This window comes from Tinamus guttatus, unplaced genomic scaffold (genome assembly GCF_059628265.1).
Source record: "Tinamus guttatus ecotype Peru unplaced genomic scaffold, ASM5962826v1 Tinamus_guttatus_pri_ptg000048l, whole genome shotgun sequence".
In the NCBI taxonomy this organism is placed as follows: Eukaryota; Metazoa; Chordata; class Aves; order Tinamiformes; family Tinamidae; genus Tinamus; species Tinamus guttatus.
Window position 1 is genome coordinate 7,222,282 of NW_028288582.1, and position 275,389 is coordinate 7,497,670.

The window sequence follows — 275,389 nt, forward strand, 5'->3', positions numbered from 1 at the left end:
TGCGTTCAAAGCAAACACATAAAAAAAGATTCGGATAAACAGAAATGTATTTGCAGGATGCATTTATCTCTGTCGTGAAGCAATATGATAAAGTTGAGGACCTCAGCTTTACAAGACAGAAATTGCTATATGCCAACCAGCTGCATATCTTGTATGGAACTTGGAAGATGATCAGCTGCTAGACCTGCTATTAAACAATTATGACTCAAAGTTGTTTCAGTTTTCGGGGGGTTTTAAGTTACTCAACAAAGTGCAAAGCAAAACAAAGAGTCAAGTTCAGAACCAAATAAAGAACAGTGAGAAAGAAGAAAAAGGCATATTAATGGCACAGCAAGAATCTCAGTGTTAGGCAAGAAGAAAATGGAGAATTTTATCTGTCTCTGAACTAACACTGTAACCTGTAGTAATGCCTATTACCAGATGCTCTGAAAGTAAGAGAATAATTTCCCTCATGATCTAGTGATCAGCTTTCACCCTGAATTTGGAGATCTGATCCCCTTATCGTTGTAAATGCTACTGGGAGAACCGCTTTGTAACAAGGAAATAATTCAACCTAACAGCAACTCATTCATCCTGGTGCGGCGTCAGGCTTTTATCTGGAACATTAATTCTCTGAAGACCTTTACTTAAAATCATGATTGCTGCAGATGCCAGGAGGTATATTAAACAGCCAGTGAGAGAGGCCTTAGTCTCACAGAAAGCCAACCAAGTTTCTCCCCAGTGTGAAAAAAATGCATTCAGGTGGAAACTCTGTCACAATATTGTCATATTGGACCCAATGGAACAAACGCTGCCTTTTGTAGAAGTTCGGCTATGTCTATAAAGGAATGGTATTTTTTGGTATATATATGCACATTTCATGCTTTACACCAAACTGCCTTGTTCATCCCTTTGTTACGTTATTTTATTTAGGTTTTTTATATTATTTTTTTAAGATGCTTCTCTTGACAGTCCTTGTGCACACTCCAGTTTCTCCATATTTTGCAGATGTCCTGAGATCCAGTGGTCCCTTGCTCTGTTCTGTGCTCTACAGATTTTCTTGCAGCACATTGCCGATGCCTACGTGAAACTATAGGAATACTGGACTAGAGGGCTAAGGGTGTTAAACTGTCAGACTCCCATGATTCACATCCTTTCCTGCCATCCATTAATGTTCCTGGTGCCATTTTCAAATTACTATCAGGCAGCAGATGGAGGACATGCTGCTAAGTGCTATACTTATGAGAGTCATTAATATGGATAGGATTATACACATGTGCCTGTAGTTGAACAAGCACAAGAATTTGCTTCTGGGGTTCCCTAAGATGTTTGCTACGGAGGTGACACAGCTGTAGGAAATGACATTGTAGGAAAATAAGATCAAATTTTGCAGAGTAGTTATATGAAATCGTTTTACTTGATGAAAATTTCGTTTCAGAGCTCACATAGGTAGCAATGATTAGCGCACCTCAGGTAGTGATGGAGAACTGGAAGAATCACTGCCAGTGACAAAGCTTTTGGATGACAAAGATCAAGTAGAGACATGAGTCTCCTCCCTGAGCTACAACAGAAGAACAGAGCCGTGAGTGTGACCATCTGAGCCATCAAGCTACTGTTACCTTTGTCATCTTACTGCTGATCGGGACCTATCCAGCTGGGGCTGGGAGATGAGCTACAGCAAATGTTACCATGGGGATTTGAAATGGGGCAGTTTCTTCTGTGCTATGTCATCAGCCTGAAAATGTGTAAAAGAGGTTCATGCTGGCTTGAAACACATGTAGTTCTTGAACTTCATGAGGATTATAAATGAGCTATATGCACAGGCCTAGTCTTTGCCGGCAGGGAAAGATCTTTTCCATGGATTTGCAGAGGTCGATTGATCACTATGAAATATGCACTGACATTGATGTGAGGTGTAAAGGTCTATCATGCTGTGTTATTGCAAAAAATCAGGTCTGGTTGCTGGAAGGAAGATGGACTATTTTCTTCCAGAGAGGATATGAACATTATAGTTCTTCCTCTTGCTCTGGGCATCTGGATTCAGTGTATGCTCTGTTTTCCTGGCCAAGGAAGCTCTTTGTTGGTGGTTTAGACAGGAAAGAATTATTTAGCTTTGCGTGGAGTGTTTGCAGATGATTGCTGGCATATACTTTGGGAAGAAGGATAGGAGGGAGGTGGTACATCGTAAGAAGGGTGGGTGTTTCTCATCATGATGTGCCTCATGTGATAAGTGCCTGCAGTTTTTTGCACATCCGTACAAACAAGAGAGACATCCTGAAGGAAATCTTGGAGCAGGAATGTGGGTGGGAGCAGGAGGCATAGATTTAATATTTTAGGCAGATGGGGAATGCATCTCTGCAAAATGACCAAAATAGTCATGATCACAGCATAATGGTTTTTTGCGTGTGTGTGTGTGTTGAGGACAGAGGCTGATTTTTTTTTTTTTTTTTTGCTTTCAAATGCATTGTAACCAAGGAAATGTCTTCCTGTTTGATGTATTGATAGTGTGTGGGCATGATGTGTCATTTAGAGGTTGAGCTAGATCTACATGACCTTTCCCAGTCAACTTGCACCAGAATGAATTTGAGTGGGAAAAGTAATACACAGATTGTTGAATAAAAACAAAAAGACTTAAATATGAAAATCCACAAGCATAACAGCTATGGAAAAGATGCCTGGTTAGATGAAGGTGTTCTGAATAGATTGGACAACAGAAGGGTCCCAAAGAGGAGCTGATGGCAATATGGGCCCCTGAGTAGCATGTGCCCCATATTGCAGGACAGCAGTGGCATTCTCTGCTTAGTCTTTGTGGCAAATCCAGTTTTCCCCACACGGGTTTCCTCTCTGTTGCCCATATAATGCCTCTTTCCAGGTTGCTATGCCCTATTTCAATTCTTTGGGAATGCCTCAGGAAATGCTCCCCAGCTGCCTTTGAAGTCCCTCTGCTGGGAGGGACTCAGTAGTCACTGGAACAGATTCTCTCACATATTTTTTCCATTCAGGTAGTTGTCAATCTGTATGTATGTGATAACTCTCCTCTTCACGCAGGTTGTGTTTCTCAAGGGCTGAGGGAAATGATTAAAACACAAGTACTTATTGTCCATTCCTAGTTCCCATGACAACAATGATAAAATATTTCTTTTCCTATATTTCAGGATTTCTATTCACCTCTTTCTGTTTCCAAGTCCTTAGTTTGCTTCAGGAAGAGGAGATACCCAAGTACTTCCCCAGGGATAGACCCCATCTGGCAAAGGCTTGGCACTGCCTGTGTCTGAAGGACAGAAGATGCTTAAGTAAATGGGAGCAGCACTCAGTAACCGCAGAATGTTATCTTGCTCAGTTTGAACTCCCCAGACACATAACAGGCCTTGTCTGAGGAAGTGATGGCTGAACCAAGATCAAACTCAGTGCCCATGCCTGTCAGGCTGGCTTTCCTCAGTAGCTGCAGGAGCAGAAGGGAACAACAAGATCTTTCCCAAGAGAAAAATCTTTGCCTTGCAGGGAGTATGCTGCACTATTTCAGTTTTGATTTCTCTTACAAAAGACCTATAGATCAGCCCAAATGTGCTACAAATTAACAGAGTTCCCCAGTAGCCTTCCTAAACTTTTCATAACACCTGAAAATCATCGTGTACGTTGGCCAGTTTCTGAAGTGTGGTTGCTGTGTTCACAGCTGATATCTCGCCTCTTTAATCAGCAGAGTGAATACTGAGCTAGAGCATGTTTTCTAGTGATTTTTTTTTCTGCTTGCCATGTATTATATTACACAGACACTAGGTTTGCAATGTGCTTAATTATTTAACCAATATATTGCTGGTCCATTTAACCCTGTGTTGTTCAGGCAGAGAGCCATGTGGGTTCCCGTGGCTAAACCAGTAACGCAGGAACCAGGATGTGATGGTAATAAGTCTGGCTACAGGGTTGATATGGTAGGGAGTAAACCTGTGAGCCTTTACTTTGATTTGTGTGGTGCTTATATAGGGGGAAAGAGGGTTGGAGGCTATACAATTAGAGAGCCAGTACCTGGCAGGAAAGTTTCTGTATGTTGTTTGTAGATTTATATACACACACACACACATATATATATATGTATATTATGTAAGTTATATATATTTATAAATATCTACTGCTGGAGGCTGTCTCTGCCCTGTGTTCAGAGAAGCTCCTCTTGAGGCATTTTGAGTGTATTGTCCAAATCCGCTGGGACACTCTGTCCGTGGCTGCCTTTGTTCATCTCTGTCTGGCCAGACCCTGAGGCACTTACGAGGTCAAATAAGATGCTGGGGGTTAGTTTTGCCTTGATAATCCCTGGTAACAGGGTGGTTCTGGAAAAAAAAAAAGGTCTATTCCACTACTGTCATATCTGTCAGCATATTCTGTACAGCATATCTGTAATAACTGGGGCGTTACCCGCAAAAATGCAGTGCAGCTCCTTGTAGGATGAATAAAGGAAGGGAAGCCCCGTCTGCCTGCAAACACTTCTTCCAGAGCTGCCTTGTCTCCATGCAGCACCAGGTCAGTGCCAGGAGGGTCAGTCCTTCCTCATGGATCTGCTTGTCCTAGAGGTGCTTTTCCAGAGGGAGAGTGAACGTGCAGCTCTACAAAGAGGCAGCCCAGCTGAGGACCCCTGAAGGGGCCCTGGGCTGTGCTCAGCTGCTGGGTGCACACGCTGCTCTCAAGCTCCGGAAAAGGAGATCCCTGAGAACTGGCATCTAAATCAAGATGTAACTGGAGCTGTGGGCACACAGGGAGACCAGAGGAGACCAACCCAAAGAAGCAGCAATATCACTTGAGTTGTTTTAGGAAACCTGTCAGAAGTGGCAAAGTTACTGGCAGAGCTGGCTGAAGATCAGGAGTTCTGGCTCACCCTAAATAACATTTTTCTTGCCCTTTTTTTTTTTTTTTGATTTTATTTTATTTTAATGCAAGTTCAGAAATTGGAACCAAAGACCCACAATCTCAAAGTTTGGTTGGAAAACACTCTGTTGGAAAGTTTTCACCCAGTGCAGATTGAATATGTATCTTCATGAACCCTACTGACTGAACAGCTTCACTGTGAAGTGGACCTATTACTATTCACCGAGACTTCTTAGGAGTACATCTGTGTGAAGCAATGAAAGTGGTCCTGGGTGCAGGGCCCAGCACTGACCTGCAGTCACACATGCTATTTAATTGTTATCTTGCTCCCTGGCTTTGGCTTTGGCTAGTGCCCACTCCAAGCAACAATGCATGGTGTGGGAATAGACAGCATGCCCTGGAGACCATTCCCAATGAGACAGTCTGGGCAAGGCGCACCAGCTTTGGCACTGTCCCCTCCACATAGTCCTCTTCAGTTTTTCCATACCTCAAGGCATACATATCTCCCCTCATTTTCATGCTTGATCAACTGCAATGTCTTATCAGATACTTTGAACTGAAAAAAATCCATAATAATAATAATAATAATAATAATAGCATGTTGATGTTGCAGCAACAGTACATGGGGACCATATGAGACATAGGATCAACTGTCTTTTTGACTGGAAATTGCAAATCTGTGCAAGCTAGCTCTAAGGCCAGAGAACGGTCCTTGGCATTAGTGTATGCACTAGCACAGGCGTACCCTGCCTATCTACCAAGTTCTGTTCAGAAGTGAGAAGCATTGGGACATCAGGCTGCTTTTATGCAAACTAATTGTAGCTACTCCATTGTAACATCTCTTTAACAAAGTTTTTTTGGAAGCACCTAGAGATACAAATGCGTTGTTCTGCCTGCATAACAAGTCATAAGTGTGCTCAGGATGAAGTATGTTATGCAAGAGACTCTTCATATTGTCAGGGTGAACAACATCCTCAGAATTGCCCAGCTTTTCTGTATTTATCAATTATTCACTGGTTTCATTTATATACTGCCCATGATCTGCCCAGCGCTTTGCAGGCTCATTACAGGACAGCTTTACATGAACTTATCCCCTAGAAGGTCAATGTACAGAGCTGGGAATAGGAATCGCCCAAGGTCGGAGGATATTAACTGACATTATTTCAGATTTTCACTTCTCTGGTTTGTGAGTAATTCTTTAGAAATAGTCTGAAGTCCTAAGTCTGTGGAAAGAAAGGCATTTGAAATACGGCCTTGAAGGAGAAGGCTAACGAAAGGCATTGGCTGCACAGCTTAGTGTGCATCAGAGCCACAAGCATCTCATCTATCTCCCAGACATTCCTATTACATCTAAATAGAGCTGTTATAATGAAGCACTGAGGTGAAAGAGGGGGTTAATATACTAGACTGTTTCTGCTCATCATTTCCAGTTTGATAGAGATCACACATGAATATGAGTGTGTCTCAGCTGATACTTTAGAGCTTATGTGGCGGCTAATTTTCATGGAATCTCTTGGTTTTGCATCAGTTAAAAATCTGCATATATTACTTTGAGAGAGAAGATTGTGTTTAAATCTTTCTGGTTGTATTTAATAATGTATTCTTGTTACCTGAGGTTTATTTTCCTGCTGTGATGCATTTCCCGCCTCGCAGATCAAAGCAAAGCAATAGCCGCCCAGAGGCCCAGAAAATATACAAATGGGGCTGAGTTAGAAGGGAAAGGTCAGCCCTACAGACATGCTGGACTGTGCCAAAGAGCAAGGTGAACAGATTAGGCTATATAAATATTTAAAGAGCTGTAATTAGGACTAACGTCGCCTCAGTCCCAAGGTTCATTATTATACACCCAGATGGCAGAAAACTAACTAATCATGACCTTTCCCCACTTTGCTTACATCTTTCACAGAGCATTCTTCACTCCCCAAGATGCTTCTGACTGTTTCTGGCCTCATGGATGTTGATGGGAGATTTGTCAGGGCTTATGAGGCCCATTTTTTGTTGTTGTTGTTGTTTTGTTTTTTGTTTTGTTTTGTTTTTTGTTTTTCCCAGAGAGCTTTTGGAAGCAAGTAAAAGCAAAATATTGGCTTTGACTCAATCCTGAACTCCAAGCTGCTGGGGGCTGGGACAAGGAGAGGGAGATTTCCTAGCATGGTGGGAGTCCAAAGCTCAGTGGGATTAGAGGAGTCCTTGATAAAGATGCCAAGTGCCCAAATGTCACAAACTCAGGAACATACTTCTCCTGGACGGGATGCTCTGGATCATCCTTGGCCTGAGGACCATGTATTTGTGACTCCTAGACTCAGCTTTTGTAAAACTCTTCAAGACACGAAATTTCATAAGCTAAAAAAGCTGTAGTTGGTACAAAGCAGTAGCCTCTCTGCTTAGCAACGCACGTTTCCATGAGCACATCATGCCACGAGGCTCTCTGTTGCTTCATCATTCATTTCTCAGCCCAATTCAAGGCCTCCATCCTAACAGCTGGAGCTAGAGGGTGGAGTGACCCCACCGCTGCAAGACTGCCTCCCCCGTGCAGCCATGTCTTCAGCAACAACCACCTTTCTGCAGCACAAGAAGAGCAAGATCAGAGGAGCAGAGCGCAGAGGCTGGGCTGCAGTGGCTGCATCCTTTCCCCTGACACGTGGCAGCAGTCATGGGTTTTACCCTCCCCGAAGCTCAGCCCACTACTCCAGTGCCACCACAACAGGTTAGCTCTGGGCGGGAAATGCTTGTGGGTAGGTAACTTAAGCAGTATTATCTGTTTGCAGAGGTCTGAGATGTACTCCTTAGAAGAAAAGAGTGGTTTATGGTCAAAGCCTTTTTTCAAATTGCCTACAACTAGACCTGGTGATAGAGTGGGTGAGGAGTAAGTCTGTAAATGCTGCCTACAGCATCTCATAAGGGATGCTTGCAGCTCGGGTCAGCTCGATGGGGTTGCTGGCATGGGTCAGGGCTCCAGAGTACACACCTGCACAACACCTTCAGACCTTCTGCCTTTCCAAACATGCCGTTTCAACTCTGTGTGCCACTTCCCACCACGTTCAAGGACCAGGAGGAGGAGGAGCCAGAATTATCAGCTCTCCAGAACAGGCAAGAATGTCTTCAACAAAATATGGCTGTGTTGAACAATGTCAGCTGGACAAAAAGCAAAACTTTTTATGGCTGTAAACTACTTCTGATAGTGTTTCTGTTGGGAAAGGCTTACTGGTCATCTGATCAAAAGGAAAGAACAAAAGTGAGGTGGAGTAAGGGAGAAACTGACTTTAAGGGGAATGAAAGTAAAGTTTCCATGGAAGAAGAAAATACACATACATGCACAGTAAAAGAAAATGCTTGTTTGCTGCCCTGCTCGTGCCTGCAGCTAAATTAATTGGTTCTTAAACCTGCTGTCTGTACTCCGGCAGAACTCCCACAGCACTGACTTTAATAGGAGTGCAGATTGCAGGATCAGGCCCATGGTGTCTTGGAAAAGATGAATAATAATCACTATGTGAAGAAATACTGCAGTTTGCAACTCAAAGAACACTTTAAATCTGCTTGGCAATTTGTAACGCCCACAGTAGCACACTGTGTAAAGCTGCAGTTATGAGACAAATCACTTACCCATTAACCATGGCTCCAGAAGGTGCCTTATGCCAACTCACATTCAGAGAGAGCAAGGATAGAGGGAAGGGGAAACAGTGTGTGGTTCATGGGAAGAAGTGGAGTGGTCTTCTTTTTATGGAAGTAATTGTGTTATGTCTTTAGGATACTTTTCAGGATTTGCAGCAATTAGTTCCCGATAAGAGCCTGACTCCAAGTCACAGCACTGCCCTCCCTGCGGACGCTTGTGCTGCCTCTCAAACCTAAGTGTTTCTGTCTCTAAATCCGATCTAAATCTCAGCATTATTGACTTTCTTTCAACAGGGGCATTAGTGCCTGGTAAAGGTGTCACAAATTTCAGGAAGGTGACATTTTGTGAAAAATGTCTTTTTCAATGTCCCTTTTTTTCCCCCAAGTGACTATTTCTGTGCCGTTTAGATGAAGCCAGCATCTCCTATGCCACCCAGAGAGCTGCCAACTGCTTCCCAGTTACCTGGCCTTGCCTATAGCTTCCCCTGGAAAACATCTCTGCCATGCACAAGTGCAACAGCTGAATATGTTCTGTCTCAGAGGGCTTATGGAAAGCTCATTTTAAGGACCTTCCTCTTTAAGCCTTTTTGCTTCCTGCCAGTCTTTTGGAGGCAGAAAAGATCCCTGGATGTAACAAGCCCTCAGTCACCTCATGCCTGTTTCTCACTAAAAATTGCAGCTCAACATGCTCAAGGTAGGAGCGCACTGCAGGTCTGGATCGTGGTTGGTATCAACCACGTGTGACATGGAATCAAGCAGCCTTGATCCGGACCAGTTGCAGATCCCACCCAATGTGTGCTGGAGAGTCCAGGACTTGAAAAAGCAGAGGGACCCAGAAGGCAGAGCAGTGAGAGGAGTCCAGAGCAGGGAGCAAGGAGTCACTTTTGTAAAGCATCTTTTGAAGTTAAACCTTGTAGCTCTCGTAGGAGGAATGGTGCTGGGATTGTAGACACCTTGCTAGTGAGAAAAGTCTTAACAAAGAGAGACAAAACTAAAGAAGAGAAAACACTGCAAGAACTCAAGAGAACCAAAAGGGAGACTGAAGTTCAGCCTCCAAATCAGCAACATATCACAGCGAAACAACCCCAGTTAGTGGGACTGAAACTGAACCCATTTTACCAGGCTGTGTCTCAGGGCTCCTCTTTTATTTTGGGAGTGGAGAAAGGTTAAAGGGAGATCTCTTCTTCTTGACTGCAGAGAAGGAGCAAAGCTGCTCGCCCTGACCCCAGCAAGCCCTGCAGCTGAACACCCACCATCTCCACAGAAGGAGGGACGGGTGGATTTAACTTGCCCTCAGTGGCTCTGCCACCTCTTCTCTACCCACTCAGCAAGGCTGACCACAAGGGCCGATGCTGAGTTTCCTCTTTCCTAAGCTACAGCAAATGTTGCAGCTCATAAATGTAGGCTCTGGGATGGCATGGAAGGAGGCATTAAAAAAAAAAAAAAGAGAGATATTATATGCAAAGGAAAAGCTTTTACAATGAAGGTGGTCAAATGCTAAAACAGGTGCCTAGGGAGGTTGTGCAGTCTTCATCTTTGGAGATTTTCAAAACTCAGCTGGACACGGCTGTAAACGACCTGTTTTAAGTCTGAAATTAGTCTTGCTTAGAGTAAGAGATTGGACCTGATGCCCTCCATAGGTCCTTTTCAACCTAAATTAGTCCACGATTCTGTGGCTTTATGGTTTGAAGTGTTCTCAGGGTAATTTAAATCCTTCAAATGCTTACCTACTGCACTGATAACGCAGTGCCTGAATCTGGAAGGCAGCACAAGAAATAACACAGCCCATCCACAATTCCTATGTGCAGCTCAGCAAAACTTAAGTCATTTCTAGAGTGACTCTGCCAACCTAAGTGAAACTCCCCCAGTCTGTCTTCACTGGCCAGGACTGAGAAATACAAGATATAAACAGGATCTGGCAGTAAACAGGGCCCCAGGAAGCGTAGTTTAGAGGTCTGTGTTTTTGTTGTGAACATCAAGGATTCTTCTAGCCAGCGTTTGGACTGGGTAACGCATCTCCACTTGGAAAGGAGTGGAAGAGCATCTCCCTTTATTTTAATCAGTCAGATTTTTTTTATTTGACTTCCTATCCCCAAACATGCTTTACTACTGGGTGTGCAAGTGCTGTGCTGATGGGAGGGAAGCAGGAACATTTCTGACACTCGTGGTCTCTTTGTAGACCTCACCCTGCTAACCTCAGGTGGCAGCTATAACCTGTTCAGATCAGCACTCTATAAGAATAAACCCCCATACTTGAACCCTGTAACTCAAAGCAGGTGCCAGAGGCCTGGAAATAAAAGTGATAAAACTCCTATCCTGTGACATGGGTCAGTTCCCAGTGGCTCCGGTAGTGACATTTGCTTTCAAGTTAGCCATGACCTGTGTGTCAAGGTATGGCTAGGATGCTGTGCCCTGCAGCTGTCAGTCACCCAGGACAGAATATGGCAAAGATATTGCATTTGATCATCATCTGTGAAAGTGCTGAACCTCCACTGCAGGATGAGCGCGCTATGGTATAGGGTATTGTGAGCACAAGATCTATCCCTCTGCCCTCACCACCACAGTGAAATTCTCTATTCTCTCCCTTGACCCACATTTTTGTTGCAAGTGCCTTTAGAAGAAAGAAGAAAAATAAGAAGCAGCTGTTTGATGGCTACAGCAGGGCCTGGGATGTTAGCAGCATCCAGGGCTGAGAAGGATTGTTAGGCAGTGTGCACGTGAGGAGGTCAGAGGTGGCAAATAAATGCAGTTTATCAGAGAGTTGCAGAAATGAAGGAATGAATCACATTGCTCTCATCACCACAGATGAGGTATAAATAGAGTTAATCAGGACTGAATGAAAGCATATTAACTCAAGCAGAATTATTCATGCACTGCAGGTGTTTTCCCAATCTCTGTCTGTGGATGTAATGAGTGAGAGCAGTAATTGGTGTCCAGTCCATCTCTAGCCAGAAGCTATTGCCCCTTCTGGACTGAATTAATCTTTCAAATTGCTATGCTGCTTTACAACACATATTTCAACATAATGATCTTTTACTTATTATTATTTTGGTAGCTAGTGAGTTATCAAGATTGATCGCATGCTCTGCAAGAGAGATAAAGAATCCAAAAGGGAGCTGATAACTCGCTGAACTTTTGAACTACCTCCAAGTCACCTCTCTGGGGCTTGAAAATTATGATGTATTATTTATCTGGCCCCAGCTGGGTCTCTCACAGTGCAGTAGGAAGTTTCATGAGAGTAATTGCGACACGGTCCCTGCACGCTTTCCTCAAACACTTGCTGGAGACAGACTGCTATTAATTTACTTTCCAATAACAGTTGTATTTTTCCTTCATAGCCACTTTTTAAAAGAGCAATTTCTACATATCAGGTTACCAGTGCAGACACAGGAGTTTTCTTTCCTCCGAGCTGCTGCTGCCCTGGCAGCATTAGGCATCTCTCACTGTCAGGTGCTAAGGGTGTCCCTGCTCTTCGGGCCACCACCGCATGTCCCACATTTCAAGGGGAGAAGGACTGAGCTCCAAGAGTCGGGGACAGCTCCCCTGAGTCCTGATCTCCCCCATGCAGGACTCTGAACTCTGTGGCCCTTATTCCAAGTGTTTAAATGGATGCTTAACCCACATGTGCTCATCTTCGCTAACTTGGAGCCCAAGGGATGATGCTTGTGCAAGTCAAAACCTAGTCTAATTCCCAGTGGAGTGAAAGGCAAGGGCTTCGGTGGGAGCTGAGAAAGACGGGCTTCCGTCTCCCCGCAGCGCCACATTTCCCGGTGTTGCCCCCTCGCTCGTGCTCCTTGCTCTCCCGGGTTATTCCAGCGGCAGGGAGCGCGCCGGCTTCCTTTCCTCCGGCTCCCTCTCGCGGGCCTCGGCCGAAGCGCAGCCGCTGCCGGGGGCGCGCGCTTCCCGGGCTCCCCTGCATCCCTCACTCGGGCCAGCAACTCCTCCTGGGACACACGGTGACAAGCTGAGGGGAGACTGGGGCCCTGCCTGCTGCCTAGGGTCTGGGAAGGGGCGTCTGCCACTTTGCTGCGTGAAGCCGGGTATGCCGTTGGGTCTCCCCATCCTTTTCTCCACTTCACATCCTTCGTATTTCAAATCTTGGCTGCTCCGTGCAGGACACTTACTTATTCTACTGCAGGGAGGAGACAAATCCACAGAGGTCCTGTTTTCTGGCAGAGCCTGGGGACTCACAGCAGCACAAATAATAACAGCAGCACACAGAGCTTGTAAAACAAGCCTTGTGCAAATGGATACCTTGCAATGAAGGGATGCTCGCTGGACTCTTACACGTTAAACACCCTGAAGCCTGCAGCTGTCTCTAGGACAATTTATTTCAATTCCACCTTATTTTCCACTGGTGAGATACTCCATAAGACCTAGTGACAGTATGTGAAAAAGGAGCTGGAAAGCATTTTAGCGTAAATCAGTCACCAAGGCATCCAATATGCCTGATGTGCCTTATTCAGAAACATCAGTCACTGTGTCCTGAAGATTTATAGCAAAAGATAACATTCTGTGGTATTTCTGCCTCACCTTTCTAACTGGATAGGTTTCTTTGCATTCTTTGGTCACTTTAGGAAAGGAAGATCATGCCCTACCGCATCTGGGTCTTCTATGCCCCAGATTCATCAAAGAGCTCTTTTTCTTCACAGCACAAAGGGTGTAAGTGAAGTGGAAAACACGTGCTCTTTTCTGTGCAAGCATCACTGTTTACATGCCACTTGCTCAGAAAATTTATCAAGGCTTGTGTGTGATAGAAATGTCTGAAATCTTTGGAAAACAAAGCAAGGATATTTCAGAACGGCACCAATGAAGAGTTTCATCATCAGGACAGAACTTGGCTATTAAATAGTAAATTATGGCATAGTTTATTAAAAAAATCATTTTTGTTTTGACTATTTCAAACGCTCTTCAGTCTCGTCATCTGGATCTGCAGTAGCGTTGCCTTCAGTGTTGCCTGCACATGAGCTGTACGTGGGGTTACACATGCCTCTGTGTTGACCTCGTTCATTAACTGCTGAAAAGCAGCTTGAGGAAGCCAGAGTCCCGTTCTGCTCCAGTGTGCAGGGCTTTCAGCGCGAAGGCAGGATTTCCTCTGGGGCTTCCTCCCAGGGTGAGAAACAAAGTCCTTGTGCAGAAGATGTCAGCACGCAGCCTTTGGTGGCTCAGCAGCACAGACCGGGTGTTTTGGGTCCAGCAAAGCTAGAGACCACAGAGCAACCCCAGCAAAGCTAGAGACCACAGAGCAACTCCGCACAGAGCTTCCCAGCACTGACCCGAATTTCTAAGCCTATGTAATGAACGCCAAAGGCAATATATGCCTTTATAGCCTGGTGCACCCTGCAGGGCCAGCCAAAAGCTGAGTAGTGGTGCCTAAGATGTAGTGTCACTGAAATAGGGGCTGTGGGGAATAAAAGAGAAACCAATGTGCATAATAACAAGCGTAGTCCATGTGTTCGTGTCACATCACAGCCTTGTGTCTCTCTGTAATGTCTCTGGAGTTTCACTATCCCAGCTTTGTGCCACTGCCCAGGCTCATTTCGGCAGAGGCAGAGATTGCTGGAAGGTCTTCTTTGATATCCCCCCATCAGCCTTTGTATGATTTTAAGCAGCACGTTCATGGAAAATCAGAGCTAAATACTCACTGCCTGTTCTGCCAAGCCCCGTGAGCTTGGCGGGTTGAGTGATACCCACCTGCTGGATGTGCTGACATCCCCCCATGGCACAAGCAGTTATTTCCATACAAAGGTACATATGCATGAGGAATAGAAAGCCCATGTATACATTCCCACTGTATACATTTATTAGTGCAGTGGTGTTGCCAGGCTCTGAGAGAATTGACCTGCAGAAGGGAAAAAAAAAAGCATGAGAAAAACAACTGACTTGGCCTCTAAGAGGAGGAAATGGCTGGTTGCCTTAAGACTTGCCCACAAAAGAACAAGAGCAGGATACCGGATAGCCTTCATGACATGGAAAAGGGAGATGCTGGAAAGGACAATGTAAGTGAGCTGAGCCACACACCCACAGCTGCAGGCAGGGCTGCGCCTGGTGACACTGAGCCCAGCAAACAGGGCCGGCATGGTCGAAACACAGGAGGAAGCAGCTCTCTGACCATCACTCTGAAGGGGCCGAGTGGGTGGCTGTGCCAGTTGCAGGGAAGAGCTTCCCCTCCGTCACCCTTCCCCTCCACAACAAGGACAACTTCTGTCTCTGTGCAAAGGGCAACATCAGGGAGGGAATGAAACAACAGAACATCCTTCCTGCATCGCGCCAGGACGAACCCCAGGGAGGTGTCCCGCCTTGGACAGATGTGTTCATTGCAGGCATCCAAGCAGGGCAGTGATTCAGCTGAGGATGAGATATTTCATTTCGGCAACCCTCAAGAATATTGCAGAGCCGTCAGGCCAACAAGGCTGGAAACAGTCCCTTGCTGCCCCAGAGGGTTTGGGACAGTGGAGAGGAGCATCCAACAGGGGTGAAGGGAAGTCAGAGGCTGTTATTTAAAGCACGTCCTGCATTGTGAGTCAATAGGAAGACAGCTTGCCCATTGCAGAGCAATACAATTATGTGCCATTGGTCTATTCCTAGTCCCTCTTTGTTTTGTCTTTTCCCACAGATCCACCTTTTCCTCCTTCCCTTTCATCTGGCAGGCCTCTCTCTATCCTGTTCCTGTTTTTTCTGCTCCTCTCCTTGTTCATAGTCTCTTCTGCCTTCCTTTCCTCTTGATCCCCATTCTCACCTGCGGCAGAAAGGTGCTGCCTTGGGGACCTCAGAAGACCTTAAACCCAGGCTCAGCTGCCTGCTCTCCCTGTTGAAAGGAGACAAGATGTAGGGTGCAGGGCTGAAGGCTGAATATATTCCTAGCCGAGACAATAAGACAAAGACTAAAAGAAGTGCAGGAATAAGAAAGGTGAACAGAAAGATTCAACTTTTTTGGTTCTAGCCCTTTTCCCCAGCTGATGCTTCCCAAACCAACACGGCTCTGAGGAGGCAGCTGGTTGCTGGCCTCAGGCAGCTGCAGGCTGGCCACAAACCACCCACTGCCACTAGCCTGGGAATTCCTTAGTCTTTAAGTAGAGACGAGATGTCCTCGGGAAGGGGCACTTGGAAAGAGGCTCCCGGCCCCACTGCTGCAGGCGGTGTGTGGGGCTGCCAGATGTTTCTGCCAGCTTGGAGCTTCGCCTTGGCCTCCACTGAATCCAGCAGCTGCAATCCCATAGTCATCTGCAGATGCTGGATTTGACCCTTGCTAAAGAAAATGTCTCCAGAACACCGACGCGCAGCCCTTGAAAAGCCTTTTCCAAGCAAAGCCCTTTTCTTGGCCTCCCTCCTGCCACTGGCTAGTGCCTGTTTCAGGGTCTCCTGTGGCTTAGGCCTGGAGAAGGAGCACAATTTGGCCTTTGTCTCTTGGTTTGGCAATGGTAGGAGTCAGAGTGGAGTTTTGCCTTTTGATTCCTTGATGTGCAGTAGACATGAGTAAAGGCACAGTGCTTACTCCAGCACCAACCTCTTGGTTTCAGGCGTTTGATCAACAAAAAAGAGAGCAGAGAGCAGGGGAAGGATGAGGGGATCCAAAAATCATAAAAGTCCTAAGAAAGGCTTGGCATTTTTGTGCTGTTTCTATTAATGCTGATAGTCTAGAGATTTTGATTCTGCACTTTGTCGTAGTCAAAAGCAGAGGCAAGTAAATGGAGCTTATTCACTTCTAATCTAGGCAGTCAGAATTTATCATTCCTCACCAGATGCCTAGAGCACCAAGCTGGGAAGATTTCCTGTTCCTTTATTTACAGTTATAGCACTGGTTCTGTTTCACAGCCAGGTTATCTCTTTTATTACTTCTCTATTTATTTTTCAATTTAACATTACATAAAAGTGGCCAAGTGAAGCCCTGTCCAATACGGGCTACCAGCAGGCACTTACGGAAGACATGAGCACTTTCTCCTCATTCTGCAGCTTTATCATCCAACACAAACATTTCCTTTCTTTCTTTCTTTCTTTCTTTCTTTCTTTCTTTCTTTCTTTCTTTCTTTCTTTCTTTCTTTCTTTCTTTCTTTCTTTCTTTCTTTCTTTCTTTCTTTCTTTCTTTCTTTCTTTCTTTCTTTCTTTCTTTCTTTCTTTCTTTCTTTCTTTCTTTATTTATTTATTATTAATTTGCAAAAGGGAGGTAAGGAAAGTAAAAATACATCAGCCTGCATCTTTGGCAGTAAAACTGTGAAGTTGGACCTATAAATTAAGGAAAGGCTGTGAGTTACATGGCCAGCAAGTCCCCACTCTTGGGCCTGTTCTCACATGTCCACTTACATGAAAGTAGGAGTGGCCCCATGGCTTCATTCGCAAATATCTTGAGCACTGGAAACTCTAAGTCACCTAGGAATCACAGGCCCTTGTCTTCTCTGACAGCCCGGCCACTTATTTAGGAGAGCATTTTTAGTTAGTCAGGCTGGAGAACGATAGTCAGGGGCAGCAATGAGGCATCTTATTGCTCACTTCAGCAATACTTCAGCTCACTTCAAGCTCACTTGAAGAAGCACTCTGGAAAGACATGCTAGTTTACAGGCAGAAAGCGGCCAGCAGCTTGGCCTACACAGTTCCTTTTCCTGTACAATTTGCAGGAGCAGGAGCTGCACGAGGTGGGGTGCTGTCCCAGTGCTGTGCCATCTAGACTTGCTCGAAGCAGTTGACCAAGATGTTATAACGGCTATTGACAGTAAGGGCATCTTCAATCCTTCCTGTTGCTGCTGCCAGTAAGGATGTCTAAGCATCATGTAAGAGGTCTGGGGAAGGAGGTCAGAGCCAACACAGGACTGTCCCAACTAGGCCTTTTTGGTTGATTATAAAACAAAATTACAGATCCTTATCTCCTAAAACTGATGGCAAAGTGGTTTTCATGGGGTGGATTTGATTTAAGAATAGGAAAAATGGCTCTGAGGAAAGAAGGTTCTGGTCAGAATTGACAGATAAATGCTGTCCTGGGCTCATGTCCCCTCTCCAGACTGCTGCCGGTGTGATTTATGAGCCATTTTATGGACACAGACGTGCAATAGAGACTGACTGCTTTTCTCTGCAGTGCAATGCAGGCGTGCAGATTGCATCTGGCAAGAGCTGTGCTGTCCCCCATGGCTGGGGAGCAAATGGCCAGCTGATCCTGACCCGGGAGTGACCCGTGCTGGGGCCCTCCTCTGGGAGACCATCAGGCCTGGTGGTCACAGCAGTCACGTCACGCTTTCTCTTGGGCAGCCAGGGCTTGAAAAATGTACTTTGCAAAGCAGCTGCAATATTCCAGGGGTCAGAGCTGCAAGGATGCTGTTTTATAAATCAAGTCTATCTATCGTCTACAAAGCCAGATTTCTTTTTGGAGAAAAAGAAAAGTTTTTGTCTGGAATTAATATTTGTGGGTTTGCTTTATGGATCCAAGTCAAAATGCTCTGCAAAAGAGCAAGAGAAAAGTAAAAGCTTTGCAAACTGGTCATGCATAAAAAAGCCTCATCCTTCAGTAGACCGATGCCAAGTAATAATCCACTCAGCCCTCACTTAATTTAGGCTAATTTTTAAATCAAAATGTGGGAAAACATCAGAATACTTAGACTGAATGACTGTCTGACTAAGCAGGTCACAACCTGCAGATCTTCTAGAGGAACTTTGTGTGGCTAATTTTAATGTTGTCTTCATTTTTCTGACCAGTCCAAAGATCCCGTGTATTTAGACTGCAATCTCTTCAGGCCAAGGGCAGTTTACCAGATCAGCTCTGCAGTGCTCTGTTTTTGTCTCTCTCGGCTGCAATAAACATAATAATTCCTATCAGCATTATTATGCAATTCCTAGCTATTTATTCTTGTTATTTTACTCATTATGATAATTTTTATTATCGCATAAGAGCCTCTCTCTGTTCCAAGCAAGCGCATTGAATGAGGAAGATATATTGACAGTCAAGTCACCCATTTTAATTGACTCCATCATCTTAGCAACAGCGCTAGCCCAGCCCGCATGCAGTATGAGGGCTTGTCAGCCGAGAGCACTAGGTAATTTGCTCAGCTGTTCATTTCCTCACTTGACTTACTCCAGTAAATGGATTTTCACCCAGAAGCCAAAGAACAGGTACGCTCTTATCTGAGCATGCCTTAAGAATACATTGCAGTAACCTGGATGGAGGGATATGCCAAAGCTTTCTGCCAAAAATGAGGCAATCTCCCGGGAGGGATACACTCCTGGTGCAGGGCAGTGGAAGAGCACATGTGTCCTCTGCCTTGGCTGTGCGTGTGACTGTGTGGCAGGGAGGACGCAGTGTGTCCAGCTGTGCACAGAGCGAGAGGAGCAGAGGTGCCCACACCGAGGCACTGTGGATGCGGTGGAAACAAGCTGAGCAAAGGCACTGCTGACTGCCCGTGTTGCCCAATTTATCTGAAAGGGCAGCGATGACAACGCTGCGAGGAACATGCGCTTGTGACTTTACAACTGGTTTCCATGGAAAATGTTGTGCCACAGGGGAGCATGAATTCAAGTCAGGAAAACGCCGAAGGAGAGACACCGGTGGCACGAAGCTGCAGTTGCTGAGCAAGTACAGCTAATAAAAAGCAGCTAAGATAAGCCAATGTATATTTTAATGGTGGATTTTCTCAACGGCAGATTTGATTGTATAGGTTCAGTGTTTGCAGCTGTCTCTGAGAGCTGCACACGGCTGCGGTCGCCTCAGACAACATGGGCTGGGGGTATCTCCATAGACTCCCACCTGAAGACCCACCATGGCTCGTGCTCACTCCAGGCCCCTCACCTCCTCTGGCTCTCTCCACCCCCAGGCCCCAGCCTGCAACCCCAAGGGTAGCCCCAGGGCTTACAGCCACTTTTTGGGGTCTGGCCGCTGGCCTCGTTGGTGCCAGAGCAGCAGGACTGAGCCAAGGGCCCGCAGGAGGGCTGGGAGGGAGGCACATGCAGCGTCTTGCAACCATGCTCTTGCCTGGCAGATTTGGGAGCGGGTTTCACTAGAGGGCAGTCCAGGTATTTTTTCCACCGAGCCTGCAGTGTTAATATTCCAAACGTGCGCTGTGCATTTGGGGCCGCTCTGCGATCTTCTCTGACGGTATCAGGGATTTTTCAGAGCTGTTTTGTTCGGAGCGGAGACGATGGCGAAGGCAGCACACGGCGGGGACGCCACAGAGGCATACGACCGCTCTAAAGCAGCGCTCCCGGCCGAGCCCCTGCCTGCAGGGCGTTCGCCCTGCGCTTGCTGTCGTGTCTGCCAACACTCACACACGACACCCCTTCTCAACGGGTGCGGACGCAGTGCAGGAGCAAAAGATGGGCCCTGCCCCTGGAGCATAAACTGCTAATTGCAGCAAACTCCCAGCCTCATTGGCCTCTACATAAAACCGACTACTAACACATCTGTAGTTTAATGCCTGGTGAAGTAACAACTCAGAGCACGATGGCCTCAGTGGCAGCCCTGAAGTCAAATACTTCCGCAGGGATCCAGAAAGATTCTTCTTAAAAGAGAGGAAGATGAGGGACGAGGCCCCTGGATGAAGGTGTTATAATACACCCCTCGCTCAGAGGACTTTTCTCCCCCATTCTGTCCTGATGCCGCAAAGCTCACCACGTTCCCTGCGCCCAGGGGAGGCAGGAATCCAGCCGTACCCCACGGACTCGGAGCAGGGAGTCCACAATGGGCATGTAGAAACTTCTCACAGCCCCTGGGCTGCCTCCACTCGTGGAAGCTGGCCCAGGCCCAGGGAATAAGTGGCCCGTCACAAATTTGCTGACGCCTTCTCCAAGGCTAGCTGAGCCCCCGGGGCTGCTCCAGCGGAGCCCAGGGCTCTGGATACATGCTCCCCGCTCACATGCTGCCTCTTGCTAGTGATAACGTTTTTGGAGCTGGAACTGCGATTCCCAACAAGCAGAAGTGGCACATTCTGCCTTACTTACTGCCTCTCAGTCTGCGCTGGAGTAGCAGCTCTGATTAGGACCCCCTTGGGTAGGACTTAATGAAAAGACGGTGCCTGCCCCAAAGAGCTTCCGGTTTAATTACAGACCAAGAGACAACAGATGGATGCCACATACAGACAGGGAGGAGCGCCAGGTAGCGGGGACACAATTATGATTAGCTTAATAAGCCGCGGTCACAGCGCAGCAGCTGCCTGCCGGTGCCACTAATTGTCACTCCAGTGGCTATGAAAGAATTTTTTTCAGTTTAATCAAGAAACGTTCTCTGATGCCTGGGGGGGAGGAAAACTGGAGGGTTTCCTCAGTCTCATGTCACAAGTCTCTGCAAACCTGTCCCGCTGAGACCACAGTTTGGCCACATGCTGCGTCAGCTCTAGTTGTGTTCCGTGCATAGCAGCCATTTGGGGGAGCTTCACCCAGCTTGTAGCGCTCTAAAAACAGGGGTCCAGTTGCTCTTGCCTTGCATCTCCCTGGCCCTTTGGGCACATTCATTAGGGCAAGTGTGAGCTAATTGCCCTTGGTGCTTTGCGGGATATTTTGCTCTTGCTTGAGCAGTAAGCTGCCAGATTTATTTGCAAGCTGCTGTCTTTTTACTGATGGGGGAGCCTGTAATATGTACTTCACTATCACATAAAGTGTAATTCAAACATTCAAAAATTTTGTGGTAGGTGTTAGTAAATCATCGCAGTGTAGAATAATTTCTTCATGAAAAAAAATGGATTGTCACATACTTGTCTGCCCGGTTAGTTGGGGTTGTATTTCTTTCTCTTTCCTACCTGTTAACTGCCAACATGACAGGTAGAAGCAAGGTACTGGGTAAAAGAATAGTGTAATTTTAAAATAAGACCTTCTGTTTTGAAAAGTGGTAACTATATTATCATCAATCTGCTGCTACTACTTTCCTTCTGTTCGATGGGATATAAGTCACCAGAAAAGGAAGATGCCACAGCACACACTGATGCTGTGTAGGCCACTGAACAAGGTGTCTTGGGACCTTAAAGAATGTAGCAGTTGGAGATGATTTGTCGGCACATATTTTGCACCATATGTCCTAGCAGTTGAAATACCTATAATACGTGCTTACGCAACGATATGCTGCCAGGATGAAGCTGGTGCTCCTCAGCCTTTCAGCAACTCTGCTCAGGGGCATGATTACAGAAGCTGTAGAAATCTGTTGGTTTTTCTCTACCTTGGGAATGCAGAGCTGGTTTAACTTGCCAGCCGGCCCAGCAAAAAGCTGAAAGACATCATAGGCAATTAGAGGCAAGTCAGCATGGAATTTGCAGAGTTCAAAAATACTTCAATACATCCCATCAGAATGACAGAACATTTCCAAAAGTAAAACGGAGTGAAATTTAGAAAAAAAAATGCAGCATAAAGATGTATGAGACAGAAAATAATGTTATTTCTCAGGGAGGCAGTAATCTATTTGAGACAGTTGCCGGTAAATCAGCGCTTCAGTGCCTTATTTACAATGATGAGACAGACAATGTGAAATGATGAGAAGTCTTGCATAACTAATTTGCTGCAATGTTTCAAAGCTGTTAGTGGGATGATAGTAACAGAAAATAGAGAGGGTATTTTGTGCCAGGCTTCTTTAAAAAGCTCTTCTTAAAGAGAAAAGATAAAGATTAATTAACTATTGACTATGTTATGATAATGGAGTAAAGCAGCTAGTTAGACAGACAACTGGCTTAAAAACAGCTTATGAGGGGAGGCTAGGACATGAGCAAACCAGCAAGCACTTGACTTTAAGACTTTAATTATCTATAATGTCTTGTATTTCTAAATGACTAGGTTAGAATATGAAATATTAGCAGAATCTGCAGGTTAAGACAACAGTCGCAGATCTAGTAAGCAGGAAGGTAGCTGATCTGTAGCAATGCAGCTCAACTCTGAAAAGTGGCTGTGAAAATTACCTACTGAAATTCTTGCATGGTTATATTTCATTTACAAGCAAATGATAGTTTCATAACCACCTGCTCAGCAAAATGAATTGGAGATCCTTGAATGTCAGTAGGAATATTTGTAGAGCTGGGTGCTTCTCAAAGTGAATAAGGGCATCAGACTCTGACCCAAAGCCAATAAAGGAGAGATGTGCTTTAATGTTGATGACTAGTGTGAGACAATAAATCAGGGAGAAATGCCAAGCTGCAAATAGCGCTGTAATGCAATACACTGCCAAGTATTTGGGAGTCCTGTTCAGGAAAAAAAAAAAAAAAAAAAAAAAAAAGAGCTCATCAGCATTATATGTACCTGCAATAAAAGTGGGAGAAATAAAGACATCAGTGGTGGTATCGAGCACAGAACTGCACCATATGGTTGGTGGTAGGTGCATTTTGCCGAGATTACAGTGTGAAACAAATGCAGTAATTCCATAAATACTACTGTAGGACTGGGTTAAACCTCATGAGCTCTGCTAGGTTTATATGCTGCTCTTCCATTTAAGGAAACTTTAGGCAAACAGCAACATATGTTTCAGATAGGAAAGGCTGCTCAGGAATTTGACTGTTCTGGATAGAGTGGTTTTGTCTGGGTACAGTTTAAGGCCAAGAGTGACAAGAGTTGAGACACAGAGAAGAAACTCATAGGCGGTCTGGGAACAGATACAAGAAGATATATTAAAAAATACAGTGGGAATAGTGGGGAGGATCACAGGGTCTGAGTGTGTGCATGCCTGGTTAGCTGGGCTTCTGGATCAGGGCACTGGATGAAAGACCTTCAGGGTATAAGCAGGGAAATTTCCTCTGACTGCTGAGTCTTGTGTTTGGGAAAGCCAGACTACTTCCCTGGTACAAGAGGTCTGTCTCTCCAGGGTAGCACAGTTAGATTTCATAGTTCTTAAAGAGAAGGTCCTGATGGGTCTCACACTCTTGCTTTTATTACTTTCTCCAAACTGGGTGTGCAATTTAGATCACTGTCAACCCTCCCTTTGCTGCTTCAAACCTCCAAGTCAATGAAAAGAGCTTGTAAAGATGCTGCCCATTTTTCAGTAACTCATCAGGAACAGTCTGCCCTGCTGCTTTGTTGGTCCTGAGCTTCCCAAGCATCTTTTGCATCTTTTTGAAATTTCTTCTGTGAACAGCTCATCTGTCTGGAAAATGGTGACTTGTTTTTTACCTTCACCCATCTCTCTTTTAAGGAGCTCATTAAAGTGTTCCTTCTGCCTTTCTGCAGTTGAATTCTTTATAACTAAATATTCCCATTTTTGCTCTTGATGCTGACTCCCAGTTGCTATACTTAACTGCTGCTTCTGTAAAATGCTCACGCACTATTAGGATTTCTATTCTGCCCCATCTTCTCCAACAAGCTTTCAGTTTGTGACTTTTCACTATATAATATTGCTCACAAGAGACTGAGTTGGATTCTGAAAGCAAACAATCCACCCTGCTGCGTGTAGATACTCAGCTGCTTTTTTGAGATTTTCATCAAAACTTTCCTGTAATTTCTGCCTTGTAGTTACCAACACCCTCCATAACTCTCATAAAATAGTCAGGTAAAACCTCAAGCTCTTCTTAGCATTTCTGTGATGTTCCTATCTAGATTTGGGTTCCTCAAAGCCTCTGTGGTATTTCTATGGTTCTTTTTCCTTTGGCTCTTCATCATGCAGGTATTTCAGTTATCGGCATTCTCTAATCACAGTCATAGCAGCTTAGGCGTCTGGTGCTCTGGTTGTTTCTTTTGTCAGCCTGATTTCCGTAACAGCATGGGATCCAGTTATGTGTCAGTCGTTCCCCTTGCAACACTAACTCTGAATCCACTTTCTACCAAATTTGGCAATGGCAGAGAAATAAGCAAAGATTCTGTGTTCCCAGAAGTTTTGTGAAAAGGGGTGATTTAACAGAGGAGAGAGATGCCTGGTTTGTACCCTGCCAGAGGGAAAGGCATGACTGGCTCCAGCCCTAACCCATCGTGTCTGGCAACAACCACGGAATGCTCCACTTGCCAGGATGCTCCCGGTACTCGGCTGAGAGGCCAGAAGAGGTAGGTAGGAGACAAGGGGGGAGCTGGAAACATTGTGATTAGCCAGGAGAAAATGGTAAATGCTTTGACATATTGCAAGGCTGGCGGGTAGCAGCATGGGAAACACCAAGCACTGCAGAGCTGTGGGGGAGACTGGGGGATGCTGCTGAGGATGTTGCTGAGGAAATACTATGGAGGGACAAGTGGAGGAACCTGTGCTAGTGTTGCAGCTAGCACAGGGCACTGCTGCCCTAGAAAAAGGTGCCATAGTTCTGCTGCTAACGAACCACTTCTCTCTTGGATCAGTATTAACTAACGTGTTGATCTGATTAATAGTGACCTGGTCTGCGAGATCCATACAGCCATATCTTTAAGTGTGGCACAATTAACTAATCTCATTCGCTTGTAGTTACATGTAGAACAAGGACTCTTCCTTCCTATGGTTGGTTACTTTCTTTATTTTACCACTTTAGTGGTAAACTTTATCACCTCGGTTATCTTGTCCATTTCTTATGGCAGACTTGAGAAATCTAGCACATATCAATATAGTTCTTAGTAGACTGTTCCTGTCATTTCATCATTGGCTTTTTCAGTGATTACTGAGGAGGCAGGTATTGTACTCTCTCCTTTTTATCCTGAAACAATAAATTTATTCACAGAGGGCTTCCAAACTAGTGACTGCTAATAACCCAGACTCCTCATAATACATGTCCACTCTGCATGCCTAGCAGGTTTCTTCTGCCATAAAATAGTGCGTTTGCTCCTTTGTAAGAGATGACCTTCCAGCATCTCCTTGCATGCCTGTGATACTACTCTGAGTGCAATGACACATTTTGGAGGTGGTCTGGGTTGTGTAAGGCCCAAATATTCCATGTTCCCATTTCCTGTGCTTCCTAAGTAATTTCCACCTATTACAGTTGGTAATTTCCCAAATTTCTTACCAATTCTTTTTATAGGAAAGGGATACCAGCCATATGCCCAGTGGTTAGTGTAAGGGACTAGTGTATTGCTCCTTAAGCTGGTCACTGTACTTCAGCATGACACCTGAAGGAATTTGCAAGCAAAACTAATGCAGGCTTAGCTCTGTGCCCATGGAAACACAAAAGCCCTTCCGCATGGTCACACAACAGCTAGAAATGGCCATTAAAACATGATTATAGATCATACTTTGTGATGAATGAGGTCCACAGCCCTGCCTCAAGGTAGTGAAAATGAAGTAAGCATTCACTGAAGCCTCAGGAGTTTTCCTCAAGGGGAAATACAGCAGCTGGGAGGAGATCCAGGCAGAACAGTAAAAGGTGTTAGCCTGCAAGACATCTGGGTTTAACCTGAGTGGCACAAATACGAGATTAGTATCTTGTATCTCAAGGAGGGCTGAAGATCAGGGCTGCCCATGTTGCTCAGTGGTGGCTATTCTTCAGAGAGGCTTTCTCAGTGGGAACAGTCTGGATAGACAGTTTTGTGGGAAGATGGAGGGGTGGGCACATCTAGGGAGGGCCTGACAGTGCAGATCCATCAGTTAGCTTTGTTGTTATGTTCAGAGGAGAAGCTCAACCTGCCCTGCTGAGCAGCAGCTCAGCTAGTTCTCTAGCTGAGCCTTGGCTCCAGCAGTGAAACCCTCTCCACTATTGCACAAAGCCTGTTTCCCCCCCAAGATGATGACTGTCTGGGGCTAATATAATTAGTGAGGATCATGTGTAGGGCCTAGACTCCCAGCACCTTCGAAAAGGTGACCTCAACTTTCTACTATGACAACAAGCAATTAGGTTTGGAAGCTGTCCCTGAGATTCTGCTTGAGCTGGAGCCTGCTGTGACTACTTTGCATTTGCTCTTAGAAACTACATGCAGCTGTATGGTTCAGAGCAAAAATTTATTTAAATCAGGCATGTGCATTTGCATCTTAATCGTGTTATCATGATTAAGTAGTAACTTCAGCGTTACCTGAGGCAAGCATAGGCTACACACCTAAATGAAACCTGAAATAGTCAAACCCCTTCTGCTTTACATACATTATGTCAGTGCAGATTTTCACATCCACAGGGCTAATCATAGATCGGCAAGCAGCATTTTAATAACTGAAAGAGACACCCTTGCCCAGAACAGGCACCAACTAATAGCAGTAATGATGGCTGCTTTGCAACAATATATCCTGTTCTTGGGCTGTCACAAAATTAAATTTAGGCCTTGTCCTACACCGAACAAAATCAATAGCAAAATCACAGGGACAGCTGGGCATCAGTGGCTTTCAATGAACTTATGACAATTTCTCCCAGCTGAAGATCAGCCCTGGGGATTTCAGCTATTGACACAGCAAGTCTCTGCAATTTGCTATTGACTTCAGTGGAGCCGTGGCAGGTTATTTTAGCTGAGGATCTACCCACTCTCTGGCTTAACATTGGGAACAGAAGAAGCATCCAATTAACCATTAATCCTTCTCTCAGAAAAAGCAATCACGACTTCATGCTCTTCCGGGCTGCCCAGCCCGAGCACTCAGCCTGTGGCAATGGCCACTGAAGAGTCATCATTTTTGCACTTAAGAGAAGTCCCTGCTCCCCCATCACAGCTGACAGACTCAGAAGAGCAAGTAATAATCAGGCCAGCTGCCTCCTCTTAGATTATATGTCTGCCCTTACATGTCACAAAGGGGAAGGAGCTCTCTGAACTTATTCGTGCTCGGGAAATCCCTCCTTGCTGCTCTTCCCATGGCTCTTGCTCACTGGAGTGCTTCTTCCTGGAGATTATTGCCTACGGGTACTGCGAGGGAGGGCAGTTGTCACAATCAGCATCAGGTCTGTTTTGCTGATAAGGAGGGTTTGATAAAATATTGCCTCACACGAGGCAATAAAAGGTGTCTTTGACACACATACTAGCGAGCACAATTTCTTCCCTCAGCATGTTAGTAGGACTTGAACTCGCACTCAGAATGGATGGGCTTTTACACGATGTGTCTTTTCTACAAACTGCAAGTTACAGTGGCATGGCTCACTACAAATTAAATTTTCAGAGCTTCTGATTGTTCTAAAGTGCAAGGGTCGGTTTTGGCATTGTTCTTTACCGAGCTGATAAAAAGTAAACAAGATGAGTAAGTGGGGACTGCAGGTGGCATTTCGTCATCAGGAAGAGCTGAGGTCTGATGGCCACAAAGCCAGCTTGAGGCCCGTGCAGGACCAGCGGGCGTCTTTTCCTTCACCGAAGCTGGAGAGCAAGGTTTGCTGCTGCGCTTTCCAAGAGAGGGCTGAACACATTCCCAGGACCATCACTAGCCAGCGTTCATCCTCTATCTCCAACCAGCAGGTGCGGACCCAGCTCTTGGGGTTTCCCCAGTCTTTCATCTCCACTTCCCCTCGACTCCTGCAGGAAGCATCGTCTCCACGGACCCCTCAAAAGCCCCCCTGGTGGCACTGCCCACTCCGGTAGCACGCACGGAGTAGAGGACGAGTAACTCCTTGCAAGCCCTGACAAGGAGAGGGTTGATGTGCGGGATGAGAGGGAAGCCAGCCCCAGGCAAGGAGTTTCCCAGGAATCCAAATGTTTCCCATGGGCTGGTGGCTGCTGTGAGGACCGGAGCCGGGCAGGGGCAGCTTCATATTCCCATGCAGTCCTGAGGAGCTGAGGTTCTTTGGAATTACTGTCAATGTTGTTACGGATCTTGGCAATTGATGGCTCAATGTGTGAGAAAGAGGGTTTCTGCCCAGCTTTGCTGAGATTGGATATACTGGGGGATGTGGTGTTTGTGTAAATCCAGACTGAGTGCTTGTGGACTTGTAATGGTGCAGCTGAGATGAGGCTCAAGCTTGGGTGAATTCTTTGTTCCACACAAATGAGTAGGAGTAAAATGTCTTTTTTATACATTGTCAGAAAAAAAATCACCTTGTTATCCAAAGAGGCTGCATCAAACAAAACACGTTCCTGAGAAGTGAGAATGAGCAGGACCAGCCTTTCAGTATATTTGATACTGAAGGTGATATAGTTATTTTTTTCCAGTGTCTCAGGATATTGTGAATAAATTAAAGCCATTTTGGTCCCACTACTGCTTTTCTGAACAGTGCCTGGAAACTCATAACAGAGTTAAGTACCATTAACAGCCATAGACATTTTGCCGGGTTGCCATTATAGAACAAATAGAAGTGGTTTTTGCACAGTAATTCCTGCTGGTTTTTTGGCCAATGTACAACTGTATTTTCTGGAATGCTATTTATGCTCTGTGCGTATCTCAGAAATAGACTGGAATATTTTCTGATTTCAACTTCTAATTACCACAAACTGATTATCAATGGATTCTCCATTGTGGAGAAGGAACCAGGGAAGAGAACACAATAGCACTTGCTTTTTATTTTGATTATACACCTTGAAAATCAAAGAACACTTTGTCATAGAAGAATGAAGTATGTATTAAAGTAACATTACTTTAAATGCAAAAATATTTCATTCAAAGCAGGCTAGTTCTTTTCCTGGTAGGTAGATTTAATTGTGCTTATCTCCATGGGAACACTTCTATTAAAGTCAATGACAGATTCTTAAAGGTTCAGGAGAAAAGATTGGAGAAGTTTTATTTTCATCTCCAGTCATTCCTCTTAAGACATAAAAGCATTAGCAAAATTCAGTAAAATTTAATATAAAATGCAATATGAATAACACTTCTTTCAGCAGCCTAAGAGAGCTGATCCTATTGATTAGCTTAGAATGAAAAAAAAAAAAAGTTTTCTACTTATTTTTTTCATATATCAGCCAAAACTCTTACACTCTGCAGTGAACAGTAGTACTTTCGGCTTGGCTGAAGCAGCATGCCAGGATATCTAGGGAAAAAAATAAAAGCAAACAAACACACACAGACACACACACACAAAACAAAACAGATAATCTCAGTACAGCATCAACTCAGGCACAAAAAATCCCCTCTAGCAACCCAATGCTTTCCACACTTTGTACAAAGATTGATCTGCCTGAATCTGGCAGATGGGAAGTTGCAGTAACACAAATACTATTAAATGAGAAAATTGTGGCTATGGACAGCGAGACAGGTACAGAGCCTGCAAGGTGTCATAATTCTCAAGTTTTTGGTTTTATTTTGTCCTCCCTGAACCACTACTTCCACCTCCTTCAAAGACCCCTGCAGCAGCATATGTCTAAGCTATTTTTGGTTTGTCTTGCCAGCCCTTTAGCATTCTCATGTGCATCACCAGACTGGATCACTGAACCAATGCCTTCCTTGGGATATTGTGGACTTGGAATCAGAACTGAAATCAATTGAGCTGTTGTGTAGCCTAAATATGGTGATGACATTCAGTTCCAGATGTCCACAGCAATGACCTCATCCGAAACCTTGGTTCCCCGTCACTTCAGTCATTTTCAAACAAATTCTGGGGAAAAAAAAAAAAGAACAAGTCGCTCTGTACTGATGCTGATAGTAACAGCTGCCCACATAGGTTAACGCTACTCTCAACATGTGACTGGAACGGGAAGCGAGCTAATTTGATGTGATCCATTTTGGGCTCCATATATTAGACTGCCTGCAATCAGGGGACATACTGATCAATAAGGCTGAAGGACTGAAGGTTTCCTGAAACAGCAGCAGGGATGTACGTTCCTTTCAGGAATTTTCAGGTGGACTTCAAATAGGCATCAATTATTGAGGGAAAAAAATGTTCATAAGACAAGTTATTGGAAAAAAACTCAAAACAACAAAAAATGTGATTTAGAACCTGCTGCATCTAGTCTGGAAGAAGTGAGAGATTAGTGCATTTCTTTGCCTCTGCTGGCAGTCTGCTCTCTTAGTCCTATGAAACAAACCACTCAGGAGTCCTTAAAAGTCTCTACTAATAAATCTATTTTTTTTTATTCCTTTATTTTTCCCTTTAAGAAAGCATGCACAAAGTGAAAAGTCTGTGTTACTTTCAGCTGAAAGAGTTGGGTTATTCTATCAATTCTAGATAGTTACAAAAATAAAATAGAAGCACTGCCAACAAATGCACTTAATAGCAGAATGCACTTAACAGAAGGTAGTCTGCCAAATGGCTTTGCTTGTCTTTTTTTAAAATATTATTGTCATGAGAAAGCATTTTAGTGCAAATTGGAAATGAACAGACTGTCAGCCATTCCCAGCACTTTTCCATGAGCAACTTTCCTTTCTTTAAGCCCACTTCACTCATCATCATGTGCAAGGACAAGGACGTTTGTGAAAACCTCTTAATAAAACAGTTCAATAGCAGTGAACTGAAGCAGACAGAGCTTCCTGGAAGCTGAAGCAGAGCTCAAACATCCCTTTTCCATCCGAGAGAGGAGTGTTTTTGTCTTCCCGGGCAAATTTTCTACACAATTCCCGTCACTGCTACCATCACATGGTCTCCAATGCTGCCTTAGATGCTGCAGTTGTTTTTAATACAGACCAGGCTAGCTCAATGTCCATGATGCAACATTATCAAAGACAGCCCCCATCGACAGGCTATTTTTGGCTTCCAGTATGGGCAGCAGTTGCAGATTTATACTGCTTTTGGCAAGAGGGAATTTTTTAGAATAGTGCCAAAAACAGATAGAGTTGGAAAGGTGACAGCTTCCTAAAAAATAATTCCAGGAAGGGAAGTCTATGATAACAGCAAGAAATAAAACAGGCGTGTTGTTTGGAGGTATGTTTAGCTCTTTCTCATATTCTGCCTTTGGAACTCGTAAATAGGAGCTTTCTCTGAATTCAATGTAACGATATTTTGGATTCTAAGTCTTTAAAAGAAGATCTTTCCTCACTCTACATTAGTCGAATTCTCTCTCAGCTAAAGGTTTCATCCAATTTCCTTTAGATGAAGGAAATTCCTTTCCTTAAACAAAATATATCTAGGTTTTCCAGCAGGTTTTCTAGATGTTCAGAATCTCTCCTTTGCTTATAAATGTAAAAACAAAACATAACAAAGAAAAAAATACAATCCTCATGCTCCTTTTACGTATGAAGAGGTATAAAAGACTGCAGCTCAGTGTTTTTTCTTCTTTTTCTAGAATTATCTGTATACATATGACAAGGTGGATATTTGCCAAGTCTTCTTCACTCTTTTTTTAGTATGAAGGTGTTCACTGTCAATGGTTGCACTGCTTGCAAATTCTGTCCATACTCTCCTATTTCTTTATTCTTCTCAATCCAATACTGATCTGTGGGTGGATTTTCCTGAAGTCATAAAGCAGTGACACAGCTATTTCCTGTTGCTTTAGAAATTCTGTAACAGAATTTCTTCCTTTACTAGTTACTAAGTTACCTGGAATACAGCCAAAAAAAAAAAAAAAAAAAAAAAACCAAAACTTTTCAGTAGCCATATGGACTTCAGGTCTTCAGCTCTGTAAGTCTACAGTAATTCCAGAAAATAAAAAATAAAATAAATAGTTTTGCAAAATCAGAAAAAGAAGCTGTACTTTTCCACTGAAATATGCCGCAGGAAAAAGGAACTGGTAAGATGGCTTATTTAACTCATTTTAGCCAAATCACATTTATTTTTAGCATATGGTGTTGGCACATAGAAGCAGAATACCTTCATCTACATTTTCAAGTTTACATGTATTTTTTAATATGTACACAGGATGATACTTTTCAGTGAGGTAGATTTCTTGCAACCGCAACCTTCATGTCAAAACCCAGCATTACTTCAGTGTACGTGACTTTTAACTCTTTGCAAAATTTTTGACATCTTTCCATTAATTTTGGAATCACTACACTATCACCAACGAATAATCTTGCTTGTGCTGCCTGCTACGCCAAACCTTCCATAGCCATTAAAGTAGATCTCAGTACAATCCATCACCCATCTGTCATTTTCCCAGCCCATGACCTGATTCTTCCCTGTAACTGCTATAAGTCAGGAACGGTTCTTGAATTTTTCTAGCATAGAACAGACCAACAGCGTTGTAAGTATTATAGTGAACTGTAGACAGAAAATGGTTACTACTTCTTCCAGCTACAGATTCCTTTATAATCTCTTCCTTGATGAAGGAGGTTGTGATAGTCACTATCTGCAGATATAGATAAGAAGGGAAAAGACAGATATAGTATCAGGATCTTTAAAACTCTGCTCTTCCTAGCCATCATTCTGGGTCAACTCCCTCTGAAAATGAATCTCCAACATGCTAATAAGTGGTAAAGATTAAGCCCACCTTTTATATAAAGGAGCAGCACCAGGAAAACAATTGCAATTGTTAAAATGCTAAGGGTCCTGCAGATGAATGTCAAGCAGCTTGTGATAAGGCAAATCAACCGTGACCAGGAAAGATCATAGAGAGAGAATAAAGAAAACTCCTATACATGATGTGAAGTTTTTTTTTTTTCAAGGAGTTATTTGCAGAAGTACAAACAGATAGAATTCATTTAGGAAGAAAGAAGCTATTTTAGTCCATTGTGGGTTTTTTTGTTTAAAAATTATAGGTTCTTAGTATAAACGTACGATTCACAGGCTCTTTTATCAAACTGTGGTTTTTAGAGTGAACGGGTCCCAACATTCCTATGCTTTCTTGATCTGGGAAGTGCGTCCATACTCCAAATGCACAGCACACTATTGCAATAACCTGAATAGCTTTCAGCTATAACAGACATTTCTACATCAGACAAGGTATCAGACGGAGAGATATCAGAAATGCCCGAGGGACAAAAGCTCCTAGAGAGAGGTTTTTCTGGAATGCTGTTTTGGATTTCTCCGCGTCACGCTGCAAGTGACGCTTTGTGCTGCACAAAGCTCCATCTCACTCTGCCTGGTCGCGCTCATGACCGCTGGAAAAGGTCAGCTCCACGTGCTGGGAACGTGCAGGCAGAGGCTCAGGGACTGTGATGGACCCTTGGCCTCTAGGGGCTTCGGGACAGGGGGTGCCCAGGGCGAGACCTGGCACTGAGCGGCAGCGCTTCCCGGGGTGAGGACGATTCCCAGCCCCCAGGGCTCTATCCCATCGCATGGGAGCGGATGAGCACGGAAGAGGCCTCCTCGCCGCTCTGGTTTTGCCTCGGGTCGTGGCCGGCCGCATTCCGGGGACGCGGCCTCCCAGCGAGCTCCTGAGCCTCTCGCCCCAGGGCGCGGGGTCCCGCGGGGACGCGGCTCTCGCAATAAGCCGCAGTGCCCTCCGGGGAGCGCCGAGGACGGCAGCTCGCCCCCCGCGGCCAGCTGCGGGCACGGGGGAGCCGGGCTGCCGGGACGGGGCTACGTGGGGCGCCGCTCGCGCCGAGGGCCCTTGGCCATAAAATGGTGCTGGGGAGAAAGAGAAGGAGGCGTCGCCGCGAATCTGCCGAGGCGAACGCGCAGCTGCCAGCCCCGCCCCTGCGGCGAATCTGCTGAGGCGCCTGCGAGGAAGAAGAAGGGGCGGTGGCAGCCGCGCCGCGTTCCCCTCCCCCTCCCGCGCTACGGCGCGCGGCAGGGCCCAAGGTTCCTCGCGCGGCGGCGCGCGGCCCTGCCCACGTCGGCGCGGCGCTGCGCGGGGGCGGGGCCGGCGGAGCCGCCGCGGGGCCTCGCCGGGAGGAGCGGGGCGGGCGGCGGCAGCGGCAGCCGCCGAGAGCGCCGCAGCGGGGGCCGGCCCGGCCCATGGCCCGCCCGGGCCCGAGGCGGAGCCCGCGGAAGGAGCCGCTCGGCGCCGCGCGGCGCGGCTGAAGCGCGGCCGAGCTGAGGCGAGCGCCCGCCGCCCGGCACCATGTCGGCCAAGGTGCGGCTGAAGCGGCTGGAGCAGCTGCTGCTGGACGGGCCGCAGCGGCACGAGGCCGTGCTCAGCGTGGAGACGCTGCTCGACCTCCTGGTCGGCGTCTACGCCGAGTGCAGCCGCGACTCGCCGCTCCGCCGCGACCGATACGTCTGCGACTTCCTCGAGTGGGGTGAGCACCGGCACCGGGCGAGGCGGCAGCCAGGGAACCGGGCCAGGGGCAGGGGAGGCCCCGGCGCCGCCGTGGGGAGGCTCTGGGCCCGGCCCCGCCGACGCGGCAGCCGGGCCCGGCCCCGCCGTCCCCTCCCGCTGCGGTGCCCTTGGCCTGGAAGCCGCCCGGCTTAACCCGAAACACCGGGTTAATCCAGCGCTCCCCGCCCCCCGGGGCACGCGGGCCCGGGGCTCCCCACAGTGCCGGGGAGGCTGCGAGGCCGTGGGGAAACCGCCCCTGCTCGCAGGGCCTCTCCTGGCTGGGCCGCCCTGGAGGGCCCGGTAGTGCCAGCAGCCTCTAGCAGCCGCGACTAATGGTTTCCTAGTGCTCAGCAGCCTGGTAAAGAGGAACCTTCAGCAGCTGAAAATGCAGACAAAAAATACATAGAGACACACTTACATGTTAGCGCGTATATCTATGTGTATGTGTCTTGTTTATACTTCGGGTAAAAGTTTTCTATGTTCTTAGCTGAAATGGCTGGCTGCAGGTATGTGGGTGGCAGAGATCCATCTCTGGTGTGTCCCTTAAGTGGGTCCCTGTTAAAGTGGTCACAGTGTCTGGCTGGTTTATTCAGCTGAGTAGGTTGTGAATAATCCTTCGTGGCTGAAGGTGACTTGTCTTCTCCATGGGATGAGAATTGGAGGGAAGGGTGGAGAACCAAATCGTTGCTCACAAGTATTGTCCCGTTTATCAGCTGTTCCCCGCCCGTACAGTTAACTGGGCTTTTAAAGATCTCTCCCCACCCCCCCCCCCCAAAAAAAAAAAAAAAAGGGGGGGGGCTCCCTAAGGGAGGGGGAGTGGCTGATTCACTCCAGTCGATGCAAATGTGGGTCTTTGGTAATATGGAAAATGTAGGGACAGCTGGTTCTCCTTAATTTCTGTGGGGACCACCACTCTTTGTCACACACTAACAAACTAAGAGGATTCACTTCCTGGACTCTTCTGCTGACGTCAGTAATGCGATTGCCAACTGAATAATTAACCACTTTATCACATCTGCCCCGGGCGGCTGCAGCCAGGGGAACTGGGGGTATTTGTTTTGGGTGGAAGCTTGGCACATCTTCAGCTAAGTGCAGTCTGGTTTTCTACCCTTCTCGGATTGATGGCTTGAATGAGCAGCTACCAAATGTTAAATGTGATGTGTCAGACTATGATCATGCTTCTAGGTTCTGGAGTTGGGGAAAGGATTTGGTGCAGGTCAAAGAACGATGCCCTTTTGTCTATACTTCTGCTGGTGGTAGTTGTTGGTGTGTATTGATTGATCCCCATGTTGTTTTCCTCTGTGTGATGGAGAGGCAGATTATCCAGTTGTTTATGAAATTCCTTGTTTAAATTCTATATATTGTGCTTGCTGAGTATGGAAAGGCTACTGTCTTGATGAGAAGTACAGCTAGCAATAAAAACAGTATGCAGGTCTGCAACACAGGATTACCCTAGTGTAACAAAGTGCCTATTCAATAAATAATTGAAATGTATGTGAGCTACCATCTGGTGCTGTGGAGTAGGGATAAAAGTTTGTAATCCAGGCCCTTTGTGGTGAGGGGATGGGCCTAAATCTGCACTGTTGTCTATGTTCCATCAGCAAGGAATCCCCTTAAAGTGCTTGAAGGTGATAGGGTGCTCCAAGCTGTTAAAAACAAATAAATGCCAACAAGAAGACACCTTTTATCTGTGTCCTAATGCCCTCGCAGTGTGTTTTCCCTGACAAGGAACTGGTTTCTGCCTCCAGCTAACAAGGAAAATACCATGCCAAACATGCTAATCTCCCTCATGTCAAGATGTGCAGACTTAATTACAGTCTGTTTTTCTGTTAAAATCTGGGATGGATGTGCACAAGTTTTGTGTCCTGTTATGTATCTGTGGTGGCGGGAGATTGTAATTAGCCATTTGGGCTGTACTTTGAAGCATTTTGCTTTATCAACTGGAGACAAGGAATTTCATTCTGACAAAATGAGGACTTATCCCTGACAGTGGAAATAACTTTAATATGCAGTTTAAGTCAAGTTATTTAGTTAGCTTTTCTTTACTATTCTGGATTTGCAATTGGTATGAGATGTTACACACCTCAAATGGCCAACGGTGCCCTCAGCATGGCTAAGCATGGCAAAGGCTGCTTGCATTCTTAACTTGCAAGAGAAAGTGGCATTCAGACATGAGGCAGGGTTTTTATCCTGGTTGTTGGGATACAGAAGAGATCTGTATCCCAACACAGAGTTGTGGGTTTTCCATCTCTTCAAGACCCACACTGTAGTGCTTATATTCTGGAGAGGGGAATCAAAGAGTGCAAAATGATGCCGCATTTATCCTGCGAGAATTAGGACAACTTCTGAGTTGCAGAATCTCTGAAGAAACTTTGTGCCTCACCAGCAGAGATACGGTGCTTGGGATCACCTATCTCAAAGCTTCTGTGCTGCACATCTACTGCTGCTTCCTCGTGCTCCTGCCACAGGCTTATTTCTCCCAAACCTCCTTCCTACCCCGGCTGCAGAAGAGAGCCGGGTGTGGCCGTTTTCCTGCAGGCAGCTGTGACTGCCATCTCCTTAGAAATGTGAGAATCTGCCATTTTAACCTTGGCAGTTGTGGCTTTCTCATGGCAAATGGAGCTCTCAAATGTACTGTTTTCCCTGTGCTCAAAGTATAATAAATCTCTCTTTTTTTTATTCAGACTATCTTTGGAGAAGGGCAAGTTGAACTACAGAAATTTAAAAGTCCTTTTCTTCCAGTTTACTTTTATTTGTAATCTCCATCGAATAAAGTCTCATCCAACTGACTATCATTGTATTGTTTATATAATAGATATTGAAGTAATGCTCTGTATTTTAACCCAAGTCTGTTGCATAGCAGACTTGAGTGTAACCTTAACTGTACATGTTCAGGAGGAATTTGCCAAGTCTGTGCTGTGTTTTTTTTTTTTTTTTTTTTAACTGCTGTTAGATGTGCTGCCCCTAGACTGAGAAATAAAAAGAAGAATCCTAACAGACCTGTTTATTTGCTTATACTTTCTTACTGTGAGCTGCTGGGACTACCTCTCTCTTCTGGTCTACCAGAACTGCTGTAAAATACTATACATGGCAGTACTTTCCTTATCCCAGCCTGCTAGTAAATACCACATAAAGTTATCTTGCCATTCTGCAAAAGACAAGCCCTGAGGAGGGTATGTGGCCTTTGGAGGTACTGGGGTACTGGATGGATTGCACCATCACACCGGTGCTGAGATGCTGCAGAGCGGTATGATCATGCACTGGAGAAACACCACCTATAAGGCTCCCTGCAAAAGGAGGCTGCTTGCCCTTGTTCCATGTGGTGAGGATGGAACTGCATGAATGGTGGAGCAACATGGCTGCAACGCATCTATTGCCTCTCGTTTGGCTTTCGTATATGGTGTTCTTCATGTAGCACCTTGTTGAGTCATGCCAAGTTATCTTAATCTTGTGTTACCCAGTGCCAGATGTGCTGGAGCCCGAGAACAGCAAGGTGCTCGCAGGGCTGCCAGCCCCGTCTGCCTGCACGCCTGACATCACCTTGTTCTGTGGGAGCTCTTTGCTGCCTGTAGCTGGTGCTTGCTGCCCTTTTCTTCCAGCCATCAGAGACTGGTACAACTGGCTGCTCTGTTTTTAAACAGCTGCTGGCAGAGTTCACAGCCAGCATGGGAGAATGTTCAGAGAAGAGTCTGACCAGAATTGGCTTTTATTTGTGTTCAAAAATGCTCATAGATGCTGTTGCTTCAGCTTTGGTTTCCTCTGACCCTGTTTTGCACTGCTAGCCTGCTGGTGAGGGCAAGATGGCACATGTTCCCACATAGCTGTTTCAATGCTGTCTCACTCATGGGCTGTGTGATGGTTAGTCTTCTATATGAGAACACCTCCAAACCAATTTCAGAATAGTTTGGATGGTTCTGAAATGGAGTGTTTTCTCATTTCCTTGTAGTGTTTTTTTCTTGTACAGGGTACTTTGGTGGACTGTCCACCCAATAAGCTGGCATTCAAACAGATGGCTCACAACTTGTCTTCTGCATTCTCAGTTTGTACAAGGAGGCTGGCTGGTATTGAGTTTATTGTGAGAAGAACTTTTAGGGATAAAGAAGAGGGCTGCTAGTGAATGGCATGGGTAGGTCAACTGGGCACCCGCTACCAAACGCTTGAAGACAGCATGGGGTAATAGGCAGGCAGTGGATGCTGTGTAGTAGCAGAATATATTCCTACTCCGGGCTAGAGGAGAGTGCAGAGCACTCACAGCAACCTCTCAAGCCTGGCCTCAAGCTGCCGCATTTGGGAATACACCTATTATACTTGAGCTGGAGCACAGATGGGCAGGTCTTGCACAGAAGGTTCATCAGATAAGTTGCTGCTGTGATGCCTCAGTGCAGTGAATCACGAATCAGTATCTTGGGATTACTGTAAGGATTGGTACTTAAGGTATTGGATCCTACTGTTGGGAAGTTCAAAAATAGGACTCTGAGCTTTGTAAGTAGTTGGTCTGCCCCCAAACCTGCTTTCTCCTCCCTCTGCCCCTCCTTGAAGAGGTACCTTAGGCTTTCAGATAAAAGCATGAGAGTCTTGCAGAGTGGTCATTCCCTCAGAAGAATTTAGAGCCTCCGTTCTCTCTGTCTGAAATCCGTTGCATTCAGAAAGTCAGTCTTAAGTGTAGGTGTGTCTGAGAACAGGTCTTCCCAGCTCTGCATTAGAGCATCTTCAAAACTGGCCCTAAAGGTGACCGCAGATGCTGAGGTACTATAAAAACCTTGAGGTAGGGGTGAAAACGTGCTGTGTGACTGAGCATATAGAAGACTTTTTTTTTTTTTTTTTTAACTGTTTTTAAGTTGAATTTGATGGTGACAGACCTTGAAGGCCGCTTGTGGGACTTTATTTTTGTTTTTATTTTTATTTTTTCCTTCAGTGGCCTTTTTGGCCTTAGGAAAAGAGTGACACTCGATAATACCTTATCTCTTAACTTCATGATTTGTTAATTCTCAAATTCCTCTCTTTTGTCCTTTTACAAGCTCTTTGCTGTCATGCAGAAATATCCTTAGAAAGCCAGGAAGCATCCCCATCCTCTGCTAGCCTGTCTAATATCCTTCCTTTTCTGTGCAGGCAGATGCTGCACAGTGGATAAAAAGCCTGTTGGGCACAGGAAGGAGGGAACTTGGTTAGATAATGAAGACAGCTGATGAACAAGTGGCTGAACGTCAGCCTGGGTCCCTTGTTCTGCTGTCTTCTATCTGCTTTGTCACAGAGTCACAAAAATTGCCTTATTGCTTTAGTAGAATCTTAGTCAGGGTTAGAGATCTGGAGGTTTGAGGTTCAGTCTTGTTGCTATGTATATGATGGACCCTTTGTAGTACCTGTTCTAACCTGTAATTTTAAGAATAAGGCTTTTTTTTTTTTTACTGTTTTACTGTAATGTTTTATTTTGCACAGCATTGGCCTTGCATGCCAAAATGATGCTTTGACTGTGTGAAAGGAACGTGGTTTGCAGGATGAGATATACGTTGGCAGATGCTGTTAAAATGACAGCCATCTTAGGCACAGCTTGTCACTTGTCCTATAAGAGGAATTCAACATCACTTTTTTTCCTGTGGGCAGAGTTGCTAATAAATAGCAGTTGTCTTTACAGAGCACTGGAGGAATTGGGTGGTTGTGTTAAAGGCCATGACCTGTATCTTTATATTTGAACTTTGTATGTGAGAACTGAGGAAGTAGAGAAGTAATTGGTAAATTTGTCTTCACAAGGACAAATCTGTGCTAATAATCTTGTTGTGGACAAGATCATGTACAAAAGACATCCTCCCAGACAAGAAGCATTCCATAAATCTAACATTCTTCTAACTTGTTTCTTAGAAATTTAAATGATTTCAATATTTTTTCACAGGTGATACTACTATCAGTTGATATCTTTCAAGGAAATATTTCTTACATGTCCTTTAAACTCCTGTGGTTGGCACCAACTATGCATTTTCACTGGAGAGAAAGTGTCTGCATGTTAGTTTAGTCAGCAGATTCAGGGCAATGAACTTTTTTTTTTTTTTTTAAATCAGCTGAAGTTGAACTTACCTTTTCTTGCAAATAATTCATGTGTGGGAGTGAGTCAGTTCTTCTACACCTACTAAAAACAAATGGTTTTAACTGTGAGCCAGAACTGAAAAGACTTGTTTCATTAGTTTTTTCTATAGCAAGCTAATTTTGCCGTATGATTACATACTGATGTTATTGGTTTTTAGAAATGTTGGTCTATTGCTGAGGTTATTTGGGGCTGTTAAAGTACTTAAATTTTACAAGTTTGAAGAATCTTACAATTTAAGTCTTCTATAATTTTGAGCAGCTCATGCCAGCTGTTTTGAGGAGTATTAGAAAGAGAAGAATTATAATGCTTGTGTAAAAAATCACAAATATATTGGAGCCCTTAGCAGAATATAGTGCCTATGGTCAGGAATCATTTTGCTATGTTTTGATTTACCCATGCCTGCAAAGATGAACAGGATGATGGAGCACAAGCAAATCTATTTGGAAAAGTAGGGAAAGGGCTTATTACTGGCTTTGTGCCTTTGATAATGCCTTAAATGGTTGAAATTGGTTTTCTGAGTCTTTCACAAGATACACTAGGGAATTTCAATCTAATCTTAATGCGGCTACTGAATAGCTTATATCATGCTCACTAATGTATCTAACTGAAGCTCTAATAATAATATATTTCTTTTAAAGTGCATTTGTCCTGTCCTTCAGTGTGAACTGTTCTTCTTAACTGTTTTCTCATGCTAAAATATTCCACTCTATTTTTCATCAACATGCAGATTGCTGGAATGCAACCTCTCATTTCTAATGACCTCGGTTCCCTATAATGAATGTAGCTCTCTCCAGTGTGCAACTGCATGCTGGCTTCTTAAGCCTTGATTTTGCATAGACCTGGGTAATCATAGACCTGTAGAAACACTTATGGAGCATTCAGATTGAGTATGTGCATCCATCACTGCCAGCTGGGGCCCTAGGCATCCTGGAGTGCCTGAGATCTTAATTTCTGTCATTCATGTCATCAGGGTCTTAACATTGAAACCTGTCATTATTTAACTGTGGCCTAAAGCTTCAAATGTAACTGGTACCTCTGGATGCCCAGCTCAAGACCTCTGTAGAGGAGTCTGAGCTTTGGAAAGCGCTGATCATACCAAATACCGAATCCTTAAAAATGTATGGAGTTTATTAATCAGGTATATGTTAATGAAGGCCCAGATCTAGTTCTTAATTTGCTTAAGTGCAATACCATTGAGCACTGACTATGTATATAGCTGCGTTTCCCAGGAAGGCCAGCAGAAATCAGAAACAACACCAATTCCTGATAACCCAAATCCTTTGCTTTTCCCACATGCTTTTCACAATGTATAATTTTTATCTGCCATAAAAAATAGGCCTTCACAAAGCTATTATCCATGTTTATTTGCAACATATTTTTATCAGTTTAACGAGATTTGCGTATTGATTATTAAAAAAAATTACAAAATTCTGCCTGGGCTTTGAATTTGCCTTAAACCTAGGTTATATCCATTTAGTCTTCATCAGAAAAATCAGTGCAAGATAAAGTAATGATAACCAGATTAAACTCATAAATGTATACTCAGTAATATGCATTAGTTTAGTTTAGACTTAAAGCAGAGTTGCAGCTATTCTAGCGATATTATGCTTTTATTGGGACTGTTTGTGGGGTTCATGGGACATGATTTTATTTTATTTTATTTTTTATAGAAGGTTTAACTTTACCCAAAATATGGCGTCCACTCTGTTAGTAAGTTTTTGTGGTGGTTTGTGGTTCCCCTGCTAGTAGTCTAGGAAGTAAATTGTATGCCTTCCCTTGATAGAAGGGACTTAAGAAACAACTTTTGTGTGGCTAGAAATTCTCTGAATAAAATAATTTGTTCATAAAAATGTTTTGTGCTTTAACTTGGTTCAAAAGCTTCAATTAAAAATGAGGCATGGCAAGTATCCTGGTGGTAGAGCAAGGTGACAGAGTGGTTCTCTGCAGCACTTCCTCCTGTCCTACCCGTCCATGTCTTTCCTCTGTGCTCATCTCTGCCTAGTGGAGCTTCCTGTGTGCCCCTCCGGAGACCGAGGGGGAGGAAAACAACACACATCCTCTCCCACCAAAGAAACTTCTTTTTTTTTTCTCTTTTTTTCTTTTCCCCTAGTTTCGGTATGCGACGGCCGTGTTCTCCTAGCAGTGTTAAGAGATAAACGCAGCGTGTATGTTCTGCAGATTTTGCAATCCAGCCATATGGCTCATAAGCTTAAAACGTAACTTTTCTCACCTTATTTTTATTTTTTCCTCTAATGTGCTTTCTAGTTGTAGCATCTCATTTTTCTGCAGCCTATTTGCAGATGGGAAGACTTTGGCTTCTGACTATTCTTGAAGCATCAGACCCAAAGATGCATACAATATATTTTTTTCGTAAGGATAGTCACATCCGAGTGGCATGTTTGTCCTGAAAATTTTAAATGAAGGAATTGCATATTTGTTATGTAGTCTGCGATCATCCGATTTGTGTCCATGGGGGAAATTTGAATGTAACTTCCAAATTTTCTCTCTCAGTCTGTATGCTGTCTGCAACAAGGGTGGGATATTACCGCATGCTGGCAGTGCTTCCTTTTTGGATGACTTTGTTGCCCTGGGTCCCTCCAGTTGCTTGCCCCAAAATGAAAAGTGTTTTTACACTTGCAAACTTCCCTCTATTTCCCTTACTACAGGGAAAAAAATAAAAATAAAAAAAAGGAGAAGCAAATGTTTTACATGTGCAAGTGGCTAAATATGATCTGAAATTCAAGGATTAACTGATAGCTTATAAAAGAGATGTTAAGATATGAATGCAGGGTGAAGTCTGGAGTTCGTGGTAGAAAACCTTTATGCCTTGCATGACTAACGTGGTATTTTTCCTAAGTTCACAACAGTTTATCTTCACAGAGAGATTTTCTGATAACTTGCTGATGACTTATCCTGTTTTGTCACAGGGGAGAAATAGCAAAACTTTCCTTATAGCCCAGATTTAACTAGTTACAGTGAAGTGTCCTAGTCATGTAACATGGTATCACTACATAAAGAAATTAAATTACTTTTATTTTCATTTATCAACATCAAGAAATAAATGAAACATCTGTTTTTCTAGCCATTTAATACTTGATTTTAGAATAATTACAGTATCAAAGAGTATGGGGCTTTGGGTTTTTTTATTTTGCTGTTTTGCTTCATTTCAGCTGGCCAGGTACCACCTAAGTGCAAGTTGTGCGAGGCCGCAGGCTGGCTTTATCTTGCCCTTGGAAGTATTTATTGGTTCTTAGGGCGACTGAGCTGTGGTTACTGTTCTGTGTTTGCTCGGGAGGGCTGGCAGGATTACTGGATTAGATGTAGTGTGAGGCCGACATCGTTGTGCTGGTCAGGCTTGACCAGCTGGGTCTAAATCTGTGTCTGGAAATAAACTGTTCTTATGCATCCTGAAGTTGTTTGCATCTGAGGTGGATTAAACATACAAAGAATTTTAAGGGAGCTTTTTCACTTTAAAAAAATTCAGTGATGGAGAGTCTCATACAGTTCTTAATGGTTTATCTAGCAGTAGTTAACTTCAAAGGTGAAGGTCAGTATATTAGAGTGACTCAACCCAGAAGCAGAGGTGCCTGGTTGAATTAAAATCAGAGTTTCTTGTATTCTAGTATAAATTCTTACTGCTCTTGCAGGTGGTATTAAATGATGGAAAGGTTTTGCTTAGAGACTAAGGGAAAAAAAATTCTTCGCTGTGAGGCTTGGCCAGCCCTGGGACAGGGGCTCAGAGCGGTCATAGACTCTGCCACACAGGATCTTTAAACCTCAGCTGGACAAGGCCCTTAGCAACATGGTTAAACTTTGACATCAGCGCAGCTTTGAACAAGGTGCTGGACTAGATGACCTCTGCAGGTCTCCTACAGAGCATAGATTAACTTAGTCTGGATTACCAATTTTGTGTGTGTGCTAGCCAATTTATATAATATCCTCTTCAATAACATTTGTTTAAGTGGGAAGAGTTGTTCTTCATAAGTCTCAAAATGAAAAATGTGTGAAATAGAATCATTTTGTTACAGACTAAGTAGTTCAAACCGCTTGCATAAAGCCACCATTTATTTATTTAGTATTCAGCTGTTTACCTTGACTGGTTGACATTTTAGCATGTGGTCTAAATGTAAGTATTGGCAACATTTTAACTAAATTTTAGGCCTGTAATTGATGGGGAGGTGAACAAAATTTTTGTTCATATTGTTCTGCCACTTATTTAATAAAAGTAAATTTCCTTGTTCCTGGAACAGAATTGCCAGAACAGTTTTTTAAGGACTTTGAACCTGTGTTTTATGTTTACTGCTGGTTTCCTTGTGTCTAGTTGTTAGTCTTGATAACAGTTAAAATACTTTAAAGCTTTGTTACACGTACTCTTCAGAGAATCCTGCTATCCCTGCATGATTGAAAGTCTGAATCTTGTTTAGAAAGTAAAGGTTTAGCTGCCCTACTAAATGACAGTGGTGCAGCAAAAGGATCTCTAGCAGAATTACTAATCTTGTATCTGACAATGTACGAGTTTGATCAAGCAACTACCAACAACAGGGTGAAATTAAAATTTTCCTTGTAGCTGGAAATATCTAATGGGAAATATTCAGTAGTTGTTGTTTTCCTCTGTAAAATAAGAGTTTGTGTAATGTATTTGCAAATGGACTTGAGATGTGTTTTTTGTGCTGCTGTTCTTTCTTACACTGCTGCAAATAAGACCCACAACAACAATTTCAGTGTTTTGAAAATTATATATTGCTACATAGAAAATAGCATAATAAGAAAAATCATTATGAATAACATATATAAAGGGATAAAACCCAATATCCTTCATTTCTTTTTAGTTGTATGTTAATAGTTGTGTGTTGTTTAATGTCATCAGGTGACACATGACTTTCCCTGCAGTGAATTTGTCTGTATGTTTTTGTGTGCTACTTGAAGCTGAGCACCTGTGGGGATTTTTTTTTTCTGGGAAAATACTAAGATTTTCTTCAAATAGTGATTATTCTTAAATACTTACATTTTTGTAAGCATCCTTATCGGAGAATATATGCTATCAGTTATTTCATAAAGGCATGCTTTGACAGTTAGGTGAAATATAATGGCCCTTTGCATTTTGGGAGTAATGATTCTGTTTATACATGAGCAATATATTGTGTGCACTAATTTTTCAGAAGAAATTTAGTTCAAAGTCATGTGTAGCTCTTGCAGTTGCTTTAGCTCTAAACACTTAGAACCACTGTTTGTGGTTGATGCATCAATGTTGTTCCTTTCTCTGTTCCAACTTCAGCATGTTGCTTCTGTGTTGGGATGTACCAGCACAGTGTACAGATTTTTCTGGAGGGGGGAAAACATGATATGGGTGAAGTAATGGCAGTAAATTCTTCTCAGGCCAAATCTCACTGCGTAAAACTGAGAAATGTGCTTCCCCTCAAGTCCTCAGATTCCTCATTTGTTTAATTACTCAGGCTTTTTATTTCTTCTTGTTTACCAGCTGTCTCTGTTTAGAGAAACACCACTTTTCAGCGAAGTCTTCCAAACAGCCACGCAGCTGCACACGAGCGCGCTGATCTCGTGTGTTAGTGGCCCAGTGTATCGATGTGCACATCGGTGATGTAGCTGTTACTTCAAGTGTGTGCTTGAATAGCTACAGAATGAACAACACAGAGATTTTACTAGAAAAATGTGCTCCAGTAATTTACCTTTAGTTCTCCATGGGGAGCTCCAAAATGGGTGACAGCTGGTGGAAGATAATGGATTATCTTTCAGCAAGAGACGCGTGGACAAGACCTACTTCTTACTTCAATCTCCTCTATCTCATCTTGCCCTCCCCCATCATGTCCCACATAACACTTAAGAGTCTCTCTGCTGCATTTTCTGAGGGACTCCTGGTGAATGTTACTTATCATTTCTGGGCAAAAGATTCATTGGCAAGGAAATAAATTTAGCTGTGCGTAACAATTCATGGAAGAGGAAATCAGCGCTGTCTACTTTTAATCTTTTAACACTTGTCCAGAAATACAGCTTCTCAGCAAGGGGTTGTAGGGTTTGCATTAAAATTTGCAATATTTCAATTCAAAAGAAGCAGATATTAGAATTACAAATCAATTAGATAGGGCTTGAAAAAGCATCACTTAGACCTTAGTGTTGATCAATACTCTGCAGCAGTGATCAGACAGCCATCTTCACTTCTGGAAATGCCAAGTAGCCTGTACTCTAAGGAAAACCTTATGTCGAGATTGAGTCCTAAAAGGTCTGATAAGTAACATTTTTAAGAAGTAGAGAACTAATAATACTCGAAGAAAACTTTTCCTCTGTTATTACTAAAAGAATCCTGCCAGGGTTCTGGGTTTTTTGTTTGTTTGCTTTCTTTGTTGTTTTATGTTAAAGTATGCTCATGCAAGAAACATGAGACTCCTAAATGACTTTTTAGTTCTCTGGAAATGCATTTCCAACAGTGACTTCTTAGAAGCAGCCAACTTAAACTTTGATTTCATGGAATCCAACTGTAAACCCTCCTGGCTTCTATGCCTTTAAAATGCAGCTGAACACAGAGTTGGGTGAAATGTTTGCCGGCTACTGCACAAACTGCTTGGGTATCACAAAATATCTTGCAATAAAATTAGGAATGTTTTTATTCATCCATAAGAATGTCGACCTGAACACTGTGATAAATATTGGAACAAAATGACACTTGTTGCTTACACAAATACTACGGTAGAATAGTTCAGTACATAGCTGTTCCTCATAGATTTTCTAAAGGTTCCATGGACCTAGTTATTTGTTAAAGCTATAAATTCAATTTTTAAATTCAAAGTAGGTATGAAGCAAGGGTTAAACTTCTAGAAACTATAATAAAAATGAACCTGTTTATCTGTTAAGAGGTTAGTATTAAGGCAGTTGCTGCAAGAATAGTCTTCAAAACTTAAACTGTTTCCTGTAAAGGTCAACAACAAAAATGGAAGCTTTGTGAGCATGTTTTTCCTTCCCCTCCATACTGCCTGGTTTGTCCATCTTCGATGCAACTGTTTAGTTTGTGTTGTAGGTGCACCTATCTATGAAAGCTAGACCAAAACTTGCATGTTATTCTAAAGGCTGCACAACTGCCAGCAGATTTAAGCTGCCTTTTTTTTTGCTGTTGTTGTGTTTATGTCTTTGCTGGATTCACAGTGGCAACCCAAGATGGAATGATGTGTTACTAAATAAGCAGTCTCGTGTACCTCTTAAATGTGGGCTAATAAAAAGGATGTAGTGATAAAAATATTGAGAATCTCAGAGATGACAACTTGAAGAATATTACAAAGATTTAGTCTCTTCCAGGCTTTCTTCCATTAGAAAATACTGAATGCCTTTGTGGAACAAAAGGATTTTGTATCTTCAGCTCCACAGTATTGACATCAAAAATGAACTGATGTGTCTGAACTACATAATCAAGAATGCAAATTTGACAGTCCTTTAAGGATTGTAGTTTTGGGACTGAGTGTTTTTTCTTAAAGTGAGGAAACACAAGTAGAAAAAATTACTTAAGAGCTGAAACAATCCCTGAATGATCAAAGTAGCCAAGGCTTATTTAGATGATATTGGAGATAAAATGGTAAAGGAAAATACAAAATTCTGTGTGGAAAAAGAGGAAAGAGGAAAAAGGAATGGAATAGAGCTTAAAATCATCCACAATGAAATGGAAGAGATCCAAAAATGTTTTTTCTCTGTCAATAGGGGATTTCATCTCCACCAGTTTGCAACAGCTTAAAAAAGTGTTTTGTGGCCACCTCAGAGGCCACTTATTTTTCTCTATCAGAAAATTTGTGAAAGGAAATTAATGCACCTTGATGGGTCCTTCAAGAATTATACTGTGATAAAGGGAAAATCGAAAAGCTATTCTACATTGACAGGGTCTTCCAGTAGCATTTGTACTACTATGCATCACACTGGAGTGTTTTGTTATTTTGAAGTATGAGTAAAAGAAAAGCTTGGGACCTGTAGTACAGATTACAGTTTAAATTTGCTAGCCTGGCACAAGCTTGTTTTGGATGTCATGATACTTTGTTTTGTTTTCAAATCAGTAGGTCCTGCTTAGATGGTCCTTAAATGAGCTAGGAGTAGCAATTCTCTACTTGAATGGGCAGAAATAAATGGGCAATATGCAATTCTTATTAACCAGAGATGGCATATGGATAATCTTACTTTGAAATTCAAACAGAGAGGAGTGTGGAAAATGGGAAGTTGCATTTAAAGTAAGAAGCCCAAATGCAGAATGCTGTGTTGGATGATATATCTGAAATAAAAACTCATTGAGATGGTCCTCAATTGATGTGTCCACTTTGAAGAGTGGAGGAGCAGGACAAAAAGACGTAGCATATATGATATTTAGAAAATGTGGTGATTGAAATTCTTGCTGTATTTTAATTGAAGTAACTCTAAGATTGAGGATAACCAGTACTGACTAAAGACCATGAACAGACTTTGTTTCCTGCTGGTTTCAAGTACCTGTGAGGAAGAGGAAGAATCTCGAACCCAGTGAGCGTGGGCTGCGTCTCATCACCTGGGCACTGCGGGAATAGGTCTGTTACACTTGGAATTGCAGTGTGGAGGATGTAAGTGTTCCAGGAGCTTGCAAGAAACTTGGGAAAGCCTCATAGCATGCACTTTATTTTCCATTAAATTGTGTGGTAATGTGGTCTCACACTTGGTTTGGAGACTAATAAATTATCCAAAATCATGAGCCAGAAACTGCATTTAAGAGTTTTTGAAAGATGAATGGCAAAAATATGAAGGAAGGATGGGCTTAAAAGTATTAAACCAAAACAAATGCAAAAGTGTGTTTTATGCTGTGCCCAAATAGAGAAAAGGGGCAGAGAGCTTATTTGGTGTATTGTAGCTAAACTAGGAAAGGAAAAAAGTAGGATAGGGGGTTGGGAGATGGAATTTAGAGATTGAGGGGAAGAGAACAAGGAAGAACTTCATCTCAGCTGTACTAAAAAAGCTAATTTAGATTGCTTAGAGGCTTCTAAATGTCTCTGGAAAAAAAGGCATCGTGTTTTTCTGGTTTTATATGCAAAGTGTTTACAGAATAAGAATCTATGTGCAATTTTAAGGTTCTTTAGATGTACTCTAAATCTATCGGATTTTAAGAATTCATGTGTACTGTTTCAGGATTTGACATCCCTGTAGGTGATTTAAAGGAAGCATTCGAAATTTGAAAATATATATTTTTTTATGTATCTAATATTCTAGATTATACCTTGGCCAGAATGTCAGAGATATCAATGTGGGTTCAAAATTTTGTTTCAAAAAAGTTTTAGATTGATTTTTATTCTTAAGAAAAAAAAAATCTGAACTGTGTCAGTTTGAAATTTTAGAATAACTAGTTGCTGCTTTTTAGCAGACATAAACACACAACACTACACCTGAGTTTTGCAAACTTCTGGGTTTATTTCTTACTAGTGCAGAAGGCCTTTGGGCTTTGTTTTTGGTCATGAATTTTTTAAAAAATATTCTGTAGTGCTGTTGGTGTGCAGTTTGTACTGCAGTTGAACTCCGTATCTAGATATATATCTCTAAGACAAGATCTAGGACATACTTGGAGATTTCTAGTAGACTTCTTTTCCATGCAAAAACAGACTTTCTTTTTTATTTTATTTATTTATTTATTTGAATTTTAATTTTAATAGTCCCATTTGGAAAGTGGGGGTGTTGATGCAGGCCAGTTTTGAAATGTGCTGAATCACTGTTGAACATGATGGCAAAGTAGCATAGCGGGGAGGGGGGGGGGGGAAAAGTTCATTCCAAGCTATGTGCTATTGAAACCGTTGGTGCTATGGAAACTATTGGTGTTATTTGCTTGTTTTTCTGGCTTACTTGGTGAAGTTGGGTCCTGTGCCACTGATCTGATCATCGTGTGGAATTGGATGTGTCAGACTCACAGCTCCAGGTAGGATTTGCCTTGCAAGCCTGAGAAGGGTTTTCCCCTTCCCCTTTCCGCTTTCTTCTTTACACCCTCTCTGAGCAAGCGCCAGGAAACACCCTAGCCCCAAGGCCCCTGAAGCCCCCGGGTTTCGCCCTCACTTGGATGCCCATTGGGTCTCATTCCTCCTGCTGCTGCTACCGTGTAACGCGGTAAGGCCCTTGTGCCGCAATTGAGCGAACAATAGCGCTGCTGTCAACGCTCTTCCTCTTCCTCACCTCCGCCGGAGGCATGGGAGGCCACCGAGCAAGGCAGAGAGCTGGGGTTGGTGTCGCAATGCCACCAGACCAGTCATTATAGTTTGATTGAGTTTAAATACTTAATTCTTCTGCTGCAGAATGAGAGTGGCTTTGGCTGGGGAGCTCCTGTTCTTGAGGAGTGTTGGGTTAGGTGAAATGAAATTAACTGTGGGGTTAGGTGAAATGAAATTAATGACAGAAAGGACTCTAAGCCTTTCCCTGAAATGTGTAACTCAAATTTTAGAACTAAACTTGATAATATTTTCAGCAGGTTTAGAGAGTACCTCGTCTTCCGTGTTTCTGAACAACTTCAACTACACCAAATATTTTAGGCGCTGGTTACAGTAACTGCATGTCACTTTGTCCTTGTGGCTCTCTCCCGAGGCAGAAGTTTGACTTGTTGACCTTTTAATTAGGCCTGGCGCTCTAAGGAAGTTCTGAGACTGGTGTGTAATGCCATAGAAAATGTCCTGCTATATGCTGCTATTTAAGAGGAGGTGAGGTGAAGAGCAAGGTCTGCCACACCTGTGTTTAACATACTCATTGCTGCTGGAACTCTTCAAACCTGAAAGCAATTTGGGATGTTTGTATGTGTAGCTTGGCAGGCGTGAGTCAGCAGACAAAATACCAGGTATGGTTCTGCAGTGCCATAAACTGCTTTAAGGCCCCATCTTGTCATTCCTTTAGTTTCTCAATTTGTGATATTGCTTCGTGTGAGAATAAATGTGTGTGTGTGTGTGTATATACACACACATATATGAAAGTAATTATCATTTGACTGCATAAGCTCCCATTTTGGATTTACTGCAGAGCTGCTCAGGAGTCCACACCAACGTAGGCCAAGTTTGCAGCAGCTGAACCAGCAGAGAGCCCTTGTACAGCCAGCTCGGCCCCTCTGAACAGTGCAGTTGAAGGTCACTGCTGCTGCAGAAGGACTTCATTTCCCTTTCTGCCTTTCTCCCTGTGCTTTCGTGGCAGTCCCTCTGACCCTTCAGAGATGTGATTCAATTTGCTAAACTACAAGAAGACAGTTGCTGTGTGTCTTGGTGCTTTCTCCTGGTTTAGTGAGCGGAATCGGAGCAGTGGGGTGAGATGGGCTAAATTCTGTGCAGCTGATACAGGGGCAGAGCGTGGGTCTGTGAAGCTGCCCCTCTGCTTGCTGGGGTCTATTAGGTTGCATTAGTTGTTTCATTGAATGATGTCTCTAATTCACTCTAAAAGTGCAATGAGAGAGAAGCAGGATCTTGTAACCTGGGTTTCTCTCCTGCCGTCAGGAGACTGTTGTGTTGGAGGGAAGAAAAGGGGGGTGTCAAGCAGAGTAAATAAAGGAGGAGGTGTGCTGATACGGTACCAATGTAAAATACAGACTTTTGTTTCTCAATGATGTACAAATTCTTCAGTTACTTGAGAGAGCAACTGTACCCTGCATGTATCTGGACCAAACAAAAGGTATTTGTTTTACTGTAAATAACTGATGAAATGCTTGTGCTTCTTTTCTTGATAGGCTTTACTTTTAAGATGGAATAAAGCGTGGAGTCAGAAAACTGGAATTTTGCCCAAAGATGTTGTGGTAGTTTGTTAATTAATGCAAGTGTAGTGTAAACTTACATCAGCACAACATGATATCAGAATGGAATTGTTTTATTTCTTAGTAAGATGTGCAACAGATGCTGGGTATGATTAAGTTTATGTTTATGTTAAAGTTTGGGTGAGCTCAGATTTGAGCCTTTCTTTGGTTTGAAATCATCTGAAAATGAGTGAAAAATGTCTTTTTTGAGCTGTCATAATCCCCAGAACTAGTATACCAAAATTATTCTTATCTCTGCTTTTTACATCATTCATCATGTTGTAAAATCTGAATGTTAGCAATATTTCCAGCTTTGTTATGGAAAGAAAGAGATTGAAGCATTTAAATTTTACTGTTTGGAACTAATGATTCATGTAGAGGCATGAAACTGTTTCCATTATTGATGTGCTTGAACATGTGATCTCCCTTTGCTGTGGTTTCAAGGATATCTCTAGCACCTGCAAAATCTGGCCCTAGACAGAAAAATTCAGGTAGTTGAAAAAGCAATAAAACTGTTTAGCAGAGACTTTATTGCAGGGGTTTGCAGCTCTCCATTTCTCTATGATGCTTTGACATCTTCCTCAGATCATCCTGTTCAAATGTGCTCTGGGTTGGCGAGGAATGGCGCAGTAGCTCCCTGCTCCCCCTCATCCCAGACAGATCCATGCAGTTCGGGGCCTTGCCTTCCTCCAGCCGCTTCCTGCTGCCTTGGACCCGCTGTCCTCTGCAGCTGTGCGTGAGTCAGGGGGAGGGAATGACTTAGTGCAGGGGATGGGATAGACAAGTTAATTTTTGCCTGGAAATGTTCCCTGGTTTGACATACTGCATGGACGTTAATGACAATCTAGGCAACAGAAAGGAGATGATCGTGTAGGAGGAGAGGGACGTGAGACCATCTCCTTAAGTGTCAGAATGGATTTGCTGGATTATAGTGGTTGAGTAACTCCTCTTTCATTTGTTCAAGTGTCTGGGATGACAGAGATTTAGTTGCAGTGGAAATCACTGATTCAGAGAGGCCATGTGTGACTTGTGCTTTTCTGGGCTGAGTCTGGTTCCCATGAAGAAAATAAAAGGGTTGAAGGAGACTTAACAGGACATTGGATAGCAACAGTTGTTTAAGAACAGAGATTTTGTGGTGGCATAGCAATCTTTTCTTAGCAGTTCTCAGTGATACAGAAGAAGAAGGAAAATACACCTTTGAAAAACTGATGAAATTCAAATATGAACCAAGACCTGATATTTGGGACTGTTCAGAAAATCATGACTTGTGGGCATTCAGAATCTCTCTGCACCAGATGGTGGATCCTGTAAGGCTGAAAAGGCTGAATGACAAGTGGAGCTGTGGTTGGTACTCAGTGTGCTGAAGGAGCCGTGACTCTTAGGAAAGGTTAGAAAAGCAGAGCAGCCTCCCTTCTCACAAACAAATGTGGCAAGTTTGAGGCAGATATGAAAGACCGAGCCACAGAGTGCAATCAGAAGCATGACTTCTTTAGGAGTTTTGTTAAGCCTCCTGGGAGAGCTGGAGTAGAATCTAATCTCAGACTACTGTGTGGGTTTTGAAATGCCCCAGTGAGTACTCAGAGGTGCAGGTTTTCGTGTTCGGAATGTGTCATCCTGTGTAGAAAGGTTTGTCTGGGTGCCAAAGGGCCAGGTGTTGTGAGGATGCATTGAGCTTGTGTGGATGTGAAGTCATTTCCAGGTTTTCCAGATTAAATGCAAGTTACAATCATGTTTTTCTTCATTCTCAATACTGGTGATTCCATCTTCCCAAGTAAAGTTTGGTATTTAAAAACAATAACAAACAACACCTGAATTGTGTCTAGAGACCACAGTCTACATTCCTCATTTATGGATCATTCCATGAGAAGATGGCATATTGAGCAGTCAACTTCTTCAGCTACTAGGTCTCATGTGTACATCTCTGGTCTATGGTACTTGCATCATGTTTTAGCATTTGTGTTTGCCATTACATTTAGGTCTGACTTGCATGTTATATTTTACCAGACTATTATATTTTTATAGGTAAGCTACAGTCCCTTGTATGAAAGTATAGCAGATGATCATTTGGTATTTGTAAACCAATTGGTTTACATATTTTGTATTGGTAAACCAGTGCACATTTCCTCTTTTGGCTGTTCAAATTCTGCTGGTTTGTTCTCAAAGAGAAGCAAGATTGCTCTAGCAGGAGTTAAAATGAAAATGGATGTTTGTCACTTGGGCTACTTAGAACCATCTGTGTGTTCTTCAGTACATGTTGGTACAAATCTTGAGCATCGTCTTTGGTATCTTTTCATTGTAAGCATGAAAGACAGTGAATGGGCTAGTCGGGCAGCTCTCCAGCTACTAGTGTTCAGTGGTGTCGTTCATCAGCACGCTGGCAAGCGGCAGCCCATTGCTGCAGATAAATTCCCTCTATGTGGTTCTTGCTGGTAGGGCTTGCAGCACAAAAAGTGCCTAGTGAGGAACAGCGAACACAGCTGATATTTTCAGGTAAATATTTTGCTCTTCTGCTAGCAAGTCTTAGTGATGATAGTAAGATCAGCATCAGAACTGTGTGCTTTGTTTCGTTTTATTTTTTTCTCTCTTCAAAGTGTTTTCTAATGCTAGTATCTTTTTACATGGCAATAAGTTTTTCACATGAATTGTCATCCCAAACTAGTATCAACTTGTATACAGAATCTAAATGGAGGTATTAGTTCTTCTGCTTCTGATAGAGCTGCTCCTGAAGAAAAATGTGGAAGCTTTGAGCCCCCAGCCTTGATTTGTGAGCAAAACTAGTGACTGCTATACCCATTTAAGTCTTTGAAGATTTCACTTATAATTATATAACCCTAATCTAGTCCAAACTCAGTTCTATTAAGTCTCGGCAGAACATCTGATTTAAAGTGGCCAAGTGGTTTTACAGCTGATAGAAGACTTGCATGAAGAAAAGCTCTGACTCCATAGTTGAAACTGTAAGTGAATGTTGCCTTTGTGTGCTGCTTTCACAAAGAAGCTTGAAGTGTTTAAATACCGTTTTTTTTTTTAAATAATAAAATCTTAAATTTCATAATAAACTTATTCCCCTTGCTATTTTATTGTTAACTCCTATGGAAAATGCTGTCAGTTTCAGATTGAGATGTTTCTGGTGTTTTATTACTGGTCTGTACTTACTGACGTTTCAGTCATCATAAATAACAAGTCAGAAGAGCATGTCTTAAAATTATCGAGTACTGATAATTCAGGGACTGTAAAACTTGGTAACCTTGTTCAGGTTATAGAGGTAACTGGGAGTGTTTGTCACTTTCCTGTATCTGAGCAGGCTGTTCTGCAAGGATCAGAAACTCTTTGCAATGAGTAACCAGATCAAGTTCTTCGATTTTAATCCAGTGGAGCTTGTGTTTGCTCTAGTGATACCTGGATGCACTAAGTCTTGAACCCCTGAATTCGTGTAATGGATGTTGTATAAAACTGAAGGATCAGGAGTTAGAAGGCAACAGAATAAATGAAATGAATGCATGTGCATAATATGCATTACAAATAAGGTAGATAGTAGGGATGAAGTGAAACAAGCAATAGAAATTGTCAGACAACACCCCGTCTATAAATAGCAGAAACTTTACACCATAGCTCCAACAACGTATGTGGGGTTTGCAGCTTGGTGTATGCTGACCAGCGAAGCTGCTAGGTTGCTGTCACAGCCTTTCCCTTAGCAGAGGTGATACTGTGGGTGGCTCTTTCCTATTCACTGTCAGTTTTTGTGAAACCCAGAGGAACTTGGTGTCCTCGGACAACTGCAGTGAAATTTGGCAAAGGGAATGAAGAGTCTTGCTGGGTTTTAAATGTACTGCGAAGAAGGAATGGACTCAGGTTGCCAAGCGGTATGATCACATATCCTTTATTTCCTTGGGAAACGGGGTTAAAAAAAAATTACACGTTAGAAGAAAAGAGGAAACCAGCTAGCACAGGAAAAGGAAGGGAAATTGTAATTGGAAAAAAAAAGTTTGGAGTCAACAAAGGATGCAAGAATAAGAAAAATTTACGTTTCTAAAATACCAATGGGTGAAAATTTCACAAAGTACAGAGGCGATGGTACTGCTTTAAAACTCAAGTGTGGGTTGTAACAGGCATTTATCAGCCCCAGTAAGCTGGATTGGGCTAACTGGGTGTGGGTATCTCTCAAGACATGTATACAAGCACTAACTTGTTAAACCTGTCAGCCTACTGTTTTAGTAGCAATATCACAGGAATGCTGCTTCTTTGAGAAGGGTGCACAAAGGGCAAACAAGTTGCTTGATTTCTAGAATGTAAGTTATGAAAAATGGTTAGGGAAATGCTAAAGCTCCATTCTCTTTCATGTTCTTCCTACAAAGAGAAAAAAGCATCTTAAATAAAATACTGGATGTGCCTGGTGGGAATATGGTTTTGCAGATGATTATCTGACACTTTCTATTCTCTTTGACATTAATATTTTGCAATTCGCATAGTTTCCTAGCATAACTTTTTGAAAAGGAAGCGAGTAGATAAAGGCAGTGTGGTGGCAGATAATTGCTGACCAACAAAAAGCCTGAAAGTGTCTTCTAGGTAGATCTTATAGAACAAGATATTATCATCTTATTCTATAATGACTTAAAAGCATGTACAAGAACAATTCTGAACTGTGAGACTGTCTGATTCTGGGTGGTCAAGTATATGACTAGGTTGTCTGGAGATGTTGCAGAATCTCCATCCTTGGAGGTTTTTGAGAACTGCCTGGAGAAAACCCTGAGTAACCTGGTTGGAAATCGGTTTTTGACTGAGTTGTCCTGTGATTCTTTGTACTGGTCTGTTCTGGTTGTCACATTTGCTTTAAATTTGAAGCTGCTGTTGCTACAAAGCATCAGATATTCCTGATTATCTGGGGCTTCCCCTTAGTGCGTGTGTGTGTGTGTTTTTGTGGCTCTGAGTTTTTTGGAACCTGCCTAACAAAATATTCAGGGGTCTTATCCTTCCTCAGATTAGAGCCAGGGTGCTACTCTACCATTGCAACCTAATCTCTGCTGGGCTTCCCTGCAGTGCCTGGTCCCTCTGAAGCAGCTCCATCTTCAAGTGTCTTGGATCACATGGCATGAAACACATTGACTGCAGTGCAGATGCACCTGCTAAGAAGCCTAAACCACAAACCTGTTTACTTATGTCCAGGCTTCAAATTGTTTTCCAGCTCTTCCAATTTTACATTTTCTTTTTGTGCAGATAAAACAGCCTTATCCAGTTCATCAGGGAAGAAGAGGATATGACTGGAGTACAGTTTGTTGTGGGTGGAGAATTTTCTTTCATATGCACTCTGATTTTCATTGAAAAAATATATTTTGGCATTTCGCCTCCCTTTATGAATATTGATCAAAACATAGCTTTTTACTGGTTTACATTATATGCTCGAAAGCATATATTCCTTGGCTTCTTAAAATTAATACACTGCACCCCTGGGGCCTTATAGAAAATCTCCTTCTCCCAAACATTAATAAATGTAATAATGCAAAAGCAGCATGAGGGAGAGGACGCAGTGATGTGCACAAGCATATACTGCACACAGTATGTCCCAAATTCTGGTTAGAGCGTCAGAGCCTTGAATAAACAAACTCTGGCATTTACTCACAGATAATGTTACCCTGACAACAGTGTGTGTATATATAACAAAATTCAGTAATTGCTGACAACAAAACCCCCGGTAGAGTGAGTGCTCCCCTTTTATTTTTCCTTGGATGAAATTGTCAAGTCTTACATTAAATCCAAATCATAAGTGTTGCGTTTTTATATTGGGCTCAAAACTAATCAGCAAATTATAATTTAATTACCATAAATGGAGAGAATTTTGTTTTGGATTCTGGGTTTGTAAAATAGTGATATGCTTTATTTCCTTCTGTCAGTGCTTGATTGTGTGTGAAGGGAAAAGCGAGTGCTCTTCACTCATTATGTAGGAGAAGTTGTATCAGTTGGCATCATTCTGCCAAGCAGGATGAATGTGGCTCTGCACCTCCTGAGCACGTGTCTGCTCACTCAAGTCTCCCACTTGTGCCTGTGCTACTGACCTGGATATTGGATGGCTGAGCATAGCAGGAATGGCTACAATCCCATGGAGGAGCAGGAAGGCAAATTAGAAGTATTTTTTATTATTATTTGAGTTATTAAAAGGTAAAGATTGTGCAATCCAATACTTGAAAACAGAAGACTACATAATAATAGAGATACGTGTATCACTCTTCTCCACGCTGTCTGCAAAGTATCTGTTGAAGAGATTTACTGTTTCATTACCTCTGTGCTATGATTTGTTGCATAACCTTGTGCAAATTTTAGGTCCTATTTTCAAACTTTAGTTTGAACAAACTTTAGTTTGAACAAACTTTAGTTTGAAAACTAAACTAACTTTAGTTTGAAAACTAAACTAACTTTAGTTTGAAAATTGACAAATTGAGGTGAAAAGGCAAGACCAGCCTAGGACTCTTGCAGGTTTTGGAATTAAAATGGATGAAGTCTGCTAATCCTAACATCTTGAAGAATGCATTTTTTGCTAGAGTTAATTCTTTTCTCTACAAATAGTTTTTCTTCTATTTACTTAGCTATAAGTGTACATTATGCTAGATAATAATTAAACTATTTATTATCTTTTAATATATTACACTAACTGATTTCACTTCCTTTGATATAGTTTAATGGATTTATAAACCCAATTGCAATTTAGTGAGATGAAGCTTAATGCATTTCTTAGAAATAAAGGAAACCGGAAAATAAGAACAGCATGACCACCTGACAAAATAATAAAAATACAAGAAATAAGGGTTTTTTTGTTTTGTTTTTTGTTAACGTGCAGGACAGCTAACACTTGCATAAGCTTGTCTTCCAACCATGAAAGTTGCTTACAATCAATTTACACTGACCATTTTTTATAACTGTTTGACCAACTATTCTGGTAATCTGTTTACTGATTTGGGTTATAGCTGAACATGATTTTTTTTTTTATTTAATAATCCAACTCTCAGATGATTATCCCTCAGAAAGAAAACAACTGGATGTCGTTTTCCTCCTCTGAATCTGAGCAGCACCAGAACCTGGTGTTGGTGTAGGCGGCTGCAGTAACAGCTCACAGCTCGGCAATAGGAGCTTTCAGCTTGTTCTTTATCTGCCGTTAGGTTTCCTCATCTCTTCCTGGCTTGATAGTAGTGGAAGGAGGCAGAAGAACCTTGTGAAATAACTGCTATATGTCCATAGAGGTATTGGCTGGTATAGATGCCTGACTGGACCAGTATAAATTTGAAATTTCTGGTTAAATTTGTTAGAATCTGAAATTTAGCTGGGGGCATGCCATCTGAGGAATTTTTTTCCTTTTGTAGATCCTGTGTGGAAGGCATTTCTTTCCCATATGGAAGTAGGGAATCCAATTAGAAAATGGGATTTCTAATTTAGATTTCATTCTAAGCAGAATGAAACCATAAGATTGGAAGGATATTATTTGTGACAAACCCTTTTCAGTAATGCTTCTCCCAGGTACACACAGGAAGCATGCCTACTGTTCAGTATGGGTAATTCTTCACTTTATTGACTCATTTTTGTTTTCTGAGAGGTTTGGGGGCTTTTTTTGCTTAGACTTTCTAGTGGAGACTGCGTTCTTCAGTTCAAACTTCTGTATCTGCCGTGTGTTTGTAAGGTTTTGTTTGTTTATATCTGAAATCTTTTGTCAAAGCAGGGACTCCCTCTTAGGGGAAATCTGTTTGGTTTGTAGTTCATTAGTCTGTATCGTAGTGCAAGGAGGTTGAAATGGGAATGTGGGCTGAATCACAAGTAGTGCGTGTGCAATGTTTTATTTAGTTGTACCTGGGGAAAAAAATACTTATAAAAGCTTCTAATCTCTTATGTCTAATAATGTTTGCGGTAAGATGGAGAACAGCATGGTGTTCTTTGGGTTTTTGTTTGTTTGTTTGTTTTGGTGGGTTGAGGTGGGAGGGCAGTTCTCCTATGTGTTCTGGTCATAATCAGAACAAATAGAAAATTGTCTTTAAACACTAATCCTCAAAATATGCCAGTAATATATTATTCTGCAAGAGGGCTAGAGAGGAGGAAATTGGTGGAACTTGCTGATGTAATGCAATTTATCATCCAGGTATTTTGAGAAATGTCTCAACTCCAGTGAGACCACTGTTATGAAGTAAATAAAGGCTAGTTCCTCACCACCTTTTAGGCTGCAGCACTTAAATATTGGTTCTGAGATTTTTCCAGTATTGCTTGATTCCAATAGAAAGTATAGTTCAGAGTAGAAATTCTGACTTTTTGATCTTGTAGACATTCTTTCATTACTATTGAGTAGAGAGCTATCTGCTGAGACTGGTAGCTGGTCTAGTTAAAATAATAAAAGTCGGACCTGTCTTAAGAAGAAGATTATTCTTGTGGCTAAAGAATAGTGTGAATTTTATTTATGGATTATTGATAGCGAGTAAGTTTTTTTCCCACTTGCTTCACATGACTCAAGGGGGGAAAAAAAAAAAATCCTCCCAAAGCCTGCTTTGCTCATATTTGCTTGATGGGGTCAAGGCTGATGCCCAGGCCACAAGTTGAGGCTGAGCATTGATGCATTAGGGTGAATTGTAATGAAATCTCTACCTGGTAGGTGTAAAAGCATAAAATAGAGGATCTGCAGCTGCTGCTTCTACTTATTTTCCTAACCTCACGCAGAGCCCTCCTTGATTGCAGCTCTAAGAATTTAAAAGACAGTTTGACTGCATAATCTCCAGCAGAGAACTTGGACTGTGGCCCATAGACCCTTCTTGTGGTGGATAAATATGCCAGATAATCTATCTGATAACAGAAGGTTGGACTAGTAATTTCTACAGTCATAAGCAAAACCTTGAGTATTTATAAGAGTTGTTTTTTATTTTTGTAAATCTGTAATTATTTTTCTTTGTACTCTAATACTATTCGAAAAAATGAACTGTGTAGGCTTTATATCAAAATCTTTGACCCCTGTTTTATGAATTACCTTTACTTACAATATTTCTGTTTATAACCGAATTCTTCTTTTTTGTTTTTTAAACAGCAAAGCCATTCACAAAGTTGGTAAAGGAAATGCAACTTCACCGAGATGATTTTGAAATTATAAAAGTGATTGGAAGAGGAGCATTTGGTGAGGTAAGATACTTTTGTTGTCAATGTAGTAATGTAGTTTGTCAGTTTTGTTTCTGATTTCTTGCTGCAGGTTTCTTTCAGACAAGCACAAGTGAGGAGATTCCTACAGATGTTATATGATGATTCCAAAGGTGGCATGCTAACGTGCTATGTGGGTACTACTGAAGGCCCTTTGCAGGAGGGTGTTTAGTATCCAGTTCTGCCATTCCTGTGTTTGACTAATTTTGACTTCAGACTAGCAAAACAAGTGCTGCTTCAATATGTATATGACGAGGGTGGTCCCACCTAGCAGCTGTACAGCTGACTTTGGGATCTCTTCTCCCACTTGCCATATGTACTCCTCTCTGCTGCTATAATTTAACACAGAACTGGGCTGTTTCTATGGTAGGAACACAGAGGCTGCTCCACCCATCTGCCGGTGTCTGTAACAATCTGGTAATGCAGAAAGAGGCATTTGGCTGCCTCAAAGGCTGTTCCCTGTCATCTTTGAAGATCAAAGGCTGCTGGATCTGTTTTTTTGGACAGCAAGTTGAATCATGCTGGGATGATAGGAACGCCTTGTGTTTTGAGGACTCACCAGTCTTAGGACCCTGGTCTGAAGCTCTGCTACTTAACATGCTTAATGAGAGTCTCACCAGTCACAGAAATGTGATAGGCCTTGCCACTGGCATGAACGTTGATGAACGTGCCCCCTCTAGTAGGCACAGGATACCTGAGACTTCTGGAGAACCTCAAAGATGATTTTTTCAGCACTTAACAACTGAATCCACAACTGTCAGCAAAAGATGTGATTAAATGAAGAATTTCTAGAAGCAAAAAAAAGCCTTAAATTTTCTGGAAGCTTCTTTTTAGTGCCACATTAGAGTGAAGTATAGTGGCAGCCACTAATGGCTTGGGCCCATTAACAGTTGCAACCTCTGCTGTCGCTGGCCAAGGCTGGGCTTCCTTCCCTTGTCATCTCCATGACTGGGCTGCACCTTCGGAGCGTGGTGTGCGCTGCACATGTCCAGCTCTTTCCCACAGGGTTTGATTATGTAACCGAGCTCATTCATCATGGTCACTGGATGTTCAGAAACCGGACTTGGGAAAAGTCAGCTCTGCTCCCTATGCGGAATTTCATGCAGAAATGAATAGGAATAGTGGGAGGAGAGCATGCTCATGCATGTGCAAAGTAGTATTCCTAGCGGTGCTGCTGTTGATAATGTGTAGGATGAAGACCCTGTCTCAGATGGGAAATAAGGTCGTGTAGAAACTTGCTGAAATGGATATGAACCCTGACACTTAGCGCATTGGATGGATTTGTATCCTTCCCAGACACTAGTTCTCAGTTCGTGTTACTGCAGGCCTGAGTGCAAGAGTTGCAAAGCCAGTATTCCTATGGAGAGCCACTTGCTATTTGAAAGTAGTGTGGTTTGAAGAGCCATGTTGTTAATGAGAAAAGGTTGTTTTCCTCTTGGTATTACAGCCAAACCTGAAACTGAGCAAGGAAAGTGCTAGGACTGTGCTCAGCCTCAGCCTGGGTTCAGAAAGCAGAGGTAGGGGATGTGTGCATGTTCGTGGTAGTGGATGAAGGTATCGGATCCTTCAGCTTCTGAAAGCTTCAGATCCAAAGAATTTTAAGTTGTTTCAAGGACAGCTTTTGAGGAAAGTAGCTACCAGAAATGGAGAAATTGTTGTTTCAAGCACACTTACCTCTTCATCTGTTCTGTACTCTTAACGATTCCCTGAGGTAAAATGAGGTTCACATGTGGTCAAGGCAGGTATGACTGTTCGGAGAACTCGAGCCTTTTAAGTAAAATGCCCAGACTGAGAGCAGCATCTTGACCTGTAAGACAATAGTTCAGTTTTTAGTGCATGTTGACCTTGAGATTGCCACACTTTTCCCAAAAGGGGAAAGTGTTATCTTAGGGCAGTGAGAACACCACACCAGAATCAGCTCACTGATGAGTTTCCCTGAAGTACTTGTTTTTAACTCGGATGTATTATTTGTAAACCACTTTTAGAGAGAGAAGTTACTGCAAAGAGTTCAGCAGGAAAAAAACAGAAATGGGAAAAGATTTTGATAAGACAAGGAAGGGTTGAAAAGTACAAATGATGCCTAGAAAAGAGAATATCTAACATTCTTTGTTAGATTTAGGAGCGCTCACGAAGGTGGTAGTGATAGTGGTCTGTCAGTGCTGCACTATCTTGTTCTTTTACTTTGTATGTACTACCTGGCAGTAAGTGCCTAATATTCCGAGACACTATAAATAGTAATTATGTGAAAGTTGATATTCTATAAGTAAAAATTAGTTTCTACTGAGGGTTCTGGTCTTGTGGTATCTGACTTGTGTAAAGCAGCGCTTAAAACTGAAGAGGGGTCTGTTACTATTTTCTCTATAGTACATTCATACATATGTAGGAAATGTGTTGCAAATTAGTCAATAGCATGCTGATGTTTATGAATAAAGTGCTTTTGCTGTTGATAAACTGCTAAAAAAGTTGCAAATAAAATATTCGTTAGAATGCATAGAGAATTTAATCAGAATTAAGCTAACTGCCTTCATGTTAGAATTAAATAGTTTAAATTAAAAAGCAAAGAGCAAAACAAGCCAGACTTCAGAAAAGATGAAAACTACATTCCATTTTCCTGAATGTCTGTAGTGGCTGTATTCACAGTTTGAATACTTTAAACTTTTTGGAGAGCCTTGGAGGCTTTATTCTTACATTTGTATAGATAATTGCTTTGGAGAAAAAGCTTACACAAAATGACAACAAAATATTACTAATAATTATCAGTCAGGATCAGAAATTTATTTTGCTACGTAACGCACAAGCCATAGAAATGTGATTTTTGACCAGAGAGTAGTCTGAGCCTCCACGTCAGTGTGGTCTTATGAACACAACTGCAAAAGCAGTATCTAATTTAAGGCAGATTTATATAATTGCCGGCACTTACCTTTTGCTATTAGTACATTTTTTTCTTTTTCCTTTCAGACTAGCAAAACTCAACACTTTTTGTCCACTTTTTCTTCTGGGGGGGGTGCGGGGGAGCAACTGGTAATCCAAAACTACCTGAGTGAAGATTCATATAACAAGGAAGAAATGGGAAAGCAAGAGAGAATATCTTTCTTAAAGTTCTCATTATTATGCCAAGACGAAAAAAAAAAAAAAAAGCCTGGTTTTGGAACTAGAGATTTCTTCTCTAGGCACCTGCCAAAACATAAATTTATCTCTTTCTCATAATCGAAGACAGCTATTTTACATGCATGGTAAACCATGTCTGAATATCTTCTACAAGAATATTTAAGGTTCTAATTCTTGAGGTCACTGGCTTGGGAAAGTCTTTGTGTTTGTGTGTGTGTAAGTACACAATGGAAATTTGCATGTCATTATGGGAAAAGAAACAGTAGCCTGAGAAATTGGGCTCGTGGCCTGAGAAATTGGGCTTGGTAAGATTTTGCTTGCCTGAAAAACTTCCCAAGAAGCCCTTTCTTGTGCTTGGTGGCTGCCTCTGCATGCAGGGAAGCTGGGAGTACTAGAGAGTGGCAGGAGGGATAGGAGAAGGGTGCTGTGCATGGCAACTGTCAGACTCAAAGTACTTGTACTAACTGCTTTGCAACCTTCATCTGACATCTCAGGACTGTACTCGTGAGTCTATAAGATCGCTTTTCTGTATTTTGTGTAAAGGGCTGTGTGTGCACTTTGCACGGAATAAGCAAGTTTCGGTGTATGTAACTCGTAGTATTCGCGCGAAGAGCGGTTGTGGAAGGAAGAACTGTCTCGATGCACATTGTTTCAGAACTGCGATTGTATCCAGTGGCTGATACCTCCTGGAAATATGGCAATATGGGAGTGAAACAATTGTTTTCCTTCCCTTGTTTATTGCTAAGGATTTTTTTTTGAATGAGCGACACTTACTGTGCTTGCAGCGGAAGGGTGGGACACTTTTGTCCTGCTTAGGGCAAAAATAACTCAAGTTCTTAATAACATGCCCTGCCCAAGTATTATTCCTACTGACAGATTAAAAATACCTTTTCATATAAATATTATTGAGGTACAGACTTGATTTGTTTAGTGGTTAGTACCAATTCTGTCACCTCGATTCAGTATGCTTAACCAGAGTCTTTGCTGGAATCAAGACATGTAAAAATACATTTCCAGAAGGAAATAAAATCATGGCTGAGAGAGTAAGGATGATTCAGTGTGTACCACAGCTTTTTAGTTGATAATGTGGTTCATAATGAGGAATATATTGGCAAAGAACACAGATCTGAAAGTGAATTTGCAAAAACTAAGTCCAGTGCTGCCTGTGCCTTTATCCTGTTTTAATCATAGCTCTGTGGTCCTGACTCTGTTTGTGTTTTTGCACAGATCTAGAAATTAAGCTGGGACACAGTGAGCGTACACGCTGCATTAAAGGCTTTCTGTTTCCTATTCAGAATAATTGATATTAAGTACCTAACAGGAACTGTACCTTCCTAAGCCATAGGTTAACACATTGCCTCCAATGGTTATAAATGCCATGACAGTCCTCATCCAGCTACTAGGAGTTAAGAGTGTGTTCAGAATACAATGCAAAAGAAATATTTAATTACGATGCTTTTTCACAGTATACCTTTCACAAAAATGTCCAAGGGATTAAGAAAGAAGCTGTTTTGTTTTAAAAATGCTTCGGAATAGACTGCTGCTATCCTAGTCCTTCCCATCCCTGTTGCTGTTTGTGTGGAAGTATTAAGTTACTATGGTGACAGGCGGGTTGTAGAGGCTGGGTAGACAATGTCGTGTGGTGCCACTGCAAGACCTGTCACCTCCCTGTGCAGCACTGCTGATTGCTAAGGAATCGCTGAGGTGCTATTCAGGACCTTTACTTATCCTTTGCAGAACCTCTCTGGCCAGCACTGGTAAACCATTTCTTATTTGTACAACATGAAGATCCACATCACGTGTGGGATTTTTGTTGTTTTGTTGTTTGTTTGCTTGCTTTTCTGAAAAAAAAAGGTCTTGCTTTGGAAATATGCACCGCAGAATATGAACACAACCAAGGATACGCTGCACCATTTGACATGTAAAACAGTCATAAAAAGATAAAGCTGTCCAAACCAGTTTTTCTCCAAGATGCAGCATTAAAACTGTTAACTAATGAGCAGTATATCAAAGACTCTTCATACTCATGAGTATCAGGAGCATAAAGCAGTTCTTGCACTCTTTTTCTAAGTAGTCAGTATCCAAAATATCAATAAGATAAAGCATGGAGGACTGTGAAAATGGCATATAATAGCCATTTTCCCTTGGCTGGGGAAAATGACTGTAATATTTGATTATGAATTTGATAATAAGAAAGTACAGCTGAGTTGTTTACATCTGAAGTGATATTCGATCTGTTCTTCTTGTGGAAAGACTTGCATAAAGTCTGTGCTCAAATATCTAAAATTGTTCCAGGTTTCTGCTGAAGGTTAATTTCACAGTGGTTTTGCACCATTTTGTCTACGTAATTTCATTGTCCATTAACCTAAGCAGATCTTTCCATCCTTGTTGCTATTGTCCTTCCTTTCAATTTTATTTATAGATAGCAATCAGATCCACTTCTCATTTTCTTTTTTTTTCTCAAAGCAACATTTTTCTCATTCTGCTTTAATATGAGATGCTCTTAGTTTCTTGATCATCTAAATAGATGTCTTTTCTACCTTTTCCAGATTGAGCTTCTCCACGTGGCTCTGTATGTGTGGTTTTCCCAGTGAGGTTATATTTCAACAAGGCAGTAGTGTTTCCCTGTCCCTGATGGCATCTGTTTGCCTGTGACTTCCAGTCATATTTGCCTTTTTTCCTGACTACCTGTTATTATTCAGCAGATTTCATGAGGGTTACCAACTGTATTTCTGGGTCCACCGTCTCCTTTGGTTTGTATCCTCCCATCAGGAGGATAAAGCAGTTCTTGCTTTGGCTTATGTTTGAGATTCACCTTATTTTTTAAACTCCAGTGCTTTAGGACCAACATTTAGTGGAAGCTTAACATGGTGCGAGTACAGACAGAGTGGCGGGTAACTCGGTCTTTGAAGTGGAGTGTCAACATGGTTTCCAATAAGTTGAACATCAAATAATACATAAGGTTGCTAGCAGGAAGTCTTTTTGTTTTTGATGTTCATTATTTTCTGGAAACCCTATCTTTCATTTCAATGTTTTTGCACTTATACTAGCCTTAGGCTTTACATTATTGTTTTTTTTAAAAAAAAAAAAAAAGGAAAGAAGTGATATGATTTTTATTTCTTGGCCTTGTCACTCAAAGGGACAAAGTACAGGAGAAAAGTTCTGTCATGTTTATTCAACCTAATTTGGCTCAAATTCACGCCCTATAAACTTTATTGGGGCACAAGAAATGGTAGTACTTTGCCTAGAATAGCTTTGCTCTTTGTAGCCCTGTATGTCAAAATCAAATGGCTTTTGAAGATGAAACTGCAGAAAAAGATGTATGAAATAATTCAAGAAACAAAGTATTAGCTCTTGCCAAAGTCTAAAAATGCTGTTTTGGCTGTATTGTTTCAATCTATTTTATTGCAGTACAACTGAAGCTGTTAGAGGCAAAAAATATTGTAAGAAAAAGGATGGCAGAAGTAATACAAATTTGATAGGGTGTTATGGCATGTAGAACCACAGTTGGCTCTCACTTATGCTTTAGCTCCTGTTCTCACATTTCTTGACACAAATATGACTTTAAGTTGATTAAAGGGCAGGTCCTAGGGTTTCATTAGGCTTTCCGATGTCCTTGAGGAAACATCTTTATTGCAGTGTCTTTATTGCTATGAATCTTGAGGGCATGAAGAGTTACAACGATGGTAATCAAATCAGCTGGCAGCTTGTATCTTCACGGTCGTGCTTGGAAGGAGGGTTGCGGGAGAGCAAGCTGCCTGCTCGCTGCAGCTTTTCCCCATTGGAGTTTTCAGACTTCCTCAGGAAAGCAGAACCATTTGAATCTCTCTACCAACGCACTCCAATCTATTGTTTGGTATTTAGAAATCCTGCTTCTGTGTTCTAGCAGCACGGTGAGAGGTGGGTTAGATGGGCTGTGTGCCCTAGTTTGTCCCGGCACGGCTGGGCACGGTGTCACAGGTAGGTGCATGAGTTGTGCAGCAGCCCATCCCTTTGGCCAGGTGGATGTGCAGAGGAGTATCCCAGAGCAGAGCGTCCTGCCTTCCCTGCTGCCGGGGACGCCGGGCTCAAAGACCCCCAACCACGGCTGTACTGGAGCAGCTTCCAAGGCACCTGCCGTGTGTATTACACGTGTGTTAAGCATGTGCTTAAATACTTCCTGCAGGCTTACTGAAGTGACAGCAGCAGCCTGTGACAGACTGCCAAAATCAGGTGTGTGCACGGGGAAATATTTTCTTTAAGCTTGCTGCTTATTTGCTTCTTCGATTTCTATGTTGTGAGAAACAGCAAGTAATTGTTCTCTATTGATCTCCTCTAAGACACTCATATTTTGGTATGCCTATCATATTTGTTATCTCTTCCAGGCCTGGAGTTCCTTAGGTTATTTGAGTCTTCTTGTACTAGAGCCATTTGATACACCTAGTCACATTATTGCTTTTTTTAATATGTGTCATAGCTGTGTGTATCTTCTTGAAAAGGAGAGATAGAAAGAAGTGAATTGATCAAAAAAGAAAAAAGTAGATGTTATGTATCTCTACAGGCAGAGAAATTTGTTCAGGGGTTTGTTTTTATTCTTTTCTTTCTTTATCCTTTTATCCCCTTCAAGTTTTATTACAGTGTATGTTGCAGTAGCTTTAGAAACAAAGAATAAGAGTCAGAATGAAATCCCAATCTTTTATAGTCTGTGCATGATACAAATGCTTGTTTGGTCCCTAAAATTTTTAAACCTTTGTGAAAGGCAAGCAAGACTTTTTTGTAGCAGTCGTCGTATTTAAAATCCAACAGTTTACGTGTTTGCTACAGTTGCAGATTTTGCAGATACTGTGATTGCAGTTTTTGTTTGCGGTTACAAAGTAGCCAGCATATTTTAATTAATAGAGGAATTAATATTAAAATAGAAAAAAAAATCAATAATACAGTATCTCTGAAACAACCAAAATACAAGACCAAAATATTAGGAAGGTAAATTTAGAAATATTGCCTCTTGATGAACAATGAATAAACTGAATGGGAACTAACTCGGGCAAATGCAAAAAAAAAACTTTGTGAAACAAAGGGAATAGCTTTTTTGATCAATATTCTTGCTTATAACAGTACTGCCTTTCTCAGGATGTTGCTTGATGTGTTCTTTCCTGGTTCAGGCATCAGCAGAGTCTCTCTTTATATATTTACATGCACACACACACACACACACACACACACACACACATATATATATATATATATTTCTTAAAAAATTGTCCTGAATGATTAGATTGAGTTGGACATGAGGCCAAGACAGGACAAAACTCTGCTACTTTCATGAGATCTTATGCTCCCTTCAGGCTTCTTTCTCTCCAAAATACTTGCTACTTATTCCTCTTTGTATTTGGGTAATTATCCATTTTGCTACTTCAGGACTTGCAAATCGCCCCTGCCCTAGAGCTCTCTTGCAGCAGTTGATTATTTTCTGTTCTGAGCTCTCCCATTAGTGGAAATCGGGGCATTTCCTGAGTGATCCTGTTCTGTGTGAAGTAGAACTTTACAGCACATACAGGGTAAAGTCACCATTTTGGAGTTTTACAAACTTTTAAATATACAGTTAGCTTAATATGTATCTTTGGCTGTATCAGGCAAATAATTAAGAGCATGCAAGGAGAATTTTTTTTACAATAGGTTTTAATTTAAAGGCCATGACAAGGCTAGGAAAAAAGCGGAACACTTTTAAACCACTACTAAAGGTCAGTGTCCAACAGTTTCGTATGTATCTCAAGAATCTCAGTGGAAACTTCCTTATTTCACTTACCTCCTCCCACCATGAGCAGCATTCATGGAAGATGCTTATTACTAGGAGAAACTGGGATGTAATGTAGCTGTGGATGTTCTACATAGCATTAAGAAGAATCCTTCTTTAAGCTGTATTTTTCCCAGGTGCATTTGCAGCTCAGTTCCCATGTTTTTCCCTGTGGTAAGGTGTGGGTAAGGTACTGATCCTTTCCCTAGAATATGCTTCCATTATATAACTCTGTGCTGGTGGTGTATTAGGTGCAAGTCCACAGAATGACATGTCTAAAACTGAGTGCCCCCTTCTTGTGTTACGGGAGGAGCAGTTTCCTCTCTGCCTCCCAGTTCTGCAGCTGCTTTACTTACAAGGTGGTTTTAGGTCTTCTGACTTGTATTTTATTGCTATACTTGATGCATTATGCCAACCTTGTTTTCCAGTCAGCATTGTTCTAGAATTCCTGAATCTTCTGAATCCCACCCCTTTAGATGATAAAGGGCTTTCTGCAACAGAAGGGATGGGCATGATATGATTCCTGTTACTTTTGCTGCTATGCAGAGCACTGTTAGAAGCAATGAAAGCTCATCAGATTTGTCAGTTCTTCTGAAACAGAAAAAAGCTCAGTATCAGCAGAAGTATTCCAGGAATTGGTATATGATCCAGTGAAGATGTTGCTGTCCTAGTTGTGATTCCCACTTTTCTCTACCAACTGTAAGAATACTAATGTAAATTAAAAGTTTGTGGGAATTATGGCTTTAGTCTTGGTTTTGGAGAATGCAGGCCTTGATGTCAAAATACAGTGTTTGTCTTCCTCTGTAACTATAACTCTATAAGCCCTAAAGTTTTTGTATTCTTCTGTTTACTGTACAGCTCTATGCACAACTACTGTTTGTAATAGACCAATTTAGGCAAATCTAGTGCATAGGTTGCGTGGTAAAACACTTCAAGCAGAATGGTGAATAAGTAAAGTTTCAGTTTCTATTAAAATATCTGTATGCAGTACACAAAAGGACCTTAATTTGAAAATATCTTTCAAGTTTCTGAAACCTAAAATGTAAAATAAATTAGTCAAATGTAATACATTTCAATTGACAGCCGCTGTACTTGTTTTCTAAGGCTGTCCTTTTTAGCTGTTCCCTCCTGGTGGAGTCATGGTGAACAAACCCTGCTTGTTCTTGGCGAACAAGCCGCTTTGCTGCACGTCCTCGAGTGAAAACCTTCATACTTTTCCTGTCTCAGCTCCTGCGTACTTGATCATGAACAGTTGGCCACACAGGGTGTTGTGCATCCAGTACCTAGTAGTAAGGGAGGAGTGATGTGGGAGGAACAAAGAATCAAGTTGTAATTTATCAATATGTGTATTATTTACTGATGACTGCTTACTGACCATATTTATTGGTATTGTTGGAATATTATTATATAAAAATGTTGATTTTTGCTGATCATCCCTTTGTTAAGCAAAGATATCTTATTATTTCAGGTCGCTGTTGTTAAAATGAAGTGTACAGAACGCATTTATGCCATGAAAATTCTAAATAAGTGGGAAATGCTTAAAAGGGCAGAGGTAAGTAATGTGGCTCTTGTAATGCAGAGAATTTTTTTAAATGGTATGAGGAAAATTACATTGAAGTTCTTACAGATTAAGAAGAATTATTTCATAAGCACAGGAGCTTCATTCTTTTTCTCTCTCTTTTTTCTCCTCTTTTTTTTTTTTTTCTTAAGCTGTTTTAATACAATCAAGTCTGACAGTCCCTTCCAGGCATCTGTTGTTCTCAGCATTACTGTGTATTCGTTTACCAGACAGTCTGCCCTAGTTCTTACCCTGAATTTATTGGCCAGATTTTTGTTTACAATAAAGGCAAGTTAAAGACTACATGAGAGCCGAGATTGGTGCTACTATGACATTCACAGCTGCATACAACGACGTTCTGAAAAGATCTTTTTTCTCCTGCATGCAGAAGGCATACATTAAGGAGTTTCTCATCCTACCCTTTGTAGCAGACTTTTTATAACTGGTAAAACTATAACTAAACACAAATTGAGATTGTGAAACAACATTAATTATGAATGTAAGTGTTTATTAAAAGATAAAATAAAGGTATTTTATGAAAGGTACCATAAATGTGTACCAGACTAGGAAAGGCAGCATTTAAAGAACCTACTGAGAATATGCCGAAGTAAGTGGCATATTCCTAGAATACCTCCTCTTGCACTACAGAAGAAAATCCTAAGTCATGGTGGGCTTATTATCAAATAAATCAACACTTAAATAAGCAGCAGGCTTGAGGAGCAGATACATGCACTGCATGTATTTTTGTAGTAGTCACAGTAAGAGACAAGGACTAAGGTCTTGCTGCAGACCAAGCCCCATCCCCGTCCTGCTCTTCTCTCTGCCCCGCCACCACTCCCACCCTCTGCAATCTCCCCCTTCCCTTTCAGCAAGTCAGTTCCCCCTCTTTTCCCGTGAATGAATCTCTTGCTAAGCCCCTCCACCACTGCATTGCCTGATTTAGTCACGCTCTGTCCATCAGTCCTTCCTCTCCTTTACAAGCGGAGGCAGCCGCTGCTGCTCTGCTCTTCTCTGAGCTGTCAGGAGGATTCGTGCTCGGGGCTGTGCTGCACCACTGCTCCTGTAACAAGGCTTTGTCCATGTGGGGGAATTTGCTGCCATTTCTACACAGATTTCAGTCAGATTAATTCACTAATCAGCATAGAATTAGTTTAAATCCAAATACCATTGGGAAATTTTCAAACTATAGTGAAGATAAAACTGTGTTGGCTTACTTCAGTCATTTTCTAAAGTGGTTTATTTAAATGGCTTCACTAAATGGCTGTGAATCTGTGATTTTTTTTTTTTTTCACGTGGAGATGTCTTGTTAAGAAGTGATTAGGAAGGATGATCACGTTATGTGACTGCCTCCTCTTACACCCTCAGCCAAGCAAGAGGTAAAGGGGGGTTTCTACCTAGAAAGAGCTCTAGAGAGCAGTAGCTTTCCCAGCTCACGCTTGGGGCAAATAACAGTCCAGTGAAATCTTGCTCCACTGATTTCTTTATGAGAGCAGATATTTTTCTTTGCCATATTCTTTGGCACCAGTGTGGTTTGTTTGCTGGATTCCATTTCTTACCTTTCCTGGCTAACCTGCATATCAAGTTCATAAAGCATTTGAGGAAATTTTAATTTTCCTGTGTGGTAAATCTTGTCATTTTTGAAATTAAACCTGCAAATATACAGTAGCCTCTTGTGTGGGCTGCTCTACTGAAAAAGCAGGCTTTACATGTCTTATCATCCACTATACTAGTGGTTCAAGAAGCATGCTTGTATTTGAATTATAAGTTGTAATTCAAAATATTGTGTAACTTGTTATACGTAGCAAAGTTATTCTAAATATTGCTCATGGGTGTATAAACTGCAGCATGAAGCATACTGTCTGAAGTGACTAAAATACTGGAAGACTAGTAAACATCAATTGACACCTGTTGCATGCAAAAAGAGACATGTTATTTGCATTGATAAGATGCACCATTTGTGTTCATTGCTCAGACAACAAAATGCATGGCCATTAGTGGCTGCACTTCCAAACCAGCCGGATTAGGTAATTGGGCAGAGTGTTGTGCTGTTCCAGGTATGGCTCATAAGGCTTTTCAGCTTCATGGTGTGAATTCATGATGCCAAGTGTTGAGTGGCATTGCTAATTTCAAAGTGTTCCTAGCATTCCCTCCCCATTTGAGGTTGCACAGGGAACTGGATCAAGTAACTTACGTCTTCAAAAATGAATATATTAGTTCTTTTGTGTTGGCAGTCTCCTCAAATAGTGGTGCCAAAACAATAGAGAACTACTGCTCTAGGGCAGGCGAGCAGATTGCTTAGAGTTGCTGTTACTTCCAAACCTTTTGTAAAGTGATACTTTTGGCCTTGTATACCTTAAAATCATCTGTGTTAACATTAATTATAATTTATTTTTCTTTGCACCAGTAACTACTAGCTTTCCAACTTGGCCATACTGTGTCCTTCTCTAGTAAGGAGACCTTTGAGCCTTCCAGGAATGTTCTTTCGTTAGTATTTTCTGGAAAAGTGGCACCAACAAGAACAAGAGCTCAGTCTTTATCTCGAACTTGAATTGGCAAATACTGAGCGTCCTAATAGCTTTCTGAATTGAGTAGTGAAAGAATCCCAAGGTCTGCACCTTGAGATATGTATGTATATTTTTAATCCAATAAAATGTTAGCATATTTTATAAAACTACAAGCAAGCCATCCTTTATAGGAAGCTATTTTACTAAAGAAACTGTGCCACAGTTGAAATTAAAATATTGTGGCACAGAACTTAGGTTTTTGAAGTATTGCAATATGCTGTTTGAAGTAGAGGAAAGATTATTGAAAATGGAAATGTGTTATAAACATTTCCAGGGCAAAGATGGACAATGGTAATTTTTTGTCCATTTCTTACATTGTTGGTAATGTCTATAACTGGGATTGCAATTTAAGAGATTGGTACATTAACCTGTATTTTCACAAAGCTCATGTTCAAAAAAACCTGGCATATTCTGCTAGCACCATTACCATTCTTCCATAGATTGTACTGGCAAGTTACTACTTTTCTTTTAAAATATATTATGGAACAAAGATTCAGTGTTATCTCAAATTGTTCTGTGGGTTGTGGGTGTTTTTGTTGTTGTTGTTTTTGTTTTTTAAGGTCTTAGTAAGGATTAGAATGACTGAATGCCTAACTACAAACCTGAAGAGCAGAAATCTTAATCCCATAAAACATGAATATATACTCATACTGTGAAAACACTTGTAGATATTGACAATGGCTTTTTTCCTCCCTCCCTTCCTTTAGACAGCTTGTTTCCGAGAAGAGAGAAATGTTTTGGTGAATGGAGATTGCCAGTGGATTACTACTTTGCACTATGCCTTTCAAGATGAGAACTATTTGGTATGTTTGATTCTTCAGCAAACAAAAGTTTTATGCTATGCAGGAACTTTATTTCTGGTAAATTTAAGGATATTGGTTCAATAAATCTGCCTACTTCATGCCTTGCAGTAGTGTTTTGACATTCCTTTGGGGAAAAAAAATTCGAAGGACTGCAGGAGAGTGATAAAGTCATGTTGTACTATAGCATCAGGGTTAGTTAATCATCTTAAATTAACAAATTTGTCCTTAAATAAAGTATATCATGCTTAAGAATTTTTTGATACCTATGTAGTAAGCATTTTGGAAACATGCTGATTCTGTGAAAGGAAGAAATATTTTTATTTTGCCTTAAATGTGCAAAATAACTTTTGAAGCAAGACTTTATTAAAATGGCAAAAGTAATTTAACTTTTTTTTTTAAGCTGTGCTTAAATTCATACCTGAAAAGCATCGGAAAAAATAACAGCTTCCCCAAAGGCATTTAAGTAAAGTGTGTAAATCAGCAGACTGGTCATCTCAGTAGTTTTTTGGGGTTATGCAGCACTCGGCAATACTCACATTTTAAAATAGTGATGATTATACCGTAAAATTGTTGATAACTAGAATTATAACAAACTACTTTATCTTTGTCATAAAAGTCAGAAAAGTTCTGATTCAACCCTGACATATTACAACAGACTGAAGCATAGAGCTTAAACGTGGTTAACTTGGGGGAAGCTTTGTGGACTGTAACACTGGCATAATTACAGTGTAAAAGTTTTCAAGTTCTTAATGCTTTTTGGATAGCACCACAGTAACACATGATTATAAATAAGAAAAACTTGATGACAACATGCATATGGATTAAGGAACCAAGCATAGGTTGGATTTGGAAGATACTTCAGATTTCTCAGAGGTTTTGCAACCACTCAAACAATTTTAAGAATGTATCTTATTTAAGTATTTTTAGAGTAACAAGCACTGGCAAAATTAGCAATCAGGTTCTGGACCCTCATTCAGTAAATTTTAATTTAATTAGTCCTTTATTTTGTGGTAGAGCCAGATTTTCTAATCCTCGAAGTTTAGTTACCTGTGGTACTGCCTCTAAGGTGAAGACATCTCAAGATTTCAGTTTTCTTCAGAAATAGCCTTTAGACTTGTGTAGAAGTTCAAGATGTCCTTAAATGGGGTATTTCCAAGTATCTCCCACCTCAAACTGCAGCTGCAGTGACAGCAAGAGACAGTAGTAACAATGTAGAGAGGGATCTATGTTGCTAATATTGTTCTGTGAAATTTTGTTCCCAGCAATTTGTAGCAGTATAGTGCACCCCAAGTTCCCACAGGTGTCTAGGTGGTGAAGGTTCACCTAATAGCAGAATATAGGCATGTAAAATTTTAAGACACGACAGTAGTCTTAAAATTGTTTTAAGTAGACAATCAGTGGCTGACATCAGAGAATCAAGAGATAACTGGAGGCTTGTTCCTTTTATTTAATATTAGTAGGGCATGTGAAGATGCAGAACTGAAATATAACAATTCTACAAAATGGCAACATTCTGGTGTTTTTTTTTTTTTCCAGTGAATTTCTTTAAAATGTATTAAAAAAATGGTGTGGAATTTAAAAGACCTGCATATAGGCAAAGTGGTATCAAAAAAGTGCAGGAATGAAATGTTTATCTTCAGACTAAGTTAGACCAGTTTTACAAGCACTTTTTTTTTTCCCCTCTGGTAGAGTTTGAGTGAAACTTTAATCAAAATACTGTTCAGAGGAAGGTTGGATTGCTACTGCTTGAATCTATAATGTTTTCCTCAGCAGGTGCTTAGCACAATATAAGTATCCTACATTAAATGTTAAAACATTAACGTTAAAACATTAATGCTCGCTTTTTCCTCATTCATGAAGTATTTTCTTCTACAGGCTGTATCAAGTATTTCCTGTTAATGAGAATGTAGCTCAGTTATTCTTCAATAAATTCATAGTATGAACTAGTTCTTGTTCCTGTCCCTTCTAGAAGTTTACAGTTTAAGGTTGTATTTTTCTGGTGTGAATAGATTGATTTTTGTCTTTTACACTAGTTAAGAGAGAAATTGAAGTTTTCTTTACCTACTGTCTCTCAATACTTCACTGTTTTTTTTTTTTCTCCCCCTTTCCAGTATCTAGTGATGGACTACTATGTTGGCGGTGACTTGCTGACACTTCTCAGTAAGTTTGAAGACAAGCTTCCTGAAGATATGGCCAGGTTCTACATTGGGGAAATGGTGCTTGCCATACATTCCATACATGAGCTGCATTATGTGCACAGGTAAGATACCGTCTTTCTTGGGGGAAAAAAACATGGGGGTAACATAAAATAATCCTACGGGAATTATTACAAATGAGCACAGTAGCCACAGACAAACTGCTGTGGACACTTGCTTACTGTGTAACAACTGTATAAATTTTTGCAAATTAAATTCGAAGTTGATTGATTCATTTTTAGAAGTCATTACATTTAACTAGCTAATGTTCAGTAAAGCTTTCATTTTTAATTGAGCTTTTTGACTGATTTTCAATTCAGACAAGGTTACCTGATGAATATTTATTTGCCTTTGTCAAAGGCAGCTTACAAGTTTGAAGCAGTTTGACTTAGCAAATGTTGTGACATTCATAAATGCTGTGACGTTAGGCAAAATTTGCAAATGTTGTGACATTAGGCAAAATTCTTCTGCAGTAAACAGGATTCCTTCAGTGTATTTATCTATCCGAGGTCCGCATCAAACAGATATGTACATTTACTGGAACAAGTGGGCACATGCCTGTCTCCTTGGTGTCTGCATACGGATTGTATTTCCAGATCAATCTCTGGCGGTGTCCCCAGCAGTGTCTGCTATCATGTTAACTTAGGTCACATTCTGTAACAGTTAGTGTGCTCTTCTTCGTGCTATGGGAGAGGAAATAAGGATTGCACCTTGTGCTTGGTAGGCTTGTCTGTTGAGTTACCCTTTGGCATTAGTTGTTTCAGAAGAGCTCTTTCCACATGCCTCCCTTGCAGTATTCCAGCTTTTGTTGTTGCAGGCATTTTGATCAAGTGAGATTTTCTATCCCTGATGTGCTTTTCAGCTTTAACAACTACAGACTTTCACAACTACATGTTGTGTGTCAATTAGAAAGCAAAATGGTATTGGTCCTGGTAACCCTTGCAGTTGTCTCTCTATACTCTGACTTGATATCCTGCTTTCAGTAAAGGGTATCTTGCAGGGAAGTTGCAAAATACTGAGTAATGATGTTTTCTTATTTAGCTGAAAACTGCTTGTGGCCATAAGAGCAGGTTCATGACAGGTCACCAAAATGCAAGCTTAGGAGAAGAGGACCCTGTGCTAGCATTGTATCCGACTTGGTAGGCATATCCTGACCAAGCTTCTTTACCTCTCCATGCCTTTTTATCTGTACCTGTAAAATGAGAGTTTTACTGATCTCTTGTGAAATTTTAAGCACAAACCAGTAGATGGGATGAATTTATTCACAATTAATATTTAAAAGGCACATGGAATGCTAAAACAAAATATGATGCTTTGATCTTTATTCCATTCAGAATTTTATCGCTGTTTTGAAGATTCAAATATATTTTTATATATGCACATACATACATTTTTTTACTTACAAGCACACAGGTAGAAATGTATGTAAAAGCTGTAATAATTTGTAAATAGATGTAGACAATGCATGAAGGTCTTAGTGTTATGGGCTCCTAGTGATTCTGCATTCTAGGACAGGTGGTTGTAAGTAGGTGAACCTTATACATTGTCTTTGGAGATGTACAGAAGTTTAACTCACCAATTCCAATGGATGATTGAAAAGTTAGGAGTTGTTGTTGTTGTTTGTTTTCTTTAAGTATTGTAAATGTCCATGTTACTGATTAAGAGGTTTACATATTTTGAGATTAAAAGATTGGTAGCCTTTTGTTGTGCAGTTTTTCTAGAAACTGAATTGAGCCCTAGGTGTTATGCAGCACAGGTATTGCTGTCCTTTGGCTGTTTATATGTCAGCTGCTGATATCTGTCATTTAATTGCATATTAGTTACGCATGTCAAATTGGGCCCAAGCACTTATTTAAAGCTAGGGCTGCTTAAGTGCCTTATATATGCATCTATCAAAAAAGCTGTCCCTCTTTCAGTATTTATGAACTTAACGTAAGTAAACTTATGGAAGAACTTGCAGGAAAAAGTAGCAATATGGTCTGCAATGCTCTCTGACACCTGCCACAAATACATAACAAGATGATCTGCTGTCCTAAGTATTAGTATTTGCTTTTGGACAGGTGGGGTGCTTTGATGGTTCTAAACCATGCAGTAAATGCATCATCGCCAAATGGACAATAACGAAGCTACTGCACGTTGCTTGGTCTGTATTTGGGGTCCACTGAAAGCAAAAGCTCTAGATTCAGATGGATTCACTAACTGTCTGCCCCAGAGGAACCAAAGCTTTGACCATCCATGCAAGAATATTGCTACTTTCATGTTATTTGGCAGCCAGCACGGAGTTTAGCCATGCAGGTCTGTTTGCTGCAGCGTGCTCTTGTGTGAATGTGAGTTTTCAGCAGTGCTCAGAGGACACAGCTGATCGCAGAAGAGCTCCCCCCAAGACACCCCTGCCCCCATTTCCAGGGAAGGTGCTGCGACCAGCTGAGCTACTAAATCTTTGTGCAGGGTTGAGTGAAGGTCCAGGGTGGCGACCAGAGTGCCAGGACAAAACGTACTATGGAGAGATGGGATGTGAGTGCCCAAGAAACTGTTGTGTGGCAGCTGGGATGGATTATCAAGAAACACGATGGCTCTGGAGAAATTTCCAGGACCTCCTTAAAGGCTTATTTGACCTGTTAGCTGCAGATAGGAAACTGTGGAGCTCACTGATGAGGCATTCCTCATCAGTGCAGAAGCAGCCTTCCCTTAGGCAAGGGGGATCTGCCTGAAAAGCAGAGATGAATTGGATGCTGTTGGCCTCATGCATTGATTGAGTGGTGTGTTTTAAAAACTATGAGCTTTTGCTGGGCTTTTATAGTCTTCTGCCTCCACCATGTTTGGCTTCAAGTGAACTGTGACAATATCTGGAACTGAAATGTATGGAGTAAATCTTACAGAGAAAATTTAAACATAAGGAATAAATTTTACAGTGGAAAATTGCTAATTAGTTTATTGGGAAAGCAGAGTGACATGGCTTAATTTTCTGGGTTAGCAAATATTGTTCCATGTTGTAACAAGAAAGAAGGCACTTTATGTATCTTGACAGGCATAAATTAGCATTTAATTTATTTTTTTTCCAATACAGCCACTGAACAACAGTATTAGTGAATTTTCAGTAATTTGTTTCAAAGCATTAGCCTTTGGTTAAAAAGCAGTAATTCACGTTTGTTTTGGAGAAACATATCAGATTGGCAGGATTTTTTACATATGAAGACGCATCATTAAACCTATTCTCATGTTTTCTTTCATAAGTTTACTCAAGTGTGACATAGTGGAATTTAGCAATCTAAAAAGCAGTCATGGTCCACTTCCACATCTGAGGCAAGGAGATTTCAGATAGCTGCTTTTTTTTTTTTTCTTTTTTTAATCATAGAAACTCTATCTAGTTCCTCAAAATAAGCTAACACTATTGTGCAAATTTTTTTTTTTTTTGACCACATACAATGACCACATTTGGAATTTCACATCTGAAAGGAAATTGGGCATTTTGTGATGCACACCAGCAGGTTTCATGTAAAGGATGTGTGGTTTTATTTATTTATTGTAATGCAAAGTTCTATTTCAACATGTATGGTAGCTTTTTTTTGGGGGGGGGGGGCGGTAAAAAAGACCAGACTTATAGATTTGATTATCTTAAGCCAACTCAGCTGGTAATATTTTGAAGTGCCATGGCGATATTACTGAGTCGTTGGGAATTTATGCTGTGTACTGATAGCTAAAGAAAGTAGGGGGAGACAAGTATAGGTTAACTTGCAAGACAGTGGGATGTTGTCCAGCAGAACTAGTGCTCAGTTGAGATAGTTCTGCCTTCTTGCTCTTCCATCCTCCATGCCATCTTCCCGACATATTGGCTAGGTTCTCTTAAAATAATTCGTGATATTTTGAGGTTGTTTTTAAATATGTATATATATCACTAATACTCTTACGTATATCAGAAGGTCAGAAATTAGTTACTTGACGAAAAAAATCAGATTGAAATAAATTGTCATTTCTCTTTTGTCTTTATTACTCCTAAACAATGTGTTGTGACATGCATAATCTGGAAATAATGTTGGTGAAGTGCTCTACCTCTCCATTACAGTGCTATGACTAACCATAATTGTTCTGTTTGGCTATTTGACTGCTGAGAGTTCAATTTGGCTGATCTGAAAATCTGATGTAATTCAAGGCTCCAATGTTGAAGGCAAAGATTTAAGTCGGGAGGAGGGAATCATACACAGAAAAAAGAGTTTGTACCAATAGGTATCCAGTGTAAAGTTTCTTTTTATTCTGATGTAAGATTCGTCTTCACAAGCAAAGCTAGTAATTTATATACTGAAATCTTTTCAATTCTTTTTGTTATAACAGAGATATAAAGCCTGATAACGTTCTTTTGGACATGAATGGCCACATACGACTAGCAGACTTTGGATCCTGTCTGAAAATGAGTGAAGATGGCACAGTATGTATGAAGCAAAATTTAAGAGGGTAGTTAGTAGTGGAGTCTTTTGAGTGAGTTGTTGGTCTTAAAAGCATTAGACATTGTTATTGTTCAGCAGGGAGATGATAAACTGTAAGCTTTTTGACATGATAAAAACTGGAGGAAGTGTGTAATACATTCTTAAATGCTTTTGAAATATTCCTCTGTGACTTTCTTTTAAAAGCATCCTTTGCAATGCTTTTCAATCTTTTATCTTTTCTCCTAATAGCCATTTGAGTTCTCACCAGGCTTTTTCTTTGTGACAAACCTGAAAACCCTTCATTAAAAGGGTACAAGTTTGATGCTATTGATGTGCTAGAATCACAGGTGACCAGCAGTCATGAAATACTTGAAGTGAAAGTAATCCAAGATGAGGAGATAATTAATAAGAAGTTTGTTTTATATTCCTGGTGCCTTTTACAAAAGAAATAGCAAGAGTACAGTAATTGTTCACCTTGTGCACAAGGTTGGCTCATTGGTATAAGCTGAATTTCCTTTTTTATTATTATTTTATTTCTTTGCCTAGTTGGTGTATTTAGGGGTAACAATTCTGCCAAATTTTGCATGCAACATTATTCACTAATTTTGGCGCAAGCAAAAATTGTTGTGACATACAGTGCCTACCAAGGAATTGCCAGATTAAAATGCAGAATGAATTGAAAGGAACCATAACAACTCTGCTGTGTAAACTCTCAGTGCCTGTTCCTAGAGATTATAGAGCTCTGCCACTGTCCTGATAGTCAAGGTTTCACAACACTGTGACCATATGGAAATTCCCTACCTTACCCCTTGTTTGCACCCTGTTGCACAACTACATAATAAACAATTTCTAATAATCCAGTGTTTGACCCAATGGAAGTAGGGAGCTCCTTGCCCAGGGACTTTGTTTTGCTGTTGTCATGTTAAGTTGTAAAATTCAGGCATAAAAGCTGAACTCCCTGCTAACAAACTTTGTTTAACTTTTGGCAGACAAATGCAATTTTAAATGTGTAAACACACACAAAGACAAAGCATTTTCTCTTATCTTTCTCTTTGTTCGCTGGGATGACTATTTGGAGGGGCTATAGTATGCTCAGAATAAAATTATATCCACAGATTTTATGTCAAAACAGGTGTGAACTTGGTCTTTGTCATAGTCTTTGTAGCATTCTTAATGTACTCTTTATTTTGTTGCAGTGATTTTTATACATCTCTCACCTTTTCAAAGCCAATCATGTTCTGTTGTCTTCATTTACTAGAATTAAGAATTTTTCTGAGAAAACCTGGAAACTTGCCAAAATGACATTTGCCTTGTTTTTCAGGTACAGTCATCAGTAGCAGTGGGCACTCCTGACTACATCTCTCCTGAGATACTGCAAGCAATGGAAGATGGAATGGGCAAATATGGGCCTGAATGTGACTGGTGGTCACTGGGTGTCTGCATGTATGAAATGCTTTATGGTGAAACACCCTTTTATGCAGAGTCCCTGGTGGAAACCTATGGGAAGATTATGAATCACGAAGTAAGAAATGTATTCAATCTATGCGTATGTACTGGGGAAACTGTTGTCACTTAAGTTGTTCAAGTGCTGGTGGTTTTGTGTGTTCTCACAATGGTTTAGAACCAGACCTAATTGTGTATGTTTATTAGTTAGGAATGCTTGCTTTTCTGAATTGCAGAAGTTGAATTCTCTCTTAAAATGATAATCCAAATGGTGATTCTGTTTTTGAAAAATACTTAATAACTCATCAAAAAGTAAAAATTAAAACCCTTAGATAAGGGCAAAAATAGTTTATTCGACACTGCATAAAAATGAAGTAATGTGTTATTCACAGAGCTGTGCACATTTACCATCACACAGATAGTCAGTACAAAATGAAAACAGGCAAGTCAAATAGTGTGGACTTAGTTGCATTAAAACATGAGGTCAGGAGTTTGCCCAGACAAGAAGAGATGGAAAAATGTTGGAACTTCTGGGTGTGTTTGGGCCATTAGGGAGTAAGAATAAACCAGTTCATGGTGTCCTTCTGAGAGTTTTATTAGCAGGATGGGCACATTCACCCTTGGGTAACCAGAAGCTGTTGTGTAGGGTGTGTTGTTGTGCTTTCTCCTCCCAAGATGAGTGTAGTTTCAGTCTTATCACTGTGAGAGCACAGTGTTGTTTAATAAGACATGAAATCCTACTAGAGTTGAAACACTAGCAGTGATAGATATTCATCTCTCTTTTTGCTTTAATTTCTTCAATAAACTAATTGATGGCACCCTTTATTAATTATACTGAAATATGGGACTAACAGTGGTAACTCATGGCTACCAGGCCCTTAATCTACTAGTTTGGAAGCATTTGAAGCTCTTATGCTACAGTCTTGATATTGTAATCTCATTTAGACACAGTGAACATGATTTTATATTTTTTACTGATTATTTTAAGATTAATCTGCTTTATTCTGTCTTGGTCCATAATTGTCTCATTTCAAGCTTGAAAATAAATAAATATGTTATTGTCCCTTCTTGAGAAACCAAACCAAAAGGAAAATAAAAATCTTCTTGGCTATACAATAGATAAAAATAACTTTATAGATAAAAATAACTTTTCTGGAGTAATTCTATATATTATTGATAACTATGTTTTAAGAACCTGTTTGTTGATTATGATATAAATCTTTGTAAGATATAGATTTTTCTATTAAAATCTAAAGATATTTAATGCATAAATTAGCAAAATATGTCTTTATATTTAAAAATGTTTTGTGGAAGAATAGCAAGCATCATGTTTTTTTAAGAGCTGCAATTAATGAAACCTCAAAGAGTAGTCCTTCAGCAAATTATCTGTATCTGGATCTGTATGTAAGAATACCAATGAATATCTACCTTTATTTCATGGCCTTTAATACTAGAAAATATAGGAGTTTATTCATGTGTCTTATGAAAATATTTGCTTTTTCTTACAGTATTACTGTAAATTCAGCTAGATCTCTGTTATAGGAATTGAGAAGTGGTTGCTTGTCCTTAAAATCCATTTTAAGATTAAAAAGACTACCACTGAATGTACTGTATTGTGCTTTGCCTCCTCTCACTAGAACTAGAACAATGTCTACTTATTCATTTCCAATGTTGTTGACGTAATTCAGCACTTTCTTTTTGAAACCACTGTGGCAAATTGTGAAGTGGATCTCTTCTATAAAAAAGTCTTAAACTGTTTCCTGTCTGTTTTCTAGGAGCGATTTCAGTTTCCATCCCATGTTACAGATGTATCTGAAGAAGCAAAGGATCTTATTCAGCGACTTATCTGCAGTAGAGAACGTAGACTGGGACAGAATGGAATAGAGGATTTTAAGTCTCATGCGTTTTTTGAAGGACTTAATTGGGACAACATCCGAAACCTAGAAGCACCTTATATTCCAGATGTTAGCAGTCCTTCTGACACATCAAACTTTGATGTAGATGATGATGTATTAAGAAATCCAGTGAGTCTCTTACTAAAATATTAGTACAAGTATTTGCTGCAATGTAAGGTAGTAGTGAGAACTTGTTTAAAGCAAATTAGCTTTTATGAAAGGAGTATATGGAAAAAAATGTTAATAAGTTGTGATAAGTAAAATAAGAGGGTTTATTTTTAGTTCTAAAAGCTGTGAAAGTGCTTTCTGAGTCTAGCAAACTTACTGAACTTTCATATGGATATACACTGTGGTATAGTCTTAGATCAGCAGATAGTATTCTTATTGCAGTCATAATGATGTGAATCCTCACAGCATAGAGCTGGTCTGAGAAATTTCAAAAAGAACCATGCTCCGTTAAACTTGAACTGATCCATTTTTGTGTTTTTTATTGTTTAGAAGAGAAGCTAACAATTTCTGAATACACAAATGACATAAGGATGAAATAGTTTGTTTCAAAATTGAAATGATATGATTGATTTATTTTAGCATTGAAAAACATGGTCAGTCAAAATCAAAATGCATTTAGAAGGACAAAAAGTCCCTTTTCGGAGTTTGTATTTCCATTTATTCATTATCAAGGGGGAATAAAATTCCTGGATCTTCAAAATACACATATATTCACCCTGAAGCTTGTAATTGCAGCTGTCCAGGTGATACGAGCTCACATTGCTGCAGCTACTGCTTTAGTCCCTTAAGAACAAAGGGCTTGGTTTGGAGGTAGTGCTAACTTGTGTGGGTTTGGGTTTTGTGGTTTATGAACGACTGTCAGGAAGAGCAGAGGTTTGTGTGCAACTTCTTCAGGAGTTCACATACCAAGAGTCAAGGAAGCTTTGACTTGTTTTTTAATTACCTGTCTAACAGTAACTAAAATGCTAAAACAGAAACACATGTTTTGATGCTAATTCTAATTAGGAATTTGAAGTTTGGTATTTTCTTTTAATGGTTGCATTATGCTTTGAACTTGTCAAAATGCTGCCCTTCTGAGTGCTGGTTTGGGAAAAAGAAAGTCCTAAATTCAGGTCATTACGCTAAGAGATGCAATCTGTAATATAGTTCCTACAGGGATGATGGAAGGGTAGGCAGTAAAGAATGACTGCAGTTGTGCACTGCTATGCAGCAAGGAAGGTCTTTCCCATAGCTGCATCTCTTCAACCATTGAGCCTAAGTCAAAAGCCTTTTGCTTCCTATGGGTTCTCTTTGGGGTTTTCATGACTGTTGTTTTTATGCAGGAAGTGGTACCACCAAGTTCTCATACAGGCTTCTCCGGATTGCATTTACCATTCGTTGGGTTTACATACACAACTGATAGGTAAGCAAAGGGTATGTTGTTCTTTAAACCTGTTTCCCAAATGCACCTAATTCTATAACATCTCATTTTCGTAAATATGTAGAAAGATTGATGTGTATGGATGTACTTCTGGGTAAATCATCATCCCAATCTTTAAAGTATCCAAGTCTATGTTGCCCAGGATTTAGATACCTTCATATATTTAACGTAATATCTATTTGAATTGGATGAAACTTATGGGACTAGATGTGGCCCTTGCAGGCAGGTACAAACTTGCTCTTCCCGCGTTAAGAGGAGCTGAGAGTAGGTCTTGTCCTTGTGCCATGTTTGGCAGAAGCAGTTTACTGAGGCTCTTGCCCCAGTGCCCTTCTCATAAGCTAAGATAACATAACTTAGTGCTGCTCTAAGGCTGGTCCATGGTTTTTAGGTGCTTACAGATGCAGCTCACTTTCTCCCTCCTTAAATGGTGAAGAGCTTCCCTCTGACCACAAAGGCTCCTCATCCATATTCTTGTGACTCTTCTTTTGAGATTATTTGACTCTATTTGTTACTGCTTCGTTCTGCATTGCTGGAGGTTGTTCCTCCCCATGATATTGCCAGCAGAAAGGGCCTGGTACCTGCATCTCATCCTTTTCAGAATTAGATCATGTGGCTTAACCTGAATCCATCTCTGTCAGCACTTGAAACTAAACTGTTCTGTGTCTCAGCTCTTTCAGTGCAGGTACACCCTTCCATTCCTCTTCTTTTGCTCTCAAGTAGTAGCCTTTAGCTAAAGAGAGTTAACATTTTTAATCATTCAAACAATTTGCAAAGTGAACATACATCAACATCACCGATGTTCCAAAAGCAAGTATCTTAATTCTGTCGAGGGAATATCGAGGGAATAATAACTATATCTACCCTGGCAGTTATCTGAACTGTAACGATTGTTATATGAATTGTTTGTATAAATTTGATGTGTCTGTGGCATCACAGCATGTTGCTGTTACAGACTGCTTTGAAAATTCATGAAAATCTTTTTAACTTATGTGTTTGGTTGCAGTTCTTTATCTGATAGAGGCTCCTTAAAGAGTGCAATGCAGTCAGACACTGTAACCAAAGATATGGATGCACAGCGTGACTTAAAGAACAGTTCACAAATAGAAGGTTATGAAAAGAAAATACGGAAATTGGAGCAAGAAAAGCAGGATTTGAGCAGGAAATTGCAAGGTTAGTGGTATATATTTGTGTGAATTCTTGGCTCTGCTCTTTAGAAGGAATTTGAATGTATTTAGTTGAACATCTTTTTGTTTTTTCCCCTTCTTTTTTTTTAATTTAAGAATCTACACAGACAATGCAGAACCTGCAAGGTCCAGTATCTGTTACAGTAAATGCCAACCGTGATAAGGAAATAAAAAAATTAAATGAAGAAATTGAACGGTTGAAGAACAAATTAACAGGTAAGTCCCTGGCATGATAAGTTTTAGTAAGAGTCATGCGGTTTAATGTTACTAGCCAGTAGCAAAATATCTGTTGTGTTTTTGTAGTGTATTTGTACTAAGCAGAAATAACATTCTGGCGTTGCTCAAGAAAAGAGATTTTCTGCAGACTTGCTTTGTATTTAGAGACATTTCATTTTTTTTCAAATAAGCACTTACCTTTTTCTTCCATTTCCTTGGCTTGATATCATGCACTGGAGTGGGAAGTGTAGAGTACAAGGAATCAGCTAGATGGAGTCAATTAGTGTTTATGTAATGTTCATTTCCATAAAAATCCCAGCAGTTCCTGTTATCCACCTTCTTGTTTGGGAGAAGTGTGTTTTTGGAGGAGTTCTACTGGAGGAAGATGTAAGAGATTGTGAGGGGAGAGGAGTTGTCCTTTGGTAACGTAAAGGGAAGGCTAACTTCCCCCTCCTGTGTATTTATTTTATTATTTATTTGTTGGTCTGGTGATGCAGTAATTGAGAAGCATCACTGAAAATCAAATTCTGGCATCAGTCGTGAGAGAAAACTGACTCATCCGTATCACTGAAGAAGTGTAGCTTGATAGTGCTATTGCTTATCCATGCAAATCTCCTGTTAGTGTCCATTTTTTATGCGGGAATCAGTGGTAAATTAAGTGGCAGCTTTGAATGGTAATGAGTTGGCTCTGAGAGCTTTGTAGTGGCCTGTAGCATTCCTCAAGTGAGTTCAGCTGCTGATGTCCATGCCCTCCATCCCTTGTACTCCATTTGGGTTGTATTCACCACTGTTTTTTTTTTACATCAGGCAATTTTTTTTTTTTTCCTACTTCCAGGCTTCTGGTATTCTCTTATCTTTGTGTGTCACAGTTATCAGCCAAAGCTCTCTTTCTTTTTTCCCTCAGCAGTTTGAGTAGATGGATCTATTGCAGAATCAGTTTTGCTCTCCAAAGCAGATGACAAGAAAAACTATTCTTGTCCAGCTAGTCTGGAGTCAAATAGTCAGATTATGGGGTTGCTTCTTCAAGTAGGTCAGGCTTATCCAACTCTTCAGCCTGTGGTGTGCTGTTAAATGTAAGCAAGAGCAGCTTAGTGTTATTTAAAAGGAAATATCATTGGCTGGGGTGAAGTAGGGAAGGGTTTTAGCTTTGTACTAAAATCCATAAAGGAGTGATACTCTAATTACAGCAGTACTGGGGATCTCTGAATATAAGGGGTGTGTGTGTATATATATATGAATACAAGTCCAATTTCCTCTTCTGCCACAAACATCAGTGGAACCTTGAGCAAGGCAGTTGTTCCCTTTGTAGTTTATCCTTTATTCGTTTAAAAGGAATAATAATTAAAACCAAGTGAGAAATGGCATTTCGCTTTCTTACCAATTTTAAGCTAGAGCAGAACTACATGAAGTTGGTTAATTCTTGTGTTTGAAGTGATTGTTTCAAATCAAAATTGTTTAATTTTCTCCGAGACCAAAGGGAAAACTGTAAGGAGAACATGGTGGCAGGAACGTGGGTAGTTGGGACTCCAATCTGCCTCATGCAAGGCAGTATTTCTTTCCCATATTGTCAGCACTTCTGTCTTCTAGGAAATAGTTCTTTTCTGTCTGGGTGGATGCACTGGTGATTATATTCTTAGTGTCATGTGATGAAAACTGTAGAATTATAGAACTGGAAATCAAATAATTCAAGTTTAATTTTATGTTGTCAAGAGCTAGCAACTGCATTCCTCACAAAACAAATCCGTGTGCTAAAAGACTTTTTCAGTTCAAGACAAAGTTCTGTACAAAGCTTTTTCAGTTCAGGAGAAGTGAAAGTTCTTTGACAGGAGTTTTTTTTAATATGCTGAGAAAGTTAAAATTATATGGCACTTTCAGTGCCACAAAAATACCTTAAGTTGTATAAGACTCTGGAAATGAGAAAAGACAGAAATTTAACGATTAAGTTTCCTAGCCAAGATGATGCCAGCATGCTTGTCTAATGTTGCTTACTTTCTTGATATAAATTTGAAACAAGCTACCTTTAGAATTTATTTCTCTACAGATATTAGTAAACTGGAAGGACAGCTTGCAGATGCAGTGGCGTTTCGGCAAGAACATGAAGACTCCATACACAAATTAAAAGGACTGGAGAAACAGTGCAGAGTACTGCGGCAAGAGAAGGAGGACCTTCACAAGGTAGTGGTCTCAACGTGTACACCTCTAGAAAGTGCCACTTGAAGTAGTCCTAGAGCAGCTTCATTGCAACTGCAATTTTAGTGTTTAAAATGCTGCTTTTTTAACCTGCTGAGATGTCACTGAATCTGTTAAGTGTATCACTGGATTACTTAAAAAAAATTTCTTCACTGAAAGTTGTTAGGAGTCTTATTAAAGTGTGTTCGTTCTATTTGGTGTGACAATCAGCTTTTAATACTGCCTTCTTCGTAGGTTATTTTTTGAAGGCAATGGAATGTTACATACCCAGAAAGGGTGGGGGGGAAGAGACTGTTGGAGCTAATAGACTATATAGCTAAATAAATGTCTGTAAAGCTAGATTGCACACAGTTTGCCCAAGAATATGGATATTAAGTTTGAAACTGTCTGGGGCAGGGTCTGAAGAAAGGTGTGTTTTGGTGCTTTGTTTTTTGGTGTTTTTTTATTAAATATTTGATTCCTTTCAAAATACACAATTATATACCAATGTACACAGTTGAATTTGCAGATCTGTGACTAGCAGTTAGTTCTGTAGGTACTGAAAAGCATATATATGAATGAGTTAATGGAGCTAAATTACTGTTCCAGCTTGAGCCCACTTTTTGTAATACCAAAAAAAGTTTGTTTAAGGCCAAGGATAGCTTATGAAATTGATGGGGTTACTAAGTGTTGTGTAAATTACACCCTTGTTCCTTAAAATGTAACAGCATTTTATTTGAGTCATCAAAATATTTTAGTTTGAAATAACTAGTGGTGTAGTGTATGTTACTTGTCATTTTCAGTAGTGTGAGGCAGTGCCACCTGCATACAAGCAGCCAGGTTTCAAGAGGCTGAGCAGCCTTACTGCTTGTGGGGTGCTAAGACGCACCAGAAGGGACCCATGGGACAAGATCCTCGAGTCATCGTGCCTTGTTTTTGAGGGCACTTTTAATTCTTGTCCGCTAGAATTCAGCAGCCTCTCTTCTGTCTATAAACCATGGGTCAGAGTTATCCATCACAGGATATGACTAGCGGAGCAGCTGATTCTCTTCCTCCTCATCTGAACTTCTGCCTTTTTAAAAGTAACTGATCACCCTTGAATTTCAGTGCTAATGGTAAAAATCTGTATAGGACCCTTGGCCAGAGGACATTTAATTTGGAGTATAGATCTAATTTTTTTTTCCCCTCCATTTTTATTTTCAGCCTCCTGTGATTTTATGTAGAACATTCAATTTGTATTTGAATCTTGTTAATTTATGTTAATTTCTTGCTGTAAATGCAACAGTTTTTGTAGTTTCAGTTAAAGCTTCACAGTTATTCTGAGGAATATTCCTCAGAGTTTTCTGAATAATTGAAGAATTTCACAAGGCATGCAGGAGCAGCACTGACAGTGTATTTGATGATTTCCCTGACTTTGCAGTCTGCTAAAACGTTTTTTAAAAATATACATATTGCTGTGCAGGTATGTTGTGACAGAATAAAATGAAACCGTTAGGGAGGTGACCCCTCTAGTCAGATTTATAAGAAATACTTGTGGAATAGCAAAGATGCTCCTAGAACTGCAAACCTAGAAGTGGAAAGTCTGCCTTGCAGTTTTCTAAAATAGTAACGTTGGACTATAGGAAAGAATAACTGCTGTCTTGATACAGTAGTATCAAGACTTACTGCAGCTGCCCATCCAAAAGAAAATTGTGTAAGTTAACTTGTAGAAATAGTATTTGGAAGTTATTCGAGGTAGCTGAGCTTTTGAGTCATGCTTATGTATTTCCACTTCGTTCATGGAAAAAGTTACAGACTCCAATTTTTAATTCGTTTCCTCTTTTAACCAGCAACTCGTAGAAGCCTCAGAGAGACTAAAGACCCAATCCAAAGAACTGAGGGATGCCCATCAGCAGAGAAAGCTGGCCGTGCAGGAGTTCTCCGAGCTCAGTGAGAGGGTGGGGGACCTGCGCTCGCAGAAGCAGAAGCTCTCCCGGCAGCTTCGCGACAAAGAGGAGGAGGTCGAGGTCAGCATGCAGAAAATCGATGCCATGCGACAGGACATCCGTAAATCGGAGAAAATCAGAAAAGAGGTAGCCTGACAAAAGCTAACAATAAATTGTTTCAGCTGCTGCTTATGTTTTTTTTTATGTGTGACTATATTAAAAAATCAGGAGCATTAACTATAATTTATTTCATCTGTAAGAAATTGCCCTGGCAAGTTTTTCATATCATTTTGATACAGTTCACAAAATAGATCTTTCATTTTTCTCTAAATGATTGGTTAATGTATCAGGAAATTAACAGGTTCTTCTCTTTTCTTTGATTATAATCAGGTTGATTTTAATCTGGGGAAAACAATTCTTGCTATATGCCCAGCTTCTTAGTTCTTTAGCTGTGTTTGATTGTTTTAGACTCCAAGTCACTGTCAGCTTGAAACCTAAGAAATTTAATATCGTGATTTGGCTCAGTGGAGTACTGACTCTCTTAGCAGAATTCTTCTCTTCAATTTGAGAAAAGAATAATGATGCAGACTAAATCATTCAAAATGTAGTCCGAGTTCATTATTTTTGATCCACAATTGAAAACATCATCCGTTTAAAAACAATTTTGTTAAATTTGAAAGCACAAAAACAAAACTTACTCTTGGGTTTTGGAACAGGGTCACTATTCCCTGAATTTCAACAGTTGCCACTAAATTGCCTTTCTGATGTATCTCGCAAATATGGAACAAACTAAACTTGCAAAGCAGCACATTGATCCACTTCAAGAAAAAACTTATGCATCAGAAAGGCAATTTAGTGGCAGCTGTTGAAGTTCAGGGAATAGTGACCCTGTGCTAAATCGTAAAATACTGGTGAGAATACTGAAAACTTGTATCTTGCAAATATGGAACAAAGTAAACTTGCAAAACAACACATTGATCCACTTCAAGAAAAAACTTACAAGTTTTCTGTATTCTCACCAGAAGTATTTTACAATTGTGTTCAAATACCAGAATTTTTCTCAGCGGCCTTAGTGTAGATATTAATAGTGAGAAGTGGAGCTGACCTGTCAATGTAGAAGGCTTGCTTCTTCCAACAGCAATGAACTTCCTAGTGCCACTTCTTCTTATGAGAAAAAGAAGTTGCGCAGTTGTCCCCAAGCAAATAGTTTATATGGATACAAAAACTCATCTGGTAGTAGTTCTTTGTCACTGATGCCTGGAATGCTGTAGGCAAAACATTATCATGACATTCTGAGATAGTAGTTACAGTGGGATAATGAAGATAGAAGTAGAAAAAAAGAGGGTGGTTTTTGTGGTGTGGTTTTTGTTTGTTTGTTCTTGCGTGTGTGTTTATTTTATTTTGTTTTCCCCGATGGCCAGCAACCTGGTCCCTATAGAAGAGAGGAATACAGGTAGCACAGTTTTATGTTGAAATGACTTTTAATTGCTCTCACTGTAGTTGGAAGCTCAGCTGGAAGAAGTTGCAGCAGAAGCATCAAAAGAACGCAAACTGCGTGAGCACAGTGAGGTCTTCTCTAAACAGCTGGAGAATGAACTGGAAGCTCTAAAGGTGATTTCATTTTTGTTTTTTTAAACCATTTTTTACTCGTAATACAACATCCGCAATAGCTTTGCTTATTCAACTGTTCATACTTGTGGGGCATCTAAGAACTACAGAATTAGTGGAAACATGACCTAACCTGTTCAGATTTATATCCTTTTTTTCTTTAAATACTTTAATATTGGTAATTCATATCTTTTAAACTGGAGATTATGGATACTCTGCCTTGAAAATGGGCAGTTTATATCAAATTCTAAGCATCTGTTAAGCTTGCATAGTCCAAATGCAGGTATCTACAGTCCCCTCAAGCTGTTCTTTAGGGTCATATAAGCATGACCTACTGGAGCAAGTCCAGCAAAGGGCCACTAAGATAGTTAAGGGACTAGAGCACCTCTTACATGAGAAGGGGCTGAGAGAGCTGGAACTATTTAGCCTGGAGAAGAGAAGGCTGAAGGGTGAGAAGGCTTTTTGTGAGGGTGACAGAGCACTGCAACAGGTTGCTCAGAGAGGCTATGGGGGTATTCACTATCAGAGTTATCCAGAATCGGTCTGGACACAGTTCTGGGCAGCCTGAACTAGGTGACCCTGCTAGAGCAGGAGGATTTGACTTGGATGATTTCTAAGGGTTTTTTCTGACCTCAACCATTTGTGATCCTGGGAAGTAGAGCAGTCACTCATGGGGCTCAGGGCTTGAGGATGGGAACCTTTTAACTCGCTTATCACCCAAATAACACGTTTTACAAAGTTTGCCCATTGGACAGTTCTGCTTTTGTATAATGTTCCAAAACACAAAAATTATAGTTTCTTCCTGATTTCTTGGATGCAGTTGAAACAGGGAGGCCGGGCAGCAGGTGTCACACTAGAACATCAGCAGGAGCTTTCCAAAATGAAGTCTGAGCTGGAGAAAAAAATCTTATTTTATGAAGAGGAGCTGGTCCGACGAGAAGCATCACATGTCTTGGAAGTAAAAAATGTAAAAAAGGAAGTACACGATTCAGAGAGCCATCAGCTCGCGCTGCAGAAGGAGATCATGATATTAAAGGATAAACTAGAGAAAGCAAAGCGAGAGAGGTAAGTTTTTGAGCATAATTGATTAATTATAGATTAATTATTTTATGTCACAGCATAAGTGACCCTGCAAAATTGCCATTTCACCTCAGTTCTATTTATTCCTTTTGAAAATCTCAGTTTAAATTTCAGTAGTGTTGCAGTGCAAGTATTTCAATCTTTTTGTCCCTCTCTTTAGGCACAATGAGATGGAGGAAGCAGTAGGAACAATGAAAGAGAAATATGAGCGTGAAAGATCTATGCTCTTGGAAGATAACAAAAAGCTAACAACAGAAAATGAGAGGGTAATTATTTTAGGAATCACTCTTAAAATAAATTCTTTTGTTACCTTTAATACTGTAATAGTCTATCCACTGACTCGAAACAGAATCTGTAGATGTTCAGGCAGTACCCTAATAAAACAGATGTAACTAAGGTCATATACATGTGTCAGAAATGTAACTAAATAATAACTGTAGCCTCTATATACTGTTCTTTGTGGAATCGATTCCCACAACTCAGAGGCCTTCCGATTCCTTCGTGTAGGCTGCACAGAACAGGAAGCATGACTGCCTCCTTGATTGCTTTCTGTGAAGCTTTACTGCTCACGATGGCCTCTTCTGGATTATTTTGTGTGAAGCAGCAATGTATTCTGCTATGCTCAGAAGCCAGCTGCAGAAAAACAAATATCTTCTAGTTCTCTGGTTGTTGCGTTTAGAACTTGCAAACAGCCCAGAGTTGTCTTGCTTGTTCAGATTCTATACATGCTTGTACATACACACACAAAAAAGTCTGTAGCTAACATGAGCTACAGGTGAAATTAATCTTTTGTTTCAGCTTTGCTCCTTTGTGGATAAGTTGACAGCACAGAACAGGCAGCTAGAGGATGAGCTCCAAGACCTAGCAGCAAAGAAGGAATCTGTTGCTCACTGGGAAGCTCAGATTGCCGAAATTATTCAATGGTATGTTTTGTTTACAAATCTCAATGGCCATTTTCTGTTTTTAAAATATTTACTGGGCTTATTCGTGTTGCACCTTGTGAAGAAACGGACTCAGTCTGGGGTGCAGAGTGAGACAACTTTATTTCCAAACCGACTTCTTTTTATACTTTCTTAACACAAGTGTTGCAAAGCGCACAACCAATCAGCATCTGGCCACCTGCGCGGTTGTCTGGCTTTGTTTCTTTTCTTCTGGCAAGACACGTCGCACACGAGGCAGGGGGAGGTGTTCCTCAGTCCTCGTCTTTCTCGGCTCTGTCCCCCATCTGCTGCAAAGACTGACACCCTTGTGGTTAACTATCTGCTAACAAGGTACTATTGTCTTTGAACAAGCCTCCACATCTCACCCTTCTTTATTTGTTTTTGTTTGAACAGCCATGACTTAATTAAATGATCTATCCTTAAACACATAACAAGAAACAAAGCAGGCACACTAACAATAAACAAAATATGCCAAACATCAACAGTCTGTCCTACTAGACAGGTTACGAACGGATTTACTGAACTAGATAATCTTCTGTGGAAATCCCTAAGGAGGGACGGATCCAATTAATAGTTCCCAAAAGTTTTTGAAGATCATTCAAAGTCGTTATGTCTGTCTTTAGGGTCAATGATTGTGGCCGAATTTGATGATCAGAAATTCTCCATCTTAAAGATCGCCAAGGCGGACTTTCCTGTACTTTATCTTCTGCAATTTTTAATCCTGCAGCTGATGCTGCTCGCGTAATCTGATGCAGAGCCTCTTCTGCTGTTTCCTTTTGCTCTGCAGCAATCAATATATCGTCCATATCTTCCCATTGGCACAGTACAGGGTGGTATCGGAGTCCATACCATTATCTTAATTTCTCCTTTGAAATCTGCGTTGATAACTGCAGGTAACACAAACAGCCCTTGTCTCGTTGTTGAAAATCGCCCAATCAATAGTGCTGCCATTCCTCGCCCCAGGGGGCCGTGGACACCAGTTGGAATTAGCACAACTGATGTATCAGTAATTAGCACTTCTATTGTGGTGGCCAGGTCCACCCCGGCGCTGCCGCTTGTGCTGGCGCACAAGCGGCGGCTGCTTCCCGGTGGGAGCCACTCCGAGGGGTGATTTGCCGTCATGGCGCGACCCCTTGCCGCGCTCCGCTTGAAGTTTCCCGAAGGGGCTTGCGGTCGACCTTCCTTATCAAATTTTGATCGACACTGATTAGCATAGTGTTGTCCTTTGTGACAGCGCGGACATAGTCCAGGCGCTCCTCCTTTGTTTGCTTGCGTTTTTGGACAGTATTTACGAATATGCCCAAATTGGCCACAAGCAAAACATGGCTTTTTCATAGACATTGTTGCAAATGTTTCGGCCATCAGTGAATATTCATACTGTTTGGTACCGACATTAATACATGCTTTTAGCATGTCATCAATAGTAGGGTCCTTTAGTGGCCGCAAAACTCTCTGGCAATCGGGGTTAGCATTCTCAACTGCTAGTTGCTTAAAAATGTAGCTTCGTGCTTGTTCATTATCAATTTGTTTCTCCAGAGCCTCCTTAAGCCGATCCAAAAACTTCATATATGGCTCATTCGCATCTTGTCTTATGCTAACAAAAGGTTGTCTTTGTTTACCACTCTCCGGAACGGCCTTAAGGGCCCGGAGAGCAAGTGCCTTAACTTGTTGCAGGCCCTCAGGGGGGATTTCTGCTTGTGCTGTTGTAGCACTGTGATCGCCCTCCCCCATTAGCACGTCCACAGTAACATTATACGACAAACCTTCCCAACGCGGATTCTGGTCTGGTGCACAGATAACGGGAAAGGCTTTCAGCACGCCCACATCCCCTGCTTGTTTTGCTCCTTGCTTTACTGAGGCCCATTTATCGTGAGGATCCGGGGGGTATAGGTCTGGCTCCTTTCCAGGGTCAATAGGACCCGGACCAAAAGGATCATCGTCCTGGTCATCAGGTGGCAGTACCGCAAAGGCTTTTGCAGCACGTTTTCTTTTCTGATTCTCATCAGGACACGATTGAGGTAAAGGAGGCGCGGAGGGGATGGCAGGGGCCCCGATCCCGTCATTTATGTTCGACTGCAACCCACTATGAGATTTCAATATTTCGAATACAACTCGCCATTGGGGCAACAGGTTAGCAGCAGCCTTATCACCGCGCGTGGCACTATCCCACAGTCGGACCCCAATTTGGTCCCATCTTTCCAGATTAAAAACATTCTTACTATTCACCGAAGGATCGTCTTTAGAAGCCCACGCAAGAACCTTTTGCAGCTCTTCTTCACCTAATTGTTTTCTTTGCGGTTTCAAGTTTTTAGGAGAAGCTTCTAAATCGTCCTTTTGTTCCTTCATTAGGTATGAACCCATAGTTCCCAGCCGCTTACCTCTTTCCTTTCAAGAGGCTTTTAGTGTGCACACAAAGTAAGCTTCCTTTCAGCTTGATCCTTACGCTTCCTTTCAGTGTGATTCCCGGGAGTTCAGCTGGGCGGTGCAACCGGAGAGACAGCTAGTCTTCGAGCCCCACGTTGGGCGCCATTTGTTGCACCTTGTGAAGAAACGGACTCAGTCTGGGGTGCAGAGTGAGACAACTTTATTTCCAAACCGACTTCTTTTTATACTTTCTTAACACAAGTGTTGCAAAGCGCACAACCAATCAGCATCTGGCCACCTGCGCGGTTGTCTGGCTTTGTTTCTTTTCTTCTGGCAAGACACGTCGCACACGAGGCAGGGGGAGGTGTTCCTCAGTCCTCGTCTTTCTCGGCTCTGTCCCCCATCTGCTGCAAAGACTGACACCCTTGTGGTTAACTATCTGCTAACAAGGTACTATTGTCTTTGAACAAGCCTCCACATATTCGTGTACAGTAGCCAAGCCCTTTCAGTGTGTCTCATATCAATGAAATGATATTCATGTGAATGTTGATAATCTGTTCCTCTTTTCTTCGGAGTAGAACTGAGTAGTAAGACAATTAGAATTGTCAAATACTATTGTGGGTTACTAAATGAAATTGTCAGATACTATTAAGTATTGGATGATTTGTTAAATTTTGTTGTCAGCTTGCATCAAACTTTACAGTGAGAGCAAGTTCATCCAATTTCTTCCAGACTATTTTGATAAATTCATTCAGGAAAGGTGGTCATGATTTACAGGGTACACTTTAAAATATAAAAACAGTCACTCTGCCAGCAGCCCCCAGAGGGATCTTGTTTTTCTCCCCTGACACTTATTTCCATATACCCAAAAACAAGCACTTGAATGTAACTCGCAGGTCAGTGTGTCCTTCTGTCATTTGTTCAGTTAGTAAGCCATGTGCAAGTACCTTCAGTGCAGGGTACTTGGTCATTGGTATATGTTTGCTTTTTGCATTCATTCTGCTGGCTGAAGTTGAATGCTTGTCCAGGGTAGGTCTTGTCTGTTTAGGTAGGTCAGCGTTTTTTTAGTGAAATGCATTTTTAGTTGCTGGACGATATTTATCATATTTCAGATAGTAAAGGGATTGCGGGGTGAGGAGTTCATAAGGTGGGTATATCTGCCCTTCCAGATGTTTTAGGAGGCCTTGAAGGTCATCTTTAGGGGAAAAAAAAAGACAAACAAGGTGATAATATGTAGATCAAGCTCCAAATAACAGTGGATTTCTGCAGAATTGTTGTTGATGACTGAAGGGAAGCTTCAGTTTCCCTGGCAACTGCCGCAATCAAGATCAGATAGAAAAAGATAAAGAAGGCCCTCTAGGTGGTTCAGGTTTCTGTGTCTGGGACTGTTTTGTTGTCTTTGTCCACTTTTGCTACATCCCTAAACCCTGTGCAGACACTCTAATCTTGGGTGATAAAGTATGTGGTGCCATGAGCCATAAAACTATCAAGTAACTGTTTTTTATAATTGCACACTAGGGTAAGTGATGAGAAGGATGCTCGTGGCTATCTCCAGGCATTAGCTTCCAAGATGACAGAAGAACTAGAATCATTAAGAAGTTCCAGTCTGGGATCAAGAACACTGGTAAGAAAATAGAAAGCATTCAGTCTGCTTTGGGATGTCTAAAAAGCTAATTTTTTGGTTTTGCCACTTATTCATCTCTATTCACATATTAAGGAGAAAAAAGTCAGGTGAACAATCAAAACTTTTTTCTGTTAAAGCTTCTGCTTGTTCAATGACTTCCTAGTTTTGAATTACTTGGGTCACCTCATCAGAGTTTGATGATACTATGAGAGAGTGGTTTCTTACTAATATCTGTCACTGCAAATTGCTTTTAAACAGTGTAGGTAGAGGAGAAGCAATAATTAAACCCATGAAGGACAGTATGAAAATGCCTCTCAGCTCACCAGGTCAGATGCACAAGAATAATTTTAATCGCTATTACAGTGAGATAACGAAGAATTTTCTTCTCTGGTTCAAAATTGGCTGGTCGGTGTTATTGTGACCTAATAACTCATTTGAGATCACATTAGGTTTTTATGTATCTGTAGAACAATGAGACCCAGAGCCATATTTTTTTCTATGTTGGCAGGAACATGATTTCCCAAACTTTTTGTCAAATAGAAGAGAGGTGAAGACCTCATCAGAGTGAACAGTTCCTAAGGGAAAAATGATTTTTGTCGTGGCTAGCACTAAACACCTGCTTAAGGAAGGGAAGAGCCATTTGCAGCCCAGTGTGGAAACCTGTGTCCTTAGCAGTGCTAATTAGCATCACCGAGCAGTCATAGAAAAAAACAAGCTGCTGTTCGTTTACATGGAGTTACTCATCCTTTCTAAATATGTGAATATCGGAAAACAGGAGAAAATTGTCATTTCCTCTGAGTTACCCTTTGGCTTCATCAAAATGGGATGCTCTAACATGTCATGAAGTGTGGTAGGAAGAAGGATCAGATCAAATGCAGTAGGCATTATTTTCCTCTTGGCGACTGCTGGAATAAGGAATGCTGTCTGTTCTTTGTAATGCAGCTGATTTTGTAATGTCAGCAGAACTGGATCTCAGGCAATTATTTCTCAGTATAAGAAAGGCCTGTCCTTTTCCTGAGAATGCAGCTTGCAGGTTCATGCCTGGCTAGAGATCTATTAAGGAATAGTCCACAGTGCGGATGAAGTCCATACAGAAAAATGATTGGAAAAGTGTGAACATTTAGCCGAGAGGAGGGGGCTGAGTTTCATAGTGTATGCCAAAGCATAGTGTATGCTACATAACAAGAATAATAATCATTTAGGAAAACACTCTAGATATCCTAATATCTCAAAACCCAGGCTATTTCTTTTGGTTTTCTTTCCCCATATTTTTGCCACTATCAGTCTTACCCTGTTTTTATTAAATGCTTACATGAATGAAACCAGCTATTTTCACTGGGTGCTCTCAGTTTGATTTTCATGCCCAATGCTAAAGCCTTTTTCTTTCAAGCATATTGTGTTAGTGGTTTAACCATTATAAAAATTGCTCATTCTGTCATTAACCTGAGGTCTGCCTGTGAATTGATTTCCATGTAACAGGATTAGTATCCATAATTAAAAGAGCGTTCTCTTAAGCAATGTGAAAACTATTTTATGTCCTTGAATAACATTAGAAATATCTTCCAGTTGATATTAATATTCAGTAACTTACTGCAACAGGATCCACTTTGGAAAGTACGACGCAGTCAGAAGTTGGATATGTCAGCTAGGCTGGAATTACAATCTGCCCTTGATGCAGAAATTCGTGCCAAACAACTAGTTCAAGAAGAGCTTCGCAAAGTTAAAGATGCAAACATATCTTTTGAAAGGTAAAATGGTCTTTGGGTTCTGTAAGTTTTTAATGTGCTGCTTTAGTCTGTGTGCTAGGACAGTTAAAACTTATTTAAAGTTGCCCCTTGTGCCAGGGCTGTGATTGGACTTTGCCAGAAAGATCCTATTCAACAGCCTACACGTTTCTCTCTTAAATTCAGTGGCAATTCTAGGAAATTCTTGAGGTAACCATTAAACTGCTGTGAATGGCTTGGTAGCAACACATGGATTTTATACACCTGGGGAAAAAAAAATGTATAACAGCATATTCAGAGCAAATCCAATAGCTTTTCATGGGGTATTTCATGTCCACTGTAGAGTGGACATCTTGGAAAGATAAGGCCAAGGTACAGTTAGAATTATTTTGTTTGGCAAATATCTGCAATGATAGCAGGAGTCCTAAGTGCAGTTTTCACTCTCCAGCCAAGTGGTGAGATGCCAGCTCATGGAAAAAGTTAGATTAATCAGACTGAAAAAAGAGGTGGAGGTGGGGGGCGTTATCCAGAACTCTTGAGTCATTGGGTCAGAAAGGAACATCATGTATTTTGGGAGATTTCAGATCCTATTATCATCATGTTTTGTTGCTTTAGTAAATTAAAGGAATCAGAAGCAAAAAATAGGGAACTGTTAGAAGAAATGGAAGGCTTGAAGAAAAAGCTGGAGGAAAAATACAGAACTGATACAGGTAAACAACATCTGTGTTTTAACAGAATTCTCATAGCATTTGTGAAGCAGGAAAAGCACCTGTGAAGCCCTTTAGCTAAGTCAGTCTGTTTTGTTTTGTTTGTTTTCTAGGTCTTAAACTTCCAGACTTCCAAGATTCCATTTTTGAATATTTCAACACCTCTCCTCTTGCACGTGATCTGACTTTCAGAGTGAGTCATTACAGCTGAACTTTATATTTGTTATTTAAAAGTAACACTTAGCCCCAATGTAATAATTTTGGGTCCAGTATACGTAAAATATGGAAGTCAAAATAGAATGTCAGTGCATTGAATTGGATGTCATGTTGATATCAGATTGCATAGTCTTTTGCACGTTTTTCTCCCCACTTTTGGGGAATATTCCCAAAAGCTCGCTTTAATTATTTTTTTGTTCTAGTTTGTTTATTTTGGTTAATCTCAAATCCTTGACTGAATAATATATATTCAGGTTTTTTAGAAGGGATATATCATACTCTCTTACAAGTAATAGATTACATGTTTTGCAGTTAGGACATTCCAGTTAATATAAGAAAAAGTATTAATGAAGTTCAAAAAGAATGTATATACAGATATGTAAAAGTCTTGGCTCTAGATCTTAATGGAATGGTTAAAGTAGAAGGAACTGGGAAGAGAATCAGAGAATCTACAGATGTTGATATAAGTTTATCATGACACACCCTCTGATCCTTAGAAAACTAATCATACAAATGATGGCTCCAAGTGGGCGTTTCATGTAAAAAAGCTTGTACATCCCCTGAGGAAGCAGCTGTTAAATGCAACATTAACTTACATTTCCTTACCTCATGAACTCTTGATCTTTAAGGAGTTTCTGGGATTTTTTTTTTTTAAATAGAATGCACAAAACAATTTAGGATAATATCAAGAACCAGCCATGGAAAGAATAATCTGGTATATTTATGGAACTAATTTAAAGTGGGTCAGATTAATACCTCATTGGTCAAGTTAGATTTTGTATCTGAGAGGTGCACTTGTATTTTTTTCAGAGTGTTACCATTGTCAGAAAGAAAAAGCATATGGGCATACTATGCTATAGACATCCCTTGTGTGTGTGCTGCTTCCAGTCACAAAATGCCCTTCCTGCTGGAGCTGCAGGATGTGCTGTGCTGGGGTGGCAGGAAAAGACAGCAACATGCAAACAGCAGCATGGTAGACTGTCAAGTCCATAACCAGTCGGGACTCCATTCTGCAGATCAGGCAGTAGATACTGTCACTGTGGGAACGTAGGTGGTGTTTTCTGATGAACTACATGAAAATTCATGATACTGAACTTAATGACTTCCATTAACAATTTGTTTTACATATACTTACAAAGATAGTCCCTGTCATCTGCTTTGGGTTAATTTAGTCTGTGAAAAGATCATTCGGCCATATAAACATTTTATTTAGCTAGCCTACTAATATTCCATCTGAAGTTTTCCTGTGGGTGATAAGTGATCATTTTTATCCCTCATATCCATTACAACAAAGGATTCTGTTTCTTCTTCGTCTACATCTTCTCTGCTAGCCTTTTGGGAAGAAGTAAGTTCTTGCTGGTAGTTTTGTCTACTTCTTTTTGTTGTGACCTGTCATAGTAAAAACGGCCTTCTAAAACTAGTAGACATTTTGCTCCCTTAACGTTTCTATAGCTTAACCAACTAAATAGAGCTAGTTTAGTTTTCCCTCTTTAATACCTCTTTACAGGCTTATTATTCTATATTTTGACTCTATTACGGCTAAAGCTGAATCATGTTTATTGTTTTTAAACAGTTCGTATTACATGATGGTATAATTTGTTCTTTTTCAGTGGCCCAGTTCTACCAATCAATTTATAACAAAAATAACAAATATCTGAATATATTTAGTGAGCTAACTGAACTGAGCCATTTTCCTGTCTAAACAGGCTGGGAAGTGAGTGATTCATTAGTCATTGCCTTGGAGCTAATTACATCATTTATGTGAAGCCTAATCTGATGTTTGTTAATCGTGATTTTCATGATGTCCTCAGAGTACAGTAATAGAGTATCCTGGTTCCACACCCAGCTTCTTTAGCTCTGGAATTGTAGCATACTTCCCCCTTGTGCTGACAATTAGTAGGTGCTAATGTAAGTGTGAAATAAATAGAAGGCTTGTAATGGATGTTGGTCTTTATTTTTTTTTCTGTCAGAAGCCAATATGATTAAATAGACATGATTATTTTAATGATAAAGATGGTAATAGAATTGTCAATCGTTTTAAACAGCTTCTAATTATATAAAGACTGCATAGCAGCACTTTGAGAATTTTTCTTGTGGCTGAATTGGTGACTGCTGTGTTGTAGTAAAAATTAAGTGTAGTAAATTACCATGAGAAGTAAGCTGCTCTGTGGATTATTGCCAAGCTTCTCAGACGTCATTCCATACCTGCATGCAAGAGATTAGAGGCAGTCTTGCTGGGAATAGAACACTTTTAAGGCATATATGCTGCCTCCTACTAGGTTTTATAATCCAATACTTTATAATTTTTCCATCAGGTAGTAGGATTTGTTTTGAGGAAAGTTTTGTTCTTTGTTTTGTTTTGTCTTTTGTTTTGTGGCTTTTTTTGAGAGAGAGAGAGAGAAGATTTGTTTTTAGAGAGCTGACATTTTAGGTGTATGTTTACTATATACAGAAATCAAGATTACTGTTTTTTTTCCTGTGAGTTAATACTTGTAGCTACTTTAATTTATTTTATTTTGTGGGCATAAGAACATTTTATCAGATCTGTGGTATCTAATCTATTTTGTTTGCTGTCACTTTTTCAGACCAGTTCTATTAGCGAGCAAGAAACACAGGGTCCCAAATCAGAAGTTTCACCATCTACTTCAGTTATAACTGCAGAGCAACAACAAGAAGTAAGGCAGCTGTTATTTTATCCTGAAGAGTAATTAAGTAGAGTCTCTGTATGTATAAATCATTATAAATATATACTGCAGCATTCATTATGAAGAGCAGGAGTGGATGTTGCTTATTTGTAATGTGTCAGTGTTAATTGCACCTGCTTTGAGGACAGTTGCAAACAGAACCTTCTCCCTGGCTCTATGTACGTTGATGTTTCTCATTTTCCTATGTTTTCTGTATTGCTGCTTGTTTGTTAATGTGCAGGCTTTCCTGTGAGTGCTTTAAAACACAATCTGCTTTTAAAAATCAGATTAAATCAAAATGCCAGTGTTTACAACAATTAATTTTTTGATGATTTTTCAAAAAGTAAAAAAAAAGGGGGAGTTGGGAACCAGTAATCTTTGCCACCCCAATTTTAAAACAAACTCTTGAAGCCTCATTTTGCTAAATTACAATTTTTTGTGATTCAGGATCCAATTCGGCTTCAGAGGATGCCTGCTGCTCCTTCCCCCACCATTCAGTCCATTTCTCTAGCTGTACCAAAGGTAGGGGGACTGTGCTAACCTTATTTTGAAGAACTAAGAAAACATGGTATCACTTATAGATTAGTCATCCATGCTTGTTCTTGTCCTGTTTGGGTTTGTCATGTGGTGCTTGTTTGTTAGGTCTGTGTTAATCAGATGACCCCAAATGCAAGTTTTGATGGGTGTTGATTTGTCTGAAGGAACATCAGAAAAAGTATTTAGTTGTATGTTCGTATTTAAATATCTTCTGCAAATGGAAATAAAGGATGTTATTTTGTCTTGCAGCACCTTCTGTAAGCTGCATTTAATTAAAAGAAGTCCAGATTCATGACATACACTCTAATATATTAGAGGGTCATTGGGGCAGAGGTGCTTTCATTACAGAAATACAGAAACTGAAAACTTTTTACCCCGAATGTGTCTTTCAGCCTAAAGCTCATCAGCTCAATATCAAGTCATTTACAAGCCCTACTCAGTGTAGTCACTGCACCTCTCTTATGGTGGGATTAGTTCGACAAGGTTATGCCTGTGACGGTGAGTCAGTTAACCTTTCTGTTTTCAGCAATCTGCAGTTCTCTCTTAAAAAATGCCCCAAAACGTTAATATACTTTAGGGCAACCATTTCTTTGGTCAGAAAGGCAAAGGCATGGCTATGACTGAATGTTTCTCCTTGCTTTCTTGCATTATCAGACTTCTAAAGTAAACAAATTTAAGCTTTCATGGTCCTTTCATATTACTAATTGTGCTATAATAGTGTGAGCTGGAAGGGTTTCTTAGTGTATAATGTTGCACAGGAGACTGTGGGAATGCTATGGTAACATGTTAATGTGAAACTATTTTTTGCTCTCCTGATTGTGAACTCTGTTCTGGAGAGCTTTTTGGCTTCTAGCCTGCCTTGCTGTTTCTTAGTTTTATTTAGAAGGCTTTCTCTGATGCATGTTTCACTATTGAACAGCAAGGGGATATTTTGCTTTAAAAACAGTTACCTGTGCCTTGATTAGACACATGAAGTCAGAAGTATTTCACAAATTGATTCAAAATGCTGCAGTATAAGTGATCTTCCTGCATCCCTGTGCCTTGCTTAGTCCTTGCTGGTAGCACTGCCTTCGCTGACACCTTCAGCACTGTGTCCAGATTGCAGCATCTGCCCTTCAGTTCCTGGCAGGACTATGGGCAATTCTTCCCCTGCAGCACCTGCTGCTCTGCCAGCACTTGCCCTGGGGCTACTTTTTATCTCATGTCGCTGACAGTTGTGAACTTTGTTTTCCATCTTTTCCCACAAGTTTGGAAGTTTGGAGCATGCTGCTCTCTCCCCTCTCCCCTTCTTTTTTCCTTAGTGCATCTATCAACTTGATAGATGTCCATCATTGTCTTTTGATTGAGCATTGCAACATAACTTTCCCCGTTTGGCTTTTTACTGCACATTTTGATAGCTGCAGAACAAACTAAAATCACATTGACATCACCCCAGCAGAACAAAGTTTTTACCCTGTACAACCCCAATCACTTGTGCTCCGTAATTCCTTCTCTTCTTAGTACTGATGACTACACCAAAATACAGCAGTGCCAACCCTGCACTTTTGGAGGTCAGTGGAACTGGCTGTATCCTGTGCCTTTCCCTATTCTCTGACCCGTGTGCCTTGATTTGCACAGTCCCAATAGTTATGATGCCTCCTGAAAGAGGTGAATTTATTATGTGGTTGTGGGCAGCACCTCGAGTGCTTTGTGTGTGACCCCCAGTTCTCCTGCCAGCAGGAGGCTGTGGCTGCAGGAACGAGCCAGGCAGCCTGCTCTGGGCTGCCCCTCTCCTGGCTGTCTAGCTGTGTGCATTCCTTCAGCAGAGTGGGCTATTAACAAATTTGACTGGCAATTTCAGTGTAATTAACTTGCTGTTTGTGAGAGTAGACTGCATTCATTTCCTGTTATGACTGGCTCGTATGCACATATCACAGTGGATTTTCTCTTTTGTATTTAGTGTGTTCATTTGCATGCCATGTTTCCTGCAAGGATAGTGCACCCCAAGTCTGTCCTATCCCCCCCGAGCAAGCCAAAAGGCCTCTTGGAGTAGATGTGCAAAGAGGAATAGGAACTGCATACAAAGGTTATGTCAAGGTGAGTCCTGTGTTCTTGGCAATACTAAACTTCACTTACCGGTATGGAGCTTGGAAGCTCTCAGTGTGTTGAAACATCTCAAACTGTACTAAAGCCTCAAGACTGTGTGTAAGCTATGTAGTGTATTTAGCACTTAGGATTTAGAAAGAGGGGGTTTTACTAGGAGTAAGAGCTGAAGAGTGGACATTTTAGCTGCCAGAAGAAAACTTGTTTTAAGGAAAAATTTATATCGTAATATAGATGTAAACATAATTATTGATGTAAATTGATGTATTATTGATGTAAACATAATAGAAAAGTTAAACTATCCTACCGTTTTAGCGTTTGAGGACTATACAGACCAAATTACTTATTGGAATATGTTTTTATTTGTTAAACTGAAACAGAAGGAAAAACAACTGCTTGGTTTCTTATTTTTTTTCCTGTGTTGAAAGGCAAATAAAATGTATTCTAATTCCATTGATCTAAATATGAGCTTTTCTCAACGTCCCTTCTTTCTGTGTCTGCTATATGTGTTTACATATAATAAGTAATCACTTATTTACATGCAGGTTCCAAAGCCTACAGGAGTTAAGAAAGGGTGGCAGAGAGCTTATGCAGTTGTTTGTGACTGTAAACTCTTCTTATATGATGTGCCTGAAGGAAAATCTACCCAGCCTGGGGTTGTTGCAAGTCAAGTCTTGGATCTCAGGTTTGTACTGCTATAGCACAGTAGAAATGCTCTGTATTTTTTCCTTAACAAGAATATTAATGGTAATGTGTAAAAAGCATTTCATCATAAGAGCTCTGGTCTGAGATGACTCGTGTTCTGAATGTATTATGCCTCAACTAAGTTGAGACTGAAAGAACTGACATAAAAATGATAATTCAGTTAAGTGAATATGATTCGTAAGGAGCATGCTAGTACTACAGAATTCCATGCGCCCAAATGGAAAACAGATGAACTTTGGAAGACTGGTCCTTCCCTGCACTGAGTGAGAATCGCACGCCACTCCATACCCAGTAATTTCAAAATCGTTAAAAGAAACTAACTAGTCTTCAGAAAAGGAGCAACTAATACACCATATAACTCTGAACCTCCTTCCTTATAGAAGTCATTTTTTCCTAATGAACAATTTTAACACTGAGCACTGTCTACAGAAGATCTTGTATTTATGCTCATGAGAGTAACCAAGATTAGTTTTAACTCCAGTTTACTGAAATGTCTAGAAAGTGCAATACCCTGTAATGTTACAACATCTTCTGTCTGCTCAATAGAAAGTTTACCAGCAGTTTGATTTATATTTCTTCTGAACACTCTTGCCATGGGGTTGCACTAATACTGCTGCTCAGTTTTCAGTTATTCTGAGAGCTGACACTGATGGTTCCTTTTGACATGCCAGCAGCAGGAACAGAGATGTTGGATGTATTGCAAATAACTGTTCGTATCAGTACGTTGCTTGAAGCAGCTCAGCCAGATATTATACTAACTGTCCCATGCTTTATCTGCTGGTTGTAGCAGCCTCTTCAAGTCTGTCTTCTGAGGATTCTTAGATGTTTTGGTAGACATTTACCACAGCAACTATGAATTCTAGCATGGGCAAGTTTCAGGCATTAGTGTCATCTTTGCATTAAAATTGGCAATTATGGTGATCAGCTTGGTCAAATGCAGTTAAAAAGTCTTGTATAGACAAGCCCTTGGGGGTGGAGCACTGTGAAATGCAAAAGCTGTTCTGATGTCTGTTTATTTTACTGTAATAGAGAATAAAATCTAGCCATTTTGAAAACCCTTATTTGAATCCCACAAACTATAATTATGTTGCCAAGAGCTTTTTATGTGATTTTTCTTTTTTTCCAAAGGCCCCTCTCTTGCTACACATTGAGGTATGAATTATTCATTTCTAATGTGTCTGCTGGGCTGGAAGAGCAAATTTCTTGCTGCTAATTGTAGAATAGGTGTGGTCAGTAAACCAGAGACTACACAAAGGCAGCCCACTTGGCTTCAGGTGGACTGAGCTACAGTTACTGAATGCTGTAGAATCAGAACTAAAGCGTGAGCTCTTTGGGTCAAGACCAGCTCCTAGCCTAACAAAGCAGTGCTCCCAGTTGTGACCTCTGTGCAGTGTTAGGAGATTGTTTAAACAGTTGCGGTATCAGTTAGATTTTTGTTTAATTTTTGTGTGTTTGCACATGGATATAATTCTGTTGTTCCCTTTCTTACTAGAGATGAAGAGTTTTGTGTGAGCTCTGTCCTGGCATCAGATGTAATACATGCAACTCGTAAAGATATCCCTTGTATATTCAGGGTATGGCAATCACTTCATTCTTAAGGAAAATGCAAGTTAAAATTTCGGTGTTGTGTTTTCATTGTGAAGTATGCTCTGTGTTTAGTGTTTATAAGTATTAAGCAAACTGCTCATTGCAGAAGTATTAGAATTTATAAGAAGTGCTGAAATGTGTAGAAAAAATTATCTGTGTATAATTGTAAAGAACAATGTTAGGACAATGTAAAGAACACCTCTCTTTCCTGCTTTTTTTTGGTATATTATTTTTTATCCATTTCATTAAAATTCAGTCACATTAGTACATGTACATTAGTACATCTTCCACTGCAATTCCTGGGTATTGTTTTAGTTTTAGAGGACTTAGCTTTGGGGACTGATGCTATAACAGAGTAGAAAAATACATTAATAATCAGTAACTGTAATCCCTTGCACTTGGATGCAGAAACTCACTGTTTTCAGCTGCAGCTCTGATCAGTCATTCATTTGATCCTTTAGGGTTTTGCTAAGGAAATGTCTTGGCTAATTCATGCTTCTGTGGCTTTGCTAGCTATTTTGTGGGAATAATTTCTGCAGTGGATTTTCTATCTTCAGTTTACTATTGCTGCTGCTTATTTTTCCCCCTTACTGATTTCTAAATCTATCTTTTATTCACATCTTCTTACCCTCATCTCAAATTAGCAAATGCTGAGTACTGTGGAGAAAGGAGTCCTGAGGACAAAAGATGAGCTCTGCAGAATGGAGGTTGATTTGTTTAAGAGCAGGGCATCCACACAGTATAGCCTGCTTGAATTGATTCTCTCATTTTTGCCTGTCCTTTTTAGCTGAAAATGCATCTAACTGCAAAAGAGAAAGGAAAAAAAAATCCCAAACAATCCTCATATATAAATACTTCTGTGAGTGAACATGATAAACTGTCTCCCCAGTTTGACAAGATTATCCCACACTGGGGATATTTGATGAATTAACTAAAAACCTGGTGTGTGAGAATATCTGCTTAGATGCCCCATTGTCAGGGACCAGAGAAAATACTGCTAATAGTGTATCTCTTTTCTCTGTTATGTCCTTTTATAAAGAAAGAATTCCTACAACTGGAGACCAGAGACATCTGATGCAAGATAATTTATTCTCTTAATTAAATTTAACTCACTGTGAACATCATATCTCCTATGTTTGTGTCTCATTAACATAATGCCATAGGATAACATAGCCAACAGTTTAAAATAGTTTATATTTAAAATGTTGATATTTAGTTACGGTTCAGCACATGTACAAACCTTACAGAGTAATACAAGCTATGAGCAAGTGCAAGCCTGTCAGTTCTTTCCTACTGCATTTTTTTCATCTTTCTTCAGGATTTCTATCTTTCACATTGCATTATCCTGAAGCTATTTGGAGACTTTCTTTAAGAAAAATGGTGGGTTTTCTTCTGCAGGAATAAAGAGCCCGAAGGTGTTTTATTCCATGTATTAATAGTTACAGCCTGCAGTTTTGCACTGCTGTTTTTTCTGCTGCCTAACTACTGTTATTTTTGTGAGGCCAGATACCATTTGATGCCCTTTCTGTGACTTAAAACAGTGATCTTTTCATACAGGTCACAAACTAGTATTAAAAATTAATAAGCACACACTGTGACCGACAGATGGTTCCTGGGTAGATTTCCTGTTCTGAATGCATCCTGCTTAGCCCTCTATTGGATAATTTCCCTGAAAATTAGATGAAGCTACTGTGGTTTTGTTTTAACTTGGGGAAGGGGAAGAATGCAATATTTCACTCTCAAAAGATTGCTTTTCCCCCTGAGCTTTTAATGAAATTTGAATATGAAATATGAATTGCTCTTTCTGGACATGTTTTTTGAGAAATAAGCAAAAAATCAAAATTTAGAACAGATTGTAGTAGTACAGTTGATTAAACACATCTAATTCATAATGCATTTCATTTTCAATGTTATTAAAAATTAGGGGACTGGGGGGAGGCTTCAAGACAAATTATTGCATACTACTAAAATTCCAGTTCCAAGCAGAAGTAGCCTTTGACTCACATGTATTTAATGGTAATTGTAAGACAGGAATGTAGCATTTCTTGCCCATGTTTTAGGATTTAAAATGACTAGACTGAATATTTTTAAACAAAAACATTGAAACTTGTGCATTTTTTCCAAGAACTGTGGAATATTAGGTGTGTGCTGATTTTCATACTATTTCTGTGCATTTTAACATTATTACGAAAAAGTGCATTTTGCTTTCAACAGCTCTGTAAAGTATATCATATAGCAGTAAAAGTCTATTGTCAGCAAGATGTTAATTTTGTTTTCTCTCTGTTAAAAGGTGACAGCTTCTCTCTTAGGTTTGCCTTCAAAGTCTTGTTCTCTGCTGATCCTGACAGAAAACGAGAATGAGAAGAGAAAGTGGGTTGGAATTCTAGAAGGGTTGCAATCTATTCTGCACAAAAACAGGCTGAGAAACCAGGTTGTGCATATTCCCCAGGAAGCCTATGACAGTACACTGCCTCTTATTAAAGCAAGTTTGGCTGCTGCTATTGTAGGTATGTTCGTTTAACTATTATGGAGTATGTGTGAATGCTAAAGCTTTTAGGTAGGAATCTGTAGTGAAAACATGGATGCCTTGAAATAAATTTCTCAAGGTTAAATACCTTCATAGGAATTTAATAATGAGGGAAATGATAATGTTGCATAATCCTTGAGTTTCTCCAGCCACTCGTAGTAAATAATACTGTTTAGATAATTAAGAGATTGTTTTTGCAAAACAGCAAATATTTTATAACATACTTTTGAAAGGTAAACTGCATAAACTTGAATAAAACTGACTCTCTGCTCAAGATTGTTCAGTTAGTTTTTTGTCTAGAAAGTTTCTACCTGCTCAAAGGAGAAGGGAGTTCTGTCTGTTTCAAAGATAACATCAAGCACAACTGAATTAACATTTTCTCCCCTCCTTGTTTAGATCGAGATAGGATAGCAATTGGTTCAGAAGAAGGACTGTATGTGATAGAGGTGACCCGTGACGGTAAGTGAGGCCATAATCTATGCAGTAATTACATAAAGAATAATGAGCACCATAACTCTTAGTGCTGTTTGAATATAGGTGACACAACAGCCCTTCATATATAGTGAGTACTAAGCACTCAGTTAATTGAGAGGGAAAAGTGACTGTGAGAGATAAACACTAATTTGGTCATTATAATTATATTCAGTTGACTGGCTGAAATTAAAGGGCCAAGTGCAGGGCATATTCTGACAAGTTCTCACCTGAGCTGTGTTTCCACAGCACACAGCAAAGTGCTTCAATACTCAGAGCACACGCTGCAGCAGCTGATGCCCAGTGAATAGTCGGGCACTTAGTAATAGGACAGTGTTAAGTGATGCAGATTAAAAGTTAGTCTGCTTTTCTGATAACCTTTCTGAAGCTAACGTTAGGAAATACTAGTTTTTATGCTTTCATAAACAGCCACAGACACCTTGTGAAATCCATGCTTTCTTGTAACTCCTGAGCTGCTTTTAAGTTTAGAAGACACTCTAAATCCTACTCCTCATGGCATACAAGCTAACAGCCTTTGCTATCTGATAGGCCTGTTTCTAGCGAAATACTTAACAATAATGTTTTCTTCACCCGTGTTCATAGCCTCTACACTTAAGTTTTCTGTTTAACCACCTTTAGCCATCTATGACCTAGGGATGGTGAGGTCGGTGGTGCAGATTTGCAAAGATAAAAGGTGCTTTGGTCCCTTTGCCCCAACTTTGCCTAAATTGCTGTGACAGTCTCCTAAAAAAATACAACAGTAAATACAGTTCTTAAAATCTTACTGCACATGCCAAGTAAAAATGAAGTTTAAAAAAAAAAGTCAGGAATGTGGTTTTGAGGTAAAAAGCAAAAAGTTATTGCTTCCTCTCACTTGAAATAAGCTATTGCCCAATTCTAGGAGAAACTGGTTTATATATGGAGACGTCAGATATTTGAAATTCTTTTTTAGCAGTACTAAATGCCATTCCTTTGAATATACTTCCAGTGGTCGCCATTCTGCAAATACCTAGATATAAACATGAGAGGCAAGAAATTCCAGAGAGATTCCAGTGCAGTTTTTAACATGAGTCAAATTATATATCTAATTTGAAAAACCATTTTAGAAAGAAACAATTATCTGCACCACTGTATCACATGTAAAAATGAAAACAGGTTGTCAACTTCAGGTTTAGGTTAAAAATTGCTTCTCATGAGTCTATGGACAGTTTCTGTGTTAATAGCATTTTTATGAATGGCGCAGTCTGATAATAGTTGTTACTGTCAGTGTATGTTAACTGCCAGCTGCTTTTATCAGGGATCTTTGGTTCTGTTATCAGCTCATTCTTCACAAATACACTAAACTATACACTGGAATTGGAACTAGAGGAAAGCCTTTTGCTGTGTGGTAAAGCAGAACCATTGGTTATTTTGAAGAAAAATATCTTCAGACATATCACCTGTTTGAATAAGTGATAGAGCATGGTGGAAAATCCAAACAACACTTGGTTTTGTGATCTAAACAGTCAAGTTCTTGTAACAAGTTTACTGCTTATTTTGGTACCCTGGCTAGGCTACTCAACCATTACTGAAAAAATGCATAAAATTTCCAGTTAATATTTCTTGTTTTGATTATGATTCACAAATATTTTGAATTCATTCAGCCAACAGAAGAATGAATGTGATGCTTTAATAAAACTGGCTTGTGTATATTGTGTATAGTTCCCTATTTAAGAATTGCTTAGTCTTTTCTGTGTATACCTCTTGAAATACTGCCTAATATACCCGTTATCCTGAAAGCAGAACAGGATGAACCTAACCCTTCTAGCTGCACCTAATCCATTCTAGAAAAGCAATTTGCACACAGTGAAGATTCCCCAGTTTCCATAGGTGGCCTAGCTAGACTTTACTATTAAGCTTTTCTCAGTGTCTCTGCTCCCTTGCTGCAACTTAAGTGCATTGTGACTTACCTGGAGCTATTACCATTGCTCCAGGACATGCAGCATTTTTTTGCCTTCTGCTTTAGTTAATAAAAATCCACTCATTGCATTGCATTTTGTACTGGGATGAGACAGTTTCTAGCAATACAGCATTTTGTGTCTTCAGTTCACAGCGTTAAATACTTTATTTTTTTCTCTCTTGAGCTCCCAATTCTATCTTCTGCAATAATTTACTGAGGATATCAATCTTTTTTCCTGAATAGGAGACCACTTTCAGGTGTTAATCGTGCAGTGTATTGATATAGCAGGGATGATAATATTCATAACTTTTTTTTTTCCTTTTACCCTAAAGTAGTCTTTTTATTTCGCTTAGTGTTGCTGAGACTTTGTGTCAATGTAAGAGTTAAAGGCATATCTATGAGAACTCATAAAAGAACCCCCAGGATGCCTGCAATAAGGGCTCTTTCTTACCAGGGCTGCATCTGTGTCTAGATTCATTTTCTGACACCAGTACATGATGCTGCACGGCCTGGTAATTTCATTGTTTAACTAAGAGTTGCTCTTGTTCTCTTTGTAGTGATAGTCCGAGCTGCTGACTGTAAGAAGGTGTACCAGATAGAGCTTGCTCCCAAAGAGAAAATCATCATCCTCCTCTGTGGTCGGAACCACCACGTTCACCTCTACCCCTGGACCTCTCTGGATGGATCAGAAGGAAGTTTTGACCTGAAGCTTGCAGAAACTAAAGGCTGCCAGCTGATCATAACTGGAACGCTGAAGAAAAGTTCTTCAACTTGTTTGTTTGTGGCTATCAAGCGGCAGGTTTTTTGCTATGAAATTCACAGAACTAAACCTTTCCACAAAAAATTCAGTGAAATTCAGGCTCCAGGGACTGTACAGTGGATGACATTGTTCAAGGACAAGCTTTGTGTTGGCTACCAGTCTGGGTTCTCTCTCTTGAACATCCAGGGAGATGGACAATCTATAAACCTGGTAAATCCTAATGACCCCTCGCTTATGTTCCTCTCACAGCAGTCTTTTGATGCCCTTTGTGCAGTGGAGCTCAGTAATGAGGAATACCTGCTTTGCTTCAGCCATATGGGAATATACGTCGATTCGCAAGGTCGAAGGTCACGCATGCAGGAGCTAATGTGGCCTGCAACTCCTGTTGCCTGTAGTATGTATATGTTTTTCTGTTGCCATATCCCTGTTGCTGCTTTACTTGTCTAAAAATAACCGGCATGTACTCTATTTTCGCTTTGGTTTGTCTTTCAAGATCTACAGTTTAAGTGTTGATGAGTGCCCAGGCTCCATAGTTCTTCCTCGTGGTGGTTTCGGACTGGGCAATTTCTTGCTCAGAGATCAAGGAAGTCACAAGAAAAGAAGCTCTGTTCGGTTAAAGGACACAGAAAAAAATAATGATATAACTCCCAGTCTCTTACACAGAGGGTAGCCCTGGATGCATGACAGAGCAAGACTACTGATTTCCACAGAACTGGTTGTGATTTACTCCTTTTTGTTTTATTTTTAGGGAGAGTTTCCAAAAATAATGCAGGCAGGTGAAGTCAGATTTTCAATTGCTCTCCTTGGGAACGTAGATTTACCAGCTAGTTAGGACAGAAGCACTTCGGGGGCTGAGGATAGGATTCTGTTTGGGTTCAATAGTCAAAGGCCATGATAAAACCTGGCTTTCTGTCTGGGCCTCAAAAAGTAATTAGTGTTTGGAGTGACTGAACACAAGAAATAGCCTTTGGTTAAAAACTACACTGAGCCGTTAGATGCCTGTTGGTTTAATCAGACTAGACCCTGATAATTTGTTTAATTGTCTTGAACTGAAATTGTTTGCTTGCTTTACCTAGTTCTGTGCGGAAGTTTAAAGCAAACGTGCAAAGAAATAGTCACAAATTTACTTTACAACACCATTAGCCAAAGTGAATGTGTTCCTTCATCAGCACTGCACTTCTTGTATGGCAGCAAACCAGGGGTGTTAGCTGATTGTTTTGCCTGTTGTTATTACCAGGAGGTGTTATTACTGTAAACTATTTAACGCCGTTCTTGCCTGGGTGATCCCAAGAGACAGCGGCTGGGTTTTTCTTTTTCCCCTTTTTTCTTTGCTAGTAATGGCAACCATGTCCCCTGCCAAAGGAGATTCGATGGCTTCCCTTGTCCTGAGCCTTGCCTCCCTTGCCCAGGCCCGGGCTCTGCCACCAGCCTGACGGCTCTGCCGCCCTCCCTGTTGGCTGCTGTCCCCTCAGGGTGTCAGCGGCGGAGACGCAGATCTCTCCCCGTTGCAGGTCCTGGCCATAAAGGACCGTGTTGTTGAGGGACGGTAGGATATGATGAAGACTTTGTAGGGCATTCAGTCACCCTGTGGCAGGTTAGACATTCGTGTCACGTGTCTTTTGGGGTACACATTCATGGTAGCTGTCGTGGCTGTCTTGGAGGGAATTGAAAAACACACCACAAACCTTATTTCAGTCCTCGAGAGGAGATTTCCTGGTGTGTTTGGTCTTCTGCTGCTCTTTTCTTCTGTTTGACTGAGGCAGTGTTCTCGGCCCTCTCCTTGATTGAGTCCATACATTTCTAGTAACTGCTCTTTGCTTCAGGATCTTTGAGAGGAAAAGCATGTTGATATAAAGTGATAATAGCCATTTTTCTTTTGAATTAAAATAACATTTTTTGCTGGCGCCTTTTATTTTAAGGAAAGTGGAAAAAAAAGTTTAAAAGAGAAAGCAGGTTGTAGAGCTTTGCCTGCTGTGACCCTTTTCTGCCAAAGCTGGTAGGAGCAACCCCACAGGAATATCTAAAGCTGGATGGTGGTTAGGCAGAAAGGAAGGAAACGTGAGGGAGCTCCCAGCAGGGCTCCATGAGCCACCTGGCCGAGGGTCCCTGCCCCGTCCCTGGCGCCCGGCCATGGAGTTTGTTGCTTCCAAAGTGCAGCAGTCGGAAGCTGTAAACAAGCTGGTCTCAAACAGGCCCTTCAGTTCCTACTAAATAACAAATGTGTTTCCATTCTGAACCTTCAGGCACCATTTTGCAATTTAATTAATCAAAATTTGGAGTTAAAAATGCTGAAATTTAAATCTATGATGCTAGCAGTTATAGCAAATTTATCAAAATATTTGTTTGACAACGTGCTTGACAGGGAGGGGAGTGTCTTTAAGGCAACTTACACATAGTGGAAAACCTGCAGCTACTAAAATTTACTCAAATTTATGTCAAGTCTGGACTTCTGAAACATCATTATGGTCTTCTGTTTGTTTTTTTAAAATATGCAGGTTGTAATTCTTCATATGTAACAGTGTACAGCGAGTATGGGGTTGATGTATTTGATGTTAACACTATGGAATGGGTCCAGACTATTGGCCTGCGAAGGGTAAGTAGTTTTCCTCCAGTGTAGCATCTGACTGGGTTAATTCCAAATGAGAATTTTCTTTGCAGTGTATGCTGGGCTTCAGTTAATTCCTTGCCTCTTCCTCCTTCAAAACAGATCAGGCCATTAAACATGGATGGAACACTAAATCTCCTTAACTGTGAGCCACCAAGGCTAATATATTTCAAGAACAGGTTTGCAGGTGAGTATTGAGCAAGACAGAATGGGAATATGTTACCGAAGTGGCTAGGTAATTTTAAACAATGTTACTTATGTGTGGATGGAACGTGTATTGGCAACTTCTGGATCAGCGGGTACCTATGTATGTAAAACTGTGATATTACAGCAGGAGGTGTCCTCAGCGTACCAGAAACATCTGACAACAGCAAAAAGCAAATGCTTCGAACTAGGAGCAAAAGAAGATTTGTGTTCAAGGTTCCTGAGGAAGAGCGGTTACAACAAAGGAGGCAAGGATTTAGCCTTTTTACACAACTAATGCATGACAACATGCAGAGATTGGAAATAACAACAGTGAAAAATCACTCTTCCCCTTGTCCTCTGCCCCTTCCCTTTTTTTTCCCCAGGGAAATGCTTAAAGACCCTGAGCTAAGGTCAAAGATGATTTCTAACCCAACAAATTTCAACCACGTGGCTCACATGGGACCAGGGGATGGGATGCAGGTTCTCATGGACCTCCCACTGGTAAATACATTTGTGCATTTTCTCTTGCTCTGAAAAACTGAGAGCTGTACAGGACTCGGTTGTGGCGGTGCCAAATTCTTCTGCTCGTTTGAGAAAAGTGAACATTACTGATGCCCAGTGCTTCTAAATCCTGCTCAAGGAAATACTGTTTGGTGCCTTAGGACTGGGACACTGAAAGAAACAGATATCACTGCCAGGAACTTGTTAGTACTCCTATAAATAATCAGTCTTTCCTCCTTCCTTTTTTTTTTTTTTTTTTTTCTTGTTTTTCTTCTTAAAATAATAGAATGAATTTCCTTCCCCCTCATCCTCCCAACACTCTGCTTGGATATCACCTCCAACAGGCTTTGAGCACATCTATCACATGAGCCCTGGCTCTGCTGAAATCTTTCTCCAGAGTGACCAGTCCTCCCTGGACGGCTCCCCTCTGCTTTCTTCCTCTCCCTCCTGTGCTTCCCTAGCAAGGGTAGGAGTAGCTACAGACTGTCAGGAGCTGGAGTGCAGTGTGGTGGCGCCTCGCGAACGCTACAGCACAGCGAGGGGGAAATACTAACGCTTTGGAAGATGAGTACTAACATGCACGTAAGTTGCAGTGCTCGACAGCATCGTGTTGGGGCTTTGGATGTGTCAAGTGCAGCACGTTGTGAGCGGCTGCAGGGCCAGGCCCTGAGCGTAAGGTCACAGGTTTGCTTTTGTGTTCTCTGCCTTCCGCTCCGGAGCTGCCAGCCAGGTTTTCCCTTGTCACTCTCAGCTAACCCAGGTAAGGGTAACGTGTCTGGCCTGAAGGAGAAGGAAGGCAGAGCTGCTGGTGCCCCGTGTAGAGGCTGGCCGGTGTCGAGGCAGCTCGGCAGGTTTCGGTGCTCCTGGCCCTGGCCGGCAGCTCCGCTCCTGCTCAGGCCTTGTGTCTGTGTCTGAAAATAAGTGGCTAAGATCAAGTAAGGTCAGAGTGTTTCTATGAATGCTGGGTTGTAGTAGCTTCAGAAGCGCAGTAGGGTCTTCACGGCAAAGCAGCCTTTCCTGGGCAGTTTGGGTGCTGGCTAACAAGGCGTTTTGTTTCTACCATAGAGCGTTTTGCCTGCTGCCCAGGATGAAAAACCGTGTCCCTCTACGGCTAACCTGTCACGACAGCAGCAGCAGAGAAACAAAACCTATATTTCCTGGCCCTCATCAAGTAAGGCTGAAAACAAGCTTAGCGGTTCTAAGCAGTAGTTTACAGCCTCAACGGGATGTGTAAAACTGCCTTTTTTTGTTTGTTTTCCTTTCTCTGCAGGTGGCAGTGAAGGAGCCATTCCTTCCCGCAGTATGTCCGATCCCGACCAGGAGTTTGACAAAGAGGTAAAGTGGCTTTTAATAATCACCACTCTGTGATTCTGTAATAAGTGGAAACTCACAATATCCTGTTCCTGTAGGCTTTCTTTTTCCAATAAATTAAATATCTGAGGAAATTCTTCATAAAGATCACGTTCTTTATGATGATGTTTTCCTTCTGCAATTGTTTTCTCCAGCATGTAAAAACATTTGGTTGTAAACTAAATAAGCCAGCGCTAAAGTTAAGCTGTGAATATATCTTTGTATGATGATATTTTAAGATGTACTGTTTCAAATTAAGTTTTGCAGACAAGGGAAATCTGATTAATTGATAAAGTATCCCCAAAGTCCCTAATTATGTTCTATGGGCTGTTAGCATAGAGTAGTAAATAATACTGCTAGCTGGATAACTTTCTCTGCTACCCTAAGGGACTTGTCTTGACACTTGAGAAGGAAAAATATTCTGAAATACATGTATTTAAAAAAAAAAAAAAAGCCACTTTTTGCAAGTAAGTGCCAGTTGGCACCTGCCTGAAAGGTTCCTAGCAGCAGAAAACTGCTGTCCCTTCCTGAGTGTGGAGAGATCAGAGATAGCATTTGAGGGACTTTCTTGTTTCCCCATGAGTGTAGCTCTGGCTTTTGCTCCCTGAACAAAGGAAGTGTTAAGAAGTGTCACCCAGGGACAAACTCCTGGATCAAGAGCTCTGCAATTTCTTAATGCTTTCTGGTGCCCAACTACAGGCACGTGTAAAGATGCAGATTTTGAAGGGTGCTCAGTGCTCTCCTGAGAGCAGACCTGGGCAAGATGCCTGGGGTTTTCATCACAGCCATGCCACTGGCTTCCTTTTGCATCTTAGGTCTGTTCAAGCCGGGGTGCCCAAAGAAAGGCATTTTTAAACTGTCTTGAATGTTTAAAGGCCCTGATGGTAGGCTGTTTCAGTTGACTTTGTTATTCTGCAAGCATCCTTCCCCAATAATGGTAGATATTGAGAGTTTTTATAGGTTTTTTTTGATGTTGTTTTTTTTGTTTTGTTTTGTTTTTGTAGACCTTACAGTTTCTTAGGAGTTTTAAATTTTTAAAAACATAATAGTTTGTAACTTTTAAAAGGAGGCTCTGATAATCACCTTTTGGTTTTTATTTTTTCCCATGGGTTATAGTTTTATCACAGCATGAGCTGGATTGTTTATCATGTTGGGATAATCTTGTTATAGATGGTCTTGTAATCGTTTGAGCCATGCAAAACCTTGTGAACAGCATTCTTCAAGGATGTCACCTTCAATCTTTTTGCTAAATATAATATTCCCTTCCCAGAAAGTACCTTACAGCAGTGGCAAATATTTCCCTGAAAAGTATTTCATATCTGTGAATTCGTGTAGTGCTCAGGGCTGCCACTGTGACCAAAATAGTGTGGAACTTGCCAGCCATCCCGCTGAAGTAGGACCAGGCTTTGGAGCCAATGTCCAACAGCCAGTCTAGCACTGAGCAAATAACTGTGGATAGACCTGGCTTTGTTAGGCAGTGACTGGAGGGTGTTTTCAGTAAGTGCACCTAATTTCAAGATTTCCAGCCTGACCTAGCAGCCTTCGCTCTTTTGTCATGCTCTTAACGTACTTTTCTGTGTTGCTGACACTGTTTAGTAAGTAGTTGGTGTGATTGCTTCCTTCCTTCCTTCTCACCAAAGTGAGCACCATAGGGCTGTAATTGTTTACGTATTATATGGTGAAATTCCTTGGCTATTAAATTGGCTTAAGAAACACTAGTTTTTAAATCCTGAACAGTAATGGATAGTTAAAAGTGTTCTATCGAGGAAGCTCAATAGAACTAAAGTGGCTAAAGGAGAGGAGATGGGGACTTAGCAATGTCCAAATTACCTTGCTGCAATTCGTGTTACATGGAAAGGTGACCTCCAGGATGGTGCTAAGGCCTACTGAGGATAATGAAAGAATTGGTGTTACTGCTTAGCTTGGAATAATCTAATATACGATACTGCCTGTTGTGCTCTTTGCTTTTGTCTTTCGGTGCTTAAAAAGATTTTGAATATTAAAAAAAAAAAAAAAAAGGTTTTAAATAAATGCAATTTTTAACTGTTTCTCATTAACAGCCTGATTCAGACTCGACCAAACACTCTACTCCATCCAACAGCTCAAATCCAAGCGGTCCCCCAAGTCCCAACTCTCCCCATAGGAATCAGCTCACGCTGGATGGCCTGGAGCAGTCGACATGCGACGCGTAGCCCGGCAGCTCCGGAGGCTCCAGGAGCAGCGCGAAGCTGTCGCAGATGCTAGTGCCAAGACTGACACTGAATCGCTAGTGTTGTACAAGAATAATTATATATCCAGATTGTAGATACAAACTATTGAAATGAAGAAAATTCTTTACTAAATAGTGATGGAGCTTTTTATGCAGAATTGTTCACTGCTCAGTTATGGTTGATTCCTTTCTGCACAGCTGTGACAGTTGTATTGCATAGGAGCATTTAAGGCCACCAGTAAATAGTCTTATTCTTATGCTGAAAAGAAATAGAGAGAGATACTGATAATGTTGCTACAATATCAGGAATATTATTTTTCTATAGAATGATGTAATGTCTCATTAGCAGGAAATCCTTTTAGACACAGTTTAGACCTCCAAATAGGAAATGCAAGCAGGGCTAGTTACATCCTCAGATAAATGTACTTTTCCCTTTTTCCCTATAACTGTTTGTTTCCTAACCCTTAAGGAGAATGCTAGGAAGTGTAGGTTGTTCCCAATGTCAACAGAATCACTAGGAAGTGAAATGGAAGTTGGTTATAGTTTTGTGGCCTTTGAATTCATTTAGCCATTACCTGCTCAGCTGCATAACTCTGTATCTTTCTACCAACTTTAGTCTTGTACATAGGACTACTACCAGTTATCCTTTACCCCACACCCTGCTTTTTAGTCCTCATTGATCACAATTGTTAGTCAGGGCTTTTAAAATACTGGTAATTACTGCTGTGAAAAAACAATTTTACTCATAGTTCCTGCTATCCCCTTCTGAGAAACTTTCCCCTGGGTTTTTTGGGGTGAAGACAGACTACATTGCTAAGCTAGCAAACCTTCTTGTGGACACATTGCCCTTGAAGTCTGCTTGGTCTAAGGGACTACATCACTAAAACATCAGTCTTACTGGTTACCAAAGTGGAACGTGAAGGATGTGTAACTGAGGGTGCTGCTTTTTCCATTAATTGTATCCTCACCTGCATGAAGACCCCATGATTATTAATCAAGTATTGATCATGTAGAAAAATGCACAACACACTCCTGTATATTTTGCTATGGCCCACGTGCAGTGGTGATGTTTTGCGTGTATATTTAATCTCATGCTTCCATGTATTATACATTTAGTAATCAAAGATTTGTGACCATGTTTCATTAAAAGCTTGTAATTAATTCAGTGGCTGGCATATCCAGTTTGTCATTGTCACACTAGTGTGCCTTCTGTGCCAATTTTATGACAGTTGGATGTCACTTATTTAAAATTTGGTTAAAATGGGCTAATGATATACCAATGGCTAATGTTCTTTTCTGAAACACTGTATAGGACGTGCACTTATCTTTAGTTAAAACTGAGTGTTCTAGTCAACATTTAATCCTGTTATGTTAAGTGTTCGACAGTACTTGCTCTTTTTCTCAGATTATTGATAAAGAGGCTCAGTTAGAGCTGGACACTACTGCTTTGGGGTTTTCTGGTTTTTACTTTTTTAATGTAAGTCTAAGTCTTTGTAATTATTGAATTGTGAGAACATTTTTGAACAATTTACCTGTCAATAAAGCAGAAGAGGGAGGTTTTAAAGTTCATAGTTGTCTGTCTTGACATGTAAAAACAGTCTGCGATTGATGCTTGCTTTAGTCTCATAATAAATTCACTTTATCCACTTGAAAATTTTACATAAACTAAAAGATACTTTTACATAAAGTTTTACATAAATGATATTGCATACCTGAACACTACAGGAAAGGTGTGTGTGTGTTTCCATCCTAAATGCTTATTTAGGAACAATGGGAGTCCTTTAGATGGAATATGATGTTTAAATTGCACTCACTGCTTTACAGTTGCCACTTCATTGAGTCACTGGCCCTGTAAATTCATTTTAAGTGATTTAGATGATTGTTTTCTTACAGCTCCAGGATCTGTTCAAACATCCGAAGTGTATTAAAACACTGAAGTCAGTGGTGGTCAAAGCAGCACTCCCAGAGAACCACAAACCTCTTAGACCCTGCTCCAACAGGATCCTTCGTCATTCCTGCCTGCCCCCATCTCCTCCCTCCCCCAACACATGGTGGCTTTTCCAAATTGAGCATTTGAGCACTGTGGGAATTGCTGGAGCAGAGCCAAAGCCCTTCCTAGCATGTCCAGGGCCGCCTTGTCCCTTAGAGTGCCCCAATGCTCCCACATCGACTCTGTTACCCTGAGGTGCAGGACAGTAGAGAGCACCTCGGTCAAGGAGGCCGGGATGGCCCTTTTGGGCCCTGCTCTTCTGTGCTTGACCAAACCCCGCGGCAAGGCCAGGAGGCTGCAGGTCGGCTGGGGAAGGAGCATGGAGCGAGCCGGGAGCCTTCAGCACGCGCTCGCGCTCATCAGCCTTTGACTTCCACAAACATTTCTGCTCCTCTTGAGCTGGTTTTTCTCTGCACAGTAAGGACTTTGGATGACAACAAACTATTTAATTATGGGAGTATTAAATCACAGCACTCAGCAGTGCCAGAGCCTGCTTATAATTTAAGCATGAGAATGTTTCTAGAAAAACAAATTGCTTAGCTTGATATATATATTTTTTTTCCAATCTGGCTGAGCAGAATCCTTCCCAAGTCCTCCAGTCCATTTCAAATCTTCTATTCCCTTATGGTTTTCATTCCAGTTACCTAAAGAGTCCTAAACCCTCAGGAGAACTGTAGAAATGTGGAAATGCAAAACTCTCTTGAAATATCCCCCTGACTGCGCTTGCTTTTCTCTAGAGGTTGCTAATCTAGTATCACAGGCAAGAAACTCATTTATGCAAGGAACAAGGGTAATTTGCTCTCTGCCAATTGCTGTGCCAAGGCCATTTTCACAGACGCATTATGTAGGGTCAGGCCAATGATGCTGGAGTGATGCAGGAAACTTGTCCAAGAGCTGGGCTCATCAGAAAACTTTGGTCACTTCTAGCACGGATTCTTCAACATGAAAGGTTTAGTGTTCTGGAACACATCCTGGTGTCCCTTGCTAGGTGAGACCTAAACTCTGCCAGCACCTCTGTCTACAGCACAGATGTTCTGTGAATGAGCCACGTCCCCAGTGAACGCCAGGCGCTGTTGGGTGCGTGTAGGTGCTTGCTTTATGCTTGCAGGGTGAGTGCTTAAAACAGCTAAGTCGCAGGGCAGAACTTCAGTGTGGAAATGCTGAGCTCCTCGACACCCTTGTTGTTCTCCATGATGCTGAATTAGGCAGCCTTGGGAGGAATCGGATGCATAAACATCCTCGTAGCTGGCACACTGAATGGTGTAGTAGACTAAAGCACTAAGAAATAAGAGCATTTGAGGGGAGAAAGATGACTGTAAGAACACAATTGCACCCTTAGGAGAGCTAAGCAAGTAACAAAGGAAGTTAAAGGAAGCTGTCACACTATGACCATGAATGCTGTCTTATTGCTGAACCTGAACTATTTAAAAGGAAAAGAAATGCCTGACTGCCGGAGCATCCCATGTTCTGGTTCACGCTTCTCCCTGGCTTCCTCAGGCTTTGCTAAGGAGGACAACAGAAAAGCATGTTCACCTGCCCAGGCCTCTGCTTGTGGTGGCAGCAGGTCTCCTGGGCCACCTCCTTGGACAGGAGCCCAGGGCCCTGCACCAAACCCCAGGCCACCAGCCGCGCGGTCGCCAGGGCCTCTGGGGAGCTCCTGCCCCGCTGCTCTGAGGCGCCAGGAGCTGCCAGCGCTGCTGCCCTCGCCCAGCGCCCGCGGGGAGCATGGGCAGCCCCTGCGGCTGCTGAGACCTCCTGACCGCGCGTACCGGGGCCTGGGCAGCCGCGCGGGGACCAGCCTGGCACGTGGTGTGGCCCGAGCAGGCCCTGCTGCGCAGGCCGGGACGGCAGAGCGCCCCGAGGGAGGCAGCGTGACCTGGCGCTCCCTCATGAGGCGTCCCTGAATGCACCCCCTGAGCGACGACAGGGCCGGGCGTTGGCTGCGGGGGCGTCGGAGGAAGCTCTGCGTGGGGAGAGCGTGTCCCCGCGGCGAGCGAGCGGCGCCCAGAATCCGTTACTGATGGGGTGAGCTGAGGACAGCAGCAGCCGGCGGGACGTGATGAGCAAGTGGGAGCTGCAGTGCTGCAGTTCAGCCAGAGGAGGACCAGGAGCTCAAAGAAACAGCCTCTTCCACATCCTTGCAGTAAACATTTTCACTGCTCCCCAGCGAGACGCAGCACTTCTTTGTCACCTGACGGAGCAGGTTAGCCAGCTTTATTGGTTGCTTCATTGTGGATAAAGCCCTTGGATTTTCAGAGCCTCGCCTGCTCTCCGGGCCCCTATGCAGCCCCTGCTCTGCACTCTCCTGAGCAGCAGCAACGCAACAGCCAAGCGCGGAGCAGCCAGTGTGGTGAGGTGAGCTGCCCTGCGCTCTGCTGAGTGCCCTGCAGCTTCAGCCGTGCCAGGCCATGCCAACCAGGGTTGTTTAACATCTTAAACATAATCTGCTGAAACACTGGAAAAAAACAGGGTGAGGCTGGATCTGCTGGGTGGGTTCAGTGACCTTGCGAGCGCTGCCTTGCGCTGCCCGCTGAGCAGGGCGCACCACCGTGTGAAGGCTTGCGCAGAGACTCGCAGCTGTGCGGAGGGGCTGCGGGCTGACACCACGGCCCAAGCCCATGTCTTCAACACGGTGCAAGTGGCGTTTCCCGCTGCAGCCCTGGGAAGAGCAGTTCCAGCGTTCTTGCCCTTAGCTCTAACACATTTGGTGTTAATCTGGCACAGTAGGAATCCTCTGAGGACCAAGAGCAAAGCCATCAGAGGCTGCCATGGTCCCCACACAACTCTGGAGATATGACCCAAGGCAGTGACTCACAAAGAGCTTTGAGAATTAATTTCCTAGTTTGAGAACATTCCCAGGAGAGTCTCATGCTCTGAAACCCTTTGCGTTACCCTCCCAGCACCACGGGCCGTGTCCTCACCAGCAAGGAAGCTACAGCAGCAGGGCAACATCTGCCTTTCCAGCCGCTGCTGGTCCCTGGCATTGCAAAATGGGCCAGTTGCTTCATTTTTTGCCAGAACTTCTCCCTGCCTGAACGGCCGCTGTGCGCGCAAGCGGACGCGTCTCCTGGAGGAAAAGTACAGCGTGTGCTCTGCGAGCGCGCTGACAAAAATTGATCTCTACTTTAATTAAAGCCTCCATTGTAAGTGACCTCGAGTTGCTAATGCATTTTAAAAATGAAGCCTCGCAAGCAGCAAATCCATAGACCCCAGTGCGGCAGGGCAAGCCAGCGCCGACCCACACGGAAGCAGCGCCTACCTCCCCTCATGCATGGAGCCGGGTCACCTCCGATAAACCCTCAGCCAAGTGCACAGCATGCAGGGCTTTCCAGCTACAGCAAATGCAACCACTTACAGATACAAGGAGCTGTTTGGAAAGAGCAAGACCGCAGTGGCCGTGCAGCAGCAGTGGGTGCTCCAGGACGGGGCTCTCTGTCCCCAGGGGCTCAAGGAGGGGACATTTTTTGGGACCCCAGCCCTACAGTGTTTGTCCCCTTGGAGATGTCACTTGCTGCAGGAGGGTGGCGCAGGGGCACCTGCTGACGCACTGGCCACATCAGGGCCTGCGCTGCCTCTTCCGTGGCCTTCGGGAAGGGATCAGGTCTTGCAGCGATGAGAGCAAAATACAATAGACCCAAAATAGCTGCTTCCTCATGGAATATGCCACCCAGCCCTTCTGAAAGCCCAGCAGTGTGTGAATTTGCATACATTTGCATACATCTCCATAATTGCCCAGTCACCCACAGCCGCCCGGCCCTGGGGCTGGGACACACGGTGACCCTGTGCAGGGACATCCACCTGGCCCCACTGCTCCCCTCTCGCTGCAGCCAGCACATCCTGGTGCAGTCGTCGTGGCACCTCCCGAAAGAGCACGCTGAAAGCCAAACATTAAAAAACAAACGCCATCAAACCCCTTTTTTTGTTGTTTTGCCATGAGAATATTGACTCCCCCGCGGCAGGGAACGGGGCGCTAAATCCCAAGGCAGGTCTCGGTGCAGACGTCAGTGTCGCTGAGGGAGGACGGGGCGGCAGCGCGGCGGGAGAGACAGGCGGCCTGTGCGCGGAGGAGGCCCCCACGGGGCGCGGGAGGGCGGCAGCGTCACGGGGCCTCGCGGCGCTGCCCTCAGGCCTCGGCCTCGCTCGCGTCGTACAGCGGGTTCAGGTAGAAGAGCTGCGTGTCCGGGAGCGCCGCCTCCCGCCGCGCATCCTCGCGGGCGGCAGCGCCCGGGGGCTCCTGTGGTGGCCAGAGGAGACGTGAGATGTGAGAGCCGTGTTACTGCCAACCGCACGGCGCGGGCGCCGTGCTGGCAGTGCTGTGCAGGGCGGTGCAGTGCTGGGCAATGCTGGACACTGGAGGTGCAGTGCAGGGGCAGTGCTGTGTGGTGTGGGTGCAGCATGGTGTGGGTGCAGTGCTGTGGCCTGTGGGTGCAGTGCCAGGCTTTGCCAGCTCTGTGCTGTGCCTTGTGCGTTTGCTGCTGTGCGCTGCAGGTACAGTGCTGCACTGGGGTACAGTGCTGTGTGCTGCAGGCGCAGTGTTGTGTATGCTGCAGCTGCACTGGGGTGCAGTGCTGTGCCCCCCTCCTCAAGCAGGGACCCTATTCACCAGGAGGGCCCCCGCAACCCCCAGCAGAGGCAGGAACCACGGGGACGATGACTCACCGTGGTGTCCACGGGCACGTCGAACATGGGGTTCTCAAACCCTTTGCTGCTCGCTGGCTCCAGCGGTGCCGGGCCCTGCGCTCTGCCCCACGGCCAGGGGACGCGCACGGCCCACAGCCTGTGGAGAGACATTGGGGTCACCCGCCTGCGTCCCGCAGCTGGGGGCAGCTGTTCCTTAACGGTCATTAATGCACCGTGAATGGTCACCCCGGCCGTGTCCCGTCTCCGTGAGCTGTCCCCGGGCACGAAGGAGCTCTCGGTGCTGGGAAGGGCCTGGGCTTGGGTTCAGATCCGTCCTCGCCTGTTACGTAACCTTCCCTCTCAATGCTGACAGCACTTGTTTCAAAGGCCTGTCCGGCGGCCAAACACATGTCAGTGGAGGATAAATCATCAAGCGGCAATTACGGGGCTTGGAGTTTTATTTAGAAATTAAATGAAGGCGCTAGTTTATTGCTAGGAAACGTTATGTCAGCACGTGCCAGGTGGCAGGGAAGCAGCCTGTGCAGAGCGCCCACACCAAGGAGCGGGGCCAGGAGAGCAGCCTCACCGTGAGACCGGCCACTGTCACCATGGCACAGGGTGCCCTGTGCTCCCTGGCAGACCCAGCACCTCTCAAGCCTCACATCAAAGCCCTGGCCATCCCCAGGAGATGCTTGGGGTCTCTCCAGCTTGCCCGAGGTTGGGTGGGTGAAATACATGGGAGCAGCTCATGTACAGAGACACAATGTGTCCTCAGTGACAGCTCACGCTGGGGGACAGGGCCTGGCAGGGCCTCGGCGGGTGCCGAGCTGGCCATGATGATCATGATGATGATCACGGTCTGGCTTGAGCCTGTCCATCCCCTGCCACTTGCCCTCTCCCAGCTGCTTTTTGTCTGCAATCCTCCCCAAAGTGACCCCCTGGCCTCGTGCACTGGTGGCACATCAGCGCCTCCAGAGACGCTGTGGGTGCTCTCATCCCAAACCCCTCCGCCTGCGGCAGCTCCGTGCCCCACAGTGGGACGTACCCGAGGCCGTGCAACTCTCGGGGCCACGCACGGCGAGCGCTTTGGGGGACGCATGGGGGCTGCGTTGGGGCAGCAGACACGGCTGCCCACGTCACGCGGAGCTCAGCGCTGGCAGGCGCCTTTCCACCACCTGAGCCCGCCCGCCCGAACGGCCTCACCAGGAGGAGAGGTGCTGGAGACGGGGCCTCTGCGGGCGGCTCTGCGGCTGCGGTGCGCGTGGGAGCTGAGCCCCCTCTCATCCTGCCCTTGCATGTGCGCTGCTCTCTGCACTGCTAACAAATAAGGCACTTGCAGAGAGCAGCACTGCATTTTTATTTTCTTGATACTTTAGCTCCATTTAATAACTACCAAGTGCAGGATAAATGTTTTGAATTATTTCCACGCACTTCTATTTAAAAGCCAGCAGTTTCAGTTCTCAATCCCTAGTAAAGGTCACCAGGAGATTTCCATGGAGCAGCAAGGTCAGAGCTCAAGCTGAGAGCAGCAGCAGCAGCGCTGCTCCTGCCCAGAGCACAGGGCACGCTGCCCCTCCTGGCTGTGCAGCTAGCTCGAGTACCACACTGGGTACATGGAAGTGCCTTTTCAGTCACCTCAGAGCTTTCCACCCTGCCCTGGCTGGATGCTTGATCTACATTAGCCTAATTTGAAGCCTCCCCTGGTTTATATCAGCCACTGATAGACACAAGGAGCCAGTGACTTCCAGCATACCAGAGTGCCCAGCTGTGCCCACAAAGGTGGCATGGGGCACAGAGAAGGAGGTGCAGGAGCCCTGGGTTTGCCCCTGTGCAAGGTTGGAAGTCCAGCATTCGGTAACAAGTTACCTTATGGTAGCAGAAAACCTGGAGCAGCCAAGCTTGGAAGACTGGGAAGATGCTGATGGGCTGGGGCATTTGTTACTAGCCTAGGCTGCTCAGCTGCATCCTGCAGTGGTTGCCAGTAGTACCCATGTGCTGCGTGCAGAAGCCCCTTCCCTACCTTAGCGTTCCCCTCCTGTAGAGAAAGAGCACCCCTCCAAGCAGCAGGAGACCACAGAGCAGGCCCAAAACCGTCTCCGTTAACACCCTCCTCCATGTGCTGATTCCTGTTTGACCACTGAAAATGCTGCCAGTGCCACTGGCCACCTCCATTCTGCCACTGGAGATGCCAAGTGCTTCACCTGGCAAGGGTGAGAAGAAACACAGGTAAGTTCTGCACAGTGCCGCTCTTCCCCCACACCACCCCGGCTCACGCACAGGCAGAGGCAGCCACTGCTCCTCTCCCCAAGGCAAGGAGGGACCGAACAGCTGCGTGGCCTCAAACACGGTCCCGTTTATGAACTACACTGCCATCAGCATCTCCCAGCTTACACAGCTGCATCCACATCCAGCGCAGCAGCTGGGAGCAGCTTTGCAGAGCAGGACCTGGGGCTCCTAGTGGACAAGGAGTCAAATGTGGGGCAGCGACACACCCTTGGGTCAAAGGGATCCCGTGAGGCACTAGGCAGAGCACTGCCAGCAGGCTGATCCTTCACCTCCGCTCGACACGGTGAGGTCACATGAGGAGCCCTGTGTCCAGGACTGGGGTCCCCAGCACAAGAAGGATACGGACTAGAGTGAGTCTAGCAAAGGGCCTCAAAGATGACTGAGGGGTCAGAGCACCCATCACACACAGGGAGGCTGAGGATGCTCAGACTGTTCAGCCTGGAGAAGAAAAGGCCTAGGGGTTCTTATCCAGGTGCACAAATATCTGATGGGAGAATGCAACGAAGACAGAGACTTCTCAGCAGTGCCCAGTGACAGGACAAGGTGCAACAGGCACAAACTGAAACACAGGAAATTACATCTGAGCACAAGAAAATAAAACCTTCACAGTAAGGGTGCTTGAATACTGGAAGAGATTGCCCAGAGAGGTTGTGGAGCCTCTATCCTTGGAGATGTTGAAAAACTAACTGGACATGGCCCTGGGAAACCTGATCTACCTGACCCCATTGGACTAGACGATCTCTAGGGATCCCTGCCAACCCCAGTAACTCTCTAATTCTGCAGTTTTGTTCTCACACATAGTACAACTTGGGGGTAGCCAAAGTTTCACCAACAAAATTTTTAGAAGAGCAGAGCATGTGTGTATTGGGGAGGTTTAGAGCTGTGCCAGACTGAAGAGGCTGAGGACAAAGGCAGTGCTTTAAAGCTGTGCACAGCAGATGCCATTTCCAGGCAATCAAGTGTTTTCAGTGCAGGGAGCATCAAGCAAACAGCCCCTTGATAGCGTGTGATTCCCATCACAGGACACGGCTGCTGAAAGATGGGGACACGGAGCTGGCAAACACAGCTGATGTGAGGGCATGAGGAAGAGCTGCTGGCAGGGGGCTGCTGCCAAGAGCGGGTCAGGTGCCCCCGGCCGAGGGGGAGGCGGCGTTACCGTGCTGTGCGATGTCACCCAGGATGTCCGCAGCCATCTGCCCAGCAGCGGCACCCGTCCCCGAGCCGCCTTGCTCCTCCACGAGCACGATCTGGATGACAGGAGCGGAGCTGCGCAGTGCCATCCCCAGGAAGGGCTGTGCTTCGTGCACCTTGGATATCGCCATCTGAACTCCAGCGTACTGGGGCTTTTCAAAACACAAAAGGACGTGCAAAGGGAGCAGCAGGCATATATTAGAGTGCATCCATAGACAGCCATGATGGATGTACCAATAGACCCATCTATAAATCTTCAGGTGAAACCCATCACAGAGCTGCCCTTCCTATTATTGCCCTGCCATTGGGTTTCCCACATAATAGGTTCATATCTCCCTGGGAAGCTGCGTTGGGTGTTCCTGGTGCAGAGCATCCTCCCAGCAGAGGCAAGAGCACCAGGAACACTCTCCTGCTGATCCCTGCGGGAGCTGGCAGGTCGCACAGCCCCTATCAGCCAATCTCCCTGCCTGACCTGCAGCCAAGGGAGCAATTTAATGTAGCACACCCCTTAAACCACATAGTAACATGTGCACGGTCATAAAGAGGGCAGGAAGCTTCCAGCTCCGGGTCGATAGAGCAATACTCTGCTATTGATCCTGCTGGTGGGAGCCCCGGGCAGGGCCTGACCCCCACTGGCTCCTGGCACGTGGTGTCTGCTGGAGCTGTAGCGGGGAGCAGGGAGCAGCGCTGGCACCACTGCCGGAGCGCAGGGCTCAGCATCCCGCACGCCGGGGACAATGCACGTGGCCACATGGTCTCTGCCACCACCAGCTTCCCTGCAAGCCGCCGGCCGATGCTGCTGGTGGCCTCCCCACATCCCACCTGGCTAGCTGACATACCAGGCTCAGGAAGGTTTGGACGAGCCTGTCCCGATACTGCTGCAGGTCGAAGTCGGGAGTGAACTCCAGGTAAACCATGGCTCCTGCAGCCCAAAAAGAGAGAGATGAGACAGAGCACAGGGTCGCTGAGCCGGGACTGGCCGGAGAGCTGCTGCGGACTCGAATCACAGCACAGATAACCACCAACAGCACATAGGGCTCTCCGTGAGATGGGATCTCACTGCAGTGCTAAGGAGCAGAGCGCTCATGTCTGAGCAAAGACCCCAGGAGGAACTGCTCCCTCTCGCTGCTCTTTTTATTGACTGCTTTCAGTTAAAAGCTTTTCTTTCCATCCGATTCCAGAGAGGAGCCTTTTGTTAGAGGCTTTTTCCTGCATTTTCCTGTGGGAAGCTCTATGTTTACCTGGTTTCAAGGCTGCAAGGCTGTGATTCAACAGTGCTGCTATTTCTTTGGATGTAAAGCACAGAGGAGGGGATACTCACATTCCCTGTATCGCTGCACTGCTTTCATTGACTTAAGCATTTCCCTTGAAAAAATGCAAGTAAATGTTTATTGAAACAGGAAGTTCTCCTAATGACTTCTAAAGGCTCTGCTTTTACGGGTACATCTGAGAAACACATAGTGCCATTTTAGTGAATTTGGTCTGATAGTTAAATCGTGCAAGGAAAAACTCCATTTAACCTCCTAGGTAGATTAATGCATAAGCACACATATGCAGAGGGAATACTGTCAATCTGCTGTTTACAGTTTATTTTAAATATGTATGCTATTTCAAACGAAATAAATTTGCTGTTGGAAAGATGACATTACCGTGAGAAAAGCATATTTTCTTTGAGTGTTTCCCATCACATAAACTCTTCAGCGTCCTATTAGCTTGATGAGTTTTGACACACTGATAGGTTAAACCAGCGGCAGGGACGAAGAGCTGCAGCTCCAAAGCCACCGTGACGCTCCAGACATACGCAGCTGGGTGAGTGCTGCGGGAGCTGAGCATGGGGAACAGACAGGACCCGGGGACAGCGCTTGGCCCAGGCTCTCCAAGACCCAGTTGGGTGAGAGGTGTCCTTGGGAAACGCAAATCCTCAAGCTCCTCAAGCAATGATGGAGGCTGCAGCAGTGCTACTGCCCCTACCCACGTCCTCTGCTCCCTCCGTTTTCCCAGCTGTAAAAGGGGAGGTGAGAGCGGCTGGCGGCTTCAGTGAGCTCAGCACAGGACTCCCCCATGCTGGCGGTTTGCCCCTGGTGACAGGCACAAGCGCACCCAGTCTGGTCCCTGCACCTGGGGACTCATTTACAGGAGTCACCGCTTTGCTTTGCTCCCACTTGTGAAGCAAGTGGCCAGGAAGAATCATGCAGAGAAGCGAGGGGCGGGAGGGCAGTGCCTCGGCACAGGAGCTGCAGCAGGGTAGGGGCCCGGGGCGCTGCACTCACCACAGACCTCGCAGCAGTGGCCGAGGGGCCGCAGTGGGCTTGGACACGCCACCTCAGGGCACCGTCTCCCCGCACAGATGCGGTGGCCATCCTGGAGCAGAGCAGGGCGGCCTCAGCGCCGTCCACCCCACGAGCCGCCCTCACGCCAGGCTCCCCCAGCACACGTGGCCGTGGGCCTGGCGTCTTGCAGCCGCCTCGGCAGCCCCGGCACCCCAGCTGGTCATGGGGGACTCACCTGGGCGTTCCCGCAGACACAGCCGGACTTGTCCGGACACGCGGCGCCCGTCACCTGGAAGGTGCTGTTGCCGTGGAACTGGAGCAGCGCCGAGGGGCCCTGCAGGTACTGGGCCAACGCAGCGGTGCTGGTGAACGTCTGCCAGGGAGGAGAGCGACGGCGCCCATGAGAAGGTGGATTTGGGGTAAGAGCTGTGGCACACCAGCACCTATATCCCTAGCAGAGCAGCACTGGGCGGCCAAGGCAAAAGGGAGACTCCAGCTGCCCGGAACAGCCTGCAATCACCCATGGTCCTGCCCACCCCAGCCAGCTCCGTGCCACCACGGTGCTGGCACAGGCTTGGTGCCTCAGGAGAACCTCCATGTGAGGCCAAAAATAGCTTTTCCCTGCCCCGGTGAGGAGCCCAGCGCTGCGGGGGTGACCCTGCCGGGTTCCTGCTCCCCCTGACCTACTTCGGGGCTGCGCGAGGAGGTGTGAGGCGAGCACGCCGCCGGGTTTCTCAGCCGCCCCGCGTTACCTGACCCATGAGAGAGACGCTCCGGAGATGAATCACGCCACGCGATGAGTCGACGTTTACCCGGAAGGAGGTTTCGGGCTCAAAGATAACATCGTCGTACCGGCACGGGACGCGCTCCTCATCCACTGCAAAGAGGCGCCCGCCCTGCTGCAGGGGCTGCCACAGCGCCGGGTCGAACCAGGAGAGCCCCTCAGCGTCCCCGAACCGGGCGGCTGAGCCTGCTGAGAGCAGCAAGAGGGACTGAGAGCGGCCCGGGCTCGGCAGCATGGCACAACGCCCTCCTCGCCACACTGCTGCCCCAACAAACGGATATCTAGCGATTAATTCCAATTTTTAACAGTATCTTACAGTCTTTCATCAACTACCTTCTTTATGTTTTTGTTTATTTATTTAGTTATTTATAATCTATCTGTGAAAGCTGACCATCGATTCCACAGGGGCATCCAAGGGTCAGAAGCTAAAACCTTATGCAAAAGCGAGAGGGTTCCCCAAGAACATCCAAAAGAGCTCATACAGCTTCAGTGGGGAAAAATGCCAGTGATGGAGGGTTTGGGGAGTGACCCTGAACAGCCAGAGGCCTCAGTCCGTCTTCTGCACGGACCTGCTGGTGTCTTTACTCTCTGCGTGCTGCCCCATCCAACTTCCCGGGTGTTTTTCCCAGAGTCGCAGAGACAACCCGTGTTTATCACCCTTGTGGTTCAAAGAAGAGGCCCATCAGAGCCCCATGGCTCATGCCGTTTGCATCCTCTTTGATCCTGCTTGTTTTTCTGCAGCTGAGCTAAAAAGTCGCTTGCCATTGAAAGTGTTATTTATCTCTTAAATACCAAAAATTCCTCTCCCCAGCAAACAACTTTCAGGCTAATAACAGGCACTGATAAAACAAAACTGCTACCTCAGTCATGGCAAATCTCAGTTTGAGACTAACAGGACGTTGAATGATGTGTTAGTGCTGAAATGCCTTTATGCAAATACTCGCTGGGCCAAAGGCCAACTCTCTGAAACGGCTGTGGTTCAGCTCTCCGAGGCCTCAGTGTGTAATTCATAACCAGTTTTCTTTAGAAATAAGATGGCAAAGAAAATGAGAACTTTGATGTGGCTACATGCTTAATAGACAGGGTGAAATACAAACAATATTTACCTCTCTGCCACGACTTCAAAGACTTCCCTGGTATAATTATTTTTTTAGAGGACAGGTGATCTAGCAGAACAAAAAAATCTGGTGTGGAGAGGGCCATCAAAGAGAAGGTAGATATTAAAAGAGGAGTGAGTGATTCACTTTTTATTCTGAGGTGGGATTGCAGAGACCTTTGTAGAAGTGCTTGTGCTGAATTTGCAAGATTAAGGGCTGATTGGGTGACTAGCCGGGGCACAAAGTACCTGAGTCACATCCTGGATCCCAGCTGCCGTCAAAAGCTGTAAATCCGGCCCCAGATGCCAGGATGAATTCGCCGTTCAGCGGAAGGTACTAAACAAAGGGATTCAGAGCATCACTGTGCCGGCCACCCAGGCTCGTAATCAAATAACCACGGTAATTATTTGAATGTCTATTATCCCCGCTGTCACCCGGGCACTTCGCAGTCATTAGGAGTCACCCTCACTGTGACCTGTGTAAAGGGAAAACATCATCTCTTTTCTTACAGAGAGGGACGCTGTGATGGGGAAAGGCGGTTCCGCTTTATCTTATAGTCACACAAAACCATGAACTGTTCAGGGGAAAAAGAAAAAAAAAAACAAAAAACAGGAGAAAAACAAAAATAAGCCCTTTTGACAACTTCTTAGGTACGTAGGTTTCCAGTCACCTTTGGAATGGACACTGGAAGCAGCCTGGGACAGCCAGGCCACCTCCACCCCCAAGCAAGGCTGGGGTTGAGCCTGCTCCAACCTGCACTTTGATAGCAGAGGTCAATATGAGTGTGTTTATTAAATGATGCCCTTATCAATTTGCTCTAGCTTGGCCCATTAGCACTTGGGAATAGCTTTTACAGAGGACACCACCATGCTGTTTAGCATGTCTCACCACCTTGATGCCTGCCTGCCACACCACACGGACAGCACTTACGCACAGGATCCAGCAAGGTTCAACGAGATGTCAGCTAGTGAATTTGCAGGTGGAGCAAGCTAAGGAAAACACACAGTGGCATTTGATGAGCTGCGCTACCACAGCAAGAGCAGCTCTGTAAAACATCAGTGCCAGTGCCACATCTACCTGGCTTGAGCCAGGCAAGGCACCTCCTCGTGGCCACAGGGCAACCTTGCCTAGCTCAGGGTGCACAGTGCTCTGGCTTGCTCTACATCTGAGCACCAGCCCACTGAAGGGTGGTAAGTGGCTGGGTCACCAGCCAGTACTGCCAGCTGCAGGGCATGTTTTAGAAAACAGCCGAGTTGGGCAACTCATTCATAACACAGGCTTATTCAGCCCAGCTCTTATTTTCCATTTACCAATTACTCAAGAAAAAGTTGGGGTTTTCCCCAGTATTTTCATGTGTCAAAGAGTGAGTAATGTTCAAAACTCTGTTCCCCTTCTAACTCAGTCTATCTAGGGTTTTTTTAGCCTCACTCTTCAGACAGTAGCTGGAAGCCCTCCAGGACCATGTTATGCCCACACAGAGTTCTGCAGACAGGGAGAAGTATTAGGCTGGATTTTACGGTTTCGTCTACCTGACCAGTCTTTAAATATGCATGTAGACAAGAAAGACTTAAGGAATGACTGTCACACATGGGTGATGATAGCTCTCTGTCCTTGGGGTAGTCTTGCCTGAGGATGCTCCAGTCCATACAGGGACCATCTCTGTTGAGATATTCAACAAGACAAAAAGAAAGATCCTCATCCCCAAGCAACCATTTCACATTCTTTGTGCCTTGATGTTGTACTGCTTTGAAGTCCATAGCCCAGTTCATTCTCTTGCTTCAGAAATAATGACCAGCCAGAACAGAGAATAGACAGCAGCTGTCTCCAAGAAGCAATGGCTTTGCTTCTATGTTTCAGATCCAGCAGCACTGCACATGGCTCTGGTCTAGACAAAAGGTCATGAAAAGGGGAGGAAGTGAGGCCTGGGCACCATCTGCCCCAAGGGAATGGAGTCCCCCACCAACAGTAGATTAAAGAAGCCTTTGCCTATGTGACATGAGTTTAAAGTGTAGTGCCCAATTGGAAACCGAACCATCATGCTCACCAGAATTTCTGCTATTTCCCTCAAGTAAGGAAAATTCTTCCAAAACAGAAGCATTGAAAGGGGCTGAAAAGTCTGCTAGGATAAGAATGACAAAGTGTTCTTTATAAAAAGAACATACAGGAACATTAATGAGGCTTGGGACTTGGCCTGCCAGGCAAGAACTATGTTACCAGCTTCATACATGAGATCCTTCATTTCAGAGATGCTCCAGCTTGTGTTCCTCCAAGCTCCCTGGGAACAGGCAGCTGGACACTTTTATTTAATACACACACACATTTATTTGATGTACTTGATGGTTTTTGCCAGCATACGATAACAGACCTTCACAGCAAACAACTCTGAGCCCCCAGGCCTGTAGCTGCAGAGATCCTTGTGAGAGAGAAAGAAGAAGCAGAGAGCAGCTACTGGTGACAGGGATGAATGACACACCAGGTCCATGACTAGCTGGCCCTATGTCTTCCCAGTCTTTGGAAGCTGGCATTCACGACTACTGTGGCAGATCGAGAGCACGGGGTTGTTAAATCCCTGCCCTCATCTCTGCCTGGATCTCTCTCCCCAGCAGATCTACCAAGCATCTTGACTGTGGTTGCAGATCTGGGCGTCTCAGGCACCCTGAGGTGGTCATGAGGGACGCAGTGAAATTTCCTGAGGAGAGGGTTGTTTATTCAGAGCTTAAAAAGAAAAGAAAAAAGCCACGAAAACAACACTTAGACAAACAGGAACCTGTGTTTGTAAGCTACATCAGTCACCCTTCTCCAGGGAGCAACGCAAGAGCACTTTGTGCATGCATTATAAGCAAGGAAAAAATGGGAAGAATTCCCGCTTGTTCACATGGCTTAGAAAGACGGCTATAGAGATTTGGTGGAGTTCAGTGTGGGGAGAGGGAGGATGAGGCAGGTTTTGTTGATTAAACACACACACAATATGCAAAAGCCAATCCAAAGACCAACCACAACCTCCTGGGCCTACAAGGGTCTAGAGGGACCTGGATGGGCAGGATACACAGGGTTAGCAGCACACGTGGCAGAAGAGGCAGAAGAAAAGGTCTCTTAGCCTCTCCCTGAACCTGCCCCACATGTTCAGCACTGATGTTTCCAGCTTGCTGGGGTCTGGGTACACTGCCTGGAGAAGATGTGGCTATTCCAGCTAATGTTGGAGATATCCCTCCACCACAGAGGCCTACAACTTAGTAAGACTGGGGTTTGCTAACCAAGGAACACATCCACATCCCACCTAATGCAAGTTGTCCCCCCAGCACACACATACCCTCCCAGTCACCGACCGGTTCATACAGGACTCCAGACCACACACCATCAGGTGTTCGCAGGTTCACAGGGACTCACAGGTGGTTCACAGAGACTGCCCCCAAACTACACACCAGCCCTGGAACTGAAACTGCAAGCGGCCAAGCTGGCATAAGGAGTCACCAAATGCGCAGCAGCAGAAATGCGAGAGGAGCTCCACAGGGCTTCATGAGGAAGGTCTCCCTGTGCCAGCACCTGCAGCTGAACCCCCATCGAATGTTGCATTCACCCCCTGTTCCCACAGGCAGGCAGGGGCATCATGTACTGGTCTGAAATGGAGCTGAACAGAAGTGCCTCAGTGGACCAGGAGGTGTTAGTTTGCAAATGGTTTGCCCTGATATTTCTTTTCCTAACATAGCAGAGAGTTTAGCATCGCAGCTCACTGCGGAGGACAAACGGAGACTCTGGTTGGGAAAGTGGCTTTCTGCAGTTGCTAGTTTAGTATAGAAATCACATATAGGCTGGGACACTTTCCAAGAACATTTTGAACTGAGCAATGACATGTACCAAAGGATCAGAGCCAAAACGCTGGCAGTTTCATGTGCTTTCTCTTGCTCCTGCCAACCTGTACTCCAGGGTCATTATTACAGCAAACTACTTAGAGTCCCATTAGTCATTTCCCATCCCTGATACTGGTAAATGACTTAGCTCCTTGGTCTTCATTAGCAAATGTAACGACAAGTGAACCACAGTCACAATTTTTCTCACTAAAGCCATCAGAAAAAAAAGAAGGGAGGAAGGCCACACGTGGCGCTCGTCAGCCATACCGCATTGGCAACCTGGCAGCGCAGCCCTGGGCCAGCCCGGGACACCCAACAAGTCCCAAGACATCCTCGAGGGAAAACTAAACTGCCTTGCTGAGATGAAAGAGAAAAGGGGAAAAGAAGTGACAGGCCGGCTGAGACTCACATTCTGAGGCTACAGTTCTTTCCCATTTAATGCCCAGCAGCTGTTCTGTGCTTGGGACAAGGCCTGGCTTTGGGAGCGTGCAGCTTTGAATCAGCTTCCGAATAAGGAGTGCTGGCCAGAGTTTCATCTGTGCCAGAAAAAATAGGCAAAGCCTCCCTCCTGGCTCCGGGGAGCGGGACCGGCGGCAGCGGACGACTCCTCCGGCAGCAGCCGCAGGGTGGCCCGTGGCGCCGCCGCGGTGCAGCCCTGGCGCGGCCCTGCAGCACTGCGAGCGCCCGTGCGAGCTCGGCACCGGGCTCCCCGCGGGGCCCTTTGCTTCCACTGCATCCCGGACACGTGCAGCAGCCACCACAGTCGCTACAGCTGGAGGACGTGGGTTGCTGCACCGTCCCTCCAACCCCTCCGTGGCCCCAGCCCGCAGAGGGCAGCAGGCAGCCGGAGCAGCCGGCCCCAGCCTGCATCCTGCTGCTGCTCAGCCATGGGGAATGTCAGGATTTTCCCAACATCCTTTAGGTGCTGGCTGTGCAAACTCCTGGGCCAGATCCAGCTGCTTGTCAAAGGCATCCAAAAGGTGCCAGGCCAAAGTGAGCCGCAGGTGAATCCCTTTGCCAGCTCTGGAGCTTCACCCGAGGCTCCCTCCCCAGGGGGCTTCTTAGGCTCCTTGCTTGTCTTCCTGCCCGTGTGCCGCTCACAGCTGCAGCCCCGGGCTGCCTTCCTCCCTCCCTTCCTTCCCCTTCACCACAGGCACCGTCGCACGACCTCAGCAGGCCGTGGAGCCTCCGTTATTGCCCCCGGCTGTAGCGAAACTCCGTGCTGCAGGGCACAGGCTGGGAAGCACAGGGATGTGCCACGGGAAAGCAGCCCTTTCTGTGTTCACTGCCAGCCAGACTCCCATGAGCCTGGAGCTTCTCCCAAGGACCAAAGGTAGGAGAGATGCCAAGTCAAGCCCACACCACCCCTGTGTCCCTCCAGCCCCCATGCTCCATCCCCTGCTTGGCACAGCCTGGACTGAGAGGGAAAAAGAGAGGAGCCTGGGGGAAAAGCCAGCAGAGGTGCTGCTGGGAGGGGAGCGGGATGGCCGTGGAGAAGGGGGTGCTGGAGTGCTCCCAGCTGCTCCCACCATGGCACCAGGCTCCTGGGCAGGGGATGTCAGCATCCGTGCCACAACTCCCTGCTGTGGGTGGCCAAAGGGCTCGGCTGCCTTGTGCCCGTGCAAGGCACTGGCTCCCGCGAGCAGGACAGGTTGGCAGCCGTGCAGCTGCGCTCGCATTGGGACAGGAATGGGCTCCTCCGCAGTGTCTGCTCCTCACGCAGCAGGGACCCCATCAGAGCGGGTCTCTGAATTGTCACATGGCGGTGCTGGAGCCACCAAGGCCGTGTGCTTGGAGCCAGGCTGGCGAGGCTGAAGCAGCCCTTCCCTACTGCCACATCCGGCTCCGCTCCGGCACATCCCTCCTGAGCCATGACGCCACGTGCGTCAAAACACTCTGCTGCGTTTGTGATGGGAAGCAAAACCCAGGTGCATTTCTGTCTGGTTCTAGCAGATACAAGTTACCCAGGCTTGACTGCCCACCCCGGCTGCGCTGCAGAGCTGCGAGAAACTAAAAAACAGCGAGGCAGGAGCAAAGGCTTCGCCAAGACCATCCCAGCACTTGCAGCCTTCCAGCCTCACCTGGGGTGTCACCCTCCCTCACACCCAGGCTAACGGCAGGATGCCAAGTTTGGGAGACCCCGGGCTGGTGGGGTCAGAGTCACAAGGCGGCCCCACTCCCGCTGCCTCAGGGGGTCGCGGCGAACGGCTCCGGCCAGCACTGCCTTTAAAAATGTCTCCTGCTGTGAACGAGACCACAAGGAACAAGTGCACTGGGGAGCTGTTATCCTCACTAGCTGCAAAAGGCGGTTTTATTGCCCTCCTCTCTCAGGCAAAGCTTCAGCGGGAATGGTGCCAGACAAAATCCTGCAGGATTTGGGCTTATCATGACGTGCTGTCACACAAACGAGCCCACATGCACGCGCTCCTGTGAAATTTTTACTTTCGTCTTGGAGAAGAAAAGAGGGAAAATAATCCCCTTCCTTGGCACTTTGCTACCCCGAAATCCCTGCGGTGTCGTGGGCAGGAGAGGGCAGCGCCGGTGCCTGGGACAAGCGCGAACTGCTGCCGTTCAATGGAGCTGGCGCCCCCGGGGAGCAATTGGCATTTCCAGATCCACCTCTGCCAGGAGCCGGGAAGGAGCATCCTGCGGCAGAGCTGAGGACATTCTGCTCTTACAGTTAGGCAGCTAAAAATACTCCGAGGCCCTTGGCAGCGCGGGCACCCCGCACACACTGAGCCTCGCCGGGGCGGCCGCCCCGCGCCGGGACCGGCCCGCAGCACCGAGCGGAGCGCGGAACTGCACGAGGCTTCCAACACGCTGCCCTTGGCCCGGGCGCCCATCGGAGGTGACAGCCCCGGCCCCGCTCCCTGCGGCAGCTCCAGGGCTTTCTGCGGATTTACCCCCCAGCCCTGCTGCAAATCTGCTGAACACTTATCTGCTTCCTTAGGCAGCTAAGTACCAGAGAAAAGCTGGCCTAATAGTGATGGTCGTGCCTCAAAGTCACTTACGGTTAAGCTGGATTTGGATTCAGTGCATAGCTGAATTAGAGCTCCGCTTTAAACTTCAGACCAAATAACCGCCGAATTGGACAATAAATGAGTTTCCTTTGGAAATAGGAAAGGAGTGGGGGAGAGATGCTCTAACAGCTCTGGCCTAATTCCAAGTAATAGGCTGGTTGCTCAGCTATGGCCACACAGGGTGGGAACAGGAGCTGCTGGGCTTCAAGCCCTTGGAGTTAAGTCCTTCCAGGGCAAGGAGGAAAGCACTTCCCGTCCTGAGGAAGGAAAACCTCCGCGTTGAAGCGGGAGAAGCCGAGGGCACCATCCCCATGGCACACAGCCGTGCTCGGCTCTCCCACCGCTGCCGCTGCAGTCCCTTCTCTGGCAGCGCCAAGCGGGAATCACATTCCTGCTGGAAGGCTGCAGGGAAGGTGCGAGTCTGCTCCAGGCAGACACCAAACTGCACATTTCCAAACAGCACCGCGCGAGGATCTGGATAACGCATTTTTCTAATGCCATGAGGACACAATCATTTCCTATTTTTCAGATCCCGTCTGATGAGCGGGAACGTTCTGTTACCGATGGGGCTCAGCACTGTCTTTGCAAGATCTGCTCTAAGTCAAGCACAGGGCAGCGAGAACCAAAATCTTGCTACATGCTCCTAGACCTGCGCATGCACACGCTGTGCCAAGACTTGCCTGGGACTGCCTGCTCCCAAGAGCTGTTTTCTTTCCCCCTTATCAATGTCCCACTCCAGCATCGTTCTTTGAAATTCCCAGATAATCTAGGCTGGGAATGTCACCTGCCAGCTCTTCCCTACCTCCACCACCAAACTGCCACTTTCTCCTTCAGAAGTTGGGCTGGCAGAAAATCTGAATTAAAAAAAAAACAAAAGAAACTAGAAAAGAATTTTCTTATAATGGTCTGTGCACAGAAATAGCAGCGGGAATGCAGAAGAAAACGGTCTGCTTGGATGCACAAACAGGGATTTGGGAGTCCCAGTATCCCTCCCATCCCCTTCCCCAGCAAACCCACCATGGCACACCAGGTTTGGTGGCTTGTTTTGGTCCCTGGGTCTATATATGTATATGCATAGGCATTTATATTTATATGGGCCTGCAAGGGCTGCACGAGGTAGAGCAGGGCCGGCTGCCGGCACCTCCGCTCCCGCGACAGGCGCCGTCCTCATGCAAGTCAATGAGGGCCCAGCCCCGCCGGGCTGAATTTCGTGAATTTGCGATACTATAGCAAGCAACAGCCTCCCTTTTTTTTGGCCAAAGGCTGTATAGCATCTCCATGGCGACTCAAAAGCTTAATGTATTCCCGCTGATTTAAGTGATTAATTCTCTGGAGTGGCAAGGCCAGTGCTGGAGCAGGTGCAGCTCTGCCTTGCTGTAAAAACCTCCAAACCAATTTGTTTTCTCATGACCCAGCTGCCAAATTTCATGCCGTCCCCACCAGTGGCAGAACTGCTCAGGTGCTTGATTTTGGGGTTGCGGTTTTTTATTTATTCATTTTTTAATCCCTAATCTGGGCAGCACCTGATGACCGTGGAGCGCAGCAACGTAAGGCAGAGAGATGGTGGGGAGGAAAATAAAAGAGAAAGAAAAGAAAAAGGGGAAAATCCACCCTAGGAAATTTGCTGGGAGTGGCTCACTGTATGTCCTTGTGCTCTGCAGGAAAGAGCAGCCACGAGCACCGGCCTGTCCCCTCGTTACGTGTAGGCTAATGCTATATATAATGAATAACGCCGCTTGCAATTACGCTCTTTGCAGGCCTCTGATGAAAGTACTTTAGAAATATTATACATTCATCTCTAAGTAAAATAAAATCTACTGGAGTGATATTTTGCTCTTTTCTTCTCTGGGTAAATTCCACATCATTTATTACACTCTGTTTGTACATATTTCCCAAGTATATTCTTTCCTTGGAAAATTCATATTTAAAATGCCATGTAAATAAAGCAACCCCTGCAAATATTTGTGGAGGAGCTAAATGTGGCGCTGGGCGTTATTAAAGCATCAAAACTATTAGCGTTAGAGACAGCCTGCACTGTTCACAGCGCATGAATTTCAAGGTCTGGTTGGGATTCAAGGGCTGCTAAAAGAGCGAAGGTGCCAGGGCCAAGCCACAAGGCTCAAGTGTCCCCAGGAGGACATCCCTGCAGTGGCCACGTCCCCAGGCACCTTGGCGGCCTTCAGCTCATCCCCGTGTCCAAACATCTCACCCGAAAATTGGGATATCACGATCGTAGGACACAGCCAAGAGGCTTCCCCCACCCTGCACATAAATAAAAATAAGCAAAACCTCATTATTTTGCTGTCAGAGCCAGGTTGCTGACACAGGGGGTCACCCAGACCCTGCAAGTCCCTCCGATCTCTGATACCCCCAAGCTGCATCTCTACCAGATTGCCGCAGTGTCCAGCACGTCGCATCTCATCTGTCCCAACCAGGCAGGAGAAAAATACCAAAAGTAATGGCATTTGAAAGAAAATTTCTTGGCGATGCTTTAGAATTTCCCTAAGCAGTTTGTTTTCATTTCAAGATATTTTTATGTCAGCTTCACTCAGCCTCTGCTCGGGGCTAGTCCTTGCTCTGCAGCAGCAGCCCCACAATTCGGTTTGGGGCTTCCTAAGCAAACTACTGCAAAGCTTTTGGTGCCATAGAGGGGATGTTTTTACTTTCCTCCCAGGAGGAAAAAAACTAATTTCTTCCAAAAGAAATTGTCTTTAAAAAAAGAGAGAGAGAGAGAAGAAAAAATAATTACAGAAATGGGCTTTTGGCTCCAAGTCTAATTTCCACACCAGCCCGCACCGAGCGCGCTGCCCACGGCCCCACGATCAGCCTTACCATGTCCTTCACGGCATGGTGAGATTTGACGAACACTGAGATGACCTGCAAGAAAAGAAAAAAAAAAAGAAACTTGGTGCATTTTCCTTTTTCCAGGAGTATGGGAGGAATTATTTTTTCCAAATTTTGTTTTTAAACTAAATAATAAAGCCACACATACCTTGTCCCGCTCAAAATGAATCGTGTCGCTGGCACACGGGACTCTGCCTTCCTCCCAGTTGGCAGCGGTTTCGAAGTTGGTGTTTGGCAGCCACTGTTTGTAGTCCGCGGCGGCGGCACCTGAGAGGAGCAAGGACACCTGCTGTCACCCTCGCGGTGCCTGCAACGAGGGGACAGACCCGGAGACAGCATCACATGCCATGTTCCTGGGCCTGGGCTTTTTTAGGCCAGATCGGGGGATTTTCTGCCTCGGAAGAGCCTCTGTGCAGTGCTTCAGCTCAGCTGCATCCCATTCCTCATCTCCTCCTGGGATCTCCTGGTGCAAGAGATTTTTCTTGGATTAAGGGATATTTTTGAACACTCCTCCCCAGGTGGAAAGAATAATAAAAGGACAAAAATTTCATGGATAAGGATAAGGCAGCAAAGGCCTACAGGCAAGAATAACGTGCAGGCAGGTATCTAAGCTTTAAGTTCAGTGCCTCAATACACTAGTCCCCAGTGAAGGATGCAGAGGAGTCCTTCATCCTTGGTGTCTCTAACTGGGTTGAAGGGAGCAAGGAGAGTCAGGGGCCATGGGGATGGCATGAGAGGAGAAGGGAGCCCTCCCAGAGCACCCGAGGTGGGTGCTGCATGTGCTGCTTTCATGCACTTGAGTTCGCAGGTGGGAATGCAGCAGTCTCCCACCGCGTGATCTGCTCTTGCTCACACTAGTTCCCTCTCTAAGTGCCTCTGTTTGCACAAGAGCTTCTGAAAGCTGCGTCTCCAAGCCTGACATTTCCCAGGCTTGGCTTCCACCTGAAGATGAATCTCTAGCGGCCTGTATTAAACGGCTTCGGGCAAGTGAGTTATGAGAGCGAAAAGAGGAAAAAGAATTCTTTTCTGTTAATATGGTTCATCTTTTTCTCATGGGAAAAGAAAAGAAAAAAAAAAGGAAACACAGCAAAATACAAAGTGGTTCTGGAGAGGATGAGCTAGCAGAGGGGGAGGTGGTGCTCCAGGGGGAGAGCTGAGGTGGACATGGGGAAGAGGGGCCACGGGGACATCCCACTTCGTCCACTGCCCTTCCCTATCCTTCTCCAGGGAGGTCCTTTCCTCTCTGATTGGGCTGCCATGACTATCCCTGACTTTCACTGTGAGGACAGCAAGCGGCAGGAGAGGAGGAAAGGCAGACGTGAGGGGGTCCAGAGGGCCATGGGAGATGGAAGAAGGTGCAAAGAGAAAGTCAGACCTGCTCGCGTAAGTGCTGGGGAGGAGATCTGGCTCGTGTGCACTAAGTAGGCTCTGTGGAGGCTTTGTCAGCATGCAATGATCTCCTCCAGAGCCTAATCTCACATTTGCGCAGTCTGACTCTGCCAGGGCACTGCTGAGACAACTTGTTGTATATAGCCATGTCCAGACTAAGGGGAAATGATGTATTTTTAACCTGAGCCCTAAGGCATGAGCAGGCACTGGAGCCAGCATGTGTAGGCTGGAGCAGAGAGGAGAAGCTGGCGGGGAAAAGAAAGAGGGGCTTCCTCAGCCCCATGTCAGGCTGGAAACTTGCCTGCTGAGAGCAAGGCTTGGGCAAAGGTGGGAGTGTCCCCCCAAATTGTCTGAAAACCCTTCTGCTAATGGCAGCTAAAAATTCAAGGCTTTCTCCAGTTGTCTCTCACTGTTCTTTGACATACAGTTTTTACACTGTAAGACAATGCATGATCCACCTGGGCAACTGGCTCTGCACTGCCCAGCCTCTTCAACCCCCTTCTGTACTGGGGTTCATCCACCCTTGGCCAGACTCGGACCATCCCCAGAAAAAGGCCTGAGCCAGTGGGATCCTTCATCTCAGCCTGACACAGAGTCACAGAATGGCTGAGGTTGGAAGGGACCTCTAGAGATCATCTAGTCCAACCCCTCTGCTCAAGCAGGGACACCTAGCGCACGTGGCACAGGTTGGCATCCAGGTGGGTTTGGAAGATCTCCAGAGAAGGAGGCTCCATAACCTCTCTGGGCAGCCTGTGCCATGGCTCTGTCACCCTCACAGTAAAGTTTTTCCTCACAAGGAGATGGAACTGCCTGTGTTTCAGTTTGTACCCATTACCCCTTGTCCTATCACTGGCCACCACCAAGAAGTTTGGTCCCATCCTCTTTCCATTCTCCCCTCAGGTACTTACACGTATTGATCAGATCCCCTCTCAATCCTCTCTTCTCCAGACTGAATGGGCCCAGCTCGCTTAGTCTTTCCTCACAAGATAGATGCTCCAGTTCCTTAATTACCTTCGTTGCTCTATGCTGGACCCTCTCTAGAAGTTCCATGTCCCTCTTCACAACCTCCCTGAACTCAACAGATCTGAGTGCAATTTCTACTTTCCTTCTAGCTGAGCCCTTAAGTGGAGCACCCCCTCCTTGATACTCCTTGACAGAGAAGAGGACCCCAACAGCTATGAGGATCAGACCCGTGAAGCTGCTTTCAGAGCTGTGGCCGCAGAAAAAGTGTAACTTTAGAATCAAAAAAAAAAAATCTTAAAGCCTTTGAATATTAATTCCAGGTCGCTCTGCCCATGCTATGGTTGACTGTGTCCTTCCAGCTGTGGGGAGCTGGGAAGGCAGAGGTTAACGCTCCAGCAGAAATACTTGCTGTTCCCATTGTGCACACGCATCACGTCCCCTCATGGCTTGCGGCGCCCGTGTGGGCACAGACGGACACAGCACGAAGGTGCTGCCAGCGGCTCCGCTCCGCTCGGCCGCTGCCGACACAGCCCAGCCGGGCGCGCTGGGGCTGACAAGGTTAATCTGCTGCTGCCCGAGCTCTGCAAAGCTCTTTTCCCACGAAGCTGTGCTGATGCATTCCTGCACCTTCTACATCCCTGGAAATATCAGTGTGCTATTTAATCAGCCTCGTCTCCGGGGAATCGCAGTCCTTGAACATCAAAGCTACATTCATATTCAACAGAAAATGGATCCTGCAGTGCAGAGCTGCTGGCTTCAAATAAGAGCAGAAAAACCTGAGCGACAGAGGTGCAGCAAGAGCGATACATAAATCACAGCCTGAGCTCCCAAGCCCGCTCCCCTTCCAGCTCTTTGTCCAGCTGGAAATGCATGTTTTCATTTGCTTTTCAAATACCCCTCAAGCGACAGAACTGGCAGCTCCGCTCTGGAACAGGCTGCCCAACACGCACCCAAGAGGGCAAAGCCATTGAGCAGCCCCTGCCATGTTCCCCACCGCCCATGGCCCCCAGGGTTACTCGCCAAGGAGCTGCAGACAGCTCAGGAGGAAAAGCAGGCTCTTCATTTCGCAACCCGCTGCCCGCACTCGCCTTCACGACCTCGATGGACCTTGGACTGCCCGTGGGCACGTGATGGGCATGGGGAGAGGAGTGAACCAGCACCGGGGCACAGGTTTTCCTGGGGGAAACTGAGCCTTGGGCAGCACAGAAGCCCATGCAGGAATCTGCATGGAGCTTGGGAAAGCCATTGGGGAATGAGATTTGTGGGACCCTCCTGCAGCCCATTTTTTCCTGGTTAATTACTTCATCATTTGCACCTTAATTCCTCCCTTCTCTCGCCTAGCTCAGTCTGGGATCTGCTATAGCGCAGTGAGAGCGAGCAGCCCGCACTCAAGCCAAGCATTTCCCTGTGTGCTGATCTTGTCTCTGGCGTGCCTGCTACCTTACTCTCTCCAGTACTGGTCTCAGTGAGTTTGCAAGGAGCTTGCTTGGAGAGCAGTGACTCCCAGGCACGGCTCTGGGTTCTTTGGCACTGACTGAGCTTCCGGTTACGCTGCGTGTGCTGTTGCAGGGTGATCTGGGCCTTGGTGCAGTGTGAGCTGGTGCCACCAGCCATGATCACAGCTGGAAGCTCGCAACATGTTTCTTGAAGGAGTCGGACCGAGGAAAATGTCCAGACCGGCCTATCCCCAAGCTGGTCACCACACGTCCCAGGAAACATGGACAGCTACCTCTCTGGGAGGGGAATGAATGTGGAGAGGGGGATAATAATCCTGATTTCACACATAAAAAAATCAGCTGGACCTGATTATGCTGTGTGGGAGTGAGGCAGCAGAGGAGGCTATAGGCAGCCCCTGGAGAACAAGTTGCTGGAGTCCCCAGCAGCACCCAAAAATAAATAATAAGTGTTGGGAAAGTGAGGAAGGGGACCAACAAGATCAAAACAAAAGCTATCACTATGTGCCAACTGCAAGAGTTACCCAGAGCCCAAAAGGAGGCTGGAGAAGTGCTTGGAAGGACCTCAGAAGACCCGCAGGATGTGGTAATTTGCTCCCAAAGCCACTGGCTCCATGAACATGGCACATGTCTGCAGAAAGCAGCTGATGGGGAAAAGCGGCCACAGACCCCCTGCTAAGGAGCTTTGCTCAGCCTCGAGGGTCTAACCCTGCAGCGTTGGAGATTCAGCCTCCTGTCCCATCCTCTGCATCAGGGCAGGGGACAGGAAACCCCCTCAGCACAAACTCTCTGCCTGGGCACGAGTCAAAATCCTGTCAGAGTTCCCCATGCAGGTCTGCAGAGATGTCCTGGATGTAAGAGGCTTCCATCTCGTTACCGCTGGCAAATCTGGCCCTGGGGACAGGCTGGCTGAACACTGGCTCAGGGAAACAGCTTGAATTTAACAGACAGCATGAGCTGGGGAGGGCAGGAGGACACTGGGAGATAAAAGCCTAGGGCTCAGCTACAGCTTCAGCTCCATCTGAAGAAAATAAGCTGCCACGCGAGCACTCAGCCTGGGCACATGCTCCACTGGAGGCCGAGCCTGCACAGCGCCCATGGATGCAACGCGACACGCTGGCAGACGGATGGCAGCTCCGTGGTGGATGACAGGCACCAGGCCACTTGTGCAGGCAGAGCTTGCTGAGGCCCTTCCAGTTGCCGAGCACCGCTAGCGATGCGGACCCTGAGAAGCCATTAAGCACATGGAAGGAGATATTGCTTAGGCAATAAAAACATGGCCTCAGACAGAGACAGATTAGAGCAGCGGCAACAGAGGCGCACCCAGCGCCCGCTGCCTCCAATCCTTAACCGTTTGGAGGACATGTGGTCTAGGGATGGGCAGCCCATGGAACCATTACCCCAGTATCACACACCTGCCCTCAAAGCAGCCAGCCTGCATCTGCAACTGGATGGAAAATAATGTCCCACATGGATTTTTTTTTCTATTTAAGAAAATGCTAAAGGACCAGCTGCAAGAGCACATTTTGTGCTGTCGTGGCTGGTCCCTGGTGTTGGAAGAGCCACAGGACCATTCAGGAGAGCCATGGCCCTGAGTCATGGGGCCGCTCAAAGAGCTATGGCTGAATGCGCAGTGAGCCCATGATCACAGAACCACAGAGTGGTTGGGGTTGGAAGGGCCCGCTAGAGACCAAACCTCCAAACCTCATGCTCAAACTGGACACTTACAGCATGTGGCACAGGGTGGCATCCAGGCAGGTTTGGAACATCTCTAGAGAAGGAGACTCCACCACCTCTCTGGGCAGTCTGTTCCAGGGGTTTCTCACCCTCACAGTAAAGAAGTTTTTTCTCATATGGAGGTAGAACTTTCTGTGTTTCAATTCATACCCATTGCCCCTTGTCCTGTCACTGGCCACCACTGAGAGGAGTTTGGCCCCATGATGGTCACCTGCCTCAGGACTGTTCATCATTTGTGAAGATGAACTTGTCCTGCTATTGTGTCCCACAGATACTGCAAAACTGAGATGAGGCTTGCTGAGAAATGCCTCACCATGCCCTGCCTCCTCCACAGCGTGTTCCCTCAGCAGCCCAAGCGCCCCCTGACGGTGGGCCTGCCTCACACGCACTTGGACACCTGCACTAGCAGGCCTGTGCCTCCAGCCTCACCCCAGGGTAACAGTAAGGCGAGAGAAAGTTCCAGAAGGCTTTACAGCCATCTGCTTTTCCATGTTTGATCCAAACCACGAGAAATTCTCTTTCCCAGACAGACTGCAGATGACTGAACACCAAACCCATGAAGAGGGAGGAAGGGGCAATGCCTGTTGGAGCTGGAGCCATTTGCCCTTCCAACCAACACAAAGCCAGGAGCCAAGAACACGTTCAGGGAGGAGGACATCCACCCTGAATCACACCTGGTCGACACAGCCCTGCTGCCCCTGTGCACACGCAGGCAGGGGTTACTCTGCAGCATTGCTCTGAGAAACGGTCTGCAAAGGGAGACTCTTATTGGCCGTACAGTCAGTGACTAGGGTGCAATTGCTAGATACAAAAATGAGAGGCACCACAGCCATCTTCCTTTTTGCGATGCCCACCAGAAGACTGCTATGCAATAGCTTATATGTCTTTATCATGATAGCAAGGACCTGACATGTTTTGGTGTTTTCACACTATGTGAAATACAGAGGAGCCAGCCAGTGCTGGCATGCGAGCAGAGAGGCTGGAGCCCGTGGCCGATTAAAGGCCCAGGGGAGGTCCTGGAGCACTTTCTCTGCCACAGAATTTTAAGTGGCATAAGCTCTTCCAAACTGTATCAATGGAACAGCAACATTTGTGTGTGTACAACACTACAGAAGCTATATTGGCTTCAAAAGGAGGAACCAGATGCCAGTGATCAGGATTTCACTGAAGCACAGAATCACAGAACGGTGAAGATTGGAAGGGACCTCTAGAGATCATCTAGTCCAACCCCCCTGCTCCAGCAGGGACACTTAGAGCAAGCGGCACCCAGATGGGTTTTGAAGATATCCACAACCTGTCTGGGCAGCCTGTTCCAGGGCTCTGTCACCCTCACAGTAAAGAAGTTCTTCCTCGCATGGAGATGGAACTGCCTGTGTTTCAATTTGTGCCCATTACCCCTTGTCCTATCACTGGCCACCACCGAGAAGAGTTTGGCCCCATCCTCCCTACATTCTCCCCTCAGGTACTTATACATATTGATCAGATCCCCTCTCAGTCTTCTCTTCTCTAGGCTAACAGGCCCAGCTCACTTAGTCTTTCCTCATACAATAGATGCTCCAGTCCCTTAATCATCTTTGTTGCTCTCCACTAGACCCTCTCTAGAAGCTCCACGTCCCCCTTGTACTGGGGACCTCAGCAATGCACACAATACTCCAGGCGTACACAACTCACCAGAGCTGAGTAGAGGGGCAGAATCCCCTCCCTCGACCTGGCAATGCTCCTCCTGATGCAGGCCAGGATCCCATTGGCCTTCTTGGTCATGAGGGCACATTGCTGACTCATGGATAACTTGTTGTCAACCAGGACTCTCTTCCAACAGGTCAACTCTAATCTCTGCTGGCACCTGGGGTTATTCCTGCCCAGGTGCAGGAACCTGCAGTTGTCCTTGTTGAACCTCATGAGGTTCCTCTCTGCCCAACTCTCCATCCTGTCTAGGTCTCTCTGAATGGCAGCACAGGCCTCGGGACTGTTGGCCAATCCTCCCCGTTTGGTGTCGTCCGCAAATGAGGGTGCTGAGGGTGCACTCTGTCTCCTCGTCCAAGTCATTGATGAACAAGTTGAACAGCACCAGGCCCAATACAGATCCCTGGGGGACACCACTGGCCACAGGCCTCCAGCTAGACTTGGCCCCGTTTATCACCACCCTCTGGGCTCTGCCATCCAGCCAGTTCTCAATCCGTCTCACCATGAACTTGTCCAATCCACACGTCCAGATTTTAGAAGCTGATTTCAGAGGAAATGTCTAGGAGGTGCAACCACGAGTAGGACAACAAGCAGCTTTCTGACTCGGACAAGAAGCAGCAGTTACAGCACCAGATTACTGCACATCAACTCCGGCATGCAGATTCAGGAATCTGAGGCCTGTTTTTCCAAGCACTGAGCTGAGAACCAGCTGGATGCTATAATCAACCCACTTCATGCAGTCCCCATGCTTAGATGAGGAGCTTCTTACTCTGAAGACTATCAGCCCCTTACTAGCCTCCATTTTCTATCCCTTAAACACCTGCTAAAGGGGAAATATCTAGCAAGGGAACAGTTTAAGTCTTGTCTGTGTTCCAGATGGCTGATGGCATCAGTTACACTGGGAGAGGTGTTTGAGCAAGCTCTCCTAGAGAGAGGCCATTTTCTACGAGCCAGGGATGTTTTAAATAATCTCCTCCATGGGAGCTTCTTTGTTGGCAGAGTGGCAATTCAGCGTCCATAGCACTGCCTGCAAACAATTCATGTCTCTAATCAGCACAGCTATGCTGTCAAAAATTTTGTGCCAGCTGTAGCAGGTAGTACAATTTACCATCAAACACCTCTTAATCTAGTTTACAGTCTCCACAGTGAAAGTCATTCCCTCAACTCTTCCCCACATTTACAGAGATGACCCAAGGGACTTCAGTGCTGCCACTGTCTCCATATTTGGGTTGTTTTCTGTCCTTATATGGCCACGCTAGAGCAGGCCGTCAGCGTCCAAGACTAACTGCTGGCAGACAGGGCTCTGGTGGCCACCCTGAAGGACCAAAAAGCAGCACTGAATCACTTGGTCTCTGTGGTTCTTGACTTGGAGCAAGTGTCAACGCCTCCTCTCCCTCTGCACTGGCAAGCACTCGCACGTGCCAGAGCTATTGAGCAATGGACAAGTCCCACAGAGCCTGACCTAGCAACCTTCACTCTTTCATCATGCACTTAAACACACTTTTCTGCCTTGCTGACACTGTTTAGTAAATAGTTTGTATGATTGCTTCCTTCCTTCCTTCTCACCAAATGTGCTCTAGGTGTCCCTGCTTATGCAGAGGGTTTGGACTAGATGATCTCTAGAGGTCCCTTCCAACCTCAACCATTCCATTCTGTGAAAGGCAACAACACTGGAGCTTCTCGGGTCCTTGATATTTGTCTGGACAATATTGGCCTTTCTAGATGCCAACGTGACGTTACAGCTTGCCTTATCAGGGGAATTTTTATACACTCTTCTACTTTTTTTCCCAAGCCCAACTTTTAGAAAAATAGTCACAACACAACCAAGTTGCTGGTTTGCTTCTTTGAATCACCAAGGGTCTTCAGTTTTGGTAGTTCAAGCAAACAAAGGGGCATGGGGAGTAGGAAGAGACTTCGGTAACTGTTTGTTTCACCCACAGTAGGGGTTTCATGTAGAAAAAGAACAAATTAGACACACTACCTTACGGTGACACCCTTCAGGGCCCAACCCAGCCATGCAGGAAGGAAACACACATCTGACTCATGGAAAACTGGCTTTGGGGAAGGAAGGGGGAAACCACCTCTTTCACCACGTATTTTACCCCTTCCTCAGACAATTACAAGACTTCGTCATACAGAAACAGCCTTGTATTTTGAGTGTGAGAGTTTTCAAAACTATCCGTATGACCAAACTGTCAACAAACCCATACCTCCTGCAAGCCTTGCAAGATATGGTCCTACCATGCCAGTTGGGTTTTGAGCCACGTACGTGTCCACACAGCACCCTCTGTGGACCAGAACAGGTGCTCCTCCTCCTCCATGCTCTCAGGACGGCTCAGAGAGCTGGCACTCTGTTCCTGTCATCTTCAGTAATGTATTGCCTTCCAGCGGAAAGCACACAATAAAGCTGTAGTTACCTTTTGTGACCTGTCTCGCAGAAGAGATCTTCTATAAAAACTCATTCTTGCCAGGAAGAGCATAATGTATCATTCCAAATGTGATTCATTGCTGGGGGAGGAGGAGCACGGAGGTGAAGGGAGAATCAATGTTAGTCTTTGTGTTTAAAGTGATTTGTTTCTCCTCCACCTGCCCCACTGCACTGAAGTGACAATGTGTAAAGTCTAAGCAGCGCCAAACAAAATTTTGGAAAAAGGAACAGTTTTAGGGATGGCAGAGGCTGCTCCTCCTTAAGGAGGGCTCTGCTAGAAGGTGACGCACTTCATTAATAAAAGGTAAGAAACAAGGAAGTTGCCTTCTTGTCGTGGAGAGCTTCATGTGACGCAGCCTCAAGGCTGTGGCAGTGCAAGTGGAAAACGATGTGCAGCGCAGGGGATGCCACAGCATCCAGAGACACTTATAAGTAGCTCTCATAGCACACCCTAAGCACAAGAAAAAAATGCAAAAAAACTCTGCTTAGCTTCCCAACACAGCATGTAGTAAGCACTCTGCTTCACCCACGCTTTCCAGGGGTTTTCCAGCAAGTTTAGATTGCCTGCTGCAAAGCCCAGGATTTGCTGTGTAGCCAGGGTGCTCAAAGCCCCTTTCAGTGCAGTTGCTTTGGCAGCAGCTCAACAGCTTGGCTGAGGGCCCCTCTGTCCCCATTGCCATGCTCTGTGCATGGGCTGGGCCTTGCCTTGGAGCACAGGCAGAGCCTTCCCATGCTGCTAAACGGGGAGTTACCAGTGCAGAGTGAAGGGAAAGAGGGAAAATGGGAATTTCAGGAATGTAGATGACAGGGAAGGGAGAGAACAGGAAAGGGAAGGCTAGACAGACCATTGCTGTCAGAATGGGAACCTCACTGTCTTCATTGCTATGCTCAATCTCTTAGGTGGAAAGAGATGATTTAATAATGACACTGGAAAAGAAAAAGAAAAAAAGAAAAAGGAAAAGAAGAAAAACACAACTTTTTTTTTTTTAAAAAATCATTTCTTCTGGGAGAGCAGTGTAAGTAATGCAAATGCATGAAAAAGCATTTTAATTATTTCTACTCTATTTGCACAAGGACTCTTGTCGTTGACAGTCTATTCTAAGCAAGATTTCTCATGCAAACTAGAACCCTGTTAAAACAGAAGGCAAATTTCCTGTGAACAGGAAGGCAAAATGTGATAATAAAGGTTTATTAGGGCCACATGAGTGTTAAGCACTACAGAGCCAGGGGTATCAGTGAGTGCACAGAAGCACAAGGATGCATTTTGACCTGTTTGCAAGTAAATACCACTCATTCAAATTCAACACATTTTTTTAAAAAATATGATTTCCTACTTAGATTTATTTTTCCTTTAATAACACAGTTTAGCATTTCAGAGTTTTGCATTCTACACTCTTACACACTGTCCTTGTTTATTAGCATTTAAACACAAAAAGACGTAGCAAGACCTCCAAACACAAATAAATACAAAAACACAATATACAATAAACTGAAATACAACATATAATAATGCTATTGAGAAATTAAGACATGTTGCTAATTCTTCTTTTTTTATTATTATTATATTATTTTAACAACATGGTTATTGCTGAGCAATAAATTATACATTTTGAAGTTGTTTTTCCCCTAAAAAAAATAAAATTAAGAAAAAAGACGAGAACCACTGGTTACCAGATCACTTGCACTGTATTCTTACAGCTATTGATAATTAAGACAGGCAGAATATACACAATCAAATGAGGTTGGCCTTCTTTGGTCTTTGTTTTTGATCATAAACTGAACACAAGTGTACCGTTCACTGAAGAGTATGAGATTAAAGAAATGGTTACACAAGTTTTAAACATTAATTTGTACATTCTTCTTGATCACTGATGTCTTTTCCATAGATATTTCTTACAGAATTTCTTGGAAACAAATGTCAGCTTTAGTTTTCCCAATTATTATGTTGTTCCATGCATCTTAAAGGTTATCCTACTTGTCTAAGAGAAATGGACCTATGTTTAGCCCATCATCTCCTAATGGGTAGTTTTCACAGCTCTCTAGTCACCACTAAATCATTGGAGTTTTATACCTTGTAGAAAAAATCCTGAACTTCCCCTATTTTTTTCTATAAAACTGAAAAAATATATAAATCAAACAACAGCTATAAGAAAACCAAAAGAGGTGGAACACATGATGCATCAGCAACAATGGAAGCTTGTACCTTCCCATTCCACAAGTACAGATTATACAACTCTCTGCCAGTGACGCAGGTCATAGTTGGAAGATGTGTCCTTTCACATGTGAGCTATATTCAAGTTCGAAGCTCAGAACACTATGCAAGAAAATGACCTTTACGAATGATAATGCTGGTTTATCTCAATAACCCTTAGACAGAGTCAAATTTTATCACTACGCATCACACTGCCAGCAATGGAGCGTGTGAACACCGGCATTGCTAAGAAGTTAAAAAGTCCTTGCAGAACTGGCAACCAAATTAAAAGCTTAGTTCCAAAGGACCAAAAACACAAACACCACATACAGACAACAAACCTTTCCCTAAGTAGGTAGGTTAGTAAGCCACAGAGTTGAGATCCAGATTTGAATTTCACATCAAGTCTGGGATGTTTGGATCCAGGATTTTGGTTCAGGCGCTTCTCTGTGAAATTTTGAACTTATTGAACCCTAAGGAACTAATCCTAACTTGGAGGAAAAGAAAACAGGAACAAAAACACAGCCTAGTATCTACACTAAGATCATGAAATGGAAGACAAAAGCTGCAGTCTTGCCCATAAATTAGAAGAGAAATAGGAATAGTCAGATCTCTTACGTGTTGTATATCTCTGCTCTTCTAAATCTTAAGAGGATGTCCCTGAATCAGCATTTCCACTGCCCTCATCTATCTGGTGCTTCTCAGCAAAGGTCTGGATTAAAAGGCAGGAAAGAACAGTTAAGCCCTCCATATTTTGGTTTACAGAAAAAAAAAAACCACACTCATGCAAGGAAAGGGTCAGTCGCGCTATAGCTGGTAGAGCCAAGATTAATCCACTTTAAACGACATTGTGCTCCCTACTGCGTTAAGCAGCCTAGGAGGAGACGTGTTTTGGTGGGCGATGCTGAACGGGCAGAGCAGGACACCGACATTTGCTGCTGTTACTCCCGTAGGCACGTGCCGGCCTTCCGCTCTGCGAGCTGCACAGCCAGCCTGGCCCGCCACGTTCGTACAACCCCAAATCATGACAGCTTCTGTGTTTAATTCTAGCCCTTACTGTCTTGATGTGGGTCTTCAAGATACGTCAACTTGGTTTTCAGTTTCTTTAAGGGACAATTATATTAGAAAAACTAGTGGGTTTGAACATAACGCTAGGGAACTGGAACCTCTCGTATAGCCCTGGCTCCAGGAGATTCCTCGCGTGACTCTGGGCAAGTCACTTCACTTCCAAGCCTCAATCTTCTTTTCCAGCAAAGACAAACAGTACCTGCTATGAGCAGGAAGTGTTTGCAGGAGCGACGTGGCTAGGACACCGTACATAGTACTAGAACTATTTTCAGACAGAGCAGATTCCAGAAACGGTTGTTTTTATTGCAGTAGCTATGATTTCTAGATCAATCGGAACAGAGAGGTATTGACTGAATGGGATCGGAATTCCAGGAAGAGGTCCAGCTGCTTTTTATCGTTGTTTGTTCCCAAATAAAAAAAAAAAAGACTAAATTTGCAATTGATTAGATGCCCATCACTATACTTGTTTAAAATACATGAATCTCCTAGTTAGCTAAATACGAGGAAGGACATGTGTCCTAGATGACATTCCAAGGTCGTCAGAAAGGCTAAGCAAACTGCTCATTTCACATTTGATTTTTTCTTTTTTGCTATTATATATGCAGGTCTTTCAACCTGGAGGAAGGAAATCTCAAGTTTGCCCTTAGCCAAGATGCTCCCTTAGCAGCAAAAAGTTACATTTGCACCACTTGATCAAGTATCACTTGGGGGATAGGGTTTTGTTTCATCACTTCTACCTTGCATATATATGCGCATGCATGTCTATGTATATGTGTATGTATGTACCTGCACATACATGAGCATTTTAAAGAGCAAAAAATAAGAAACTAGGTATGCAACCCAGGAATTTTCACCTATTTGTATATTTGCATAGTTAAAACATATCAAGGCATCAATACTGCAGTAACATTTCTCATTCTCCTGAAGTGCAGTCAACTTTTCATGTCACTCTCTAGGTGCTTCTCTGTCTTAGACCAAACAGCACCATTACATTAAATAATAATAAAACACACAAAACAACCTCATAGCCCAATCACTGCATTGTTGGTGAAATGCCTGTTCCACATGATGGAATGTAGATACAAATAGGTGGTAGCTTTTACACTCAATCGCAACAACCCGTAATCGTGGCAAGCTGAGAAAAATGAACAATACAAATACAACCTAACATTTCATGGGTTCAACACTGGAATTACAACTAACACGGATCTCTTATCTTTGCATTTGAGAAATTCACCAGGCACAAAAACAGGCACATAGCTTCAACTTTCCTTTTCCACGTAGGAAAAGCCACTGAAAGAGTAAATTAATCTATATTTCATATTTATAAGATGACTAGCATGTTACCCCCAACATTTTTTTTCCCATCAAAATTATGCCACTTTTCCTATATTCCTATTGCACATTCTCTGTGAAGAATAACATTTACAGTACAAGGCTGAAATCAACATTGCATAATATAAGTCAGCAGTTGACTGAAGTCATGAAGGTGAATCATGTAGACAGTAACTGAAACAAGACCCCTTCAATTAGATGGGAGAAGTAATGCAGACACAGTCATGCATAATGATTGCAGCTTGCTCTTTAAACACTGAAATAGTTTCATCCTGTTTAAAATTCGAGACGTTCTTAAATAAAGATGTGCATGCCCTGAACTGAGCAGTGCACAGAGAGGGCAACATCCAACTTCTCACACCTTGGAATCTCCCCAGACAAGGCTGGGAACAGGAGAGGCATGTACATAACGTGGAGGGTCACCACCAAGAATACCAGCAACAGACTTGGGTTGTGTGCTGCTAAGAGCTACTATGCAGAGGACGAAAAGGTTCCACTGAAGAAATCCTATCCATTGTAACACAAATACCCTGGGACCCCACGCTCCTGGCACCCCACACAACTCGGGGGGGCTTCACGAGCGCACGTGGGCCAGACTGTTGCTCTACGAACTGTTTTAGGCAGGCAGGCCCTACACAAGTGTGGATACCTGGTGAGCATACACGGGAAAACAAACAAGGGCATTTCGAGGATAAAAGTTCAAATTATGTAAGTGTTGTAAAGCACCAGGTATCTATCTTTTCAATTTAGAGAATATACAGTGGCCCTGTTTTCACGAAATGCTACATACTCCTTGCTGGAAAGCAGAGGAAACCTATTTCTATGTACACAGTAAGAACTGTACAGAGATGGTCTGCGAGTTCTGCAGAAAAAGGAGTGTTACAGTCAAGGCTTCAGGTATTCCACAGCAGGCGGTGTTTACAGATTGTAGCAAGGTCCTGGATTTCACAGTACGCAGGGTTGGCAAACTGGAAATTCTCTGGCAGCTTCATGTAGTTTTACAAAATAAGTGCAGTAGGTCTCTGTTTTATTAACTGTGATAAAAAGCATATATGCAAAAATATTTTTATATTGATAGCACATTACTGCATTATAAAAGCTGCCCAAGTGAAGCTGAAGATTTTGGCAGCTGGTGCTTTTGGCACTTGGGAGATGTGGAAAGCAGCATAGAGATCTGTGAAACAAGAACAGTGACTGATGTTTCTGCTACAGTGACCGGCTTTAATATAGTTAGGAGTGCTCATATTTAAACTTCTCCATGAAGTTTCTGAGTCAATATCCCACTAGGAAGGGATATTCAGATCTCTTAAAGCTACTGGTTTAGGCTGTGTGCAGACTCAGGAAGACTTCCCTATTAGTTTACACTTTTCTTATGTTTCAAAGTCCTCTTTCAGTCATAAAGGCTGGAAACTCTTTTTTCCCCCTCTTTTAAAGAGCCCGGATTTAGAAGCACAATTCTGTCACAGGAGGTGGAAACTGCAGTCACAAACCTGCAGAACATGCTGGGCCATGCTTACACCAGAAATCTCCTCCAAGTCCCAGATTGAAACAGGATATAAACTCTTTTGAGATGGCCAAACATTTAAGTTTACAAGACATGCATTAGCAATGGGAGGAGAGTCCTTTGGACATTTCCACTTGGGAATCCTGTTTTCAGTAAAATTCTGTGATGCGCAAACACAAAAGCTCAGCTGCCTACATTCACAATTATTAAAATGACACAAGTTGAGCGATCCCTCGCCCAGAAGCCTAAGTGATGGGTTTGCTTATGCAGCCTGCATAAAACTGCAAGTGCCGTATCACTATATCTAGAGATATAGACATGGGTATATCTGTAGATATTTATCTCTTGTGCAGAATGTCCTCCTTCAGTGCTAGAAGTCACGCACTAGCACAGGCCTCCACATTTTAGCTTGCACCGGTGGACAGCTATGTACCATAAGGGAAATACAGTACCTGGACAACGGAAGGCAAGAACAGGAAGACAAGTCGCTACTGAGGGCTCTGACTGTCAGTAGCAGGCAGTATTCTAGCAGGTGCCCGGAAAACCCATGGAGATCACTTAGCATGCACTGTATAATCATAAATACTTCTTGCAGGCACTGTGTGTGAAGGCACAGCCAAAAAAAGACAACAACAAAGACAAGCTGAAATACGAAGGCATGAATTCAACTGCGCCTTAGACGAGAACCGTGAGGAGGCCCCGGGCAGCAGCAGCTGGCACAGCCTGGTGTTCAGGGCTACGGAGCACCATCCTCTGCCAGGCCACGAAGGCAAAGCACGGCGGTGCGAGTCAGCTCTGCTTAAGCGGCTCTCGGGTTTTAGAAAGCACCACAGTTAGGGTATGTCGCTAGACTGGCTCGTCACAGACTATTAAATAGAAGCAGATGAACGCAGCGGTTGCAATCAGCGTGTTTCAGGGCTTGCAAACGCTTTCCGCAGGCTCTTACAAGAGGGAAGCCCGTGCATTCCCTGTTAGGCTGCTTGTCTGCTATGAGAAGCTGCCATGAGCGTGGACATTCACAGCCCCACAGATTTCTCACGTGAGTCCGGTTAAAGCGGCGCCACTTCCCAACCACAGGCATTAGAGGAAAAAAAATGTTGCCTTCCTTCTCGCCGGCCATGGAGACTGTCTAGTCCAAGCTCCATAGGAGCACTGAGCATAACATTTCGGCACCTGATTAGAGATGGATTTCGCCATGGCCAAGCCACAGAAGCTCCAGTGACCAAAAGAAATGGACTCTGGCTTCTATTTTGCACAGCACAAGGTACCTAAGGGCTCTGAAGATAAGGCTAAACATTATGCCTGACGTCCAATTAAACTACCGTTTCAGATATCAGAATTAATCTGAGTAAAAAGCTATGGTTTCTAAGCAGCACAGCACATCTAAGGCACATGTATGCATGCAAGCCACCATCACTGCATTCAGACATTGCTGATTTGTCCTTAAGAAGCAATGGTTGCTAGTACGGAACAAACATACAGGCTTCTTTTCAGCACTAATCCTCCTCCCCAATACTGAAAATACTATATACTGCTGACAGCATAATGTGCAACATATATAGCTTGATTGGAAAGCATGGGGCAGAACTTTAAAAAATGTACAGGATTCCGTTTAGAACTCCAAAGTTCAACAAATGCCCTATTTTAGGGTGAAAACAATTATAAATCTGATAATGATGCACAGCATCCATGAGTGATTTTTCCTTAATTTTGAAATAGTGTCATTAACTACGACATATATTGTAGGTTTACATTTCTAACGAGAAATAACAGAATTGAATAGTTTTTTTTCCTATCACAAGTGATAACCAGTGTTTGATATCTTCTATTTTTCTTCCAAGAAATATCAGTCTATCAACAGTTTTAAAATAAAATGTTTTCTGTAACAATAGAACTTTAAATAAAAATATGATTTTGATTCAGATACTTTTGAGAAGATATGGATACTTTTCCAAGATCTTCCGACAAAGTAATTATTAAAACAGAGACCAGATGAGGCCTTAAAAAGACAATATACTATATTTCAGACAAGATTGCACCTCAGTTTTTCAAATAATATTATAGTTGCAACATTACTTCATCATTTCTTCTTTTAACATGCTGACAATTTCCAGCTAGCCCACAGATGAACTTTTTGTTTGTTTGTTTTTTGAAGTCTAGCTTAAAGGGATAAGAGTCAGTAATTTATTCAGCATATCCTGTATATGTCTTTTCACCTCCAATTGACTATTGATCATTAATAAGTTAAAAAAAAGAATCCCCTCTGACCATAATCATTATCCTCATGAGGGATAAATGATTCTTCAGAGCTTAAGTGTTTCTAGTTCTATTAAAAAATATACCATGGTATGATTTCTTAATGTGTTGCTACTTTCGCAATTGGACCCTATGCAGTTATGCCTTCAAACTCTGCCTTCTGTTCCACAAGGTGGTTCTGTGAGCTTTAGGACCTCTGATTGAAGACAAACTGATATAAAACCCCCAAATGGAGTTGTCTTCCGCTTAATCTGCCTCCCCCATTGTATGTCAGGGGTCTGGTAGATCCGATGTATCCACTATGACTTTAATAAAAATAGTATCATCTTTAATATACGTTCCATTCTCTAGAACAGTTTGAGCCACAAAGACTGGACAGCCAGATGCAATGTTCATTTCTCCAGTTGGCTTCTTGAAACTGCTGCTGTTTGGATCTGGCTTGAAGGCATCTCCTAGATGGCGTCGAGATGGTCCCTGATCCATCAGCATAAGAGTCACTTTCTGTTTAAATGGCCAAGGTAGCAAAGCATCATATTCTCCACGCATTATGACAAAAAACAGCGACAAGTGCGTCCCTTTTCCCATGCCATCTCCATTCAGGTAAACTCTGGCGCACATCTTGTAGCCAAAGTATCCAGTATAAAAGGGCTGGCTGTACAAGGACAGGGTCTTCCCCATGACTGCCTCTTGCTTCCGCCGTTTATAATCTCGAATTTTCCAAATTAACACTCCGTTGTAACTGGCAGTTTCTAAGACTTGGAATCGGAGGTCCATGTCAGCCAGCCGAATATCATGAACACTCAGCATCTGATCGTGTCTGCTCAGCTGAGTCTCTAGCAGGCCTGTTTGAAAACGGGAGGGACAAGGGTGAGAAAAGCACTTTTTCTAAGGAGTTTTAAGTGTATGTGTGTATATATATGTGTATATATATCTGTCACCAATGCTGCTCTGGAAAACATTTTCTTTCTCAAGAACCAGATCACCTTTGGTCACATTCAAAACAATTTCCACTGCTTCTAGTTTGCCAATGGGCAATTAGGTTAACTGGGATTCTTACAAACATGGGTGTCAATCACACACACGCTAGAAGTTTCAAATACCCAAGTCAGGAAGCAATATAACCACAGAGGCATCCAATTTTTGAGATAAGGGTTAACTGCATTATCTGTAGATTATCATGATCAAGTGCAGGCCTCAGAAGGGGTCCGAGATCCCACATAATCACTCTGAAATTCAGAAGCATCCCTCAGTTACTCAAAAGAGGCGTTATGTCTCATCTAAAGCTGATCATAAGAGAACAGAAAATTCAAGCTAAGTGTTATTCTGCATTATGTGATCACATACTTAGTTTGCAGCGGGGGTTGTTTCTAATGTCTCCTTTCTTTTGCATTAAAGGTAGTACATTACTCTATACATACTGGCAATGTTGGCCAACAGGCCATACAACGAAGCAGATACATTTGCAAAACAGGTTCATCTTATACAGTTTATTCAAAAATGAAGTTCCTTGGCCTGTTTGAACTCTTAAATATGAGCTACACTGTCTTAGCAAACTCTAGTTTTCACTTTGCTCGGCAAACATTCAGATTCCACAGTATCTTTGGATTAAATGTTTCCCTCTGTAATAGATGTCAAAGCAGATAGCTTCAGGTGGATAACCACATCACTAGCACAGAGTTAACAGACCTGGTTTCCTATTCAGGAATCAGAAGGATTACCATTACTGACTTTTCCATAGGAAAAAAATAACAACGTGAGTGACATGGCAAGGATATCACCTTTCCCTTGACAGAACTGCTGCGTACTTCACTCCACTGTGCTTACACTTACTTGTGTTTCGAGCTCCTTGCCCTGCAGTTTTATCAACACTTTCCAGCTCAGTCACTCTGTTCTGGAGGGATTCGACGCTGCTCTTCATGCTGTCGGCCTCCTCCCAGTTCTGGCGGAAGGGGCGGATTTCTTTGTCCAGTTCTTTCAGTTTCTCTGCTTGGCTGTCTATCACTCGCTTTATGAAACAATAAGAGTTAAAAAAAAGAAGAAAAAAAAAAGAGACAAATTATGCGATTTAAACACAAATTGCATATTGATTATGGTTTATTTGAAAAATAAACAGGTTTCACAGGTCAATTATTTTAATAGCACAAAGCCTTCAAAATTCCAAATAATAGGGATGGAATTAAAAAGGGGGAATTTTAAAAAAATATGCAAACACTGCTTCAGAGCTATCCTTTTCTATTACAGGGACTTGGAGAAATCTCTGGACATCTCAGCTTTTATCAGTTTCAAAACAAAGCTATAAGTTAAATAAAAATATTGCTAAAGCCCAATATTTATAAAACTTCTCAGAAATAATATTAGAACACTGTTAGAATAAGCAACGTAACTATTTAAAAAATGGTAATGTGCTCTAGACTAAAAAACCAAAAAGCCCAAACTTTGAATGCAAGAACAATAAATATCTCTGGAATCTTACAGGCTGGTATTTGACTTCACTTGAGAGCCCTTAAGCAGCATAGTATGGACATAGCAATAACTTACCATGGTGCAACATGTGCGTGTGTTTATCGGGGGGTGAAGCACAATAACTCACCCCCAGGGAACGCGTGCGCACTCGTGCCCTGCACGTGGGACAGGAGCCTGCACTGCTGCGCGTGCAGATACAGCAGCTCAGGCAGCAGTGAACTTGAGCCTTAACAGCAGCTTTTTGTGCCACTACCCTTAGAGGCAGATGTCCTAAACAGTGTAAGCAGGGCTAGTACATCTAGCCCCCTAAAGCTTTTAAAATCCCAACCCTTGCTTCCTGGACTGAATGCACCATGCATCCTAAAGCTACTTGCTGGATTTTGGAAAGCCACGAAATACAACATACAAGGAGTACAGAAAGCCCACTATTCTCTCACCTCTGTACCTTGCAAAAAGAATACATTCCCCAGACTACTTCAAACTTGATGCAAGAAACACATCGTATTTTATAATTCACAGCCAAGTTGGACTAGCAGGAATTTTAGCCAGAACCCCATATTCATTTGTGAAGTTCAAGTGATAACAGAAATAGTAGAGACAAGAAACTACTTTTGCTACCAGCTACAGTTAAATTCCAAATCTAACTTTATGTACAGTATCATGTAGTGCATACAAAATGTAAAAATTATTATTATTATTTTTTAAAAAAAGCAACTTGAGTATAAAACAAGGAAATACAAAGTTACTTTGCACTTGCTTTCTGGTTAGGCATGTGGATTCAGTGTTCCCCACTGATGGGGAAAACCCTTTTGGCTCATGCAACCTTCACTTCCCCTTTTAGACATTTGCTTTTAATCATGTGGTTTTCGGTGATACTGAAATTCTGTAATGATTAATTGATGGCTGTCAGTTTGACAAGCTAACTAGCAAAATCATTATGTTCTAGGATGGTTTTATTTTGTTGCATTTGAAAATTACTACCTAATAATGCTAATTTCAAAATTAGCCATTTCCTTCTATGTTGGTACTTTAAAACAAGCTTATACAGATTTTATATATATAAATATATATATGTATATCAATTGCAATATTATGTTTTTGTGAAGGAAAGCTGTCTACTGAATCTCAAATACATTGGCTGTGGTCCTGGACATACCATCTATCAGCTATCAACATATTCATACGCTTTTCTCTCAGGTTGATGAAAATCAGAAAACAGAGGATCATTGTTATACAAAATGAAGCATACCATGGAGTGGCCTGAATTAACATCATAAGAGGAAAGCCACAAGATTTTACCAGCAGTTTACATTTAATGTGCAAAAATACATGTACGGTCTTCCTAAAGCTGATAGTTCCTTTTAGTCTCAGCAAAACAAGCCCTCCAAGCAGCGATGACGACGTTGTTACCCGTTTGCACAGTGCTTCATACAGACAAACTCCGATCTCTACATTGCACCTCTTGGCCCTAACACACAGTATCAAATATATAAATACATTTCCAGAGGAAGCAGGAAAGTGGCAAAGATGCAGAAGAACTTTAAGGTATTTTTGTTCTGGGAGAGAGTTTTCTGAGAGTTGTTAGAGGGGCCAACTCCTCTCCATCAACCTGCAGGCAACCCTCTACCCCCTCTGCATACCCATAACCTATTTTGGTTTTTAGCTGGTTGTCAGCAAATGTGTAATATTTTATCTTCTATAGCTCTTCATGACAATTCGAGAGAAGTACAATCATCAGGAATAGACCTATATTCCACTTTCAAAAGCGCTAGGATTTCTGTCTTTTTACCCAACAGGGATCTAGCAGAGTCTCATGCTGGGAGATGGTGACATACTTAATCTGAATTTAATGCAGAAGTGCAGAATTTCACTCTAATTATGCCATTAAAAAGCACACAGATGTCACACTGTACTCATAAATTTTCAAGTAGATATCAATTTTCTGCATGGATTTTCTATTCCAGAAAATAACCTTTCCATATATTAATCCACAGAGCTATGGTAAGCCCTGGTAAGCCATTGAGGAGCTTATGGATGTTGATTTCCATTTACTTTTGTTTTGTTTTTAAATAAACTGTTTCCAGAATTTTAGCACTATCATTAATAAGAGAATTTGGCAATTTCACAAGGAACTAAAGAAAGCTATACTTGCAGTTATCCATCTTCTAGATGTTCATAGCAGACCTTTCCATTGCAACTGACACAGCAAAGCCAAAAAGCAAAAAAAAAAAAAAAAAAAGGGGGGGAGGGGGGAATTAAAGGTACTACTTGATTGCAAAAATGAATTGTGCATCCTCTTTCTATGAGGGAATTTATTATCTAACTTATGTTCATAAGGTCATTGCTTCTTTTGTCTGAAGCATTACATGTCCACGCTGAGCTTACAGGTCTCAAGCAAGCCAGGAGAGACTGGATATGAAAGTTCCTTTCCACAAGACAGCAATCAAGAAAATATCACATGCCTTAATGGTAAAGCTGGTGGAAAGGAAATAGAAAGAGCAATAGCACTTTCCTTGGAGACTGGTATATATAAAATTAACTTATCTCAAGGCTGAGGTTCCCGCTGGTGCCCAGACACCTTTCATGCTACATTAGTGGCTCTAAAATGACTGACTGTGGAGATGATGTCAGTTGAGCTCAATGAAACAGTTGTTCCCAAGCCAACGAAGAGCACACAACAACTGTCATTGAAACTGCATTGGCAATTACTAGCATGCAAAGGGCTTGGAGCCTAAGCAAATAATACCTGTAGGTCCACACTGGAAGTATCTGTGGCTCTGGCATAACTATGGCTGTTCGACACAGCCTGGAAAAATAATGTTTCACAAGAGCTAACTAATTCCTTCAACTCCTAGCGGGCAACAGAAGGAGGCTAATCAAATTGCCCAGGGAAAAACAAATTGAGGTGCATCTCCAGAATGCCACTAGCAACCTAACTAAACCAGGGAAATCCAATAAGCAAAAAGAATCGGGTTGAAACAGCTCTAAAACACAGTTTGGCTTGAAATAGCTTTTTAAAAGCTATTTTAAAAGAGCTCAAACTGTTGAGAAGCAATCAAGAGGGGGAGAAAGAAAAACAAAAAACAGATATCCAACATACCCTCTCTACTACCTGTTACAACTAAAATCCCACCTGTTGGAAATTGCCAACCACTTTTTTTTTTTTTTTTTTTCTTCTGAACCCAAAAGGTTTGAGAATTTATCCTGGTAACGTTCTTACAACTTTGGCAAGTCAGCAACATCACAATTGGTTGGCAAGAAAAAAAGTGAAAAACTTCAGTCACCTTTTCTCCAATTCCTTTCTCACCAAAGATTATTGAGAGACAGTGTATAAAAAGCTGCTCTTTATTAACTTACCTCCTGGTGGATTCAATCAGGAATACCAGTAGTTTCTAGATTTACCTTCCCAGTGTCAGAAGGCAATACTGTGAGCATTCAGTAATACCCTAAACACTATCAGACCAAAAAGCAAATACTGTGGAGCACTAGACTGGTTACTATGTGGACAGAAGATGGCAAAGAACTAAGTGCTGTAAGGAGTTGCTGTTGTCAAACTTGCAGCTTTCCTTATAAACCAAGACTGATGGTCTCATGGCTCTGAGCTCTTGCATATGTTCTCCTTTGAATTTCAGCCATACGTTAGTTTGAACACTTAAAATTTCAAGTATCTTTTTGTTTGTTTGTTTACTATTAAAAAAACACACTTTCACTTATGTTAAATTTAAGGCAGATGCTAAAGCAGATATCTGGCAATTTAGCAGTTGGCATGTTATAAGGATGTGTAAGTGATGACTACACAATACTTTGCCAAATGTCTCCGGAGGTTTTACCTAACTGTGGTCAAGAGCATGCAGGATAATGCGAATCCCCAGCATCCACGTTCCCTGGGAGCTCTGGATGCAGAGCAAGCTATCCCACCTGGGGCTAAGCACACTCTGCTAGAACATCCACAGGACTTCTTGGTTTGGCACTGGCTTGTGGCCAGGTGATTCAGAGCATAAAATAAAACTCGGACCTACTGGCAAAGGAATATACATTTTCCCCAGAAGACTCGAAGGCAAGAAATAATGATTTTAAAAACTATGTTTAAATGCATTGCATTGGATTTAGATTAATTCCACACCAGTCTTTCCATCCATGATTAATGTTTTTTTAATATACCAGCAAATAGAAAAGAAACATACAATAAATATATAACAATTTTAAGGGGCCTAATATTCTCCTCCAATTTGGCTGTAGTTCCTTAAGCAAACCCTTTTTTTAAGCAGGGGGAAAAAATCCTGATGATGATTCTTCAGATGATATTTGTAATTTTAATTCTTACCTGTAAATGAAGTATTTTAGATTCATTATTCCGCAGCATTTCCTTCTGTCTTTCAATTTCTATTTCAAAGCTACAAATCTGATTATGTAAAGTTTGTATACTCTTGTTCTTTTCCAAACTTTCATTCTGGAGCAAGGCCACCTGGAAAAAATTCTACAATTACTCCTGCCAATGTTTATTAAAAATGCCTACAATTTCAATATTTTTAAACTATCTTACATACATGATTGAGATGGGATCCTAGTAAAATCTCTCTCCATGCTTTCTTAGAAGAAAAAAATAAAATAAAAGCTTCTGATAGCTACTTTTCCACTTCCACAGTGCTACTGGTACAATTTAAGCAAATAAAGGAACAGAGGGGCTAGACATCAGTTATGTTGAGGCTGTGTAAGTATAATCTTTCTTTTATCAGTTCTGCTCTTTAATGGTTTGGTTTCCTGGATTCAGCTTCCTAATTTAGGACTGGCTTGGGCTTGGAGGAACCAACCCACATAGGTCCAGATTCATGCTAAGAGCCGGAGCCCTGCACAGACAGCAATGCCAGGGAAGAGCTGAAAAGCTGGCCAGGAGAAAGGAACACTCGCTGTCCAGTCTGTTCCTATCTATAGGAAATTTAAACGAACACGGCATCTGCGTGGGATTGACTTGGCTTCCCAGAACGTGATGGCAATGGGAACTACTAAGATGGGCAATGCAGCAGGGACCCATGACCCAAGGCAGATCCAATGGTGTCTCCTAGTAGAGAACAACTAAAGGGCTGGAGATGCAGATCACACACATAATATTCTCTCTCTCTCTATAGACGTTTTATGAATCTATTCGTTACTGACTCATTCTGATCTTAAAGCATGAGTCTTGTTACAAGAACATGATATTTCTTGGGAGATGACAGTAATACAATAAATATTCTCTGCCACTGCAGATACATCCTATTTTGTGCTCTGTTTATTAATGCAGGGAGGGTGGGGATGGAGTGGTTTTGTGGGTTTTTTTCTTTTATTTTAAATCTCATTTTCCTCAAGCAAGATTATTCAGCTGCAAAACTTTAGAAAATAAGAATTAAACATTCATCCCACAATGACATTTAGACATGGTCTGACTGATTAGATCAAAAGTCAGATCCTTGTGTGGATAGGAAGCAGCACTGCTTTTGATCCAATAAAACATTCTGAAAACATTTCACACTACAGATCAATTATTTGATAGCTTCACATCCCAGAAGAACCTAACCCATCTGTGAACAGTTGCTGCAGTTTATGAGGTCCAGTAATTTTTAGCTGCAGTGTGGACACCCCTGTAGCAGTCCACTACCTTGGCTGTCCTCTGATCAGACATAACTGTGTTACTTTCATGTGACTATTTCTACACTTAAGAAGCTAGCCAGCTATATATAACATTAAGCAATTTTGTTCCCTGTACTAGCCCAAACTGAACAAAAAAGAATTGCCGAAGGCCTGCAGATACTCGACGTGTACGTTGGACAGCAGCCCCAGAATATACAGAGACCATTCTTCATTTGATATATGTGTATCTAATTTTCAACATAGTATAGCATGCCGGTGTGTATGTACATTTATACACACACGCTCATATATAATTGCTCATTTTATATATGAGCAGGAAAACTAGCAGAAGCAGCTCACAGGAATGAGCCAAAACTAATTTTGCCTGTACAGAGAAACAATCCTGATACGCTGAAGGAATCCATGCCCAGACACTGAAGGTAGAAAAGATTTTCAAGAACAAATAGAAATTTAAACTAGTACCCTGCCTCCCACCTATTTCAGAACTGCTGGGTAGCTGCTTTAATTTTGTATCCTCCTTTTCCTTAATGAATCAGAGTTATTTAGCTAATTATGATCTTTACATTCCTCCTCTCTCACTCTTTCCTCCCCAGGCCTCCCAATCACAAGGCAGTTACACTTACGCCGCTAGCGCCTACGTTTCCATTTTTGTACAAGCTCCAATATGCGGCCTTGTCTTGTACTGAGAATTTCCACACAGTTTTATAGAACAAGAGAAATAGTATCATGCCCTGCAGTCCTTAATCACACAGAACTGCCACTGCTAGCTCAGTAATTGTAGTTCAAGTGGTAATTTGTGAATAAGAAATCTTTAACTTTTTTTAAAGTCTCCTAATTGTATTTGGCATTAGCTTTTGAATTTAATTTTAAGCTAGAAAACAGCATAAAAGAAACACAGCATCTATTTACGAAATACATCATGAATCAGATTCTTTTACTTCCTTCTCATATTTGCAATACTAAGTATAACACAAATCTATTCTTATTCAGCTGTTTTTAAGTCAATGTGTACTGTTGCTTTATCACTTTCTTAAAGAGGATGAAAAACTCTTGTATGACATGAAGAATTGGATTAAAACAGACAACTCCCATGTTTAAGTCATACATTAAAAGGTAGAAACATTTTTAACCAGATTTCATTAGGGATGGGAGGAGGATACAGAATTAGAATCAAATCATTATTTTCAACATCACAAAAATCCATGGGAGTTCAGACTCCCAGAGTGAACAAAGCACCAAATTTTAATTCAGCCCCCAGAAATTTTGATTCAAGATTTTAAGCCTGACCTCCTGTTAGTGCTTCTTGTCAATAGTGCCATTTAAACACAAAACTGTGAACGCAGCAGCAGCTTTGCAGCTCTGCAGGCTTTCAGGCTGGGTGCTCTGCAAACACGCTGCCTGGGAGAAGGCAACCTCTCCCTTCCCCTGCGCACAAATCAGGTTGAGTGTCTCTGCTGAAATCCTGACCCCACTGAAACCAGTGACAAGACTTCCACTGACTAAAAACAGGGTTGAGGATTTGAGTGATAAGCATCAGCTAAGTCAACTTGGCACCATCTTCCTGCCCTGCATTGATTAATTTTTATCTGGAAGGAGAGAGCAACAATGAAGTTGCAAATCATTTTATTACCCTTCTCTAGCATTAAGTCACTGACATATGATATGTGGTTAGCTATTCTTGTAACTTGGCACTGTCCTGGGATTTCCAATGATTCAACTCATTATTATGAATAGGAAGAAGTCTACAAAGCAGGAAGTGAAAAAAAAGGGGGGAGGAAAGAGGCAAACAAATAATGATAAGCAAAAAAATAAAATAAAATAAATCCGAATGTAAAAAGGTAGCCAAGTGTTTGTTCTCTTAGCTCTATAAAAGACACACACACACAGAGCTGTTACAGCATTTTTGAATGATAGAAAATATCCCAGGATACTGACAAAAGGCAGGAAGAGATCTACAGTAGGAGTCAAAGGGAAAACATTTTGTCCTAAAGATATAGTTTTAATCCGATTAATGGAGAGGAAAAGCCTATAAATTTGTATTTGCCAAAATCGAAACCCATAACTGTTCCTTTATTAACACAGAGATCAAAGTTTGCAAAAGCAAACCAAAATATTTTTAGTAAACAAATTAAAATGTATACATCTAGGAAAAAAAATGTATCTGAATATAAGTACTCTAGACTTCTCTCACCTTCAAAAACTGTCTCCTAATGGGGCTTCAAGTTAAATAAATAAACTAGATAAATAATAATAATAAAAGCTTTCAATGCACCAGCTGCTTGAGACACCACCATGTTTTGCTCTTCCTGCTAACCTTTGCTTTTTAATGATACTCATGGAGCTGCAGGACCTTGCTGGAAGTCCATGGGATCACTGTGGTGGAACAGCAAGGAACGTGCTCTCCAGATAGGGCTTGCTGAGCTGTAGCTACTGACCTGCTGCGAGGGGACAGAAGTCACAAGCCACAGACACCCAGTCAGCACTGGGCTCACCCTGGGGTCCTTACTCTTACTGAATTGCCCAACCTGCTATAGAAAAATCTGAAGAAGCTCCTGACTCTTCTGCCTGCCTTTGTTGAATGGTTATAATAATTTTGTGGGCTATCCCCACACCCCAAACTAAAATAATTATTTTTAACACTATTTAGAATAAGCTCCTTCAAAAAATTTAAGCAATTTGTTCTGAAGCTTTATATTTTCCATTTTAAGTTTTGCATTTTATTTGGAGAATATGAAGTCAAGCCATTTAAGCCATTCACATGATTGTGGACGTTACTGGTATCATCTCCAGCATCTCCCAAATCCAAAACATTTGCTAAAAGCCAAGAGCGCTAAGGAAGCACTGCAACTGAGTTTCATTGGGTCAAACAATAATGCAGAAATCAGCATGCCCAAAGAATTTCAGCATGTCTAGCTCAATCAGCCTTTGCAGGTCATTAAGTCCAGAGAGCAATAGTGAAAGTGAATAAACTAGTTTATTACACGGCATTCCTGATAACAAAAATACAGGCCAAAACATTGTGCTCTAGTTTCCTGAAACCCTTCTTTCATTAGAAGGCAGCTTGAAGAGGAAATTTAATATAGGACAACTTCAAGTTACCAACCAGGATAACTTAATATGGAGTTGGGAAGCCATGTTTCTCACAGCATTTTTATATAATAAAGGTACAGTTATGCTAAGTGACTTGATTACTTTTGGATCCTATTGGTGCCTTAGCTGTACTGCTGAACAGCCATTAGACAAAAAAAAAAATGATGCGTCCTCAAATACTTTGATGTGATTTAAAGAAATCAATGAAAATTAGAAGTGAGTAGAAGAGATACCTTATTTTCTAGAGCATTGCTCCACTCTTTCAATAAGTTAACATGCTGCACTGCTGAGCTGGCTTCATGTGCTTTAATTTGTTGGTTTGTTCCCTGTGACAACAAAGAATTTATACATTTTAGCCAATTCCACTTCTTTTAAACCTACAAAAAAAGAGTACATCAAGACATCGAACCAACACTACATATTTTGGTTCACGGATGCACGTTGCAGAAATGTAGAGAAGGCAAATTTACTTGGGATTTACAAAAGTCAGGAATACATTTAATACAGCAAGTGCTTCATTCAACTGCCATATATCTCCATCCAATGCATCAATACATCCAAGATGACATTGATTAACAGATTTACAAAGCGAATTGTATTTTAGAGCCTTCTGGGTAGCTTTGCACTAAATAAATTACAATAAAACTCTGAATCATAAAAAATCTAACATGTCCAATTCCCCAAATCATAATTTAAACTTGTGTTATATTTCATAAACAGCTTCATAAGCACTAAGTTTCCCCTCAGTTGAGTATTGAAGAAAAATATTCAAGATAAATTTATCATCACTGGAAACTGCCAGCTTTATGAACTACTTGGACAGATATTACAATGACTGTTTTGTCATCCTAAGATGTTACCGTGATTGCTCTGTGATATTCTGATATGCTGCCTCTGCACAACCTATGGGTGCTATTACAAATAACCACTATATAAAGAGTTTACAGAACACACATAGATCATATACAGAGTACATAAGATGCAGACCATATCAGTTTATTTGTATGGTGTTTCGTTACACCTTCTTCTTCAGCAAGCGTTCTGCAATGCAGTACACATTAGCTTCAGTGATAGATATGCTGCAAAGCAACTTGAAAGGATTGCAATGATCATCAAGGTATGTACTCTATATAAAATATTAAAATATATATGTGGATATATGTACATATATGCACACATATACATACATAAAATGAATGGCAATACATAAGACATAACAGTGGGCAGGGTTATCGTATTGATCACTTCTACCACTAAGAGCATTTCTGTACTGTCAGTATTTAAAGGGATGAATGCTCGTTGTTTAAGAAACTAGAAATTCCTGCAGGAAGCATTTTATTGAGAAGTGTTGCTGCTTATAGTTCTTGCCTCTATCATGGCCTTTCAAAGGACTGACACTATCTGATAAACGTCATTTTTTCCTGTCAGCAGTTTCTGAAATTTCCTGAGTAATCCCTTAATTATGTAAGCATCAGAATTGCCCAAGATATAGGTAGGTATAAGGTACAGGAAGAAGAATATAGTAAGAAAATGGAATAATACTTCTGAAACTAAACTCCAGGGCTTGGCTCTGTTTTATTTTAAAAAACAACCCATTGATTGCCAGGATTAAGAGCTACAATTTTGGTAAGTTTGGTGCTATGGTTTTATAACACAACTATGTGCACACAGACATATGAATGCACATAGAGATACATGTTTTTATTGGGCTAATCCATGTTAAATCTTAATAAAAATATTAAGACACACAAATGAGAGAAAATATAAACATATTTAGCTCAAGAAAATAAATACTTTCATTGCAACCACTGAAGTTACTATTTTCTGAAGAACAAAAGTGAGTTTCCTCTTACTTAAGTACAAAAAGAGTTCTTCACATATATCATCTTCCTATTTCAGCAAGATATACCTAATAATTGAATTCTCAAAGCACTGCAGGAATATGTGGGACTTTTATATCGTATATTTTTGAAGTTCAAAACCAAACATCTGCTGCATAATCACTTGTGAAACTGGGTAACTTTTTCTTAACCAAGACTAGAGAAATCCAGAATTTTCATGTCAAAGTGCTAAGTTTTATTTGCAGATTTTCATCAATTGGGAAGTATAATTGTTATATACTGACCTGAAAAGTGCAGCCATAACGCTTAAAACTACAGGTACTTGGGGCATTAATACATTCTGACAAATGTGCATTCAACTGCAATAGGAAAAAAATGTGAGTTTTGGCAAAAGACGTTTGCATGATAATGCTCAAAACATAAAGGGCACAAGGTTATCAAATTTGTACTGTGTGTGCCATTTGCAGAACATACAACACACGTGTGTATATTTTCTCCAATCTGACCTGAAGTGCAAATACTATATATACACATATGTAAACCACACGCACATGCCAATACAGTATACAGTGTGATACATTTAATATACAGTGAAACTTCTACTAAAGACTATTTCAATAGGCAACCCAATTAAAAAAAAGCAAACAAAAAGAACACACTCTACAGTTATCTGCATGATTTCATTTGACTTCAGTGAATGACTAATCTTTTCTCAAAAAGTGATTTTTACTGGTCTTCTGGGTAAGTCTTTTAAGATCAGTTTCACTGTAGTAAAGCACATCTTCTCCAATCCTAATTTCACAAGAAACCAATTCTTCAAAACATGCAATTCTCAGTGCCAAAATTTAACGGTTAAACTACACAGAGACTGCGTGAAACGGACAGTTTTATAATAGGTACAGAATAGTCACTTCTAAAAATGCAGTACACAGGATTAAAACCAATTAGTAAAATGCCTGCATTTTTCACAGATTGAGATTTAATCCATTATTGCGGATCATTACGAGCACAGTGCACTTTTTATTTAAATTAACCAATTCACAGAAGCATGTACATATATGCAGAGAGCAGCCATTGCAGCACAGAAGGCAGCAGCTATATGCAAACTGCCTAAGAGAGCAAAGAGCCCTTTTGGGAAAGGATAGCGTAAGAACGAGATCTGCAATTTGTGTTGCCCACAAAGCAGACAGGAGCTAGGGGCTAGCTCCTCAGCTGGCATCATTTGGGGGGTTTCAAGATCTCATTTGAAATTCCCCCACAAAAAGCCCCGTGCAGCTTAGCTCATCCATCTCCAAGAAAAGAAGAGGTGAATCGATTCTGCTTTGAACTGATAGTGCCACTACAGACAGGACAGTCTTCAAAATCTGGTATGCATAAAATCTGAAGTGCATAAACCACTTATCTCTGATATACCCCTATTATATTCTAAACACTATCTGTAAAGATGCATACTATGTCTCAAAGAAACACACGGATCAGGAAAAAAAAAAAAAAAAAAAAAGACCAAATAAGAGACGTGGTACAACAGGCTTTGCTAGAATGCCACTTCTTCAGTTTCTCAAAGCTAGAAGTCTACCGACAAGTTATGAAATAAAAATGAAAAACTGCCTTTCATACTAAAAGATCATTCACTTTTTGCATGTTACAAAATTTTCTCAAACTGTTAGGCAGGCATTTTCCCATTTTCTGCAACAGAATAGTTGCACCTAGCTGTGAAGCTGAGTAACATTTTAATAGTATAGAAAAAAAAATTAAACAACGTACAACAACAGATGATTCAGGTAGGGCAAGATGATGATTAAATTCTACTTCTACTAATTGTTTCAGACCCAATTGAAGTTATATGTGAAAAAGTTAAAATTCCATGACACACTGATCCAGTTTTAGTGGTAAAACTCTCATCTCTCAGATATACCTCACCTTGAAATACTGCCAAAGCCAAGATTTAAGAACAAGCCTAAGGGCTAAGGTCTAACCTAGAAGCGAGCACTGAGAATTGGCCCAAATAGCTGGTACAGTTATGTAAACACTTTCTCTCTCAGTATTCAGTATACAGTTTAAATTTCTTATCCTGGGGGAAGAGACTATGACTATGTTTGGCAGGTGCCTTATTCTCCTATTGACTATGACATGATTATTAATTCCTAAATATACTTTTATAAAAAGAATCCAACTTGGAAGTAGTTATCAATGAAAAGAGAAAAGTTCATCCTTGTGTCTGAAACAAATTTCCTTAAATGAGGCTTAGAAAGACTGCTGAAGAGATAAATAAACTGTATTCTGTCTTAGGTGAATAAATTTTACTTTAAGGAAAAAAAAAATATATGTCCATTGACTTTGACCAATGTTACTTGCATCTGCTTATAATAGAACATGGATTTGTTTGACCAAGGTAGGGTTTTTCCATCTGGTCAAAATATTAAAGGAAGCTTCTATACAACAGAGAAGTCATCACTGCTCGTTGCATCTGGCTGTAGGAATGCCATTTCCACCTAATCTTGCGTCTTACACTAATACTCCAAGTGTCACTTCTCATGTTTTTCAACAAAACGTGACAGATTTAATGGTGCTGTAAGTTTTTGCATGGACCAATTCTACACACTATCTACTCGTTCGTATGATACTTCTAGTCATTCCTAACTCTTGTGAACATGCACTGAATTTTAGTTCTCTCATTCTGTTTCAGTACATGCCAGCTATGGCTACTCCCAGAGGCTGCTCTACTGTGCTCAACAGATGCTTCACACTAAGGAGGGGACAAGGGGTATTAGAAATGAAAGCAGGAAAGACATGCGCTAATCTTGCACAAGCTGAGTGTAATAGAGACAGAAAATTAAGAGATTAATTAATTTTTGCAAGATAACTTTCCAATAAATCTTTAAAAAATATTTGAGTGTTGTCACACTTAACTGTGTGGTAGAAAAAGCTTTTCTTTAGATCTCACATTTTAAAAAATAAATGGCTTCTGGCAAAATTCTTGCGAGATCTTACTAAAAAAATTAAAAACCATTACTTAATTTTTCAGCACAATATTGGACACAATTTCTTACCTCGCTCCTCATGAGTGTTTTAACACTACATTTATGAGGGCACGAAACCATGACACATGGGCATTCTGCATCTTCATGTTTCTACAAAGGAAAAAGCAAACAAATCACAAATTAACTCTTAATCTGAAATTAATGAGGACTTACCTGAAGAGCATCCTACAATAACAATAAACTACTAATATAATAATAAAATTACTAAAATAATAATACATAAGATACTTATGGCAATGTTAATCCTATTGTACAAAGTGACACAGAACGGCAATTGCTCAAACAGTTTATGCTTTTAATAGATGGGTTTGCAGTCTGAAACAATTTTTTTTTTTGTTTCATGCAGAGTAAACCTACTTGCTTTCCACTACATGCTTTCACTTACAGCAATACAGCAACAACACACAAGTTTTCTCACCAAGAATTACTACAAAAATGGGCAGCCTTTTGTGACAGCAGACCCTGTGCACGCGTGTTGCACACTCGCAGCATCCTGCCTTCCTCACTGCCACACATCCAAATGAACCGCACTGCCAAACAGCCCCAGTTCAAAGAGATGTCGAAATGTATCATGCCGCAGGGCAGGCATTTTGATCTGAACCTGGCTGCTGGCAGCACTGCAGGCAAACCAACTCACTACAGGGAAGAAGGACGTAGGGGCTCATCAAAATTCATTTACACTTCATTCTTCTCATCAAAATGAAAAATTTGGGGGAGAAAGTGACTTTCTATCAAGTGAGATCCATTCAACCTGAATTTCTGGTAGTTAAGGAAAGAAGGAAACACAGGGTTAGGTGCTTAAGACTGCCAGGAAGGAAGAACAGGTAGCAGCAATGCCCAGCAGTGATGTCTGGTTTTGACACAAAACCAAGAGGGAAAGCAGACCCGCGCTCAGAGAAGCCTAGCCTCAAATCTCTGCCATGAAAATGGGCACCTTTGAAGAAGAAAAAAAAAAAAAAACTTGTTTCCAAAAAGAAATAATCAGAAATACCATCATGCTGAAGACCTACCCTGCACTCCCTCCTGCTCCCACCAGCTCCCAGGTGTAACACACAGGACACGGGCACAGCCACAGACAGAGAAAGTGAGAGAGCTCAGGTGGCTCCTCAGGTGGCTGTGATCTGCCCCTAGCAGGGGGCAAGGTGCAGGCCTCCCCACCAGGAGCTAAGAAACTGAACCTGGAACCTTCTCCTAGTCTGAACACGTTGCTGGGTTAGAAAGACAACACTAGCAGCAGCGTTGGAAGCCTTGCGTCCTACAAACCTCCAGTGAGCAAAGAGTTTGCCTTCAGCAATGGGGATTTCCTACCCCACAGGTCATGGGATTCCATGAAGACATGAACCATATGCGGTCCGGTAAAATTATTTTTGTTTTCATTTGCATACCTTTCATCTCGGTATGCTCTCCCTCTCTATCACCGTTTTCAATTCAAGTCACTGAGGCCCGCCTCAGTTGTTCATACTTAAAACGTTGGGCTGCATGAGATGAACTCAAGCTAGAGATGAACTCAAGCTGTGGGTGAGAAAGCTGAACTGAAAAGTCAAAAGAATCCCTTCATTTGATTGTACAGTCTCATTAAGCCTCTAATTCTCATTACTAAAGTACGATGAGGTAGCATTTTATCAGGCCACAACACAAAGCCATCAGCATTTATATAATCACATCTACTCAATTAAAACATTAACGAGCAGTACTAGGCAACTGCTGATCATCTAATTCTGGATGCTTTTGCATCCATAAAGCAACATGGAAGCAAAATTGCCCTTTTTCTTTTTATATGTGTTGAAACATATAAACCGATAACCAAATTAAAATATTTAACATTTCTTGAGAGTACTGTGATTTACAAACATAGCATCATTTAGATCATCAAAGGAATGTGAATAGCCGTACAAGCTTTAATAGAGGCAAAATAGTGATATTTCAATATAAAACTGTATTTAAACCAAGCTCTTTCGATAGGTAAATGCTATTCCCTCTTACAGCAATTCAAAATACTACTGCTGAAGATTCTGAAAAAAATAATTACTTGTTCTTTTTTTCTGTAGTTCAGACTAATATGTCATTCTTGTTAACAACTAGATTATCTAAAATATGAATCACTGAGAATTAAACTGATAGAGAATTAAACTGATAGACTAAAGCTTGCCTCAGCTCCTGTGAATCTTGAAAGTTACTAGTTCAAAAATGAAATAAAGAACATCTATTTAAAAAAAATGCTAAATCCATCTACACTTGATTAAAGGGAAATTTCTTAAACTAAAAGAGAAACTGCGCTCTTCAAAAAGATTTCAGACTCTTGAAACTTAAGAGCACTACGACTGCTCTGCCACTGCCAGCATATTAAAAAAAATGTCTACAAGAAGCTCGTGAGTATATTAGCTAGATATGGAAAAATAGTTGTATAGCAAAACTCTTCTAATACTCGCTGACTTTGTCAGTTTAGACTCCAGGCATTCTTGAATGTTGTTCTTTGTCTAACATTATTTTTAATCTAAACAAAATTCTGGGAGAACAGCATCCATAGTCCATCTAAATAAACACTCTGATACAGAGGTGAAGATGAAAACCATAAGAACAAACAGTGTAAACTTCATCTCTGCCTATTTTTACATCTCAGTTATCTAGCCTTGGGCTAGATAATACACAATTTTCAAAGATCCAAACTCAGCAAGTATTTATTCATAAGTGAAAGACAGATGTACATTTGAACTCGGAAAGATTCTGCCTATCCCTTTTCATGGTGACACCTCTCTAAGAAGAGCTTCTCAACATTGTGAGACTTTACCTAACAGCAGCAGCAAAAAGGACAAAGGAAAATGAAGTTTTGTTTGCTCTTACTATACTAACAGGTTCTGAAATCTGAGACTGTCGAACTATAGGAAATATACAAATAGACTAAAAATAAATATTAAAATTATAGTAAGAGATTCAATATCATATAGTATTATGGGAATTAATGCAAATACGCTCAAGTTACAGTCCTGTCACGTTAAATAAGCACGGCTTTCTCCATGCTGGAGCACATCAAGGTGCCTGACAGACAAGCGACTCATACACCAAGAGCAGCAGTAACGTTCTCCAGGCATTACAGGTTCCATCACTGGCCACACTAATATGTTTTGATGTTGCACTGTTTCTTCCTTTCCTTTCAAACCAGCTCACATAGGACAGAGAGGGTTAGACATGAAGGTGCTATTACTCCAGTCAATTGCCATGTTCATGTTTTTTCTGTGTAACATTTATGGAAAAATCGAAAAGCACAGCAGAAGTTACTTTAAGATCAATATTATTCAGTGGCTGTCATTTTTTTCTTAAATGCAGTATCGGAACATTAGAAAAACAAAGAAAATGTCTCCCAGTCAGTGCAGTAGTTGACATTTCCACAGCAAAAACATCTTCTAGAAGGTTTACTGCTGAACGTAAGGAAGTGCTTTTTCACAGTGAGGGTGCTTGAACCCTGGATCGGGTTACCCAGAAAGGCTGTGGAATCTCCATCCTCGGAGATACTTAAGTCCCAGCTGGGCACGGTCCTGGGCACGCTGCTCTAGCTCATGTTGCTTGAGCAAGGGGGTTGGACCAAACAATCTCCAGAGATCCCTGCCAACCTCAACTATCCTCTGATTCTTTGCAGTCACCCTGTTTTCTTTTCTGACTTAGTAATTTAGGCTGAGTGGCCAAAACTCTGTTGACAACTAAACAGAAGCACAAGAGTTGCTATTTCACATAATACATGAAAACTTATTTTGCATACTAAGAAATACTGCACCTGCAATGTAATCATTGGAACTTGGCTTTTACAGTATTTACAAGTTGTCTCCCGGTATTTACAGGTCTTCTCTACATGGTCTGGCAAGTCTTTCCTCAGTATTTTTTCCTTGCAATCAGCACGAGGACATGGAAGTTCTTCAAACTGACAGTCGGTTTTTAAATGCGTCTGGAAGATTGAAAAGAAACAGTCAAGACAACTAAGTTTTGTGCATTGCTTTTATCCTTTGAAGACATCCCACAATGTAAATTTGGAACTAAAGTAAGATTAGAACCACAGTAAGAAACTCACAGTAAGTTACTGCTGCACGATATTGGGCAAGAGCAAGTAGTAATAAAACTACTGAGGAAGAAATTTCTGACATGCAGATACACCTGAGCTGGCTCCACATTGACAGTGTTCTAACACAGTACAAAGTTCACATAAGCCTATTTAATCAAAGACAAACATTTTTGTTTTAAGTTCTATTATCCCATAAAAATATATATACGTTACTTAAGCAGTTTCAGTACCTAACCCATTCAAAGCAAGCTAAAGTACATACATACCTCATTGCAAGCTGCTGTGTGACCATCCCTCCTGACTGTCAGACTACTGAACGATTGCATTACCCCTTCACAAGATATTTTGTACTGGTCTGGAGAGCTCAAAGTTTTGACAACTCCAAGCATAAACCACAACTTACATCAGAAGACCAAAACGGACAACCCAATAAAAATATTTTGAATTTCGCTTTGTTTAAGACAACAAAAGTTCAGAGAGACACCAAAAAGGAATTCAAATTTCTCACACTTGTTAAGTACACATTACAATCTTTTCCTAATTTGGAATCTCCGCTCAGTTTCCTTTTTTTTTATTATTTATTTATTTTTTATTAAATCAGGTGCTTGTATTCTAGCATACTGGTGTTACAGAACTTCTTGATTTTTTCCTACATTTCCTTCCAGGTCATCAAAAAGCTGAATTTCTAAACAATTTAGTTCTGAGATTTATTAGTCATCAGATTAACCACCAGAATAACCCTAATTAAAAAAACAGAATGGGTTTCATTTGCAACATTCCTTCTTTTATACCTCAAAAGGAAGGTTATGACTATGTTAGATTACTTACCAGTAGTTGCCCCAAAGAGAGTTGTTCTTTACAGCCCTTGTTTTCATTTCTACAGTATATCTGAAGGGCAAGTAGTTCTCTCCTGCAACAATTATCCTTAAATACCTGAAAATCAAAAGCCAGTTCATTTTATAAATTCAAAAAACACTCAAGAATATTCAAATAAATTAGACGTCATTCAGTTTCACTAAGCAATGTCATTTAATTCTACCTTTATATGCTAGAAACAAAACCTAATCATCCAATTTTTCTTAAGTGTGCATGTCACAGATTCCTCTGCCATGAAGCAGCCCAGAAAAAGAAAAATATTTGGATAGATGCTCTACTACTTATTTCACTTTTACTATAAACATAATGTAGGGGAAAGGCAAAAGAAAGGACTGACATTTTTGTCATTTGTTTGCCAATAATAAACCTGTGTAAGCTAGAACTACATTGTTTAAAAGCTAGTTTGTTAGATATGATACCATAAGACAAAAGGGCCAATATGCAGCTGTTTGGAGGGTTCAGGACCTTCATAAAGGCAGTTACACAGTCACTAGACTGATTACACTGCAGTCCTAACACCTACTTACAAAGATTTTCTGAATTTTTATATAGGAGGAGGTTTATTTCACAGATGAGTAGGCTTTAAAAATCTCTCCATTTTAATGATTAAAAGACTTTTTGGCATTTTTTGTTTATAATACAGCTGCAAAAACTTAGAAGTAGAGAGCTTGGGGGATTTGGATTTTTAACCTTTTACCGATGATAACCAAAAAAAGATACTGATCACTGATTGAGAGCCAAAAGGAATAAGCACTGTCAAGAAGCCCTGCTTCTAAGGGCAGAAACCAGGGAAGAGGGTTGAAGAACATAATAGTTATTTTGAAGTCCAAAATGAAGGGATAAAAATTTCCAGCTAATTGCAATTGCCTTCATGACTATTTAGAAACCTCAAAGGACCAAGTCCTTTGATCACTATAACCTGTGATTACTTTATTGAGAAGCTCAGTTTTGTGATATTGCAAACACCAAAGGGATAATGCAATTACAGAAGTGTCTGCACGCTTACATTAATAAACCAAAAAAGTTATGACCAGATCTGTCCACAGTCACCATGAGCTTATCCCAGTCATCAGTAAAGGGGAAAATATTGCAACCATTCTCATCCAACCTATTGTCTGATACAGACCATTGGTTTCTGTTTACTTTATAGATGCACTGGTGAGGTTTAATGAATAAACAAATCTCACTTGAATAATCAAAGTTGGCACTGAAGAATTTTTTTTCAAAATGCTTCAAGTGTAACAAGGGGATACTTTTGTCTACTGCAGCTGAGATAATAAAATAATTTTGAAAGTTTTCCCAGGACTGTCTAAAAATGCTTTAGTGATTCTGGGCATTAATATTCTGCAGGGAAAGTCTCTGTTTCATGAAAATCACTGACTTGCAAAGTTAGTCTAACATGTCTTTAGTATATATTGCTCTTCATACCTTCCTCTTTCATTAGAAATACTTGAAGTTTTGCAACATGTATATCCATTTGCATTTATCAGGAGCTACGAAGTCATGAAAATGCTAGTTAACAAGATGAACAGCTACACTTTTTCATTATTGGTCTGAGATCCTAGGCAGATCATCCATGTCAAAAGTGAATTATGCCGAGCACTGCTCAGAGAACCATTTTTTGTTAAACCAAGGACAGACTAACACAGCCACTAACCATTTCCTGAAAGCTCAGAAAACACAGAAGATTTTTTTTTTTAAGGTAGTAAAGAATTAACTCAGCACTTCAGAAAAATCTAGTGTAAAGTCTGCATAAGCAATATACTATATCTTTTTTTTTCTCGCTATGTTAAATCAAGCCAAAATTAAAGAAGGTATCAGTGAAATAACACATCTATACATAAAGGCTCTGATTCCATGATTATGAAGGTAATTCTGCACCATTTTGGTTCCGGAGTGTTTTATAGAACAATACATTGTAGAATAAGATGATCTGAACACTAGACACTGATCTGGAGCCAAACCAGGAGCAGGCTCTGGCTAGATCTGTCACAGTCTCAGGATCCCTACAGGAGATGCACTATTTCTTAGCATCCTCCCAGCTGAAAGGCAAGCAGCTGCAGTGTGTAGCTCCAACTTCCAACTCCGAGAATAGGATATCCTGGACCATTAGGGATGAAGCTGGCACATTGTCTTCTGCCACGCGGCTTACAGTAAAAATAGAGCTGCCTTCATGTTCAGAATATATGGCTTAGATTCATAACAAAAAAATCTTCCCCAGGTAGTTTACTAGGCTTATAACACAATTCCCCCAAAGCAAGAACACATCTCATGTATGTTATTCAATACTCTTGAGCAAGGAACAATTTTAACAACAATACCTTATCTTTTACTATGCTTTCTTGACATGCTGTACATTTTGGACTAGAGGAACTGGAGAGAAAAATAAAACAAAAAAAACATTAACTCATTTGAATTTCTACAGTAAAAGAATTTCAGCTCTAGAGAAATTGTACTTAGTTATGACTATTCACTAATTGCTTTTTAATTGTTAAAAGTAAAACAATTCATTTTAAGATAATGTGATGTCTTTCAAAGAGATTTGATATTTCAGCTTTCAATGGACAGTAGCAGGCATTGCTGAGGAAGTAAAACCACCATGGTGCCTCTAGCCACGCGCACATTGGTCTTAACTCAAAACTCATTCCCAATTTTAAACCCTGCCTCTCATCCACAAGTTCCCATTATTTCTCAAACTATCAGTGCCAACAGGCAAAAGCAGCGAGATTTGGGGTATCTTACATAGCAGGTAGACTGGGGCAGAGTGTAGTCTAGGGGATTGAAACAGAACTGGAAAATAGCTATCTTGGCTGCTACAGCTGTTTCTGACCCTGACCTGCTAGATATCCTAAGGTAAATCCCTTCCTTTATTTGCAGCTCCACTTCCCCCAGTAAGACTGAGATAATCATACTGACCTCCCCTGCAAAGCACTTTGAGATCTATGGATGAAAAGCTCTAAGTAAGAGCTAAATTCCTTTGTAAAGCATCTCATGGCTATCATGCGTAAGTTGCTGCTCTTAGTAGCATTGTGGATCAGTGTAAAAGGCTGAATCAGTTTGAATATTTCAGCCAAATCTTCTCTCTGGCTTCTTGCTCCTTGAATTGACCATGCTATGTGAGTCTCAGTATTTCTCAGCATTTTATGTACTTTGCAGCTACACTATCTGTATTTTTTTTTAATAAAAAAATTGGAAACTAATCCACTTGAGAGTATATAGTGTTTAATATAATGTCATCCTTTTCTCGTTTTTATTGAATGCACTCAAGCATCCTCACTTGCTCTTTTAAACTATTGCTGCATACTGAGCAGACATCTTTATTGTGTTATCTACAGCAGCTCCCAGTCCTTCGTCCTCAAATAACCCTGGAACAGAACTAGCCTGTGATCAGCGCGGGTGCAGCCGCATATGACACCGAATGCAAAATTCTGTGCCAAGCACAGGAATAATCTAATTCAGTTTGTTTCCAGTTTCATGCAGTACATTTTTATTTTTCAAAAAAGCTTTAAACTTTAATAAAGAATTTGTTTGCAACACTGAAATAATAGCTTACATGAAATACATAAAATGAAAGGGTGGTGTGACAGATGTACTGCGGTGGTCCTAGCCATGCATCCTGGTCAATAAAAGGCCACTTGGTAAGACAGGAAGGTGAAATTACACATATTGTGGTCGCGGTGTAATAGGCACATGCGTATGTCTCACAGCAGGGGAGGAAAAACTGCCCAGATTCCAGCACTGCCAAAATTATGACTGTTTAAATTGCTAAGGATCTGCCGAGTCCATCTGTACATGTCCAAGCATGCCAGGTGTTTGCTTTCCTACAATCACTGTTACTAACCATACTAAGATCCTTCCAAAAACAAAAATTCAGTTATTTCTTTCTGAACATATTAAACACAAACTATACCCTACTTGAAATCACATGCTGAAAGAAAGCCTATTTTTGCTGTTGAGTTAGATATTTTTTTCTTTTTAAATCTGGCACACTGCAGAAGCACAGTTACAAGAGTTGATGCCCTCTTGCTGCCATTTGTCCAGCCCAAAGGCTGCTCTAACATGTGATAGGGGAATGCAGTATCTTCCCACCTCTTCTGACACACTGCATGCAGTCTTGACTTCAAACTATTACAGTCTCAGGAAGATAAGAGAAATAAAAACTACACTGGAGATCACAGAGACCACTGGATCCAGATCTCTGGATCACTGGAGATTTGACAGAGAAAGTCAAATCCTCTCTCTCCATTATCAGCACACAGGTTAACACCCAAGCGAGCTCCTTCTCTCCTGCATCTCCATGCTCCCAGTAATACAGTGGAAATACTGATTTACCCCAAGGACTAAAGCTTGCAGACTTTTCTCCTTACTTCTTTTGACCTAGAAGTATTTCTTAAAAGCTAGAATTTTCTTTTTAATATATTATTATTCTGACCTGCAATAGAAAAATTTGCCCCTCTCACCATTCATTTTGCGTCCATTCATTTTATATCCATAAAGATCGCTCACACATTCAGCACTTCAGTCTAAACATCTCAGTAAAAATAAGCCAGCCTTCCTGACCCTACTGGAACAGGCATGGCCAATAGTTATAAAGCCTTGGGACACACAGCTATAAGGGCTATAGGGAAAGGAAGCTTCACAAGCAGTCAGGTTTATACCCGATTCCCAACACTCAACTGTACTATCACCTTATGGAGCCTTTGAAGGCTTCTACATCCATAAATTCACATTATTAAATGAATTCTGTACCAAAATGCTACCATTGCATTAACGGTCAACTGAAAACAGCTACTAATTCTGCACCACACAGGCAATGAAATTCTTATGTAATGCATCACTACCCATGATTGAAACTCCTTTGCCACAGTTTCAACATTTTTATTGAAATAATTTGAATTTCGTCTTTTATTAAATCTCATCCTAATCCACATTAAAACTAATTTAACAACAAAATAGCGTTACCAAGGCACAAATGCTTGTACCAGCACACAGGCGATGCCTGCTTCCAGCCAAGGCAGCAGCTCAAGGTATTTATAAAACTAGTACGAAATCAACAGTATTTTCAGCAGTTCACAAGGTCTAAAGGTATGAACATGTTTTACCATAACAGGAAACTTACCTTAGCAAGACATTCATGCAGGTCTCACAGTATCTATGTCCACATTCAGTCTGTTTAGGATTGCATAAAATGAGATGACATTTTTCACATTTATACTTATCTTCCACTGCATTTACAAATTTCTCTTTGTAGCCGCCTTGTTCTGGAACATAGATTGATGCCGAAGGACTGCGATCAGGATTGGCCCTTTGTTGTACCATTTCTACGGATAAGGGCGGTTCTGTCTTTTTACTGGCGTCCATACTCTAAAATAATTTCTGTAAAGAAGAAATAAAACAAGAAACCCATGATAAATGAACTCCCTTTGTTTCTTTTAAATACAACATGATAAATATGGTATTTCTAATAGACTATGTTATTACAGAAAGCACTAAAATATGTGTCTATGCACCATGTGAACATAATATGTATGCAACTGAGCGCATACGCAGAAGCATATTACGAGTACCAAATCTGTAAGATATTCTACTTTTTTTCCAAAGACTTCAGAAGATGAAGACTTAGACACAATACCTGAAAGCATCGTCTTAACTAACTGTAGACACAGCTAAGAACAAGTAAGAGCAGAACTACCACAGTGTCCTATCCAAGGCATGAAGGGCCTCTGCAGCTCCACTGTCAACTTTTACTGGTCACCCCATTCAGCCGCAACATGCGAGACATACTCTTTTTAGGGCTGTTTCAGAACAAAATGATGAGCTTTTACTCATTAAACACCTTACAACCTTTTCATCATACATTTCCACATGAAGAGAGAAGGCGATAAGTGTAATTGCCAGGAGAAATAGGTCTGCATAACATGGCTGCTTTATTAATTCACCAGGACTAAGCACAACTGGCAGGCAGCTGAGGAAATAATTAACGTGGTTGAAGACTGAATTACAGCGCCTATTATCCTGGACTGCAATAGTCTCAGGTCAACATGCAAAGAATTGGCAGAGCAACAGAGGAAGAATACCCCAAGACAACTTATAAAAATGACTTTGCATAATTTCCCAGCTTGTGACCAAAAAATTCTAAGTGATCTTAGCAAAAACCCTCTGTAGATAAAAGAGCTAGCACAGCTGGAAGACACAACACCTATCTACACATGAGAAACAGCCACTTGCTTGTCAAAGAAAGGCTAACTTCAATCTCCTTCCAAGACAACTGACATCTGAAGTCATTTGAAGACTTTTTTTTCCCCACTGCTCTACAGTTAACTCCTAACCACTACAGTTATAATTCAACCATAGGAAGCAAAATAATGATGCACAATTATTTTTCATATATAACAGTAAGTCTACCAATACCAGAGGGAGTTAAATACCTCATGTCCTAGATACACCAACCCAAACATTCTTCTTTTATATAGTTTTCATAATCCTTTGCTAAACCAAAATCAAGTAATAGTAATAAAACATATCTCCTCGTAGTTCGTTCTTGTCTGCCTAGCTTTAGGTAGAAAATGGGCCATGGAGACTTAATAGGCAAGGAAATTTCCCTTTCTTTGGTTTCTGATGCCAACTTTTCTTTTTAGAAAGAAAGAATGACAAAATTCACTATTGACTTCTCACTAGTACCATTTCATATATTTACCTGAATCGATAGAGCAGGGGTAGAGTCAGTGGAATCCCTCCATCAGGGTCCCAACCCAACCTGTACCACGACAGGAAAGCCTCTTTCTGCCTCCCCATTAAATGCAGACAGTGTCTAAGGAAGCTAACCTCATAAATCAGTACCTGAGTCCAATGACTAAGTTATATTCAAAACCATAAAAAAAAAAAAAAAAGTTTCTACAAAAACAGGAAAGGGAAATATGAAGTCTGGTCCATAATTTGAATAGCTGTCTGTCTGTTTCTGGTCTAGTCTTCAAAGACTGCAGAGCAATCTGAAGAAACATGAGAAAAATCACTGTTGAACTGAAAACAACTTGCACTGACTCTTTAAAATGAGGAAAGCCAGACTAAAGCCTAAACTAGGGTTTCAGCAGCAAGTATCATAAACAGATTGATGGCACTCAAGCCCTAAGGAGGGACTTCAGGAGCTTGCAATCAGCATATAAGAAATGAGACATGATGCTGAGAACAAGACTCTGGGAGACAAGGAGGTTAAAAGAACTGTCATGGGTTAGAAAGGAAAGCAGCTAAGGAAAGTAGTTTAGCTTTAGAGACTGCTCCAAGGCATGACTGACATTGCTGAATATCCATGGCTAAACAAAAGGGAGGATTTGGAGAAGCTTTGGAGAATAAAGCTTTGAGAAAAAAACTAGAGTGAAGGGAAAAAGAAAAAAAATAACCCTGTAATGTTGTGGATGACTGAGAAAACTCCACGTGGAGCTTGCAGTTCAGGAATCCATAAAGGACTGGAGTTTTCTACTAATTTATGATTTAATGCTTTTTCTCCTGCAACTTCATCCTCTCATGTATATTCTCCTGCCAGCTCTTGGACTCAGCAGCCAACTTCAAGTGCATTCACCAGCAAGAACAATACTGAGAGCATGGTAACATTAGCCTTTTTGTTTTAACATGCTAGGGTAAGACAAGAGGCAGCCTGATTCCAACCTGCAGAACACATTCAAAAAAAAAAAAAAAAAAAAGAAAAAAGAAAAAAAAGCCACCTGGAAGGCCAATCAGTAAATCAGGAGAACACACAAAGATCACAAATTTACAAGTTATACAGCAGCACAACTACTAAATACCCATTTCCTTATTTTCTTCCAAACAGAAAGCAAAGATGATTGAAGATATGCAGTCTTTCGATAGTGTTATTTCTTCATGGAAATTGAGCAGCTAGCCACAAGGAGGCAAGGGGAGCGAGGATGAAAGATTTAACTGAAAAAGAGTATCAAATACATGGATGAGCACCAGGTGAGAGTTTCATAGAGATATGAAACTGCCCAAGTGCTGGATTGGCAGCTGGCAAGAGACTTCATACCAAAATAGGTATACAAAGCTCCACAGGAATCTACTTTTTGAATTGACAGAGTGGATATCTTGTCACAGAAAATAACTAGAAAGCACACTGATAAATAAAATTTACTATGCAGCATGCCTACCAGTGAGATTTGTGTGCTTCAGCTATAACATTTTTGTTTTATGAAGAATAATGTCAGACAAGAAAAACTAAAAAGAGTGCAGCATCAGAGCTGCCAGTAAGGTCAGGAATTCTCTTCCACAATATTGTGAACAGCAAGCATTTTCTCATATAGAAAAAAACAGGAAGCCACTCAGAGCACTTTGGTTGCAAGAAAGTAGTTCTTGGTGCTCTTTTAAGTTCAGTTCTATTTAAACAAAGAAGTGCATTAACAAAGAACAGAAGGGTCAGGGTTGCTCGATGTTTACCTCGGGTTGCGGATGCCAGTCAGATTGCAGCACGCGTGGAGCTGCTTCGCATGCGCAGAGCTGCGCGCTGCTACACGCACGTGCAGGATCAGCAAGGAACACAAGTCTGGGTAACACGAAGATTTGAGCTGCCACCCTCCTGCAAATCACTTCCCACTTTAGCTTACATACCACTGTGGGGCTCGGCTGCCTTCTTTTCCTTTGCAGAAACCTTTAAGAGCAGGAGCCAGGCTATAGCCCCGTGCCCGTGCGGCAGAACTGCAGTCACACCTCCGTAAGGTCCTGTGCACCGACAGCAGGGAAGATTACGCACTTGGGGAAAGCACAGAGATGAGTGTGGCAGGAATGACCAAGACAGGCCGCACCTGGAGGGGACCTCTGACTCCTCACAGCAGGGCAAGCTGCCCTGATGCCAAAGACTTGTGTCCTTCCTTGTTCAGAAAATTAAATCTTAACTCCTGTTTCATCACTAGCTATAAAAAAGATACAGTTCCTTATCTCTGGGAAAAAAAAAATCACAACAAAGGAATGAATGGCTTTTGGATGTCTTTTAAATCTCAATCTGTTGGACAAGCTGTTAAACCTTGAGCATTTATCTTTCAGGACTGAGTAATGTACGAGAAAGAGGCAGAGTCTCTGGCTCTGTCCATTATTTGTCCCCCCCCCCCCCCCTTTTTTTTTTTTTTAATCCTAAACTTCTGCAGATTGACAGTCTAAGGTCCCCTTGGCTCCATTTTTCTTGGCTCCTCTTGCTCAGTACAAGTTAATGCCAAGTTGTGGGGTTTTGTATTGGGTTTGGGGGGATGAGAAGAAAGGAGGCAATCTCCCCAAGGGAAAAGTGGTGATCCAGAACAACAGTTTGTTAACAAGCTAACAACAGTTCTCAAGTCATGAGAAAGGGGCTTTATTGCCCAGACTGCTCCAAAAAGCAGTTTTTCATTCACAGGTTTTAATGTGGGATTTAAATGACACTAGTTATACCTAACTAATAAGAGAGCCAAACAGAGATTTATCCTACAAAATAACCAGTTAAGCACTTTTATAGCATAGTTTATATCACACACAAAGAAAGACTTTGACAGTAACATTCAATCATTCCACACTCTACTTCCAAAGTTTCTATTTCTAAGCTAGCCATTAGCAACCATTTTAAAAATTAAAATATCCCTTGTAAAGATGTTGGTGCTAACCCCAATTTCAACCTGGTCTATATTACAGCCTTTCTACTTTATAAATGGGCTGGACTTCTGATAAAGTTTCGGGCTTTATGAACCGTACTGGAAGTCAGATCAATGTATTTGACTTGTACTATGACCAGTACAGAAGGTTAGAAACTGGAAGCAAAAGTGAATTTACTGGCAATTATTCCAAGAATTGGAAAGCACAGGAGTTCCCAAACAAAATGCAGTTTGCTCTTTCCTTGTGTAATCAAGGAAGCTGTTCTCGTCATGGAGAGTGACGATATCTCAGATAAACACATTAAGTGTTTTATACCACATAAACCATATTTTTATTTGCCACTGGGGAATAGACCAAATTCACAATGTAACAATAATATAAGACTTCCGTAACAATTAAGAATAAATTTGTATGTAAATAAAATTTAGAAAAACTATTATTTTTAGCTAACCAAAACATCTCTGGAAATTTTTGCAAAAACTGCCACAGGTTTTGGCACCCAGATCACCCTGCATGAAGACTGCTTCATTATATTGGTGATGCAGAGCAAATAAAGTTTAAACAAAGTTTTAAAATTAGAAAAAAGAAAAACAAAAAAATTATTTCAAGTTAGTGTTTATATTAAGATACCAGAGACTAACAAAAGATATAGTCTAATTTAGTTACTGTATAGGAGAGAAAATAAAAGTTTTTAATCAAGTAAGTTCAATCATGGTACTGCTGCATGCACAGTATCTAAATTAATCTCTGGGGAAAAAAACTAACAGAAAAGCCCACACCCTTAAGTTCAATGGGGAGCTAAAGATCACAGCAGAAGAATCATCAGTGAGGATGATCCAACTTTTCCTTTTCAAGAAGGAACATATTTATCTGGAAACCATACGAAGGTACATACCACACTTCAATGCCTCATCCCAATTAGGTCATTTGTGCTAGTTTAGGGTGGTTTCTTTTTAGTTTAATTTCTCATGACAAAAGACTTGTAACTGCTCAGTCTGTCCTCCAGTTCATGCGTCAGCCTCCCAAAAACTTTCGGGAACCAAATGGACAGACAGGTTTCCTGAAAATCAGCAGCTATGAGGAGAACAGAAACTTAACATCGCGTCCCAGGGAGCGAAAGGCTCCAGCGCAAGCGCAGCCGTCACCCCGCGCGTTACCTGGGCTGTGCCTGTTCAGCAGAGCCGCGGCCAAACCAGGCAGGGCAACCCCTGCGGCCTCCGTTTGCTCCAATATCAAACTTACTTGTGAGCATCTGGTGATTTCTGGTGGGGGGAAACACAGGTGAAAAGGGGATAGGGTGCACGGATCAGCAGGGAATTAAGTGATTTTGGCTCAAGTGATACAGGGTATTCCTGATTTCCTTATTTGAACTAGAAAGTCAGAAGTATATAAACCAGTTATCTCGCTGTTCTTGCAAAAGAACAACTTTGCATGCCACTTGAATCACCGATGTAAAATCGAGTCTTTCCCATGTTCCAGTTTGCAAGATGACTGAATAACAAAGAATGAATAGTAAGACGTATTTTATTCTGTGTAACTTCATCCTCAGTTCTATCTGTTTCAGAAATGAGTCTGCACATTCATGTGAAGTGACTGACACTATTTATGCCAGTACAAGGAACTCAGTTTAGTAAGTCTGATGAGAGGATTTCTTTGAAAGTATAGTCTAATATACTTAGTGTTAGATGGAGCATTTCTACGTTCTAAATGGAAAAGAAAGCAGAGAAGTGATGTGTAAAGTAGTTACATTAGTATTACAAGATGAGAACAGGAATATTCAGAACCTATAATTTACTATAAATTCCTTTTGGAATACCTAGGAGCCTGGGATTGACACTTTGAACAATTACACAATAATATATTGAGTAAAATTAACGTGCAAGTGTAACACATTTCCTGTTAGTGGGGGAAGGGAAAAAAAAAGTCAAATCCCTAAGATACTATGCTCATCTCTTCCTTTTTGAAAGTTAACATTTCTTTTGAATCATGTCATATGCCCTGGCAAAACAGCTTTAAGTTTTAAGACTGTGCCTGAGGCAGTAGTAAAAACTGCAAGTGTTTGTATTTTGAGTTACACTCGCTATCTACAGCTCTTAATAATTATTTCATAATCTCAGTGGGATAGCAAAACACATTATAAAATCATGGGAAGTGCAAGAAATCAAAAAGGTTTTTTTTTTTTTTTTTTTTTTTTTTTTAAGAAATCAAGGATCTCAAGCTTTGAAAGCCTGGGTCACAGTTCAGCACAGAAGAGATGTGCTGTCCACACTATCCACATGCGCTTCTGAAATTCCACCTGGTTCTTGCTTGAGTGGTGGAGAGCAAAGAGCAAGGACACATACAAGATTATTGCATTTCATCAATGAAATTAACCCTGATTTGAGACCCATATTCTTGTAAGAGGTTTTTCTTTGAAATATTTTAATATGAAAGGTCAAAAAACGGTCAGATGAGCTCAGGACAAAGCATACTCTAATCTCTTCCTCTGATGTTCTGGGGAAGCCCGTGATTGAGATATGTATGTCAGTCCCATGCTGAGGAAGTGGATCAATACCATGTATTTTTTGCAGTGTTTAACTATGTTTACAGAAGAAAATACTCAGCTATCAGAAAGAAAAAGAATAAATTAAATATTCTGGAAAATGTCTGTGCCATAATCATATATTTGAAGTTGAAAGTACTTTCCTGCTATGGAACTACTTCATAAACAGTTTGAAGAGACAGCTAGCAAAAATAGTTTGTATTTGCATTCAGAGCACTCTGTCTTTATGGTAAACCATTTACATCAAGGCAGATTTTCTCCACTTCCCATTTTACAGAAAGCCTACCATTTTCTCGACTTCTGTTGTGCAGCAAGTCACTGGCTCATCCATTACAAGTGGCAAGTTCAAATCACCCAAAAAGAGAAGTCACTCGCTCTGCTTCCCATTCATGCCTCCTGTGTTCGGGAAAGAATGAGTTTGAACCACCCACGACAAACCCTGACAGGGAACAACAAGGTTCACCACAGATGGGGGGTCCAGTTGGTTTTGGCCCTAACATACTGTCCTAGTAGAAGGTATCTCACGTCAGTGTCCTGAAAAAAGGCCACTATTCCTCCAAAGGTGTGCCTGCCAGGAGAACCCACTGCATGATTTATAGGAGACTTTTAAACTACATCAGCTGAAGACACTGAAGTCTTTTTATCCCGTCAATACTCTGAAAACAGCAAAGAAGAATCAAAAACACTTGCTGTTTAAAGTTATTAAGACTTTGAGACAGTTGTCGGGGAAGAAGGGGTGTTTTGATTTATTTTCAACCAAGACCTACTGATGGGTGCTATTCTTTTCCATTCAGTTAATCAATTAGATCTCATTTTTGAGCCCGAAGAAATTTTACCTGTCTAGCAGCATAGCAGCAAACAATCTATCTGCACTACTGCCTGGTCAGTGCATGAAGAATGCTTTCTGCATTGCCAGCTCCTGGCAGAACACATCTGCGCTGCTGCTTAAGTGAATCCAGCCTTGAAATCCAATCTGAGGTACTACCGAGCTTAAAATGCCTTAACTCAGTTCCTGTCATTATTTAAAGGAGAAAATATCTGGAGGCAAAGGTGTCACACTGGACAGGAAAAAATAAAGAGGGAAAAAAAACAACACTCTGAGAGATCATAAATAATTACAGGAAGACTGCCAGTTCAGGAATCCCCAAAATATTAGTAAATCCAATTTTAAAATGCAGTTGATGTTTAACAAAATCATCCTCCCAGGGAATACTGAACATAATAGAGTACAGAGGAAGCTGGTAAGTTAAATAAATGCAACATCAATATGGTTCTTCGCTTTTGGAATTCAATGTTGAAATTGAACATTGTGGAACTAGAATGGCTATCCCAGAAAACTGAGATAGTATCCAACTTCCACAAAAAATTATTTCTAATCTATCCACATTAAGTTTTCTAAGCCTACATTCAAAGCTCCTAAAACTTCCAGTCCTATGGAAGCTAACTCACCTACATAAAACATTACTCCTCTTCCATACTACATGGTTGGTACAAGGTTGAACTAGATCTTTAGAGGTTCCTTCCAATCTCAAGCACTCTGCAATTTTATTTAACTTTCTTCTACCTGAAACTTGAACGCAAATTTCCATTTTCTCAGATGATGATTACTTTCTGAAATATCAAACTATTTTACTACTTTATTTTGCCAACACTAAATTGCAGAAACCTTCTCAAGGTTTCAGATCAGTAGATACTGTGAAGATTGAGAACAAGTCATCTCTGCAGCATCGGTTTAGACAGACCACTGTTAAAGATAAAGCAACAGATCCCTGTGATTTTTTTTTTTGCACTGGGTTTTAAGAATTAATAATAAAAAAAAAAAATCAGGATTTTGTCCTGCTACAAACCACTTAATGTGAAGGCTGTGAGACAGCTTCACAAATTTCTCTTACTAAATTACATATCGCTACCAAAAGCGAGTGTTTATCAGTCTTGCACAACCGAAACAAATTAAAACACAAAAGAGGAGCAAACTTCCAAATAGATTCTTGGTAGAAGTGTGCAGGACTGAAGCTTCTTAAAGAAGACATTAAAAACTGCTGCTTCCCACATCACCCACAAAACTTCAGAGGAAAAAAAAAAAAAAAGTTATGTCTTCAGATTTGGAATATGAAATTGTCAGTTTTGGTTGAAAATTCCTTAGGTAATGCTTAAAGCCAAAGGTCTCTTCTAGTCAATAACACTAAAATAATGCTCATCTCTACTGAATAGAACAATTTTGTTTCATGTATTAACGACAATTTAATTTAATATTCATGCATTTTATTTCTGAAAATTCAAACCTGAAAGCCTCCAGATGTTGCACTAGAAACCGACTGAAAATACTTAGAAATCCCTTGGGGAATTTCTACTGATAAAAGACTATCCAGCTTGCATTATAAAGATCCATGCAAGTGCCCTCCAGGTATGCACATAGCAAAGAATACCTTTCAGTTGGAGCAAGTATCAAATTTAAAGGTACGCAGAGGGCTTTCCCTGATAGAGCAAGAGGGTCGAGTCTGAAAGATTAGAGGAGAGTTTAAAAGTTGTTGCATCAGTCATGGTCTAGTCAAAGGGCAGATTCCCCTTTTTTGTAAATAACTCAAATTTAAGCCATGAAGTTTCCAATAATACAGTGGCCATTTGGGATTTTGTCATCCGTTCTACTAAATGGCTGTATGGTTTTAAGGCACTGCCACTTCAAGTATGGTAAGCACCATATTGCTTACCCTTTAGAACATCCCTGGCCTGCAAAAATAGAAAGGATTATTCTTGGAGTGTTCTTCCACTGAGAAGCAAGAGTTGCCAGAGGAAACTCTCCTAGAATTGGAGTCTGCACTGGAAGAAACCTCCCTCCCACCCCTTCTCATTTCTATCTGAAGCAATTCCAAGATCTGACAACACTATGCCTAACATTGTGGACAAAAAAAGAACTACAGATGTCATGGTACCCTCATCTCAATACACAAGCTCAACTACCACCACAATGTTATACAAACTTCTGTGAAGAAACCTTCTCCTATCCGTTTCACATTCTTCTGGAAGCTCTAACAGGAATAGCTTTGGAAAATCTTAAAGAAGGGTCAAATTGAATCCAGTAAAGAACAGACATGGGTGTTTCCAACAGTCTAGCATAAAATCCCAAGTTACATTAGAAAAAAAAATTATATATATACACATACATATACATACACACACACGTATATATATTTTTTTTTCCTGGAAGCAAGGCACAAGCCAGCTCTAGCTCCTGGGATTTCTTTTCCATCTTTAAGTAGCCTCTACAACAGTAAAGCTACAGATGATGGACTTGCAACCCAAAGCACAGACATACATCCCGTCAAACTTCATTCAAGCCAATGCAATAGGAGTATTTGCTTTCAGTAGACAGTCAAAAGATTCTGACAAAATAAAATAGCTGGAAAATATAATTACAAAGCAACTGTTAATTACGTTTCCCATTTCCCTCACTGCTCTGGTAACTCTAGAAGCAATTGTTAGATCAAAACAAAAAGAAAATTCCTAACTTTATCTCAGACCAGAAAGTTCTATAGGCTAATTATATACTGTAAAGAACTGTTTTCCTTTGATTATTTTTTAATCTTTCACTTTTTAAAGACACTTAGGAACAAAAGAACAATAAAGCAGGCATATGCGAGTACACAATAGCCTTTCTTTACGCAGCTTTTGTAATTCTTCCTCCTGGGCACAGATCACACTGGAGTTTTACTAAACCATGGCTATCACCAGTACAGTGGTCAGCAAGTAAGCGTAAGGGAAGATTATCCCACTTCAGAACAAGAAAGCTATTGTGTTATCAGTTCAAACTACTACTATACTTGTCTAAACGAAAGGATCTCATTAGTTATAGCAGTTACAAAGGGTAGAGGGTGAACAGCAGCTGTAACGAGTGCAAAGCCACAGTACCCAAGTTCATCAGAATGAGGACAATCCTAATTTTCTCTCTTCTCATATAAAAATTTTACATTTTCAATGATCTGTAGAAGTCTCCAGATTTCCAGATTCTTCTCCCCTCATCCCCACAAACAGATGGCCAGAACTGAATATAACGTGCAAGTGAGAACTCATAGAGACGAGTACTAACTTTCTGCACTCATAAGCCATCCTTTATATATGCCTGTTTTTCCCTAATCTGCTGAGTTTTGACCAGAAGTTTCAATCAAGCCCTGTGCTAGCACATCTAAGTTCTACCTTGAAATATGTCATAAAATTCACCACATAGATTTTTGCAGGAATTCTTTGCTGGTGTCCTCCTTCTATCATAGCAGCAGTGAAATGGAACCAAGTGCCATAAGTGGAAATTTTAACCATGGTCATCAAAAGAAACACCCACTCTCCCTGAAAGTTAAACTACATTTTTGATGCCCATGAGGAGGAGTTTTTAAGCATGACTAGATGTTGAATTTTTTTAAAAAGGCACAAAAGGAAAATGTTAGAGATTGCAAGCAAGTGCAAAAATACTCCCCGCCAATCTTAACTACCTCTTTCAATACAGTAGAAAGGTGCAATGTGCTCCTCCTCCATTCAAACACCTGTGTGTTAGGGGTCAGAAAGAAGAAGGAGGAAAAAAAAAAAAGCACCCTGCACCCTACAAACTCCTTAGCAAATGTAGTAGCAAAGCCTCCTTTCATCTCCTAGCCTTACATAGGTAAGTGGTTTGCATGGAGCAAAGTCCAGCTGAGCAAAAGTCCACTGAAGCAAAAGGCAGAAATACCCGTGAGAGAAAGGAGAGCAAGGTACAATTCCAAGTAAATCTCTCTCTCTCTCTGTTTATCCAACATTATGATAATTTTCAATCTTGAAAAACATCAACACCTGCCCCAGTAGCCAAAAGAAGCGTATTAAAACTAGAAGCACGAAGAAAGAATTTCACCTTGTCACAGATACACAAAGCAGTGCACTAACTACCACTGGAGATTTTACAGATATGGAAATAGTGTTAAGCAACTCTCAAGTCACAAACATTAAATGATTAAAGATGACTCCAAATCAGCAGTTTCGCAATTCCAGAAAATTAATGTGTTTTTTTCAAACCTGCTCTTCAGCACAGGTTCCCCATAAGAACTGGCTGCAAAAACCTCTTCCATTTAAACACTGCATCAGTATGGTGGCTTTTTTCTAGACAGCACAGTGTTTGAAATCCTTAATAGCTGTTATCTCTTCCCAGCATAACCTCTGCTCTCACTCACTGCCTCTTCTAACCTGGATACACACTGGATATACACTGGATAACAATCTGAAAATTATATATTCCTCCTCACACAGGAACTGAATAGGTAGGCTTGTTAGCTTAAAAAGCTGCTCTCAATTTCCACAGTACCAGTGTTATTACTGCCTTTAATGAAATTAGTACCCTTTCCTTCACACTTAAACCTCCCCCGAGTTTGGAACCAAATTTTGCATTGCTTACATTTCCTTTGTTTTATGCGAATCTCATTTGACCTGCAGCTTGAGGAGAGAAGAGAAGGGGCTTTCTCAGTGCCTTGCAACTGTTCTCTTTACTCTTGACAATAACAGCAGCTTTGCTATAGCTTGCACAGTTTCTCTTTGCCCTAAAGAAAGAAAAGTGTAAGTTACGTTATCTGCATTCTCAAACCCTAAATAGGTTTTGCAGCATTTCAGAAGTTAGTCTAATAAACCTGAGGAAATAGACAATCTTTTTATGACAACCTTTACAAATAAAATAGGTTAAGAGCAGTACAACAACATATAGCATATGATTTTTAAACTATTGTTTTCCTCTCTCCCATTATGGTTCACAAAGGACTTTTCAGCAAGACCATATTATAGCATGCACAAAGGACATGCAAAGTAAGAAATCGTGCCCAGTTTTTTTTCCTGACTTCACATGCATACAAGCTTCTCCAACCATTAGTTTTCATTACAGACTGCACAAAGTCTTTAGAGCAGCGCAACTTTCTTGCTAACAGTCTGTTAAATTCCATTTAGAAATGTTAGACCAATTCAGGTGTTTCTTTAATTAAAAAATTAGAAATAACAAACAAAACAAAAAAGCGTCCTGGTTTGGGGAAGCTTGTTTGATCCCTGAATTTTTACGGGCACTGAGAAATGAGAATAACTTTTGAAGTTTGAAAGCATAACTAAAACAAATCTCCTGTCAAGTATTTAATTTTTCTACATGTATTCAAACAAGTTCTTGGTTTAGATGCAACAAAGGCCTAAGGCTCTGGTATACTAAATCTGACAGATTCAGGTTCAGCCAGATCTGACTCTCAAATATACCCTTTAAGGACAACAACTTTGCTGATCCTGTTTTAGTAACCTCAACTGACCCACTTATAATCTATACAGTCAAATCACATTTTTTCAATACCTTTAGTCTCTCAACTCATGTCAGTTAAGCTTGTGTCCACCTACCAGGGCATCTAAAAGCATCAGTGGACTCTGAAATATCTGACCAGCTATTCCGTAGTGCCCCAGCAACGACGCTCCCGATTGGCACCAAGGGCTCACCTTGGCAGTGCATTCCCAGATGTCATCCTGCACAGAACACTGCAAGGAAGGACCAACCTCAGCAGTTGCACAGAGCTGGCTGCAGGAAATCACACAGTTACAGAAGCGCATAACCTGCCACTGTATGTACTGAGCCCTCATTCTCATAACCACATCTAATGCAAGCTATTTTGTACCGTGAAACCAACATTTATCTAGTCTGGAGAAATGTTGTAAACTTGCTGAGCTATCAGTGAGTCTTTTCTGATCTCTGTCACTCAGATTTGGACCTCTGACAGGGGAAAGACAAGGTTACCACTGTTAACAGAGTAGCAGCCATGCTACCACTGGACCACAACCCTTTTAAGTACCAGCTAATAAGACTACAAACTCTGCCAAAAACAATATATTGACCAAAGAAAACCCAATCCATTTCACTCTAGAAGCAAAGTAACTGTAAAAAATAGGCAGGTACTAAGATTTAAAGGATAACATATGAACAAACACTTATTCCCTTCAAAAGGGGACATGCAATTACAAGACTCGCCGCACCAAAATAGCACAGAAGCTCCAAATCAGTCCATAATTTTTTACGGATGTCACAAATCAAATACTGTTTTCTAGACTGCTTATGCTTATATAGTAACTCAGGAAGAAACAAAAGTTCTAAACTAGCCCCCACACAAACTTTGGAGCATACATGGTTAGTGGGCAGGAAAACAATTACGATGGCCCTGGTTGTTCCACATGGGCATTCTCACGTACAAAGCTGAACACAGTGCAGGGCATTTCCAGCTTCTGGCCCTTGCTTGCTCTCCCTAGATCCCCATCTCTTCTGATTCATGGAGAGTTTTAGGGTTCTAGTTTTCGTTCTTGCTCAATGCTAAAGCTAAATTGTAGCATTATAACAGCTCCGTACCCTTAAAATCCTGAATTAACACCCCCCACATGCACACAAACACATGCACACAGCATGGAGCAGATTGGGTTTTAGCTGTTAGAATTAATATAAACGGAGAAGCATTCCAAGAAACACTGCTTTTGAAAACAATTCTTCATTATTACACTGGACAATCGAAGTGAAAAAAATAAAATAAATTACCATAGATGAGGTGCAAATAACGTATGCAGTACAAATAACGGATGAAGTGCCAATACCTCTTTGTCAGCTTTGAAGAGTTACCCAATTTAAGGATTCTATACAATGAATTCAAGGTCAAAGCTTTCACTTTTTAATAGAAGTCAGTTATTGTTGCATGCTACAACATGGGGCAGTTATTTCCATTATCCTTTAAATAGCACAGCACAACAACAAACTTACCTTATCTCCACTGTCTGAGCATAGAAAATTGAAAACAAAGTATTAGGCACAAACTGCAAGTTTTTCCTCATCAAAGACAATAGCACTGCATGAAGAAATTCAGTGGCTGTGCTGCAGGACATGTAGCTGCTCATAAAGACTTACCCAAGTTCTTTTCTGTAAGCAACCAAATCTCAGAATTTGGAACACGAGGACATCTATTCACTCTCTCCTGCTCCAAAATGCAGATCAGTAACACAACACAGCAAGAGGTGAGTCATCCCAGCCTGAGTTTGCCCTCTCACTAATAACCCCTACCAATTCCTGCACTGCAATCTTTCTGAAGCAGTGAAAGAGCCCAGGAAAGAAAAAAAGCTACAGTAAAGTCTGTTCAAATCACATCGTGCCTTACCAGATGTGGTTCAATGGAACAAACCTCAGAGCTCTGAGGGATCTCTAGGACTCTCTCTACTGTTCTGCTTCTTGTGCTCCTATATATCTCTTTCCTCTGTTTTTCACAGGTAAATTTTCAAGCTTTTAGAAAAATTGAGATCACTTGAAAAAATAAATCAACAAATTTTAAAACAGCTGTATAACCATTTAAGTCACTAAATAAACAATTTTAACATTTTAAAATCTGTTTATAATTTTAAATGTAAAGGTGTTTTTAAAAAATGAGGCAAACAAGTCTTTTAAGGTTTTTTCGGAGGGTGTTGCTTGAACAAGGGAGTTCAATTAACTATTTTAACACTTGACTGCTTTCCCTACACTATTAAAATTGCCCCAATTATCAAGCAGTGACATTTGGGCCTCCTGCCCAACAGGGGCCTTTGTGACTACTTTTTAAGTGTTGTCCAATGGCACCTGAAAACACATCACAGCATTAAAGGAGTTTTAAACACTGAAGGCCTAATTCATACTCACTTTAATGGAGAATTTTGATTTAATCTTCCCCCTCCCCCCCCACTTCAGTCTCCACAGCTGCATTTCAGAGCAACAATGAGAGGCTCAGCATCAATCAGCCATTGCCAACTCATTTGCAACAATATTCTCATTACTGCTTTAACCTCTCCTTGCCTTTGCATCCGCCAGGGCAGGCTCAGGGCCGGATGTTTCAGCCCAGCTGTCTGTCATCAGCAATCATTATTCCTTGAGATCCGTGTCCTCCTTGCAGGGGGGTCTATTCAGTCTTAGCTGTTTCAGCCTGGCTGGAACATTAGATGAAGCTGATCCCAAACTAGCAATGATATCCCAAGTTCAGAAACCTTTGATGGCTCTTCAGGATCCATGGCAGCTCCCCTCGCTGCCCATCCAAGGGCAGAGGGTAGCTACCATCCAAAGCAGGTTACTCGAGGATAAATAGAAAGGAAATGGGAAGAGCAAGGAGGGACATGCATCCTTTTCACTCACAGCAATGGAAAGGTTATTTTTTGGGGGGCAGGGTGTACACACTGACCTTTTTTGAAAAAAGGTAACAAGCAACCTAGGGTAGGCTCACAGGTACGATCAGCACATCTACTACCCATTCCCTCGCCCACAGACAAAGATTCATCTGCCACAGCAGCACACAAGTCCCTGCTTACTGTTCAGAGAGACCACTGAATTCCTACACGCTAGCCAGGGGCTTCACTTCCACCTCCACCTCTCGTTTCTCTTCCCCCTCCACCCCTCTCATTTCTGCAATGGACAACTTACACCCAGCCCAGGCCCCCTCACAACGTTTTGGCTAGCTTTATTTTAAGCTTCTTTCCACAAAAAAAAAATGTATTTAACACTAAAGGTCATGTTCAATTCAGAATCTCTTCCAGGGTTTGTATACTAAACGTTAAGTACTACATCAAAAAATTACAGTAGGGAGCTTGAAAAGGGAAATGGCTGTTAGCTTTGAAACAGGGCAAATTCTGAACTATCCAATTCTTTCTGTGTGTCTTAGGGCACTTCTGTACATTTTCAGTCTCCTTCACTGAAGGAGGAACATAACGCTTCCTTTCCTCTCATCTTACCTGGACACCTACCAAGCTCCCATCTCTTCATATACTTGTATACATATTACCTTGTTTAACAGGACTTCAGCCTTAAGTTGGGAACTGCCAAAAGTGAAAAAATAACTGGAAATAAGGAACAAAAAAACCATAATTATATCTCTTGTTAAAGCTGAGGGAAAGAAGGTCTATACATATAAATAATCTCCCTTTTCCCCTAAAAATAAGCATAAATGGCAAAATAAGACTTAACAGTTTTCACTTTCTACATATAGCATGGAACTAGCACTCGTAACATTATAACTTGTTTTGCTTCAAAACAGTGGGACTGCTTTGTAGACAGTCATGCGCATCTAGTTGCTTCCCAGCTGAGATTCACATACTACTAAGGATGCTCACAGCACTTAGTGGGGATAAAAAAAAAAAAAACAAAAAGGATATGAAGATGATCTGCTTAGGGACAGGCCTCAGACCCTCATGCTGATTTCTATTTCACTTTTTCATCTAGACCTGTTTTACAGTTCAAACTGAAGGCAAACGAGACTACTAACTTTTTAGAGAATCACCATTTCTTTTCAAACTCCAGAAAAAGCAGAGCCTCAAGCACACTTCATGTCCCATTCTCAAAGATTCAGGATGCTATCTCCTCCTGAAACTAAGACAAACAGTAGTTTCCCAAATCATGCATTGCTGATTGGGGAACTACCTATATGCCCTAAACATAGTGTTTAACTATTTGCAAAAATCTCTCTTTACTTCAGATGTATAAAGGAACAGAGACAATCATTTGCTTACCTTGCTTGCAAATACAACAGAACTGACAAAAGGAATCAAAAGTTAGTAAATAAACAAATCACCATACGCTATTAGGAAGAAATACTTGGAACTGTAACTACACCAGACAGAGAACATGGAAAAAACTTGCTAAATAGTCCACTGTGACTGTGTAGAAAACACAAAAGTAGAACAAGACTGTAAGAGGGCTAACTTACAGAAACAAGCACGAAACTTGCTTGAGTTTTGAGCTATCACCCTCATTCATAACTAAAGTGAGTCTGAGCACAGAAGATGATTTGCACAGTTGACACCATAATCCATAAAGATGTGAAAACAAAAGGAGGACAAGCTATTTTTGTAGTTTCATGCAATGATTCAAATACCATCGCTACAAAAAAAATGCAACTGTCATGAGATTTTTACATACACGGAGTAAGAAAACTTTGTACATCTGAAGAATTGTTGCTACCTACCTGTTTACTTAAAAAAAAAAAAAAAAAAAACAACCCACAACACAAATCGCAGTGATACACAAAACTGCAGTGTGTGCTTCCAGTGGATTAATATATTGTCTCCCACTGTTGAAAGCTGGTCTTGATTCTGTTAAAGTCTAAGCACTCGGGCTTTCCTGCTGGAAACAAACACGTAAAATCTGTTTCAAGTGTCTCCTATTAATAAGCAGAAACAATTCTCACAAGCCTAAAGGCAGGAAAGAGAAATAGTTGGTTAGGATTGCACGAAGCCATACCAAACTGTGGCAAAACAAGCTGTGCTGAGATTTATTAGTTCCCTAGAAGAAAATATATTTACAAAGGAAGCCACCTCTGCCACCGTATAGTGAATCAAGCTGATCTGTGTTTTACGTAACGGGGAAATTTTTATTGGCCAGAGGTTCACAACGTTCTTAAATTTCCAGAAACTGCACATGTAAAGATCTTTTCTTAATCTGAACTAAAACCAAGAAAAGAAACTATGTGCGATGCATGCCCCATTTCACAACATGGGTTTAATTTTACTAGCTACTCTACTTGAACTTATTCAGCATAGGAAAGATTTACACTGTGATATAAAAGGAAGAAAATATGAACCCTGAAAACAGAGGTAATTTTAATACTACTAGTCTTAAAATATTTGGCTTTTGCATTGTCATCATTTCTGGGCTATGATGCTTAAAAACTGAAGTAGTTTAAGCTACCATTTCTATTCTTGTAAAAAAAAAAAAAAAAGAAAAAGAAAAAAAAAGAACTAATGAAATACTTAGAATAGATTTACAAGAAAGCACAATATCATCTTAATTCTTCCATTTTCACTTTACTGTGACAGAAATGGCAAACAAGAGTCAGGAATTCCAACAAATGGTCAGTAAGAAATTGAAAGGTGTTCTTTCCTCTTTTTAGCAATGAAAAAATGATGCAACACATTTCACAGAATAAAAATCCAGGTAAATTAACTTAAATTGACCTGAATGAAAGAATCTGTTCTCTGTTTTCACAAGGCTTATAACAGCCTGAGAATTATATTTGAAATTAGGCAAATCAAAAATAAAGTCACAGGGTGAGTTTGCAGCAATTCATAGCTCACATATTACTCGTCTTGTTCTGCTACAAATACAATCAATTTAAGAAAACGGATTGCTTAGATTATACCATATATTTTAATTTTTGCTTTAATTTTCTGCTGTTACTGAACAATAGGCTCAGTTTTTAATTAAGCAATTTTCTGAAAGTTGGAAATTAAATAAATGTTTTTATTAGTGCTGTGGATCATAAATGTAGAAGTCTAGGAATGTCGGGGCTCCTAAAGAGATTTTCAACTAAAACTGATCATAATTGAAATGTTACTGTGAAAAGTCCCAAGAGAGCAAGAATGACAGTTGTTTTAGGTCTGAAGTACAATTCTATTCTCCTGACATTTCTAACACAGGAGTCAGGCAGTAGCACAACTTCAGGTCGCTGGGACAGACACTTAACTCTTCTCCCCTGCCCCTAGCTGCCGGCTTTGTGCTCCATCGCAGCCAAGCTGCACTCCATTGGCTTCATCATCTTCATCCACACACCAAGCACCAGCCCTCACCCCCGTGAACTGGCAGGCTGCGCTCCCCGTGTGCCTTCTCAAGAAACCACAGCCAGAACAATATCGGTTTTGTGGTCTGCCTTCGGTTTTCCACCCCAAGCAGCTACTGCACTTCAAGTAACGAGCCTAAGCGCAGCTCTTCCCACTGCGTTAGACATCTGGACACCATGCTGGAACAAGCTTAATCAGCTATTTTGCAAGATGGCCCTACAAAAAACAGAACCCTCTGAGCTACTGCTGTAAACGAGGGTCATGCCATGAAAATAACTCTCCTCCATTCAGACAGGAATAAAACTGCACACAGATTTCAGTAGTTTTGTCTTCCACATGGTTCAGGGAAAGACCTCAGTGCAGCAATCCAAAGTACAACCTGCACAAGCCAAAAACAGAAAGGATGAAGAGAAGCCATAGTAGCAAACTAGGCTGGAGGCAAAAGAAGGAGAAAAGGAAATCTTTGAATATAAATGTACAAATCTTTGCAGCAGACAAGTGAAAATGCAGTCCAGGCCCTGATCTAACCCTTCAGTGAAAGGAAGAAAGGAGAAGATGAAGGTGGGTTTAACAGCAAAACACTTAACTGAAAGACTCCTGTTTTTCTGCAATGGAGACTTCAGCCCTGCAGCACTCTGCTTGTGGACAGAGTAAGAAGATAAGTGGAAAATAAACTCCTGTACTAAGAACACTTAGAGTTCTCCACTGACATATTATGACTTCCCAAACTTAACATCTACAGCCCAATTATTCACAATTAAAACCGTGACAGGAGATTACTTCTGTGTTTGTACGACAAGGAACAGCTACGTTTGGGTGAATCCTCCCCCAATAAAAAGGAACCCAATCACAACACATCCATCTGAAGGCAGCACAAGATCCTCTGACTCCAGGAAAAGGTATTATTGATTTGAAACACCCAACACTGCAGACTATTTCTCCTATGCATTTCTGTTACATTCCATAATAGTAGTAGCAGATTTGTTTTATCAGTTGACATTATCCCAAAAATTCACCAGCCTTATACTAATTGTTATCCTGACAGTTCTTCCAAAGTTAATTAATTTGGGTTGTAGCTAACTCGCCTTCCTCAAAAGTTACTAAGCCTATGGTAGCAAAACACACGTGGCTCCCCCTCGGCTCCTACAGTTCACATCACACCATAACATAAAGCTCATCTTGACTGCTGGTTTAATGGGACAAATGGATGGTATTTGATGGTGTGCTGAATTCCAGCTCACTGCAGCTGTGGGGAAATACACAATTCCATTCCATTTCAAGGTTAACAGATTTTCATAACCCCAAAATTCATTGTATTTGGTCTCAACTGCAGAGATACGCGCTCCATTTAAGAGGGCTATAGGGCAGCTACTTTGAAGCTCAATGACATGTTGAATGGGTTTCAACATTTGAAATTAGAGGGAGAGAGAGAAACCAAGACTGCTTCCTTGCTGCAGTCTTTTTTTTTTTTTTTTATTTAATTTACTGTCTTTATTTTGCTCTTATTTTTTACGTAGTTATTCTTCTCTTGCTTCCTAAAAGGAACAAACTTTATAAGTTTGAAATAATACTTCAAAAGCTACCTTCTTCTTCCATTCTTTCCAAGTCCTTTCCACCAGTCGGAATTAAATCAAGATGAGTTTCCACATTTTTTGATCAAGAGCTTTCCCCCAAACCAATAACTTCTTACACAGGACCACAGGACCTTTACTCGTTTGGCACGCTCAAGTTGTGTGCTAACAAAATCCTTTCCTTTTCTTCAAAGAACATGCTTGGTTGTTATTTATTTTAAAGCAGAAATAAGCTTCATCACTCATTCTTGTTAAGTGTGGTCCAAAAGTGCAGCTAAATTGTAAACATATGCACCCTTAATTCACCAAAACACCTTTTCACATATTCCCTGGCTGCCCTAACTGTGCCCTCTCAGATCATCATTCCTTTAATGCTATTTTGGCCCTAAGAAGAGTACATATTACTCCATCTGAAATCCAAGTACAGTGCAATACCATGACAAATCCTGGAACTTGGATGTACCCAAACTTAATTGCCCAATCCTGTTAAATACAAAAGTAGTCTCCTAGATGTTGAAAATAGGCGTAGGAAGGAAAAAGTAAAGCTAAGTCTTAACAAAATTTAAATATCTACTAAAAGAGTTCAGAAACAAGGATATCACCTCTTTTATATTCTGCCATTTCACAACAATGCTAGCATCAATGCTTTCTATTCAAGGTAACCAAGCAAAAGTTTCTTGGTGCTCTCTGTCTGCTAGATTCACTTCCACTTTTGTCTTTGGTTTCACTTAGAAAGCCAAATCATCTAACTGAACAACAGTAAATTCATATTTGAAGTTCTGTAGTCGGCTGATATCATAACCACTGTCTGCTACCGGCCCCTCAAGAGTTAGCAGCAAGTTCATGGAATAACCGTCATCAGCCTCTCGTTCTTCTCCCATTCAACCACCTGGCCAATTCTCCAGTTACCACATAACTGTGAATCTTCACTCCTGGAGCTTTTCTGAAATGGATGGCTGAGGCCAGCACAAAGGAAACCATCCCTGCTACAGACAGCTTTAACAGGCTATTAAATGCAGGCCAAGTCTGTTAAACTGGGATGTCTGCTGCTAGATCCAAAATTATTTAAACTTTCCAGTCCCAAGAAGTGGACTTCTGATTAAATCACTTTTATTCGCCTTTCAACAACACTTTTGGATAAAAGACTTTCCAAAAGAAATATATTTCTTAAAGATATTTTATCCCCTTCATTTCTCAATCAGTGCTATATAATATTACTAAGCTTTTTTGTTAGTTGATCATAGTCACATTGATTTAAAAAAAAAAAATGCAAAAATATTTCTGAGAAAAGCTCTCTGGTTTCATGAACCAAACCTAACTTCCATCTTTCTTGACCAGCACAATTTTTTAAAATGGAATTACTTCTACTTACAGTCCTGTGGTGTGGACTATTTCAAGGATCTCGGGAACCTTGTTTTGCCATCTTTGAAGGAGTCCTAATAGCCAGAAGCATTTAGCAAACACTCGCTAACAGGCATTTTTAATTAATACATATTTCAACTATATTTACCTTTGACAGCATGGTTCAGGCATCAAATCATGGGTGTTTAGTGCCATTTTGGATACCATAAAACAAGACATGCATGCAGGACTGGCACATATGCAGGACTGTAGACCTTTTGGAGCTATAGCTGAAGACCATGTAGGATAATGTAGGACACTTAAAATGGTGCTGGGTGCCTGTGTTCGTCAGCTTTGCTCCTCTTTTTGTTTGTTTTGTTGCTGCTGTTGTTTTTAATCATTAGCCAGTTATGGTTCACGCTAGGGAATACCTTAGAGAACTATTACCATGTGTTTAAGTTAAAATATAAAAACGCACCTTAAAGAAAGAAAAAAAAAAAAGAAAGAAAAAGACAGGAGCTCAAATGCTAAAGTAATGGCATTATTATTATTACAGCAATGATCAATCTAACCCATCTGGGGATGTTTACATCATGTATTTCTAGTCACTGTATTTCTTTAATACTGCAGGGCCCCCATCAACATGACAGCAGTGGATAAAGGTAACAAAGACACACCACTTAAACAGATTAGAGCTACACTAAAAGAGGCAGCTGCTAAAACCCACCTTACTCATGTAATAAGCACAATATTTACTTCTCCCATACCTCCTCCCATCAAGGCAGCATTTTTAGTATCTTATTTATTCATTTCAAACAGAAATACAAAAAAAAAAAAAACTGCCTTTGGAAAATATTTTAATAAAGTCCTTTATATTGAAAAAAACAGCAGTGAAAACACTCCTAGGCAGAAGCCTGCTTCCATTACATATATAAATATTTCAATCCCAGCAGCACCATCTAATGGAGAGCTCACCAATTTTTCCCTTCATTAACTTGACAAACCTTTTATTTTGGAGGTGTTAACAACAGAGACTTTAAAACATGATCTATTTAATATTCTATAAAAGCAGCTCAGTTACAAAATAAGTATTTTCTCTCTGAAAACAAACAACCCTTTTTCACAGACATTACATTCACATACCAATTAACTATAACAGGAAATCTGCTTAACCAAGAGGTAAGATTTTAAGTTAGAAATACTTCGAAAAACATCAACAAAAAAGTAGGAATTGCTAGTTTTAAAATGCAGCTCTTACGCATGTTTAAGCTTTCCCTGGAAAAGCAAGAGATGCCAGAGTCTCTAAACTACAAGGATATAAAAAAGCCTAAGTCTTACTCACAACAACAGAAGCCACTAGCAGCTACAACTTCTTAAAATGAAATTAAGCATTTTGAAATCTCTTGAAGACTGGTCTTCTATACTGTGGGAAATGTGCAGTAAATGATCAACATGCATCAACAAAACATGCAACACTATGGCTGTTGGCAGCTTCCACAATTTAGCTCATTTACTGCATTTGTTCATCAAACCAAACACAGCACAAGAGCATAAGAGGTACGTATGGAACAGAACTATAACAAGAGCTTTTCTCCTCGCTGCGTTTTCTCCTCCTTGTTCTCTGTACCATTTGTTAAGTCACAACATTTCATACAAGTTTTCCAGCTACTCTGAGTATTCTCAGTTAGCTCAGAAGATGAGCACTCTTGTCATGGACTAACTGCCTTCTTTTGTTTGTGATAATTCCAACCTTCTTCCTCATTTTTTGTGGGAGAACCTTCTCAGCAAAACATGCAAAATGCAAGGTGGGGGGAAAGAGGGCTTATATGCCTGTCCCAAGTCTTTCTAAAGACACATGCAAGCAACCAAGAGAGTAAATCCTCCAAATTCCCTCAAAAAGTCTCAAAAAGCTATTGCATAAAATACTAAATTAAATATCTAAATAATTTTTTTTTGAATAAGTGTTCAGAAATTTGTAAAAAGCAAAGAGCCAGATAAGGGAAACTTACAGGCCTAGGTACTGAAAAATAGCTGTTGAATAACAATAATACGCAAATAGCAGTAAATTTGCTTTATTTTCCTAGAGATCATCAAGAACATTCTTCTGCACATGCTCAGAAAAAAGTGCCAAAATGCCTTGCTATAAAAGCTGCCAAACAGTAGGGGTAACACAACATCAACATCAGTAGCAGAACTACAACACTGGATCTATGGGCACTCCCATAGCACCTCCACAGCACTGGTGAGCAGCCAGGTGTATTTATCAACGGCATCTTTACTAATCTGGAATACAGCACGCTCAGCTGATGTAGCTAGAAGGGCAACAAAACTCCTGAAAGACAACAGAGGACAGAGACGATACTACTGACTTCAAATTACAACAGATACTATTAACGTCAAATAAAGTTAGCTCAAGCCCTTTTTGAGATTTTTTTTTCATCTCAATATGCAGTCTAAGAAGCTAGTTAATACTATAGGATCAATAGGATTATATTAATCAGATCCAGGCCTGTTAGGAACGCATATGCACACCAAGAGCCTTCATTTACTTAGGGATCCAACTTACTTCCACTCAAGCCAACAGTCGAGTGGTAGCATTTTGACCCTATGTAGTTTTACGATCACAAGCACTTTGCCTTTGGCACCTATCAAATCGAGAGCTACTATCCTAATCGGGTTCAATCACAACAGTAAAAACATTTTTAGGCAGAAGCACACTGCTTCCCTTTCAGGAATAGTGTGCTGAAAAGAAGAGGAGAGAGAAAAGGATGGAAGGTGACAGGAAGTGACTGCAGATCCGAGATGCACATCCTTTAGTAGGGTAGACTGTAAACCCATCTTTAGGGATTGGGAAGAGAATGGTGACTTAGTTTGTGAAAGGGTGGGAGAAGATTAAAAAATAATAATAATCAAAGAAACCGGGAGCTACAGAGAGGTCAAAGAAAAGTGGAATTACAGATCAAAATTATTAGTCGGAAATCTGAAAATAAGTACAAGCTTGGAAAACACAAGTATTTCTGGAGAAAAGCAATATACAGTCCCTTTGCTGAAGTGCAAGGATGCGACAAACACAGAAGTTACCCCTCAGTAACTTTACAATAAATTACATGAGACATACAATAAATTACAGGAGACGTTGACTGACTGAAAACAGTTCAGAATAAGACACTTCTTAGAGCCAGAGGAATCATCTTGAGAAATTAAGAACATTTATAGCGCTCGGCCAAAGAACAACTTAAGACGAAAGAGAAATACAACAGAGACAGGCATTCTGTTAGTATCTGAAGATCATATAATCTATCAAGAGAAATAACGTAAAAAGACTCTGGGGAGGTTAAAACTAGCAGAAGGTGAATGAAAATTTTAAGATTGTGCTTCCTATGCAAAATTAAGACCTAAATGGTGGATCATTATATAGTCAGAAGCCATAGTATTCAAGGAAACCTACTCTTGGAAGTTTTCTCTATGTGACAAGATAGTAAGAGGGGATTGGCAACCATTTAAGTATCCCATTACAAGAAACCCTAATAATGGTCCTAATTGTCTCTCCCTCTCAAGCATATATATAAGCTGACAAAATTAATTCCATTCACAACACCAAAACCAGGCATATGAGCCAGGGCTTTGCTGTTAAAAAGTTATTTTAGGCACATTTATTGTGTGGGTAAGCTGGTTTCTGTACAATGAGAAAGATTTGTTACTGTCATACAGCATCCAAAGCAAAGAGCTGGGAACAAACACCAGAATAACCATCACTTGGAAAAATTCTGTCAACTATGCCTAGCATTGCATGGCACCACGTGTGCTGTGTGGGACAGGAGGAGCTGTGAGGCCAATACTGCTTCGTGCCCCATGGCAGTGCAGAGTGCCATTACTCCCATTTTACAGACCAGGAAAAGCTGGAGTCACAAGCCAAGAGCCAGACTCATAAAAAGCAGTAGTTCCATGACAGCTATTTTCAGAACCCCCAATCAGTTACCACCGAATCCCAGAGGACTTAAATATTGGCATTTTTTTCCCCAAGCACTTTCAAGACATCTTCTGTGCTTAAGGAAATAGCTCTGTTTTGATGAGGCTGCTCACCTCAGCAATCTTGATGTCAAGTTCAAATGCACAAGAAAAAAAAAAATAAATAAAATAAACAACACACCACTGGGAAAAAAAAAAAAAAAAAAAAAAAAAAGAATCTATCTTCATTCTGTTAACTGTCCTAACCACCTGACTGAGACACCACGCTTCCTCTTGCTCTGTTTCTCAGACACACCGAGTTTTTGATTATTCCTGGTATAGCAGAAGAGTTAAGAGAAGGAAGTGACATTACCCTTAACTAGCCTGTGGCTTGATGATGAGAATACTCCCCAGGGAAGTAGAAAACGAGGATTGGAATCCCCCTTCTGCCCCAGGACTCAAGTTTGATGTCACATTACTCAGCATTGCAACATCAAAGCCCCTTGTTGGTTTGGCCCTAAGGGAATGACTTACATGCATCTACAGGCACAAAGAAAAGCACCCAGGTCTTCTAGATTTTATACTGGTATCTTCAATGGACCAGCTTTTCTTTCTTCATAGATGTCAAAGCACTGCGGGAATGAAGTGGCAGCCACAAAAGCATTTCTTATCTTACAGTTGCATCTGCAACAAGCTTTTCAAGGCAGACCAAATCAAATCAACTTGTTTTACTAGACACATAAGAAAACTGTAGAAAATCATGGCACTTCAAACTTATCTTGAGTGTGCATATCTTACATTAAGTAAGACAAGGTATTTTTCATATCAATGCACAAACTATGAAGAGAGGCAAAAGTTCAGAATTATTAATTATGAAATTCCGAATAGTCAACACTGAAAACAGAAGTTTTAGGACTTTGTCCATTAACGTTTTCTTCTGGAACATTTACTATGCATACTCTATGTGAAAGGACGCATTCATTCAGAGCACCCACACTGTATTACAGAACTATTAATAATATTTAATCACTGTAAATAACCTACAGAATGTTTCCTCACTGCATCAGAGAAATCTATTTCATAAATGACCACTTTATGCCAGTATCAAAAATAACACTTCTGCTATGACCACTGAAGTTCCAGACCTAACAATTGCAAAATTCAAGCTTGATATCAAAGTAGAGGGCACTCTGGTTAACAGTACAAGCAAGGAGCCAAGGCAGAAGGTTGTCATGCATCTCTAATACAGACCTTCTCCATCTACAAACACGTTGAGACTTCCTTTACCATGGTGCCATTTACTAGATGAACTTCAGAACATGGAATTCTACTAAAATCACTCTTTAACTCCACACATACGGAGCAGAGCAGCAGGAAAGAACATGAGCATGGAAATCAAAGGCTTAACATTTGGGGGGGTGGGAGGGGTGGAGAGGATTAGCAACCTACTGAGGTATATAATTTCAGAGACACTTGCCCTGTTAACCTAGTTAAAAAGCCAACAGTCAGTAGCAATTGAAGTCACAGTGGCAAAGATTTTCCATCAATGCTCCAACAGAAAAGATTTCTAGGAAGAAATAAAGAAAAAAGCCTTCACAGAGTAAACAGAATATATTGTATATATTTATATCACAGTTTCCAATACCAAGTTCCTAGATCTTTCTACTGTACTGTAGATCTCTATTGATTTACTAGTTTTCTCTTATTTTCTGTTCTTTCCCATTAGTGTAGACACATGGATTATCTCATTCTACTTTGTAGATACATATCCACGTATCCATCCATTGTAACGTGTCCGATTCTTCTAACTCTCTAGTCCTTGCTCTTTCTACCATTAAGAAAAAAGGAAAAGGATAGGAAAAAAAAAAGAAAAAAAATACCTAAAATGTGTTAAAGCAAACACACACTGAATTTATTCTATCAAGTTATGAGGTTACAAGCTTCAGCAGGTGGACTCTAGTTATATTCTCTTTGCCAGCCTTTTGCTGCTCTGGTTTCTGCATCACTCCATCACCGCAGGTTACAAAGTTCTAGATAAAAGCTGGATGGCTACAACGCTTTCCGGTGCTACAATCACTACTTTATTGCAGAAACATGCACAAGTCTCCCTCCCTTGGCTTCTTGTCCCCATCCCACATCTCAAAATCTCCAATTTCACTCTCCCCCACCGCTTTTTGTGTTTCAAAGGCACAAAGCCAAAAATGCCAGGAGGTTTCAAATACAAGCATCATATTCAGAAAGTACCCACCCACAGTCATTAAGAAAAAAATTCAAATCTTGGCAATTCTTAAAAGGAACCATGCACAAGAACACAGACATCTGAAACCGGTGTGTAATGAGCAGTCTTCAGACATCATAAGATTAAGGACCAACAATTAAGAAACACTATTTTATCAAAAAAAAAAAATCCAGCTATTGCATCACCTAAGATATTAGAGGAGAAAATGCTGAGTTATTCTTGCAAATAAGTCTATTCCTGTATCCTACATAACCTATTAATGTAAAGGCTATTTGCACGAATAGTTAAGCCATTCCAACTTGTAAATTGCTTTAATTTTCATCTGCAGATCTATGATTGTCTACTATCTAATGAGTTACAATAGAAAAACCTTATTTCAATACTGAAAACCATGTTCCTCTTCCTCCATTTAAAGTTTTCAGTATGGTCAAAAAAATATTTTAAAAATGTAAAATACAGCAAGATATCAAAATCATTTAGAAGGCTAATTCTATTAGCATGGACTAGTAAGATTTAATGAAGAATTCCTTATGGCTGATGCTAACTAACTACTGCCATCTTCCACAGTTTTCCAAGATACCAATAGTAAATATGCCAACATGTTGACTAGATTCCCTGCAAACCTGCACTGGACCTCCTTCTCAGAATTGTTATCAACGAAATTGCAGGAGGTCTTCAGCAGTTTGCCATGCTGCTGAATATGCTTTGCTTTTCTAACCCCAGATGCAGCTATTATTGGAAGCTTCCAAACATGTCATATTTCAGTAAAACACCTAATCATTTTCACACTGGAAATAAAGCAACTTTTTTTTTTTGTTTAGACATTATAGAGGCGTCTGCCTGCAATGATCAAACTCACAATACATCAGTGTTTCCGTTATCAAGCTGCATTACAAGGGGTTTCCCAACCCAACCATAAAACTCTGAATCAGTCCAAACATTCAAGTATATTTCGTCTTAAACCAAAAACCTTCCCTCTAAGCATGGCAAATACATCTGTGCTACTCCATTCACACTGAACATACACTTCTGGTCAGATGGCTCATTTTACAACATCCAACGTATGCTGCTCATTAATGTCTTCAGTCGTAACTCTAACAACCAACATAGCCATTAAACCCAACCTTCTATGCAAGCCAGTGGCTATTTTAAATATACATTTTTACTAACAGTTTCAAATTACACTGTTTCTTCTGTTCCAGCTCAATACTGCTCCTATATATTCCTATCATACATACACAGAAAATAAATAAATAAATAAGCAAGGTCCTTTCTGCTCTGTGAATATAAGTTTACATTAGCACATACTAACGCTACGTGGGTTCTCTAGAATGAGACTGTGATGAAAAATACATGGTTCTACTGAAGAAATAAAAATGGCTCAGAATACAGTAAACAAGATTTGCTTAGATCTCAACAGCCTGGGAAAGTCACTGACCTAAAGGGACTGCAAATTTTACGTCCTATCATTGGAAGTTCCCAAATTTTCCCACTAGAGAAACAGAAAGAGACAAAAAAATGTCCTAATACATATTAGGGATCCATCTGAAGACGCACGCAGAGCCCTCCATGGCACACGCACACTCGCGCTGGCTGCAATGAGCGCACGCCCGCCAGCTTTAACACAACATCCCTGCTTTTCCTGCAAGGAATTCAGACCCTAGGCACTCGAAGACACAAATAATCCAAGACGTAAATGCCTTACCTTCCTATTTCACAAGCCACTGCAGTTCTCTTAGATTATGAGTCAGTCGTAGGTTCATCTGCAGAGGAATGACTCAGTATAAACTTTTAAAACACTCGCTATTTTTCCCTAGCCTACAACGCGAGGAGTTCCAGCGCGTTAGAGCAGCATGCGGCGAACAGCGCGGAAAAGGAAAAAAAAATCTGAATGGCAAAAAAAAAAAATAAATAAATAGGCAAATAAATAAATAAATAAATGGGGATGTTGCGCCGCACACGCGGCTCGGGGCAGCGGGCGCCGCCGCAGCGCGCGGCCTCGCGAGGCAGCCGGGCACGGCGCGCGGCGGCGCCCCCTTTAAAGGGCCTCGTCCCGCCCCCGGCCCCGCGGATGGAGGGAGCGAGGAGCGCAGCGCGGCTCCCGCATTCAAACGCCACGGCGAGCGCCGCCCCGCGCCGCCAGGCCGGCCCGGCCGCGCGCCGGCCTCCCGCCGCCGGCAGCGGCGAGGGGAGGGGGGGCGGAAGGCGGCGAGGCAAAATATATATATAAATAAATAAGTAAATAAATAAATAAGTGAAAACGCGGCACCTGCAGAGCCCTGGAGTACGAGCGCGCCCGGGCAGGCAGAGTCCACGCAGCCGCCGCCGCCTCGGGCTGCTCCGTGCCCGGGTACCAGCCGCCCGCCGAGCTGCCGGCAACAGGCTGCGCCGGAGCGCGCGGCCGCGAGCGCCGCCGCCTTCCCGCGCCGCCCCCCGCCGCGTCCCCCCGCGCGAGGCGCCCGCGCTGGGGCACGCGAGCCCGGCCGGGCGCCAGCAGCGGCGGCCGCTGAAGCCCCCCGCTCGCGCCGCGGCGGGCGCCCTACCTGCGAGCGTGCGAGGGCAGCGGGGCGGCAGCCGGAGCGCGGCGGAGGCGACCGCCAGCCCGGCGGAAAGTCCCTGCCGCTCTGCGTCCTCTCCCCCCGCCCCACACTTCCTCTCCCGCCCGCTCAGCCTGGAAATCCCCGGCGTAGCGCGCCGCTCTCCCGGCTCCTCCTCGCACACCGAGGGGCGGGCCCGGCGCGGCGGCGGCGGCGCAGGCGGCCGCGGGGCCTGCCCTGCCCGCCCGCACCTGATGCCGCCCTTTCCCCTCGCCCTCCGCGGGAGCGGGGCGCAGAGCGGGGACCCCCCGCCCCGCTCCCCTCCTTCCCGCCCTGCCCGCGCACGGAGCCCGCCCGGCTCTTGGCGAGCGGCTGCGGCGGGGAAAAGCGGCGCGGGGCGGCGCAGGCTGGGGCGGCCGTTGGAGGGCGGGGGGAGGGTCTGTGAGGGAAGGAGCGCGCACGGCCGGAGCCCTCCCCTCCGCGGCACAAAAGCGCTTATTTAAAAAGCGGGAGGCAACTTAAAATTTAAAAAAAAAAAAAAAAAAAAAAAGCGGGGAGTGTGTGGGGGTAATATGAGGAAAGAGTCGCAAGGAAAGAGGGCGAGGAGCCTATGGCCTCCCTCAAAGGGGAGACATGTCCGTCCTGCCTCCCCTGCCCGCAGCGGCGGCGCGGGCAGGCGAAGGCAGCGAGCGCTGAGGCGAGGGAGGGGAGGAGGGGAACGGCGCTTCGCAGCCCCTCGCTGAGGGAAAGCCAGGCTAAATCAGCGAGGGAAACCACGCTGAATAAACGCCCGCAACCAGGCTCCGGATATATTAGGTCCTGATTAGGGCGGGCGTTTGACAGATGTCGGAGGTGTCCCTTTCGCAGGTTATGCAGCTTGTCGTCTCGCTACCGCGCTGATGGGAGAGGCGATGGGAGAAGAGGCTCCACCATACGAAGATTGCTAATGGGGACCAGCAAGAGCCAGAGGCGGATACGTGGTGCAGAGCGGGCTGGCTTAGGGGAGCTGCGCGGAGAGGGCTTCAAAGCTCGCGGGGAAATCATGGGGCTGGCGCGAGCGGCAGCTGGAAGCCTCGGGCTGCTCCAAGCTGAACACGGAGAAATGTGTGGTGTTTGGCTAATTTCACTGGGATGAGGTCAGCGTCCTTTTTGGACGTTGTTTATCGAGGGATGACTCGGGAGGAACGGTTGGATGCGTGGCCCTCAACGGACAAGCTTTACGTCATAGTTGCCACTTACGGCATCTCCCCGAATCCTCAAATCCATCCTGCCCCTGCCTGCTCTGCGTAACCCCCTCACTGACCTGCCCAGCAGAGCTAAACATCCTCCCTCCTGGCGATGTCCTCAGCAGCCCCTAAAACGCAGAGCTTGGTTCATGCGCTTTAATTCCCTCCTTGTGCTGCTTTTTTTCATCATCCCTTTTCTCTGCTTTCCTTTCTGTCTCCTTGTCCCTCCCTCTCTTTCTCCCCTGTCATTCCCTTTCCCGCTCTCCCTCTCCCCCTTCCTCCCTGCTTTTGCTGCTGTCAAGACAGCTGCGCCTTTTGAAAGGGCACGGTGAACCTGTGATCAGAAAGGCAATGAAAGACCGGTGCCTTAAATATTCCCATTACTTGTCTGAGATTGCTTAGCTTTGGAATGGCTGATCAATCCGTGCACTGGAGCTGCATTTCTGCAGCAGTGAGCCTGCGAATAAGTTTGCATCAGAGACAAAGCTGCAGTTTCTTGCTTTGCCACTCTCTGCTGGGGTATATGTGTTCTCAGTTTTGCCTTAAAAAACACCCCACCATAACTGGATTCCAGTGTCTGTAGCTCCAACCACTATGTTAATATATGCTTCCACAAAAGAGTGTTAAAATAAACTACTAATACTGTCTAAAAGATGTCAAACAGAGGCATTCCCGCATTTAAAGAAGTGTTGATCTATTGAAATACCAAGTGCTTTAGCTGTTTTTTTTTCATTTTCTATAGCATGACTGAAAGTTTTTAAATAATTCTCTTGTGAGATAGTTCACCAAGGTCTAACTCTAATCAGTTTGGGTTTTTATGTTACAAGTAAGTAATGTTTTCAATAAATTTATGATTTGCTGGGCCAGAAACATTGTTTTTTAATGCTGTACTGCACATTACTGTTACATAATGCTGCACACTACTGCTTAGGTGTAATGTGCAGAATATAGTCATTGGAGGGTGGCTATATAGAATGATACAAATAAGAGTAAAAAAGAAAACATCTAAGAACTGTATTTTAGTAAAATGTTTCAAAGAAATAAGATTACATTACTTTTAAAATTTTGAGAAAGAATAATAATAAAGAAAAGACTCCATAGGGGTAAGGATGGTAATCCATTACTAATTTGGATAGGGATAGTTGTCTCTAAAGTCTATGGGGAAAATATGTAATAGTAAATAGCATCTGATTATGGGGAACTATTAATTTCTCAGATGCAGGTTGGAAAATACCACTGGTAAATGGTAGGGCTTAGATGTTCTTGAACATGATGGAAAGTAGATTTCTTAAGCAATCAGGGAATTAGACCATGAAAGATGATGCTATTTTAGGCCTAGTATTAATAATCAGCCAGGAACATGTAGAAGACCATAGTACTGAGACTAATTTTGATTTGAGTGATCGTGAACCGATACAGTTTCTGTTAATTTCTGAGAGGAACAAGGATAGGTTTTTGTCTACACCTTGGGCGCAGTGAGCAGCAACTTAGAGAAACTAAGGGAACACATGAGATGGGTAGGACAGAGGAATTCAAGGATTATCTTTATCCAGAAATATTGAAATACATTTACTATTATGATTATACAATAATAAATGGTAATACGCTGCGTCTAAGGCACTCCATAGTGAAGGGAGGAAGGTCACAATAGCAGTGATCTTAGGCCTACTCATCTGACCTTACTCCTGTCTGAGCATATTCCTTAATGAGAAAACAACTGTGAGCTGCCAATGCGAATAGCTGTGGAAAGGGTTTATGCGAGTCTGTGATGCACTAAGTGCATCTATTTTTAGTAGAAATAGGAAAGTATCAATACAGCTTTACCCAGCAATGCTAAGAACCCTCATCTGGAAAATTACGTACAATTGTGGTGACTTAGGATCAGAAAAGATTGACTCAGGTTGGAACAGGTGCAGAAGAGGAACACGGGGATGATAAGGGAATGGAGTGTCTGCCTTCTCGAAGTGCAGCTTAAAAGTACTTGGCTTGCCTAGCTAGCAAAATGAGGGCTGCCAAAAGAAGCAGCAAAGTGTTATAAATACATTCAAAGGGTCAATAACAAGGAAGAGGAACTATTTAAATTAAAGAATGGTACGAGCACAAGGACATATAGTTATAAATTGGTCGTGAGTTGCTTTAGACTGAGAAGCTTTCTAGTCATTCCAGGAGTGAATAAATAGGACACTAGGCAAAAGCAACCTAAATAATTTTAAATCAGAGCCCAGTATTTCAGTTTATGTGACAGATTTTGAAAGGAGCCTGAAATGCTGTCTCTTTGCATTGTACTTCTACCATTCCCAAGCTTGAGGACTTCTTCTGGTCTTCTACCCCATCTGCATTTGGCTGCTGCAGGTTTTTTCAACTGCCTCTGGAAATTAGTCAGAGACAGGATGTAGAAAGGACACTGGTGACATTAAATTGTCAGGTGGTTTGTGGTGTATCTTGCTCACAGGCGCAGGGTTGAACTGATTGCCAGATTTGGGTCACACACAAGTTTTTTCCCTCAGGTGAGGTTGACAGAGACTGTTTTGCCTTCCCTCTACCACCACCACCACCACCACCCATTTCTCTGAATCTTCTGGGAGACTTGGCGAACACCTTGTGGCACTAGTGCTGCTGTCATCTCCTGTTATATTCCTCAGTGTTACTGCCCCTGTAAGGTTTGGTCTTTTACTGCAGATCTTAAGTTTATTATCTGATACTGAGAAATGTTTTGTGACCCTTGATGAATGGGAGCCCTGGAGAAGGTGCTCGGTGAGACCTCCTAAACAAAACATCCTTTATGTTGTTGTTCACAGTTGTAGAGTGAGATCATTTCCAGTCCTGTCTCCCTAAAGAGAAAACAAAAGATTATTTTTAATGCTGAAGGCAGAGAAGGGAGAGAGAGGAGGAGAGGATAACACTGTTTCTTGTGTGAATTGCCTACTGCAATTAACAGTCATTCAGCTGAGCTGTTTAATTGGTAATGATATAGTACATCCTTATTAGTCCTGCTGTTCCAGGTGCATTTTGGCACTGCTTCTGTACATAACGCTGTGTTGTGCATCGTGTGCACCGTGCATGCTCGCTCCACGCTCTCTACAGTAGATACTCAGAAGGTGGCTATGTTTTACTCTTAATCAATACTTACTGTGTATTTGAGCAAGACTTAATAGAACCCAGTCTCTGCATTTCTAGCACTGTGGAGTCTTCTTAACTTGCAGTTTCCTTGTCTTGTGCTTTGGTTGCACATGCTTATTAACAAAATAATAAAATCATTACATTTATATTCCTTTTTATTACTGAAACATAGCCCAAGAGAAATATCTTTCCTGTATCATGGGAATATGCATTCATTTATTGCATCCTGTAAATGATATAAAGATTCCCCTGGGTTTATTTCAACTGCTACTAAGCAGTAATTTCTAATGTAATAGCCCTCTTGCTTAAAGAAAAATTAAAAAAAGAAAAGAAAGATTTCCCTTGCCCAAATAGTGATTTTCTAGTTTAAATTCCTAGAAAGTGATAGCTTTCTAAATGACAAGTACTGAGGTGACACGTTGCCCAAGTTTTCTAGAAGTTACTTTTATATGCAGCTTTTAGGACTAGGCTAGGTGATATTTTTCCTCTCTTTCAAGCTAATTGTAATTCCTGAGAATTACAGATCTCCTTCAGAATTAACAAGGAGTGTCAGTATGGCATATCACAACTGTCAGCGATCTTCAGGCCTTCTTATCTCTTGTTGAAACAATTAGAAAACATATGGGGATCCCCAGGTTCCTTCACTGTCAAGATTATCCCCATGCTTCAGCCAGACCCATTTTGAAGTCAAATGACATTTTGGAGTGGGTTTTCGAAGAGGTCTGGAGAGTGGTTCTGGTGTAAGCTGGACCTGGGAGCAGTGCCAAGGCAAAGATCCACAGCAGGCCGTTATCTAGAGCACAGTGATGCTTCAGCTGAACCCCCTCTCTCCGCATATCCCTCGAATCGGGAAGAATGCCGAGTCAGCAATACCAGCCCTGCCATCTGGAGATTTCCCCGTGACGGCTGAATCTGCACATAACCAGTAAAGGCAGCTTAAATGCTGCTTTGTGCCTTTTAAGCAGCACAAGGCAGTCTTATCAGGAACAAGGATTTGGTCCAAAAGTTTTCCCCAGATGCAAAATGTCTGTTATTATACTAGTTTGTAACTAACAACTGCAGGGGTTCTATTAAATACCTGGCAAAGTAAAAGACCAAAATGAATATAGCAGCTGTATTGATTTATCCAGATGCCCTCATTTTCTGGGTGATACATTCATCTCTGAAAATATCTTTAGGATCTCTTCTCCATCAAGAATCTCAGCATCTAATCATATAAAAGGAAAAAGCCTCACCTAATATTGGCAGGAAGACCAGACGAGTATATTTTCAATGCAGAGAATTGTTCATTACTGTAGAAATTGTTAGTGGCTCTTCATAGCAATCAATAATAGCTGTTTCTTCAGGATGACGTAAGTATTCTTACTTTCACCGTTTCTGCATGTAGTCATGGGAACAAAAAACGACCTGTGAGAATGAGGCTTACGAACAATCCAAGCAGTTGAGGTGACCAGGTGGTGGTCATCGAGTCCCTTCTCCTCTCTGGCTTCCAGCTTAGCTGTGCTTCTTACCTTCACACCACGGGAGCATCCTAATAGATTTGTTCCCAGCTGAACGGAGTGTCATTCTTTTGCCTTATTACTGACACTGTTTTAGCAATTTCTAAAGAGGAGATTCACAGTATACTTGAAGATTGTGTGAGCCTCTGGGTGGTCTTTTGTTACACAAAAACTATCTACAAAAGGTCAGTTTTTGAAGGCTTAAATCTTCTGTCCTGACTTCCTGCCCCGTCGTACATAGGCAGTCCTAACAGGGAAGCCAGGGAAGTTTGCAGTCCCAAAATTGTTTCTGCAAAATGGAACCTCAGTGTTTGGTACATAGCCATGTCACCGATTCCTAGAGGGAATCCAATCAGTAGAAATAATCATGTAAAGAACAGTTGTTCTAGAAACCTAGAGGAAAACACCTATTTTCTTGTCAATACTGCTCCCTGGGAGCTGTATCTTTTCACAGTAGAGCTCTGGTTCTCTTGTATTAAGTTGCATGGATCTTGCCCTGTATATTAGAGACACATTATCATCCTATTGAAAGATCTTCCATTCCCAGTTTTGTTCTTTTAGATGCCATTTTTGGATCCTCTTTGTTATGTTAACTATTCCTTGCCAGTCTTTGTTTAATATATTCAACCCCCTGGTGTATCTGCCAAGTGTTGGATCTAGATTTATGTCCATACCAATATGAAGGTATAATTTCCTTCTGTCTCTCTAGCTTTTAACATAAAGCTTCCTTGCTGGTCTGTCTCTTGATGCTGAACAGTTTTTTCAACAATTCTCGACGTTTTTCTTACCCTGTGTAATAGATGGTAATTCAGATTCACAGTTTCCTAGGTACCGTCCATTCTGCCTCGTGATAATATGTAGAAAAATGTGGTGACTCTAGAGGAAAAATAATTACCCAACTGTTTGTCTGAAGATGTCTTACAGCTGGATTCTACTTATCCACCCGAGTCCTTACAGAATTAGGAGTTAGAAGATTTAGCATTTCCACTGACAGGTATTTTGTGTATTCTCACCTTCACACATAACTTTTTAATCACGGGGTTTGCGGTGGTCTCTTCCCTGAGTGCTCCAAGCAGTGTCAGGATAAGAGCATCAGCATTGTGTTGCAAACAGCTGATGAGCTTAGCATCCCCCACTTTTTACGTAGGTGGGATCCAAGAAGAAGAATCTAGTTAAAATATATCTTCAGGGTAGCCTGATTATGTTCAAATATTTTCCTTGCTGAGTTTCAGTATTCTCTATATCAAATACATTCAGTTTCCAAGTAAAAAGAAGAAAATAATCTAAATGTTCTCAGAACAAATTCAGCCTAGCTGCTGGGAAACAAGTTTGCCACCTTCTCACCTCTCACCAACCATGATATATGTTCTGCAAGCCACATTACACCCTAATCAACATTTGCATGCTCTTTACTATCCCCATGATTACAATATGAGCAGGTTATAAACTAGACATAATTAAGAAGAGCTAGAAAGAACCCAGCTCTAATGCTTAGCATAAAGGAGTAATGAGTCAAGAGAACATAGACTGGGGAGACGAGCTGAGAAGCAAAAAAGCGGTTGGCTCTCAGGGAAGGGCTTCCCAAGAACCCCAGAGCTGGAGAGTTGGTGGACGACCAAACAGCTGGGGCTGGGAGAAGGGTCGTGGTTGAGGTGAGGCCCCTGGCAATTAGCTGCCATATGGCTGTGAGAAGCCGTGTGTTTCCCAAGCAGGACTCATGGAGGGGCCCTTCCTCTACCTTCCAATTGCTGAATCACACAGGATTACCTAGACTTCTGGTGCAGATCCTCAGCAATGCCCGAGCAGCAGGAGGAAGCCATACAAACCTGTTGAACATAGGGTTGTCAAACAGGCTTCAACTGTCCCACTACAGCGGCTGCTATTTTGAAACTGGACAAATAACAGACAAGTTCTTTTGGCACCAACCCACACAAGAGCTATGATGTCGCCTGGAGAAGAACCAGCAGCTCGTGCAGACACAGATGTTGAAATACCTGGTTTGGAAGTAGTAAAATATTAGCACAAACCCTGAGAAGCTCTGAACTAGAGGTATCAGGAAAATTCCTTCGGAGTCTTCAGATGAATGTAAAGGAGTGGGCCTAGCAAAACTGGCCTGAAACTGTAGAGAAACACATATTTTTTTTTCCCCATGAATGAGTGAGCCACTGTCATGAGTGGTGATCTCCTGTAGCCATGTGATGGCATATCCATCACAGACACCCACTGCAGAAATGTGGAGAAAGGTAAGTAACAGTTTGCTCCCCTCATGGCAACAGAAGAGCCCCTTCCAACTCAGGCTGCAACTCCAGAACAGCAGAAGATGTTCAGAAAAGGACTCCTGAGAGGACACATCTTGTACTTGAGAGGACACATCTTGTTACCATTGTGGAAAACAAGGACTTATTGAAAAGCAAAAAGACACGAGCATGTATTTGTTCATAAAAACAAATTATAATAAAAAAGAACTTGTTGTCAGACTGCAGTCAGCCCCAGTAACTCTTGGAACTCCTAGGAAATGTACCCAGAGATGCCCCGGAATATTCTGACTGCAGCACTGTTGTTTTAATAGGAGCAAACGGAATCACGGGGGCTGATGGAAGTGGGCTGTCATGCTCAATCTCAAACACAGCAGCTGAACCCTCAGGACATATTAAGGGGCAGGACCATGGGCCTCCACTGAGGAATTCTGTGGTAATTCTCAGGTTCTTCACTCTTCTCATTCTCCTAGATTATATCTCACAGAAGAACTGGTCCCGTACCACTTTCCTGAGTTCAGTCTCCAGACTGTCTGTTCTATCCATTGAGAAGAGTTGCGTCCAAGTCCTGAATTAGCTGCATAACTCACATCTGCTGCTTAGCAATTAAATGCTCCCCTGTTGCAGTCAGATGTGCGTAAAAATGCACAGAATCTAACATCATCACTGTACTGAACCGCAAGCTGCAAAAGGCTGAATTCTTCTTTGGCCTCAGTCTTCATCTGAAATATGTTACACAAATCAGTTTACCTTTGTGCAATTGCTGCAGAAATAAACCAAACTAATGCAGAGCAGAAGGAGGCCCCAGATTCTGCTGGTCTTTTAGATATTATATGGTCAAAAAAACGAAAAGCAGTATCCCTCCCACCTCCAATTTCCCTGATAAATCAGGACACACTGTGGTCTTAGATCCAAAGTGGAAAGCTGTGGTAATTTCATTAACTTTCCTGGAGTAACTCCTAATCCATACTGTGGTAACAGACTGTCGACGCAGCTGAGATGAGAATGTCTTTTCTTTAGCTGGACCTTCCCTTTCAGTGGCTGTGGAAAAGGTGGTAATCCATGTCTTTCCTTGGCAAAAGAATTTTTTTCTAGCAGTTTTGTCTTAAAAGTATAGCTTTGCATTTTTCGTATACTTCAAGAAGTTCTTTTTTTTTTTTTTTTGGTAAGAATGGCATATCTAAAATTAAAACCCCTTTGAAGAACTAAAAATTGCCAATTCTCACAACTTTTATCAAAAATAATAAAAAAATGATATTTGAGCATTTTTTTCCTCAAAGTCTCATCTCCTGAAGTTATGTGATAATGTAAGAAACTTTCTTTTATTTTTCAGTGAAAAAAAGGCAAATTTTTTTTTGCTGCTACAGTTGCAGACAGAAAACTGCAAAGCTCAGAAATCAGAAGGCAAAGCAAAATGAGTTGAATCTGTATTTGCTTCTAAACAACATTATTGGAAGGCCATGTTATAATTTTTTTAAAGATCTGACTCATGATTTTTTAATGATTTGGCTTGGCAATACTATATGGATGAACTATGCTTTTGGATAAAATTGTTTATCACACTAAAAACTGAAGTGAGCCAAGAGTAGGTTCACTAAAAAAATTACATATACTGTCTATTCTTGGCTTTTTTAAAAACATCTAAGATTAATGGAAAAGCAAAGCTTTTATGCAGCCAAACTCCAGTATATGACAAATGTAAAAACTGAAGGGCACAACAGGAACAGTACCTAATGAAGCTTAAAATAGGTGTGATTTATTTCCTTAACATGTAACTTTTCTTAAACCCACAGTCTGCTCTGGGCTACACCAGGGTAAATTCAGGCTAAACTCAGTAAAATAATATGACTGTTTTGGTCTCAAATAAATATTTTGCAGCGAATTTATAACAATTCTCTTAAGAGTATTTTTCATTCCATTTCTAGTTCTACCATTTATACCAAAAATCTAGTATGAACAACGTGACTGGGGAATTGAGGAAATACTAAAATTAAGCTTGACTGTGCAACTTCAGTTTGCCTGGTATCAAACCTTTAGCCCTGCTTCTGAATATTGATTCTGATAGCCTCTAATGATATGATCATGTTTTTCCTTTTCCAGAGGATTCTCTACCTGGCTGAGTAATGAATTCCTCTGAGATTTGTCTGTGAAATGTGCAGCAGAGGAACTTCTGCCTCCGAGATCTGTATTCCATATGCAGAAGTTGAAATGTATGTTTATTCAGAAGAAGAAAGGTTGGATTTATGCCCACAATGTTTGAATGCTGTTCTGGAGAACTGAATTTTCTCTTTGCTTGTGTTATAGCCTTTGTACAAGTCACTACATAAGTCGCTACAATGAAACATTGTACAGCTAATTATGGGTTCCTCATTTTCTGTTATGTTGTCCCAGAGCTTGACTTGCACTAGTACAATCATCGCTGAAATGCTGCCAGTTGTACTTCAGAACTACTCTGAAAATATCATATTAAACAAATTAATGGCATCTTAAATTAACAACTCTTGCTTAAAATTAAAGAGGTATTCAGAGCTACTCAAACAAATGCCTGTAACAACTGGATGGAAATGGGCTATTTGCACCCTCAACCACTAAGGAATCCAAAGTGGGGAAGAGACCTTATCATGTTCTGCTTCCCACACCTTGAATGAGAAAGGGAAAGCTGGCTGCCTCCTCAGGAAAAAAGATCCAGGAGTCAAATTTGCAATTTTCTGATCTATAATCAGAGGATGTTATTCATTATGCTCCTACCACACTCTTGGCAAGGCCTTTGCTTGTGCCCTATAATCAAAATTGGAAGACTGATAATGAAACTTATTCCTAAAACCCACCTAACTTCCCCCAGAATTACAGGGCAAAATGAAACCCTCACCAGGCTTCTATGAAGATGACCTAAGTGATGGTAAAGTCCTAAAGATCAGCAGTGATGAGCACTAGAGAAAATTTTAGCACTACAGTGTCATTTGACTTATGGAAAATAAGAGAGGGTAGAGGTCTTACGTAATAACTCTCAAACCTTCCTACTCCAAGAGCACCTATCTCTCAAACTCTCTTTTAAAATCCTGGTCATTTACTAAAGTCACTTTTGAATGGGATTCAAAAGGGCAGAAAAACCCCACAAGAATATACCAAGGAAGAACAAATAGACATCAACCCTACCTGGGAGGAAATGGATGGCCTTTAAAACAACTGTGAATAATGTATGTAGGAGGCCATATATCATAAAAAATGACAGGGAGACCATTTGATTTTTGTCCATCTTGTGCACAAAAGAAATACAGTTGCTTTGGAAAGAATTGCATCTCATCAAGAACAATCTTTGTCCTGTCTTTTTATCGTTCTTCTGAGTTATTAATCACCTGAAATTCAACCTCATCATCAACCTCATTGTCATTTCATAGCTTCAAGTAAACAGAGAGGTTCAAAAGACAGAAGACTCTTGCATGCACATCACACACCTTGATGGGCAGTCCCCTAAAATGGACCTTTCTGGCCAAGCCTCTCCCTGTTCTCTCAGTATCTTCTTCATCCCTCATTCCTCTCATCCTGTTCACTTTTCCCACTGTTTTCTCTTCAGTCTCTTGGTCAGGGCTTTCACTCTCATCCCAGTCTCTGACAGCCCAGTCCTAGCCTCCAGCTCTGCATTTTCTGCGTGAGTACAGTTCTCTTTCTGCAATGTCAATGCCTTTGCACCAAGGACCAACCTTTAATCAAGTTAATTTCTGTTTCTCATGCCTGTTGCCTTTCCCTCTCTCTTCCTCTCACATCGAAGGTCCACATCAGGGTTCCACTGTGCCCAAAAAACCCAGAATGCTGGTTAGAGAAGACCACAGCATTGTAGCACTGCCCTGAGCTTTTGTTAGTGCTTGAACACTGAAATTGTCACATAACACAAAATACTGAAATACCACAAAAATGTGTGCAGAAGCAAGGCTTGATATATTTGTCATTCAGGTTCAGAATTTCTATAGTCCATCAGGTAGTAGAGAATTTATATGATTTTAAATAGGTATAGGAGGGCACAGGAAACCTGAAAGCCATCAAGAACTGTAGGGTCCAAAAATCTTTAAAATATCTTCTCCTTAAGACATGCAGGGAAAGGACTCATCAGGCTTGACACCATCTCTCCTGTAAGGCTGTAGCCAGACCTAATTTTGCAACCTAAATGAAATTTGGAGGAGTCGTCTGACGGAGATATTTATTGAAAGTGAAAATTTACCATGGAATGAGTTGAAAAAGCCCATGGGCTCACTCCTTCCTGTGCACTGAAAGAATTAGGCAAAAATCACTTTTCTTACAACATAGTCTAAGGCCATTCTTCACTGAGGAAGATTACAGAGAACAGGTTTGGAAAATCCACCCAATTTCTGATTTTTTCTGATTTTTTTTAAGAAAAAAAATAGATAATTTTACCATGAATAATTAAAAAGAGACAAACTTTCAAGTGAAACCATCAGAGTAAATACAGCATTCCCTGAAATCTTCAAAGTGATAGCACCTAAAATACCAGTGTCACAATCATGTCCTTGGTCCTTCTAGCAATAACTGGAATAAGGCTTACTTTTGTCTCTTATATGTCCCTTTTTCCACAGTTCAGAGAAATCCTGATATCTAGGATAAAGCCTGGGGAGGACCAAGGCAGAACAAGACTACCTAATTTAGCATGACTAGCTAAATTATTGGGGACGGCCTGGGATGCTGGGGTGCAGATTGGTGTTATTTTCACACCTCCTTCTTCATCCTTTGCCCTTCTGTCAAGAATCCTTAATTATTTCATGCAGCAGAGAGGAGCTTCAGAAGGTTTGCAGGGTCTTTTTTACAGCATGGTTCCAGCCATGCCTGGATGCTCTGCTGACAGATGGGAGGTGAAGGGATCTCCTCACCAAGTGCTCTCACTGTTGCCTCTTGTGTGATCTCCAGCAGCTGACACAGAAACAACAAAACAAGAAGACAAACCGAAGGCAGGTTTGCAGGCATCTAACTCTAGTCTGAATTTTGAAAGGAAAAAGGCACTGCCTGGTGACATATAACAAGATGTTTAAGCTATGGGAAGGGTTATTTTTAAAGCTTTAGTTAGATGTGCAAACGTAACTGTGGCTGTGTAAGGAGTCAGTGTCCTCTTCTTTTGTTACAACTCCTGGGTTGAAAACTTTTGCTTTCCCTTAGCAGAATGGGCAGAATTGCTCATGTCACAACTCAGCTGCCTCAGTGCAAAACCAGGGGTGTCTGACTGCATGGGAGTGGATGAGGAGTGCTCAGGTGAGCCCTTCTGCTCTAATAATGATAATATCAGGCAGAGACATCACAAACTTGCAAGCAGCCGAACGGAGGATCATGTCTTAAATATGCAGCCTCTTCTAAAGTTATAGTGTATATCCAAGGATGTCTCCTCTTTTCAGTGCCACCTCTGGACTATTTTAGGTAACTGGCATTTCAGCCTACCAGCTTTTAGGAGTCCTTTCTGATGTACCTTTCCATCTCCACACAGCACACAGGGGACCACAGGATCACAAACAGATCTGCAGATCTTGCTATGGCTGGTATAAGTCTGTCGTTTTGTTTCTCCATTTGTAAGACAATCTTCCCTTCACAGGGAATAAATGCACTAACAATTCAGAAGCACTGGGAAACAATGCTAAGGAGGACACGCAGACCAAGAAAGTGTAAAAATACTTTCACAATAACTGGTGTGATTTTTTTTCTCAGTCTTATCACAAAAGTCAGACAAGCTTTGCCAAGAGTCAAGTGTATATAAAGAGAATATCCTGTCCTGCCAAAACAGCTGTCACTGCTGCGGCCCAAAGAAGAATTTTAAATTTACCTTCTGAAAACCCAGCAGCCGCAGAAGGGCCTGCCCAGTCTTTCACAAACTGAAGACATGCACAAAGCCAGCAGACTGCCTTTTGAACCTTGAATATTTTTACTATCAACTGACTATTTTTTTATATCCTGTCTCCTGCCTCCCTCCCTCATAATCACTATGGTGACTACCGTATCACAGCTTGTCTCCCAGTCTCTGCAACTGTCTCACTCTCCCATTCATCCCTTCTCCCTTGGCATCCCTTTCCCCGACAGCCCAATCCAGCCCTTTAAATGGTGGGATGAGCTTAGCTCTGGACTGTAGCTGAAGTCATCTCAGCTGTCCAGCCTGCCTGTCCCTGCTGCGTGCCTGTCTCGTTGCTCATCAATCATCTCTCAAACCACCTCAGTTTGCCAAGCAGCATTTTAAGGCAAACTGAAATCAGCACCAGTTCACCTTGAAACACGCTCCCAACTGTGGCAGCCAAGGAGCTGACTGACAAGCAGCCATACAATGAAAAGAAGTGAGCAAATGTCCTAAGGTAAACTTTCCCTCTTCTTAAAAGAGAGTCCTCAATAAATACAGGTAATGAATACTCATTAATCTTCTGTGTATTGATTTAATCATATGTCAGACCTACCTTTTCACATATTCTGGAAGAGATGCTGTTTTCCTGCATGTGTCACCTCACATCACCTAGCTCAGCACCTGATCGGAGCGCAGTTTGGGAATGACAACAAGCTGAGCCCTCTCTGATGCTGGACATGGCCCCAGAGACACAAAGGTGCCAGCCCAACTTCGACTTGCTGAATGAAGGCTGAGGTTTCAGATAGGCTATCACAGACCTGCTTTTTCTCTTTAACCTATTGAAAGAGAGAGAAAGTATTAAAAGCATATGAAATGTAAATGATCAAGTAAGGTTTTTATTCTTAACATTCCTTATTCCCTTTCCCATTAGCTTTTATTCCACTTTTCTATAGAAATAAGGCTTATGAGATCAGCTGAGCAATGTGGAGCTCTCCCCACCACTTTCTTTCTTCCATCAACCAATCTCAACAGAATTTGACAGAGAAAGTAAAGAGATTCAGAGATAATTAAATTCTTACAAGATTTATAAAAAACAGTGGCCATGAAGCAGAGAGGGTGAGTTGAATGTTCCCAAGTTGACCTCAGATGATTTTGGTTCCTGTCAACCAATTTCTGGTAATCTCACTTTACTTTAAAATACCATGTGGGAGGAAGGTTGTAAGAAAAAGGCAGAGCGAAATGTACTGCTTTGGTGAGTACATGAGGTGCTCATCCAACAGGCCGCCAGGCCCCACTCACGTATCACGTTGAAGGAGGGTGGTAAAGGGCAGTCGAATGCCATGTCAAGAAGAAAGGGAAGAAAAAGAAGCCGTTTTCCATAGCTGTATAGCTGCAGGCACCTCAGTGCGGACAACAAGCCCTCATATGAACGGCGTATGGCTTATAGTCCAGAAAAGGACTAACCAAATACTATTCTGAAGGTTTAAAGTCTGACTTCTGCAAGCCATAAAAGGATATTGGAAATCAGGAATATGTCATCCAGGAAATGCCTAAATATAGCTTTACATGAGACGAACACAGGGTGCTGATAATGACTGGCACTAACGTGCAACCTTACTATGAAAATGAAAAATTAATAAATTAATAATGCATGATAAGAGATAAGAGCTGATGGGGAAGTGCATTGCACGGTGCAGAAAGGACAGATTAAATAGCAATGAGGCCTAGCTCGACTCTTCAGCCTTTCATTACTGTGTTGCCTGGTTCCTCCTACCAGTGTTACTCCTACTATCCCACCACCGTATGAAAAGCTACAAGCCGTGTTCTGTCTAGAGCTGTACATAAGAACTGTACTCCCCATAGTTCAAAAGTAACCAACCAAAAAAAGAGATTCCCAAGATGGAAATTATGGCCAGCTGGTAAGTGTTCAACAAGGGGAGTGCATCAGTTAGAGGTCAAAAACACCACTACTTCTAGAGGGTCTGCTATGGCTGCTGGAGATGGAGGAGACCCTGAGAGCACACCAGCTCAGGGGGAAAGGGTGAGAAATCTCACTGCTTCTCATGGTGCTCCACACACACTGGGACCACTGCTCACCCACCATTTGCTGTCACGGCAGCAGCTCAGAAGGCCCTGTAGAGAGAAAAATGGCCATATTAGGAGAAGGTTGGGTTGGAAAGGGGGAATAAACAACAAGACAACCTCAAGAGAAGCCTGGAGAAAAAACACTGAAACTGTAAAGTGCAGGGAAGATAGAAAGGAGGAGGAAAGTCAACCTGTTAAATGCAGCAAGAAAGCATTGGAGAGGACAGAGAGGTAGAACAACACGGAAGTCACAGAGAATGATATCACTTATGTGTATGCAGACATAACGGTAGATCTGAGTATAATTCAGTTAAAAGTCAATATTGCCCTTTATGTGATAGGAACATAGATCTGTAGAGAAACAGGCTTTGTTATTTTTCATGCTTGCGGAAGAACTTAATATCAGGAAAATCCACTCTTTGGCTGGCTGTTCTAAGGTGCTGAAGGTGACAACAACTGGCCTTTTTGTCAAAAAGAGAAAAGGTTATTTGAAATGGCCTGGAACATATGCTGTTTTCTTTTGTTTCTCCAGAGGAAGAAGATAAGAGCACACAAATGGAGAGAGAGGGAAGCTGTGGAGACAGAAAACATAGTGTCTGCTTTGGCGCTGACTCTTCCTCTCCATCTCCTTGCAAGAGGAAGGGCACAGCACAGAGCCTTATCATTTCCTTTGAGGTGACTTGTACCCACGTCAAGCCACTCAGGGCACTCTCAGCCTTTCCGAGCACCCTCACGGTCGTGCAATGAAAACGCAGTCTTGATTGGCTCATCCAGACTCTGAAACAGGGGCACAAGTTGAGACAGAAGAGGAACCAAGGAGGAAGAAGAAAGAAAATAAAGACTGGAAAGGACGAGATTCCTGAAGGAGAAATGACAATACAAAAGCACTTTTCAGTCAAGGCTGTTGTAGCAATTAGCCCAAGCTTTTGGAATAAATTATTTCAACCAGATCCTTTCCTGCAGTATCCTCACAACTATATAATTTCTCCAGAATCAGATGGAAGAAACTCATCTTAACTAAGTTGTTCCTAGGATTCAAAAAGAGGTTAGAAAGGGATATCCTGAAAATAACAACTACCTCATCAGTCTGTCTTCCTCACCTAGTACCAAATGCAGACCCCAGATGACCATTAAAAAATACTCTCGTTGTCTTCTAACAACGACCAGTTGCCTAGAAATGTACTTATTTTTATTTGCCACATGTGACATAAAATCTTGAGTTTATCCATTTAACATAATTCTGGGCTTATAACAGCAAGTCTTTTAGTTCATTCTATTCCATTTATTTATTTTGTATTACTTTATTAAAGAAAAAAAATACTATCATGAGAGACTGAGTTTAACCTTGCATCACCCCAAACTCCTCAAAGGCATCGATTTTCACATTTACAACCTGCTTGATGAAGCTCAAATCAAAAATGTTTCAATGTTTTAATATAACATAGCAGACGAAAAGCAACCACGACCCCGGAGTTCCTGCGAGTCCTCACACCGGGGCTCCTGGGAGGGTGGGTGCAGATTCAGCCATCGCAGTTTAGTCCACAGCAGCACTCACATACTCAGAGCAGTCACATCTAGCAGGGCCATGGCTGATTCTTGGGCAGGAAGACCCTTGCTCTGCTTGGGGAGATCACGGCATGGCAGTGATTCCCCAAGGCTGATGCCTCGAGATTTCCCAGTTCCAATTTTAAGAGGCGCTTTTCGATTTTCAGCTCTGCGCAGCAGCAGCCCGGCCATGGCTCCCCTCTGTGCCCAGCACCACAGCGGTCTGGACGCTTGTGAAGGAGAGAAGGCAGCCTGTCCGCCCCAGCCCCCACATAGCGTCTGAGCCACGGGGCCACCCACAAGTTGTGCCAGAAGAGACCCTTGTCCCGGCTCAGAGAGGGACTGGAGAGAAATCATGAAGTGAGATTGTCTTGTTTTGAGTGCTCCCCTGAGAACACACAAAGTTTCTGTCAAATTAGCGTTTCCTCACCTCAATTTCAAAGGAAGCACAGCTGCGAATGTGCTGTATGGCGTTGGATCCTGTTGGCGTTTCCAGTGGATGTGTCAAACCAGCATCTTGGAGGGGAGAACTAGGGGTATGGTCTTAGCATCACATTGATCTGGAGAACCTCCACACACACAGAAACCACAGGCATCTGGGAAATTTTCCTCTTGAAAACCCGGGTGCCTCTTTCAATTAGGTTTTAGCTAAGCAAGGATTTCCAAGATCACAGTTTTCCATTTCCCCATGCAGCAGTACTTGAGCAATTTCCTTATGCTTGCTATATATTTTTGTCTCATCTTGTCCACTCTGTTGTTAGGTGACAGGCTGAAGATCTTGAAGAGTCTTCTCTCCCTGTGTGACCAGTCCCATATGAGTCTTGTCATCAGAACCAGCTACTGTAAAATTATAAATGGGAGGGAAAGTAAGTTAAAATGTTGACCCTGAAGTTCCAAATGACATAAAGGATGCTTGAGCCCCAAAGCACAAAAATTCAGCAATTCTTTGAGAATATAAAGAGGTATATTAGGATACTGAAGAAAAGAGCATTAACTTGCAGCTCAGCTTGGAAAGGTGACTTAGTAAAACAGATTTAACCATGCAGCATTTGGGATGAGTGTGGTTGGCTAAGGTAAAATAAGAGCTCATTAGTTTGTTTTCAAACTACCCAAACATCAGCACAACCTGCAAGGTGAAATGGGAGGTTGGTCTTCCCTTCTCACACATCAGCCAGCCACATGCAGCCCTTAGCTGCAGCGCCTGGGCGGAAAGCTTGGCAGCTTGCTTCTTGTTGGCCCATTTAAAATAACAAAGATTTCAAGATAAAGCTCAGGTACTTTTTTGCCCTACTTTTCAAAAGGAACAGCTGTTTCTAAGTAGGTGAAAAGCACCTTTATTTTCTCCTCTTTATCCAAATTATTTATTTTCTAGCTTCTTATCAACATTCCTTAGTCCACATCTGCAAGACCTGCAAGAATAATTTTTTACTTAGTTGGCAGATAGAATCAAAATCCCAGGCAGTGCTTGGGAGCTCACACTCCTGCAGACACTCACACCTCTAGGTTTTAATGAGCTCGTGTTGCTTAAGGTTTTGAAAACAATGCCTTGAGAAGTCAAGACACTAGCTCCAAGCAACAGCTTTCTTCTTGGATGGGTAGTATTTCCGAGAAAAGGCCATGCTCTTCTCCAGCACCTCTGAAAACAAAACCGATTCTGTCACTGCCATGTTTGCTTTGCCTTATCTGATATTTTTAAATTGTTTATTAAATACACTAGTGATTTAATTGAATGTTTGGAATAGCAAGAGGCCTGTGCTATAGGCGTGAGCCAAGAGCCAGAAGGCACGCGGGAGAACTTCCCCACCGCCCCGTCGCTGCCAGAAAATCCCTTCCGGATCACCCAGGACGAAACTGCCCCACCAGACTGAGACGAAACTGCCGTGAGAAGCTGTGTCGGAGTCTGAACTCATTCAAACTCTAGAGCCAACGCACAGAGACTCTTATCTATAATTTCACAGCATTTGTCAAAATCATTTTCCAAATCCTATTGTAACTGTAATATAGAAAGAGTCCATGTAAAAATCTCCTCTCCTCACTGCATTTATCAAGATCAGGGGACTTGTGCTGGAGTACTATTATGCTGAAACCTATTAAAATGAAAGCTCATAAAATTTCATTGTGGAAATGACCAAATAGAAAATGTATACAGCAAAACAGTTCCAAAGGAAACCTTAAAGATCTCATTTCAGGAAAAGGAAAATGCAGAGTCTGGAAACTGAAGGAAAGACTGTGCTTATGTAACTATAATGCTAAAAAAAGTATGAGAAAATACGGAGATCAGCTTTGTAATAAGGAAATAAGGTCAATGCAAATTAAATGATTGCTTTACATAAATTACCCTAAACAAAGACAATATTAAAATTACAATATTAAAACATAAAGCCACAAAAGGGGAATTCTGAATTGTCAACTATTTCCTTAATGCCGTTCTTACAGAATATCACTTTTGCAAAAAGACATGTTATTGCCAAGCACATTTTCTCTCTCTCTGTGTACCTGGCCATTGAGCAGGAAGAAAATAGCTTTTTTTTTTTTTTTTTTTTTGCATGGTTTCAAAAGGTGCCGCATATTTCTCTTTCAAAGATATCTTGATCATGTGGGATTCGAGTGATGCGGGCACAGGAACAGCAGGGGCTGGGGCAGACTCTGATGGGGGAAACGAGCAACAAGGGATGAGCCTAGGGCTGAGAGCAGGATGGTGGGGCTGAAAGGGGGCGATGAGCTGCTGCCAGCAGCATCTTGCTGGGAGGCTCAGGGTTGCCAGAGCTGCCAGCACGAGACGTCCTGGCAAAGCTGCCCCAGGGCCTCAGCAAAGCGGGGTCCAGCTGAGGTGAGGGGCGCACAGCGGGGACACGGCCACCGAGGAGCAGGAGGGACAGAGGAGAAGGAACGGGGAAGGACAGAAGCGACAGGCAAGCACTGATGATAAGGGAAACAGAGCAGAGGCGTCAGGAGAAACATGACATAATGGAAAGGCACGAGGAGGGAAAAATGGAGAAAATGAAAGAACGGGAAGAACTGCTTGCTCAATTTTAGGGGAAGACACCCCTAAATCTCTGGAAGATTCCCCTTTAGACAAAAACTTCCCTCTGCTTCAAAATTCCCTCTACAGAAACGCAGATGAGAACCATTTTCCATCTGCTCTCAACACAGCAAATTGGAATGTGCCCTATAATGAAAGCTAGTGAAGCAAAAGGCAGCGCTGGCACAAGAACAAGCGGGTCTGAACTGACCAGGAATGCTCTTACAGTGGAAGTGAGAAAGGAGGGTCTGGAGCTGCAAGGGGCAGCAGCTGACTCCAGTACATGCACCCACCAAAGGGATTATATAGATATCACATCATGATCATCTGTAAAGATAAGGAACCTGCTTCAATAGCCCCAGAGCCCACCTGTATCCACAAATCCCATGGAGCTCTCAGAGCCGCCCTTTTTCCAACTTCTGGTGCTCTCCTGGACTCAGCAGCACCACGCTTGAAGAATAAAGGACAAAGGCGTAAAATAAATTTAGAAACTGTTAATGTAATGCCATACATATTTATACTCTTACACTGATAAGACCAACTTTTTCACTTATGAATATAGGGCCAATCAAGCACTGAAGGAGAGCACACAGATCATTCCCAAAATAATGCTTTATGTATATTTCTGGAATGAGCCTTAACTATACTTAGGATAAGGAATTTATCTTCATGTGATGAGCCTGACCTCATCAGCTACAAAGGGAGCGGTTATGAGCGAGCAGACACTTCTCATCGGCAAAGTCCAAATCACCAGTATATTTCATATATTTAAAGTACTGATCTGGGACCCATTGCCGTAGCATCTGGGTGCCTCGTAGTCTGCCTAAAAATAAACAAATATCAGTTACTCAAGCGAGTGACTCATAATCATGCAGGAGCCCCTTACAGTGTGAGCGTACTGGCTAATTAACTCAAAGCCTGACTAACAGATGATCCTTATGGCACCTCCAGCTAGTATCGAACCATTTTAATTATTACGTGCTAAGTGGCCAAAGTGCACAAAAGTAGTAAACGGATCTCCTCCTTCCCTCACACATCATGTGCTGGAAAAGCTTCACTGTACACACAGAAACCTCAACCCTATTGGGAAGTAGCATTCACAGGGCTCATTCTGTCCCATACTTAAAACATGGGGAGAGGGCCAGCTTTTGGGTTCATCATAGCTCCAGCAAAAATGTGCAATCGCATGCCTTCACCAAGCCATGAACCTAACATAAAATTCAATACTTGCCATGACATTAGTGCATCCTTGACTTTAGCCTACATTAAAAAAAATAAAACACTCTCATACATATATATACACACACACACATCAACATTTATACATATAAATACACAGAACTGCATGGAACTCTTTGTGCTGGTGAGCCTTGCTGATAAGCACTGGCATCTTTGACTCCTTTTATTTAGGATAAGCTCTATTACTCTATTACTGATAGCAATGATATAAACAAGTTGTTCAAAATTAATTTTAAAAAAGCTGGTCTTCATTTCCTTAAAAAGCCATCATGTTCAATTGCTCAAAAAAAACCACAAAAGAAATGGTTCGTTTCTCTCTCTTTTCTTTAAGAAGTCTACAAAACTTTGTGTCATCTCTCCATGAAGCCTGTTGGCCGTCTTTAAAATGTACTTTAGGTTTAAGCCCACTTCATGCCCCACAAACTTGTTGTTTTCCAGTTCCAGCTACTTCTCGGGGTTGAAAGGGGAGGAAAGGGGCAAACATTGTCCATCTACAGCCAGCAGCTATAGTTGCCCTTTCCTTTACCTTGCTCTTGCCTTCTCAGGCCAAAGCCCACAACCCTCATGCAGGAAAAACTCTTTGCAAGTCAATACAGATCTGCCTCTCCAAAGTCAATGAGAATTGACTTTTTCAGCGTGTCTGCAAGTACTGGCCACAGACGCTTTTTGACAACCCGCATTACACTGGCTTTGTGTGTACAAGTGAGTGAAGCTGCTCCCTGGTGACTGACTTGAAGAGATTTATTATTACTGACAGCTACAGGAACTCTCTTTCTGCTCAAGAGATAAAAATGTGTGTTTTGGAGCCAAAGAACCAGACAGACAGAGTAAAACCCACTGAAGGCAACGATAAAACTCCTACCGACTTCAGTGGGACCGGGAATTCACCCCTTCTCCTACTTACTCATGGAAACATGCAGTTGTACTATTAAATTGGTGAATTTTTGACAGCTCTCACCCTGAGGGTCTAATCTGCAGCCTTGCAGCACACACACTGAATAATGTCAGGTGTAAGATCAGAGCTCACCTGAAGTGGTCTTGTACCTCAGTCAATCCTAACGTTGTACTCAACAGAAATATATGCAGCCCAGCACTTTCTAATGAATGAAATGTGTGGTCTCATCACAGCTTCTGTGGGGCCCACTGAACTGAGCTGAGATTATTGTTCAGGCCTAGATGCAGGTGGGTGCTGCTTCCCTTTGCATTGCTGCTTGGATTTTCTATCAGCATTCCCAAATGTGTAAAGAATAAGGATAATTTGAGTTTTCACCTTACTTTATTGACTATTACAAAGCAATGTTCACTAAGGCCTACATAATCTTTCAAGTGGAAAATGCAACAGTTCAAAAAGTGCCTTTAGTTTCATCATGGTTGAGCCATGCACATTATTTGTGCCATGAAAAATATCATTAAAGTAAATAGGACCTTGTTGTATGTCATCCTTCAAAAGTCATTTTTCTTAGGAGTTATGCAAGTACATGAAAATGAATGGAAAAAATGTGCTGTAGAAGCAAACGCGATGCTTACCACAAAAACCACCCCAAAGAAAAAAAAAATCCCCGACATTGTTTTGTTCAGATTTTGTTCCATGCAGAATAATTGGCAAGAATAGCGCAAATATACAGTTCTCTGACCTGACCAAAGTCTGAGCAAAGGCAAGAAAATCTTCATGTTTTGCCTTTTTTTTTTTTTCTTTAAGATCTTTTCAAATTTCTTGGGACATGTTTAACTTGGTATTGGCAATTCCACATACTACACCTGACCCTTTCCTCACCAGTGAAAGCCTTTGTAGATATATAATTGCACTTTCATTTTTTAGCTTCCCTTTTGTTGTCCAAGAGAGCCATCCAGAACTACTAGGGAAATCAAATAGCTGCTTTTACATGAAAGCAACATCAAAACTCATTATACAGGATATATCCTCAAATCCACATACCAGAGAACTAAAGACAGTCTCATTACTTTGGGCAACCAAATAAGCAGTAGCATGATGCTGCAGATGGTAACATCCTTTCAACATTAGCAAAAGCTAAGAGCTTGTGTTGGGGGTCAACGCTTTTTTACTTCTAAGTAATGGGATTTGCTTGTTTAATGAAAATACGTACGCCTCCCTCTATCACTTGAGATGGAGGTTTTTTTCACTTCTATTAAGGAAAGCAGGAGATGACATGAAATATTAGAAAACCTGTGGCACAAAAACAAAGGATGAATTTAAAACAAGAAAAAAAATCAAAGTACAAATTTTATTTCTGAGATACATCATTTGTGGCAGCGTACTGTAGCTGTGACATTACAACGCAGTAAAGTGAATTGAGCCATTAAAATTACTAAGGGAAAACGGATTCTCTTGTAACTCCCACCTTGGGACTAGTGTCTGGATTTGTGCTTTGAACTGTATTTTTTAAGTCCCTGTATAAAGAAAAGACCATCTTTAATTCTTTAATATCCCTATCTAAAAAGGAACGCGTGACTCCTGCCTGGGTAAGACTGTGCAGGGGAAGGGCCCTTGCCCAGGGGACTCCCTGCATCCTCGGGTGAGCCCTTGCCCCTGGGTACCTGTGAGGTGGGGAAGGAGCATCCTGCTTCCCCTCCTGCTTGCCTTAGCTCCCAGCACCTTGAAGAAGGTGCCTTAGTGCTGGGACCTTGGCCCCTGCTCACCCATTAAGCGATTCCTCCTGCACCCGGCGGACATGGACTCAGCTCCTGCCTCCCTTGCCTGTCTATCCAAGCAAGGAGAGAAGTGAGTTCTACCTGCCAAACCTGCAGAACTGCACTCCAGTAAACAGGGTCAGGCTCCATCCAGGTACTGCACCCGCTCTCTAGCCCATGCCAACCCAAGAAGATCAGGGTTTCCTCCAAGCAGAAGCACTTCCCAGGTGCTACAGACACATGTTAGTGGCTGAGCCAGATCCAAAATCAGCTCAGGCCCTGCACTGCCTTTTTAACTTATTGCAGCCCTCAGAAACCTTTTGAGCACCATGAGCTCCAGTGAAACCACATCAGTGTTGGGTCACTGTGGCAGCACATGCTCTCAGACACTGAACACAGTCCTAAGGTGTCTTGGTACGTCGGCACCAACCATGTGTGAAACCACTGCCACTATAGCCCCTGCTGCTCCTCTGAGCAAGCCCTTAGTCTCTGCGTTTTAGTTATCCCTGTGAAGGTAAAAATACACCCTGCTTTCATCTGTCCAACTCCCACAGTAACTGCAGAGGTTCAAAAGCAGCAGAGTACCCAAAACCTGGGGTTGTTTCTTTTCTTTTTTCTTCGATAACAGAAATATATATAGGTGTGCTAGTGGCTGATTTCTATTTTAAGAAGGTTATCTTTTCCTTCCTGAACACCTTGGTGGAAATGCAACTTATGGCAGGTGGAGCATCTCAGACCAGCTCATGGAAGAGAGCAAACACTATCAGCAAAGTTCTTGCCCAGAGATACAGCAGCATTTGCATGGGGATGTTTGCGAGCACAGCAATTTTTTGGTATAGAAGGGACAAAAACCACCACTCCAATGAGTGAAACCAAGCTGGCACCGCTCAGAAGCACAGGCCTTTCCTGCTCTGCTGGGTACCTGTCTCCTCATCTCCCTTCTCCATCCCTGCTTTCTCTCACTACCACTTACACACAGTTTCAGGTCTGCCCGAGAGAAGGGATGTATTGGTAGCTCATCATGATGCCAAAGACAAAATGTCTAGTGTAAACAAATACAAAGCCCCTGCGGGAGATGAGGGCTACACGCTGCAAGTCAATTCACTAATTCACTCCGTCAGTCAGTCGTGTGGAGCCCCTTTCTCCTGCCATCTCTGCACAGTTTTCATTGCAAACTACAAAGTTTTTGTCTCAAAGGGAAAGAGTTTGAATTATCTTCTCTGTGCAAAAAGATACCACTTTGTCTCTAATAGCTCCAGAGCTGCTGTTTCACCTGTATATTGGTGCTGAAGGAAACATCCAGCCGAAAACACAGCCTGCTCACTTTAATAAGCAGTGAACTTCAGAGAGGAGTTGGGCCAATTTAGTCAACAGCATTATTAAGCAGAGCCCATTCCCACCCTCCATCCTCCTCATCTGAAAACGGAGTTCAACATCAAACTCCGTGCTAATGCAACTGCAAAATGACAGGTTTTTAAAAGTCTCACAAGAAGGGGAAGCTGTGTAGCCATCTCAGCAGCAGTCGCCACCCGGCCCTTTCACACATGCTGCGGCAGGGGCACGGCGGGTTTCTCTGTGCCAGGGCCCTCTGCCCGGGAGCAGCATCTCCTGGGCACAGCAGTGCACGATGGAGCACTTGGCACAGCCTGGACCCCCTCCCAGCGCTCCTGCGGGCTCACGCTTGGGTTTCGCCTGCTTTTTGCACACTGACAGCACCTGAACACAAGCTGTCCTTTAGCCACACGTGCACACAGGCAAACCAAGCAACACAAAGCAAAAACAAAGCACATAAAGCCATATTTCTGCTGACATTAAGGCAAATCCCATAGAGGGCTCTAATCCTTCTGGTTAATGTGTCTGTGTTTTTTCTTACCGTTTAGCAAGTTGATGCTGTTTGGGCAAAATACCACAGTCAACATATAAGCTGACAGGAACGGTGCATTCAAAAGGCTTTGGATAATGCCGACAAAAAAAACTAGCTTGATTTTAAAGCCTGCAAACAATAACCATAGGTAACAACATTGTGTATTCATTTCACTGAATAATAGCATTGGGTGGAGGGAAATTGGTCTGAATAGCAGCTCTTAGGAAAAAAAAAATCACTCTGTAGTCCAGAGCATCCGATAAAAAGGGACTGCTGGCAATCTAGACAACGGGAGAAAAAGCTGAATCAGAGGCGCCTGGGATGCAGCGCCAATCTCTGCTGCAAGGCTGTGCGAATCCTGCAGCAAATTTTATTAATTCTGCTCCAGCCCTGCAGTCGCAGCATGTGACCGACCGCTTGCAACGCCGCAGCCGCCGGGCTGCCAGGCCCGGGAGCCAGGGCTCAGACCCTCCCCTCGAGGCCACAGCAATGATTCATGAAAACAGCCCCTGTGCTGGTACCACTCGGGTTATGCTGCAGGGCAAGAGCCGGACGGGGCAGCTGCAACGCTGGGTTTTACCAGAACTACACCAGGCTCTGGCCACCAAAGCACCCCGTTTATATCTGCAAAACGGAGCTTCTGTCGGAGAAGTGTTCCCACCTCTTCCCCGACCCCCAAGCAAAATTGCACCATGCGCCTATCGCGTCTCGCTCCGTCTCCCACAGGGACACCCCTGCCAGCGGCTGGCCTCAAGGAAGAGGCAAAGGACAAGCCTTAGACGTGTCAAAGCAACTCCTCGAGGGGAGTCTGGATTGCACTAGGATCCCGCAGCACATCCCTTTAACCTGGGCCATTAAGTCTCCTTAGGTGAAGGCCGCTGCCCTTGCCAGGGCGGAGCGGAGCTGCCGGCGCTTGCGGCCGCGTTCCCGGCTCCTCTCATTCAAGCAGGCTCGTAACAGCATAGGCGCTGCCAGCCAGGAGCGCGCTATTAGTAGTAATAGTAGCAGACTGTTATTATTAGCTAGTCTTTTATTTATTTTTTAGGAACTTACACCGCCGGCCGGCGGACCTGCCTGCAATGCCTCTCTCAAGGGGGAGGGGAGGCGGCAGACTCCCCGGCACCAAACCCATCATTAATCTATTTTGAAAACAAGTTCTTGTTTTCCAAATATTGCTGCATGACTCGCTCCTTTGCTGCCAGCACATTTTTACAGCGGTTTGGGAGTTTTAGGGGGTTTCTCGGCGGTGGGGGAGGAGGATACCGCTCAATAAAGCACACGAGGCTGCTCTGTGGCACGCGAGGGGAGCACAGCAGCCCCTGCCCTTGAGCACATCGGGGCAGGTAGCCTCCGCCCTGGCCACGGGGAGATGCACCGTGTCTGTCCCAGGAGCACCGTTAACCCCAGGAGGGAACCAACGCAACGGTGACCACCCAGCAAAGCCCCCAGCCGCGGTCTCCGCCAATGCTCTGCCGAGCTCCATTTTCCTCTGACGTCCCCAGCCAAGCGGCTGCCTGTCCTACAAGGGCAGGATGCAAACAGGGAGCTCGTGACTCAAACTCGATGACTTCCTAGCAGGGCTGACGCCTCAGCCCCTGACGGAGGAGCCGTGTGTCACGAGGGCCGCTCTGCTGAGCGGCCGGGGCACCAGCCTGCAGGCCTGATCGGTGTCGCCACAGGCAAAGGTCCTGCCTTTCCTCACTGCTGTGATTAAAGATGATCTTGGCTACGGGCTGGGGATGGTCCGAATGGCTTGCACATCTGGAGCCTCCTTTCCCCTCTTAAGAGTAAAGATGCGCGGCAAAGACAAGCATGTCAGCAAAGGAGTCAGAATCAAAATCTAGTCTCCACCTGCTGCCCTTTAAGGGAGTTGTGTACTGTCCTGATAGGAAGAAATTGTCACAGAGGGCTCATCAGCTAAGAGCCAAGAGCTCATGCCAGGCAGGAGGATCAGAAACAGGAGAGGACTCTCAGCCTTATTATGAAGATAGTCAAAAGGGCAAAACAATAGCATTTTAGTTAATAACTTTAGACACTGTTTGGGGAACTCCCAGTGTGCAAGGTGCATCCGTTTGCCTTTTCCTGAGGTCCCTCAGGAGCCTTTGTGCAATTATGAATATCTGTGGTGGACTGCAAAGCCTGGCTTACGCATGAGGTAGAGGGGGCAGCCTGGTCCTGTAACATGGGTGTTCTGGATGAGCTGCATCCCCGCTCGGCCACCAGCTCACTGGCTGCCCTCTGCACCTCTCTTCCCCTTCCTCCAGACTGGGCACAACCTTTGGTAACACGCATCTGAGCAAGAACTGACACAGAGGTGAGAGTGCAGACATACAGCACGGGAAACACCATGCCCAGCGCTGCCTTTGCCTGATCCTGAATGATTCACCTCCCTCGCGCCTCAGTTGCCCTCCCTGCAACATGGAATAGCACCCACCTTTCTGATAAGAGCCTTGAAAGGTGCTAAGGGGAAACACTATTTGAGTGTTATCACAGAGAGCAGATGTTTATCACGGCTTCGTGCATGCCTAGCTGCTTCCCAGGTGGAGACCAAGACCACGAGCTGCCGGTTTGCAGAGAGGCTCTGCAGTAGAGATGCACTGCAAGGAGAGCCTATGAGGGGAGCGGGCCTGGGAGAGAGCCTGGCAAAGGGGAACAGGCCACGTCGCTGTGCCACCCATGCAGCGGGAACAGCAGAACAAGGCTTAGCTCCTGGCTTTCACGACTGTGACTGCTTAGGAAATAACAGCATCCCTGGGAAAAGGAAAGGGCATGAATCATGTTAGCAGAGTAACCAGAAAAGTCACACACCTGGAGAAACTGAGGCAATCTCTGAGCAGGAATCAGCTCACTTAACACTGAAGGAGCTTCTTCAGTACAGGGTCCCTTCACCTTGGACAATGTGGCCAGTTAGAAGTTCTTGTTTTCCTTCTCAGTAATGCAAGACGACGCAGCTGTTGCAGGGAAGGAAGCCCTCCCTGTACAACAGAGGCAGCGCAGATCGGGAGAACGTGAGCGTGATGCAAAGCAAATCTCACATAAAGGCTCCTGCCTGCTTTTCTCATTCAAAATGGTGTTGTGCTTATTCATCTTTGTGCAGTGTCCCCTGTGACTGCATGCGGCTGCATGCAATACTGGAGAAGTTAGCAAAAATTCAATTATATTGACTTAACGTAAGAAAGAGACAATAACAAATGTAACGGGTAGTTGTTCCATATTTTATCATGATCTATTAAGGCTTCGGTTTTTAATATCCTCTACCTCTAGTGCAAGAATGAAATTAAAGCAACAATCTTCAGGATGAGGCTTTTTTCCATGCGAAGCCCCGAGCTGCCAGCTAACCAAATGCAGACACACATAAATCAAGAGCTACTCAAATCGGGCGCGTTCAGATACTTGCGGGAAATAAACAGAACTGCATTTCTCTTAGAAAAGGTGCTTCTCAGTAGAAAGCACGCCAAGTGCTCACCCCACTCTAATGTTATGCAAATCTAATTTGCAAATCTAGATAAATATACAGCGGGGGATTGAATCGGAAGAGGTTAGTGCTTAATGTTCATGCTTTGAAAGATCCACCTTCTAATTACTAGGTAAGCAACCACGCAGGCTGCAAACAGGCTTTAGCAAACTCAAAGCATTAAACTAAAGCAAGTGGAGAGTTCCAGGCACAAGCATGTTCCAGGCACCAGTACCAAAACCAAACAATTTTAGGGGAAACTTGAAGAAAGACAGATTTCTGAGAGGGAAAAAAATCCGTCACCCAGACTTGAGGTTATTGGCTAAGGAATCTCTGGCATCTCCCGCTGCAGGATACACATATCACTGGTGACAGCTTAACGTGCTGCTGCTCCCTCGCTGAGCGCACAGCTCCATTTACACAAGCAGTAAAGTCCGTGAGCCTCTCCTAACAGTGCTTTCCTCCTCTAGCTCACCTTTCATTAAGGTTTCTCATTACTACGCAACATGAGCGCCCAGATTAAAAAAAAAAAAAAAAAAAAAAGCAAAGTGCAACTAACTCTGCATCTTCCTTTTTAGAAGTGAGAGCCAAAATGATCTCATTTAGATTCAGGCTGATACCGCAGGAATTTCCCTCCCCGGTATTCGGATTCTGCTGGTGACAACAAAACTGAGAAGCTGCTCTTACTAACACATGCTGAATATGACCACTCTTTGTTAGAGTCAATGGCTAAAAAGCTAGTGAGGCACATTCCAGTGTTGGAATATTACTATAAACAGACAAATGGTAGGATAAAACTCCAGGTCCTTGAGGTACAGCATTTTTATGTTAATTGTGGTTTAGGAGTCATGCTCAGGAGCCAAATGAATGACCATTTGTTTGCAGGGTCTAAACTATGACTGCAGCCAGTTTATAGCAATTTAACAGCACCTTTATAGCTGGGGTTAATAATTTCCCTATGGTATTTCTTAGCTCATTGCAAGCATTTGACACCTTGAATGGCTCCTCCCGCCCACCATCTCCAGTTGCCTTGACCAAGCTGTGACATGCTACCAAAACTGCAGTCAGGGCTCCTTCAGACCACTCCTGCCCCAGGTGAGGGAGATAGGGATTTTTTTTTTTTTTCACTAGCAAAAAAACATTGTCCCATTTTCTCAAGAATCACTCTGAGTCATAAATCACTCTTTCCCAAATCCATCAGTTCTGGAGGCCACATTTTAGGGCGACATGCATGAATGTCTCCATCTGAGACCGGCCAGGGCTCTCCCAGCCCTACGATCTTTCTTCCCAAAGGCTTCCTTGGAGAGAAAGCAGGGCAGCCCACAGCCCCACAAGGCAGGAGGCTGGTGGGACTCCAGAGCTGCTGCTACTGCTCAACCTTCTTTCAGTGAATGGACCATGGTCTTCCTTCAGCTCACAGCTGTTTGACACATCTTCAGGCAATATTTGCTTGCAAACTAAACTAAACTAAAATAAAATAGGAAAAGAAAATCAACCCACAGGTCTCTCCCCATAATACCCAACATGGGGCAGTCTCTGCAAAGCCTGCACTAGAAGCGGTCTCTCAGCGTTTACCTTTTTTGTGAAGCCTAGAGGCATCTCCGCTTCCTCCTTGACGTGCCCTGGAGACCCAAAGCACTAAGGTGCCCACAGGACTAAACAGTGACCTGAGCCCTGGGCACAGACCCCCTGGAAAGCCTCCTCCCCTCAGCCTTCCCCAAAGGACTTGCAGTTTCCGCCTAACTTCCTTCTCACCATGTCCTTCCTCCTCACACCGGGCAGGGTGCAGCCCTTAGTGGGGCTCTTCCTCTGTACCTAGGCAGTGATTTTGCTCACCCCAAAAGGCTAATTCAGTGCCCTCCACCTCTTCAAGGCTCTTTCAGTGTATAATTTCCAAATCAAAAATTCCTGCTGGCTAAAATGCCAGCTTTCTAGGGCCAAATCACCTGAAAGAAGAGCAGCTGCTTTTCCTGGCGTTTGGAAGCGCCACACGTCTTCTCCCCCCTCACAGGGAGAGCTCCCACAGGCCACCTCTCTCGGGGCTGAAACATCGTGGGTCCCTCAAAGGCTTTTGGACCACCTCTGGCGAGAGGGTCCTGAGACCCCATTTCGTGGAGGCCCCATTTGGAGGCAGGGCAGGCGGGAGAGGGGCTCTGAGGCGTAGCTTCCTCCTGCGGTGGGCACCCTGCTCACGGGCGTGCAGGTCCCTGTGGGCAGCAGCAGCTGCACGCGCTCCCTGGGGACAAAACAGTTCTGAGAGACAAGTTTCGGTGCCAGTTTTAAAGGCACATGTTTCTCATCATTAACCCCACTGGTTTCCCAACACACCTTGGGCCACTTTCTTGCCATTTCCCTTGGCTGATGTTTAAGGAAAGTGGGCTGCAAGGACACGCTCTCTTGGAACAACCTCCTCAAGTTTCACAACAGGGCTGCAACACACAGTGGTGTCCCCAAGAGTAGCAAACTGGCTGTGCATGTGTCCACTGAGGACTTAATGAGCTGTACATGAACAGAGTGATTTGAGGCATCACAGAATCAGAGAATGGCCGAGGTTGGCAGGGACCTCAGGAGATAATCTGGGCCGAGCCTGCTGCTCAGGCAGAGTCACCTACAGCAGGTTGATTACCTCAAGTGCCTACAGCTTTCAAGTAGCTCCAAGGGTACAGACTCCACAACTTGTCTAGGCAACCTGCTGTAGTGCCCAGCCACTGGTAACAGCCAAACTGGCTGGAATTAAACATCAGTCAGCATTTGAAAATTAAAATAAAGCTTTTGCAGGGAGATTTATCTTACTTTATTTCATCCCTGCTGCAGGTCTTCTCTTCTTCTGTGTAAAAACTGATATTCCCTACAGGGTCCCCCATCCAGCTCTGCTCCTTGATGCCTGTAGGAGCCTTCACTGCCTCCTAAGTATGGTCATATAAGCATAGGAGGCTTCATCTTCCAGCTAGAGCTTCTCTCACATTTGATTTCATTGTTCACCTATTTGAGGATTCAGATTCAAATATTTTTATCTTCCACCATTTAACCTTTGTCAACGAATTTAACTTGCAGAGCAGATAGATTGTGAACTTTGTGGGACAGAAACCATATTTTCCTAGTGTATTATACGTAGTTACAGTTTCTATGTAATATTCCACAGAAATAAGAGTCTTTATAGGAAAGACTATATATAGCAACTCTAATTAAATTATCCCTAATTTTAAATATAACATGTTCCCTTCCAAACTGCAGGTCTTCAGCACATGCATTGCTCCGCTTTCTATAAAGTAGGGGTGCCTTTTTTCTGACCTCCCACAACATCCACAATAACTTTTACAGTTTTATACTGTAATGGAAGACAAGAGATTCCAGTCTAGCCAAGACAGCAAGAGTTCTTTGGATTGCTGCACCCTCATGTGTAAAGTTATTAAACTTATTTATTTGGACCATCTGCTCCAAGTGCTACTGAAAGAGGGCAGGGGAATCTGAAGGCAAGCTGCTTACAATAGCTTGTTGTATTTAGCTTCTTATCTGGAACCTGAGTCACAGTTGGCCGGTGATCCAGAACTGAGAAGCAGAAGACACCCAAATGAAATGTAGTCAACTTGAGCATTGGTTTAGCATTTCACTAGCCAGCTGCTACTCTTAAAATCACTTACAACTTACATTACACATGCTGAGGAAAAGAGCGCTCCAGAAGCTACACTCTACAGACACACAAAAATATACAGCAGCTTAGCTAAAATTGTATATAGTTACAAGAAAAAAAATAGTATATTATGCATTTCAAGCTCATGGGAAATAAGAATCCGATTTTCCTTTTGTGTATGCTATTTGCTTTCTATTATACTTCAGACAATATCTGAAGAACCCAAATGAGCAAAGGGTACAAGCTTTCTACCTAGGCAGATTCTGTGGTATCACTTGGTACATGCACAGAATTGTCTTTGCTGTGTAAAATTCATACTGTGCTCTTACAGGAAGACCCAGGCACCCAGTACCATCACTCTTTTCTTAGAGGACACCCAAAGGTGTGTTTCTTCATCCAAAGGAACCTGGTTTGTTGGATAAATAACAGGAGAAGTTCCCACAAAATACTCATTTAAACTGTCCTTCACAGGCCAGATCTGGCCAATAGCACTGTGTACCACGTACATTGCAATAAGCAGTAGATGATAGTTTGGCAGGAGATTTACCTGCCGGTTGCAGAGGTGTCCAGGAGCTAATACAGAAACCCTGCTGCTTCAGACTACTGTGTTCCTGATGCTTACACACTCATGACCTGCTGGCCTGGGCACCCCTCTCCCCGCAAAGCAAGGAAAACTGGATCCAGAGCAGTGAAGTAACTCTAATTTCCAGTAATGACTATCATGTTTGGCTAGATCTGAGTCACAGCTTTTTGCCTTGGGTTGTTTTGTATGAGCCTTGTAGTGTCCCTTTGCAAAGGGCTGTCAGCCAGGGTCAAGGCCAATACCACTACTCAAATCACTTGCTCTCCTTTCCCCAGCTGACTAATGCTTCAAATAGCAGTGGGGGATTTTCTACCTCAGGTGGACTTTGAGCTTGGGATGTTCAAATTCCAAATAATAGTTCAATTTATTGAGCTGCAGTCCAAGCTCTGTGGTTGCCATGGTCCGGATATTCTCATCAAGCACTGAGCTGTACCGGGAGCCTGCCATCCGCAAGCCCCACCGCGCTCTCACTTGAGGTTAGAGCTGCAACTGGGCTTTGAAAAATCCCCCCAGCAGACTCTCATTTTCTGTTTTACCCTTCTGAAACGCTCTGCTTGCTCAGCCAGACAACTATGCTCAGCTGTCACCTCCGAGCAGAGGAAGTTGGGCGATCGCTTTGACCCCGGTACCTGTGGGTGCAAATGCGACGCAGCCGCCACGAAGAGCTGCATGGAGACAACCGCAGGAGCTCAGGAGGTGCAAAAACAGCAGAGTTCTTATCCCCTCTGCTTTGCCCTTTATTCTGCCTTTTCTGCTTCTCTTTTCTTTCCATGCAGATCCACACTGTGGTCTGGAAACCTCCTTTGCTTCCCCCCAGCCTAGGCCGCTCCATCATGGATCCACAGGCCTAGCCTCCCTCCGGCCTTTACACGAACCTGGGGACAGCCACCTCACACTGAACTCTAGGCCACGCTTTTGTTTCAGGAAAGACCATCAGCCACCCCACCACGACTAGTCCCAAACTCTGCAGCTCCGTTTCCTTCTCCAGCTTTTAACCATAGGCATAAAAGGACACAACCTGCCCAGGCCACCATCCCTCTCTCTGCCAGTTGCTCAAAACCAAGGGACACTCACTGCGAGTTGCTCACAGAGGAACCTACATCCCTTGCTCCCAGAATTGCACCCTACAACAACAAGCAGGTGTTCTCCAGATTCAGTCTAACACAACAATTTCTTTCCTTTCATTAAACTCCTGCCCCCAAAGTCCTCAGGTTTTCTGCAGTCCTAACACGGGGTAAGACTAGACGTTATTCCAACACCTAGGCACCAACAAATTCACATTTGTTATTAATAAATGTGAGGAAGTGAGTCGGAGCTTGGGAGCCTGTGACCTTGCCTCAGTCATAATCATGAATTATTGTTTTTGCCTTACCTGCCACCTCCTCGTGCATTTTCCAGGATGTGAAACAATTAATCATGGAAGGGGGGGCAGCTGCTAAGAGCAGCTCCCTCCAAGCTGGAGGAAAAGGAAAGAAATGAGCTACAGAATATTTCAACCCAAGCAAAAAGCATTAAAATCACATTTTGGCCCCGAGTAGTTCTACAGAAAATTAGATATGATCTCCACTGAAATGCTAACAGGAGCTGGTTGAATATTTGTCCAGGTTTGGGCACTTTCGGAGGAGTTTTGCCTTTTCATAAATTAATTTAGAAACAGAATCCAGATGTGTCTCCCCGGTGTTTGCTGGCTACACTGGTGTGCAGTCTTGGTGGGGCGTCATACGCTGATATTCCCCCTGCTTCTGATGGGCTCACCCCTGATGGGCTGTTTCCAGACCACGGATGCACCACTTGATTTTGTCTATGCCACTTTTTGCAGAATCGAGTGATCTGACACTACGTTTCTCTCCTCTGATATATATATATATATGTATATATATATATGTCTTCCCTTATTTATATTTCAGGACTCCCTTCCCTCCCTCCCTCTCTCCAGGTATCCTTATTGACAGACTAATAAATATTACAGTGTCTCTTTCCCGTGGATTAGAAGGGCTGGAACTATCCATTTAAATGCTCCAAAATAATCAATTTTTTTCACCACATATAATAAGAGAAGGGAAGAAAAAGAATCATAAAACATGAAGGGTGATCAGGCAGGGGAACAGCCTGTACACAAAATGCTCTGTAGTTGTTTTGGTATTACATTGTACCCATTTTTGAAAGCTTAATTTGTCATTTCAGGATTTTGTATACCAGAGGATACAGCTGCAGGCTCAAATCATTGTATTCCTGTCAGGGCAGCTCACAGAAATCATCTAGGAAGTAAACCCTGTAACAGCATTGTGAGGTATATTGTTTTAAGTAGGCCAAATAAGAATGAGTTTGCCAAAAAAGGCCATTTCAAAACAACGGCGTACGCAAGTTCTGGAAATACAGGATCTGGTTGCAAGTCCTTGGGTCAGATGAAGCCTTCTGGAGGACCTAAATATCCCAAGACGTCACAGACCCTTCTCTTTTCTCTGGGTCAGAAATCCTTCCAGGAGCCAGATGCTGCATTTCTGGTCCATACACTGGGAAGTCTTATTAGAGAAGACAGGAATTGCAGTGCTGCTGTAATATGGCTGTGAAGTTTGATGACAGAGGCAAGACCAGGGCAACAGAACTTCCTAAAATTGCTACTTTTCTTCAAAAACAAGAAGGCATTTCCTGCCTTTATTTGCTGGAAAGCTAGCCACCAGCACACGGCGCTTCAAGAGCACAGCGGATCAGGACAGATAAAACAGAAAATGTAAAGGAGAAACAAGATATTAAAAAAAAAAAGATTTTAACACTTATTTCTTTCTTGCTAGAACTTAGAATTTATGAGATAGTCAGGTGCTGAGCACCAGAGGTACTGTCAAAAAAGGCTCGTGCAAGGTTTTATTTTTATGAAGATGTCTTGAAAATGAAGACAAGCAAAACATGGCTCTCAAATAGATGTGATTTTTCACAGTCATAAAGATTAGTTTTACTCAATACTGCAGTTAAATGGGAAGAGTAAGCTGGTTATTAGACAACACTAGGAAAGAAATAGAACACTGCAGTCCTATGAAAAATTGTGCAGGATCCAGCTTTTCTATAATGACAGAGAGAAGCTTATTTTGAGGTAGAAGATTTGACCCCACTGCATCAAACACACAGCCTAGCGAAACACCTGGATTGTAAGCAGAGGGTGAGGGTGTCAGAGACATGAAGCCAGAAAAAAAGTCTGCTAAAAGGGCCTGACTTGATTTAATCTTCAGAATAGCAGTGAAATAGTTGTAGACCACAGCAAGGCCAGGCTGCAAATTCTGAGGAGGAAACCAGGCAGTGCCCAAGGATGCAGCTAGCAGAGCCAGCCGTGCAGGAACGGAGATGCAAAGCCCCACGTGCAAGATCCAAGAAAAGATTTGCAAAATCCAGCATATATTTGCAAGGAGGAGCACAAAGGGTTTCCTGTGCACTGGGAAAGCAAACATAAGTTTGCACAGTGCCTTATCCTTCAGGTAAATCTGCTCTATTCATAGGAATAATGTGAGAACTTACAGAAAAGAATAGACTATATCGTCAAAAATATCCCAGGGGCACAGAGTGCCCATGGAGTGGAAGACTTCAGCAGCTTTGCACAGAGATGAGCAGCAACAGAATAGGAGGGAAAAAATTGCAGGAAGAGGGGTTTAAACAGCAGGGACATCCCACCAGCAAAACAGCAGCATGAACACAAAGATCTTCTACAGCCTGTGTGAGAGTGGGTTAACCAAAGTTTCAATAAAGGACTTGAAAAGAAAATACAGTCGTGATCCTTGATGACCGAGTGAACTCGGGTATCATGGAGGGAAAATTATTGAGAGATGTCAAATAAAATGGAATATTGAGGAGTGTTTTTTTGAGTAAATAGAGCTCCTGAAAATGTGCTAAGCATCGGAGTTTGGATTTATCTCCTCTAACTCTGGGGGTCTCCAATATGGAAGCCCACATCTGAACATTCAGAGTCTCTCTGTGGTCAAGGGAGAAGAGTGGACACACAGCGTATTTAAATCTCTCTCAGATCTATTTTATGACAAGGCAAGTTGTACCCTAGAAGCACATACTTTCCTTCATGAGATTAAAAAGGGAGTCTTTACAACACAAGTATCTACATATGAGCTCATTTCAGCACCTGAAAGTAGAGTGAGATTCATCTTACCTTCTTGAGCAAGATTTTACAACATGGGACAGGAACTTGTAAAGATAAAAACAGAGATGCATAACTAAAGAAGAGAGAAAAGCAAAATAAAAGCCAAATTCCCAATAAGTAGGCAAAGCAATCAGATATGAAGAGGCAGAATTAATATGACAGCCAAACGTGAAACAGTGTTTCTGAACATAAGGAAATCAGATTTGCAGTCCAAGGTTGGCACAAGTCTGTGTATGCTAGAAAAATATATATTGATTTTGGACCACTGTTCTTAGAATCCAAAAATAGCACCATCAAGAGATTACAAACAAGTAACAACAGGATTTCATGCATAGAAGTCTATCTGCTAGTCATGGCATAACAATTATGGGAACAACAGATAACAAACCACAGCCTGATTGCTATGAGCTTAAGTGTTTCAGGGGAAAAAAAAGTGCTCATGCAGAACCTCTTCCAAGTCCAAAGCAATTTGGCTTAGTCTGGAATCTGCCGCTTATCCGCCTCACGGGGAAAGAGGCTCCCAGGGCCAGCCCAGTCTGCAGCTGTACAAGGCTGCATTGCTCGGGTACATAGTGCCAGAGCTCTGGGTGCAACCCTTTGCTCCTCAGGACTAGGGAGGGATGAGTGGAAGAGAACAGATCTCTGAGGGAAGTGGGAAACCCTACGTCACGTTACTCAAGAAAAAGGGGAGATGGCAGCTCTGATTTTTCAAGCTCCAGCATGACCCAGGAAGAGGGACCACGGGCATCACTGTGGAGGCACCCAAGACATCCAAGAGCAAGGAGACCAACTCCTTCATACAACCACATCCTGCTCATTTGCTTTCCTCAATGCTGTCCATGTTTTTCCTTTCCAGCAACCCTTTAGGACACTATGGCTGAAAGACAAGGTCTCCTGGACCACCCCATCAGAGCAGTTTTGGGCATGGTAAATACTTGCAGCCAACAGAAAGACAAAAGATCCCTTTCCCCAGCTGGCAAGAATATTTATTAACCTCTTACATTAAAATGCAGCCGAGTCACTGCCCCAAGCCAAACTTCTCATCAGTAACCACCACCCACACACACTGCACAGACCCACAGCAAGGGGCACTGCCAGCCAACGCCATGGCTGTGCCTCAAGACTCAGCTGCCCTACAGAAAGGAGCCAGGGCCACCAGCCCTGCCCAGGGCACCCAAGGGGGCCCTGGCACTGGGTCATCACTAAGACGCAGCTGTGGTCTCCACATTCGTTGTGCGCTCTGGGAACTGCCAGCCCCAGGGATTTCTGTGAGCATTAAGGTCACTTCAGGAAACAGGGGATTTACAGGCTGTGGCAGAGGCACATGAGAGAGTGGCTGGAGTGGGTGGAAGAAGAATTTGATGTTGTTCAGTGAAATCCAGAAAAAGAAAAAACATAATAATCTTGCAGAGAGAAAGAAGAAAAAAGCTGGTGTAAGCCGAGCACAGTTTTGGAGTGGCAGCCAACATCTGCTAATAGCAGTAAAAATCCTCCCGCTTTGGCTGTGTATCAGCTCCAGCATAAGCTCACCTGAAGGCTGACAGGCATCCTGAGGTGGTTGCTCCAAGATCTTTTGTTGCTTCAGCGCTAGCGAAGGAAACGAGCTGCCGTCACGGGTAGCGAGGAGCTACCTGTGACCAGTGCTCTCACCTCAGCACGCGGCTCCTCTCCCGCCGGGAGCCCAGCAGGAGCATTGGGAACGAGCAGGGATGTAGCCACGGTGGCAGGGGGCTCGGTGAGCACCAAGGCGTAGCAGGCACCGCTGGCATTGCCCACAGGGCACAGCGAGGCCAGTGCAAGGGAATAGCTACGACTCGGGTACAACTACGAATAGCTACGACGAGCTACGTCCGCGTGTGATGTACGTGAGCGGTGAACACGTCCCGGTCTCCCGTGGATTTGCAGGAGTGCTATCCGTAACGCTTCAAATGATTGCCCATGCTTCCTAACCTAGCCAAACACTTACCATGCTTTTTTTTTTTCAGACACACACTAGTATTAATTTAATCTTGATTTGTTTTTGTTTTATTTTTTTTCCTCTCCTTGAATCTGGCTATAATTAAATGTCCTTTCCCTGTGACATTTGCTAAGATATAGTGAGGCCAGGGCTTTTAGAGGCTCATCCAATATAACTAGCATTTCAATTAGTGTAAGTGCATGAAGTAAACAGTAAAAAAAATCCCACTAATAATAAAAAAAGTTTAACTGATAGCAATTTTTGCAAAGGAAGTCAGTCTGAGTGAATGGCAGAAGTCCTACCAAAGCATGCGTGTTAAAGCACGCCAGACTTCTTTCCATTTTCTCCTTGGAGCTGCAATCTATTTTCTTTTCCACAACTGGAGTTTTATATGGACACTGCATCTCCAGGCTGTTGTCCTTATTTGGGTAGGTTTTCATAGAGGAAATTTCCTACATCACGAGGCTGCTTCACGGAGCAAAGCTCCCGTGGCCCCTCTCATCAACGTGCCCGAGCAGGGCGGGCAAATGCAGGGGTGCCGGTCCCAACAATTCACCATTTCTCTCAAAAGCAAGTGCAGAACGATGGCACTCTTGTAATTCCTATTTTCCAGGGCAGGTTTCTATGGAAGAGCTCCCTTGGGGCTTTGCAGACATGAGCTCTCTTCTGAGGAGGTTGCCAAAGCAGGAGCCGCATCCTGCCGTGCGGGAGCAGCGAGCGGCTGACAGCAGCCATGGGCCTGGAGAAGACGGATCGCAGCTTTCCCTGCGGAAAGCAGAGGCCCACAGATGGGTGTTGTGGGAGGGCACATTCCCAAGGGAATTGCCCCCAAAGTGGGGAACGGAGCCTGCCAAAGGGACTCCAAGGACAGCTGAAGACAGACTAGGGGAACGGGTGAGAAGGACCTGGCCTCGCGCTCCAGGAAGTGACGCAGCAGGGAGCACCACGTGCAGGATATTTGTCCTTGAGCCATCCACAAAGGCTGCAGTAAATTATGCAGCTCTTGGGGCTCTAATTACCACTGACACCTGAAGAAGCATGGACACAGGGCTCCTGGGGGAAGAGCATCGCCCCGCTGCTGCCTCGCATCCCAGTAGCACTGCTGCAACACCAAAACAAGGCAAGATTACAGAACCCCAGCGTACTTCTGAAAATAAAGGAAATACCAACAAAGGTCTGCATTGGAAAGGTAGCGCTTTATCTAACGCTACCAGTTGAACTCCTCGCCATGCTGCATATTCTGCTGTTCCCAGAATAAGCGCGGCGCATCTCAAATCGATTCACCCTTATTACTCATCTTGTACCAGAGTTTGCAAATTTCTCTCCCAGTGCTGAACATAATTTTTGTCTGCTGCTCGCGGGTGGCAGCAGCTGACTTCAATAAATCCCACTTGGGCAGAATCAAGGATCTACCTCATCATTCCTCCCAGTCCAGCAGCTGAAATGTTACTGATACTTGGAGATCTGCGCTTAAAGGGAGGTAATTTCAATAGTTTCATTTATTGTTACTTTTGCCTCCTGCATAGATCCCAGAACTTTCAGATATTTGAGACCGCTGAGATGCTTTCATCATCGTGGGAGCAAAGTAATCCTCTAGGAGGACATGAGATTTGGATGTTATCATCTCCAGATAGGAATTTACCTTTAATAAGGTTAACGGAGCACAGCTTGGGAACTCCACTCCCTCCATCTCAACACACTGCCCTTGGTTAGAGTTGGAGCAAATGCCCCGTGTGCTTGGGGTACCTTTCAGGAGCCCTTTAGCAACACCATTAGCGCGTGTTTATTTTTACACACTCAGTTACTGCACACTGGCAGGTGTCCTTACTGTTACACCAGACCCTTCTGCAATCAGCATTTCCTAACAAACCTGCACAGGGGTTTTGATTAGTATTCCCTGGCAAGGCTCAGGATTTGCTCCCAGGAGCCGCACACCCCTTCCCGCCCCGCATCGGGTGCTTCCCCGTCCCTCCCCGAAGCAGCACCCAGGAGCGCTGCCGGCAGCTGACACCCCCTGGTGCTGCCTCTTGCCTACAGGGAACATCCACAGACCTCCTGCGAGGCAGACCTGGCGCTCTGCCCCATCCTGCCCAGGACACCCCGTCCCTGCCCTACAGGGCAGTTTTGCCTTGAGATGTCAGTGCCACCAGGTTCCTACAGGAAACATTTTTTCCTAGGACCTTCTTTTAACACAGAAAGCCTCTTGCCTGGACTTTGCCATTTAGAGATGCGGTTGCAGAGACTGCAGATTTGCTCTCATTTTCTCTTTTCTTTTTGCAGCTAGATTAGTTGAGGGATCAGAAAATGAATGAGCTTAGCCGCGGTGCCCCCAGCCTGCTCTCCTCGGGCAGCTCCGCACACGGCGCTGCTGCTAGACAAATGTTTAATCACTTGTGCTCGCAGCCTCCTCCGCCACGCTGGGACATGGGCGCTTGCCAGATTCCTCAAACAGGCAATTCGGCCACATGCACACATTTATTTCCCTCGTAAGTCAGGGCTGACACGCACAGGGACATGCAAAAGAGAAACCTCACAGATAGGATCACCGTAAAAAGGTCCTCTTGCTTCCAGAATATCTTTGACACAACTGCCAAACAAAAACCTATCTGGTACTATCCTTACCAGACAGTTCATACGAGGATACAGAGGTGAAGGGAGATCCACCATGACATGAAAAATAGCACCATGATTTTGAGCAGAGGGTGACAGGAATGATTTGAGTTCTCTAAAGGTAAATATGGTAGGGAAGTCATTCTGCTCCGTTTATCCCAGAGGAGATTAAAACGCAGCTAGCTCCTCCTCGACAAATAACTACCTGGGAAGAAGTCTTTGATAACAGTCTTTAAGCTAGCAGAAAGAGGTGCAGTGAGATTTAGCATGCAGGGAAAAAGAAATAAAAGATGACGGACAAATTAAGGCACTGAAGGTAACAAACTATTGAAGCAACTTGCTTAGGGACCTTGTGAATTCATCATCACTTGAAGCCAAAGCTGGGCGTCTCTCCAAAAGATATGTTATAGCTCAGGAATAAATTACAGGTGTGACAGAGCTGATGTTCTGGAAGCACCGAGATACGACGATGGCCGCAGAAGCAGTCACGTCAAGCAGAGGTCATTGCGCAGAGATCGGTATTTCTGCCCGATGGGAGCTGCTGCAATTCCGGGGAAGGAAGGGGATAATTAGGACAAACTCGCACAATTACTTCCATAAATGAGGCCCTTAAGCTAAAGACCAAAACTGTTGGGACTTAGAAGAACCTCTAAGACTCAACGACAAGCGTGGGCCCAGTGCCCACCAGCCACTCGCACTGGTAACCACAGTAAATCATGAAGGATCTGCAGTTTTAAAGCCCTTCCCTGGAAAGATGTGCAGGGTCTGTCCCTGTAGGACAGAAATGCCTCAAGACCTCGAGAAGCACCTCTGAGGGGCCACAGGAGGTGGGAGGACAACCAGCCTTCGAATTTCAGAAGGAATCTCAGGGCAAAGTTATCCAGTAGAGTCGGCAACATACTAGGGCTATTAAAAGATCCACATAACTCATCGCTGTGGACCTTTCCGACCTTCAAAATCTACAGAAATTCATCTCATCAGATCACTTCTTACAAGACACGTGGATCCTTCAGGTTTTCCAGCACAGATTGTACCTCCCACACAAATCATATAGATTTCTCATTTGGCAGGAAGACCCCCAAAATCATTTGTGACTCATAATTTATTCAACAGTTCCCAGTCCTTTGGGCTACACAGTGCTTGGGTTGCCATCAGACAAGAGTAACACTTTCAGGAACCAGTAGAGACACCTTCTTTGGCCTCTTTTCCCTGAAACTTTATCAATTTTTGCAAAGCACAGGTTGGAATTGCCACCTAGCAATTTTTGTATTCAATGCAAAGGATCAAGAAACATTTCGTTTGGAAAGACATCCAGACTTAAAGTCTCACAGCAAGAATGACTCTGACACAGCTGTCACTCAGTTGTGCTAATGATTAATTCCCTTTGCTTTCTCATTTCCAGGACTTCATTTGTCAAGAACTAATTTCTAGCCTTATCAGAACTGCGGCTGAAGTACCCAGCTGTACTCTCTCCTCCACCAGAAATTTTCTCCCAGAAAAGTTCTTTGAGATCAGGCCTCCAAGCTCTTTTCAGCTTCCTCAATGCAGAGAAAATGCCCTCTTTTTTTTCAGTCTACAAATACTTTGTACTGCCTTCCTCCAACACCTCTCCATTTTTGCCATCACCTTTCTGAAACCTCAGCTTTGCAACTGGAGAAGTGTTTTTTTTGTTTTGAAGAAAACGTTGCTTCAATATTTTAGTAGCGGATTTCAGTATTTTCCCCATAGTAGGAACTTACACCAAGCTTCCCCCACTAGTGACCTTTTCCTCGGAGAGGGAAGGGAGAGGAAAGGCAAGGACATATCCATGCCCTTCACCCAACAGTGTCTACAATTTCTTCCCCATCTCCCTCTACAGATAATACGTGAGTGGCACGTGGGTTGCTCCACACATGCCTTCCAGAGACTTCTGCAAGCATTAACCAAACAATGAAGGACAACACAGTTTTCACATACTAATTTTCTTCACAACTGAGACACCTTAACAGCAGAGCAGAAATTGCAAGCTGCATCTCACAGGGATTAGTATATGAAAAAAATTAAAACAGACTAAGCTATAGCCACCCAAGGCAAGTGGCCCTTGGGGTCTTTCCACAAACCAACTCATTTAGAATCAGGAGTCGTGTGCTAAAGTAATTAGGACAGAGCTCCAATGCTCCAGCTATTCTAGGAAAATAACCTGCTATAAGGGGTTGCCATGAAAAATGAACCTTGCAATGTACAGCCTGACCCAGCACAGAAAATAGACCAAACTATTTACCCACTACTCAGGCACGGTCCTAGGGGTGGGACCAAGGCAGAGGTCCCCAGTCCCTCTCCCCTGCAGACTGTGATGCTGCTTCTACTACTCTGAATACAGTTTCAAAGTACCTTTTCTTAATTTCTGGATGTCCATGCTAATCTATAGCTGGAACAGAGCCCAGCAATCTTATTGATGTCTTTACTATTGGGACACTCTTGTTTTGCATCCATTTGCCCTTTTACTAAACAAAGTCTTTAAGTTACATTTCTCAAACATAGGGTTATCTGAGGATTTTCCTCTGTACTTCAGTTAACCCTGGCTACGAGTTCCCAGAACAGCCTGCTATAATTACAATTACTAATTTTTTGACATGCATCCACCAAGGAGCAAGCCAACACTAACAGCACGGCCCTTCCAGCGGTACAGAAGTTAGAGTAGAGAGAGTGGAAATCAAGCCCACAGCAAGTTACCTTCCCAGAAGCTTCTCGCAGCCAACCAGGGACTCATCCGTCCGGTTTGATACTCAAACATGCGCCCGCAGCCTTCACGCGGCTCCTCAAACAGGGCCACGCTCACAAACAGCCGCTGGCCAACCCTCTTCCCAAGCTTCCAAGAGTTTATTTTATACAAGTCAAAAATAATCCCCTCCTGGTAGGCCACGTCTACCTCTGGTGCAAGTCTTGTGTGTTTGCACGCACTGCCTAGTGCGCCCTTCTGACACCACGGGACCGTGGGCAGTTACGTGTGTCACCAGCACTAGGAAATTCTCCTCCTTTGTGGACACAACTGCTCATCTACCACCACAACATTCGCACGGGGATTTTTCTCCAAGCACACCCAGACGAGTTATCCAAGCCCAACTAGGTATCAACTCAAGGACTTACACATTCATAGTAAGGCCACATTCTAATGCTTCCCATTGCAGATGTCAGGGCTTCTCCATGGACCTTACGGGTCTCCACACTTTGCCCACAGGTGGGTTAACCTGCACAGGCTCAGTGCTGAGCTCCAATTAGCAAATACGAGAGCTTTGCTCCTCCTCCACCAGCACGTTAATGACTCTCAGTAGTGCTGCAAATACCCCTGAGCCAACAACACTTATCTGGGGCCTTTTGTAGGTGTTTTTAAGCAAAGATGTTCTCTCCTGTGTGTTTACTGGGCATTAAGCAAACATTAAGTTTTGTGGTAAAAGTGTAAAAAACATTTAAAACCACCTCAAATCCTCAGTTTTCATTTACATGTGCGGTGACCTCTCCATCCAAGGAGGATGTAGAAACAAGACATCAAGTTTCTAAGTGAAGGCAAAACTGAGATGACTCCATTTGCCTTTCAGACAACCTTCAAATGTGAAAGCAGTAACAAAAAGGCCATAAACCTTCTCTTCTTCAGTTTAGCGATTAAATAGGAAAAACCCATCTCCAACGTGTAAAGTTTGTGAACACAACACGTCTGCCTCCTGGCAAAGCCCTCAGAGGAGTCTCTCCTCTTCACACAGCACCAGCCAATGCACACGAGCTCCTCCGAGGCGCAAGGAGCCGGCCCCGATGGCCGGAGCGCTGCTGAAATCCTGCTGCTCCTCCCATCGGCCGGCAGCCACGTCCTTCCTCGTCACGTTTCTGCTCGCATGTGGACACTAATGAGAAAAATTGATGGGCAATCATTTAAATCTGCATTAGCTATAAACTTAAAGTTATTTGCTACACACTTGGTCCAGCTTTTGCTGCAGACTATGGAGAAGTGCCCAGCGCGTCTTGGCTTAGGCTTCGTACTGTTTATTCAGTGCCTTTAACAGGGACATCCTAGGGTGGAGGACTTACAAATTAAAGCATTAATACAAAAATGTCTTGGGAAGTCCAGCAGAAGCTAAGGAGACATGTGTTAATTTTTTTGTATATATATAATATTTTCTCCTTTTATAATAAGAGATTTTACAGGCAGCTTAAGAGACTGGCTGAATCTCTGCAAGTCTCACATGGAGCCATTAGGCAGCGTATATTTGAGGACAGCGAAGAGGTGAGCCTAGTCATAGGTATTTATTATGGATCATTTTTCTTGACATTGGATTCTGAACTGCAAACCTGGAGCCCTGGGCAGATCCCAGCTTCCATTATTAACAAGGCCCAAAAATAAAACCGAAATTCCTCCTGGAGGAAGAAACGTTCTACATCCATGCCTAGGGCTGAAGGTGCCACTCATAACAAATTGACTAGTTCATCTTCTTCGCGCGCGTATCACAATTCCCTCAAATTATTTTTCTGCCGCTGAATTCCGCTGCGGTGCCGGGTCGCACGTTGAACGTCAGCCCGCGCGAGGCTCTGGTGATGAGCGCGGCACGGCCGTTTGTTTGCTCCCCGAGCAGGGGACGTCACTGAACCCGGGGCCTCGCATGATTAATCGTGGAGAGGGGAACCTTTATACAAATACCTTTAATGGAGAATGTGATTAAGCTTAAAAGTTATCTTCTAAGAATATTTGTACCAGCAAGATTTGATCGTGCAAGGAGAAGACAGAACTAGCCATGCAGCAAAAGGAAATGAGCTTAAAGAGAAATATCCAATTAATTGCTTTTTTCCTCAGCTTCATTAATAACAGAATGATGTAGATACTTGTTTTGATTTTTCTTTTTTTAAAGGGAGAATGTTAACACCAACAACATACTGCTCATAGGTGTTGAGCTACCTTCGGCAGCAAAAAAGCAATTCCTGAAGTTGAACTGGGAAGGCCAAAATGAAAGGAAACATAGGAATAACATTTTTAGCATTAGTGAGTGATGTCAGCTCTTCTAAGCTGAGCTCTCACTCCAAGTTGGTCCCAGGGGCCAAAGGAATGGACAGCGGGTCCAAAGAGGCTTTCCCTCCCAGTACAGGTTCTTTATATAGGGAACGTCAAAGGAACCGAGTCACCTGAGAGCGCTCCCTGCCCCTGGGGCACATTTCAGCAAGCAGCACAGGATCTGGGAGCTTCACATGCGTGAAGATTCCAGCAGTTTCCAGCTCTTGCCTAGACTCTCCAGTGTGCCAGGTAGCAGGTTTTACCCTCCCTCTTCAGCACAAAGCAGAAAGCAAAATAAACTGAAATTACCGCTGGGAAGTAAAACCGAAGTTTTTTCCTACTGGAAAAAACAAACAAGCAATGCAGTTATGAACAACAGGGACTGTAAAGCCTGCAGGGCATGCCAGGCTGCTGCTTAAGGAAACGGTATTCAGTAACTGCTGAAATTAAAGTGAGCAGGACCCTCCCTGCCACCCCTTCCTGTGTCACCTGCAGCCCCCGCGCAGCAGCAGGAACCCCTGGGAAGAGTCTCCGGTGGCGGCGCTGCCCTGTGCTCGCTGCTCCGGCGGGGCAGGGCCCCAGGGAAGGGGCTGCTCCTGCGGCGGCGGCGAGGTCCACACTGGCACCAGCAGAGCGAGCGGTTACTGCAGGCCATGCGCGCGGCCTGGCCGTGGGTGAGGGTCTGTGCTCCCGAATCAAGCACAGGCTTCTCTGCATCGGCTTGTGCCTCTGAACAGCATGCGCAAACGCCAGACCCGGGCGCCACAACCGGGCCGTGCTTGGCCAAGGACAGCTTTTTCTTCAAGTCTCCCTCTTTTCCTCCAGGCCTTTCGTTTCTCGCCTGCAGGCTGCAGGGAGGGCAGAGCGACAGACCCGACAGCCCCAGCTCTCACACAGCTGCCAGGAGGAAGGCCACCTCGAGCGGGCCGCCTCCTGCAGCACCCCGGCACCAAGAGACGTGGCCCCAGCCACGCCATAACCGCCCCGTGCAGGGTGCACATCCTCACCACGGCTCTGCCGAGGGGTGAGGAGCCGGCAGCAGGTCAGGGGACCCCAGCTCGTGGCCACAGCTGCCCGGGGCTCCTCCGTAGCCAGGAGCACCCCATCAGGGAGAGGCTTCTTCACCTTGGTGAACATGGCACCACTACAGTTACGACAAGCTAAAACAGAGCCAACTTCTCTGCCACCAGCAGGGCTTGTTGTCCCCAGTATTGATCTCTGTGATGGCATTTACAGGGAATAGACACAACTCCCAACCCTGGTTCTGCCTGCCCCAAGAAACCAAATTCAGTTCTAGTGTCTGCCTTTCACTTGTGCCTGGTCAGGCTTGCCTGTCTCCAGGAAGATGAACCTGCTTCCTACACAATATTGCAGGGAAGGTTTTCAAGGGCCTTGTATGATGGTATCTCTGTTTGCCGTGTGCTTTTTAGATGAGCATCAACACATGGGGGTCCTTCTCGTGCCCCTCTCTTGACATCACCCCCCCAGCCCTGGCCAGGCAGGGTTAACTCCTAGCTCCAGTGACCTGCAGCTATTCGGTAGGAGAACGTTACAGCTGAGGCAGCTGCCTCAGGCTCTGTCTATAATCAAAGGAGAGAAATAAGCACTTTCAGGATAGAATAATTAGATCAGTTTTCAACATCTAATTTAGTATTAAATTAATTACACCCTAGAAAAGCCTATTCCTCCCTGTGGGATTCTGAGCAACACTAGCTCAGGCAGAGATAGGTGGATCCATTGATGGATCCCACACCTTGTGGGTGGCTGCTGGGGCACAGTTCTTCTGCAAACCCTTTGTGCCTCTTTCTTCTGCAAACCCTTTGCGCCTTTTATTCCTCAGCCGTATTAACTCGCCTAATTCCCCTTTCCAACATGACTTATCCTAAATCTGCACACACAAAGCAGCATCAGCAAGTCTGCGGCTGTCTAGATCTACTGCTCATCTCTTCGTTTTGGTTATCAGTTCCATTTTTTTTAGACATATTGCACCATCTTCCATTTTAGAGCCTTTTTCTAAAGGTCTGGCTAAGTCACAGTTCCATGTGCCACAAGTACATGTGTTTATTTCCATCACCTCCTGCATCTTCCCCCACATCTGCTCCAAACAACCTTAGTTCCTAAAGCAGCATGTCCCTCCAGAATGAGAACATGCATCTCTACCTGCCCTTCACTGTTTTTTTGTGCTGGATACAAACATAAGTCAGCTTGACATTTGTCAGCTCTCTTACTTCCACTTCGTGATTATCCAGTGTAAATTTCTTGGCTGGATCAATCTTCCTTCCATTTTAACAATCCTTATCTTGCTCCCTTATGTCCTTTTTTAAGATTAGGCCTACTGCCCTCTTACACACGTTTCTTTTTCCATCAGGCAGAACTCCCAAGAGAGAGGCCAAGAGTGCAGAAAACGTCCAGACCTCCTGTATGCTCAAGATCTCCCACCCAGATGACTTCAGACACTAACGCCCTTAATGTTTTATAATAACTCCCCCTTGAACCCTCCCTTAGCAAAAGCAAACATTTTTTCTGCTCTTCTTCCACACATCCACACATGCACTTTGCTTACTATATGTCAAAAGCAAAACCAGGGATCACATTTCTTCTTATTGGCTCAAACATTATTTTGCTGGAGAGAAAATAGTCTGCAACTACAGCCAAAAGCAACTGGAGCTTCCCACTCCTGACACTGTTCTCTCATATAGGGCCTTGCCTGAGAGACCTGCAAGCTAACAGCAATTACATAGTTTCTCTTGAAAACTTCCTCCATCCTCTCTATCTATAGGGGATTCCCAGTGCACGACCTCTTACCTCGTCTCCCAAAGTTATCCAAGGCGGTGATGGAGACCGACCTCAGGTCCCGGAGGAGCCAGAGCAGATTCATGGTTCTAGGAGGATGGAGACCGCAGATTTGGGACTTAGTTCCAACATCCTGCGCTGTGTTTCAGACTAGAAGTTGGTTTACGTAATAAAAGCCCCACTTACTCTGTTTTAGTTCATAAAGTTGATACTTGGGCATTAGGTCAGGATCTCAGTGGCACATCAGCCCCGCTATGCTATTCCACACACTGCGAGCGCTGCCTCTTCTCTCAGAGGGGAAGCTCCCCGGGCTCCTGCCTTGCTTATAGTGCAAGGCTGGAAGAGACGGGAAAGGCCTGGAGCCACCTACACGTGCTTTGGAAACCTGTCTCCCCATATACATGCATGTCTTTGTTAAGATCTAAATGTGCAAGTCTAGCATCTTTAATTGCATTCGGCATTAATTCAGTACTCTGTTTTTACAAATACATATAATTCCTAGGCAGAAATGTAGCACCTGAGCTGTTAAAACTGGCACCACCACAGCTTTACCTTTGCTTCGTGGGCCCTGCCGGGGATTCCTCGGGTACGTCTCTGGCCACAGCAAGTCCTGGTTTCCTCGTCTGATGATGTTCCCCGATTGGAATGGGGAAAGCCGAGTTCTTCCTTTATTTTATTTACATCTCGCTTTGTTTTGCTGTGGAGCTGTGAGGAAGTTGCTTGTTTTGAAGGTTAAGGGCTGAGAATATCTTGGGAGTCAAATGACTGTACCAAAAACCCCAAGTCAGGCTTTTTCCTTCCACTCCCCCTTACTTTATAATATACACAGGCATGACTGACTAATATCCTTGACACACAACTAACCCTGCAAACCACCACAAGATCTTGCCCCGTTAGTTCTGCTGGATGCAGCATACACGCAAGCAAACCAGAACATGCCTTGCTCTGTCCCACACCAATGCCCAGATCCCAGAAGTGGGGGCATTGCTGCTAACTCGTGTGTTCAGTGTAACGAGACAGATGCGAAGAGGGTTGTCTCCGCTTGTGCACTCGGTGCTGCGCTGCCTCCCGCGCAGCCCTCGGCAGGACTTTCCAAAAAGACGGTGGCTTCCGTCCTCAACGAGGTTCAGACCCAGCGCAATCCCCAGCCTCCTGGGCCATCATGGACGGCACCGTCAACACATGGTGTTGACCTTGCCCTTGAAGGGCATGGGGATTTTTCTTCCCATCTGTTTTAAATGTTTTTTTTAATGGCCTTTGATTGTAGGACAAAGATGAGAATCTCCTTAAATTGCACAAGCGAGTGTTACCCTTTGTGCACAGCCGGCACCGCTCATCCCAGCAGCGACCGCGCGGCCGCTGTCGCTGAGCTGAAGGTAGGTGGTCACTTACATCAATCCCGCTTTGCATTAATAACGTTTCACTACATCTTTTATTACATCAATGGCTTGAAAAAATTTTATTTGATGTCAGCAAACATTGGAAATCATAGAAAAATGAATTATGTAGAATTTCACAAAAGAATTTACCCCACTATAAGTCCTCATACAGTAAAATAATTCAAAAACAAATGTTACTTTTCAGTGGCTAAGCAATTTTATAATGCTATGAACATTCATCACAGTAAGTGTGCTGAATAATAGAAAACAGGCAAAAAAGACATTTAAAATATTACTTACAACAGCATTATTACAACATACTTTCTTTAAAATCCCGACAAGTATTTTATCACTTCAAAAGCTATACAGCATTTCCATTATATTTGCAAACTTAACCTTATACATCTTTTAAAATCTTGAAAAAACTTTTTTTAAGCAATCTATAAGCAGTTAACAAAGTTGATAAAATCTACATAATGGAATACTATACACTCCAGTATAAATTTTATTTTAGGAGAATATGAATGTAAACACTCATTATTATACAACATGCATAGACTATACTGACCTTCCATCTTCTGAACTGTAACTTTCACTGCAATTGTGCTTTACTATCAACAGGAAAAGCTGCATTAATCCAGGGAGTGGCAGAAAGTATTTGCTTTAGGGGCATTGCACAAGATCACTAGATTTTGACTTGCTGAAGACAAGCTGGAGCTAATAAAATGATTTTTAAATGTAAATATCAGGCCACTCATTGTTGAATGGGCTACGCATAATTTTATACACATTTGAAAAACAGATCAGAAAAATCTCTCGCAACATTTTTGCAGTTCATTGACTTGGAGATTTATGTTCATAAATCCAGTGATCAAGTTAGTGTAATGCACTGTTTGGCTCATATTTGGTGTGCAAGAATACCAACAGCATATTAGCGATTTAGAGGATAAAAACTGAAATTTAAAGTGACAATGAGCGTATTTTAATACATAATGTTTCAGATGTGTTTGTACAGGAAAGAAAAATGTTTGTCAGGACATTGCTGTAAGAGAGTAAGAGTTTCACTCATATTAGCTATTACAAAAGTGTTCTAGTGAATATTTATGGGGTCTTCCTGGTTGCAAACTTGTAAAAATATATTAAGAATTCATTATCCCCATTGGTATTAAATAATATCAAGACACAACCATTGTGGTTGCACTACCGGTTATGGCTACTACAGTCTTACGCATCTGATTGTACATTGTTGCTATATTGTTAAGCACAACTGAGGTGTGTATTTTTTTTCCCTTGGTTATAGGATTATTTTACAAAAGTTGATCACTGTTTTAAACCAGTTAAACACGAATATTCAAGTAACAAGGTTGTTTTAATGGATAAGCGAAAAAAGAGGTTATCTAGCACTTTACACAACTACATAAAATTAAATAGAACAAATGAAATTTGTTTATGCATATGCAATACACTTTTATATCTTTAAGATTTCTAAAACTAAAACTTAAACTATCATTTTCTTTAACGATACCATATTTTGCACAATAACTTATACTTAGGAGAAATAATTTCCCGTTTTCCACAAAATATATATAATTATGACATTCACATTGATAGTTTAAGAAACGAAATTTAAGTGAGTATTCTATATCTTATGCAGTATTCTTTGTGGACCCTTCTAATCAGAATGCAACCAGTTGGTATATCTAATGCTTGATCCATTAATAAAAAAAAAGGGGGTCTTCACTTAAACAAGACCAAAACCATTTAAACTTTTAAAAGCTAAAATGATTTTATCGCATTTAAAAATGTAAGAGTTAAAGAAAACGTAAAAAACTAAACGTTTAAAATACAGTGCTATTATATTGTATGTCTCAACTACAATAAGATAGCAGTCAACTGAGAAGTAATCAAACAACTTTTTTCTTC

At 42.6% G+C, this 275,389-nt stretch overlaps 3 protein-coding genes across 6 annotated transcripts; 1 reads left to right on the plus strand and 2 right to left on the minus strand.

Moving 5' to 3' along the window:
• The first annotated feature begins 33,925 nt into the window (after positions 1-33,925).
• On the plus strand, positions 33,926-122,360 carry CDC42BPB (CDC42 binding protein kinase beta). Of its 2 annotated transcripts, XM_088539648.1 has the most exons (38): positions 33,926-34,162; positions 61,060-61,151; positions 71,516-71,599; positions 74,877-74,972; positions 77,084-77,232; positions 81,497-81,590; positions 82,910-83,110; positions 84,807-85,055; positions 86,258-86,337; positions 87,359-87,525; positions 87,636-87,755; positions 89,797-89,930; positions 91,754-91,996; positions 93,350-93,460; positions 94,278-94,522; positions 94,698-94,803; positions 95,336-95,460; positions 99,361-99,466; positions 101,066-101,214; positions 101,806-101,900; positions 102,011-102,090; positions 103,408-103,458; positions 104,699-104,788; positions 105,245-105,319; positions 105,727-105,832; positions 107,274-107,410; positions 107,962-108,101; positions 109,614-109,695; positions 111,999-112,215; positions 112,632-112,694; positions 115,203-115,799; positions 117,901-117,998; positions 118,113-118,197; positions 118,342-118,462; positions 118,580-118,697; positions 119,763-119,868; positions 119,968-120,032; positions 122,108-122,360. In XM_088539648.1, exons 1-38 carry the CDS (start codon positions 33,985-33,987, stop codon positions 122,237-122,239), a joined length of 5,187 nt encoding a protein of 1,728 aa, XP_088395774.1. In that variant the 5' UTR covers positions 33,926-33,984; the 3' UTR covers positions 122,240-122,360. The 2 variants fall into 2 exon arrangements, with proteins under 2 accessions (XP_088395774.1, XP_088395775.1); XM_088539649.1 differs by lacking the exon at positions 103,408-103,458 and having other exon boundaries at positions 33,927-34,162; positions 118,345-118,462.
• Positions 122,361-128,369: 6,009 nt separating this feature from the next.
• AMN (amnion associated transmembrane protein) lies at positions 128,370-149,621 on the minus strand. Its single transcript, XM_088538781.1, has 13 exons — positions 149,579-149,621; positions 146,355-146,473; positions 146,195-146,239; positions 136,743-136,830; positions 135,366-135,583; positions 134,849-134,986; positions 134,614-134,704; positions 133,183-133,265; positions 132,309-132,495; positions 130,887-131,067; positions 130,381-130,433; positions 128,906-129,063; positions 128,370-128,480 (listed from the first exon to the last, which is right to left on the minus strand). The coding sequence occupies exons 1-13, from the start codon at positions 149,619-149,621 to the stop codon at positions 128,370-128,372; spliced, it is 1,515 nt and encodes a 504-aa protein (XP_088394907.1).
• Positions 149,622-163,200: 13,579 nt separating this feature from the next.
• TRAF3 (TNF receptor associated factor 3) lies at positions 163,201-202,908 on the minus strand. Of its 3 annotated transcripts, none has more exons than XM_088539641.1 (11): positions 202,778-202,908; positions 190,324-190,580; positions 187,526-187,577; positions 185,157-185,261; positions 184,047-184,214; positions 180,287-180,367; positions 177,550-177,595; positions 175,629-175,681; positions 171,002-171,142; positions 166,045-166,219; positions 163,201-165,056 (listed from the first exon to the last, which is right to left on the minus strand). In XM_088539641.1, exons 2-11 carry the CDS (start codon positions 190,563-190,565, stop codon positions 164,485-164,487), a joined length of 1,635 nt encoding a protein of 544 aa, XP_088395767.1. In that variant the 5' UTR covers positions 190,566-190,580; positions 202,778-202,908; the 3' UTR covers positions 163,201-164,484. The 3 variants fall into 3 exon arrangements, with proteins under 3 accessions (XP_088395767.1, XP_088395766.1, XP_088395768.1); XM_088539640.1 differs by having other exon boundaries at positions 175,629-175,721; positions 177,521-177,595; XM_088539642.1 differs by lacking the exons at positions 175,629-175,681; positions 177,550-177,595.
• Between the last annotated feature and the right edge of the window lie 72,481 nt (positions 202,909-275,389).

Excerpts from the sequence above, each read along its gene's own strand:
- TRAF3 (XM_088539640.1), bottom strand. The coding sequence starts at position 190,565 with ATGGACGCCAGTAAAAAGACAGAACCGCCCTTATCCGTAGAAATGGTA. Across the intron at positions 177,596-180,286 it reads AAACACTCATGAGGAGCGAG|TTGAATGCACATTTGTCAGA; the intron begins GTAAGAAATTGT and ends TTCCTATTGCAG. Across the intron at positions 175,722-177,520 it reads GTTATGGCTGCACTTTTCAG|GGAACAAACCAACAAATTAA; the intron begins GTCAGTATATAA and ends TTGTTGTCACAG.
- CDC42BPB (XM_088539648.1), top strand. The coding sequence starts at position 33,985 with ATGTCGGCCAAGGTGCGGCTGAAGCGGCTGGAGCAGCTGCTGCTGGAC. Across the intron at positions 101,215-101,805 it reads GCAAACATATCTTTTGAAAG|TAAATTAAAGGAATCAGAAG; the intron begins GTAAAATGGTCT and ends TTGTTGCTTTAG. Across the intron at positions 119,869-119,967 it reads TATTTCCTGGCCCTCATCAA|GTGGCAGTGAAGGAGCCATT; the intron begins GTAAGGCTGAAA and ends CTTTCTCTGCAG.
- AMN (XM_088538781.1), bottom strand. The coding sequence starts at position 149,621 with ATGAAGAGCCTGCTTTTCCTCCTGAGCTGTCTGCAGCTCCTTG. Across the intron at positions 135,584-136,742 it reads GGATCCAGGATGTGACTCAG|GCTCAGCCGCCCGGTTCGGG; the intron begins GTACTTTGTGCC and ends TGCTCTCAGCAG. Across the intron at positions 129,064-130,380 it reads TGCTGCTGCTCTCAGCTTGA|CTGCGGGACGCAGGCGGGTG; the intron begins GCTCTGACCTTG and ends AGCTGCCCCCAG.